Genomic DNA, 288,358 nt, shown 5'->3' with positions numbered 1-288,358 from the left:
TAATAAATCACAGCTTGATGTTATTAGTTCAGTTTCACAAAGATCTTCAGTCACTTAATGCGGTATCGATCTGAGATATGTGCGTTCAACCGCAAAACGTCATTTACTTCTGCACATGGAAGTGAAAAACATGCAGGTACAAATGGTTTGTCAGTACAGTGTTATCAGGGGTGATAATCCGATACAACATTACACACAACGGGACGCTTTTAACAAATAGTCTGTAAAAACAGCTTTGTTTAAAGTCTCATGTTTGACGTCATCAACTAGTCGAGTTGTCCAAACTGTTGGTTAACAGGCCATGAATTTCAAAATATGACTTTAATATTTAAAAACTGTATAAACTATTATAAAATAATGCAATAGATGAGCGATGTAAAATTAACATTAAATACATTTACGATATTATATGATACTTACTCAACTTGCTCAGGCGTGCTAAAATAAAATGTACTTTTCAGATTTGATTTGACATGTGACCAACATATCATATGATCACACGTGTTTATGAGACTGATGAGGAGTATTTCTGTCTTTTCAAACTTTGAAGCACTAATTGATAGATCAGGGGGCGGGAACCTTTTTTCACCAAGAAGATGCATTTTTTCGAAAGAGCCACAAACGAATAATTTACTATTTTCAATAAAATAAAATGTATATATTGCCCCATAGACTACTCAAAAACAAACAAATATGCAAGAATATTTTTGCTTTATTGATTTTGATTATTTTATTGTCACACGACAAACTTAAACAAAAGACATTTCTAAATTCAAATCGTACTTTATACGAAACGAAAAACCAACACAAATAAATAAAAATACTTTATATAACCAACACCCCAAATCCAAACATTTCCCGTCTCCATCGGCTCCATTCGCCATCACGCATCAACAGCTGAAAATGACAAGCACACACTTAAGAACTAAAGACAATTAATTAGAATAATCATCATAATAAATAAGCCTAAAAAAATTATTGTGACCCCCAAAAAATGTTTCTATTCCGTTTTCGTCATTATTATGGCAGATTTTTGTTCTTGAAGGACAGTTACTTTACTATGATATTCCTATGAAGATACATATTCAAATAAATAAAAACATGGTACTCACGGTCAATTCTCATAAGGGTGATCTTACATTAGCTGCACACTTATGAGATGATACTCACCTGAGAGGACCCACACTGTTCCTCTACTCGTTTGGGCACCTACACAGTGAACAATGACTTCATGAAACACAGGTGAGGACACAATCATGACAGCTGGCAGTGATGAGGGCAGGGAATTATGGGAAGTGTAGTCCGGGAACAGATGAGCTGTATCCTTTCCTTATTTGATGACTCAGGAAATGTTTTGATTTATGAGCAATTTATGACTTTCCATAATTTCCCAGTTTCTCCAAAAGAGTTTAGTGCAGCGGTTAAATCAATCTCAGCTGGGTTCATTTACTTTATTAAAGTCACTCCATATATAATCCAAGGAGTACAGTTACAATACCATTTACTCTTGGAGGAACTGATCTATTAAATAAGAAATGTACGCCAGATTATTCCATTTAAAAGAACATTTGAGCAAGAGGAACGTTCTGTTGGAGGTTCTTGGTAGAAGATATCGATTGGAAAACGGTCCGGCTTTTACCTAAGATTGTATTTCCAATAAGACAAACACATTTCAGAATTGTACATCAAATACACCCCGTCAATTCTATCATTTGTGTATATTTGGACATTGACAGCTCATGTTCTAGAGACATCTGGAGTGGTGGTGGTGTAGTGGACTAAAGCACATAACTGGTAATCAGAAGGTCGCTGGTTCGATCCCCACAGGATGAAAGCATAAATGTAAATTTGCACATTGGTTTTTTGGTCGCCCCATTTCCAAATAATTTTGGTCTGACCCAGATTCTCACATATTTGATTCTGGCGATGTTACACAGTCTTTCAGTTTAAAAGACATTATTGTTTATTATAATGACCATCAAAATAGACCCAAAGATTCCTGAAATATTATGAAGAAATATTGAAATCCATGAATTTAGCAGCTTTAGTGTATTAATGTCTGTATGTTATTGTATTAATAATCTGTCTGTGTCCTTCTCATGTCAATTATCAACTTGTGTTTCCCTTCTAATTTCTATATAACTTTAAATATTTTGTATTTTTTAATTAAATTGTAACTTTTCTCAATTTGTTGTAAGATGTGCGTGTGTCAATAATGTAGAAATGATTGTTTTATTTTGTGTTTGTGTGTTTGTATGTTATTGTTGTTCAAGCATTAATAAATAAAACATGAGCTGCACAAACGAGCTCTTCTGATTGGCCAGAATTCACTGATCTCTGAACAGTGTCTATAAATATATAATTATACTTATATAAAACTCCAGTGGTTTAATCCATGTCTTCTGAAGTGATATGATAGGTGTGGGTGAGAAACAGATGAACATGTAAATCCTTATTATATATATTTATTATTATAGATTAATGTATAAAAGTTCTGGTCATCCTTCACTTGTATTGTATCAGAGCTGAAATATTCTTCTATAAATCTTCATTTGTGTTCAGCAGAAGAAAGAAAGTCAAACACATCTGGGATGACATGAGGATGAGTAAATGATGAGATATGAAGGTGAATTATTCCTTTAATAGATTATAATAGAACAAAACACTGATTGTGACTTAGAAAGTTTTGATGCATGTAAATCTGTAATTGACACTTTTCACAATTAGTGAATCCATAATTATAACATTGATTATTGTTCTGATTAATTGTGCAGTCCTAATTAGAGGTCGAATCGATATATCGGTTTTGCTGATTAATCAACACCGTTAATCGATTTCTGGAACTTTCGGTTATTGGCAAAAATCCACACCGATAATTTCCCGTTGTGTCCGTTGTGTCCGGTGCTGGAGCAGCTGGGAAGGGTGCGCAGTCGTTATACAGTATGGGAGCGCCCTCTAGAGGTGAAATAAAAACTATCACTGATGCCTCGTGGTGGTTGTTTTGACACGTGAGACTGCACGGAGCTGAACACTGCAGATTTAAAACACCAACAACTCAAATGTATGTATACAGTACATGTTGTCATATCATTATAAAGTAATTAATGTCTTGAATAGATGCTGCATTAATAGAGAACAGCAGTATGTTTACAGACCAGACTGAGAGGACGCTAACATTAACGCTAACCTCAAGCGGTTACAACAATGTGACACAAATTAAACACTGGTTTCTTTTCTACTGAAGACTTGAAGACTGGAATTACTGTTAATGTTGCTGCTACATTATCCAGTAAACTAGTTAATAATAAAGTGTTTCTTAATAATCGATGCATTTATATTGAAATAATGTGTCGTTAGAAGTTTGTGTTTCTTTACATATTAAAGAGATCTCCCAATTATTCCACACAATAATGTAAAGCTATTCTAAACTGATTATGCAAATATGAACACTGTTATCGGATCGGACGATACTGAGATTTCCGGCATCAGAATCGGAAGAGAAAAAGTGGTATCGGTGCATCTCTACTTTAAATGTTGTTTTTTTTTCATTCAGTATCAATTTTAAAAACTATCGGCCGATTAATCGGTTATCGGCTTGTCGTCCCAACAGTTATCGGCAAAATCCTATATCGGTCGACCTCAAGTCCTAATGGTGAATGAGAAGAACATCTCCTTTTGTTTCATGAAAGTTACACAGGTTTGACAGAATTTTCTTGTTTGGTCAACTTTTATGACAGACAGGATGAATGAGAGAGTGGACACGACCAAAGATTTGCTGTAGAGTCTAAAAACTGTTGAAAACTTGATCTCTGTCATTTCATCATTCTTACTGTAAATAACCATAAGTATATTTTGCTACAGAAAAGGTGATTGTCTTTTATTTTGAAATTTTTGTATTGAAATGGTTGACTTCCGGTCTTAAGCTGCGCGCTTTTGTTTTCTTTTGGAAGCGCGCGCGCCCTGGATAGCGCAGTTTTATAGCATATAGCTTGTTATCCCAAATACGGCAATAACTTTGACACGGAGCCGTGGTTAAACGTCAAATTCATACTTGCAGCCCCTCTGAAGAGGCAAAAGGTTTGTTAAATCAGTTGAGATATGAGCATTTTGTCTGTTAATGTTAGTTTTGCACAAATGTAAATGTGAACAATGTTAGCTGATCAGTTACATGTTTTGTATACATTTCAGCTCTTACGTTGTTAATATGGTGAACGGATTAAGGTTCATAAAGTATTAAACATCATAAAACCATCAGTAAAAGTCTCATCCTTGTTCGGGGGGCATGCTACACTTACTCCTCTGGAGTTAGAGGGGAGAGTTTGGAGGATGTCTGGAGGATGTTTGGAGGATGTCTGGAGGATGTTTGGAGGATGTCTGGAGGATGTTTGGAGGATGTCTGGAGGATGTTTGGAGGATGTCTAGAGGATGTTACAGATGTCTGGAGGATGTCTGGAGGATGTTTGGGGGATGTCTGGAGGATGTTTGGAGGATGTTTGGAGGATGTCTGGAGGATGTTTGGAGGATGTCTAGAGGATGTTACAGATGTCTGGAGGATGTTTGGAGGATGTTTGGGGGATGTCTGGAGGATGTTTGGAGGATGTTTGGAGGATGTTTGGAGGATGTTTGGGGGATGTTTGGGGGATGTCTAGAGGATGTTTGGAGGATGTCTAGAGGATGTTACAGATGTCTGGAGGATGTTTGGAGGATGTTTGGGGGATGTCTGGAGGATGTTTGGAGGATGTCTGGAGGATGTTTGGAGGATGTCTAGAGGATGTTACAGATGTCTGGAGGATGTTTGGAGGATGTCTGGAGGATGTTTGGAGGATGTCTAGAGGATGTTACAGATGTCTGGAGGATGTTTGGAGGATGTTTGGGGGATGTCTGGAGGATGTTTGGAGGATGTTTGGAGGATGTCTGGAGGATGTCTGGAGGATGTCTGGAGGATGTCTGGAGGATGTTTGGAGGATGTCTAGAGGATGTCTGGAGGATGTTTGGAGGATGTCTGGAGGATGTCTGGAGGATGTTTGGAGGATGTCTGGAGGATGTCTGGAGGATGTCTGGAGACTGTCTGGAGGATGTCTGGAGACTGTCTGGAGGGTGTCTGGAGACTGTCTGGAGGATGTTTTGAGTATGTTTGGTGGATGTTTGGAGAATGTTTGGTGGATATTTGGAAGGTGTCTGGAGAGTGTCTGGAGAGTGTCTGGAGGATGTTTGGAGGGGGAAGAGGAAATTGCTGACATGCTCTGAATGGATCCAGATGTTAAAGAATGTCTCCCTCTAGCGTCCTGATGATTGAATATCTTATTCATCAGTTATTTACTCGAGTGTTGATGTCTGCTCTCTCGTCTTCTGTCCAACACTTTTAGATCTGACCTCATAAACCAGCACAGCAACAGCAGCCACGCCCACCAGACCAGAGACGACCAATCGGATCACAGCTTCAGTGAAACCACAGCCACAGGCGAAGCCTACTGAGAAAATAAATTAGCCATGAAAAGTCTTTTCAGAAGACTCTGTTAGTTGCTCACGAACATGTTTTACAAACTATCAGCTTAGAGAAAAATTATTATTATGTGTCACTGCGGTTTGACCTACAGCACGGGCAAAAGATTGGAATAATGAACAGATTTTGTTGTTTCGATGGAAATTGGTACTTTAATTCACTAAAGTGGCATTCAACTGATCACTAAGTATAGTCAGAACATTACTGATGTAAAAACAGATTATATACTAAATATTAAATATAGATAATATATTTTCATATTACGTATATTATTATTATAATTGTATATAATTATGTAATTATTGTTTTGTATTAATGCTGCTTGATTAATCATATCGCAATCGCAGATGTGCATGTGTGGACGTGACGGCCCATTCTCTCTGAGAGCTGTTTGCCCATTTTCTACCCCGCTAATAAAAACATGAGCAGTCAGTCTCAGTTTAGGGAGTGGCACGTGTGGTCATGTGAGTTTGTGGTGTGCAGCGTGGAAATCAGGTGAAGATGGACCTGAGCAGACATAACAGAGAAAATATCACAGAAACACAGATCACAGCTTGGCGATATATCTTTATTTCATCAATAATTAAAGTTAATATAATACGGAGCGTGACGTGTAAATAAACACAAACTCCAAAACTGTCATTCTCAGTGCTGTCAGAGCTTCAACCAGTCGCGGAAGAGACCCAATCTGAGCGGAGTCGAGACCGGACAGATTTAAAGTTCTGCCGGCTGATGCTCTCTAACACGGAGATGCTCGTCTCACCCCCGCTGTCTCACCCCCGCTGTCTGCAGCTCACAAAGTGTTGCATCATTGATGAGATCATCATGATAAGATCAATCTTATGTGAAAAATAACTCTAAAATGACAACAATAAATGTGTGTATGTACATACTGTATACACAACAATAACAACAGTTTTAGTGGTTTGAGTGAAACACACTTTTATATCCAGTTTCCTTTTCAAAAGAGTTTATAGAAAGTTCATGTTACATCCTGATTAAATGTCCGCTTGTTTGGACAATCTTATTTTCATGAAAGTTTGTTCTTATTTATTGTTCTATTTTATTTAGGAGTAATATTGAGAAAATAACAAGTCTGCAGTAATGCAAAGATATTATTTAATTTAGTAAAATATTATTTTAATTTGAAAACACTGGATTTATAATTGTTGTTGTTGATGCTAGTTTGTATGTTTCAGTTTCAGCATTTTCAGTTCTCTATTTGTGCATTTTACTTCATAACAAGCAAGTTGAATTATTGTTTATTATATTGCAATATTAACCTCAATAATCACAATATTAACCTCAATAATCCCAATAAAAACCTCAATAATCACAATATTAACCTCAATAATCACAATATTAACCTCAATAATCACAATAAAAACCTCAATAATCAAAATATTAACCCCAATAATCGCAATATTAACCCCAATAATCGCAATATTAACCTCAATAATCCCAATAAAAACCCCAATAATCGCAATATTAACCCCAATAATCGCAATACCAACCTCAATAACTGCAATAAAAACCCCAATAATCCCAATAAAAACCCCAATAATCCCAATAAAAACCTCAATAATCGCAATACCAACCTCAATAATCGCAATACCAACCTCAATAATCGCAATACGAACCCCAATAATCGCATTATCAACCCCAATAATCACAATATTAACCTCAGTAATCGCAATAGGACATTCCCCCAAATCGTGCAGCTCTATTTTGTATATTATTATTATTATTTTAAATTGTCTGATTCAGATGGCAGAGAAAATCCCTGTATATGTCAGATCTAGAGAGATGTAACAGGTGTAACTGCAGATGAGTAGTTCTGTTATATTTACAATTATTGTCAAAGCTGATGTAAAATAAGGAAGAGGAACGATTTGAAAGGCGTCAGAAGACCGACAGTGTTAGAGACGCAAAATAACGCCATTTGCATTTTGGATTAACGGGTTTCTGAAGGTTTATACACGTGTAACATCGTAAATTCAGTATAAATTATCTTCCCTGCGTGTGCTCACACTAAACTGAGAGAGAGAGAGAGAGAGAGACAGAGAGAGAGAGAGAGACAGAGATGATTTTTATGCTGTTTTAAGCGTCTCTATTCACACCAAATGTGAAATGAGTGATCGACATGATGATGAATGAATCTACAGTAACAAAACATTAATATCACCACTGATGTACCTGAACACGGCTGACAGACTTCAGTAATGTTGAGATGTTTAGTCTGGTTTCTGATGGGATTGTTGATCACACAGCTGTAGATGTTGTTCTCCTGATATTCCACCTCCAGAGAGAGACTTCTGTTGAGATCAGACACACTGATGGAGGACAATAAACTGTTTCCTTTGTACCAGGAGACAGTCACCTGTGTCACATTCACCACTGAACACACCAACACACATTTAGAGCTTGAAGAACATTGAGAAGAGTCTCTGATGATCACAGGAACCGGCAGATGAGCTGGAAAACAAGAGAGGATAAAGAGAAATATAAATAGATGAACAGTAAGTGCGCGGCCTCATTTTCAGGGTGTTGCAGGTGGTTTAATAATTAATTTATGAATAATTGCTGCATTGAAGAACTGCATGTTTGCAGACAAGATGGAGGAGACGCTAACGGGTCATTCTCAAATAAAAGTTATTATTATTCTTACAATCTGTGACATTAAAGTCCCCAGCACGTGTGTGTGTGTGTGTGTGTGTGTGTGTGTGTGTGTGTGTGTGTGTGTGTGTGTGTGTGTATGTATGTGTGTGTATGTGTGTGTGTGTGCGTGTTTGTGTGTGTGTGTGCGTGTGTGTGTGTGTATGTATGTGTGTGTATGTGTGTGTGTGCGTGTGTGTGTGTGTGTGTGTGTGTGTGTGTGTGTGTGTGTGTGTGTGTGTGTGTGTGTGTGTGTGTGTGTGTGTGTGTGTATTGCTCAATTTAAACGGATGAACATCTGAAATCTTCAAGACATTTACTGAAGCTTGACCGGTTTGATTTATAAAGTCTTTGTTTCATAATTAAAGAGAAATGTTAAAGACACTTTTAAATGTTTAATTTTTCAAAAGTTTAAAGGACAGAATTGAAAGAAAGACACAAATATTAGCGGTTCGAATGGTTAGAACAATAATTTTGTTGCACATTAAACTGCACCTATGATTTTATTAATTTTAGACTCGTTCCATGTCTGTGCCAATCACAGTGAGGAAAGATGTTTTTAACATTATATATATATAAAAAAAACATTTTAACAAATCAATTTTAAAATCTTACAGCTGATTAATTGGTTATTTGTATCTGTAATATCCACTATTGATCATCCTCTAATCAAAAATCTGTCAGATTATTAATGAGTAAAATAATTTACAGACAATATGAGGGTTGTTTTATATGTCAGTTCATTCATATTTAAAATTAATTCAAATGTTGAGAAACAAACGTCATTAATTACATTTATTACAGATCACAAAGTTAAAATCACACCAATATTCTCAATAATTATGATTAATGTGTGAAAAGATGAACAACAGGACAAGTTTTCTCTACTCACCATAGACAGTAAGAGTGAATATTTTCAGTCGGGTCTCTTTGCTTTCGGTTTTTAATTTATATTGTCCAGAGTCTGTAGATCTGGTGTTTGTGATGATGAGAGATCCAGTCTGATCCAGCTGAATTCTGCCTCTGAATCTCCCATCAGAAACATTCTCAAATAACTTGATCTTACTGTCATCTCTGTTGATTTCAGCAATGAGGATTTCTCCAAACGTCCACATGATCAGATCATCTCTCAGTATTTGAGTATCATCATTCTTTAGAGTGACAGAATCTCCCTCCATCACTGAAACATCTGTCTCAACACCAAACACACCTGCAGAACAAACAGAGACAGTTACTAAGAGAGACACTGGAAATCATTTCATATCATTGAACAATTCATCCATGCAACACAACTCTTTCATTTGAATGTATAATGAGACATTTTCACACAATGAGTTTGATGAAGGTATTTGCTGTTCTGTCTGTGTCATTCATGATTTCAGTAAATGCACTATATGATCAAAAGTATGTGAACACCCTCTTGTAATTTACAGCTTTATCTATTCCAGTAATTCCAGTAAAAACAAATCTTAATGCAACAGCACAAAGTCCAGACCTGAACCTCACTGAACACTTGAAATCAACTGAAACTGTCTCAAATCATAGACAGTAGTATTGATTGATTGATCATGTTAAAGACAAGTAAATGCTGTCATTAGTTGGAGTTAATCACATAAAAACAGATTTATAACTTACCAAACAGACTCCAAAAGCACAAACAGAAAGTCACGTCCAACATTTTCTTCACAGTTTCAGATAAACAGCTCATAAAACATCACAATTGTACAATGACTACAACTGAAACACACACGACAGAAACGGGAACTTGTGCTCTTAAACACGGATGTCAAACGACTCGTCTTAAAGTAAATGAGTCACAAGAGTAAGAGACTGATGATGATGATGATGATGATGATGATGATGATGATGAAGTCATGAGAGTAAGAGACTGATGATGATGATGATGATGATGATGATGATGATGAAGTGTTGCTCCTGATTGAATCTGTGTTTTGAATCAATAATCGATCTCGTTCACTTTCACACACGGACTCATTTAAGTCTCTCTTTCTAAAGCAATGACCTCTAGTTTGTAAAGTCGTGTGGAAGTACTTGTAATGATCAACCGAACAATACAACCCTTGACTAGTGATTCATCCTATTGACTCGACTCTTTTGAATCAGTTCGTTTGAACACATTGCTGCATCCCAGTTCACCTGCTTATACTAAACCCTGAAAGTGTCTTTATGTGCTGGAGAAGTGTGTACTGTTAAGTGTGCATCCTGTGATACACAGACCTGTTCATCATCCTGTTATACCCTGATATCACACATACATCACACAGACGTCTATTTGATGTGTTTACTCACCCTCAAGTTGTTCCAAACCTGAACACATTTCTTTGTTCTGCTCAACACAAAGGAAGATATTTTGAAGAATGTGTGTAACCAAACAGTTGGGGGGCACCATTGACTTCCATAGTATTGTTTTATTTATTCATACTATGTTAGTCAATGGTGCTTTCTCTGCTCATCTGGTGTCATCTCTGCTTTGCTCCGACTAAATAGTTTCAGTATTTATATAGCACAAAAATGAGATTCATTCCAACATGGCTGTCATGTTTAACCACTAAAATATTTGAGTTATAAACTTTAGACAAGGATATCTATATTTGTAACACTCTGAAGCTGTCACTATGTTTTAGTAGATGTGATGTTATACACAAAACAGACACTAGAGGGCGACATACAAGTTTAGAGTAGTAGAAGCATATAGAAATAAAGAGGTGTAGAAGAAGAGAGAGGTGAGGAAACAAAGGTAATCCATGTTCTCCTGAAATCATATGTTGAAGAATATAAATTCTCATGGTCAAACTTAAGTTGGGATTTATTTATGTATTTAGTATCTTGAGGAATAGTGTTATACTGTATATGGACATTACATGGGACTATATCTGAGGATGTGCTGCGTCTGCCCCTACTTATATTGTTTAAGATGTCAGCCACCTCCATGTGATTGTGAATAATCATATTCTTCCCATACAAGACTCCTGAAAAACACTGACTGTATCATCTGAAAACACTCATATTGGACATTGAACAAGATGTGAATACTTGCCATGTTCTATATTTTGTGTTTGAAATCCTGTATCATGTAGTAACAAAATAAACATGTATACAAACTGAATGAGTTTATTCAGTGATTTTACTGTATGGTAAATAATGACATGTCCCCTTTATTTCTGAAAAGTATATGAACGTAAGAATATATATGAACGATATTTATATATACACTGGCGGCCAAAAGTTTGGAATATGTACTGATTTTGCTACTTTTATTCACCAAAGTGGCATTCAACTGATCACAATGTATAATCAGGACATTCAATTTAAATGGACGCATGTATTTTTGCTGAAATATTACATAAAATGTCTTGGAAACTTTTGACTTGAAAAGAGTGGGAACCCTGATCACCCATCCCACAACACCCCTCATATCTGCATTTTAATGTCCGGTGAGGTAGCTGAGGAAACACTAATATCAAGGCTCAGTTTTCAGTGTGGTACAATGTTAGATGACAATTTACCAGATGATTATCCACAAAATACAAGAGATCTCCTTTGGCCTTTCAATAACAAAAAATGTACTTTGCGACTTGGATCAAATGAATGCAGGAGTGGATAACACCACCGACAACAAGCAAATATCCATCCATCCATCCATCTTCAACCGCTTATCTGAAGTCGGGTCAGCGAGGGCAGCTGCTCCAGCAGAGGGCCCCAAACTTCCCTATCCTGAGCCACATTAACCAGCTCTGACTGGGGGACCCCTGAGGCGTTCCCAGGCCAGTGTGGAGATGTAATCTCTCCACCTAATCCTGCGTCTTCCCCGAGGCCTCCTCCCAGCTGGACGTGCCTGAAACACCTCCCTAGGGAGGCGGCCAGGGGCATCCTTACCAGATGCCCAAACCACCTCAACTGACTCCTTTCGACGCAAAGGAGCAGCTGCTCTACTCCGAGCTCCTCACGGATGACTGAGCTCCTCACCCTATCTCTAAGGGAGAAGCCCGCCACCCTTCTGAGGAAGCCCATTTCGGCCGCTTGTACTGCGTGACCTAGTTCTTTCGGTCATGACCCAGCCTTCATGACCATAGGTGAGGGTAGGAACAAAAATTGACCGGTAGATCGAGAGCTTTGCCTTTCGGCTCAGCTCTCTTTTCGTGACAACGGTGCGATAGAGCTGAGTGCAATACCGCCCCGCTGCCCCGATTCTCCGGCCAACCTCCCGCTCCATTGTCCCTCACTCGTGAACAAGACCCCGAGGTACTTGAACTCCTTCACTTGGGGCAATACCTCCTTCCCTACCTGGAGTACGCACTCCATCAGTTTCCTGCTGAAACAAGCAAATATAAACATGTATTATTATTATTAAGAGTAAATTTAATTTACATATAAACATTAAACTGTCTTTTAAAAGTTGAAGCCCAGTGGGATGGAAAATAACACGTTGAGAATAAAAAGAGAGGTCAGAGAAACTGTAAAGATAAAGTGACAACAGAAATATATGTGTGAACTTTAGACACGTCAGTTCTTCATTTTACTCCACATCCAGATCTACGTTTGATCTTTATCTCTCTCATAAACTACTGCAGCTCATTTTTTCTATTTAAGTCCAGGAGTTTCCTGACAGGTGGATCTGACAGACATTCTCATGTTTGGCCTTTTATCAGATTTCTAATCTTCATCCTACAGCGGTCAAAACTAGATTCAGAACCGTGTCTTTAGTTCACAGCAGTTCATGGCTCTTTGGTTCCTACAAAGCACAATCAAACATGCCAGTTTAACCACAGCTGCTTTCAGTCAACTGACTCAACACATGAGAAGATCCATCAAGACAACCACTGATGAGTTCAACACAACCATCTTAATGGTTCACATGCATAAAACTGTTTTAAATGCACAAATGTATCAAGTAATCTATTGTTTTAACACTGTTTAAACTGTAGAATATCAAATCTTGACCAGTCTTGGGTGGGGACGTGTTAAGAACAGGAACGATCATGAGGCCCCTGGACACACGTCTTTTAAGGCTCCCCACCATTGACCCTTGTTGCAGACCCCTCTTGCTATAGTTATACAAGCATGATTTCCTTAAACATACTAATGAGCCCAACTGCACCCATCCACAATCCAGATCTGGTGAAGAATCATTTGAGTGTGCTGCAGTCATGGAAGCCACCAAATAAACTGGATCAGAGATAACGGATTCAACCCAACCTAAAAATCCTCGCCATCCATCTAAAAACAACCTCATGGCATAGTAAAACAAGGATAAATACTGGAGATGCTTTTGGAAGATGGAGACAGCTGAAAGCCCAGAAATCCTTTAAAATGGAGGCTGAGTTGGCTAATTTGCATGTCAACATTCTGGCAACCCGCATGAGCTTCGAGTCTGTGACAGAAAACTCTCCAATATTTTGATGACAACACTTGTTCTTAGTCTTACATATAGCACCTTTAAAATCTCACACCCAAAGTGAGGAAAATGCTGCAGATTTTAAAATGAAATTTTTTTTTGAAATTTCTTGGGATAAAATGGGTCATTTAAAATATACATTTAGTCATAATTCAAGTCATTATTATTTTTTAATTTTTACATTTGTGAGCCTAAACAGAGAATTATTAGTCTTCTGTTTTGTTTCCGACAGGAAGGAAGCGTATTGACAGCTTCACGATCACTAAACAGACTTCTCAGATACAGAAGTGGCTTTTGAGCTTCATGCAACTCTCACTGGCATTCTCTGTGGCCTTTTCAAGCCCATCTCTGTCATCACTGTAGCTAGAAACATGTGTTACACATCATTAATCACCAGGTGATGGCCCTTAACGCTTTCTCTCTCCCCAGTGACAGACACACAACCACGTCCCACTCCACATACCCCCACTGCCCGACTCAGGCCCGGGCAACGTCCGGCCTGCCAACTCTCCCCCATTCCTGGAGAGGAAATCAGCCACAACCATCTGTGGCCATGGCCTGTGGACCACCTTAAATTTGAAGGGCTGAAGTGCCAAGTACCAACGAGTGATCCGTGCATTGGTATCCTTCATGCGGTGGAGCCACTGAAGCAGGGTGTGATCCGAGTGGAGGATGAAGGCCCACCCCAACAGGTAGTAGCGGAGGGTTAGGACTGCCTACTTGATGGTAAGGCACTCCTTCCGATGGTGCTGCACTTAGTCTCACTCAAAGAGAGCTTACGACTAATTACAGCACGGGCGCTCCACACCCTCCACCTCCTGCAAGAGCATGGCCCACAACTCATCCCTCTGATGCATCCATCTGTAAAATAAAGGGGAGAGAGAAGTTAGGAGCATGTAAAAGCAGCCTGCCACAGAGTGCAGATTTCACTCTCATGAAAGCCTGTTGGCACACCTCCATCCACTGGACTGGATCTGGTACCCCCTTTTTAGTGAGATCAGTCAAGGGTCTGGTGACATCAGAAAAATTAGAAACAAACCTTCTGTAATAGCCAGCCAGCCCCATGAACTGTCTCGCCTTCTTTTTGAACACGGGACTTGGGCAGGTCATTATTGCTGTGGTTTTATCAATTTGGGGACGTACCTGCTCATGACCCAAGTGGAAGCCCAGATACCGTAATTCCACCCGCCCAATTGCACACTTTTTTGGGATTGCCGTGAGCCCTGCCCGTCTCAGCGACCTTAGGATGGCTCTCAGATGCTGCATATGCCTCTGCCAATCATTACTGTATATAATATTATCATCCAAGTAGGCAGCGGCATACGCAGCATGGGGCCAGAGGATCTTATCCATGAGGCTTCGAACATGTCCCCGAACAAACCGAACGGAAGAGTGACAAATTGGAGTAATCCGAACGGTGAGAAAGGGCAGTTTTTTCTCTGGATAATGGAGTTTAGAGGATCTGCCAATATCCCTTAGTTAAATCCAGTGTCGAATAAAATTGAGCCGCACCCAACTGATTGAACATCAATTCAATTTAGACACCATGTTGACTTTCCAGTAATCAACACAGAACCAGATTAACCCGTCACTCTTGGGTACAAGAACAACCGGGCTCGCCCAATCGCTATGCGATTCTTCTATTACCCCCATCTCGAGCATTGCCACTTAATTCGTCCCGAATCACCTTTTTCTTGTGTTCAGGTACATGGTATGGCCAACTACACACTACCACTCCCGGTGGGGTCTCAATATAGTGTTGTATGAGGTTAGTCCAGACAGTGAAGAGGAGAGAACACATCCGCAAAATCGTTTTGCAACCTGGCCACCGCCGTTAACCTCTTCAAATACTACTACGCCACAGCTTCTGGGGTAAATTCACAGTATGCCCACCTCTTCAGACACTACTATGCCACAGCTTCTGGAGTAAATTCAGAGTATGCCAAACTCTTCAAACACTACTACACCACAGCTTCTGGGGTAAATTCACAGTATGCCCACCTCTTCAGACAATACTACACCACAGTTTCTGGGGTAAATTCACAGTATGCCCACCTCTTCAGACACTACTATGCCACAGCTTCTGGAGTAAATTCAGAGTATGCCAAACTCTTCAAACACTACTACACCACAGCTTCTGGGGTAAATTCACAGTATGCCCACCTCTTCAGACAATACTACACCACAGTTTCTGGGGTAAATTCACAGTATGCCCACCTCTTCAGACACTACTATGCCACAGCTTCTGGAGTAAATTCAGAGTATGCCAAACTCTTCAAACACTACTACACCACAGCTTCTGGGGTAAATTCACAGTATGCCCACCTCTTCAGACACTACTACACCACAGCTTCTTCTACTGTGAATTTTACTCCAGAAGGCATGGTGTAGTTATTACATCTACCAGCAGGGGTTGGCACATCCTGGCCAGCCAAAGCTTGTTCCTTCGGTAGAGACCAGCTGGTGGGCCAGTTTTATTTTCATCACATTTATAAACTTATGACCCATGACCCTTACCTTGCAACACTCAAACATCATATTACTCTGTTCTGAATGGTGCTTTCAATGCATGCAAGATTATTGATATTTCTTGGTCTGAAAAGAAAAACTTTAAGTTATCTGCATAAGTATATTTGCTAAAAGTTTATTTTGTAGCATATAAATAGCCTTAAAGCTACTGTAATAGCCATAAATGAAATATACAAAGTCTTTTATTGTTATTTCTTAAAATAATAATATATAGAAAACAGTTTGGTTTTAAAATATGAATGTTAATGCATTAGATAGTATTGTTATCTGTCTAAAAGTAAGTGTAGTGTAACACACAGAAAGACAGTTTGTTGTTATGTGACAAGAAAACCATAAAGCAGGAAATGAAGTCACAGAGAGGACCACTCTAGACCCTCATGGCTGTGCATCAAGGTCAAGTCTTTAAAAAAAATAATCAGACCTTTTTATGACATGCAAGAGTAGTTTTGATTGTCAAATGGTATGACCAAGAAATTATTGTTCAAAAATTATGTATGATATTTGTAAAACAAATACTTTGATCTTATACGGATACGACTGATCCCAATGATTAAGAGGTCTACACGTGCATGCCTTTAAGGAACTAGTTTCACAATTTTTTTGTCATTAAATCTAAAGTAGTACAGTTGATACTGGAATAAAGCATTTTAAATATATATATATGAAATTGACATGAATGCAATGATTACTAAGAGCTCTACTTTTTGCTTTGTAAATGGAAGTCTGTGAGGTTCACGTTAGCAGGACAGGAAGAAGCCCTTCACCCACTAGCTACACGCCACATATTGAGCAAGATGTCCATCAGAGCAAAACCACATTTCTTTCCAGATCTGAAGAAATCGGGCCACGACAGGTTTCAGTTTGACTCAAACTAAACTGAGCTTATAAATGTCAACGTGAATTCAGTGGAATCACATTCATTCTGATCACTTACCAAGAGAAATACTATTTACACCAGGAACTTTATAATTACACATTAAACTTACGACCGAAAAGCAGTTGAAAAGCAGTGGGATTTCACCTTTACCGCTCAATTACTCAGATCCCGAAAGCAATATAGGAATCTATTTTTAATGAGAAAATAACAAATAAAAACTACAAATAAAATCTGCTGTTTAACTCCAATTTCTCGCAAGACAGCAAACCTTGCACCCAAGATATCAATCTGTGACGAAGTCGCATTTCACCAATCTTAAACTTTATGTTTGATGCCGCTTTAATTTGCAACGTTGGTTTATAATAGTTATAGATGGTTAATAATTAAAATAATGCCTTTATTTTTATGGAACGCCGTGTTTAATTACCATCATTACAGACATTTTAATCCAATTAATGTTGGTTTGAAACTAAACTGGCTTGTAATATTGAGCTTGTGTTTTGGTCAACTGTGGAAGGTTTTTTGCAGCATGTAACTGATAACGCTGATCTGGAAGAAACACGCTGTTTTGTTAAGTAGCAAATACAGGAAATGATCTCTTCTATTGTGCCAGTTGTGTTTGTCACACATGCAAGAGCACAGACACATGTTTTCAGTGTAGGAGTTATTGTTCTTCTGCAGGCCAATGTTACATTTCAAATGTGTTAACCACAATGCGTTTCCACGAATTTTAAATCGCAGATCTCCAACGTCATCTTTCCAACCACAAGGCAGTCAAAAGGTGATAGAAAGTGACTCTTAAAATAAGCTTAAAGAGATCAAATATCTGGTTTTGTAAATGAGGCAAACTAAAGTTTGATATTAGCAATCGTTCCCTGAGAGCAGACGTATTTTTTAGGTTCATCTGCAATACGTCTATAAGACGCTTCCTCTTGGATGTCAATGAGACCTTCAGCAGATGTGTTTGAGATGTTTATTGTATAGACAGTTTATAAATCTGATCGTTTTAAGATGTTTAGCAGATGATAATTAGATTGTGATCTCAGAGAGTCTGCTATCTGAGTTATAATATCTTAAATATTACAGTTCAAACGTAACACATAAATATAGATATGAACACTGGTGCAGTTCTGTAAAACACAACACTGCTCTTAAAAATATATTTTACAGTTTATTTGTAATATTTACACATTTCAGTTAAACATTTAGGACAAATTTCCATCTGAATTAATAATAATCTTTGAAAAGATGACTGTATATTTAATGAATTAAGCATCATGTCCAACATAAATACTCATAAACATCTCAACTCAACATAAATTGATGCTTCATTTTTAATAATTAAATTTTTTAAAGATTACTCAATTCAGTTTAAAACACAAACCATAAAAATGGCTGTTTTATGCATTTATATTTATGCATATACGTGTGTGTGTGCTATTGTGTGTGAGTGTGTGTGTGTGTTATTGTGTGTGTTTGTGAGTGTGTGTTATTGTGAGTGTGTATTTATCACTTTGTGGGGACCAAATGTCCCCATAAGGATAGTAAAACCCTTGTGGGGACATTTTGTCGGTCCCCATGAGGAAAACAGCTTATAAATCATACTAAATTATGTTTTTGAAAATGTAAAAATGCAGAAAGTTTTCTGTGAGGGTTAGGTTTAGGGGTAGGGTTAGGTTTAGGGGATAGAATATAAAGTTTGTACAGTATAAAACCATTATGTCTATGGAAAGTCCCCATAAAACATGGAAACACTACTGTGTGTGTGTGTGTGTGTGAGAGTGTGTGTGTGTGTGTGTGTGTGTGTGTGTGTGTGTGTGTGTGTGTGTGTGAGTGAGTGAGAGAGAAGGGGTTGTGTTGGGTTTAGGGGATGTGTTGGGTTTAGGGGATGCGTTGGGTTTAGGGGATGCGTTGGGTTTAGGGGTTGTGTTGGGTTTAGGGGATGTGTTGGGTTTAGGGGATGTGTTGGGTTTAGGGGATGTGTTGGGTTTAGGGGATGCGTTGGGTTTAGGGGATGTGTTGGGTTTAGGGGTTGTGTTGGGTTTAGGGGATGCGTTGGGTTTAGGAGATGCATTGGGTTTAGGGGTTGTGTTGGGTATAGGGGATGTGTTGGGTTTAGGGGTTGTGTTGGGTTTAGGAGATGCATTGGGTTTAGGGGTTGTGTTGGGTATAGGGGTTGTGTTGGGTTTAGGGGTTGTGTTGGGTTTAGGAGATGTGTTGGGTTTAGGGGTTGTGTTGGGTTTAGGAGATGCGTTGGGTTTAGGGGTTGTGTTGGGTTTAGGGATTGTGTTGGGTTTAGGGGTTGTGTTGGGTTTAGGGGATGTTTTGGGTTTAGGGGTTGTGTTGGGTTTAGGGGTTGTGTTGGGTTTAGGGGATGTGTTGGGTTTAGGGGTTGTGTTGGGTTTAGGGGATGTTTTGGGTTTAGGGGATGTGTTGGGTTTAGGGGTTGTGTTGGGTTTAGGGGTTGTGTTGGGTTTAGGGGATGTGTTGGGTTTAGGGGTTGTGTTGGGTTTAGGGGATGTTTTGGGTTTAGGGGATGTGTTGGGTTTAGGGGTTGTGTTGGTTTAGGAGATGTGTTGGGTTTAGGAGACGAGTTGGGTTTAGGGGTTGTGTTGGGTTTAGGGGATGTGTTGAGTTTAGGGGTTGTGTTGGGTTTAGGGGATGTGTTGGGTTTAGGGGATGTGTTGGGTTTAGGGGATGCATTGGGTTTAGGGGATGTGTTGGGTTTAGGGGTTGTGTTGGGTTTAGGGGTTGTGTTGGGTTTAGGGGATGTGTTGGGTTTAGGGGTTGTGTTGGGTTTAGGGGTTGTGTTGGGTTTAGGGGATGCATTGGGTTTAGGGGATGTGTTGGGTTTAGGGGTTGTGTTGGGTTTAGGGATTGTGTTGGGTTTAGGGGATGTGTTGGGTTTAGGGGATGTGTTGGGTTTAGGGGGTGTGTTGGGTTTAGGGGATGTGTTGGGTTTAGGGGTTGTGTTGGGTTTAGGGGATGCATTGGGTTTAGGGGTTGTGTTGGGTTTAGGAGATGTGTTGGGTTTAGGGGTTGTGTTGGGTTCAGGGGTTGCGTTAGGCGATAGAATATATAGTTTGTACAGTATAAAACCATTATGTCTATGGAGAGTCCTCATAAAAGATGAAAACGTGTGTGTGTGTGTGTGTGTGTGTGTGTGTGTGTGTGTGTGTGTGTGTGTGTGTGTGTGTGTGTGATAAAAGCACTAGTTTATAGAAGATAACCCACAAGCAGAACTGGACAAGGACACAAATAAAGTTGTATTAATGCTCTCTATCTCATTGGCAATTACAGCATGACACATAACATACAGTATTTAAGCACGACCTCCAGAGATCACATTTACTACATCACTTCACTGCAGACCACCAACCCCCAGTTACCTGCAGATACTCTATATGAGACAGGATGGATAAGATCATTTATTAAAACCACGAATCGCCTCAGACACGTCAGCACAGGGTTTAGAAATCTTGTCACAAGAATAATGCCTTATTTACTATCTCACTCAACAAGTCTGGTCAGTTCTGTCATAGTAAATAATGCCTTATTTACTATGACAGAACTGACCAGACTTGTTGAGTGAGATTACTTTTGAAGAAAATGTATGGCACTGTTTTGTTTTATGTGTACTTTATACACTTTATAGGTAAGTTACTCGTCTATTTTATGTGGTCAGTTCTGTATTTTAGATAACTATAAGATATTGTTAAAATCAGTCAGGATATTCATGTATTAGATTATTAAAACATACTATATTTTTTAATTTAGTTCTAAAAGATCTAATTTCAAAGGTATTCAATATTAAAATAAGTAAACATCGGTGGGTGTCTTTAGAAAGATTTAGTTTTAAAAAGCTTTACAACTACAAATCTAAAGTTACTTCAGGGCTTTAAATATTAAGTACATATTCCTGTGTTTTCCAGGTGTATTCAGTGGTGAGACTGGCGAAATATTAGTGACTGAGGGAGATTCGGTCACTCTGCACACTGATGTTACTGAAATAAAGGGGATGATGATCTAAATTGGATGTTTGGACCTCAAGAAGCTCTCATTGCTTTAGTGAACCTAGCGAAGCCAAAGTTTGATACATATGATGGTGATGATGGGAAATTTAGAGACAGGCTAATGTTGGACTACAAGACTGGATCTCTCACCATCAAAAACATCCAAACCCGCCACTCTGGACTTTATAAACTACAAATCATCAGTAATAAGGTCTCAACCAAGACTTTCAGAGTTACTGTGTTTGGTGAGTAGAGAAATACACTTGTGGGCTGATATATTAAATGGGTGTCATAATTATGCATATGCCTATGAATAATAGGATAATTGCCATAAAACATTTTAAATGTATTTAATTATTTTTTAAATATTTTATTATCACAATAAACGCTCTCTCAACTAGAGGTAGACCGATATATTGGTTTTACCGATTAATCGGTGCTGATATTGGTTATCAGTATTTTTCCACTACCTTAGTTATCTGTATCGGCAAAATCCACTATCGGTTCGACCTCTAATCTCAACACATTTATCACTGACAAATAAAGCAGCTTTCTTGTTAACGGTTCATTTAATTTATTCTTCCAGCTGATCTGCCCATTCCTGCCATTACAAGTTACTGTCCAGACAGTCCTTCATCATCTGAAAGTTCATCTAAATGTGTGTTGGTGTGTTCAGTGGTGAATGTGACACAGGTGACTCTCTCCTGGTACAAAGGAAACCGTTTACTGAACAACATCAATGCCTCTGATATCACCACCGATCTCTCTCTACCTCTGGAGGTGGATTATAAGGAGAACAACATCTACAGCTGTGTGATCAACAATCCCATCAGACACCAGACTAAACATCTCAACATTACCGATCTTTGTCGGCCATGTTCAGGTAGGCCTACTATAGGTCAACAGTGATATTGGTGTTTCTTTTGTACGCAGTGAGACTTCTAGTGAAATACACTGTACTGAGCTACAGAGTGGTCTGCTTGATTCATAAACACTGGACTAAGATCAAATATGGTACTGACAGTGTCAGCCAATGCTAGTTTCACGATTCAAATTCACCAAACGAATCGTTCAGACCAACAAAGGCTGTTTCCGAAAAGCATTGCAAGCTTAAGTTGATCATAGAGATCAGTGCCAGTGAAGTAAATGAAACTTAAGGGTTTGGGTCGTTATTGACATGCTTATTAATTGTATCCCCTAACCCAAACCCCTTATCTAAAGCTACGTCTACATTAATCCGGATACATTTGAAAATGGCGTTTTCATTTCAAAACACTCTCCATCCACACTAGTGTTTTCCAAAAGTTCCTCATCCACACTGAAACCCATGAAAACGCTTAAATGGAAATGGTAAATGGTCTGCACTTATATAGCGCCTTTTTAACCTTAGCGGTATTCAAAGCGCTTTACACTGCGTCTCATTCACCCATTCACACACAAATTCACACACCAATGACAGCAGAGCTACCATGCAAGGTGCTAGCCTGCCATTGGGAGTAACTTGGGGTTCAGTGTCTTGCCCAATCGACACTTCGGCATGTGGAGTCATGTGGGCGCCAACCCTTCGATTAGTGGCTGACCCACTCTACCACCTGAGCCACAGCCGCCCCGTAAATCATGTTACTGCGCATGTGGAAAATCCCCGCTGCCTTTACGATATATGCGATTGTCCTCGTTTTCCATCGCCAGACACCAATTCCGAGTGGACTTCCCTTCACCTTTGAAGAACGCAATTGGATGGTTGTACAAACTAACATTTATTTTTTAACAACGCAATCAAAGTGAGTATCAGGCACAACAGAGCCGCTATAACACGGGCCGCCATCTTGATTGTTTTGATTTGATAGATCACATGACTAAAAATGCGTCATCATTTTCCAAAGCGTCTGTTTTCACAGTCCACACTACAACGCGAAAACAGCATTTTCAAATGTGTCCACTTTGGAGTGCGTTTTCAAAAAGCTAAATTTTCGTGGACAAAAACGCTGTCCCAAAACGGAGAGAAAAAGATACGTTTTCAAACGATTAGTGTGGACTAGGCCTAAATCTTACCATAAAGTACACCCCCTTACTGTGATTTGAAGCGTAAAGATCATTTACTGTATCGTGGAAGAGGGTATTATGACGTTTTCACGATTAAGCCAACACGGACGAATTCTTACGACTTCTCCATGAGACTCAATTCGATTCAGAAGAATCGATTAATTCGCGAATCTGACATCGCTATCACCGAGCCGCTTTTTACATTTGCAGCCATGTTTTTTTTTTCCGCTGTGTGCGGTCGCAAACGTAACGAAACGATAAACATAAATGTTTCTGAGAAAAACTATACATTTCCTCTTTAAAGAGAAATGTTCAAAGTACCGACTAAACACACATCTCTGTTATTCTCTATTTTTCCAGCTCGTCTGCCGGTTCCTGTGATCATCAGAGACTCTTCACTATATTCTTCAAGCTCTAAATGTGTGTTGGTGTGTTCAGTGGTGAATGTGACACAGGCGACTCTCTCCTGGTACAAAGGAAACAGTTTATTGTCTTCCATCAGTGTGTCTGGTCTCAACAGAAGTCTCTCTCTGGAAGTGGAATATCAGGACAACAGTATCTACAGCTGTGTGATCAACAATCCCATCAGAAATCAGACTAAACATCTCGACATCACTGAAGTCTGTCAGCCGTGTTCAGGTACAGCAGCGGTGATATTAGTGTTTATTATTTACTGATCTGTGTAGTATAATTTTTCAACTCCGACTATCAGCTCTGACATGTTTTAGAGCATTCAGTCTTTGTTATTTATGCAGTAAGTTTGTGAAACAGTGCTTGGCTTAATTTCCAGATTACTTGCACGCCTCATTTTCATCATTTTCTTTTTTCTTCAGACCGCATCCACTGTTGTGGTTACACTGAAGCTGTGATCCGATTGGTCATCTCTGCTCTGGTGGGCGTGGCTGCTGTTGCTGTACTCGTTTATGACGTTAAATCAAAAAAGGTTTATCAGGAGAGGAGAGCACAGAAATCATCGTCAAACATCAACCATGAAACCGCTGCATCTGTCGTCATTCTAACATCAGGACACTAGGGGACCAGATTATTAAGATGTCCTTTAGGTCTCTCAGGGTTAAAGGTGTATAAAAGGATACGTAGACTACATCTCATTCTGCCATTTATATTGGCCAGGAATTGTAAGAGTAGTATGGTAGGGTGCCATACCGACTATGGATTGGCCAATTTCTGTGGCATGCTGTCGACTGTACAAATAATATCAAAGTCCAACTTGATCCTGGCTGTGAACCAGACACACACACTCTCTGTTTAAATGTCGACTGAAGACCCAACTGGTTATTTCAGGCATACTCTTAACTTCTAATAGTGCAGCTCTCGCTTAAGGACACCCATTTTGTAAAATGTCCTATTAGATCATATTGACATCTGGTGGTCTTTTTAAGTAGCCTACATGCCATTTTAATTTAACCCTTGTGCATCAATGTTTTTTTTTAAAGACACTGAGAGGTCCTTAGAGGACAAAAGTGCCATAGAAATATGATATTAATATTATTTTCCACTTTCACTTTTAACCAACATCAGTCCTGATCATAACTACCAAATATTCATTAATTTTAACCCTTTAAATGCCGGTTTTACAACACATTTCTCAAGACACACATACAAACACACACACAATTTTAGCTGCATCATTTATTCAACTGTCCTGCAGTGCTTTATAATACAGAGAATAGGGGAAAAGCTTGTATTTGCTCCATAGGCTAAACATGAGAAACATGGCGCCATCTGGTGGCGAATATTAAAAAGGAAATGATGTAGCAAGGGCTCCAGAATGAAAGCAGAATATCATGTAATTAGTGATTTTATGCTTTAATGTCACTGGGATCAAATATTGCAGTTTTAATGTGTTCAATGGGGACATTTTTGTCCTTAAGTTCCTGAGTTTTGTGTGTACACAGTGTTTTATAGATGTAGGCCTACATCTACATTGGAACTGAGGTTGAAATAACAAAATTCCCCAAAAATACACACCTTGTGTATTTTTGTAAAAACAAAAACGAAAAACACAAAAATGTCCCGAAGGTCGCACAAGGTTTAAGTAAACCAGCTTAATGAAATGTATGAAGCTCCAAACATTGTTTACATACATTTGAAATGTGTTTTGTTTATTAGTGCATAGGGTATGAAAAGTGTTGTTGCACCAATTTCTTGTTACATGCATGGAAATGTCAGTGCTGCATAATGAAGTGTATTTTTTTTTCTGGTCCATTTTAAGTCTTATAAATAAACAAAAGTAACTTCCGGTAATTTCATACAAACAGAAGATTTATTGGATATCTATACGATTAAAGTATCTGTCATCTCGTCTTGCTCTGTTATGCTGTTATTAGCGTGTTAGCAATTGTTTTCATGATTTGTTTTTCTTTATTAGATATTCTAACATTGCAAATACTGTACCTTCTCTACTCGAACCTTGGACATCCATCCTGAGGATCACTCCGGCCCAATGGCGTTCCATGAGGGACTGTTCATGCCAGACATGGCTTGATGCATCAAACCGATTAAAGATTGCAATCATTTTAGCATTTTCTGATAATCATGCTCCTGTACACAGATCTATCCCTGATATCTTAAAACAGTCTTGATCATTAATGATGTGCATTATAATCTTTCCTATCACAAATCTAACATCTGTCAGTAGGCCTATAACGAGTCAATCCATTTTTATTTCCTCTTTACAATACAAATCGTTTCAAAGCAGCTTTACAGAAAATCATATCATCAGCTAAATAAAAGAAAGGGGAAAAACTGCCACGCAGACTATCATGACCAAAAACAAACATTTAAATTGAATGGAGGGACCTTTATATTATTTACTCACCAATACTGTGAACAGAGAATGTTTAGCAGAGACGGGCCACTTCTAGTAAAATTAATGGGAGAATTTTGAACGCTCAAACGTTGAGCTCTGAGCGCCCAACGGTCAACGGATGTAGAAAGTTATTCCCGCCTTACAGTTAAAAGAGCCAATCACCTTTTAGATAAAGACATCACCTGTCAATCAACTCTAGAACGTGCGTGCGCATTAGCTATAAAAGTAGAGAAAAGTGCGTTTTTTAGCTTAATATGAGGTACAGAATCACAAAATATGACACCAGTATCGTCAGATTTTATGCTGATTTGAAATATGTTCTTTGATCATAATCTTGAGCATCCGTTTTTGAGATTTTGGTCTTTCTCCATTCATGAAGATATTAGCTGCACTGTCGTGACTGGAAATAACATCCCGAGAGCGTCCCAAAGATGGCCGACAGTGGACTGACTCACTAGAGACACTTTGCTGTTGTTCACTCGTTCACTCGATCTTTCAATATGGATTAAATCGATATTTTAACTAATTTTAAGTCTTCGCCTGTTGTTAATCGCAAACAAGCTTGATGACACACTAATATGATACTGAAAGCTCATTGGTTTGTAAAATAAGATTGGTTAACTGCGGAAGGACTCATGGGAACCGGATAACTGTTCAACCGATTCAGTCAGACGACTCTTATGAACCAGTTCTTTTTGATGGATGAAAAACCAAAAAGAACCGGTTCATAAGAGTCGTTTAATGTAGATTGAGATTGAGATTAATGTAGTCTGATTCACAAGCAAATGATTCTTTTGAGCTGGTTATTTTCTAGTTAATCAGCAGTTTTATTAAATTCTGAATACAACAACTGAATTAAATCAGAGTTAAACTAGACTGGCTGATCATATGACAATATAAAGACAATTTGATCAGTAATATTTAAAAAAAAATTAAAGTACATGACTGAATGTACAGAATATTACCACACTTGTGTATGTGTGTGTGTATTATATATATATAGGAGATATATGTGGTCAGCTATGGTCATTTGTGAAGCAGCTTGAAATGAACAAATATTAATTCAAAATGTAAAAATCTAAATTTTGGCAAATTTTGGCTGTTTTCCCAATTTGTTCAATTAAACTACTTTAAAAAAACACATATATTTTTAATGTTTTTTATTTTTTTTTATTTTATGGTTTCATTTTTTCTTTTAGTACTTTAAAGAAATACATATTTGGAAAAACAATAAAACTGTATTTACTGCCCTTTTTTGAGAGATATACATTTAATCCAATAATTGGTCCTCATATGTATTGAAAAAAAAATTATAATATATATTATAAATTATATATATATATTATTTTTTTTGCTTTTTCCCCAACTTGAACTTGACTACTCTGGAAATGTGGTATTAAATCATATAATAATTATATTTTAATCATGTAATGTTTTAAAATGAACAGATAGAAGCAAACACTATAATCTATACAAAATATAAAGTTAATATAGATTAAAATGACTTGAAACCTGTCTAAATTTAAGGTATTATTAATCTAAATAATACGATTTAAATAACAAATGATCTAAAGAGAGTTATAAGGTGACAAACCAGAGGAGAAACAATCACTTTTAAACCTTTATTTTAATTAAAGGAGTAATTACAGGTCAGATTAATAAAGCATCACTGATCAACACAACTCAAAAGAACGCACACATTTAAAACCGTGAAATTAGAGGTCATAAAAGTCCAAAAATAATCCATACATGAACACACACACAAACGTGTAAATATGTGTGAAGCCGGTTCTTCAGTGTTCAACTGAACCCTTGCCTTTCCTCATGTGGGGATCTTCATTAGTAAACATATAAACAGTTCATGGTGTAAACCGAAGCGTTCATAGATGTTTCTCTATTCCAGAGCTGATGTCTGCTGATATCTGCTGCTGCTGGAACAGTTCTGATGTTCTGGATCTGCAACAACAACAACAGAAAAACAGGTCATGAGTTTAAATATTCCCTAAAAAGCGAATGCATTTGTAGACATATCAAACCTGTTTAATGGCAGATTATGGGTGGGTTCTGATGGGTTTGCTACATTAAACGATGGACATGTCTTTTGCATGTGGACGGACTCCATGTGACTGATTATTACATCACAGAGACCTTCACTTTCATTGCAGCTTTTTCTCCATGCAATGAAAGTGGATTATAATAAAGGCTTTATATCTCCTTTATTGTGACGTCTCTCGTTTTGTTTCACTGCATGTTTGCAGACATGTCCTCCTGGACGACCACCTACTTTATCATCTGAACGCAAATCAAACACCGAGCTGCTGTTCTGCCCAGCGAGAAACACCCTGATCAAGACACTCCTTTGATTGACTGCCTTTACTCGCCGGGATCAAGTTCAGTTTCCTTGTCCTGGCACACAAGACAATTAACTGACAAGCTTCCCCTTTGACAGCACTAAGATATGTTCAACGCAGACAATCGCAATTTGTTTCTAGGACTGACACGCCACACTGTTATTTGCACACTCTGTTTGGATTTGATTTATTTGTTCATTTTTGGCCATATCTACTTTTGTTGCTATGGTTTGAAATGTGATTATAATTTGATTTTTAGAGGTCTGTTGCAGTCTGAAGAAGAGTGATGAATGAGGTTATGTGCACTCAGTGGCAGGTTCACAGATTTGGCCATACAATGGATGGATTTGAGATACAAGGTCTCCTCAATCACTTTTGTTGTTTGTTGTGCATCTCATGAGTTCAGCACCAGTCAAACACCATGTTTATGGATCAATGATTTGACGCTCATTTTTCTGGAGACAGTAAACGTAAAATAATAAATAACTAAATGTCTCATTACAAGCTGAAATTCCTGAAAAAATGTATGTTGGCAAAACTAGTTGGGAATAATCTTTTATTGTTTCGTTAAAAAAGCAGTGAAACGATTTTTCTCACAAATCTGGAACGTCCAAATTCACTCTAAGTCCTCATGGTGGTTTAGTGACTCGCCTCAATCCGGGTGGTGGAGGACGAATCTCAGTTGCCTCCGCGTCTGAGACCGTCAATCCGCGCATCTTATCACGTGACTTGTTGAGCACGTTACCATGGAGACGTAGCGCGAGTGGAGGATTCACACTACTCTCCACGATCCACACACAACTCACCACACGCCCCACCAAGAGCGAGAACCACATTATAGCGACCACGAGGAGGTTACCCCATGTGACTCTACCCTCCCTAGCAACCGGGCCAATTTGGTTGCTAAGGAGACCTAACTGGAGTCACTTCGGAACACCCTGGATTCAAACTCGTGACTCCAGGTGTGATACTCAGCGTCAATACTCGCTGAGATACACAGACCCCCCCACCCCAAATTAGTCAGGTGGATTAACCAACATGCAGTCATAGCCATTCTCTTGTCATGTGAGGAATAAAACATAAAACAATGATGCCTTATAACTCAAACCTCATGGCTGTATGTGAAGGTATTTTTAGATATTTTGACATTTTTAGGTCAAACGGATTAACTCTTATGTGATATACATGGCTCAAATAATCATGATATTGACTTTTTCAACTTTTAGTTTTTAATGAATGAATATGTGTGTACACTTGTGTATTCAAGGTGTTCAAAACGTGTTTTTTAAGCCTTTAATGTATTTAATGCAATCCACCAGCTTAGAAACTGTAAATGTGCATCTGGTCTGAAGAAAACGTAAAGCTTTGTGTCTTCTGCGTGAAGCCAAGTGGAGAGATTCATGTAATTTAAACGGATAGTTCAGCCAAAAAAATGTCTCATTATTTACTCATCCTTTCTGTCTTCACCAGATCACATTTGAAGTGTAAATATTACTGGGTAAGTCCACACAGGATGCTTATAAATTGCATTAAATGTGTTCAAAAGAGCCGTATGTTAAAATGTGTTTGTTATGGATCATTGTTGACGGATGCATATGCATTACATGTATGGAGTTTGACCACGTTGTGTGCACACATGTGAGGACTAGATATGTCAATTTAGTATTAATCATGTCTCCCTTTAATCTCACTTTAATCATTAATAGCCCAGAGTGTCTTCCAGTTTAGTGAATAAGTGTTATATGTGTTATATGTGATAATGATATTCTTTTAAACGGTTATACGTGTCCTTAAAGTCAGGTTAAAAATGCATAATATGTTTTAAATGATTTAAGCAAGTTCTTAAATGTATAAAATGCTGTGAATGATATAAACTTATATTAAATATGTGTTGAAGAATATGGGTAGGCTATGCCCTGTTTGTTTAATTTTAGTATTTCATTGTACAGCATTTCATTTTGTTGTATTTTCTTTATTCTTATATATATATATATATACAATACGACCGCTGTTTTTTTAATTATTCTTTTTTTATATTACTTTTTTTACAGCCATCTGAATAAAACCCCAAAAGATATTTTTGTGTCCATGTTGATTATTTTCAACATACCAGCCTCATGCATAATAGTCAAAGCTTATGTTTACTGCTAATATCACCCACAGGGAGTATGTAAGGAAAATAACAAAGGACCTAACACTGAGTCTTGTGGCACACCATACATTTCCTGTATTATGTCGGACAGCTGTTCATTTACACAGAGTGATAGATCTCAATAGGTGGTCTCTTGTGCAAGCTAGCACCTGTCCACAAATATCAGCCTGATTTTCAAGTTCGCCCAAAAGAATGACATAGGGTTAAAAGGCTTATGTTTATAAATAGATACAGTCCCAGTCTGGGGCTAAAAATAAGTCGCTTGTTGCTCTGACAAGTCCCGCTTCAAAAATACGCTGGAGCATAAAACCTGATTGAAATTCTTCGTGAGCAATTTCAATGCAAGAAAGAGCGTCGCTAGGTGGACACTGCTTTTTCTAATATATTGACACAAACTGAAGATTCGAAATAGACTGTTATATAGTTATTCATTTAATTTGTAAGACTTATATATATTAGCCGTTTTACACATTTCAGTTCGAAAATGGATGGATCCTCTAAACTTAGGGAGGAATATATCTTTCAGTAAGGGTTCAGAAATCACAGGACACCCCTCTTTTAATAGTTACAGTATATAATGTGTTAAAATGAGTTAATTCTACCCATCTCGTAGGTTGATTCGACCAATTAGCTAAAGAAATGTGTGCGGTTTATATTTGGAGGCTGTAACGGGATATCAGGTTCCATTAAAGTTTGGTGTTTTCTTACTGTTCTGGCAATTTGCAAAAGATTACGATAATTAGATGTCTTCGGTAATATCGCACAACCTTTAGCCGGCTTCCCCACATACAGGCCTAGATCCCAGAGGTGTGCTAGTTTCTAAAATATTCAAGAGACTCATTTTAAAATACTTTACCATTCTAATGAGTTTTTATGATTGTAATAATCGGTTTACTCATGGTCCATTTGTCTTAGTGGCCCAGGCTGCCTACAGGTCTGGTTCAAATGTCACAGGTGCAAGTGATGGGGGGTTTGGGGGGGGTGTTGGATGTGCATCCATGGCTTTTACACTGTAGGTGGCGTTATGAGTCTATTACATCTCGTGTCACGTTACCTGGTAGACGCAAGATTCAGCCATTTCGACCAAGTGGTCTGCGGCTCTTCAGTCTCAAGAAACAATTTGCAGCGCGGACGTCTTTGGAAGCAAATCTTCGGCAAATCTCAGTCGGCATAAAGCCTCTATATCAATCTTTTAAAAAATTATATTCATAATAATTGACGCTATTTGTCGGTTTGGGTGCGGTCCAGAACCGACAACACAACGGATATTTATTGCTAAAATTTTCATCTTTATTAAAGTCGGATTTTACCCAACTCTACAATCAATACGAAGAACATGTATCTGAACCTACTTTTCCTAATATTCGTGAACGGTAAGTGGTGAATTATTATTTATAACTATAACACTTTCGATTTTATTTACCAGAACCGGAAATGGACCATGCTTATTGGCTTTATACGCATATTTTGCCATTCTGTGATTTTCCGAACATACTCATATTGATTGTTTTTATTTTTATTTTGGGCAGAGAGTGGAAAACAGTATTTTGGTCTTTATTTTAGGCTGTACAGCTTCATGGTTAAGCCTCGCACAACATCGTTTGCCAAGTTCAGGCCTTGCGATAATTATTATCAGATCGATGAATTCGTGTCGCACAATTATGTTACATCGGAATGCTCTTTTTGGAGGATTTTACTATTCAAAAATATGGAAATGTGTTTATTCGATATTTCATTGTTGCATTTTTGCGAGTTTTTAATCGTCGACCCTCCAGACATAGGCCTTGTAATTTGTGTTTTGCTGATGCGTTTATATTTGCGTGCATATTTTATATATTGACAATTTTGTATTGGATGTGTTTTGGATGTCTTGATATTGGATGCCAGTTTCTTGAAGAAAGGTTGTCACGACTGTCCTTGAAAAGGACGTTCCCATCGTTCTCATTGTTTTATGTCATATTGTATTTTCTGATGTTTCTGATATTTTTGTTCTGATTGTTTCAATTGTCCAGTTTAATAACTGTACCCCATTTTTTGTCTTATATATCTTGGTTGATTAAAATCAATTGACAGCTCATAAATCTAATACATGTCCATGCATGGTATCGTGAGTCATTGGATTGTATGTATCAGTGGATGATGCAGCGTTGTTAAATATTCATTTTTTAAATACGGCTTATTATTTTAAAGGATATTTTGGGTTATATACAGCGTAAGCGACAGATAGTATAGTGTACCACCGAAAAATCAATTTAGAATAACAATAAATGCTTTAGCAGGATTTGTACAAATCCATAAAGACTGATGTAATACCAACATTGTCCATGCAAAGCTATATCTAATCTCAGAAATGCAGTTAACATGTAGAAGCCTGGGCACTTTTGCCTGGTAACTGGGCAAAGACACTTGGAAGGTTTGTGAGGCATAGGCTTTATTTATGGTAGGGACATTTTGGATATATCCCCACTCATTTTTGTCACGATTTTGTCCCCAGCATGTAAAGCCGTTCTTCTGTTGAAAAGGGGAACAAAGATTTATACAATGCAGCAACATTTCAATTCTGTTAATTTCCTGTTATGAGTAGCAATGGCACTGAAATGTGAAGTTTGTCACGTTTAACGTTGTTTGTCATTAGTTGAGTATTCTTGCATATAGAGCATCAATGATTTACTTACACAGATCTCAGAGTGCACTGCAGTTGTCTAGTGCATACCTGTGGCCTACTATCTGTACCAGGAAATAACAAAATAAAATGCCACCAAATGTGCCCCCACTTCCAATATACATAACAGTTATTCTCATTCATTTACATAACCCATATTGTTTGCGGTTGACCATTTTAAACTACCATGTTATGTGCCAATCAAACTGTCAATATCAAAGAGAAATGATCAGTGACCTTGTTAAAAACAAATATTAGCCGTTAGTTTCTAACAATGGGATTCTTGAGAAGAATACGCAGAGTTGCAGATGCTACACACAGAGAGGAACAGCACAATGTTTGACAGGTGTAACCACATTTTTTCTAGAGCCGGTTGCACCACCTATGCATAACTTACTATTTTGATTAGTTTTACTGTAAATATGCACTAAGATACCAGTTCCACACTACTGAATATATGAGCATTGCAACATTTGATTTAGGTGAAATGTAACCCTATATGTAACTAAATATTCACAGAAGCCATACAGATGCATGGCTTCCCAACACTTTTGTTTATAAATTTAAAGGCTTGACCAATCAATGCAAACGGAGATATCTGCCTGACTATAAAATGGTTTTGGGAAGCACACAACATACTAGCTAAAATTATCTCATTATACAATTACCTTGATGTCATTCTATATGTGTATGATTTTCTTTCTAAGGCAGAACACAAATAAAGATATTTAGAAGATGATGGAGCTCTGTCAGGTCCTTATAATGCAAGTAAACGGGTGCCTGACAGTCCAAAAGTCACATTTAGGCAGCATAAAAGTAATCCACAAACAACGATTTAAAGTTAAACACGTTTTAATTGGGGGGCCTGGGAAGCTCAGTGAGTATTGATGCTGACTATCACCCCTGGAGTCGTGAGTTTGAATCCAGGGCGTGCCGAGTGACTCCAGCCAGGTCTCCTTAGCAACCAAATTGGCCCGGTTGCTAGGGAGGGTAGAGTCACATGGGCTAACCTCCTCGTGGTCACTATAATGCGGTTCTCGCTCTCGGAAATATGACGTTTGGACCGTCACGCACCCATTTACTTGCATTATAAGGACCTGACAGAGCTCTGTATTCTTCAAAAATCATTTTAAGAACTGGTGGTGCAACTAAATTAAGTGCTGACTAACTAGTTACAAACTAACTAGTACTGTAGTTACTAAGCCCTTTGAACTTTATGCCAGAACTGAAGTGTTAAACGTTTCCTCATAAATTCAACGTGACTAGACGGGACATGTTTCAGAATGCAGAATAGGTGTTGTTGATATGTAAATGTGCACAGGCATGTGTCAATGATTTTGGGTTCTCACTTGCAGTGCAATATGGACTAATTTAGCGATTTTTATTTATTTTTATTGATATTGCGATTTTATTTGTGATTATGGCAAAATATATATATAGTTTTTATTTCATGTAAAAAAAATATATATATATATATATATATATGTGTTCAAAATGTCTTTGTGTTAGTCATATATGATATCATCATTTATTTAACTTTTAGTTTTTCCTTATTTACCTTCCCGATTTCTGTTTGGTTCTCTCACTGGTACCATTTTTAAGCACTGCATTCTGATTAGTGAGATCTTGTCAGTGCGTGCAAGATGTGCAGAAATCAGAATGGCACATTAAACATCACAGAATTCTGAGTAAATAAATGAATTGCACCTTGCAGAGGTTTTTTAAATTGCACATGCTCTTATCACGATTGTATTGCGATTTGCAATTAATTGCGCAGCTCTACACCTAACCCCACCCTTAAGACTAAACCTAACCTATTTTCAACAATGCATATGTTTTGCACATTAGCTCATCTATTCTTCTCATCTAAACATTTATTTTTGTCCATATTACAGAGCTCTATTTAGTTGCTATATAATATCTATATAATAGTGTATTGCAACTAAAATGATTGTTAATACAAATGTATCTGCCTGTTAGAACTCCAATCTCCAGATATATACATCACATGGGTTATTTTTGGAGTGGTATGTCGGCAAGGCTATAGTGTGCTGAGGCGTACCAGCTTACATGCCATAAATAGCTTACATGTTGGAACAGTACAGGAATTTTACTCAGCAACATTGGCAGAACTTTGTTATTCTTGGTCAAAGCCCTTGTCATGTTGTGACATCACAGCCAGCCAGTTGGAGCTTGTCCTGTCCCCACATGTTATATAGACCGCTTTACCGATCAAATAACACATCACTGAGCTCACAGGCATACTGTAATGCAAGGGTGCTCATTACATCGATCACAAGACAACCACTGGTCGATCTCTTTAACAGGTCAAATGGTAAAGGGAGTAGAGGGAGAATCTGCTCAAATAACTAAATTCTTAAAAATGTTTTTTTATGGGGGTCTGGGTTGCTCAGCAAGTATTGACACTGACTATCACCCCTGGAGTCGCGAGTTTTAGTGACTCCAGACAGATCTCCTAAGTAACCAAATTGTCCCAGTTGCTAGGGAGGATCGAGTCACATGGGGTAACCTCCTCATGGTGGTGATTAGTGGTTCTCGCTCTCAATGGGGCGTGTGGTGAGTTGTGTGTGGATCGTGGAGAGTAGCATGAGCCTCCAAATGCTGTGAGTCTCCACGGTGTCATGCACAACGAGTCACGTGATAAGATACGCGGATTGACGGTCTCAGAAGCGGAGGCAACTGAGACTTGTCCTCCGCCACCCGGATTGAGGAGAGTAACCGCACCACCACGAGGACCTACCAAGTAGTGGGAATTGTGCATTATAAACTGAAAGAAAAGGGGATAAAAACAAATGATAAAAACGCAGATTTCCAAAACATAGGATGGCAGGAGAAGACTCATTCATATTTATGAGGAAAGCTCTACCTGATTGGTTACAGTTATGATTAGGGGTAGGGCTATATTTTCTCAGAACAATCAGGTAGCACTTTCCTGATAAATAATACTGACTTGTCCAATCAGGTATCGCTTTCCTCGTGAATGTAAATGACTCTTCCCCTGCCATACTACATTTCAAATACTCTCACTATCTGACAGATGGCTTCTTTGTGTATGTGTGTGTGGGCATGTGTGAGTGAAAGTGTGTGTGGGCATGTGTGAGTGAGAGTGTGTGTGGGCATGTGTGAGTGAGAGTGTGTGTGGGCATGTGTGAGTGAGAGCGTGCATGTGTGGTGCGAGGACACACATAATGCGGATATGGGGCTGTGTGATAGTCAGTTTAAATACATTTCAAAATGCCAGTTATGTTACTGTTATAGCATTATGAAAAAGTAGATCTCATGCCGTGAAAGTGTGAGCACCTCTGCTGCAATATATATAAAAACTTAAATGGATTCCAGTCTAAAAGATGATTGTTGTCGTAGAAAAAGTAGCAATATAGAAACAACCCAGATCTGAAGTGTGAGTGCATTACATTTGCACAACAGGAACCCTATTGCTTTTGTTTTAGCTCACATCCTGTTAGTTTTTCCTTCCTTTAAAGTTCATGGGTTGGTCCCAATTCATACCCAATACTCAAATAAGTGTAGAGATGTCTGCCTGGCACTAGGTGGATCAATAGAAGGTGATCTTACACTTTATACTCTGTATGGGCTAGAATCAAAATTCTATTTTACTGGATCCTTTCAGTCATTTCAGTAATTTTTATTTAGGAAAAAACGATTTACCGTAGCTTGTCATCTGTTGGATTCACAAAGAACTTGGTGTAACCTATATTGTGATGATGCTCACGACAAATTGACCTATAAGGGATGCACCGATAGCACTTTTTCTCTTCCGATATCTAATATCTCAGTATCGGCCAATACCGATCCGATACCAGTGTTTTTGTTTTTTCATAATCAGTTTAGAATATCTATACCTCACTGAGTGATGCTAATTATATGTGAAGAAACACAAACCTCTATTTACACATTATTTCAAGTAAGATATTTCAATTGTAAGATATCAGTTCACTTTTCATTCAGTTATTTTTTGGAACTCATTAAACTTAAATATTGTTATCATTTGTAAACAAATAATAATAATAATACAAATTTATTATTGACTTATTATTGACTTTAAAACCCTTGCGCTTTTATTTTGACATTCTGAATTCTCCAGGACGTCCTGTATGTGTCTGTTTGTAGTTTAATTCGCTTCTTATTCAAATTCTGGTAAAATGCTCCTCCATAGCCGTTCTAAATACATGTTATAAGTGAACTATTGAGCATCTACATCTGAGATGTTGTTCGCGAGTAGCGCTCAAATATTGCGCACCGCTGTGAAGGCTAAAAATAGCCGCGAGTGTGTGTGAACAGAGTAGCACCATTCAATAACGCTCTGGCGCTGCACATTTATATTATATATTTACTTATTAAACATAACCTGTTGTGATTCACAGAGCTAACGCTTGAAAAAAATGCACGAGTCATATGAACTAATTCAGTGGTGTCGGACCGATACCCGATCCATCTAAAAATGTCAGTATCGGCGCTGATACCGATCCAGGTATCGGATCGGTGCATCCCTAGTTCCTATATGCATTTGTTATAATGAGGTTTAAACAATTTTGAAACATGCCAAATTTAATGTACACTTTTGGAATATTTTTGCACGAATTATTGATGGAACGATAAAAAAATTTCTCTTCTGATCCGATTCGATACCTGAACTCTCAGTATCGGCCGATCCGGTATTCTCAATCCCTGATATAAGAAAAATAAGAAAACGCAAAACTTTATTGTTAACTAGTCTGCAGGAAACATAACAGTAATTCCAGTGAAAGTCTTCAGTAGAAAAGAAGCCAGTTCACTTTACACATTTTAACTTGTAAATGTTTCAGATCTCTCTCTGTTATTTATTTACTTCATTTTTGTTTTATTATTACATCAATCCACTTTTCAGTTACACAGTAATTTTTGGAACCCAATTTGTTTTTATTGTAATTTCTTCTTATAATAATAATAATTTTATTATACATTTGTAATAGGCTTTTATTTTGAAAGTCCGGCACTGAGCGCTCCATGAAGTCTGTGTTTGAGCGTTTGATTGTAGGCTAATTCACGGTAGTGTAATACGTTTCTCATTCAATATCTGGTAAAATGCTTGTCCGGTGCCGTTCTCAGTGCATATTATAGGCGGACCGAACTATTGATCATCTACATCTGAGATGGAGTTTGTGTTAAGCGACCACATATTGCACTGAGCAGCGCATCACGAGCCTTTGCGCATGTTCATGTGTGCGTGTCGGCAGAGCGGCACTCGTTCAGTAAAGCGTGCTGCCAGAGACGTCTTCGCTGCAGTGGCTTAACCACGGGTGGGCTAGACTGGGACCACCCAAATCAGACCCAGGCCCACCCAGAATATTAGAGATTATTACTTTATGACTTTAAATATATATTTATAAAATAGTTTTAACAAAATCATAAATTCTGATTTCTGAAAGTGTGAAAGAACTGTTTGAATGCGCCGCTTCTCTGTTGTTAAGGAACATTTGGTAAAAATACATTTGGGCAAAAAAACTTGGCCCATGCATTTATTGAGGCCCACCCAAAAGTAATTTCCTGGCTACACCCAAGCTGTGCATGCTGACTGTATATTTATTATTAAATATGGCTGAAACGATTATTCGACGTTATCAACAATTGTCGACAAATTTCCGTTGTCAAATAGTTGTTTGATCTAATTTAACGTAACATTAAACTCTGCAATTCCTGACCGAGGAGAGGAAGAATTACACAGATCACAGTCCAGATGCACTCTAAACTTTCCAAAGAGCTTCAGATGATGTACACATAAGTAAATACAGAAGCACTCTCGTTATGGAATTAGCGGAGCCGGAGCTCTTTAAAGGAAACACCCCGGTGTTACATCATCAATGCAGTTATATTTAATGCGTTCTAGCTTTATTAAAGTTTAAATAATACGGAAGAGGATCATGTAAATAACTACAAACTCTGAAACTGGCATTTCTCTGTGCGGTCAGCACCTCTTCTATGAGTTGCTCGAAGTGTCCCGATCTAAGAGGAAGAGATTGAAACTGCATTCGGCTGATGCACACTCTGTCACGGGACGCTCATCTCTCGAGCGCACACGCTTAATGCAGCCAGACTATAACATGATGACTCTCGACTTATTGTAATATATGTGTCACGGTGTGTTTCTTATCATGACGTAAATTGTCAATACGCAGCTTTACTAATAAGAGTGAGTTTGTTTTTTTGCAACAAAATACGTTTTTGATTTGTTGTAGCTTGTTTTCCAATATAAAACTCATTTAAAACAATGTACATTTACTTTAGCAGCTGTACTACAGAAGAAAATATTGTTATCTGAGAATATTGAATGTAACATTAAAAATACAAATATTTAAAAATATCTAAAAATCCTTTAAAAAAGATGCATTGACCTGAGAAGCAGCATATCAGATATTTACACTTGCTTTTAGAGAATAGATCTTGAATATAAGAATATTTTGTCTTTACTGCACTTGCTGAAGTATAAGTGAAAAAATACACTTATATACAAAATACACTTATATTTAAGATACATTCTCTTAAAGCAAGTCTAAATATCTTATATGCTGCTTCAAGTAAATGTTTCTTATTTTAAGGATTTTTAGACAATTTTAAATGGAAAACAAGACAAAAATACTTGATAAGGATTTTTTTGCAGTGAATTTCTTTACTGAATTAAACTTCATAAAAATATTTTTCCCTTTAATTCAGTGAATGTCATTTAGATTATTTTTAAAAGATGATTTTGTCCTCTTTATTGTTAGTAAGCACATTTAATCCAACCTTTTAACTCGGGAACCTGCTGAATAATCTGATAAGAGCTAATGATTAATTGTTGAACTGATCAGCGAATAGCAATGATTGCCGAATAGGGTGAATAATTGTTAGTTGCAGCCCTATTATTAAACGCAGCCTTTTACAATTCACAAAGCTTTTGTATGACTGTAAGAGCCTGAATAAAATGCATGATATGGACTTCTTTAGTGGTGATTTCAAGGTTATTATTCTTTGAGCTTGACCGTAACGTCCATGACCAACATGCCTTATTAGATTTGGACGGGCTCCTCAGACCAATACCCGATCCGGGTAAAAACATCAGTATCGGACAGCATACCGATCCAGGTATCATATCGGTGCATCCCTGGCACAAATACCATAAAATTACATCTTTACAATTTTATGATATCACACAAATGTGTTACAAAATTAGACATCTCAAACTAAAAAAAATACATAATCCCACAGAAGTCTTGTAGGAGTTTGTGATAAAGGCTGCAAAAGCTCTTAGACTCTCTAACAAGGCATGAATGTACTTGCCTAAGACCTTTGGCTTTGCTGACATCCAACCCGACATAGACACTGGTGCCTTTAAACAATGACTGCTTTGTAGACCTCACTTAAATCACACCAATAAATCTTTCTTTAGATTAGCAACTGCAGATTAGAAATCCAACGTGCTCCAAGGGCAAAGTCCTTTGAAGGATCACCATTTTTTTGTTGGTCAGTTCAACAAAACTTAAACTTGAGATTGTAGTACTTTATTTACATTGCTTTGAAGTAATCAACATTTACTATTTGAAAAAAAATTCAAATAAATCATAACAAAGGTTCAACATTGTCTTTTATCATGTGGCTACTGTAAATTAGGATTATGTCAATCAGTGTATGAACTCTTCTCTAAAACTGTGGGTGAATTCCAATGGAAAGTGGTCATCCCTATGCCCTACTCGCTACAAAGGACAAAGCTCTTAATGTGGGCTCTCTAAAGAGAGCATGGCATTCCAGTTTGAACGTACCCTTCATTAAAGTCTTGTAAAATGGTACTTTGTGAAAAACAAGTATGCTTTCTTTTGTTTGGTACAACACTTCCCGACGTGCCTTTCAAGGGTGCAAAACTGCCGTTTGGAAACGCCCAATCATATGAATGCGTAGACGTCAGTGTCACGTGCAATCTGTTACTTTTGTCAGCGCTGGGAGCATGAACCAATCACAGTTTTCTAAGATCATTAGACAGGTTAAGCGAGTTAAAGGAGTCTTCTTTTTGAGCCGTTTGGCGCCACCATGTGGTGTACCCCGTTATTTAAGCGAATCAATACTTGCCGCCCAAAAGGGCGTCTGTCTACTCTGAAAGAAAGAAAATATAAACGTAAGGAGACAATAAACTTCCCTGTCTGTCCAAATGAAAGACATATCAGTGTGAATTACTGATCCATGTCAAATTAAAAGGATTAAACTGTAGCTCAATGATTGGCCTCAACTTCCTCAGTGAATTCAAATCATCCACCGTTTATATCCGATGACATTTTCTCTGACGTGGTTGACAATTCAAAACAGAAAGATATTTTTCTTACCCGTATTTTCAGGACTATCCGTCGCACCTGTAGCTCCAATACAATGAAAGATCCTTCAGTTTCAATTCTTAATAGTTTCTAAACATGTTCATGTCTTTATCTATATTTTATTTACCAAATATAAACCCATTACACCAATGTTTAACGCTCTGTATGGCGTTAAATCGAATCTTCAAACGTTATATGTAAGTCCCGTATCCTTTGGTTTATCGCGGGAAAATATCTTAATATATTTTGTAGCGCCTGTATGTTACACCCATGATCCAGTTTCTTGTTTCATTTTAATATCGTTGCTGCACAATCGCATAAGAGTTTCCGCATTCTGCCCGTCTTACTCGCCTCAGTCTCGCGATATTTCATTTAAAACTCTAATATGAAGCTCTACTTGTTGCATTTGTTTATGTGCGCCGTCATGACGTTATATATTGTGTCTCTTCCACTGTAATGTTATGACATCTATGAAGATCTACTGAAATGTGTCATTATTTTTGCCCATACAGACTGGCAATGCATGCCATTTATAGGCTGCATAATATTGTTTTCATATTAACTGATTTCATATTTCATACTAATAGTATAAAATATAGCAACATAGGCTATATTTAAAATGGCAAAGTGGTAGCTGTTTATTTTAATTGCGTGTATATTAAATTCTGTGTTATGCATACATACAGATATTTACACTGTATGTTCTTACTGACACTTGTACCCTAATGGAAAATCCAGCATAAGCTGGTAGCTGTGTTTTGGAATATGGTAGCTGGTTTCTAGTTGGTCATGAGCTGGTCCTAGCTAGGAGACAAGCTTAGAGAATCTACCAGTTTGTCATACCAACTCAAGTTGATTAAGCTGGTTTTTGGAATATGGTTGCTGTTTGCCAGCTTGAACCAGCTAAGGGCCATTTTAGGACCGGCTGAGGACCAGCTAAGGACCAGATGAGGACCATCTCAGGGCCATCTAAGACCAGCAAAGGACCAGCTTGACCAGTTTAGGACCACCTAAGGACCAGCTTGGACCATCTTAGGACCATCTCAGTACCAGATGAGGGCCATCTAAGTCCAGCTTGAACCAGCTAAGGACCAGCTTGACCAGTTTAGGACCATTTAGGACCACCTGAGGACTGGATTGGACCAGCTGAAGGACCATTTTAGGACTAGCTTGGACCAGCTAAGGACTAGCTCGAACCAGCATAGGGCCAACTAAGGACCAGCTTGGACAAACTTGGACCAGCTTAGACCAGCTACCATGTTCCAAAACACAGCTACCAGCTTAAGCTGAATTTTCCAGCAGGAAAATAAATCTTATCTTGATTTATGTTTGTTCTCTAGGTGTATTCGGTGTTGAGACGGTTGACATGAAGACACTGGAAGTAATGGAGGGAGATCCTGTCATGCTAGAAACTTGTCTCACCAATATACAGAAAGACGATGAGATAGAGTGGAAGTTTGGACCTAATGGTCCTGTCATAGCTAAGATCAAGGCCAACAATGCCTTATTATATGACACTGATGATATGATGTTTAAGGACCGACTCAATCTAGATGCTCAAACTGGAGATCTGACCATCAGGAACACCAGAATCAAACACTCTGGGATTTATGAACTAAAGATCTTCAATGGCACACACAACGTACAGAAGACATTCAGAGTCATCGTCATTGGTGAGTTCATTATTATTATTTTGTTTAAAAAGGACCCTAATGTGTTTAACACAAATTTGCACTTGTTTTAAAAATGTAAAATCAAAATGTCATTAATTTCAGTGTTGTGTTCTGTGTTTACATCACCATACATGGTGCGGGTCACCCCCTTCAACGTGTTTCACCATGACCTGCTGTGTTTCACTAAACGTTGAAGAAGAGTATCCTCCCGCTCATTGGCTGCCGCCTATGTAGATATGCACGTCTATGCTTAGTTAGTGTTGTTTGGTGATGCGAAGAGCAAAAAGAACACAAAGGAACTTCTTTATAATCGTGCTTTAGCAGCAGAAACGAAAGAGGTCCGAAGCAAGAAGACTTGCAAAAAATTAGAGTAAACATCGGTACGGAAAACACAAGGTGGAAAGATCTGATGACGATGAAAAACACGAGTAGCGATGCCGATACACAGTATTCATGGACATGCTAAATTTGATCATCAAAATCAATTTTAAACTTTCCTTTACCATGACATTCTGTATCACCAGATAATTGAGGTCTATTTCACACTTAGTTCTCTAATAAAGGTAATAAGGTGAAATGTAGACAGTCTCCAAAGATTATTGAAGTCTGTTTGCATGAATTCTGATGTTTGGTTTTTAGGCAAAGCAATTATATAATTTCGGACATTACCTCAAACGCGGACATTTTCCAGATGCAAATGATATTCCAGAGCTGACGGGGAGAGCAGAGATGATCATGCCGATCCACATCGATAGATGGGCTGCACAGCGTCTAACACCACTGTCGTTTCGATACTTAGTAGTGATGGGAATATCGGATAATTGAATCTTTGAGTCTCATTTAGCAAAATGAACGAATCTTTATTCAAGTCATTTCGTTCATTTGAGCAGAATTAAATTAAAAGGTTACATTTTCAATAGCCAACCCCCACCCCCCAACACGTCTACTTAGGCAAACTTTGATCATAGTCCCAATAAGGAAAAACTGATAATACAGAAAGATTAGTTCACCTCTGGAATCGTCTTGTCCAAGTCGTTCATTCTTTTTGTCACTGCATAGCGTATATGGCTGTCACGTGACAAAAGAACAAACGACTCGGACCAGAAGACTCGAGAGGTGAATTGATCATTTCTGTTTCCTACACAGCGCCTATGCGCATTTCATGTAACAAACAAACAGAGATTGCGCAATGCACATGCGCGGCCAACACAAAATTAACAAATCACTATCTGAGACTATCTTAAATCTTGACTAGTTCTTCTGAGTCACATAAAAGATTCATTCAAAATGAATGAATCGTTCATGAACGACCCATACACGAAGAAGAGCAATGCTAACACTAGCCAAAAAAACTACTGAATGCCCCTTTTAATATAAGTGCAAACTAGAATTGTAAAGAATATAATTTTATTGTATCTTTTTATCTGCATGCTTTTTCTATTTGCATTTCAGATGCGATTCCTAAGAAAGTGTCAGTAACAGAGGGCGATTCCGTCCCTCTCGTGCATGATATTACTGATATAGAGAAATATGATGTGATCGAGTGGATGTTTGGAGCTGAAGGCCCTGTCATCGCTGAAATTAATAAACAGAAAAGTAAGATCCCATCATATGATGGTGCTGATGGGACGTTTAGTGGCAGACTGCTACTGGACGTCCAGTCAGGATCTCTCACCATAACAGAAATCACATCCACTGACGCTGGACTTTATAAACTAAAGGTGTACGGCACAAACAGAGATGCCAAAGAAAGGAAATTCAGAGTTACTGTCAGTGGTGAGTAGATGTTATTACTGGCGACTAGGTGAATTGAACTGTGTCATTGACTTGAGATTCTTGAATAACAGTCTCTCTATATTCATTACAGCAGCGGGCCTGTCCACGGGTGTCATAGTGGTGATATCTGTTCTTGTAATTGGGCTTGTGTGTGTGGCTGCTGTTATTGTCTATCGCTGCAACACTTCAAACAGACACAACGGTAATTATTAACCACAAGTGATGTGACAAGGTAAATAATAGCTTCATGGTGCAGAGGTGGATTTGTAATATGTAAATGTTTATCATGGTATTTAGCATCTATATTGTTTACTTATTTTATCAGGGACAATACACAGTAATTAACATCATGTCCATGTAAATGTGACAAGTTTAGCCCAGATGGCTAATTTTACATATGCGTCCCAAATTTACCAGTTTGATTATGGAATGTGTGCTATATTCCAAATAGCAAACCATCATCATATTACTCTGCATTATTTCTGTATGCTGTGTGTAGTATTTTTAATTTGCGTGCACAGAATACCCGAATGCTGTTTATAAATAGTAAATAAATATAAACTTTCTGTAATTTTCAGCATGCTGTATATAATGTGTGTATGTGTATATATGCACAAACCTACACTGGCAGCCAACAGTTTGGAATAATGTACAGATTTGGCTTTTATGGAAAGAAATTGGTACTTTTATTCAGCAAAGTGGCATTCTTCAACTGATCACAATGTACTGTCAAGATATTAATAACATGAAAATTACTATTACAATTTAAAGAAAACTTAAACTACTTCAAAGAGTTCTCATCAAAAAATCCTCCATGTGCAGCAATGACAGCTTTATAGATCCTTGTTATTTCACCCCGCACTTCCTGTAGCACTTGACCTTTCACACCACACTTCCTGTAGCACTTGACCTTTCACACCACACTTCCTGTAGCACTTGACCTTTCACCCCGCACTTCCTGTAGCACTTGACCTTTCACACCACACTTCCTGTAGCACTTGACCTTTCACCCCACACTTCCTGTAGCACTTGACCTTTCACACCACACTTCCTGTAGCACTTGACCTTTCACCCCACACTTCCTGTAGCACTTGCCATAGATGTGACTGTCTTGTCGGGCACTTCTCACGTACCTTACAGTCTAGCTGATCCCACAAAAGCTCAATGGGGTGAAGATCCATAACACTCTTTTCCAATTATCTGTTGTCCAATGTCTGTTTCTTTGCCCACTCAAACCTTTTCTTTTTGTTTTTCTGTTTCAAAAGTGGCTTTTTCTTTGCAATTCATCCCATAAGAATCTTCTCTTTACTGTTGTACATGAAACTGGTGTTTGGTGGGTAGAATTCAATGAAGCTGTCAGCTGAGGACATGTGAGGTGTCTATTTCTCAAACTAGAGACTCTGATGTACTTATCCTCTTGTTTAGTTGCACATCTTCCACATCTGTTTCTGTCCTTGTTAGAGACAGTTGTGCTTTGTGTTTGAAGACTGTAGTTACACCTTTGTATGAAATCTAGCCTTCATTCCTCAAAACAATGATTGACTGATGAGTTTCTAGTGAAAGTTGTTTCTTTTTTGCCATTTTTGACCTAATATTGACCTTAAGACATGCCAGTCTATTGCAACTGTGCAACTCAAAAACAAACACAAAGACAATGTTCAGCCTCATTTAATGGGCCAAATATCTTTCAGCTGTGTTTGATATAATAGCAAGTGATTTTCTAGTATCAAATGATCAATTTAGCATGATTACTCAAGGATAAGGTGTTGGAGTGATGCTGCTGTCTAGATTTGATCAAAAATGACTTTTTTCAAATATGTTTTGACTATACATTGTGATCAGATGAATGCCACTTTTGTGAATTAAAGTACCAATTTCCTTCAGAAACAGCTAAATCTGTTCATTATTCCAAACTGTTTGCCGCCAGTATATATATACACACACACACACACATTGACAATAGAGCACAAAAACACAAAAATATTTGACTCTTTTCAACTTCTAATTATTTCTTTGTTTTCTTACAGATACCAGTGATGAGAAAGGGAAGGAGCTAAAGGAAAAGTTGAATGGAGGTTCAGATTAACAGTAGCACATGATTACTGTAGCACTATAAACATGACCAGTATAAAATCGGCTGCTGTATACTGTTATGAAATGGTACTTAACAAGGGTGAATTGCTTCTCTGGTATGATTGGGGAAACTGCTACACTATATGCTTTCATATAAGTAATGGAACAGATTTAAGTTTACATGCACTAGTTTATTTTAAACGTCTGTTTTTATTAATGTTACATACCGATTACTTGATCTGGCTCTTTGACTCTCAGCTTTCATATTATGGGACTATTGCAGGCTTTTAAGTTTTTATAAAATATGTAATTTGAAGGTTCATCTTAACAGATAAAGGATCTGTTTCTCATGTCTGTATTTCTCTGTGGATGTTCTCTACTGTAACTGAGACCAACAGCTGGAAAGGGTCGATGTTAAAGTCACTTCACAGTATGTTTCTGTGTCTCTAAAGAGAGCGCATGTATCAGATGCTTTAACAGACATTTATAGAGCATATAGAAATGCATGGTACTCCGTTCAAAAGCTTTTACTGAATGTTATAGGCTAGTTAGTGCCTAGATTTTGTGTTCAATCAAAGAATGACACTAAAACATGTTTAAAATCTGCCATCAGCTATGAATGTAATGTGAGATTTGAAATGTGAGCTCACTGAGTGACTGTTGCTCATCTGTTGTGATGTACTGCTGTTCTGCCCTCTAGTGGATAAAACATGATTAACCTTTTTTTTTTTTTCATGAATAGGCTAATATGATTGAGCTTATTTTTTAAGCCTTGAAATTAAATGCTTTTCGGCTGATTTTATTGGCTTTTTCTTTATCTTGTTATACAAGTCTCTGCTTGGGTATAATTGAAAAGCCTATGTCTTATTGTCTTGATGCCTTTGTTGTATATTTGGGAAATTTTAAAAATAAAAGATGGGAAAATGTATTAGCATATCAATCTTATTGTGTATATATGAGACATGCCATTTTGTTGCTGTTCAATTTCACCTCACCTGTACATACACATGTATGGGCCTATATGTGTTATCCCGACTGCACACAATGTTTGTGAAACGATAACTTCACTCGCGTGGTGTAGTGTCTACGTGACTCAAATATTTCCTTGAACATGCTGCAAATTCTTTTATTATCTTTTGCTTCCGTGTTCACATTTTTGTGCTTTCTGGGTCAAAGTGTCCTCTTAAATCTTGAAAAACATTTTTAAACATTCCCAGTATGTGAATTAGAAGAAACTGTAACGTTAAGCAATTTAATATTGTAATAAAAGTCCTATTTAATTTATAACGAATCAACATATACTGTAATATGGTTGCGTTAGGCGGCGCCATTGAGATCTGATTTCTTCACATGCAGATGTTCTGCCCTTCCTTGCTCTTCCTTCAAAACACATTTATTGATTTATTTTTCGGCAGCTAAGATATCTTTATTTCAAATCACTATTAATATAATTCGGTTTAAAGCTGCTGTATCGGTCTTTGATTTGTTTTGTCAGTAATCTGTCTGTCGTTGATGTTCTGGGTGCCGTTCAGAAACGATTTACACACCTGAGGTTAATTTTTAATCTGTAAATAAGATATTTTCTTGGACTCCGATTTTACTGAAATCTACACCAACATGATGAACATATTTCTCCTAATTTTTCCCTCAATGTTCGTGAATGGTAAGTGCTTAAATTATTTATTTATTCAATACTTTCGGTTTTAGAGTCACGTTACACTTCATTGGAAGCGTTAACGGTTATATGACTCATGCGGTTTTAAATGCACGGTTAATCCTTGAATCATGTGTAAAAAAACTGTCAATGTGTTTATTTGTGTAATCCGCACACACACCTTTGCAGTAAAAAGCCTGTTCAGTGTACGCAGGCATGGCGTCAAATCCGGTTTGTTTAGGGTTAGATTTGCATAATACGGGTTTTAAAGGTGCACTCTGTATTTTCTCCTCTTAAAAAAAAGTTTTGTAACTTTGAAACATTTATAAAATCATGAGCACTCATATTAAAATAAAGACTCCAGTCATATCAGTAACTTTAGAAAAGCTGTTTTATTCTACATGGAGAGGGTCCCCATATGGGGGCTGCCATGGTTGAATCACATGATCAGCCGAATGCCACTCACTTAATCTCAGTAACCATCCTGTTATTGGATACTTCAACTCGTGTATTAATTTAACCATGGCTGACTGTGAATGGCGAATTACTACAACGTCATCTGTAACTGAAAATTATACAAATATTTATGATGATGCATCCACGCCACTAGGTGTCACTATAAATTCAAGATAACAAACAAGACAAGTACTGAGTGCACCTATAAAAATAAACAATTTTAATAGTTAGCAGTCATGATTTTTGTAAACATTTTAATTTGGGCTGTCAATCGATTACAATTTTTAATTAAGTTAATTACATGGTGTCCTGATTAATTAATCGCGATTAATCGCATATAAAAATATTTGCTGAGAAAGCCCCTCATATAACAATAGTAGTAGTAGTCCTTTATTGTCACATAGTGATAATAATTCAATATATAATGATTATACATATTTATATCAATATATAATTATACATAGTTATATTTAAATATTTAAAAATTATGTATATATAAAAAATATTAAGATAATTAAAATGCGTTACAGTCTTGTGCAGAAGAGTTAATCATTAATAAGACAAAAAGTGGCTTTAGATACAATGTATTGTTTATTACCATATTATTGATCATAAGTCCATCATTGACACACAGTTCACAGCAATCCATTACACAAGTGACTTTATCAATCAGAGATTTATTATGAGGTCTTGTTTAAGGACCGTCAATTAAATTTGTTTTATTATTAATCCTTACAAAACTTTTACATCAGAGCCAAGAGGTATATTAAAACAAAAACAGCAAAAGGAAAATAAATAAACTGTTTAAATAAAAATAGCAAATTGTTTACATATTTCAATACACTTTACAGATTTCTTGTTACTCAAATTGGAAATTGTTCTTCAGTGTTGCTGAACCTCTGAATTAAAAATTAAAGCTAATGGTTTATAACCACCATTATTCATTTATGAATACTAAACTTTGCCAACAAAAGCAGAACATTAATCAAATAATATTCCTTATGTAGAGACATGTCATAACTAAACAAAACAAATAAAACATTTTCAGAACAAAGTTGAAAGCTGGGAATAATTTGATCTCTAACAATCTTGCAGAAATCAGAGCAAAGAAAAGTCAAGTCGGGACAACTCCAAAATAAATGAAAAATTGTTTCCGCCTGCAGACCACAAAAAAAATCACAATTAAATCTCTCTACAAGAAAATAATTAGTGTGGTAGTACTTATAAATAAGTTTGAAGGAAATTCCTTTGAATTTATTCGTGATTAAATATTTATGGGTAACTTCCAAATTTTGCACCATCTCAATCCAGCCACAGCCTGCGTCAGACATGCTTGTGTCACGTCTCGGGTGTGTTGCATCATACACATAAAATGTTTAGTTCTCTGTTTCAAGTTAAATATAGTTTAATACTCAATCTTTAAACACATCTTGAGATCACTTAGATCACATTTGTGCTCCTTCAAGTGTTTTGAATGGAAGAATGTAACACATGTTTGTGTTCTGCTGAAGTGTTTGTTCACTGTATAAACTGTGTGTTGCTCATACAGCTGAAGTTTCACTTACTGCCCTCTGGAGTAAACAGGTGGTACTACAAGCATTTCTCAGGAATCTTCCTTATTATGGTCCGGGGGGCATTGCGATTAAATGCATAAATTTTTTTTAACGCATTGTTTTTAATAAAATGAATCGCACTGAATTAACACGTTAAATCGACAGCCCTAATTTTAATCAATACATACTTTTCAGTGAGTTTGTTAACCAACTCTGCAGGCAGAGGCATTAAGTACGGGGGGATGGAGGGAGGTAACCCCCAATAATCAAAACAAGCAAGTACAACCATGATCAATGGAAACATGGGTAAATGCTTCACGCTGCAACCCCACCAAATCTACGCCCTTGTCTGTAGACTATTCATCTGTTTATAAAGTATGTTCATAAGTCAGTTTTCCACATTTCATAGTCACATTTAGTTAATGAATGAATTAAACTTAGGGATGGGCATTTTGGCCATTTTGTCCACTCGAGTACTCATCGACGACATAACGGTATATATAATAACAGGTCTGACAAACGTCTTTGTCTGCTGCATTGCGTCTTGTTCCAGTGCATCATCTATTCAGTATTAGAGGCTGTTATTAAATAATACGTTATAAAAGGTGGTATAATCAAAATATAATGCATCATACTTTGTCATTATGTGAAGATTCGCTGCCCGACTCATTGTAAGAATGTGCACAATGCGCGTCTTTCTGTTCTTCCCTCGGGTTACTGTAGTAATCTTAGTAAGCGCACACCAGTTTTTTAGTGACTGTCTGAAGAGTCTATTTTCAAATCGCAGTTGGCTTAAGAGGAGACGCCATAACCATCGTGTTTTTAATATGCGTTTCAAGCTGAAGTTCAGTTTTCTGCATTCTGCTCCATTTAGCTGCTGTTTGAAACCCTCGCTGCACGTTGAGTCCACTGCCACACGTGCCTGGTGTATGTGTCCCCAAGTGTTAGCTTCTGTGGGAAAGCCACGATGCTCCATATTGTTGTTGCTGTGATGATTCATGAAGCGTTCCATTCAACCCGTAGAGTCTGAATTTCCACCTTTCAACTGGGGAAAGTGCAACGGAATGACACTTAATGTCGGACTTCCAACTTGGAAACTCGTTTGTAAATCTTCAACTCCCATTTCAGCCAAGATGCGGGGGGGTGTGCAGTGGCGGACTGGCCATCGGAAGCACCTGGCCGTGAAATGGCCCGGTCACGAAACGGGATAAGCTGAAATGGGCCACCGTGTAATGCAGAATGGGCCACAAAAAGGTGCCTAAATATGCTTTTTGGCCAGATTCCACACCATAAAATAATGATTTAATTTGAATAAATAATATCCATTAACGAGTCAAACTTCTTACATTATAAGATAATTAAGCGTGTTTAGCGAACAGGTGCAGAGACGGTTGTTCAAAACTCGGCTAATTACGCTCTCTTTGTTTTGATTATTGTAACGATAGCATTGCAGCATCGTATATCAGTTTGGTTGCTATGAGACGTCTCTGATAATCAATGTACCCTTCAAAACCATAAGGTAATCAATCTCAAAATTAAAAATAAGATCTCTCTTTTACTCGTTTGCATTATGTTGTCAGGTTATTGTCACTGGATTTCGAATGAAGTGAAAAGTCACATCATGCATGATCAACATCGATCATCGTTTTCTTGATTGGTCATTGCTGCCACGCCGAGTATCTGAGTACTCGAGAGCTTGTGCCCATCCCTAGCCAAAAGGATATCGGTTGAATCTAGAGTATGCGTTCTGCTTTGTGAGTGTGATGCCAGATAACTATCTGATAGATTAACTGTCCCTCAATGTTTTTCAGGTGTGTTTGGTATCGAGACAGGTAAAATGAAAACATTGACAGTGATGGAGGGAGATCCTGTCACTCTAAACATTTGTACTGATACACTACCGAAAGATGGTAAGATTGTGTGGATGCTTGGAGAAAACATTATAGCAAAAATGAATAAGGAAACCAATGAAAAAAATCTATATGATGGTGATGATGGGATATTCAGAAACAGACTGATGCTGAACTATGACACGGGATCTCTCATCATCCGGAATATCAGAATCAACCACTCTGGAATCTATAAAGCGATGATCAGAAGCGAAAGTGGAACCTCATACAATAATTTCAATGTGTCTGTAATTGGTGAGTTGCTCAAGTCTTTGGATGAAGTAATGATCATATTCAAATCAGCAATCTGAGCTATTTCAAAGCTATAGTCTAAATAATATTGGGTAGTTTATCTGGGTTAATTATACCCAGATAGCACACGTACATCTCTGAGATGTCTGTTTTAGATCTTGTCATCTGGAAAGCATCAGCTTAACATCTTATAAAGATCAGATTTACAAACAGTCTAAATAATAAACATCTGCTGAATGTCTTATTGACATACGTCTTACATATGTATCGCAAGTCCAATGGACGTCTGAGTGATGAGCATGTGCAATCGGGGATAGTATATCAAGAATTTCTTTTGAAGGGTTCAAATGCATTCAAGGGCCATTAAAGGAAATATTATCTGACGAAACTGTCTTTTCAAATAATTATAAAATGACTTGGTTCTTAAATCCTTTGGGCTTATTTGACAGAGTAAGAAATGAGCCTCTTTTTCTGTGTGTGTGTGTGTGTGTGAGTGCGCAATAGTCCAAAGGAAAAATCAGCGTGTTACCGCGGAGATGTAGCACGTGTGGAGGCTTCACGCTATTCTCTGCAGCATCCACGCACAACTCACCACATGCTCCAGTGAGAGCGAGAACCACATTATAGCAACCACTAGGAGGTTACCCCATGTGACTCTACCCTCCTTAGCAACTGGGACAATTTGGTTGCTTAGTAGACCTGGCTGGAGTCACTCACCAGGCGCACCACCGAGAGCGAGAACCACATTATAGCGACCACTAGGAGGTTACCCCATGTGACTCTACCCTCCTTAGCAACTGGGACAATTTGGTTGCTTAGTAGACCTGGCTGGAGTCACTCACCAGGCGCACCACCGAGAGCGAGAACCACATTATAGCGACCACTAGGAGGTTACCCCATGTGACTCTACCCTCCTTAGTAACCGGGAGAATTTGGTTGCTAAGGAGACCTGGCTGGAGTCACTCAGCAGGCTGTGGATTCGAACTTGCGACTCCAGGGGTGGTAGTCGTAGTGGGCTAAAAGTGGTGGTGGCGTAGTGGGCTAAAGCACATAACTGGTAATCAGAAGGTTGCTGGTTTGATCCCCACAGCCACCACCATTGTGTCCTTGAGTAAGGCACTTAACTCCAGGTTGCTCCGGGGGGATTGTCCCTGTAATAAGGGCTCTGTAAGTCGCTTTGGATAAAAGCCTCTGCCAAATGCATGAATGTAAATGTAGTCAGCGTCAATACTCGCTGAGCTACCCAGGCCCCCCTACATAATTAAATATTAAACTTTGTCCGCACAACTCTATTAGGCTAAATGGAACAACATTTATGGGAATATTGTTGGTCTAATTTGTTTTATGTTGATGAACATAATTCACATTTCCATGTTCTGTAACTCAAAAAGCCCTCTATAAAATGGATAATGTAAAAAAAAAAAATTCTCAATGCAGCTCATTAATATTATATGGATTAGCTGTCACCCACATGGCTGGTCCATGGTAACTTTATCATCACAGGGAAGATATAATAGTTTAAATCCAATAAAATGGGATCTCAAATTAAATTCCTTCCAGTTTATTTCCAATGCCCTTCAGAGAAATCCCTCTCCAAGTTTAATGTGATTGTGCTGTTGATCATGTGACCTCCCTTTAGCATTTCGGTGTTCAGATTGGTTTGTAATCATTATGCAAATGTACCATCTACATGCAAAAATAAGAAAGATGTCTAGATGTTACATGACGCAGTTGTCACAAGGGCTGTATCTCAGTAACTACAATGTTTCAAGTCAAAAGTACAATTATGCAATTGTTTGGTTTCTCTAGCAATGCTTTTAGAAACGTTGGCTTCATCTTCATTAGCATAATTACTGTGAATTCTGTCCTCCTAAAATTATAATGTTGTAATTGTGTATTTTCAGCTCTTACTGGGCAAACAACGAAACATAATAAAACAACTCTTGCATACATTCAGGCTGGGTCAATTGTGTAATAAAGGTCGATTTTAACCCAAAGAGTTTCTCAGCTTTATATGCTGTTATTTTTATTTAATTCGGCAAGTCAAATTATTTAAGGCCAAAACATGTTTTTTACTGAAGCCAAAAGCCTTTTATAGACTCATTCCTTATTTAACTTTCTAATGTAACCTTTCTAAAGAGTAAAAAGTGTTACAAAACATCACCCAGTCTCTTCAACACTATATACTGTACATGAATATTATGTAGCAGTGGTAAACATATTCATTGTGAAACTGTATCTGTTTGTTTTCCAGCGGTGTTTGATGCAGAAAGTGATAAACTGAAGCCAGTGTCAGTGATGGAGGGACAACCTGTCACGTTAACCACTGATGTAACAATTAAGAAAGATGATTTGATACTGTGGAGTTTTGGACGAGCCACAAACAAATGTGTCTATAATGCCATTCATCATATCCCATGTAATATTGATGCTGCTGCCATAGCTAAAATGGATGGGGAAACCAAAGATATCACTTTAGATGATGGTGCTGGTGAGATATTCACAAACCACTTGCAGCTGAACCAAGAAACTGGAGATCTCACCATCACAAAGACCACAACTGGACACTCTGGAGTTTATATACTACAGATCACTAATAATAGAGCAACCAAATACAAAAGATTCAATGTTACTGTCAGTGGTGAGTATATCAAGTCTTTTAATTCAAACTTTTTCACAAAAGAGTCAAAAATAGTGCTAGAATTCTCCCAGATTGTGTGAATTTGCCCGTTTTCCATTTATAGTTTACCCAGTCATCTAATTGCCCAACAATCAGTTTGAGTCCTAAAGATCTAAAGGATGTAATCACAAAATCGGTCCTCTAAAGACCAGAATGAGTCACCAAGACAAGGAAGAGTGCAAAATGTTTTTAGTTAAACCTAGTAAAGGTCTCGAACAAGGTCCTCAAGCGTACATAGAGTTACCCCTGGAGGTACTTTGTGACTCTGTAAATTTACTTAAATTAAAATATTTAAAATATAAATCGTCTTTCAAATATTATTTCAACTGCAAATTTGATTTAAAAATGGGAAATTATGGATCGGGTAAAACACCCACCTCTGTTGGTGAGATGGTGAGATTATAGGTGCCCATTTCAACATGTCAAACTGCCCCGTTACACGACAACCATTAAAAAAACAACAAATAAAATAACACCATTTCTGATGTTTCCCATGAATTAATATTCATTAAAGTTGGAATTGAAGCTACACTTATTCAACATTTGGTAGCATCCAAAATTCCATTCATTTGAATAAAATTATCTATAACAAAATTACATAAAAAAGAAACTAATATTTTATGTGTGATTAGTTTAGTTTCGTTACAAAATTACAATTAAATGAAAATGAGTAAATGTATAAACAAATATATATATATATATATATGATCGCATCGTTCTACGTTTTAGTGCACTCAAGTGAATAGAGGCGTAACTAAACATACTCTCCCAAGACATTTCTCTATTTCAGCGAATCGGATCGTTCGGATTGTTTGTTTTGGCTAGGGTTGCCTTGCCAACCGACTCATATTTTGCCAAAATTGATACGTCCCATATTTATGGCCGCAGTGCTCAAAGAACTCCTCCCTCCCGCCTTGTAATGAAGTGCTCAAATGTGAAGTTGCTATCGTTGTAGTTCCTTCAGACTGTTCATTTCAGTTAAGTCGTTTAGAAAAATGGTTTGGACTTCATCAGTAGTAGTTTAACTACGTAAAATTGTGAGTATAGCCAAATCGTTTCTAGCAAGTCAATCCACTGTAGGTCATCTTTGGAGCCCTCTTGTTTAGTTCCAGTCATGACAGTGCAGCTCCAATCTGCTTGAATGGAGAAATACCAAAATCTCCAAAACGGTTGGACAAGATTATAATCAAATAACATATTTCAAATCAGCAGTAAAATCTGACAACACTGGTATCAGTAAACTGTGATTCTTGACCTCCTATTACGCTAAAAAACAAAATGTTCTCGGCTTGTGTAGCTGATGGACGTTGATGAGTTGCTTGACAGGCAATGTCTGTATCTAAAAGGTGATTGGCTCTTTTACCAGTAAGGCAGGACTTCCTTTCTACATCTGTTGGCCATTGACTACCGTTGGATGCTCCAATCTCTCCCATTTATTTGAATAGAAGTGGCCCGTCTCTACTATAAATAATCTTTGGTGTAGCTTGTATCTTGGAAAGATACTGAGTAAAACTAGCTTCTGTAACACTGAACTAATTACAGATCTTTCTTTACAACTCGCAGTTTGAGGTCTTCCAACGTTGAATTTCTTACATACCATAATGTAAATCTTAAGAGATCCGGTGAAGCTGCTTTTGAATCCGAATACTTGACCAATTGATTTTAGACAAGCACCAAGCTTTTACATTTTTAAAAAGCATTTGAAGACGTAACTAGGTTTTGATTTTGATCTATTATAGTTTTTTTGTTATTGATTATCATTTTATTAATTATTTTTTATCTCTGTACTTTCAATTGTATTGCAATGATTTGTTTGACTTTCTTTGACCTGTTGAAATCTAAGTTTTTACACTTGCAACTGTGAAGCACATTGAGCTGCATTTTATGTATGAAAGGTGCTATGCAAATAAATTCTAATATTATTATTATTATTATTATTTAGCCATGACAGAGTCCGACCATATACATCCACACTGGAAAACATCTACTATAGTGCTTGCAGTACTGGTGACCATCATGATTATTGTGGCTGGGGTCATTATATACAAGAAATGTAAGTACCAAAGTGTTGAAAAGAAGTCAGATATCAACGTTTCTTTATAACCACACCTTCTTATTGCATTTACATTTACATTTATGCATTTGGCAGATGCTTTTATCCAAAGCTTATTACAGGGACAATCCCCCCTGAGCAAACTGTAGTTAAGTGCCTTACTCAAGGACACAATGGTGGTGACTGTGGGTATCAACCAGCAACCTTCTGATTACCAGTTATGTGCTTTAGCCCACTACACCACCATCACTCCGTTATTGACAGAATGTTTTGAGATTAACTGTGATGTAATAATGCATTTTCAAAGATTAGAAAAGAATATTGCAAAATGGCTCAATACAGAATTGTCATTGTGAATAGTCTGTAATACACTATAATGGGATCAAATACAAAGTAATAAAACATTTAAAGTATTCGGGGAAAGGAAAATCCTGTGATAAGCATTTGATATCACTGTGTAATTTATTGCAATTATGGTGTAATATTGCATCCAACTGTAAAGTTGATGTCTGATGTTATTGTTAAATCTGCGTTTAACTTGTATTAACTGCTCAAACAGATTTACAGTGCAAACAATTGAGATATTCTAAACTATAAACTCATTGTAAAGGTACAAACAGAAATGTATTTTATTTTTTTTATTAACAAGGAATAATATTATTCAGCTACCTAATGTATAAACAGCCTCAGGAAGACAATCAATGTTTAGTTTGTGACGATTTAACGGGACCCCTTTAAATAATGGGGTGCGTTCCATACAAAAGTGTTGCAGTAATCGCTTCGAAGACTTTACAATCTACTGTAAAAGCTTAAGAGCAATGAAAGGTGCGGCTCAAAAAGGTTCATTCTTAAATTAATTCTTTCAGTATGGCTATCGTGATTGTTCTCCCTTCAAAGTGCCCTTCAGAGGGTCCCTTTGTCTGGCACGTCACTTCCATAGCGGAAGAAAATATGCCCGTCCTCTTCTTGCTCTAAGCTGAGCGTCTTTAACGAAGCAGAATGAGAGAATATCGTTTCTTTGGATGTATTTCCCCGCTGATGGCGTGCTTTCCCGAATATAGTTAATTCTGTCGTGCACTTGACGTCTCTGTGTAATGGGATAAATGGTTGCGAAGCAGATACGGGAAAGAGTAAGTGCGACCTTTGTGTTTCTTTGGGTGCATTGTGAAGTATTGTGTGCTATTGTCGGATAGTATGTTCATTTGTTCTGCATGAGGTTTGAAAGGTGATGCCCACTGTGTTTGAGTCATGGGCCGATCATTTAATGAACATAATAAATAATGACGCAAAGCTCGCGCTAGAACGAATAAATAACGCATACATGAAACATATGATAAAATAAATGCATTTGATTCATTGGTTAATTTATTTCGATTTTGTGATTTTCATAATTAATGATTTAATTGTGAGTGATTCACAATGTATTGGATGATTTGTGTGCTTTGAGGGGTTGTGATAGGCCATTTGAAAAAGTAAAACCAAACAACAGTAGCTATTGACTGGCATATTGTTTGCAGAAAGATTCTGTATATGTGTGTGGTGCCATATTGGAAGTATTCCTCTGTAATAATGATTCTGGGTTTTCCTACAGTGTTGAACAGAAGGAGTCCTTTATGAATGAAGGTACATCCAACAGCTAAAGTAAGGAGTAAGTGTGACTATCAACATTTGAGACCAATGAAATAAGATGTGTGCCTATAAAAATGGCAGTTTTCATTTATTATGAGGTTGCAGTTCACACTGATGATCTTGCCTTGACTTCATGAGGAAGAACATGTATAATGTCAATTATTGTAGATTTATGTGCATGTGATATGTGGATATACTCTACATAACGTCATATAAAAGCTGATAAATGTGAATGTTTGGCCGTGCTGTCAGAACTCATGCATTTCCGAGACGACAGTGAACGCTTTAACACTACTTACCTGTAAGATTGTACAAATAAGAATACATTGTATGTTAAAACCAGTGTCATGCAGTGCTTTGGTTTTTGTGAGCCTTTCTTGGGAACGAGCTTCTAACCTGCTGCTACGCCAACATTTTCAAAAGAGACACTTCTTTTAGCATGCATGAACATATCTATATCTTTATCTCTATATATATACAGACACTGTCATGTATCCTTTACTGTTCTGGACATGTTGCATCATTTGTCATATTCCGGTACACTTGATGTCTGGTTGCGCTTGACTCCTTTATGATAAATTGCTGGTGTTTTTCCTCATTTGTAAGTCACATGTCAGCTGCTAAATGAAGCAGATTTTTTACATTTATTTGACCTTTTCTTGTTCATTTTGTGCTTTTGATTTATTGTGTACATTTATACAATCATGCATCTTATTTTTATACTTGAATTTTTGGTGGGGGGTTTGTAAACGCCACAATCTGACTTGAGTTAAATCTGTCTGTCTCTGTGTCTTATGATCTGAATGTGAAGCCTTAAATATAATCTGAAGTCAGCGGGACTGTATTGTAGCCCTCAGTTTTACTATGTTCAATGTAATGGCATAAGATTAAGTAAAATCGAATTTCAGTTAATACAGTAACTTTGACTTTAAATCTGATTTAATTGGTGCTTTAATAAATTTGGTCAAGTTTAAGTATTCTTAGCACATCGTACATTTTAAAAACATGTATAATCACTTCATGTCATATGGGAAGCCGTCCACAGGGAAGTTTACATGACTGCTGATAGACACGCGGTGCATTAAACACGACGGCGGGAACATTTAAATTCTTTTGATCGTTAATAAATGAACTTGAAACCATGTAAGTGCATTAATCATTCAAGCCCAGTGTATGCTGGAAACAACGCTTTGAAAAGTTAAGTAAAGTGTACTTATTTTATTTACCAGTCAAACATACTCAATGCAGTGAATGAAAAGGACTCCTTTATGATGATGATGATGATGCATTGTGAAGATATCAAACTATCATTAATAATATGTGTTTATGAGCCAGAGCATTCATTTGTTCTGGTTTGCATTGAGGACTGATGTACATTTGACCAAATATTTTCAAGTTCTGAATCTTTGCAGCTATATTTACCTCCTCACAACACATCATTTATTTCAGTTTCCATGAGAGGTCAGTACATGTTGACCTCTGTTGTATATGATCTTACTGCCCTTAAGAGGGCAAGCTGTGTTATTCATTCTTCACTGCTGTGTAAACGTGCAAGGCATGCTAGCTTTGTTTCAAAAACACATCATATGTGTATGAGTATCATGACTATAAATATGAATAAAAGTGTGTGTGGAATTAGTTTTGCATCTGTGTTGGTTCATATGTGTTCATTGATTTCAATCTTTAGAGCTGATTTTTATTAGAACAGAAAAGGAGCGAAGGAGACGTGTTTTCAATCAGGCACTTTACAGATCAGTCCAATTTGACGATTAAAGAGTCAAAGACTTTGGCTGGGGAGTGTTTATATTTGCTATATATTGTCAATGAATCACTGGATTCTCTTACAAATGTGTGCAATTATTATCTGTACAAATGACGATGTTTTAGCAGGATCATCATCATAAAACACATCATCGTGACTCTTTAAGTCTTCTATGGTGGTAATACTCCCCACATGTTTAGTAACTGCAGTAAATCCTCTTAATATTATATGATCAACTCTTGTGATTGGCCTTTTGACCTTACGTTTAAATGAATCACACATTGACATAAATTGAGCACAAATATAAAGCAACATTGAATCATATTTGAATCGTTACACTGAAACCTGTAAGTCTCTGAAAGAAAACAACCAAGAAATGTCTCAAGACAGCTCTGACTGTGAGGTTAATAAGATTCATTGTGAGATATTTAGTTTTCAAGAACAGGGTCTGATGTTATTAGACTATTCTAACACAGGAATGGGATGATGAGAACCCAAATTAATGACTAAGATGGAAAAACTGTAAAAATGGAAAACTTCCCATCGTACAGTTCAGGACATTCAGGACATTGGAGTTTGCTTCCTCACCCTGAGCAGCTTCTACTACTGTATATGTTAAATTAGGACCTAGGATTAATAGTGCGCTTCTTTTGTGACCGCCAGATAACCTGGTAGACAAGTACTCCAGAAATCTTCATTTTGACCAATATTATTATGTAACTACACTCAAATTAAGTCTATTCTTCGAAGCTTGACACGCTTCACATTGAAGCTTGTGTTGAGTCCTATAGCTAAAAAACATGTGATTTTGACAGATAACATGCAAGTTTACTTTCCAATTTGTTTAGCAATTATTAGATAATTATTGGATTGCGTTTATGCATTTAAAATGTATTCTAAAGACTTTTAAAGAAGCGTCTTTTAAAAATATATATATATATATATTTCAAGAATGGTATATGTCTTATTAAATATGCTCTGATGAAATCTGAAATGATCGCATCATTTGGAAAGTGAATGCTGAGGTCAGTAAATAAAAATAAAAAAGCTTTATTTAATATAATGCAAATAATTCTTCCTCTTGATTCGTCAATGGGAACGTTAAAGGAATATTCCGGGTTTAGTACAAGTTCAACTCAATCGACAGCATCAGTGGCATAATGTTGATTATCACAAAAACGTATTTCAACTCATCCCTCCTTTTCTTAAAAAAAAAATAAATAAATAAAAAATTAAGGTTACAGTGAGACACTTACAATAGAAGTCAATGGGGCCAATTTTTGGAGAGTTTAAAGACAGAAATGAGAAGTGTATAATTGTATAAAAGCACTTGCATAAATTCTTCTTTTAAAGCTTGTGTATTATTGGAGCTGTAAACTTGTTTAAATTGTAATTTTGACAGTAATTTTAGGGTTTTCGGGTTTGTTGACGTTACATCGTCATGGCAACGAAATTGTAAAATTGTCTATATCTTCATACAGATGCGGTTAATAAGTGATTTAATGACAGTAAAATCATGTTAACACACATATTGTTTATGTCTTGTGTCTATACTTGTGAAACAGTATTTTAATGCTTACTGATTAAACCCCATTGACTTGCATTGGAAGTGTCTCACTGGAACACACATTTGTGCTTTTATTAAAGTAAAGGAGGGACGAGTCAATGTATTTTTGTGATAATCAATATTATATATATATATATAAAATGGGTGTATTTCTGTCTTTAAGGGTGAACACAGGTAATCTGGGACAATTGTAAAATCTTTTTTCCTTTGTATAGTTGTGGCAGGGATGTTTAGCCGTTTAAAACAGTAATGTGTGAGCGTAGTTATTGTTGTAATCATACTTTAATACAAGTGTCCCGTTTCATTCTATTCTTTATTATTCTGACCATTATTTGTTAATATAGTTCTTTTATAGAGTCTGTTACAGAGAAGATGAGTGATCCTGAACCTCAGCGAGTGAAGCATGAAGATACTGAGGAACAAAGAGGTTTGTGAACAATCTTGATTCTTCATAATTGATGCAGAGGAATATTAGAACAATAGTTAGTACTGAACTACACGATATGCCTGTATTTGTTTTCAATTCCTTTCTCTTCACATTTCATGATAAAAATAAATAAATTTGAGGCCAGTGAAATTTAACTTGGGGGTCCCCTGATATTTAATCAAAGCTAGAACACTAAAACATAAAACTAGTAAGTTACAGGGGGTCTGGGTATCTCAGCGAGTATTGACGCTGACTAGCACACATGGAGTCGTGAGTTTGAATCCAGGGCGTGCTGAGTGACTCCAGTCAGGTCTCCTAAGCAACCAAATTGGCCCGGTTGCTAGGGAGGGTAGAGTCACATGGGGTAACCTCCTCGTGGTGGTGATTAGTGGTTCTCTCAATGGGGCGTGTGGTGAGTTGTGTGTGGATCGTGGAGAGTAGCATGAGTCTCCACATGCTGTGAGTCTCCGCGGTGTCATGCACAACGAGTCACGTGATAAGATGAAGCGGAGGCAACTGAGACTTACTCTCCACCACCCGGATTGAGGCGAGTAACCGTGCCACCACGAGGACCTACTGAGTAGTGGGAATTGGGCATACCAAATTGAGAGAAAAGGGGAAAAAATAAATAGCATGTTACTTTAAATTATTGTACTGACACAACCAGACATTGTCCATTTATCTGTCCCAGTTTCAATAAGCACTCTCATCTTACATCGTATTCTCATCTTAAAGACTATTTTGATATTAAAATATCTACATTACCATTTGCTGGTTTCAATTCAGTTTCAGTTGCAATCCATGACTCGCTTTAAAGCAAGATCTAGAAGCGGTTGAAGGAACGGAACCGAAAACGAACCAAATTTTTTGGAACAACCCTCTTAAAACTGGTACAAAGTGATTTACAATTGTTCTGGAGTGAAAACTTTATTTTTAAATGCTAGTAACTGATTATAACCGGTTAATTTTGCTCAGATCATTTTTTTCATGAAACTAAAGACAAGTATTGATGCTGACTATCACACCTGGAGTCGTAAGTTTGAATCCAGGGCGTGCTGAGCCAGCTAGGTCTCCTAAGCAACCAAATTGGCCCGGTTGCTAGGGAGGGTAGAGTCACATGGGGTAACCTCCTCGTGGTCGCTATAATGTGGTTCTCGCTCTCGGTGGGGCGTGTGGTGAGTTGTGTGTGGATGCTGCGGAGAATAGCGTGAAGTCTCCACATGCGCAACGTCTCCATGGTAACGCGCCCAACAAGCCACATGATAAAATGCGCAGATTGACGGCCTCAGGCGCGAGGCAACTGAGATTCGTCCTCTGTCACTTGGATTGAGGCGAGTCACAGCGCCACCACGAGGACCTAGAGCATATTGGGAATTGGGCGTTCCACATTGGGGAGAAAAGGCAAGAAATACCCCCCACAAAAACAAAGAAACGAGGCTGTGAAACTTCTGAACCAAAACAGTTTTTGCTCTGAGCAGAACCGAAATGAAAAACTTGACTTGCTCTTCTTTCTTCTCTCATACATGAATGTGCAAAGGAGAGCATATGGCTGAAGCCAAGATTTCAACAGTGAAATAACGTTTAATGAGAAATACTGCTCTTGTTTATTAAACTGCACTTCATTATGTTCATTTTAGACCTCATGGAAGTGACAGAAGAAAGTGAAGAACCCAGTGGAGTGAAGAAGACCAAGGCCAAAAAATCATTTACCTGCCATCTATGTGGAAAGAGTTCAGGGCGTAAAAACTTTCATAGGCACATGAGAATCCACGCTGGAGAGAGGCTGCACACATGCTATGAGTGTGGAAAGAGTTTCAAACGAAAAGAACACCTTATGAAGCACATTCAGCTTCACACTGGAGAGAAACCACACTCGTGCCATCAGTGCGGAAAGAGTTACATACGAAAAGAAGAGCTGACGAAGCACATAAGAATCCACACTGGAGAGAAGCCCTTCACTTGCCATCAGTGCGGAAAGAGTTTCACAGAAAATAGAGGCCTTACAGATCACATAAAAAACCACACCGGAGAGAAGCCTTACACATGTAATCAGTGTGGAAATGGTTATGTTAGTAAAGGATGCCTTAAGGATCACATGAAAACCCACTCTGGAGAGAAGCCTTTTACATGTGATCAGTGTGGAAAGAGTTTTTTACGGCTGAAGGGGTTGAAACAACACCAGAAAATACACACCGCTGTGAAAAATTATGTGTGTTTTGAGTGTGCAAAGTCTTTTACTGCCGCCGGCGATTTGGAAAAAGCACGAGAGAATTCACACCGCGTAAAACCTTACCAGTGTTCGCACTGTGACAAGAGATTCACTCAGTCAGGACAGCTGAAAAAACATGAGACAACCCACACTAGAGACAAGTTCATGTGGGAGATGTTCCATCAAACCATGTCATCTAACGATTCATATGAGAAAGAAATCTGTAAATAATACGAGATTCAGATGAACTCATGAACAGATGGTGTGTTACTCCAACGTGTTTATGTAATTGCAACTCATTTGTTGTTAATCGTTGTACAGGAAATGAAATTAAGCAAAGAAGGGAAATGGATAAAAGTCTCAAAAGGTAGCTCAACAGGTCAGTGTGAATCAGCCAAACCTTGACTCTTCGGGTTCGGCCCATTGGAGAGTTTTTCCAGGAGCATTTTGTTAAACATGGCTATTAATCTTATTATACAAAATATTTATTGTATTGTGATTCAGTTATATAAATAAGCATGTTTCTTGTTTTATTAGTTCTATTTAATATATATTTGCACGTTTTGTATCTATCTATCTATCCTCCCCTAGTGTTAGTTTTGATTGACCGCACATATGTGACTCAAGTTGGGCATAAGGAGCTAAATTTGCCATATTGGTCCACAGGTCAAGTTCATGGGTTCATAAAAAATGAATGGCTCCAGCAACTTAAATAAAACGTTGTATTGTGACCGGCTACTGCACTATCTATCCCTTCCTAGTGCTAGTTTTGATTCACCCTTGTGATTGGTCGCACAGATTTGACTCAAATTGGGCATAAGGAGCAAAAGCTCATTTGCCCTATTGGTCGTCAGGTCACGTTCATGGGTTCATAAAAAATGAATGGCTCCAGCAACTTTCATGAAACCTTGCATTGTGACTGGCTACTGCACTATCTATCCCTCCCTAGTGCTAGTTTTGATTCACCCTTGTGATTGGCCGCACATATGTGACTCAAATTGGGCATAAGGAGCAAAAGCTCATTTGTCCCGTTGGTCATGGGTTCATAAAAATGTAATGGTTTGAGCAACTTTCTGTAAACTTTGCATATGGATAGTCCACTTGACTGTTTCTCATTCTTCATTGTCAATTTTAAATCACCCATGAAATTAGAAGCACCACAGTGACTCAAATCTGGCCCTGTGAAGTTTAATGGTGTACAAACACGGCGGAGATTTGAACATTAAGCAGTTGAAGTGTGTGTGTGGGGGTGCACATAATAGCTGTTGAAATTGGATGAATAGAAATTCATGTTCATAGCAAATTCTTAAATATTTGTATATTGTGTTTCATATCAAACAGTCACAAAATCACAAAATTAAAATTCCTACCTACTCATCTGACAATGCCTGCCTGGCCACTGTCCTCAGCTTGTCCCTCGCCGGAAAAACAACTTATCATTTAAACAAACACTTTTAACATCTGTCTTCAACACATGACTTGTATCACACATACTATAGCTAAATTATATTGGCATATGGGGGCTTTAAGACATTTTGAGACATTAAGGCATGACTTTCAGTAAAGCTGCTTTTAAAATATGTATTTTGAAAGGCACTACAAATAAAAATGACTTGATCGCTGTTGTTTGTTCAGTAAGGTTTGTGTTTGTCTCAGTGTTTTATTAATTGATTGCCATTTTACCAGATCAACTGTTCCTTCTCTTCAACTTCTGACCAGTCTACCCTGCGGTCTACCTCCTGTCGACTTACGGATGCTCACATTAAAAAAGGATAGATGGAGCAAAATGCCATTCTGTTGGCTCAGATCTAAAGTTGAAGGGTTTATAAAAATGAATTGGTTCCAGCAACTGTGCTTAAACTTTGCATATGGATCATGTAATTGACTGGGTATCAGTCTACAGTGTCAATTTAATCTCAGCCATGAAATCAGTTGCACCACAGCAACTCCAAATGGGCAGACAGAGCAAAATGTCATCAATTGGCCCAGATGTGAAGTTTAAGGGTTTATAAAAATGAAATGGTTCCAATAAATGTCCTTAAAATGTGCATATAGATAGTCCAATTGACTTTGTATCAGTCCACAGTGTTATTTTGATCTAACCAGTCAAATTAATTGCACTACAGTTACTTGAAATTGGCAGATAAACCAAAAAGTAACTATATTAAAAGTAACATAATAGCATGTATTGAATATATGTAAATAAAGATAAGATGCAGACGTAGTATCATGATTTCTGAACATGTGCTGTTTACATGTGAGCTATGTACAAATGTTAGAGGGAGACTGTAATGTGCAGAGTTAAGATAAGAGAATTTCCTTGAAACATGATTTTATTACATTGCAGAGTTTAAATATTGCACCACTTATGAAGGTTGTTCAATAGACCAATCCTTTGGCCTACATCACACATTCACATACGGAAGTAGTTGCAAAAATGCTGGTGCCAAACATGGAGTTAGCTGAACCAACAGTCCTTAAATAGTTAGCTATTAACTTTAAATCATCTGGGGAAGAGGCGTGCTGCACTGCTGGCTGTTAAAATCTCAATGGCCATTACTAAATTACTATATGTTACTATGTTCTGTGAACTGATGAGTCAAATGGAGGAGAATTTATGGTAAAAACAGACTTATATATTGATCTGTTTCTCACCCACACCTATCATATCTCTTCAGAAGACATGGATTAAACCACGGGAGTCTGATGGATTACTTTTAGGCTGTGTTTATGTGCATTTTGGAGCTTCAAAATGTTGGCAAACATTCACTTATTGGACATTGTATGGACCTACAGAGCTGAAATATTCTTCTAAAAATATTCATTTGTGTTCTGCTGAAGAAAGAAAGTCGCACACATCTGGGATGCATGAGAGTGAGTAAATGATGAGATAATTTTCATTTTGCGTGGACTATCCCTTTAAGAGAAATCTGAACGTTAAATTGTTGCTGTTATTGAAAAACTTGAAGCACTATTTCCTTTATTGGTATCTATTTATCTTAAATAATTGGCCTACTTTAAACTTGATGCAATTTTACTAAATTAAGAAAAATGATTAGAAGGCTACATGCTATTTTTTTTATTAACTTAATGAATATTTAACTTTCAAAATAAAGGTGTTTGTCAGATGTTTTTTTTGTCTTTGTTATAGTGTCGTGGAGATCTTTAGCTATTTAAAATGGGACTGTGTGAGGGGCTAGAAGTGTCCCATTTTACCCGGGGGTTTTTTCTATTCATTCTTTCATTATTTTACCATTATTGTTTAATATTTGATTCTTACCGAGTCTCTTTCAGAGAAGATATGTGGTCCAGAACCTCACAGAATAAAGAGTGTTGGTGTCTTCTTCATTAATGATGCTGAAGAACATTAGAGCAATAGTTAGAAACTCAGAAGAGGTGTGAAAAGAGAGTTTGGTATAAACTTGGTTCTTCAATATCAACAGATCAAAGTCTTTGAAGTCCATCCCAAAGTGTCACAAATGTAGTTTATTCATAGTACAACAATGGAAGTCACAAGTTCAGCATTGAGCCAAAATAACTTGCCTTTTAGTGAAAAAACACCCAAACTGTCTCATAAGCCTTTAGAAAACGGTTCAGGCGTGAGTCTAATGGACTGCTTTTATGAGACTTTTGGGTACTTTTATAAACTTTTATAAACTTTAAAGTGAAAAAGTCAGTTTCCATTGAATTGAAACCAGCAAAAGGGACGTCCTATAAAATTCCTCCTTTGGAAGAAAGTAATTCATCGGGGTTCAGGATGACTTTAGAGTGTGTACGTGAGAGTTTAATCTGTGTTGAAAGCTACTTTTGAAACTATCAGTTATCAGCAGAAATGAATATTTTCCCCAATTTCCTCTCATCAACAAGATGTTTCTGTCCACAGAACCGCCGCTCACTGGATGTGTTTTGTGTTTTTGGCAGCATTCAGAGTAAATTCTAGAGACTGTTGTGTGTGAAAATCCCAGAAATACTCAAACAGCCCGTCTGGCAAAGAAAGATTCAGAACGACATCATGTGTTTAATTGCCATTATGTTGTTGTTTATAGTTGTACAGTAAATAAAAAAGTATCAAACATAATTTGAGGTTCAAAAGGTGATTAAGTTTTTCCACATTGACACAAAGAATGTGTAGACATGATGTCTGACATGTTCAGATCAATCTCAGTATGTCATACTTTATATCAAACACCTTCAGTTGCAGAATAATCGTGGCTGGAAAATAGTCTTGCTATAATTTTGTGTTCCACAAAAGAAATAAATCGAAATTTCTTACCCGGGTGAAGTTGTTCATACACTCACTTTATTGGTGAAAAGTAAAATAAAGAAGAAGTTTACTTTAAAAATACAAACGTAATGCTTTCAGAGCAACTTCAGTATAAAATAACACTTCAATGAGAAAGATATTTAATATTTTGGTCTCATATGATGATCCAATATAAACCAGCAGGGGCTTGTGGACCAGCTCTTTGGGTTCGGCCAATTGGAGAGTGTTTCAGGGTCACTTTAAGACATTAACATTTACTTGACCCTTGTGTGACCTTCGGGACATTTTAATGTTAATGCCAACGGTATACATTTTGCCAAAGGTGTGTATTTTGGGGAGTTTTGATATTTCAACCTTAGTTCCAATAATACATCTATAACACACTGTGTACACACTATTTGTCCCCATTGAAACCCATTAAAACTGTAATATTGGATCCCAGTGCCATTAAAGCATAAACTCATGAATTATATGATATTATATCAAAATGTACATTTTTCCACCAGATGGCGCCATTTTTCTTATGTTTATACTATGGAGCAAATACAAGCTTTTCCCCTATTTGCTGTATTGTAGAGCACTGCAGGACAACTGAATACATGATGCAGATAAAAGTGTGTGTGTGTGTGTGTGTGTGTGTGTGTGTGTGTGTGTGTGTGTGCGTAAAAACAACAGTGGCATTACATAAACAAACTGGCATTTAAAGGGTTAAAATCCTGAAAATTAACAAATATTTGGTAGTTATGATCAGGACTGATGTTGGTTAAAACAATTATCTAATTGAAAGTGGGAAATAATATTAATATATAATATTATGATGGCATTATGTATATTAAGTTTTTTTTGACACCGACAGTTTTGTCCTCTAAGATTAACTTTTTTAAATTTGACACACAAGGATTAAACACTGCTCTTAATCATATTATACTAAATATGTATTAAATTGTGATTCAGTTTTATAATTTAGCACATTTTTAGTTTTATTAGTTGTTTTTTATGTAAATTTGAGTGAGATCCTCATTCTTTTTTTGTCAGAAAATACATTTTCTTGTAGTGTAGTGTATAAATATATTTATCAAAAGAGTTGCTTGACTGTAGTTAAAGTCCTTCTAGCGAGTCAGTCCACTGTTGGCTATATTTGGGACGCTCTCGGGAGGCTTTTTCCAGTCATTCCAGTGCAGCTACTATCTACTTGAATGGGAAAAGATCGGATTCTCCTAAACGGTCGGTCATTATAATCAAAGAACATATTTCAAATTAGCGGTAAAAAATACTTTACCTCATATTATGCTAAAAAAAAACAAAAAAAACAACGCAATTTTCCCAGCTTGTATATGTAATGCGCATGCGCGATCTACAGTTGATTGACAGGGGATGTCTGTATCTAAAAATGTATTGGCTCTTCTAACTGTAAGGCGGGACTTCCTTTCTACGTCCGTTGACCGTTGAGAGCTCCTTGTTTGAGCGTTCCAATTACTCCCATTATTTTTAATAAAAGTGGCCCGTCTCTGCTAAACACTCTCTGGTTCAGTGTACAAATGCCGCGGTGCTCGAGATATTCCTCATTCATTTTCTCCATTGTAATTTCGACGATTACATCAAAGAAGACACCTTTCAGTGAGTTGTACCGTTTCTTTGAACATACGCTCAGAGGTCCATCTATAAGTTGGAGAGAGAGAGAGTTGTTCCCCGCTCTGTTTGAATGGCCAGCTACCGCAATCTGTCACGCGGACCATTAAATAGTATAAATACAACATTTATTGTTTGAATTTCGAGATAATAGTGACATAATTTAAAAGCTTAAACTAAAATCGTGTTTCTCCAAAAAATGATTGGAGATGGAGCATGACACAGTTTGTGCATTATTAGCTGTAACTCGAGCTGTCCTGTGCTTTCACTGCATTTGTGTGTGCGTAGATAATGAGACAGGATGCCGGTGACGTCATTTTTCAAAATAAAGTCCCACATTGAAATAACAAATTTTGAAATTAATAGGAACATGAATTAATGGAAAAGGTTAGTAAAAACTAACCTTTTTATATAAAAAAATATTACATAATTGAATATGAGTATTAATATCTGATAACCAGATTTAAAATGAGGAACAACCGTTAAATAAACACGGCCCTTTCCCGCCAAAATAAAAGCTCTAAGTGAAGATGAAGTAAATACTACAGAGATATATTACTATTATATAAAACAAATCTAATCCTCACAATTATTCTCTTTTATATTATAATGAAACATCTGAAACAACCAACAATGATTATTAATAATATAAAATTATATTCAAATGGGTTCTAAAATTGTACTGTAATTTTTGCACACACTGTTAATTCACAAAAATGTTTTAGTAAATATATATGTTGGTAAATACTATTTTATTTATTTTTTTCTGGCCAACCGAATTGCTGTATTGGTGCAAATAAATAAACAGCAACTGATTAATTTCAGGCTGAAGTTATGTGGTGGCTCAAAGCAACACTCATTCAGGTTGAACAAAGACATTTGCAGCTTTTTCAAACAATGTTCCCTGATATAGCAAACATATATATAATTTGATTGGGTCTAGTTCATAAAGGATCTTGTTGGTAGTGTCAATAATGCAGGGCCATTTGTGCTCATGTTTTACGAGAGCCTCAATGAGTGCACTGAACAACACAAACAAATGTATGTTTATGTATGTCGAGGTAGCTTGTGTATAGTAATGAACATAAGCATAAGTAATTAACTTTAATAACTACTGTAGATGTCTTAATAAAAATACTCGCAGTAGACATACAGTATCAAAACAGCCCTTTACTCTCGCATTAGCAACGTTTCATTTTAATATGTGACTTCATGTTGCATCTAGTGGTGGTAAATATATGCATTATCCCTTGCGCATCCATTTAAAAAAGTTACTCAGAGGTCCTTAGAGGACAAAAATATCTGTGCAAAAACTGCCATAATATTAAATATAGTTATTTTTTAACCAACATCTGTCCTGATCATAACTACCAAATATTCATTCATTTCAGGATTTTAACCCTTTAAATGTCAGTTTGTTTATATGATGTTGATATTTTTATGGGAAAAAAAAACTACAAAATGTATTTTCCAAGGGAATGTTTTTATTTTTTTGATTATCACAGTCTGGGATATGTCAATGATTAGCAACAACATTGATTTTGATGCATTATTATTGTTTGTGCAGTGTCAGATTAAAAAAACACACTCACGCTCACGACCTTAGAGGACAAAAATGTATTGTATTGTTTCACTGATATTTTAACCAGCATCAGTCCTGATCACAACTACCAAATATTAATTCATTTTCATGATTTACACAATGCCACTGTTGTTTTACACACACACACACACACACACACACACACACACACACACACACACACACACACACACACACACACACACACACATTTCTCAATACACACATACAAAACACACTCTGACATCCATACCAACACACCCACAGAATTTTATCTGCATCATTTATTCAGTTGTCCTGCAGGTCTATAATACAGTAAACAGAGAATAGGGGAAAAGCTTGTATTTGCTCCATTGGCTAAACATGAGAAAAATGGCGCCATCTGTGGAAAATAATATATATATATTATTTTATTTATTTATTTTTTTGAAGCCAGGGCTCCACAATGAAAAAATAATATCATGCTTTAATGGCAATGGGATCAAATATTGCAGTTTTAATGGGTTTCAATGGGGACATTTTTGTCCTGAAGGTCCTGAGTGTGACTATTTCCTGTACACAGTGTGTTATAGATGTAATATCAAAATCCCCCCCAAAATACACACCTTTGGCAAAATGTATGCCATTGGCATTAACACAGCCAAAAATGAAAATAAATAAATAAAATAATAAAATGAAAATTAAAAAGACAAAAATGTCCCGGAGTCACACAAGGGTTAACCGCGATAGAGATTTAAGAAACGAGTCTTAAATATATTTGAAAAGGTCTTGAAAATGTATTTGTATATCTCCTCACACATTTAATTATTTATATATTTATTTATGCATGAATATGCAGATTTATTGATTCATTTATTTGTATATCTCCTCACACATTTAATTATTTATATATTTATTTATGCATGAATATGCAGATTTATTGATTCATTTATTTGTATATCTCCTCACACATTTAATTATTTATATATTTATTTATGCATGAATATGCAGATTTATTGATTCATTTATTTGTATATCTCCTCACACATTTAATTATTTATATATTTATTTATGCATGAATATGCAGATTTATTGATTGATTTATTTGTGTGTTTTATTGTTTTTTTTGCAGGTTTCCTCCATCCTGGTCCAGTAGTTATAAACGGAATCCACATGTGATCCAGTCCAGATCTGAATCGTGATTAGCGAGTAGCCGGTACATTTTTTGTCATATTTCCCGCCTTCAGAAGACGCGGAGTTCAATCAGCGAATATAAAAGGTAAAAAATTGCTAATTTGATTTCTAGAAATGAATACATCTTTAAAAAAAGCTTGTAAACACGTAATCATCTAATTTTGCACTATATATAATAAACGCCTTGGCAGTCCCGGTTGTGTTTGTCGAGTAGCACAGCACTATTGTCGATCTTTTCTGCCTTTAACTGATGTTTTAACATCTCTCTGCTGCAAACAACGCGAGACAAAGTTTCACTTTAATGCAAAAACACAAAAATAAAGGCTTATTAAATTGTCTGTAAATAAATAATCTGGTGGAAACGATTTCCGTTTAATAACGTTTCAGACTTTTTCCGAAACGCTGATTTACAGTAAACACACTCAAATTATGGATGGATCGATAGCGGTTGTGTCTGGGACAATCAATGCCGCATATCTCGTATTAACTCACGTTAATAAATGCGTTTAAACATTTAAAAGATGTTGCTTTTGATTGACAGCCTGTCCTGTCCCACTGTCAGAGGGACACTGACACACTGAGGCGCTAGTCGCTTATCAAGGGGTAAAGGCCACGCCTTCTCATGAATAATATCGAGAACACCTGTGACGTAGGGGCGTTGAAGCTAAACCCTCAATGTCACGACGTGTGACGTCGACTTAATTTTCATTTCAAACCCGGAAGAAGAAAGTAGCATAAAAAGTCCCTCAAGTAACCCTTTTCCTCGTGAAATTAAAAATAACAAATGATTACATTCTCTTCACTTGTGTGCAAGACCGGTTAACATCTCAAAAAATGTGTTGTAGTGTTTCATGACTCTTAAAAGGTTAAACGTGACAATGTAGAACGAAAAACTGAATAATTTAATAAAATATGAATGAATGAATGAAAACGTTTATTGAACAACAACAACAATCAACACGAAGTGTTCAAAAGGATAAAAACACAAAAAAGCCCAAAGGCTTGTTTCCATTGTGGTCCTTAAAATAAATAAATGAGCATATTTTCGTTTTTGGATTTTTTATTTTATTATATTGGCTAGTTCAAGTTGGACCCATTATTGGATTGCATTTATACCTTTAATATGTGATCTAGATTGTTAAAGCTGCATGTCTAATAGTGTATAAGTTAAAATATATTAATATTTAACTTTCTAAACAGTAGAGTGTGTTCAATAGCATACTTATTATTTTTTTTGGCATACCGTGAAAAAAACATAAATGGATGTATAGTTTTAAAATGGTTTGGGGATATTATTATTAACATAGCAGCATTTTTTGATTGGTCAATAATAAACCGTGTTTCATGTAAAACACAACAAAACATCGAGTAATGAAGATAGAATATAAAACTCAATTTGAAAGTCAGTTTGTTGGTCAGAAATCTGTACATTTATTCCTGATATATGGTGAAAACAGGTAAAGTGGGACAACTGGTAAATTGGGACACTTAAAATGTAGTTGTTAAATTAGTTTTTCCTTTGTATAGTTTAGCAGAGATCTTTAGTCTTTAAAACGCTATTGTGTAAGGGGTAGGGTTGGCACCCGTCCCGTAAATTATGGTATCATCCCATATTGAAAGATAAAACGAGTAAGGTAAGTGTAAGTGTGTAAGGGACTATCTGAAAAGTCCACACTTTGTGCTAAAACGTGGTAATACTGTGGAGGGTTTGGTAAGGGACCATCTGAAATGTCCACAAATGGTGGTAAAACTGGAGTTTTTATCTATATAAATGTTCATTACTAGTGGCTACCCTAGTAAGGGGCTAAAATATTTGTAAACATTATTTACAAGTGTCCCTTTTATACATGTATTCATGCATTTATTCATTCATTTATCAAATTCATTCTCACCACAGAGTCTGTTACATAGAAGATGAGTGATCCAGAACCCCGCAGAAGGAGATGTAAAGATACTGAGGAACAAAGAGGTTGGTGTCCATTCTTGATTCTTCTTAAATGATGCCGAGGAACATTAGAACAACAGTCAGAATCTCATGAGGCGTGAAAAGAGTTTGGTTTAAATTGGGCACTTCCTAGCTTTAGCATATCGCACAGTATTAGACAAAGCTGTCCTTTATCCAGTCTTCAAATTGAGGGGGGCAGGAGACCCCTCCATCAGAGTTAACGGACTGTCCCACATAAAGCATACAAACCCCTAACCCCTTGTGTTTTATCTAATCTAGAATACTTGAAACAGAAAACTAGAATTATTTTCATAGTATTGCATTGACACAACACAACATTGTTCATGATCTGTCCCAGCTTTCATAAATTATCCAAATGGGATTTTTTTCAGTCTGAAAAAATTACCCCCCCTTTCACCCAATTGGTAACGCCCAATGCGCTTTTAAGTCCTCATGGTGGCGTAGTGACTCGCTTGTTGAGCGCGTTGCCACGGAGATGTAACGTGTGTGGAGGCTTCACTCCATCCACCACGGTATCCACGCACAATTCACGACGTGCCCCAACGAGAACGAACCACATTATAGCGACCACGAGGTGGTTACCCCATGTGACTCTACCCTCCCTAGCAACTGGGCCAATTTGGTTGCTTAGGAGACCTGGCTGGAGTCACACAGCATGCCCTGGGATTCGAACTAGCAAACTCCAGGGGTGGTAGCCAGCGTCTTTACTCACTGAGCGACCCAGACCCCTACAGTGAAACTCTTTACTTCCACCATGACGCTTATTTCTTCTCTCATGCACTCATGATATCCTTAGCAGAGGTCAAGATTTCAACTGTAAAGTAACTCGTGTTTTAGTAAGAAATAATGCAAAATTTATCATAAGCCTTCAGAAAACTATGAATATGAGATATTATTCGCATACACTATTTTTATAAGCTTGAAAGTAAATCGCTATCGCTATCTTCCTTTTGTGTTCCACAAAAAAAGTGGTTTGGAATGACATCAGGGTGATTAAATGATGAGAGAACTGTCAAGTAGTCAAGTCTAAGTCTAGTCAAGTGTTTTTGTATTTTAAGTTTCTGCAATCTGGTTGATGAAATGCTTTTGTTTTGCTATTTTTGTCTCGTTAATTAAATTGCACTTTATTATGTTTATTTTAGACCTGATGGCAAAAGAAAGTGAAGAAACGAGTCTTGTGAAGACACTAAAGAGAACTGGAGCCAAAAAATCTTTTCCCTGTCCTCAGTGTGGAAAGAGATCAACATGTAAAGGAAACTTTAATAGGCACATGAGAACCCACACTGGAGAGAAACCACACACGTGTGATCAGTGTGGAAAGAGTTTCACACGAAGAGAAAGCTTTCAGAGTCACATCAGCGTTCACACCGGAGAGAAGCTGCACTCTTGCCGTCAGTGCGGAAAGAGTTTCGCACATAAATATAACCTTAAGAGACACATGCGAATCCACACTGGAGACAAACCGCACACATGTGATCAGTGCGGAAAGAGTTTCTTACAAAAAGCAACCCTTAAGGCACACATGCAAATCCACACTGGAGAGAAACCACACACATGTGATCAATGTGGAAAGAGTTTCACACGAAGAGAAACCTTTCGGAGTCACATCAGAATTCACACCGGAGAGAAACCACACACTTGCCTTCAGTGTGGAAAGAGTTTCACACATAAAGAAAACCTTAAGGCACACATGCAAATTCACTCCAGAGAGAAACCCTTCACGTGCCATCAGTGCGGAGAGGGTTTCACTGAAAAAAGAGTCCTTATGAATCATATCGAAAATCACACTGGAGAGAAACCGCACACATGTGATCAGTGTGGAAAGAGTTTTTCACTGCTAGTTCGCATGAAACAACACCAGAAAATACACACCGGTGTGAAGAATTATATGTGCTTTGAGTGTGAGAAGACGTTTTCTAGAGGCGGCGATTTGAAAAAGCACCAGAGAATTCACAGTGGAGAAAAACCTTACATGTGTTCACACTGTCACAAGAGATTCACTCAGTCGGTTAATCTGAAAATACACGAGATGATCCACACTGGAGAGAAACCGTACCACTGCCATCCATGTGGGAGGAGTTTCCTCCGAGCAAGTTATCTAATGGATCACATGACAAAGAATCATCCAAAGTAAATAATATGAGATTCAGATGAACTCATGAACAGATCGGGTGGTTACTAACAAGTGTGTTACTGAAGGGCACTCAAAATAAAAAAGTTTTTAATTTACTTTATTAAAATGAACTAAAGTAACTAAAGTTTTTATTGCGTTCCATCCATTTCAGTTTGTAAAATGGAAGTTTATTAATCTATTAGAGTTGAGTATACATGGATTTGTTTTGTGGTGTAAATGTAGCATTGATGAAACCGGGCAGGTTTTAGTTCCTAGCGTGTTTTACACGGGACTTGATGGGGAGAGTAAATGTTCAAATGAAGGGTTACTTTGTGTTTATGTGCGAGATGATTATAAATGGGTTACTTGTTAGTTATTAATGTTTCGTTATGTTCAGATTTAGATGAGTTTCTGTTATGTTAGAGTTGTGCCGCTTGAGTTTAAGATGAGGACAGTGAGACGTTTCACATACTTTCATTTTTGAGCAATTGCTGCTAACCAGAACATAGTTACAAGCTGCACTTTGTAGTGTTTCCCACCAAGATGTATTTAGCATGAGAATATGCATCATAACTGGCCAGTATATAAAGAAATGAAAATAATTATTATAATAATTTGAGTTTGTTTAACATGTTTAATTTTGTTGTGTTTACACAATTAAATTAGGTTCCCACTACAGGATATATTTGAGTTGAGATTACATAGTAATTTAAGTTAAGAAAACTCATTTCAAACATGTGCAACCACAGTTAAGTCAAGTTAAGACAAACAGATGTTTTTTTGAGTGCACAAAACCTGTCTTATGTTTTTTATTTAATTGCCACTATTGTGTTGTTTATAGTTGTACAGTGTTTTAAATTAAACACAAAATAGGATCAAAAGAGTTCAAATGTTTTTTCCACATCACATGAAGAAATTGTACAAATGAAATGATGTACACTCATGAGATGAAGACTGCAGACATCAAATATAATAAACTTTGTTTTATTCTACATGAGACGCGTCTCTGACATGAGTGCAATACTTCTCAATCTTTGTTATCGAACACTTTGAGCTGCAGAATAATTATGACTATATTAATATTTTTGCTATTCCTATTGAGTTCCACAAGAAAACTAAAACTTTAATTTCTGACCCGGGTGAAGATGTTGATACACTATATGTCTTTATGATGCTGTACTAAATATTGAATAAATTGTGATTCAGTTTATTAGCAGGTTTTTAGTTTTATTAGTTGTATTTAGTATGAATTTGAATGAGATCCTCATTGTTTTGTAACAGAAAAATACTTTCCACTGGTCATTTATTGTAGTGTAGGGGTTGCTTGACTGTAGTTTAACTGGGTTTTCAGATTATGTGTTTTTAACATGTGTATTTTTAGTTTTTATAATCAAAACAAGTGAAAAAAATAAATCTACCAGTGCTGAAGTAATCCAAAGTATTTAGATTACATTACTGACCTTGAGTAATCTAATGGAATACATTACAAATTACATTTTATAGCATGTAATCTGTAGTGGACTACATTTGAAAAGTAACCCTGCAACTCAATTACTGAGTCACCCGAGAAAGTAAAATCCAACATCTTAAAGTCCAGCGGATTAAATAATATGAATTTCAGATGAAATTCTCACTGTAGAAGTTTTAAACAAGTGTGTTACTATGAAATTCAACACAATGTGTCTGTGTTTGTGTAGAGTTGCTGAAGAAATGACAAAAAGATACAAATTAATCAGATCAATAAAATAATAAGTAATGAATTATTAAAAGTACTAAATCTTGTATTGAGTGACTTATTGAATGAGCACTAGTGATGTTCTTGTAAACGAATTAAGTCTTTTTGAATAAATCTTATAAGTGAACGAATCGTTCCCGTTCACCTCCATACAAGGATATTTTTCGGTCACTGATGTCTCTCCCTTCCGGAGCCGATGAGACCTGCTGCTGTTCATGTCTGTAAAGACTGACAATAGAGTCAAAAGCATTCAACAGACAATATGCTTGTATTCTCATTATTGAGACCTTTCTGATCTGTCTGATGTTTTGACAATATGGTGTACAGTAAATAATCATATTTGATAAGTTATGAAAATAAAGCACTTCTAATAAGTCAGCAAATGAAAAATAACTTGTTAAGAGTTGATCATATTGTCTTGAGCATTTAAATCACTCTCAGTGGAGAGAATAAGGCATAGTGATGATGTCCCACCCAAACTTCAACACACCAAAGGAAACTTCATCAAGGCAGTTCACAAGGACTTTATTCATATTAACAAATGTCAACATATCATTGCACCACAGACACGATATTTACAGTTTTATAGGACATTTAAAATTAATCTAGAATGGCTCACTAATATTTAAGAAATCATATTCAGCTGGGATACGAGTAAGTTACACACTTCAGCTTTAAAGGGACTTTGCTATAGCTATAATATGATATGTTTTGTAATACAATAGGGCTTTTCCTAATGTAATGATCTAATTTAATTTCTAAAGCATTAATAAAGATGTCTGCTACATGTCTTAGAAATAAATACAATGTCTTGTATAACAATATACAATTCAAATATATACAATAAAAGTACAATTGGACTACTAATTAGAAAAAAATTAATTGCTTCATATCTGGATTGGTTTAATCCAAACAACATTATATGATTGTAGGATTCATACGTCAGATTGATTGGACACATCTGTGCTCTGACCAGGGTCATCTTCAGAGTCCTCTTTAACATCTGCGCTCTGTTCAGGGTCTTTTTCAGAGTCCTCTTTAACATCTGTAATTGCAAAGGAGAAACTAAATGATAATTTGTATGAATACATAACAACATTATTGACAGCTCAACATCAGTCATTTGTACTTGTACTATAAACTGAAGGACAGAGCCCCTTCCACCTGTGTGCATTACCAGTGTGTATGAACTGTAACAAGTACAATAATTCATATAAATGCATACAGTAAAACAAAAGTTGTGTAATCTGAGAATCAATGTTTTTAAAAATGTTATTTGAAGCTATTTATATTTGTCATAAACTATAAACACAAGTTGCTGTTCACAGAGCTTTAAAGGATGACGATTTGCACTTTTAACTCTGACATTTAAGAATTGAGTTCATGTTTAAATACTAAATTTATACTTTAGTGTGCAGGTCACATATTAACAGGATAATGAATCCTTATAGATACAGTACAGTTAGAAGGCAGTGTGTCTTCATCTGTGTTGTCGTCCTCATCTTCCTCTTCTGAGGCCTCCTCATCTGATGGTGGCTGGTCACCCTCCTCCAGTGTTCTCGATTCCACAGGTTTATTTTTTATTTTATTCTCTAGCAACTAATCTATACACTTTCATTTTCATGGGAGTTGTACATTAAACAACAGTACTAATTCACTTAAAACTTCTAGTTTTCTAGTACTTTAGATATGTGTTGCTTTTCCAAATGTTATTAGGATTTTATCTGTTGTTACTCATAACAAATTGCATCATTATTTAACTGAATTATACGGGGCTGTTTGACACCTACTGTTCCAATTCTTACTAATAGGTCCATTTCCATAAACTTTCATAATCAATTTGTCATTAAAAGTAACAATCAATGAATCAATTGCTAACATTAATACCTCAAAATGTGCGGCAGACACCAAATATTCTGTGCAAGTAGCCTGAATTTTTTAATATAAATGTCAATTCATTTACTAAAGACATGCCAGTATTGGTGTTTCCCTCTTAATACATTTTCAATTTTGGTGATTTTGGTGATATTCACATCACTGAAAATCTGTCCATCCATTTTTATTGAGGCACACCCAAAAGTAATTTACTGGCTATGCCAAAAATAACACAAGTATTATTTCAGATTTTTGATTTATTATTTATGAGGTTAAAATGTTATAAGCCCTTTTATTTTTATTATATCAAGTTGCATTTGGTTAAAATTACGGCTTCTGCGATGATTCACCACTGACAAGTGCAGGACTGAGAGACATGTTACTGAAAATATGCACAGATTAAAAGACATTCTTGTGATTTTAAAAATTGACATTTGATCAAATTAAAATCATGACTATTTAGAGGTAAAGAAATATATATTTTAACTAGTACTTTTGGAAATGCTCATAATTATTTGGGGGTTATCATTAATTATAATCAATAATAATAATAATCAATAATGAACATATGTTTTAAGTGTTACCCATATTTTAAGCCAAGATATTTTTTAACTTAAAGTCTGATGTACAGAACTAGCATAAATCCTCATGAAAATGGACACCTCACAATTCATACAGATTTGATCGGCTGCTGATAAATATATTTCTGATGATGACATCATAACGCTGCAAAAGATCGCTCGAGCGTCACATGCGGCCCGTGTGTTGAGTAGCGCTGACTAACAGGAATATTCAATACAAGTTCATCTCAAAGCATTTGTAACACAATATTAATTACCACAAAATAAATTTTACTCGTCCTTACTTTCCTTTAATAAAAGCACAAATGTGTGTTCCAGTGAGACACTTACAATGCAAGTCAATGGGGTTTAATCTGTAAACATTAAAATACTGTTTCACAAGTATAGACACAAGACATAAACAATATGTGTGTTAACATGATTTTACAGTCATTAAATCACTTAATAACCACATCTGTGTATAATAGCTCATTTTAATTCTTCATTGCCATGACAATGCAATGTCAACAAACCCTAAAACCTAAAATTTAAACAACTTTACAGCTCAAATAATACAAGAGTTTTAACAGAAGAATTAATTTAAGTGCTTTTATAAAATCATGAGCTTCATATTTCTGCCTTTAAACCTCCAAAAATGGGCCCCATTTACTTTTTTTATTAAAGGATTTAAATCATTTTATTGTGGTAATCAACACTATGCCACAAATGCTTTAACTTGTACTGAACCCGGAATATTCCTTTAAGGGCCGTTTAGACTGATCATATTCATGGGCCCAAACAGACACAGGGTGTTTTAAGACTCGTTTTAAAGGGTACATTTCCTTTTTTAATAGACAGTTTAAAAAGAAAAGAAGCGCTCCTGCACAAGACACTGACGCAGCACAAAAGTCGTAAGATGTCCGTCTAGTACATGTTTATGTTCCGAACACACATTCATTCAAGTGACAGTGACCTGTCACATGTGGAAGTGGCGAATGACACAAAGTGGCGAATGAAAATGAGGATTGACTTTCGTGAGTAACAACCGAGAGGAGTGAGTCTGTGTCAGTGGAGCTCACGTCACCCGTCTCTTTTGAGATAATGGAGTCGAGTGTGGACTAGACGGAGCAGCGTTGTGATGTTTCTGTGATTTCATTGTTCTGTACGATTCATTTTCAAACACATGCATGATATAATAAAAATGATGCATGGAAAAGAAACTGTCGGCAGTCTGAGTGAGTTGGATTCATTCATTAATAGATCGTTCATCTTATTAATGATATGATATTGAGCATAAAACACTCTCTCTTTTGAATCCATGTCAAATTAGAGTGATATTCTAGTTTTACCTCATCTGTGATCTGGTTTTTAAAAGACATGGTCAGACGTGCATTCCACCAATAACGTTACAGTGACATCAGTAAGAACGCCTTCTTCACACAGAGTCCTCATAAACATGAATATTACATTATTATAATAAAGCAGAGTGTCTTCCTCACCTCCTTTTGAGGTTCCCTCATGTGTTGGTGACTTGTTGTTCTCTTCCTGACTTGTTGATTCCACACGATCCTGAGTTTTACTCCCGGATAATAATTTTATACCAGACGCAAAAACACTTCCAACAGCTCCAACAGCACTTCCAGCAGCACTTCCAACAGCTCCAACAGCACTTCCAGCAGCACTTCCAACAGCACTTCCAGCAGCACTTCCAACAGCACTTGCAGTTTGAATCCAACCTTGGCTGTCTAGTCTGTGAGGAGGAATCAAGAGATAATAATATTAATGTTAAACAGAATCATTTATTTAATGTTAAATATGAATTTAAGGTAAACTTTAATTATTAATCATGTAGTTCTTGATGTATCCCTTCTGTGTTCATTCATCAGAATATTTGACCACCCCTCCATACTTTTAATTTAACTTCTGTTTGGACATTAGACCTCCAAACGCAGAATGCAGTAACTTTGACAACACTGAAATGGGAAAAGACTTTTTGAATTGTTCAGGCAAATGTGTATTTTATCTGAATATAGTTGAGTCAAACCCATCTGTCACAGGACTGATCAGTCTGAGAGTCTGATTTTGGTCATAATATTTTCAGTAAATGTGCAGTAATTAATGATCATTTCTGTAAACAAATATAAGAGACTTTCAATATGCAACGATGCTCTATTTAATACAATGAAGAGAAATGTTTACTCACTCCAGTTCACAGCCTGAGTTTTTCAGCACTTCACGGAGCTTCTTCCCTGATGATTGTGTAATTCTGTTTTTTCTCAGATCAAGTTTCTTTAAAGACCGCACTGTTTTCACCTCAGTCAAAGAAGCAACATCTGTGATTCCACATTTATATAGACTAGAAAGAGACAAACACATAAATAGAGAAGAGATTATCTTTAATCAATCAATCACAAAACATGCAATAACTTTAAAACATTTCACAAAATATGTGAACTCAAGCACTTAATGATCATGTGTCTTGGATTCGACTATTTCTGAGTGATTTTAGGCACCGAAATACCAAATCAAATTCTTAATTTCTTTCCTTCTCATAGATAGAGATGCATGATATTTCAGCACTAAATCAGTTATTGGTTTATGTTGACTGTTTTTATTTATTTATCTGTATTAGTTATTGGATATTTATCGATGGATCTTATGTTTTATTATAGAGTCATTTTTCTACCTAATTTTAGATTACAGTATGATTTAGATGACATTTGCCATTCATCTGACATTTAAAGAGAGCGGATGAATAAAAATGCTATCATGAATAAATCAAATATAATTTAATTTCAAAGCTTACAACAGAGTTAACTTGGAAATGTGTAGAAATGTGTTTTATCCATTTATACATGTACCATTTCACTAATAGGGGGTAGAAAAAAGATATGGGGTCGACTACATATAAAGTAATTGTATTCCAGATCATATTTTAATAATTTATTTTGGCTTTAGTACAGTGAGAATATAAATCAAAATATACAATTTAGCAAAGAGCATATCATTTATATATCACATTTACTCTTATTCTGCACAGTATGAAGGGTATATTATACATGAAAATAGATCACAAGGGGATCATCATATTTATGGGTCCTTGGCATTAAAATGTTTGAAAGCCCCTGCTCTAATCAACTTATTCAACTAATAATCATCAATGTATCAGTTATTGGCCATTACATGACAATAATTATTGACTTCTCTGTATCAGACAGAATTTAATGTTGGTTCATCCCTTCTTGTAATTGAACATTACTCACATCAGTTTCTCCAGTTTACTGTTTGAATCGTTCAGTAGATGACATATGTGATTCAATCCTGTGTTCTCTAGTTTATTTCCACTGAGGTTGAGTTCTCTCAGGTGTGATGGATTTGAACACAGAGCTGAAGTCAGGATGTCACACTGTTTCTCTGTAATACTGCATTCACACAACCTGTTGTGAAACAGAGAAGGTAAAATGTCTCATATCTATGATAACCCTGGAAAATCACTGTAACCATGGAAACAATAGGCATAACTACTTTGTCATTCTGTAAATGTGTACTACAGGTGAACTCATGAACAGTTCAATACAAACAGTTACTAACTCTAGATTTTCCAGCTGGAATTGAGAATTTCTTAGTAGATCACACAGGTGTCCAATTCCTGAGTCTCCTAGTTTATTCCCACTCAGGTTCAGATGTCTCAGGTGTGATGGATTTGAACACAGAGCTGAAGTCAAAGAAGAACAACCTTCATCTGTAATATCACACTTTCTTAACCTACATTGAGAGAAAGAGAGAGAAAGAAAAATAATGAGGGAGAGAAGAAACAAACTCTTTACTCTGTAAGGTTACATGCTAAAGTTAAAATACTTAAGTTATGGAGTACTGAAGACTGAAAAATTTTCACAATATTCACAATAACTGCAAAAATATGGGATCAGAAAAAAATCCAGTAATAGAAAGTAAGGTGAAGTTCTCTCATTTTAATTATAATCTGATCATAAACTGTCAAAACATTACACATTTTAATGTTCTCTATGTGTACCATAAATACATAATTCATCTAAGCAGCTATTCAACCTTTCAGTTAGTTTTGTGAGTTTATTTCACATTATATACAACAGCAAATGTTCCCACTACACATTCATATCGGTAATGAACTGTAAGTTGAATACAAATTATAAAACCATTTAAAATACTCACAGAAGTTTGTTGAGTTTACAGTGTTTATCCCCCAGTAGAGCAGCGATCTGCTTCACTCTTGAGTCTTCTAGTTTATGTTTACTCAGATTCCACCCTCTCAGGAGTAAAGGATTTTTACCAAACTCTTTAGTCAAATACTGATGGGCTTCTTCTGCAGGACTTTTTAACAACCTGTAGAGAAGGAAAGTTACAGCAGTATTCAATTTAAATCTTAACTACAGTTTGTGTAATGAAACATATATTGAAAATATTGCTCAATTAAACCCCAGTGACTTGTGCTGATTAAAGCAGTTTTGCACTTTTTTAATGTTGAAAAGATTTTTCAACTTTGAACAACAGATTGTGTAACTTACTGTATTACTGACATACTACATCTATAAATAATTAGACTGTATCTAATTTATTTTCCACAAGTTTAGCTCACCTTAGAGTATTTAATTGACATTGTTTATCCTGTAGTAAATCATAGAGCAGTTCCACTCCTGATTCTCCAGGGTCATTTCCACTGAGATCCAGCTCAATAAGGTATGAAGGATTTGAGTTCAGAGCTGAAGACAGAGCTTTATATCCTTCTTCAGTAATACTGCAGTCTGACAATCTAGAGGGATAAAAGATTTATTTGTCCCTTGGAAACTGATCATGATACTAATGCTTTATAAATATCTTAAGACAAACTATTGTGTCTTTAAGCTATGAAAAGACACATACAAAATGAATTTATAGCAATATTAAAAGTATAAATAAGATCATGTAGTACAAACATGAAAACAAGAAAAATGGAAAATAATTATTGCCATAGAGTGTGTAAAATATGTGTTATTATGTGTTTTATTCTTAATATTGGCAGGAATCTCACCCCAGAGATGTATGCATTAACAAATGCTTTAACAATACTTCTGATTAACTTGACTTTCTCTTTTATAAATTAATTCACATTCAGAACATGTAGAAATGTACACAAATTAAAATACATACTCCAGTTTCTCCAGTCTGACTTGTGTATTTTTCAATAGAGTAGAAATCTTTATCACTCCTGAGTTTCCTAGTTTATTTCCACTCATATTTAGCTCTTTCAGGTTTGAAGGATTTGAAATTAAAGCTGAAAGGACTGTATTACAACCATCTACTGAAATGCAGTTATTATTCAGCCTGCAGCGAAAAACAAACAAACATGGGAAATGTTTTCAGTTTACTTCAAAGAACTCTATGATAGTATTAATACTAACCAGTTATTGAAACTGTAATATTAATGTTATTTTTAAAGATACTTTATATACAAAGAAAACAATTTATTATACTTACTGAAGTTTGTTGAGTTTACAGTGATTATCTTCTAGTAGAGCAGCGATCTGCTTCACTTTTGAGTCTTCTAGTTTATGTTCACTCAGATTCAGTTCTCTCAGCAGTAAAGGATTTACACCATGTAGAACTGAAGTCAGATACTTATTGGCCTCTTCTGCAGAGGAACTTTGTAACAACCTGGAGAGAGAGGTACACACTGACATAACCTTACATTATGTATTATGTATAATCACAACCTTACATAACAGAGCTGTGATTCTACAATAATGAAGATGATCTTAAAATGTTACACCACACTTAAGTCATCTTGAAGTTTTGTACAATTAATTATAATTTTCAAGGACAAATAGACTAAGTACGTACCTCAGTCTCAGATTACAGTGTGGTTTCTCAATTAAATCATAGAGCAGTTCCACTCCTGATTGTCCAGGGTCATTTCCTCTGAGATCCAGCTCAATAAGGTGTGAAGGATTTAATCTCAGAGCTGAAGACAGAGCTTTATATCCTTCTTCAGTAATACTGCAGTTTGAAAGGCTAGAAGAAGTCCAAACAGTTTTGTTATTTTAAAATATCATTGCTGTTTAAAATAGTTAGTTACAGCACAAAGTGTCTGAATATTTCTTTCCACATTTTTTTTAAAAGTTTAGGTTAAATTGGTATTTTGGAGTTGAGGGAATCCTAACATGATCCCCCTCAACACTACCCCGGCTGCTTATTTGCTTAGTACCCTTCAGCAGAAATAGTGTATTTTGAACTGTGATTTTTAAAAATGCATTTGAAATGAAGAAGAATGTCATATTCTGCATTTCATGGTAAATAATCAAATAAGTACATTAGTTAACGATGACATTTTTTAATTATTTAAACAAAAGCTCATTTTTTTCTTTCATTGAAGCATAAATTAGACCTGGAAGATTCTCAAATCATGATTATATGATAACTGTTATATTGTTATGCTGATTATATAATTTGTGATACATATTTCTTTGCATTAAATTATAATTATACAAGTTATAAAAGAGAGAAGGAGTGTTTGTAAAGAAGTGTCTTCATTGGTGGACTCTGACTTTCCAACACATGTACATGTGTATTTGCTAGAGAGAAAAAAAATCTGTAAATGATCAACCAAAAATACACTCTATGGATAATTAGGCTATAATCTACAAAAAGTACACAAATTTGCCTCTATTGGAAGAATTACTGCCGTGATTTAATTTTCACTTTTGATATGAACAATCCAGTTTAAATCCAACTTTCATGTACAGCTTTAATGAAACAAGCAAAACTTCTTCATTTCAGTGGATACCAAAATGGATGCCCATTTGGTTTCATACAGTGCTCGCGATAAAAATGACAGTGCCGCTCTATGCGTACACAGACTAGATGGAAACATAATGTTTATGTTATGCACTTCAAAAAAACTTTAAATTAATTTTCCTGCAGGAAACAGAATAATGTGGAAAACAGACAAAATTAACCCAAATTTAACACCTGGTTATACGGATATGTAGGTAAACTACTTTTAGTCTGTGATTTATGTGAGATGTAATTAATTAAATATTCTCTCATGAATAATGAAAATGTCTTAAAATGACTCAAAATTATTTAGAAAGCTTCATGAATCTACATGTCAATTATCAGTGTGCATCAGCTAAAAACATGTCTGAAAACTAGCACACTCTCAAATTGCATTGCAAATAAGGCAGATATAATGTTTCACCTACTGGTTTATGATTTACCATTTCAATACATTGTGTACTACATCTATACCATATTATATTCCTATATTTACCAATTTCTCAAAACACATAGTCTCCAAATAATGTGTTAAATATTCTACACATATTTTAATTAATAACTAAAATTTATATTGCAAATATGTTTTTAAATCACATTAATATAATATATAACTAGTAAATATGATTGCATGCTATACAAGGTTTAAAATGTAAAAGTAACAATATAAATTGCATATTGTTTCACACACAAACACAAGCACACACACACACACACACACACACACACACACGTTGTGTTTCCATGTTTTATGGGGACTTTCCATAGACATAATGGTTTTTATACTGTACAAACTTTATATTCTATCCCCTAAACCTAACCCTACCCCTAAACCTAACCCTCACAGAAAACATTCTGCATTTTTACATTTTCAAAAAACATCATTTAGTGTGATTTATAAGCTGTTTTCCTCATGGGGACCGACAAAATGTCCCCACAAGGTCAAAAATTTCGGGTTTTACTATCCTTATGGGGACATTTGGTCCCCACAAAGTGATAAATACATGCTCACGCACACACTTACATACTCACTCACTCACACACTCACACTCACACACACACACACACACACACACACACACACACACACACACACACACACACGTTGGTCTACCTATAATTATGAAGACTTTCCACAGACATAAGGATTTTTATACTGTACAAACTATAGATTCTATACCCTATAACTAAAACAACCCCTAAACCTAACCCTCACAGAAAACTTTCTGCCTTTTTACATTTTCAATAAAACATTGTTTAATATGTTTAAGCAATTTAAATTATGGGGACACTAGACATGTCAACATAAACCACATTTATAGCATAATACCCTTGTAATTACCAGTTTGTTACCTAAATAATTGTCCTCGTAAACCACACACACACACACACACACACACACACACACACACACACACACACACACACACACACACACACACACACACACACACACACACACACACACACACACACACACACACACACACACAGACCTGTTTATCAAAAGTTTTGAAGCACCAGGATAATTTAAACTCAATTATAAATGTTAGGAATACAAAACCACAATCTAAGTGTTAACTGTTAAGAGATTCAATGTTCTGCACATGAACACATGCCGTTTATGAACACAGTAGCATGTACCTGTCATATCTTTTATTTTTTTAATATAAGGGACTGTGTATTACATTTACTTAATTAAAATTACATTACATTACTAAAATGTTTGCAAACAGGTTTTATGAACAAATAGATGTCTACATGCAGTTAGTGAATGAGACCTATTGTCTGTAGGACAAAAATATACTCACTTGAGTCTGTTCAGTTTACACTGAGACTTCTTCAGTCCCTCACAGAGACGTTTCACTCCTGAGTCCTTCAGAGGACTGTTGTTCAGATCAATCTCTTTCAGAATGGTATCAGAGGAGAGAACACTAGCTAGAGCTGAACAACTTTTCTCTGTCAGATCACAATAACTCAACCTAAACACAAAACAGCATTGTTATCTTGTTGCAGATCAGAACAACAAGCCTTTATACAGTATGTGTCTGGGAGTCTTTTATATGTACTTAATGTAATAAGTTATAATGTATAAAATAAGAAGAGTGTACTCACATAATTTTCTCCAGTTTGCTATGAGAGTCCTTCAGCAGATCAAATAACTTCAACTCATCAAAGCCTTTTATTTTATTATGACTCAGATTCAGTTCTTTCAGCAGTAAAGGATTTCTATCAAGAACTTTCTTGAGATGCTCACATGCTTCCTCTGCAGCAGAACTCTTCAAAAATCTACAGAAAGTAGAATATCATTTAAGATTAGATAGTCTTGCTACAATTTTATGCCTTTTTCAGCTTCCATCATTCTTATTGGTCTTGTGTAGTTTTGGGTTAAAAATGTGGCTCCTATTTTACTTGAGTAACATGTCTTACATACTTAAGGATAATTTTAGTTACACAAAGAGTTTTATTTGTTCTTTGGCTAATAGGCAAAGAGCTCTGCACATTCTCTTAAATACTAGAAATAAAATGATACCAGCAATTTTTTCTCTCTCGTTTGAATCATATATGAATGATGATCATGTTATATCATACAACATAAGGGCTATTAACAAGAGCAGCAAATAGACAATGTTTGAAATGCTACCCATAGAAGTTTAATTGGTGTATATTTAATAATATTTAATGTGTAAATATTTTGTGGACCATTGTGAAAAATTGCTTTATTTTCCAAAATGCTCTAATTTACTTCACATTTTAACGTCAGTATTTATGTTTATTTTATTTTATATTATGTGACTATAGATGTAGTGTGATTTACTGTGGTGCTGTATGGACAGATTAAACTCTTTTTGGTGTTTTTGTTTTACAGTATAGAACTTAGTTTAAAGAAATTCTTCAAATTGGTTGATAAAAATGTATTCCACATACTTTATCAGGAGAAAATAGACATTCAAAATTAATGATGTAATTAGTTATGCTTTGCTACAAAACTTGTGTTGGACTAATTAAATTCATCTGATGTGTGACTGTTTAATTATTTTAATTGAACTGTAAACAAAGCCTTGTCTGAAAGTTTAAACAAGTTCTAAAGCAGAAGTTTGATGGATAAACAGACATTATAGTAAGACAAATCTCCAGCTAGCAAGTTAATTAGAGAGAAAGACATAGATCAGTGATATATGATATAAAGACAGAGCAATTTAAAGAATACAGTATTAGAGGCTTTTTGTGGGTTTGTTTACATTAGAAATGTAATTGACAGCTGGAATATGAATTCCTTTGGCCCATTTGAAAATTCTGTCAATACAAGTCTATGGAATTTTTCCAATTTGCTATTGTCAGATGTGAACAAATAAAATATGTCCAATCAGTTAGGAGACATAGCATACTATTCCAGAACAGTCTGAAGGTTTGTGCTGAGTTTGGATGTAGCTTCAAAGCTCTAGGAGGATATAGAAACTTTGTTCTTGGTTTAAGAATTTTGAAACAAACCCCAAACAAAGTTTACAGAATAACAGCTTATGTTTTTTCATTTTACTAGTTTCAATTAAATTACTGTTATCCTGTAAAATGTAAAGCTGTCATTAAGAAAAACAATAAAGTTGTTCTAAATTAAACATTACTTGAAATGTCACATTTAAAATTAGAACTTGAATATAAAACTTAAAATGATTAAGTACATAATTGTGGTTGTACAGAATACCTTTTAGCCCTTGCATTTGAATAAATTATGTATGTTTGTTCAAGACAAGGTAATTTACAGGGAAATGTAATAGTAAATATTAAGATTTAATACAGTTTTAGCTCTTTTGACTATTGTTGTTTTGTTGTAGCTGGTTGGAAGACAAGATATGTGTAAAATCACCATTAGCATATGTAGTGTTACTTTTGGTGAACTTGAAGCCTTTTATATTTAAACCATTTCTCTTCACTCAAATGCTGGTACTCAACAAATGTTGAGATTAATGTGCACTAAAAGTACTAAGGAGAATCTAATGTGCCGTATGACTGATCAGTTTTCTAGGAATAATTGTATTTACACTGCATAACGTCTAGGTTACGGATGTAACCTCCGTTCCCTGATGGAGGGAACGAGACGTTGTGTCGGAGAAGCGACACTAGGGGTCTCTCTTGAGCACCGAATATACCTCTGATCCATTGAAAAAAGGCCAATGAGAAGTTGGCAGACAGTATTTGCATACCCCGCCCCCGGACATACGGGTATAAAGGCGAGGCAAATACTAGAGTTCATTCAGTATTTTTCTGATGAGCCGGAAATGGTTCTGGCCACTACAGCGGTTCGGCTCAGCGATGTGGCCGGGAAGACACAACGTCTCGTTCCCTCCATCAGGGAACGGAGGTTACATCCGTAACCTAGACGTTCCCCTTCTGTCGCTCTCTCCACGTTGTGTCGGAGAAGCGACACTAGGGGTCCAATTTAAATCCGCCATGCGCTGAGCCATGTACGTGTTCTGCTGACACAGGAGCGGGCAGGTATTTGTTACGTGCCAAACGACCGGCTGTGTTAGACTGCACGTACCCTGCACGTACCCTTCCCCAATGCCCCCAAAAAGTTGTCGGAATCCTTCTGGTTACCCTAGGCAGGGGAACAAGGCGATGCTTGCCAACCTGGGAACGGGCCAAGCCTGGCTGGGCCTCTTTTCTCTCTATGTTTCTCGCATAGAGCAATAGACAGCAGGGGCCCTTACACGCACTGAGGGAAGGGGGTCTTACCCAATTTCCCATTCTTTCAGGGGGAAAAGACCCTGCGGAGACCACCCCTGCCTAGCTGGGGAGGTACGGAGGTGAATACATCACATGTGTTTTTAGGCGACATGTGGAAGTGGCGCGGTGGTAGATCCAGAGGGTGGAATTGCTACACACGGCGACCAGGGGGCAGCCGAAACTTACCCAAGGAAAATGCGGGTCTGCTCGTAAGGGGACCGTATCGCGGAAAATACACACAGGGGGAGTCCGCATAGGAGTCCCTACTCTGTGGAGCACATATTCCAGTACAGGGTAGATCTGAGTACCCGCAGTGGATTGGGTCGGCAAGTTCCTCCGCCGAACTGCGGACCCATGATGGCTAGGGAGGAATCGACCAGGGATTCGAGTTGAGTGAAATCTCCTGGGAAAAAAAGACGCAGTTTTACCTCAAGCGAGGGAAAGGGCGTATATGCAAGCGATTCACCCGGCCAGCCCATCAGCGTGTTACCGAGTTCTACTGGCACGGACCTGAGAAAACACAGGATGAAACTGACACAACCCTGAGATTGTAGTATCTCGTAAAGGTGTTGGGTGTCGCCCAACCCGCTGCTCTACAAATGTCTGCCAGGGAGGTACCCTTGGCCAGTGCCCATGAGGACGCAACACTCCTTATCAAGTGAGCTCGGACCCGCAGGGGGGGGGGGCACGGTCTGAGTGTGATAAGCCAATGAAATGGCATCTACTACCCAGTGGGAAAGCCTCTGTTTGGAGACAGCGTTTCCTTTCCGCTGTCCCCCAAAGCATACAAAGAGCTGCTCAGAGCGTCTAAAGCTCTGCGTGCAGTCCAGGTAGGTACGCAGAAACGCATGCGGACACAGCAACGAAGGGGCTGGGTCTGCCTCCTCCCGGGGCAGCACTTGCAGGTTCACTACCTGGTCTCTGAAGGGCGTGGTAGGAACCTTGAGCACATAGCCAGGTCGCAGTCTTAGGATCACACGAGTGTCTGCCGGACCGAACTCCAGGCAAGTGTCGCTAACAGAGAACGCTTGCAGGTCCCCGACCCTCTTGATGGAAGCGAGCGCGATCAGCAGGGCAGTCTTGAGAGAGGGCCCTGAGTCCAACTGATTCTAGTGGCTTGAAGGGAGGTCTCTCGAGGCCCGCGAGGACTACCGAGAGGTCCCAGGAGGGGAACAGGCTTGGCCGGGAGGGATTTAACTTCCGGGTGCCTCTTAGGAACCTGATGATTAAGTCGTGCTTACCAAGGGACTTGCCGTCTACTGCGTTGTGGTGAGCCGCGGTAGCAGTGACATACACCTTTAGGGTGGAAGGGGACAGCCTCCCCTCCAGCCTCTCTTGCAGGAATAAGAGCACTGACCTAACTGCGCACCTCTGAGTGTCTTCATTCCTGGAAGAACACCAATCTGCAAACAAGCGCCACTTCTGGGCATAGCTGCCTGGTAGAAGGCGCTCTGGCTTGGTTGATCGTGTCTACGACGGTAGGTGGTAGGCCAGCTAGATCTCAGCATGCCGGCACTGTTGAGGCCTGGCAGCAGAGTGCCGTGAGAACGGCATTTTGCGGGCCAGGTGACCCAGAGACAAAAAGGAAATAGCTCTATTATTGAGAATGTGAGTACCGCAGCCCCCATTAGGGGATGTGGCAAATTAAATTAATTCAACAAAAGATTCTCCTCCCGGCCCCCCACCGGGGAACGGAGTGGTCTTACCAGCTCCAGAGCTAATGTCTCGGTCTCTGGGTCGGTCATCTCAGGAGCGCCTGGGAGCCTTCCGGGTCCTCGAGGGGTTCCGTGAGATGAGGGGGCGTCCATCTTCTGTGGGGAGCCCGACGCTGGGGCTGAGAGCTGGGCCCATGTTTGTTGATGCGGGCAGGATGTGTGAAATAGCCTCCATCTGTTTCTTCACCACTGAGGGCTGCTGGGTAGAGTCGTCAGGTGGTGTCGCCGAATGGACGGAGCTGGGAGACGGGAGCGTTTTAGAAAGCGTGCTTTGTCTACCTCCTCTACTGCGACCAGGTCCAGTCCATGCATTGTGTTTCCGGACCACGAGGGTGGCCATCACCTGTTCGAGTGCAGTTCCTGCAGCACGTCAAGAACAGGACTACTCAAGTGCAAATTTTGGAGCCTTGGCCCGGTGGACTGCAGGAGGGAGCCATGGCGTGCAGGGGGGGAGTGGTCTGGGACTGCTCTACCGCCGAGGGTAGTGAGAGCGGAGGAGCGAGGAAGCTTGGCTTGCTCAGCTCGTCATGCACATCCGGGAAGAAAGGAACCGGGGGTGGGGCGCGGCTGTGAGCGGCGCACATGCCCGTGGAACCAATCAAGTAGCCATGAGGGGGAGGGGGACGGGATTTTCCGGTCCAACCTCGCGCTCGCAGTACCCGGGGAAGCATATCGGCCCTCTGTTCATCAGGCTCAGACTGGGCGCACAACCCGAAGGTGGCGGCGCAGACGAGTCATCAACATCAGACGCCGCTGTAACGCTCTCCGATGCAGCGGTGTTTATCATCATCCAATCCCGGGAGCTCAAGGGGCCGGCAGGCCGGTCGTGAAGCGGGCCGCACTCATCCCAAGCAGATGGGAGCAAGCAAGCGTGCTGGGGAGGCGGGTGGTTCGCGAGGATTTACCCGGCGAACAGGCCCGTTATTGTCCCCAAATCGTCTTCATAACCTGCAGCGCCTGCCTCAATCCCGTGGGAAAGAGGCGAGGCGCGGGGGGCGGCTGAAGTGGCTTTCTCTCATAACAAAAGAAAGCCCCAACCGCAATTCTGCCACAGCTATGTTCTCGCACTGAGAACATAACCTTATTGGAGAAAAAACGCTCATCCCGAGCTCGGACGGAAGCCAGCAAGCATACCGGGGAGGCGGGAGGTTTGCTGGGATTTACCCGGCGAACACAGCCCGTCTTTGTCCCCAAATCGCCTTCATCACCTGCGCCGCCTGCCCCAATCCTGTGGGAAAGAGGCGAGGCGCGGGGGGCGGCTGAAGTGGCTATCATGACAAAAGAAAGCCTACGACCGCAATGCTGTCATGGCTATGTTCTCGCCCTGAAAACATAGACCATTCATAAAAACGCTGCCTGCGTGTAATCACAACCCAGGTATGCCAGGCAGCTTTTATGACCGTAGGAGGTGGGGAGAAATCAACCGCATCCAGAAACTACACAGAGGCGGAAACACGTCTTTAAAAAGACGCGTCCTGAAAAGGACGTTCAACGCCGCTGTGGATTGCTCTTTTAGAGAAAATCACTCTTAAACAACTCTCTTAGAGTTTGGGTTTCTGCACTCTCGAAGCGCCCAGGGGCAATTGCACTGCCGTGCAAGAAGGAGAAAATCACCGCTGTAATGCGCCCTCAATCCAACAGCATGCAGAGCGTCAGAGGAATACTGGAACTGGTGTGATCTCACGTGAACAGCATGCACAACCATCGGCTCCAAAGAAAATTTCTGAATGAACTCTTGTATTTGCCTCGCCTTTATACCCGTATGTCCGGGGGCGGGGTATGCAAATACTGACTGCCAACATCTCATTGGCCTTTTTTCAATGGATCAGAGGTATATTCGGCGCTCAAGAGAGACCCCTAGTGTCGCTTCTCCGACACAACATGGAGAGAGCGACAGACGGGGAACACCTTCTATGACACAATTTAAATAATTACATAAAAGCAATTATATTTTAATTAAAGATATGAGCTATGTCTAAATGTATCTAGTTAACTGTACTAACTGTAAATAGTTAAGTTACCTTTACTTGAGCCAAATCAGTGTGGTTACTTATAGAAAGCATGAAAACTATTTTCTTTTCTAAGACATTAAAGCTTTGTTACAGCTTAATTTTCAGTAAAGCTACTTTGAAATGATGAGTGTTGAGAAAGGTGCTAAACAATTAAAAATAATTTGACTTTAAAAAGAGTAAAGTGAGGTCAACTAATTGGATTTTACAACGTGTCAATTCTGCACTGGCTCAATCGCCCCTTCCAACCTAATTTATTACAACTGTCTGCACATCTGTGCATGTTACTAAAATATTTGAAGGCTTTTATCACCTGATAAACTTCAATTTACAGTATTCATCCTGTAATAAATCATAGAGCAGTTTCACTCCTGATTCTCCAGGGTCATTTCCTCTGAGCTCCAGCTCAATCAGGTGTGTAGGGTTTGATCTCAGAGCTGAAGCCAGAGCTTTATATCCTTCTTCAGTAATACTGCAGTCTGACAATCTAGAGAAATAAATATCTTAATTTATTCTGATCTGAAGTATTACAAGTATAAATATTAACAGAATGCAAACACTAATTGGAAAGATTGTTATTGCCAGACTATATGTGCAAAGTGTGTCGATATGGATAAAGCATCTGCTAAATGACTAAATTAAAATATGCCATAAATTTGTATTTATCATATTGGCAAAAATCTCACCTGAAATATACAGTAAGATTTTAGAAAAGATTTAAATATAACATTAATTTGAATTTCTCTTTTACAATTAATTTACATTTAGAAAATGCAGAAAAATACATAAATAAAAATATGTACTTTAGTTTCTCCAGTATAAATTGTGGATTTCTCAACAGACTGCAGATCTTCTCCATTCCTGAGTTTCTTATTATATTCCCACTGAGATCCAGCTCTTTCAGGTTTGAAGGATTTGAATTAAAAGCAGAAACTAGAGCACCACAACTTTCTTCTGTAATACAGTTATTATTCAGTCTGCACAGAAAGATGGGAAATGTTCTTTAGTTTATATCAAAACATTATTCAAACAGTAGTGATGGTACTATTAAAGGTGCACTCAGTAATTTATTTCCTCATTTGACAAGTTTTACTTCTAAAGCTTTAGAACCTATTTATAAAATCATGTTAACTCACACGAGATGAAGACTCCAATCATATCAATAACCTTATAAAAGCTTGTTTATTCTTCATGGAGCAGGAGCGCCTATTGGGGCCGTTATGTTAGAATCACATGTCCAGCTAAATACTACTCACTTAATCTTAGTTACTGCTTTGTTATTGGGCATTGTCACTCATGGACTAAATTAATCCTGATTTACTGTGGATAGTGAATTTGTACAATGCCACTGGTAACTAAAAACTAATGCATTTGAATGATGCAGCATCCAGGCCAGGCAATGTAAGTCACTTCGACACACTTCCAAAAATTACTAAGTGCACCACTAATACTAACCAATTTTTAAAAACGTTATATCAGTTATATTTTAAAGAGACTTTAAATACAAAGTACAGAAATTAAAACCATTTGAAAGAAAATACTCACTGAAGTATGTTGAGTTTACAGTGTTTATCTTCCAGTAGAGCAGCCAGATGTTTCACTTTTGAATCTCCTAGTTTATATCCGTTCAGATTCCACTCTCTCAGGATTAAAGGATTTTTACCAAACGTTTTAGTCAAATACTGATGGGCTTCTTCTGCAGAAGGACTTTTTAACAACCTATAGAGAAGGAAAGTTACAGCAGTATTCATTCAAAATTTAAACTAAACTTTGTGTAACGAATAAAATATAGAAAATATTGATCAATTAAAACCCCAGTGGCTTGTGCTGATGAAAACAGTTTTGCACTTTTTTAATGTTGAAAAGAGTTTTCAACTTTGATTGAACAACAGATTGTGTAACTTACTATATTACTGAAATACTACATCTATAAATAATTAGACTGTATTTATTGAATAAGTTTAGCTTACCTTAGAGTATTTAATTGACATTGTTTATCCTGTAGTAAATCATAGAGCAGTTCCACTCCTGATTCTCCAGGGTCATTTCCACTGAGATCCAGCTCTTTTAGGTATGAAGGATTTGATCTCAGTGCTGAAGAAAGAGCTTTATATCCTCCTTCAGTAATACTGCAGTCTGACAATCTAGAGGGGAAAATATTTTATTATTTCCTTAGAAACAGATCATGATACAAATGCTTTATAAATATCTTAAGACAAACTATTGCATGTTTTAAGAATTAAAAACATATTAAAAGACACATACAAAATGAATTTATAGCAATATTAAAAGTATAAATAAGATCATGTAGTACAAAAATTAAAACAAGAAAAATGGAAAAATAATTATTGCATAGAGTGTGTAAAATATGTGCTCATATGACTTTATTGGCAATAATCTCACCCCAGAGATGTATGCATTAACAAATGCTTTAACAATAACATCTGATTAACTTTTATAAATAAATTCACATTTAGAACATGTACAAATGTACACAAATTAAATCACATACTCCAGTTTCTCCAGTCTGACTTGTGTATTTTTCAATAGAGTAGAAATCTTCATCACTCCTGAGTTTCCTAGTTTATTTCCACTCATATTTAGCTCTTTCAGGTTTGAAGGATTTGAATTTAAAGCTGAAACGACTGTATTACAACCATCTACTGAAATGCAGTTATTATTCAGCCTGCAGTGAAAAACAAACAAACATGGGAAATCTTTTCACTTTACTTCAAATAACTCTATGATAGTATTATTACTAACCAGTTATTGAAACTTTAATATTAATTTTAAAGATACTTTATATACAGTACAAAGAAAACAATGTATTATACTCACAGAAGTTTGTTGAGTTTACAGTGATTATCTTCTAGTAGAGCAGCGATCTGCTTCACTCTTGAGTCTTCTAGTTTATGTCCACACAGATTCAGTTCTCTCAGCAGTAAAGGATTTACACCATGTAGAACTGAAGTCAGATACTCACAGGCCTCTTCTGCAGAGGAACTTTGTAACAACCTGGAGAGAGAAGTACACACGGACATAACCTTACATTATGCATTATGTATAATCACAACCTTACATAACAGAGCTGTGATTCTACAATAATGAAGATAACCTTAAAATGGTACACCACACTTAAGTCTTCTTGAAGTTTTGTATAATTAATTATAATTTTCAAGGACAACTGGACTAAGTACATACCTCAGTCTCAGATTACAGTTTTGTTTCGTACTTAAATCATAGAGCAGTTTCACTCCTGATTGTCCAGGGTCATTTCCTCTGAGATCCAGCTCTATCAGGTGTGAAGGATTTGATTTCAGAGCTGAAGACAGAGCTTTATATCCTTCTTCAGTAATACTGCAGTTTGAAAGGCTAGAAGAAGTCCAAACGGTTTTGTTAACAACATTGCTGTTAAAAATATTTAGTTACAGCACAAAGTGTCTGAATATTTTTTTCCACATTATTTTTTAGTTTAGGTTAAATTGGTATTTTGGAGTTGAGGGAATCTTAACATGATCCCCCCTCAACACTACCCCGGCTGCTTTTTTGCTTAGGACTCTTCAGCAGAAATAGTGTATTTTGAACAGTGATTTTGAAAAGATTATTTAAAATGAAGAAGAATGTCATATTCTGCACTATTTCATGGTAAATAATTACATTAGTTAATATTGACATTTTTTAATTATTTGAACAAAAGCTAGTTTTTTTCTTTCATTGAAGCATAATTTATACCTGAAAGATTCTCAAATCATGATTATATGATAACTGTTATATTGTTATGCTTATTATGTAATTTGTGATACATTTTTCTTTGCATTAAATTATAATTATACAAGTTATAAAAGAGAGAAGGAGTGTTTGTAAAGAAGTGTCTTCATTGGTGGACTCTGACTTTCCAACACATGTACGTGTGTATTTGCTAGAGAGAAAAAAATCTGTAAATGATCATCCAAAAATACACAGCTCTATGGAAAAATAGGCTATAACCTACAAAGAGCACACAAATTTGCCTCTATTGGAAGAATTACTGCCGTGATTTAATTTTCACTTTTGACGCGAACAATCTGGTTCAAATCCCACTTCCATATATAGCTTTAATGAAACAAGCAAAACTCGAGGCAAAAATTACAGTAACACTCTTCGCGTACAGAACAGGTTCGAAAACACAGACTAGATGGAAACATAATGTTTATGTAATGCACTTCAAAAAAACTTTAAATGAATTTGCCTGCAGGAAACAGAATAATGTGGAAAACAGACAAAATGTACCCAAATTTAACACCTGGTTATACGGATATGTAGGTAAACTACTTTTAGTCTGTGATTTATGTGAGATTCAATTAATTAAATATTCTCTCATGAATAATGAAAATGACTCAAATTATTGCTAAGGCTTCATGAAACTACATGTCAATTATCAGTGTGAATCAGCTTAAAACATGTCTGAAAACTAGCATACTCTCAAATTGCATTGCAAATAATGCAGATATAATGTTTCACCCACTGGTTTATGATTTACCATTTCAATACATTGTGTACTACATCAATACAATATTATATTCCTATATTTACCAATTTGTCAGTTTTGTGGTCAAAACACATAGTCTCCAAATAATGTGCCAAATATCCTACACATATTTTAATTAATAACTAAATTATTATTAATTTACATTTTAAATATGTTTTTAAATCACAATTATGTAATATATAACTAGTAATTATGATTGCATGCTATACAAGGTTTAAAATGTAAAAGTAACAATATAAATCGCATATAGTTTTTTCACAAACACACACACACACACACACACACACATACACACACACACACACACACACACACACACACACCTCCACACACATTTATCAAATGTTTGGAAGCACCAGGATAATTTAAACTCAATTCTAAATGTTATGAAAACAAAACCACAATCTATGTGTTAACTGGTAAGAGATACAATGTTCTGCACATTATCAGATGCCGCTTATAAACACAGTAACATGTTACTGTCATATATTTTATTCTTTAAATATAAGGGACTGTGTATTATCCCATTACATTACTAAAATGTTTGCAAACAGGTTTTATGAACAAATAGATGTCTACATGCAGTTAGTGAATGAGACCTATTGTCTGTTGGACAAAAATATACTCACTTGAGTCTGTTCAGTTTACACTGAGACTTCATCAGTCCCTCACAGAGACGTTTCACTCCTGAGTCCTTCAGAGGACTGTTGTTCAGATCAATCCCTTTCAGAGTGGTATCAGAGGAGAGAACACTAGCTAGAGCTGAACAACTTTTCTCTGTTAAGTCACAATAACTCAACCTAAACACAAAACAGCATTGTTTTCTTGTTGCAGATCAGAACAAGCCTTTATACAGTATGTGGATGGGAGTCTTTTAAATGTACTAAATGTAATAAGTTACAATTAATAAAATAAGAAGAGTGTACTCACATAATTTTCTCCAGTTTGCTATGAGAGTCCTTCAGCAGATCAGATAACTTCAGCTCATCAAAGCCTTTTATTTTATTATGACTCAGATTCAGTTCTTTCAGCAGTAAAGGATTTTTATTAAGAACTTTCTTGAGATGCTCACATGCTTCCTCTGCAGCAGAACTCTTCAAAAAACTACAGAAAGTAGAATATCATTTAAGATTAGATAGTCTTGCTACAATTTTATGCCTTTTCCAGCTTCCATTCTTATTGGTCTTGTGTAGTTTTGGGTTAAAAATGTGGCTCCTAATATGTCTTACATACTTAAGGATAACTTTAGTTACACAAAGAGTTTTATTTGTTCTTTGGCTAATAGGCAAAGAGATGTGCGCCATTCTCTTAAATACTAGTAATAAAATAAAAAAATTTCTCTCTCGTTTGAATCATATATGAATGATGATCATGTTATATCATACAACATAAGGGCTATTAACAAAAGCAGCAAATAGACAATGTTTGAAATGCTACCCATAGAAATTTAATTGATCTATATTTAATAATATTTAATGTGTAAATATTGTGTGGACCATTGTGGAAAAATTCTTTATTTCCCAAAATGCTCTAATGTACTTCACATTTTAACGTCAGTATTTATGTTTATTTTATTTTATATTATCTGACTATAGATGTAGTGTGATTTACTGTGGTGCTGTATGGACAGATTAAGGTCTTCTTGTTGTTTTTGTTTTACAGTATAGAAATTAGTTTAAAGAAATTCTTCAAATTGGTTGATAAAAATGTATTCCACATACTTTATCAGGAGAAAATAGACATTCAAAATTAATGATGTAATTATTTATGCTTTGCTACAAAACTTGTGTTGGACTTATTAAATTCATCTGATGTGTGACTGTTTAATGCTGAACTGTAGAATTGAACTGTAAACAAATTCTTGTCTGAACATTTAAACTAGTTCTAAAGCAGAAGTTTGATGGATAAACAGACAGTTAAAGTAAGACAAATCTCCAGCTAGCAAGTTAAATAGACAGACAGACAGTCACATAGATCAGTGATATAGGAGAGAAAGACAGAGCAAATGAAAGAATACAGTATTAGAGGCTTTTTGTGTGTTGTTTACATGTCACACTACCATGTACACAAGTGCAACAGTAGGTGAAAGTCTTGTGTGCAGTTCCGAGCAAAATAGCAGTCATGGCAGTGACGAAACATATACCAATTACAATAAACAACATCTTTACACAACACAATTTAACACATTTGAACATTCTGTCAATATAAGTCTATGGAATTTTTCCAATTTGCTATTGTCCGGTGTGCAATAAACACATGTCCAATCAGTTAGAAAAGACATAGCATACTATTACAGAACAGTCTGAAGGTTTGTGCTGAGTTTGGATGTAGCTTCAAAGTTCTAGGAGGATATATACATTTTATTCTTGGTTTAAGGATTTTTTAAAAAAGTTAAACAAAGTTTTCAGCATAACAGCTTATTTTTATACATTTTACTAGTTTCAATTTAATTACTGTTACCCTGTAAAATGTAAAGTTGTCATTTAGAGAAACAATAAAGTTGTTCTAAATTAAACATTACTGGAAATGTCACATTTGAAAATTATAACTTGAATATATACGTTCCTTAAACTTAAAATGATTAAGTACATAATTGTGTCTGTACAGAATACCCTTAAGCCCTTGCATTTGAATAAATTATGTTTGTTCAAGACCAGGCAATTTATAGGGAAATATAACAGTAGATATTAAGAATTAATATCGTTTAACCTCTTTTGAATATTGTTGTTTTGTTGTAGCTGGTTGGAAGACATGATATGTGTAAAGTCACCATTAGGGTATTTAGTGATACGTTTGGTGAAATTGGAGCCTGTTATATTTAAACCATTTCTCTTCACTCAAATGCAGGTACTCAACAAATGTTGAGATTAATGTGCACTAAAAGTACTGAGGAGAATCTAATGTGCCCTATGACGGATCATGTTTCTAGGAATAATTTTATTTACACTGCATAACACAACTGCTATGACAATTTAAATAATTACATAAAAGCAATAATACTTTAATCAAAGATATGAATTAAGTCTAGTTGTATCTAGTTAACTGTATTAACTGTAAATAGTTAAGTTATCTTTACTTGAGCCAAATCAGTGTGGTTACTTATAAAAAGCATGAAAAACTATTTTCTTTCCTAAGACATTAAAGCTTTGTTACAGCATAATTTTCCATAAAGCTGCTTTGAAATGATGTGTTGTGAAATGTGCTAAACAATTAAAAATAATTTGACATTTAAAAAAGTCAAGTGAGGACAACTAATTGGATTTTACAACATGTCAATTCTGCACTGGCTCAATTGCCCCCTCCAACATAATTTATTACTGTCTTCTTGTCTACTCCTGACTTTTTAATATTTGAAGGCTTTTATTACCTGATGGACCTCAATTTACAGCATTTATCCTGTAGTAACTCATAGAGTAGTTTCACTCCTGATCCTCCAGGGTCATTTCCTCTGAGATCCAGCTCAATCAGGTGTGTAGGGTTTGATTTCAGAGCTGAAGCCAGAGATTTATATCCTTCTTCAGTAATACTGCACTCTGACATTCTAGAGAAATAAATATCTTAATTTATTCTGATCTGAAAGTATTAAAAGTGTAAATAATAACAGAACTCAAACACTAAATATAATTATTATTGCCAGACTGTATGTGCAAAGTGTATCAATATGGATAAAGTGACTGCTAAATGACTAAATGAAAATATGCCTTAACTTTGTATTTTTAATATTGGCAAAAATCTCACCTGAAATATACAGTAAGATTTTAGATTTTTTTTTTAATATAACATTAATTTGAATGTCTCTTTTACAATTAATTTACATTTAGAACATGCAGAAAAATACATAAATAAAAATACATACTTCAGTTTCTCCAGTCTAAATCGTGGATTTCCCAACAGATCGCAGATCAAGTTCATTCCTGAGTTTCTTATTATATTCCCACTCAGATCCAGCTCTTTCAGGTTTGAAGGATTTGAATTAAAAGCAGAAACTAGAGCACCACAACATTCTTCTGTAATACAGTTATTATTCAGTCTGCACAGAAAGGTGGGAAATGTTGTTAAGTTTATATCAAAACATTTTTAAAACAGTAGTGATGGTACTATTAAAGGTACACTTAGTAATTTATTTCCTCATAGGACAAGTTTTACTTCTAAATAAATTAATAGTAATTTTAAAACATATGTATAAAATCATGACAACTCATACGAGATGAAGCTTGTTTAATTTTCATGGAGCAGGAGCGCCTGTTGGGGGCTACTATGTTAGAATCACATGACCAGCTAAATACTACTGACTTAATCTTAGTTACTGCCTTGTTATTTTACACTTTTACTCAAATTAATCCTGGTTTACTGTTCATATTGAATTTGTACAAAGGCCTTGGTAACTAAAAACTACTGTGTTTTAAAGATGCAACATCCAGGCCTCTATGTGTCAGTGTAAGCCAAAGTCAAATATTACTAAATACACCTTTAATCTGAACCAGTTTTTGAAAATGTTATATAAATATTATATTTTAAATAGACCTTAAATACCAAGTATAGAATTTAAAGCCCTTTGAAATAAAATACTCACAGAAGTTTGTTGAGTTTACAGTGTTTATCTTCCAGTAGAGCAGCGAGCTGTTTCACTCTTGAGTCTCCTAGTTTATGTCCACTCAGATTCAGCTCTTTCAGGAGTAAAGGATTTTTACCAATATCTTTAGTAAAATACCTATAGGCCTCTTCTGCAGTTGTACTTTTTAAAAACCTGCAGAGAATGGGAGATTCACCAATGTAGAATTCATCTCTTAACTAAACTTGTGGTACTGATAAAAAATAAGTTAAATGGTTTATTTTGAATCTACTCTCAACTTTAATACAACAACACAAGGCTAACCTCAATGTTTCCAGTTTACGGTATCGATCCTCTTGTATATTACAGAGTAGCTCCACTCCTGATTGTCCAGGGTCATTTCCACTGACATCCAGCTCTTTCAGGTGTGAAAGGTTTGATTTCAGAGCTGAAGTCAAAGTTTTATAACCTTCTTCAGTAATACTGCAGTTTGAAAATCTATAACAGAAACAAAGTTTATGTTTAAATTATTTTGCCATGATCACCGCAGATTAATTTGTTTTTCTTTTACTTGAGCAATATTAATACCTAACATTAAACAGTTTGTGAACAAATTAAGACAAACAACATTTAACATGTAACTCACCTGAGTGTCTCCAGTTTACAGTTACATTTCAGTCCATCTGAGAACAGCTTCACTCCTGAATCCTGCAGATTATTATTGCTCAGTTCAAGCTCTCTGAGACTGCTGGAGTCTGAACAGAGAACTGCAGCTAGAGCTGAACAACTTTCCTCTGTTAGCTCACACTTACTAAGTCTAAAATAGAATACAATCCAACAATAAGACACAGAACTGTACAATGAATTATGCTAAAAACAGTTAATTTTGACAATAAAAAAATATTTTTGCAATTAACAAACGTTTTATTAGAAAAGTTTAACTGGAAAATGTACTTCTTACTTGAATAATTTCCTATTTTCATTAATTTCATGTTTCTTTAGTTATAATTTTCCATTTAAACATACATTTTAGTGCATTATGCAATTGTATTTGCTATGTAAATTGATTTATGCCACCTCTGAGCAGCATTAAACAGGCTGTGCTGTGTAAATACATCTGAATGACAATTCAGAACAGCTTCTGTGCCACCTTTGCAGTGTAAAGATTATAGGCCAACTGATAGTGGATGTTGACGATACGATAACAAAGATGGTGGAAAATGCAGATAACAGATTTATTGGACAAGAATTTTCATAATAGATTTATAGAATGTTAAGAAATTCTCAAAGTATTTTCTTACTATGATGGACACAGACATAGAGGCTACAAGAGTCCAAAATAAATTGTTTATTGTGCAACCCAAATTCCAATGATAAAGAGATAAAAGATTTGGTGGATTATGCAGAAATTTTAACTATAAACAAGCCCAACATTCACCAGGGACTCTAGATTTTATAGCCTACATTTTCACCAGATTATTTTTTTTCAATTATAATTAACAAGATAATTTAGAACACTTGAATCTAATAAAATAAATGTATTTAAGTGTGGATAAAACTATGGATGGAAATTATGAATGATGACACATTTAGATACAGCACATCCCCACAAGGTGTCTGTGAATGTTAAACTACAAAACCATGTAGAATCCTCCAGCACCAGGCCATAGAAGAACATGGAGAAATAAAAAAAAACTATTGTAACTATCGGTACAGATTAGCAAAGATTAATCTGTAAAACCAGTATATTGGTTTACCTCTAGTAAAGATGGATTCGTCTAGACTATTTGCTTTTAGATAGTTATTGTCTACAGCAAAAATCATTGTAATTCTTTAATTCTTTCCAATTCTAAAGGTGAACAGTTGCAAAAATATTCAATTATCCTATCATTACTGTGGTGGAGTGTAGATGATGGAAAAAGTTTACTGACTTGAGAATGTTCAGTTTACACAGAGGATTCTTCAGTCCCTCACTGATCTGTTTCACTCCTGCGTCCATCAGAGAGCTGTTGTTCAGATCAATCTCTTTCAGAGTGGTATCAGAGGAGAGAATAGTAACTAGAGTTGAACAGCTTTTCTCTGTCAGGTCACAATTATTCAACCTAAACAGAAAAACAGCATTATTATTTTCTTGTACTTCAACACACATTGGCACAACAGGCCTTTATATCTTCTAATACATGTGGCTGACATTTCTTATATGGACAAGTTATAATGTATAAGATCAGAAGAGTGTACTCACTTCACTTTTTCTAGTTTACTATGAGAGTCCATCAATAGAGCTGAGAACTTCTCTTCATCCAGATCTCCTAATTTATTATGGCTCAGATCCAGTTCTTTCAGCAGTAATGGATTTACACCTACAACTTTTGAGAGATACTTGCACGCTTCTTCTGAAGCAGAACTCTTCAAAAACCTACAGAGTAGAAGACCATTTTACCAAGACCAAGGTTTTGAATTGTTGGGTGAGAAAAATTGAGGTTCCACAATATCTTGTCCATGAAACCAACATCTTGCTGAAAATATTTCTGCTGCAAGTATTTGTTAAAGCAGTCATGTGACTGTAGTGCTCTGACACCAAGGAGGGAGAATCACACAAGAATAAGCATAAAATACTCTTTTAATCTCTCCACAACATCTCACAAATAAACCTGTTGATTATTTATAATAATAGGAACATTGCTTACAGAAGGCAATTTGAAGTCTGATTGTTATACTTTGGAATTTATTGTTGAATACAGTAAATCTATACAAAAGCTGAACTGCAATAGAATAACAGCACACTGATAATAACAGCATGCAAAATGCTTTGAATTGAACCAAAATGTTGCATCACATTCTTTTCTTTCAAAACCACAACTATAAAATATTACATTTACAAGTTTACCTCACTGGATGCAGGATGACCAATTGAATATACTCCCTTCTAAATATTTAAATATTGAAAATATAATAATTCTTAAATATTTAAAGGCTTTTGAATCAGCTGACAGTATTTAATTTACAGATTGTATTTTAATGACTGCATTAAAAAATCCTTTTATTTACTCACCTCAGTTTCAGTTTACAGTTTGGATTCTTTTGTAAATCATAGAACAGTTTCACTCCTGATTTTCCAGGATCATTTCCTCTGAGATCCAGCTCTATCAGGTGTAAAGGGTTTGATTTCAGAGCTGAAGACAGAGCTTTATATCCTTCTTCAGAGATGCTGCAGTTTGAAAGTCTAAAAAGTACACACTTAATTTAAGTTAAAATTTAAAATTAACATGGAGGTAAAGAATAATCACTGCACAAGTAACTAGTATCACAAATTTTTATTTAAAAAATATGCTCATGAATATATATTATCTCAAGCTAACATTACTAGTTAATGTTCCTAGACCAGGGGCACTCAACTTTAGAAACATTTCAGGCCAGAAAGCAGCATTCCTTTTAGCCTCAAAGGCAGAACTCTTTAAAAAAATATTTATGCACTTAGAAATAATTTTCATTACTTTTGTATTTATTAAGTAAATAGATAATGCTAAATATGTTATATATTTTACAATCCACACATGTAATTAACAAGAATAAAATAAAACATTATGCATGCTATACATGTATAGCGTAATTCTTTTAAAAGTGTGATTCTTTTAAAATTAAAAATGAGATTTATATGATTAGAATGATCATTTTTAAGATCGTATAGCCAATATTATGTTTTTCGCATGTATATTTGTTTTTAAAAGATTCACACTTTTAAAAGTAGTCCATATACTGTAGCAGAACTGAACACTCTAAAAAAAGTAGTTTGTGAAGTATCAACATTTATTGCTATATAAAGAAAGATATGATTCAGCCGTATCTTTCTTTCTGTTCAGCCGTATATGTTAAAGACTGTCATGACATAGTTGCTACATAGTGAAGACACACACCAATCCCTTCAAAACAAGAAAGAAATATCCAATACTAGCTCCAAACATGCATCTATTAGAAAACATTCCCATCTATGATTACCCTGTTCCGTTTTGTTTTCTTTGTTACCATATCTAGACACACCACCACATACATACACTAGCATATAGCTGTAACCAGATTGCTGTTGGATTTGGATGGCAATAATTTACTGGTTCCTCCCCTTCTTGATTAGTTTGATTAATAATCAAAATACTCAAACTTCAGGGTAGATTTTTATGAGACACGATCAGTAACTTACTATAATTTTTCTCTTGTCATAGAGTGGTGCCCCGAGTATAGAATTTAGTGAGTTAAATTCTATTATTTAATTTAATTATTAATTAATAAATAATAAATATTTATTATTAGTTATCTCTGATAGTAAAACTGATCTAAACAACCAGTAGCAACCTACACAAGCATATATCTTCATTGAGCTCTTCAAATGGGTTTGTCACCGACACACCGACTCTGATTGATACAGCACTCATGTTATATAAAGTATCTTAAAATCAGATTTATATCTGTCTTTGTTGTTTAAATAAATGCATTGTTTTATTCTGTTTTGCATTTTTTCCCTCTGTAACAATCCAGCAATTTATCAATACTGAAAAGTACCATAAATTCTCTAGAAAACTGGCACGTCAAAATCCTTGGATACTATATTAGTATTCTTACATTATTATACATTCTGGAGGTGAAAATATGCAAAAATATGTAAGAGTATAGTAGTGGCAGACAGTGTAGATGATAGATACATTGATCAGCCACAACATAAAAACCACCTGCCTAATGTTGTGTAGGTCCCCCTTGTGCCACCAAAATAGCGCCAACTCGCATCTCAGAACAGCATTCTGATATAATATTCTTCTAACCACAATTTTACAGAGTGGTTGCCTGAGTTAACATAGACTTTGTCAGTTCGAAACTGTCTGCCATTTCTGTTGACATCTCTCATTAACAAGGCATTTATGTCCACAGAACTGCAGCTCTCTGAATGTTTTTGTTTTTGGCACCATTCTGGAGACTGTTGTGCGTGAAAATCCCAGGAGATCAGCAGTTACAGAAATACTCAAACCCGCCCATCTGGCACCAACAATCATGCCACGGTCCAATTCACTGAGATCATCTTTTTCCCTTTATGATGGTTGATGTGAACATAAACTGAAGCTCCTGACCCATATCTGCATGATTTTATGCATTGCACTGCTGCCACATGATTGGCTGATTAGATAATTGGATGGCTGTTTTCTGTATTTCTGTAACTGTTGATCTCCTTGATCTTTCCACACACAACATTCTCTAGAATTCACTCCAAATGGTGCCAAAAACAAAAAACATCTAGTGAGCGGCAGTTCTGTGGATGGAAATGCCTTGTTGATGAGAGAGATCAACAGAGAATGGCAGACTGTTTTGAACTGACAAAGTCTACGGTAACTCAGGCAAATGCTCTGTACAATTGTGGTGAGAAGAGTAGAAAATAGAATACTAATCTGAGATGTGGGTTGGCACTGTTTTAGCAGCATGAGGGGGATTTACACAATATTAGGCAGGTGGTTTTAATGCTGTGGCTGATCGGTATATATGTACTTACTTCAGTCTGTTCAGTTTACATTGAGGATTCTTCAGTCCCTCACAGATCTGTTTCACTCCTGAGTCCATCAGAGAGCTGTTGTTCAGATCAATTTCTTTCAGAACGGTATCAGAAGAGAGAACAGTAGCTAGAGCTGAACAACTTTTCTCTGTCAGATTACAATTATTCAACCTAAAAAGAAAAACAGCATAATTTTCTTCATGTACTTCAACACAAATCTGCACAACAGGCCTTTATATATGCTAATGCATATGGTTGACATTTCTTATACAGTATGTAATAGTTATCATGTATAAAATTAGAAGAGTGTACTCACTTAATTTTCACCAGTTTGCTATGAGAGTCAATCAATAGAGCTGAGAGCTTCTCTCCATCCAGATCTCCTAATTTATTATTGCTCAGATCCAGTTCTTTCAGCAATAATGGATTTTCACCTACAACTTCTGAAAGATACTTGCACGCTTCTTCTGCAGCAGAACTTTTCAAAAATCTACAAAAAGTTGCAGATAATTGCATTTAAATTGATTCAATTGGCAGACGCTTTTATTCAAAGTGACTTAAAAAGAAGATTACAACATAAGTGATTCAGCTTCAAGAGACAATAGCACAAAAAGTGCTGCATCATAAAGTTTCAATTGCATCAGAAAAATACTATCCAAGACAGAGATTAAAGCAACAAGAATAATATATATATTTTTTATATTATTCTTAGAAAAGACATGTCTTTAGCCATTTTTTTATTTTTATAATTATTAGATTGGATAATCTTCTTACAGTTTTATGCCTTCTGAAGCTTACAATTTATATTGGGCCGGTGAGTTAATTAGTTATATTTATACTTACATAAATGATAAAAAATTAAATTATGATAACTGACTCCAAATTTACAGTAGAAATGTGGCACACAGAGTCAAATATCATAAATACTATTGTTCTGGAGCTAATAGTCTAAACTAGAGTGTGATAACAGCATGGCCTGTTGGTGTTTAATCAAATAATAAATTTGGCCATGTGTGTTATAAAACAGTTCACTTGTCCTTCATCATACGGATTCTACACTAAGTCAAAAAGGTAGTAAGGGTGATATCTGCTGTTACTTCATTAAATGAGCATTATAGTGCCAGAGCTGTAGCCTTTTGGGCAATGCTCCAACATATGATGCAGAAGCAACACAAGTGTAAGAGTTCAAAATCTTTCTTGAGGTCCTTTCCTGAACCCATTTCCCCTCTTCTCACTTTTTTAACTTTTTTTTTAAGTGCCTTCACTCCACCCAACTTTTCTTAACTCACATTCTGATGTGCTGCAATTTGAAGCACCACATAACACTGACTGTTTTTGAAAACTGTTTTTTTCAGGGATGGGAATTTAACTATTTTGGTTCATTAATAGTTCAATTGACAACTATGTTAGTACTTTTGTATATATTACAATATTACAATTCTTATTGCATCTACTGCCCTCAGCCAGCCTTCAAATGATGAAATCATTTCATATTTCTACAGAGCAGATATAACAAATAAGAAATAAATTTAAAACAATTCTTGTAAAAGGTGTTTTCAGACTTTAAGAGCCATAAATGCAATCCACTTGTTGATCCAAACTATATATTTAAAGTGCACTTATTATGGTTTTGAAATAGTACCTAATTTTGCCTCATACAATAGATTTACATGCATACAAGGTCAAAAAACACTTTAATTTGCTCATTATTTACATTGCAGCATTACCTTTTTTCCCAGTGTCGTTCAATGATCGAAGACTCGTTCAATGATCCGTTCTAAAAGATTAATTCTAAACTCCTCCTTTCAGAGAGCCTACTCTACTCTGATATGTCAGATGTCCCAGTCTGTTGTGATTGGTCTGCTGCTTAGTGTAGTGTTTGAGGGTGGGTCAAAGCGGTTTGTGAGCAGCCAATGAAGACCAGAGGTGGGTTTTTTTTTGTTACCAAATCACGTAGGTTAGCACAGGAAGTAAGTCTGGATTGACTAATGTCTCGTTTCAGGTGTTCAGAATCGGTTCTTCCCCTTCTGTCGCTCTCTCCACGTTGTGTCGGAGAAGCGACACTAGGGGTCTCTCTTGAGCGCCGATATCCACCTCTGATCAATGAAAAAAGGCCAATGAGAGTTGGCAGCCAGTATTTGCATGTCCCGCCCCCAGACATACGGGTATTTAAGCGGCGCAAATACGGGAGTTCATTCAGAAAATTTATTCGGAGCCGATGGTCTGTCTGCAGTTTGCTGCGAGTTTACACACAACTACGTTCCTGTTTCCTCTGATGATCTGCATGCTGTTGGATTTGACGGCGCACAACAGCGGCTTTCTCCTACTTTGCACGGCGTGCATTGTTGCCCCTGAGCGCTTCGACAGCGCAGACACACACACACATACTGTGTATTAAAAGAGTTATTTCCCTTAAAAGAGTGAATTTTTTACACAGCGGCGTTGAACGTCCTTTTCAGGACGCATCTTTTTCAAGATGCCCTTCCGCCCCGGTGTTGTTCCTGGATGCGGTAGAAGCCTCTCTGCTTCAGACGGCCACAGGCGCTGTCTCGTGTGTTTGGGCCGCGATCACACCGAGGCAGCGTTTGTGGATGGTTCATGTTCTCACTGCGAGAACATGACCATGACCACGTTGCGGTCGCGGCTTGCTTTCAACAGAAAAGCAAGCCACCCCAGCTGCACCCCAAATTGTTCCTTCTTCCCACGGGATTGAGGACGATGCGGTTGGCGCTGGGGGCGATTTGGGGGTGGCAGCGGGTGCAGTTTCGCCGGGTAGACCCCGTGAACCTCCCGTTCCCCGACACGCCGCTGGTCCCCGCCCACGCCAGGGCGATAGCGGCTCGCCTCACGGCCTGGCTGTCTATCCTCCCGAGCCCGAAGCAGATGAGCTCGCCGCCGCATCGGAGAGTGTGATGTCTGATGCCGAGGACTCCCTGGACTGCCGCTTCGGGCCAGCAGGCCCAGGCTGAGGCCGACGCCAGATGTCTGACATGCTTTCCGGCCGCCGTGAGCGTGGGGTTGGATTGGAACCTCCATCCTCCCCACAGCCTTCACGGTTGGATGACTGGTTCCTGGGGGCAGCGCCGCTTCAGCGCCACGCATCCCCCGGCCCTGTTTTTCCCGGAGGTGCATGACGAGCTGACGCTCTACGTGGAGAGCCCCGCCTCCGCTCGCCTAGGTGCCACCCGCCCACTCTCACCACCCTCGACGGCGGAGAGCGCCACGGATACGGGCGTATTCCCCAGGTCGATAGGGCAGTTGCGTACCATCTATGCCCCGGTAGCCCTACCTCCTGGCGTGGCCGCCCCGTACTCCCATCCAAGCCCTGTAGGACAACATCCTCACTCAACGTGAAGGCCTACAGTGCGGGTGGACGCGCTGCCTCCGCCCTGCACGCGATGGCCCTCCTGCAAGTCCACCAGGCCAGAGCACTCAGAAACATGCACGGGGGTGGACCTGTTCCTGATGTGCTGCAGGAACTGCGCTCAGCGACCGACCTCGCCCTGAGAGCGACGAAGGCGACAGCGCAGGCACTCGGACAGGCGATGGCCACCCTAGTGGTCCAGGAACGCCATCTCTGGCTCAACCTGGTCGAGATGCGTGAGGCCGACAAGAACCGCTTCCTAGACGCACCTGTCTCCCAGATTGGCCTTTTCGGCGACACTGTCGAGGACTTCGCCCAACAGTTCTCCGCGGTGAAGAAGCAGACGGAGGCCATATCTCACATCATGCCCCGCCAAGACACCTGCCGCCACGGGCCCTGCCTCGCCTGCTCGCCGAGGGCGCCCCCTGCGGCGAGGAAACCAGCTCCTGCTCCGCCTCAACCCGGGCCCAGCTCTCAGCCCCAGCGTCGAAGCACCCCGCAGGCGGCAGACGCCCCTGTCTCACGAACCCCCTCTAGGACCCGGAAGGCTCCCAAGTGTTCCTGAGACAGTCGACCCAGAGCCGAAGACGTTAGCTCCGGAGGTGGTAAGACCGCTCCGTCCCCCGGTGGAGGGCCAGTTGGAGAATCCTTTGTTTTTTCAGAGTTTGCCACACCCCCTGACGGGGGCTGTGGTACCCACATTCTCAATAAAAGAGCTATTTCCTTTGCCTCTGGGTCACCTGGCCCGCAAATGCCGTTCTCACGGCAATGTGCTTTCAGATTACGACAGTCCCGATACACCGGACGCGGCGATCCCGCCTTCCGCCTGCCCACGACTGTCCCCCGCGCGGAGCAAGGTAAGTGCTTTGAGTCTATTCTCAGCACCTCAGCCTCAGGCCGCAACGAAGCCGCCCGACGCTGCATTACCTGTTCCGCCCCGCTGCGAGGCCCTGCCGGGTACGTCCAAAATACTTGTCCCTTTGGTGCCCCTAGCGCAGAGCTGGGAAGCGTGGCTTTCGCTTCCCAACGCGTCACGCTGGCTGCACCGGACCATTCGACTCAGTTACGCAATTCAGTTTGCCCGGCTCCCGCCCCCCTTCAGGTGCGTCCGCTTTCCACAGTACACGGCGAGCATGCCAGTTCCCTGCACGACGAAATCGCGACCCTCTTAGCCAAGGGCTGGTAGAGCCCGCCGCTCCAACCGAAATGAGGAAGGGTTTCTACAGCCCTTACTTCATTGTACCCAAGAAAGGCGGCGGCTTACGACCAATCCTGGACCTGCGAAGTTTTCAATCGGGCCTTGTTAAAACTCCCGCTCAAAATGCTCACGCAGAGAAATATTCTGGCTGGCGTTCAGCATCTAGATTGGTTCGCAGCGGTAGACCTGAAGGACGCTGTACTTCCACGCCTCAATTCTGCCACGACACCGACCCTTCTTATGGTTCGCGTTCGACGGCCAGGCGCTTCAGTACAAAGTCCTCCCCTTCGGCCTGTCTCTGTCCCGCTACGCCTTCATGAAGGTCGCAGAGGCGGCCCTTGCCCCGCTACGAGTAGCCGGCATCCGCGATTCTCAACTACCTCGACGACTGGCTCATCCTATCACACTCTCGAGAGTTACTATGCACACACAGAGACCAGGTGCTCCGCACCTCAGCCGCTTGGGGATTCAGGTCAACTGGGAAAAGAGCAAGCTCACTCCGGTTCAGAGCATCTCTTTTCTCGGGTTGGAGTTAGACTCAGTCTCAATGACAGCACATCTCACGAGCGAGCGTGCTCAGTCGGTGCTGGACTGCCTCGCTTCCTTCAAGCCAGGCACAGTGGTCCCTCTAAAACTTTTCCAGAGGCTCCTGGGGCATATGGCATCCTCCGCGGCGGTCGTGCCGCTGGGGTTGATGCATATGAGACCACTCCAGCACTGGCTCCAGACTCGAGTCCCGAGACAAGCATGGCACCACGGCACGCATCGGGTAAGGATCACCCCCGCCTGCCTAAAAACACTCCGACCCTGGACAGACCTCTGCTTTTTACGGGCAGGAGTGCCCCTGCAGCAGGTGTCCCGACGCGTTCTGGTCACAACCGACGCCTCCCGGTCCGGGTGGGGTTCCGTGTGCAGCGGGCACGCAGCAGCGGGCCGTTGGAAAGGGGCCCCGCTGCGTTGGCACATAAACTGCCTGGAGTTGCTGACCGTCCTTCTTGCCCTCAGGAAGTTCCTCCCGTTAGTTCGGGACAAACACGTCCTCGTGAGATCGGACAGCACCACGGTGGTGGCGTACATAAATCGCCAATGCGGTGTACGCTCCCGCCACATTTCACAACTCGCCCGCCGTCTCCTCTTATGGAGCCAGCAGCGACTCAAGTCGCTGCGTGCCACTCACATCCCCGGCAAGCTCAACGTCGTAGCGGATGCGCTATCACGACAACGCCTGCCCGGCGGGGAGTGGAGGCTTCACCCCCAGTCGGTCCAGCTGATTTGGGAACGGTTTGGCAAGGCCCAGGTAGACCTGTTCGCCTCCCAGGAAACCTCCCACTGCCCGCTCTGGTACGCCTCTAACAGAGGCTCCCCTCGGGACAGACGCGCTGGCACACAGCTGGCCCTCGGGGCTGCGCAAGTACGCATTTCCCCAGTGAGCCTTCTTGCACCGGTGCTGTGCAAGGTCAGGAGGACGAGGAGCAAGTCACGCTAGTGGCCCCCTATTGGCCCACTCGGACTTGGTTCTCGGAACTCAGGCTTCTCAGCGACAGCTCCTCCCTGGCGAATTCCCTGAGAAAGGACCTCCTCTCTCAGGGACGGGGCAGGCTCTGGCACCCGCGCCCAGACCTCTGGAACCTCCACGCCTGGTCCCTGGGCGGGATGCGGAAGAGCTAGCCGGCTTACCGGCGACTGTTGTGAATACAATCAACCAAGCCAGAGCCCCTCTACCAGGCACCTTTACGCCCTAAAGTGGCGCTTGTTCGCAGATTGGTGTTCTTCCCGAACTGAAGACCCGCAGAGATGCGCGATCAAGTCAGTGCTCCTGTTCCTACAGGAGAGGCTGGACAGGAGGCTGTCCCCGTCCACCCTCAAGGTGTATGTCACCGCCATTGCCGCCCACCACGATCCTGTAGACGGCAAGTCTTTGGGTAAGCACCGACCTGATCCTCAGGTTCCTGAGAGGCTCGGAGGCTGAATCCCTCCCGGCCAGGCCTAGTTCCCTCCTGGGATCTCTCGGTAGTCTTGGCAGGACTCCAGAGACCTCCCTTCGAGCTGCTTGAATCAATTGGACTCAGGGCCCTCTCTCTTAAGACGGCCCTGCTGATCGCGCTCACCTCTATCAAGAGGGTCGGGGACCTGCAAGCGTTCTCTGTCAACGACACTTGCCTGGAGTTCGGTCCGGCGGATACGTCTGTGATCCTAAGACCATGACCGGGCTATGTGCCCAAGGTTCCTACCACACCATTCCGAGATCAGGTAGTGAACCTGCAAGCGCTGCCCCGGGAGGAGGCAGACCCAGCCCTTTCATTGCTGTGTCCAGTGCATGCCCTGCGCATTTACCTGGACCGCACACAGAGCACCAGACGCTCTGAGCAGCTCTTTGTCTGCTTTGGGGGACGGCAGAAAGGGAATGCCATCTCCAAACAGAGGCTCGCCCACTGGGTTGTCGATGCCATCACACTGGCTTATCACACCCAGGTCGTGCCCCTACCCTTGCGGTCCGAGCTCACTCAACAAGGGGTGTTAGCGCCCTCGTGGGCACTGGCCAAGGGCACCTCCCTAGCAGACATCTGTAGAGCCGCGGGTTGGGCAACACCCAACACCTTCGCGAGGTTTTACAACCTCCGCTGAGTCGGTTACGCCTCGTGTTTTCTCAGGCTGAGCCCGTGAGAACTCGGTAACACATAGACCGACCGGCCGGGTGGATCGCTTGCGCCAAGCGCCCTTTTCCTTACGTCAAGGTAAAGTAATGCGCCCTCTTCCCAGGGCGTCCCACTCCGAGTCGGGACCCTGGTCGATTCCTCCCCAGCCCTCCGGGTCCGTGGTTCAGCGGAGGAACTCACCGACCCAAGCCACTGCGGGTACCCTGATGGCCACCCCGTACTGGTATTGGGGCTCCACAGGTAAAATAAGAAGGCCTCCTGTTCGGACTCCCCCTGTGTGTAATTCCACGGTTCTGTCCCCTTACGAGCGGACCCCCGTGTCTCCCTTAGGCAGTTACAGCTGCCCCGGTCGCCGTGCTGTAGCAACTCCCCCCTTTCGAGGCTGGATCTATCACTGCACCATACTTTCCACACGAGCCCTAAGACGGCCGTGTGACGTGTCTACCACTTTTCCTCCCCACGTGTGGTCTCCGCAGGGTCTGGGTAAGACCCCCTTCCCTATATGCGTGTAAGGGCCCCGGCCGTGATTGCTCTATGCGAGAAACATAGAGAGAAAAGAGGCCCAGCCAGGCTGGCCCGTTCCCATGTTGGCAAACATCGCCTTGTTCCCCTCCCAGGGTAACTAGAAGGATCCCGATGTTCTTATGGGGCATTGGGGAAGGGTACGTGCAGCCAGGTACAGACGATGCGCGGCACTGGATGAAATCCCTGCCCGCCTCTGTATCGGCGGTTCACGCATACACGGTTCAGCGCATGGCAAGATTGGAATGGGTCCCCTAGTGTCGCTTCTCTGACACAACGTGGAGAGAGCGACAGAAGGGGAACGTTTGTCTTTCCTCCGTCATGTCGCTGGACCATTTCCGGCTCCTCAGAAAAATCCTGAATGAACTCCCGTATTTGCGCCGCTTAAATACCCGTATGTCCGGGGCCGGGACATGCAAATACTGGCTGCCAACTCTCATTGGCCTTTTTTCATAGATCAGAGGTGGATATCGGCGCTCAAGAGAGACCCCTAGTGTCGCTTCTCCGACACAACGTGTCGTTCCCTCCCTCGGGGAACGGAGGTTACATACGTAACCAAACGTTTCTTTTGGAAGTCAATAACTCCATTTGTCGTGCACTTTGAGTTTTGAAGCTTTGCAGACTTTTTACATTCACAAAAAGCTATATAACACACTACATGAAAGGTAATATTTGAAAACCCTAATAGGTGCACTTTTAAATTTAAACAATCAAGAAATTTAAAAATATTTAATAATTTTTTTATCCATCCATCCATCCATCTTCAACCGCTTATCCGAGTCGGGTCGTGGGGCAGCTGCTCCAGCAGGGGCCCCAAACTTCCCTATCCCGAGCCACATTAACCAGCTCTGACTGGGCGACCCGAGGCGTTCCCAGGCCAGTGTGGAGATGTAATCTCTCCACCTAGTCCTGGGTCTTCCCGAGGCCTCCTCCCAGCTGGGCGTGCCTGAAACACCTCCCTAGGGAGGCGGCCAGGGGCATCCTTACCAGATGCCCAAACCACCTCAACTGACTCCTTTCAACGCAAAGGAGCAGCGGCTCTTCTCCGAGCTCCTCACGGATGACTGAGCTCCTCACCCTATCTCTAAGGGAGAAGCCCGCCACCCTTCTGAGGAAGCCCATTTCGGCCGCTTGTACTCGCTGACCTAGTTCTTTCGGTCATGACCCAACCTTCATGACCATAGGTGAGGGTAGGAACGAAAATTGACCGGTAGATCGAGAGCTTTGCCTTTCGGCTCAGCTCTCTTTTCGTGACAACGATACGATAGAGCGAGTGCAATACCGCCCCTGCTGCCCCGATTCTCCGCCAACCTCCCGCTCCATTGTCCCTCACTCGTGAACAAGACCCCGAGGTACTTGAACTCCTTCACTTGGGGCAAAACCTCATTCCCTACCTGAGTACGCACTCCATCGGTTTCCTGCTGAGAACCATGGCCTCAGATTTAGAGGTGCTAATCCTCATCCCAGCTGCTTCACACTCGACTGCCAAGCTGATCCAGTGAGAGCTGAAGGTCACGGACCGATGATGACATGAAGACAACATCATCTGCAAAAAGCAGCGATGAGATCCCCAGCCCACCGAACCGCACACCTTCCCCACCCGACTACGCCTCGATATCCTGTCCATGAATATCACAAACAGGATTGGTGACAAAGCGCAGCCTTGGCGGAGACCAACCCCACATGGAATGAACTTCGACTTTGTGCCGAGGACCCGGACACAGCCCTCGCTTTGGACGTACAGGGATTGGATCAGCCCTAAGAAGGGACCCCCCACCCCGTACTCCAGCAGCACCTCCCACAGTCTCTCCCGGGGACCCGGTCATACGCCTTCTCCAGATCCACAAAACACATGTAGACCGGATGGGCATACTCCCAGGCCCCCTCCAGGATCCTTGCGAGTAAAGATCTGGTCCGTCGTTCCACCGACCAGGACCGAAAACCGCATTGTTCCTCTTCAATCTGAGGTTCGACAATCGGCCGAACCCTCCTCTCCAGCACCTTGGAGTAAACTTTACCAGGGAGGCTGAGAAGTGTGATACCCCTGTAGTTGGCACACACTCTCTGATCCCCCTTTTGAAGAGGGGAACCACCACCCGTTCTGCCACTCCTTAGGTACTGTCCCAGATTTCCACGCCAATGTTGAAGAGGCGTGTCATCCATGACACCCCTCCACATCCAGAGCTTTCAGCATTTCTGGTCGGATCTCATCAATTCCGGGGCTTTGCCACTGCGGAGTTGTTTGACTACCTCAGTGACCTCCCCAGGGAAATAGAATCTGATCCCCCATCATCCTCCGGCTCTGCCTCTACCATAGAGGGCGTGTTGGGATTTAGGAGTTCTTCAAAGTGTTCCTTCCACGCCCAATAACCTCCTCAGTTGAGGTCAACAGCGTCCCATCTTTGCTGTATACAGCTTGAATGGTTCCCTGTTTCCCCTCCTAAGGTGGCGGATCGGTTTCCAGAAGCACTTTGGTGCGGACCGAAAGTCCTTCTCCATGGCTTCTCCGAACTTTTCCCACACCCACTGCTTTGCCTCCCTCACGGCCGAGGCCGCAGCCCTTCGGGCCCTTCGGTACCTTGCAACTGCCTCCGGAGACCTCCGGGACAACAAATCCCGGAAGGCCTCTTTCTTCAGTCGGACGGCTTCCCTGACCACCAGTGTCCACCACGGTGTTCGAGGGTTACCACCCCTTGCGGCACCTAAAACCTTGAGGCCGCAGCTCTCCACCGCGGCTCGGCAATGGAAGCTTTGAACATTGCCCACTCCGGTTCAATGTCCCCAACCTCCGCAGGGATGCCTGAAAAGCTCCGCCCGGAGGTGTGAGTTGAAGATCTCACGGACAGGGACCTCCTCCAAACGTTCCCAGTTCACCCGCACTACTCGCTTGGGCTTCCCAGGTCTGTCCAGAGTCTTTCCCCACCCCTGACCCAACTCACCACCAGATGGTGATCGGTTGACAGCTCTGCCCCTCTCTTTACCCGAGTGTCCAAAACATATGGCCTCAGATCCGACGACACGATTACAAAATCGATCATCGACCTTCGGCCTAGGGTGCTCTGGTACCACGCTACACTTATGAGCATCCTTATGTTCGAACATGGTGTTTGTTATAGATAATCCATGACTAGCACAGAAATCTAATAACAAACATCCACTTGAGTTCAGATCAGGGAGGCCGTTCCTCCCAATCACGCCTTTCCAGGTGTCCCTGTCATTTCCCACGTGTGCGTTGAAGTCACCCAGCATCACTATGGAGTCCCCTACTGGGGCCCTATTCAGGACTCCATTCAGGGTCTCCAAGAAGGCTGAATACTCTGAACTGCTGTTCGGTGCATATGCACAGACAACAGTCAGAGTTTTCCCCACAACCCGTAGAGGCGTAGGGAGGCTGACCCTCTCATCCACCGGGTAAACTCCAACGTAGTGGCTCAGCCGGGGACTCGTGAGTATCCCCACACCAGCCCGTCGCCTCACACCCTGGGAAACTCCAGAGAAGAATAGAGTCCATCCCCTATCCAGGAGTATGGATCCAGAGCCAAAACTGTCAGGCCGATGTAAGCCCCACCAGATCCAACTGGTAACGCTCCACCTTAATTTTTTTTTTTTTTTTTAATTTTTTATATTTCTTTCAAATAAAATTCTAATGATTCCAACAAAACTAATGTGTATCTTTAACATGTGAACAACCATGGAACCACATGAATTCACATGGTTCGTCATTTAAAAAAAATTTAATCTGTTCTGAATAATAATAGGTTGTAAGTTCCGAACCAGTGCTAAAATATAGTTATTTCACTTATCAGCTGATGGTTTGCAATTCATACATATGTAGAGCATAACATATATTTTGTATTATATCATGGCTCACTTCAATGTGTTCAGTTTGTAGTTTTTATCCTGCAGTAAATCCCAGAGCAGTTTCACTCCTGATTCTCCAGGGTAATTTCCTCTGAGATCTAGCTCTAGCAAGTGTGAAGGATTTGATCTCAGAGCTAAAGACAGAGCTTTATATCCTCCTTCAGTAATGCCACAGTATGAAACCCTACAGAAAGCAGTGTGAAATAATTACATATCAAATAAATTATTTACTTGAACAAACATAAAGTGAAAAATAAAGTGTATTTTATTAATTTAATGGTTGGTGAAAAACACAATTCATCAATAATGCTGGAATAGGAAAAATCTCCCCCCTTTCTTTAGTTTACTACAGTAATATACCTTAAGATGAGAGACAATCATTCACTAAATCCAGTTACCTTAGTTTCTCCAGTTTGCAGCTTGTATTTTCTAATCCCTTCTGGAGCTTCTTCACTCCTGAATCCAGCAGATTATTGTTGCTTATGTCGAGCTCTTTCAGACTGGAATTTGAAGTAATAACTGTAGCTAGAGATGAACAGCTTTTCTCTGATAGACCACAATCACTCAGCCTGAAATGATTCACAGGAGAGAAATAATTTGTTAAGACATAGAACTTTGTCAATATTGTTATTAATTGGATACCGACAATTATGTTGTTTTTAGGGCTGCAACTAACGATTATTTTGATAATGAATTAGTCTTAGATTAATCTGATAAAAACAAATGTTATTTCCTGTATTTAATCAAAATATGTTTTTTATATAAAGGGCGTCCGGATCTACAGTACTGAATTCATGATTCTATACTCTCACAAATCTTTGAATAAAGCCTGAAATGTGAAAAGTTTGAGTTTATTATTATTATTATTAATATTATTATTGCTTTCAGGACATATGCAAAACATTTCCTTTCATTTACTTTGAAAAATGGACAAAAAGTACTATTTATTGTATGATGATCCATCACGGATGGAGTGTGACAGAAAATCAACCCAGCAGAGGGCAATGGTGACACCAGAATAGAAATATGAATAATTCTGCCCAGCTAAAAAATACATAATTAAGTTAGATACATATGCTTGAACACAGTCACTGATTACATACATTTGATCTATTTTAAATTAATATTGTAGGTTTTAAAATAGCATTGTCACTGATAAATGTATTACATACATTTGATATATTTTAAATTAATATTGTAGGTTTTAAAATAGCATTGTCACTGATTACATGTAGCTAAACTATTCTTTTAAAAATATGTGTGTGTTTATCCAGTAAAATAATGTTTGCCATGGTATAAATTTACTGGTGATATCAGACATCACATTTGGCATTATCAGGAGGACTATCAAATATCAGGACCCCTAGCATTATTATTATGCATTATATTCAGCATTATATACACAGTTAAATATAGTACAATCATCTGTTAATTCTGTGCAGATCCACTATCACGCTGAAAATAGCATTGTTGCTCATTGTATTACATGTGCTCTTTTGAGGAGGAGAAATAACCTAAAACAATTTAAAAACCGGCACACTTTGACTTCCGAGACATTATATCCATGAAAGCTAAATAACTCAATACATTGAAACCAAAATTGATTTATGATGTTGCACAAGTTTAATCAAAATGATGGCTTTTCCTTTCTCCATTGTGATCAGTTTGACATGGATGTGAGCGCTCATTTGCTCGGTGAAGTTTAACGGAGACTCACATGTGATAAAAACAAACAGTTTTGTGAAATACATGGAAATACAGTACACACCTGATTTTTAATTCATAACTTATAAATTATAATACATAGAAAATAGAGGTAAAACATAAGTTATGCTTTGGATAGAAACAACTCTTGAGCACATCAAACAGCACATGCCCTCTTTCAACACAACTGAAACAGCAAACCGCTCCACATGAACCTGTTTGTTTGATCTTCTTTGAAGTGTTTATAAAATGCTTTCGCATGCTGGACAACTTGGATTGTGTTTTTCCCCCCACTTCAACTGGTCTCTGTTGTTTTTCAATCAAGTTTCATCATGCAACACATTTTCACTGGGCTGTAAAGTGACGTCACTGATGGAGCTCCTCCATTCTTGCCGCATATATCCAACAAATTGATATTTAAATTTGTTGTAGATGATTTCCATTATCAATAATTAACAATTTTATTGATTCGTTTTTGCAGCCCTAATTGTTTTAATCATTGTATGATTTAAATTATTTCAAAAACGTGTTTATGACATTCCAAATAATACGATCAGCAAGAATTACTATAACTAAAAATAAAACAACAATATAACTGTTCACAACCCACACTACATTCTCACATTCGCATTTTCAGTCAATTTCCAAATGTTTTACAGATAACAGATGTCTTTATCTGGTAGAAGCAATACTCACAGAAGTTTGTTGAGTTTACAGTGTTTATCTTCCAGTAGAGCAGTGAGTTGATTCACTCTTGAGTCTTCTAGTTTATGTCCACTAAGTTTAAGTTCTCTCAGGAGTAGAGGATTTTTAACTTTTAAAACTTTAGTTAGATACTGACAGGCCTCTTCTGCAGAAGAACTTTGTAATAATCTAGAGAGAGAGAGGAAGTACACATTGACATTACATGCCCAATAATTATTTATTACATAAGTAGATCTAGTGCAACTTTACCCACTCACAAGATGCATAGATTAAACCAACAGAAGATGTTAAAAACTTTTTTTGAATTTTTTTTTTACTGTTCAAATTCAAATTAAGTTTTTAACATACATTTCGCTGAATACATCTACAATAATTATTTACTGTAACAAAACCTGTCTTTCTACAATAATAAACACCATCATTCAACCCCATTTCTGAAAATGCTTATAAAACCAACAAGGTTTTTGCTCCATTGAAAGCACTACAACTACACTTTATATGATGTTTTATCTTATGAATTGAATTGTTTTTTTGAAGATGTTCAGTAATTTCAAATCAAATGATTGCAACATGCTCCAAAAAAGTTGAGACAGGGGCAATTTAAGACTAATAACAATTTGATGAGTTGAATTAAAAACAAGGTGATGTGAAACTGGAGATGTTAAACAAGTGAAGTAATCATGTCATAGTATATAGGGAGCCTCCAAAAACAGCCTAGTCCCTCAAGAGCAAGAATCATTCAAGATTTCATTCAAGACAACATTGAGAACAATGTTCCCAAAAGTCAGATTGGAAGGATTTTGGGCATTTCACCCTCTACAGTGCACAATATAGTTAAAAGATTCAAGGAATCTGGTCAAATATCTGTATGTAAAGCGCAAGCCGAAAACCACTTCTGAATGCATGTGATCTCTGATCCCTCAGATGTCACTGTCTTAAAAACTGCATTAATCTATAATGGATATCATGAACATGGGCTTGGGATTAATTCAGTAACCTTTGTTAGAAAACAACATTCACCGCTGCATCCACAGATGCATGTTAAGACATTACTATGTAAAGGAGAAGTAATACATCAACACTGTTCAGAAACACTGCTTACTTCTCTGGGCTCAGTCTCATCTTACATGGAAAGCTTAGTCACTGTGTTCACTGGGCCAAAGAGTAAAAGGAACATCCAAGCTGTTATCAGCTTCAGGTCCAAAAGCCAGTGTCTGTATGGGCCAGGGGTGTGTCAGTACCTTGCACATATTTGAGGGCACCATTAATGCAGACAGATATGTACAAATTTTGGAGCAACATATACTCCCATCTAGCACTGTATTTTCCAGGAACGTTCCTGCATTTTCCAGCAGGACAACTTGAAACCACATACTGGCCAGATTTCAAGTGCATGGCTGTGTAATCAGAGAGTGTGGATACTAGATTGGCCTACCTGCATTCCTAACTTGTCTCCAACTGAGAATGTGTGGTGCATTATGAAGCACATTAGATGGCAATGAAGACCCCATACAATTGTGCAGCTGAAGATTTGCAAAATGGATGAATGGTGGCAAAATCAATTTTCTAAACTTAAACTTGTGTCCTCTGTGCCCAAATGTTTAAGTGCTATTAGAAGAAATTGTGATATTTCACAGCGCTAAACACACGACTGTCCTAAAATTTTTGGAGTGTGTTGCAATCATCTGATTTGAAAATACTGTACATTTAAAAAAATTAAATTACATTCACAAGGTAAAACATCATATAATGTGAAGATGTAGTGCTATAAATATAGCAACGGGTAAATATAATTTACAAATCACTCCATTATGTTTTTATTAGCATTTTTCAAACTGTCCCAACTTTTTCAGAATTGAGGTTGTGGAACAGGACATGACATACAATACTCACTTTAGTGTGTTCAGTTTAAAGTTTGTATCCTGTAATAAATCATAGAGCAGTTTCACTCCTGATTCTCCAGGGTCGTTTCCTCTGAGATCCAGCTCTATTAGGTGTGAAGGGTTTGATATCAGAGCTGAAGCCAGAGCACTGTATCCTTCCCCTGTAATACTGCAGTCTGAAAGTCTACAAAAATAAAACAATCACTTTGTTATTTTAAAAATTAACATTGAGATACAAAACAATCAATGCACAAGCAATTTGAATCATAATTAGCTCAAACTGATATTATCTAGATAATCTTCCTAGACCAGGGGTACTCAACTTTATAAAGCTGGGTGGGTTGGAAAGCAGGACCCCTTTAGCCTTGAGGGCTGCACTCTCTTTCATTTTTTACTTTGCTTAAAACTGATTTTATAATGATTTTTATAATGATATTATGATGATCATATATAAGCCAATATGATGTTTTTGTATCTTTCATTTTAAAAGGTCCATACATTTTCAGGTAGGTTATATACAGTGGGTATCCAACCAGACTGACCACTACTAACATGGGGATTAATGCACTGTAAAACATTAAATTCTCACACACGAGACACATTTGCAAAATCACCACCAGGAGGCGCAAAGGGACACTTTTGGAACCATTGTTTAGAGAGAAGAATGTTATCATAATAAACATTGCTAATTTCATTATTTGTATTGTATTTCTACATATGGATGTGTAGAAGGCAACCATAAAGTTAAATTATAGGTGGTGCAGTTGCATAGGGTTCAATCTAGCTGTTCAATTGAAAAACGTTTTAACAAATTAAACAACATTTATTGATTACAAAAAGCCTACCGAAGCTTTTGTTTTTAGTGTTTTGAAGATCTTGAGTGAAAAACGTACCACAGTGGGGCCTATTACCTTAGGACGGTAAGTAATTTATATTGCTCTTTGCTTAATGTTATTTCACTCTCCAATCCTCCCTGAGATAAATAAATAATAGGGTTAAGTGGTGTTAGGATATTCAGTAGATTATTTTGATGTCAAATAACATGTCGCCCAATGTAGGGTGTATCTTAATACCTTTTACCTTATTTTTATTAATCTCAAGTTAAGTAAAGTAAATCGAATCTGGCCTAAATTATAAGCATTTTTTTAATTATACTTACAATCTGGACAGAGGACTCCTTTGTGGTATGCTCTTGCTCACAATGATAAAACAGCAAAAAACAAAGCCTCGATAGGCAAATTTCTTGTTATCAATAAAATTAAATTTATTGGTTACAATTTTGTTTCTAGCAGTCAAGTCAAAGTGGTTTTTATTGTCGTTCAACCATATACAGTTAGTACAGTACACAGTGAAACGAGACATTCCTCCAGGACCATGGTGCTACATAAAACAACATAGAACAAACACAGAACCACATGAGACTACACAGACTAAATAACATACCTATATAAAGTGCATGTGCAAACGTGTGCAAAAGGTATGGGACAGTACAATAAATTACTAAAAATTAACAGGACAATAGGCACAGTGAGAGACAGTGCAGTGCCGATCAGTACACAGTAGTGCAAAAAGATGACAGTTTCTAAAAATGCCAAATGTAAACATAACATACTATGAGATAGTGTTCTATGCACATAGCAGTTATTGAGGTAGCAGCCAGGTATAAAGTGACAATAATTAAAGTGCAACTCAGGACACGTGTGTGTGTGTGTGTGTGTGTGTGTCAAACCAGTCTCTGAGTATTGAGGAGTCTGGTGGCTTGGGGGAAGAAGCTGTTACACAGTCTGGCCATGAGGGCCCGAATGCTTCGGTACCTTTTGCCAGACGGCAGGAGGATGAAGAGTTTGTGTGAGGGGTGTGTGGGGTCGTCCACAATGCTGGTTACTTTGCAGATGCAGTGTTTCTTGTAAATGTCTTTGATGGAGGGAAGACAGTCCCCGATGATCTTCTCAGCTGTCCTCATTATCCTCTGCAGGGCTTTGTGGTCCGAAATGGTGCAAGTCCCAAACCAGGCAGTGATGCAGCTGCTCAGGATGCTCTCAATAGTCCCTCTATAGAATGTAGTGAGGATGGGGGGGTGGGAGATGTGCTTTCCTCAGCCTTCGAAGAAAGTAGAGACACTGCAGTGCTTTCTTGGTAATAGAGCTGTGTTGAGGGACCAGGTTAGGTTCTCCACCAGGTGAACACCAAGGAATTTGGTGCTCTTGATGATCTCCACAGAGGAGCCATCGATGTTCAGTGGAGAGCGGTCGCTCTGTGCTCTCCTAAAGTCAACAACCATCTCTTTTGTTTTGTCCACATTCAGGGACAGGTTGTTGGCTCTACACCAGTCCGTTAGCTGCTGCACCTCCTCTCTGTATGCTGACTCATCATTCTTGCTGATGAGACCCACCACGGTCGTGTCATCGGCAAACTTAATGATGTGGTTCAAGCTGTGTATTGCTGCACAGTTGTGAGTCAGCAGAGTGAACAGCAGTGGACTGAGCACACAGCCCTGGGTGGCCCCAGTGCTCAATGTGGTGGTGGTGGAGATGCTGTTCCCGATCCGGACTGACTGAGGTCTCCCTGGAAGTCCAGGATCCAGTTGCAGAGGGAGGTGTCCAGGCCCAGCAGGTTAAACTTTCCAATCAGGTGCTGAGGAATGATTGTGTTGAATGCTGAGCTGAAGTCTATAAACAGCATTCGAACATATGAGTCCTTTTTATCTAGGTGGGTGAGGTCCAGATGGAGGGTGGTAGTGATGGCATCGTCTGTTGAACAGTTTGGACGATTCGCAAACTTCAGCGGGTCTAGTGAGGGGGGCAGCTGGGTCTTAATGTGCCTCATGACGAGCCTCTCGAAGCACGTCATGATGATGGGTGTGAGTGTGACGGGACAGTAGTCGTTGAGGTAGGACACTGAAGAATTCTTTGGCATGGGGACGATGGTGGTGGCCTTGAAGCACGTTGGAACGACGGCGCTGCTCAGAGAGATGTTGAAGATGTCAGTAAGAACATCTGCCAGCTGGTCTGCACATCCTCTGAGCACTCTGCCAGGAATATTGACTGGTCCAGCAGCCTTCCGTTGGTTGACTCTATGTAGAGTTTTCCTCACATCAGCTGTGGTAAGACAGAGCACCTGGTTGTTGGGAGGAGGGGTGGTCTTCCTTGCCACCACTTCATTCTGTCTTTCAAACCTAGCGTAGAAGTCATTCAGCGCATCTGGAAGGGAGGCATCTTTGTCACAGGTAACTAATGTTATCCTGTAGTTGGTGATGGCCTGGATGCCCTGCCACATGCACCGCATGTCGCTGCTGTCCTGGAAGTGACTGTGGATTCTCTGGGCATGTGCGCGCTTTACCTCTCTGATGGCCCGGGACAGTTTGGCCCTAGCTGTTCTTAGGGCAGTCTTGTCGCCTGCTCTGAAGGCGGAGTCTCGGGTCCTCAGCAGCGCACGCACCTCCGCAGTCATCCACGGCTTCTGGTTGGAGCGTGTGGTTATGGTCTTGGAGAAGGTGACATCATCAATGCACGTGCTGATGCAGCTGGTAACTGATGCTGTCTATTCCTCCAAGTTGGTAGAGTCGCCATATGTTGCAGCATCCCTGAAAATGTGCCAGTCAGTACACTCAAAACAGTACTGAAGAGCAGAGATGGCTCCTGCTGGCCAGGTTTTCACCTGCTTCTGGAGCAGTTTTGTGCGTCTGATGAGCGGTCTGTATGCTGGAATTAGCATAACAGAGATGTGGTCTGAGCAGCCTAAGTGGGGGTGGGGCTCCGCCCGGTACGCGCCTGGGATGTTTGTGTAAAAAAGATCAAGCGTGTTCGCTCCTCTCGTTGCAAAGTCCACATACTGATGGAATTTAGGGAGCACTGTCTATAGATTTGCATGGTTGAAATCTCCGGCGACAATAAACAGTCCGTCAGGGTGAGCGTTCTGCAGTTCACTCATAGCCCCATACAGTTCACAGAGCGTTTCCTTAGCGTTAGCACTGGGGGGAATGTAAACTCTGGTTATAATAACAGTGGTGAATTCCCATGGTAAATAAAAAGGTCTGCATCTAACAGTCACAAGCTCCACCAGCGATGAGCAGTAACTAGAGACTAGCATAGAGTTATTGCACCATTCCGTGTTGATGTAAACACACAAGCCACCACCGTGAGTCTTACCGAACAAAGCTGCATTTCTGTCGGCACGAAACGAGGCAAGCCCGTCTAGCTGAATGGCGGCGTCCGGAACTCTGTTACTGAGCCATGTCTCCATGAAAACAAAGACGCAGCAGTCTCTAAGCTCACGCTGCATAGTCTGCTGGAGTCAGATGTAGTCCAGTTTATTGTCCAGGGAGCTAACATTTGAGAGCAGGATAGATGGGAAAGCCAGCCCGCTATGGTTTGTTTTTAGCCTAGCATAGACCCCCGCCCTCTTGCCGTGCTTTTACTTCCTCGCACACCGCTTATGACGTCCCCTCCCCCAGGCGCCGGCATCAGACGACACCAAGGACTGGAGGCCTGGTCTCCACAGAAAGCAGAGTTCGCGTAGCAACTCCTGCAGATCATCATGCAGCTTGGTTGTTCCATGAATCTTATATTTTATGGTAGACACGAACACTGATTGCTCCGATGTCCATGTGCCGTAAAAGTCAGGCTAAGTGACAACCGTGCCGCTATATTGGATCAACAGTCCAAGTCAAAACAGTCAAAACATTCTAGGCAAATACAAAGTAAAAATAAAGTACAAAAGTCAAAAACATTTTTCAATCAAAGGCAACATCCGCAAGGCTTCTAGCGACAGAGATACTGACCAAACAAAGCAGCATCTGATGTAATCATCATTTTTTCAGTCTTTTAAAGATGACCTGTCTATTGGTAACTGCCAAGTTGGTGACATCAGTTGTAACTTCTAGTCTGCCTCCAAAAATCTATTTAAATAGTCTTTGCTTTGCGTCCTATGTAAGCAAAACTTTAAGCTCTGTCTATGGTAATATATCTTTCTTTAACATCAACATATAATTTATAATATTACATATAAAGTTTGTCTAACTTTATACATGTTTTTTTCTCTATTCCAAGTCATATAAAATACTTGTACAATAAAGCAGTCTCGTCTTTTTCTTCTTGACCTCAAATTCATCTCTGTGCAGTGAGCTCTGCATCTGGCTTGCATACCCATAAATCTAACTCAGGTTGTGGCGGAGCTGTGGCTCAGGTGTTAGAGCTGGTTGGCCACTAAATCACAGGGTTGGCAGTTAGATTCCTTGCCCACATGACTCTAAATGCCAAAGTGTCCTTGGGCAAGACACTGAAACTCAAGTTGCTCCCAATGGCATGGCCAAATTGCATGGCAGCTCTGCTGTCATTGGTGTGTAAATGTGTGTATACATGGGTGAATGAGACCGCTAAGGTTAAAAAGGCACTATATAATTGCAGGCCATTTACCATTTAAAAACTTTGAGTAGAAACCTACATGTAGTACCTACATTTGTGTCAAGCGTACTCAAAACTTTCATGTTACTCTGCTGGACTAAACTAAAAGATTTATGTGCAAGCCGTTTCCACAAAAAGTAGAGTGAGCGAGTTGGGATTTACAGTGTAGCTAAGGCAAACATCTGCCAAATGCATTAATGTAATATAAAGTGGGTCCGATCATTTTAAGTGATGACATCATGTGGGCCACAAAACGTTTTTTTGCAGAATGAATGCTAGGACACTATATTAGTATGCCTACATTATTATAACTTCTGGAGGTGAAAAGATGTGAAAATATGTACAAGTATAATAGTAGCAGACAGTGTAGATGATGGATAAATGTACTCACTTCAGTCTGTTTAGTTTACAATGAGGATTCTTCAGTCCTTCACAGACCTGTTTTACTCCCGAGTCCATCAAAGTACTGTTGTTCAGATCAATCTCTTTCAGAACAGTATCAGAGGAGAGAACACTAGCTAGAGCTGAACAACTTTTCTCTGTCAGGTCACAATTGTTCAACCTAAACAGAAAAACAGCATTCATTTGGCCTTGTTCTTCAACATACATCAGTACAACAGGCCTTTACATATGCTAATACATATGGCTGACATTTCTTTTATGTAATAGTTATAATGTATAAAATCAAAAGCGTGTACTCACTTAATTTTCACCAGTTTGCTATGAGAGTCAATCAATAGAGCTGAGAGCTTCTCTCCATCCAGATCACCTAATTTATTATTGCTCAGATCCAGTTCTTTTAGCAGTAATGGATTTTCACCTAAAACGTCAGAGAGATACTTGCACGCTTCTTCTGCAGCAGAACTTTTCAAAAACCTACAGAAAGTTGAAAATAATTCTATTTACATTTATTCAATTGGCAGACACATTTATTCAAAGTGATTTTAAAAGAGGAAGAACACAAAAGTGATTCAGCTTCAAGAGACAATACTACAAAACTTTCTGCATTACAAAGTTTTAGTTGCACCGGTAAAACACTATCCAAGACAGAGATTAGTGCAACAAGAATAGTATCTAATTTTTTTCTGAGAGTGGCCAAGTGCTCATGGAAAAGACATGTCTTTAATCATTTTGTTTATTCTAATAATCTTCTTACATTTTTATTCCTTTCTGAAGCTGCCAAGTTTTATTTGTCCATTATGTTAATTAGTTAAATTTATACTAATGATAACTGACTCCAGATTCACAGTAGAAATGTGGCACATAATAGTCTAAACTAGAGTGAGACACATATCTACCAAGCAGATAATATCAGAAATAAATTTAAACAAATCTTGTAAAAGGTGTGTTTGCAGACGTTTAGAGGCATAAATGGAATTCACTTGTTGATCCAAACTATATATTTAAAATTTAAGCAAATAAGAAACATTACATTCATTCATATATTTTTAAATACAATTCTTCTGATTACAGCAAAACTCATGTGTATTTTTAACTACACATTGTCATGTGAACAACTAGTCAGTAACTGCACTGCTTGTTTATGTATCACAGGTCTAAAGCACACTATTACTGAACAGTAATATTTAGACTGTTATGTAGTCTAATGATCTGCTTCAGGCTAGTGAGACTTCAACAGTTTTTATTTTATTTTGTTCATGTGAATTCATGTGGTTCCAGTCATTTTTAAAAACTAGAATCTGTTTTAAAAAATAACTGGTTTTCAGTTCCGAACCAGTGGCTAAAATATAATTATTTCACTTATAAGATGATGGTTTGCAATTCATAGATAAGTAGAGCATAACATTTATTATGTATTATTTCAGGGCTCACTTCAGTGTGTTCAGTTTACAGTTTTTATCCTGTAGTAAATCATAGAGCAGTTTCACTCCTGATTCTCCAGGGTCATTTCCTCTGAGATCTAGCTCTATCAAGTGTGAAGGATTTGATCTCAGAGCTGAAGACAAAGCTTTATATCCTTGTTCAGTAATGCCACAGTCTGGAACCCTACAGAAATCAGTGCAAAATAATAATTACATTTATCAAATAAATTATTTACTGAAACAAACAGTATTATAATGTAAAAAGTTAAAGTGCATTTATTAATTTCATAGTTGGTGGAAAAACACAATTCATCATTACTGCTGGAATAGGAAAAATCTTCCCCCTTTCTTAAGTTTCTTAACCTTAAGATGAAAGAAAATCATTCATTAAATCCAGTTACCGGAGTTTCTCCAGTTTGCAGTTTGTATTTTCTAATCCCTTCTGCAGTTTCTTCACTCCTGAATCCAGCAGATTATTGTTGCTTATGTCGAGCTCTTTCAGACTGGAATTTGAAGTAATAACTGTAGCAAGAGATGAACAGATTTTCTCTGATAGGCCACAACCACTCAGCCTAAATGATTCACAGGAGAGAAATCATTTGTCACACATAATTCTTTGTCAACATTGTTATTAAATTTACACTGACAATTATGTTGTTTTGACCACTATATGGTTTACCTTCCACAATTATTATTTGTTTTGTGCTTAAACATATTAAGAACAGCAACAACTACAATTAATGTAAAAACTTTCTGTAGAAAATGTGAGTGGTGCTTGCTGTGGCAAATTCATAACCACAATGTCCAACCATGGGCACATTTACACTGCCCCAATGAGCCCACCCCATTTTTCTACAATGTTCTGGTGCCAAGATATGTCTTGGGCCCTAAACCTCTTGAGCTTCTGGCGGCCAGGAGTGTGTAATAAATTTACATTTAAAATAAAAAAGCTCCTGGATACATAAATAGCAACATGTGGTACTATTTGAAAGCTTGGAATCTGAATTGTTTTACTGAAATAGAGTCATATACCAAATATAAACTGTATTTTTTGTTGTTGTTGTGATTACACCACAACCGCTATAGAGGTAATGTCTTTTTCCTAGAACTTGCTGCCATCAAGTGGAATTAACTAACTCTTTTTGCCGCTACATAGACCAGACAGAGCCCAAATCACAGGATTTTAAAGAGAGGATAAAACATTTAAAAGAGTATGTTCATCACAAGATTGAACATTTTATTTTTGTGGGGTTTCCTGTAATATGAGACCAATTTTTAGCAAAGATGAGCTATCAAATGTTGATGTGAAATAAATGGAGGTGGCAGTCAAAATGTGCAGCTGAGCTCAAGAGGTTTAGGGCCTCAGTACACTGCCTCAAGTCCAAAGCCAACCCCCATGTCTCCAAAATGTTCTGCTGCTAAGATATCACTTGGTCATGTTTCAATATGGTTGCAAGGGTGCTCTTGATGGTTGCTAAGGCATAGCTAGGAAGAGTCAAAAGAGCCCACCCCCATGTCACTATGATGTTCTGGTGCTGAGATATAATCCAACTGATTCATTTTCAGTTTAAATCTAAGGATATTTTGCACAATATTTGGATCTTTTATAAAAATCATAGCACACCTCTTCATAGAGGCAGTTGATTTGACACCTTGTTTATTTGATTTTGGACATACGAAAAATGGTGTTGGAGTTACACACCAAAGTTATGGTGGAACAAGAAGAATTGGGTAAGGAAATATTGGAAAATTCCCAAACGAAGGTCAAAGCAAAAGTAGGTGGTGCCTTGCTAAAGCAAGAATCACTAATAAATTCACAACACTACTGTACTTTTACAAATGTTATTTCAGAACATCTCATTCCAGTTCTAAATCTATTTCCAAGCATTACCAGATTACCAGAATATCAGATATAATCAATACTCACAGAAGTTTGTTGAGTTTACAGTGTTTATCTTCCAGTAGAGCAGCGAGTTGATTCACTCTTGAGTCTTCTAGTTTATGTCCACTAAGATTAAGTTCTCTCAGGAGTAAAGGATTTTTATATTTTAAAACTTTAGTCAGATACTGACAGGCTTCTTCTGCAGAAGGGCTTTTCAACAACCTGGAGAGAGAGGAAGTTGCAGCTGTATTAAAATTAATTTAATAAAAAATCTTGACTTTATCAAGTTTGATGTGTAAATATTCCTGAAGCAATATTTATAGTAATAATTAGCCTGCACATAATTTTAGTATTATTTCATGGCTCACTTCAGTGTGTTCAGTTTACAGTTTGTCTCCTGTAGTAAATCATAGAGCAGTTTCACTCCTGATTCTCCAGGGTCATTTCCTCTGAGATCCAGCTCTATCAAGTGTGAAGGATTTAATCTCAGAGCTGAAGACAGATAACTATAACCCTCTTCTGTAATGCCACAGTCTGAAATTCTTTAGAAAAGAAGTGTGAAATAATAACATTTATCATAAATATACATACTATATATATATATAGGTTTTATATCATTAAAAAATGTAAAGTGAATTTTATTAATTTAATGATTAGTGGAAAAAACTTATATATAACCAAAATTCTTCATTAATGCTGGAAGAGGAAAATTCTTCCACATTTCTAGTTTACCACAGAAATTTACCTTAAGATGAGAGACAATCATTCACTAAATCAAGTTACCTGAGTTTCTCCAGTTTGCAGTTTGCATTTTCTAATCCCTTCTGTAGCTTCTTCACTCCTGAATCCAGCAGATTATTGTTGCTTATGTCGAGCTCTTTCAGACTGGAATTTGAAGTAATAACTGTAGCTAGAGATGAACAGCTTTTCTCTGATAGACCACAATCACTCAGCCTGAAATGATTCACAGAAGAGAAATAATTTGTTAAGACATAGAACTTTGTCAATATTGTTATTAATTGTATACCGACAATTATGTTGTTTTTAGGGCTGCAACTAACGATTAATTTGATAATTGATTAATATTAGATTAATCTGATAAAAACAAATGTTATTTCCTGTATTTTATTTAAAAAAAAATGTAAATATTTTTTTTCACAAATTCCATTTACTTTGAAGCATTCTTTTTTCTCTTGGTTATTTATAGAGAGGGAGTTCGGGAAGTGATTTGTGTTTTCTTTTCTTTTCCTTTTTGACAGGTAAGTCACCTTTTAAACCCCTTTAGGAAGAATGTCTTTTGTTCCCCATCTGTCGCTCACTTTGACGTTGTGTCAAAGAAGCGACACTAGGGGTCTCCCTTGAGTGCTGAATATGCCTCTGAACTATGAAAAAAGGCCAATGAGAAGTTGGCAGACAGTATTTACATACCCCGCCCCCAGATATACGGGTATTTAAGCAGGCAAATACGATGAGTTCATTCACCCCATGCAGTCAGCTGCGAGTTACACACCAGTTCCTGCTTTTTTCCTCTGACGCTCTGCATGCTGTTGGATTGACGGCGCAAAACAGCAGCTTTCTCCTTGTTGCACGGCTGAGCATTCTGCCCCTGGGTGCTTCGACAGCGCAGAGAAAAACTCGAAAGAGTTATTAAAAGAGTGATTTTCTTTATAAAAGAGTATTTTCCTCTAAAAGAGCAAAACACAGCGGCGTTGAACGTCCTTTTCAGGATGCGTATTTTTAAAGATGCCTTTCCACCCCTGTGTTGTTCCTGGATGCGGTAGAGTGCTCTCCGCTTCAGACGGCCACAGGCGTTGTTTTGTGTGTCTGGGCAGCGATCACACTGAGGCTGCGTTTGTGGATGGTTCATGCTCTCACTGCGAGCCATGAAGAGCCTGCCGCAATGGGCAATGCCCCGTCTGCTCGCCGAGGGCATCCCCCTGTGGCTAAGAAACACCCTGCTCTGCCTCAACCCTGGCCCAGCTCTCTGCCCCAGCATCGAGCACCCTGCAGGAGGCGCACGCCCCCTGTCTCACGGACCACCTCGAGGACCCGAAAGGCAGTCTGAGACGTTAGCTCCAGAGGTGGTAAGACCACTCCGTCCCCCGGTGGAGGGCCGGGAGGAGAATCTTGTGTTGAAGTTATTTCATTTGCCCCCTAGCCGGGGCTGCGGTACCCACATTCTCAATAACAGAGCTATTTCTTTTGTCTCTGGGTCACCCAGCCCACAAATGCCGTTCTCACGGCACTTTGCTTCCAGATATCAACAGTCCCGGTTCCCTGAACACAGTACCTCCGCCCTCAGCCCCACGACTGTTCCCCGGCCAGTCGGTTCAGATGAGTCCAGAGGACGCCGACATCGGACCTCCACCTCAGTCACGAACCCGCCCCCTGCCGGGTGTGTGGAGCAAGGTAAGTGCTTTGAGTTTTTTCTCAGCACCAAAGCCTCGGGACGCACCCTTGCCTCCAGACGCTGCATTACCTGCTCCGCCCCATTGCGAAGCCTCGCCAAGTAAGTCAAAAATACTCGTCCCCTTGGTGCCCCTAGCATGGAGTTTGGAGAACATGCCAATTCCCTGCGCGCGGAAATCGCTACTCTTTTACTCAAAGACATGATAGAGCCTGTCCCTCCAACCGAAATGAAGAAGGGTTTCTACAGCCCTTACTTCATTGTACCCAAGAAAGGCGGCGGCTTACAACCAATCTTGGACTTGCGAGTTTTCAAACGGGCTCTGCTCAAACTCCCGTTCAAAATGCTCACTCAAAAACACATCCTGACTTTTGTCCGGCATCTAGATTGGTACACAGCGGTAGACCTGAAGGACGCGTACTTCCACGTCTCGATTCTGCCTCGACACCGACCATTTCTACGGTTCGCGTTCGATGGCCAGGCATATCAATACAAAGTCCTCCCCTTTGGCCTGTCTCTGTCCCCTCGTGTCTTCACGAAAGTCGCAGAGGCAGCTCTTGCCCCGCTCCAAGAAGCCAGCATTCGCATACTCAACTACCTTGACGACTGGCTCATCCTGGCCCATTCGCGAGAGTTACTATGCGCGCACAGATACCAGGTGCTCAGGCACCTCAGCCGTTTGGGGCTTCATTGTCAACTCGTAAAAGAGCAAGCTCGCCCAGGTTCAGAGAATCTCTTTTCTCCGCATGGAGTTAGACTCAGTCTCAATGAAAGCACGTCTCACCAACGAGAGCGCGCAATAGGTGCGGAAATTTCTCGCCTCCTTCAAGCCAGACACAATGGTCCCCTTGAAACTTTTCCAAAGGCTCCTGGGGCATATGGCATCATCCGCGACGGTAGCGCCGCTGGGGTTGATGCATATGAGACCACTTCAGCACTGGCTTCAGACTCGAGTCCCGAGATGAGCATGGCGCCACGGCATGCACCGTGTGATGATCACCCCCCGCCTGTCGCCAGACATTCAAACCCTGGACAGACCTCGGCTTTTTACGGGCAGGAGTAACCTTGCAGCAGGTGTCCCGACGCGTCCTGGTCACCACTGACGCCTCCAGATCAGGTTGGGGCACCATGTGCAACGGGCACGCAGCTGCGGGCCATTGGAAAGGGGCCCCGCTGCGCTGGCACATCAACCACCTAGAGTTGTTGACTGTTTTCCTTGCCCTGAGGAAGTTTCTCCCATTAGTTTTGGACAAACATGTCCTAGTCACGTCAGGCAGCACCGCTGTGATAGCGTACATAAATTGCCAAGGCGGAATACGCTCCCACCGTCATCTCCTCCTTTGGAGCCAGCAGCGACTCAGGTCACTGCGTGCCACACACATCCCCGGCAACCTCAATGTGATAGCGGACGTGCTGTCACGGCAACCCTTGCCCACTGGAGAGTGGAGTTTTCACCCCCAGTCGGTCAAGCTGATTTGGGAACTGAGGGGACCTTTGGAACCTCCACGTCTGGCCCCTGGACGGGACGTGGAAGATCTAGCCGGTCTACCACCTGCTGTCGTAGACACGTCAACCAAGCCAGAGCCCCTTCCACCAGGCACCTTTACGCTCTAAAGTGGCGCGCGAATTGGTGTTCTTCCCGGGCAGAAGACCCACAGAGGTGCGCAGTTAGGTCAGTGCTTTTATTTCTGCAGGAGAGGTTAGAGGGGATGCTGTCCCCTTCCACCCTAAAGGTGTATGTCGCCGCCATCGCGGCCCACCACGATGCAGTAGACGGCAAGTCTCTGGGTAAGCACAACTTAATTATCAGGTTAAGAGGCGCCCAGAGGTTAAATGCCTCCCAGCTAAGCCTGTTCCCCTCCTGGGATCTCTCAGTGGTCCTCGCGGGCCTCCAGAGACCTCCGTCGTTGATGCCATTTCATTGGCTTATCACGACCAGGCCGTGCCCCCCCCCCTGCGGGTCTGAGCGTACTCAACCAGAAGCATTGCGTCCTCATGGGCACTGGCCAGGGGCACCTCCCTGGCAGACATTTGTAGATCAGCGGGTTGGGCAACACCTAATACCTTCGCAAGATTTTACAATCTCCGGGTTGAGTCAGTATCGTCCCGTGTTTTCTCAGGTCCGAGCCCGTAGAACTCGGTAACAAGCTGACGAACTGGCCGGGTGAATCCCTTGTGCCTAGAGCCCTTTCCCTCAGCTGAGGTAAAACCATGCGCCTTTTTCTCCCAGGAGATCCCATCTCTCGGATCCCTGGATGATTCCTCCCTAGCACTTGTGGGTCCGCAGTTCAGTGGAGGAACTGGCCGACCCTTTCCACTGCGGGTACTTAATTTACCCTGTAATGGAAGAGGTGCTCCACAGGTCAGGCCTCCAGCGTGGACTCCCCCTGTGTGTATTATCCACGGTACGGTCCCCTTACGAGTGGACCTGCGTCTCCCTTAGGCAGTTCCAAGCTGCCCTCCGGTCGCTGTAGTGTAGCAACCCCCTCTGACGAGGTTGGGTCTACCTCTGCGCCATTTCCACATGTCGCCTAAAAACCCATGTGATGTATTCACCACCTTTACCTCCCCTTCAGGGTAGGTGTGGTCTCCGCAGGGTCCTCCTCTATAAGGGTAACCAGAAGGATTCCAATGACTTTATGGGGCATTGGGGAAGGGTAAGTGCAGCCTGATACAGCTGGTCGCATTTGCACGTGAAAATACCTGCCCACTTCTGTATCAGCAGTTCACGTACACATCTCAGCGAATGGCCCGATTTAAATTGGACCCCTAGTGTCGCTTCTTCGACACAACGTCGAAGTGAGCGACAGACAGGGAACGTCTAGGTTACGTATGTAACCCCCGTTCCCCAATTGAGGGAACGAGACGTTGTGTCCTCCCTGCCACGTCGCTGAGCCGAGCCACTGTTGTGGCCGGACCATTTCCGGCTCCTCAGAAAAACTGAATGAATTCATCGTATTTGCCCGCTTAAATACCCGTATGTCCGGGGGCGGGGTATGCAAACACTGTCTGCCAACTTCTCATTGGCCTTTTTTCATAGTTCAGAGGCATATTCGGCGCTCAAGAGAGACCCCAAGTGTCACTTCTTCGACACAACGTCTCGTTCCTTCCATTGGGGAACGGGGGTTACATACGTAACCTAGACGTTTGTTATTTTGGCCGGTTCCACTCCTGAAGTTTTCCATTTATCCCACTGAATTCTTTAATAAATTTGTTCTATTATACTATATCACACGTTGTTGTGATTTTGTGGTTATTCTGGGACCTGGAGACAGGATCACTTTTGCATTCTCTCCAAAACATTTGTTACCCACCTTCCCATACCCCTAGACCAAGGAAGGTGTGCCTTAACATTATTATTAATTTCAGGACACATGTAAAAAAGTTCCTTTCCTTTACTTTGAAAGATTTACAAAAAGTACTATTTATTGTATGATGATCCATCAGGGATGGAGTGTGACATAAAATCAACCCAGCAGATGGCAATGGTGACACCAGAATAGAAATATGAAAAATTTTGCACAGCTGAAAAATACATAATTATGTTAGATACATATGCTTGTACACAGTCACTGATTACATACATTTTAAGTATTTAAAATTAATATTGTATGTTTTAAAATAGCATTGTCACTGATTACATGTATCTAAACTATTCCTTTAAATAATAGTTGTATGTTTATCCAGTAAAATAATGTTTGCCATGGTATAAATTTACTGGTGATATCAGACATCACATTTGGCATTATCAGGAGGACTATCAAATATCAGGACCCCTAGCATTATTATTATGCATTATATTCAGCATTATATACACAGTTAAATATAGTACAATCATCTGTTAATTCTGTGTAGATCCACTATCAAGCTGAAAATAGCATTGTTGCTCATTGTATTACATGTGCTCTTTTGAAGAGGAGAAATAATCTAAAACAATTTAAAAACCGGCACACTTTGACTTCCGAGACATTATATCCATGAAAGCTACATAACTGAATACATTGAAACTGAAATTGAGTTATGATGTTGCACAAGTTTAATCAAAACTATGGCGCTTCCTTTCTCCATTGTGATCGGTTTGACATGGATGCGAGCGCTCATTTGCTCTGTGAAGTTTAACAGAGGCTTGCATGTGATAAAAACAATTTTGCGAAATACGTGGAAATACAGTACACACCTGATTTTTTATTAATAACGTATAAATTATAATACATGGAAAATAGAGGTAAAATGTAAGCTATGCTTCGGAGAGAAACAAAGAAACAACTCTTGAGCGCATCAAACAGCACAAGCCCTCTTTCAATGCACCTGAAACAGCAAACCGCTCCACATGAACCTGTTTATTTTGATCTTTTTTTAAGTGTTTGTAAAATGCTTTCGCATGCCGGACATCTTGGATTGTGTTTTTTCCCCCACTTCAACTGGTCTCGGTTGTTTTTCAATCAAGTTTCATCATGCAACACATTTTCACTGGGCTGTAAAGTGACGTCATGATGGAGCTCCATTGATTGGAGCAATTTCCAAATGTTTTACAGATAACTGATGTCTTTATCTGGTAGAAGCAATACTCACAGAAGTTTGTTGAGTTTACAGTGTTTATCTTCCAGTAGAGCAGCGAGTTGATTCACTCTTGAGTCTTCTAGTTTATGTCCACTAAGTTTAAGTTCTCTCAGGAGTAGAGGATTTTTAACTTTTAAAACTTCAGTAAGATACTGACAGGCTTGTTCTGCAGAAGAACTTTGTAATAATCTAGAGAGAGAGAGGAATTACACATTGACATTACATGCCCAATAATTATTTATTACATAAGTAGATCTAGTGCAACTTTACCCACTCACAAGATGCATAGATTAAACCAACAGAAGATGTTAAAAACTTTTTTGAATTTGTTTTTTTTACTGTTCAAATTCAAATTAAGTTTTTAACATACATTTCGCTGAATACATCTACAATAACTATTTACTGTAACAAAACCTGTCTTTCTACAATAATAAACACCATCATTCAACCCCATTTCTGAAAATGCTTATAAAACCAACAAGGTTTTTGCTCCATTGAAAGCAATAGAACTACACTTTATATGATGTTTTATCTTGTTTTTAATTGTTGTTTTTTAAGATGTTCAGTAATTTCAAATCAGATGATTGCAACAGGCTCCAAAAAAGTTGAGACAGGGGCAATTTAAGACTAATAACAATTTGACGAGTTGAAATAACAAGGCGATGTGAAACTGGAGATGTTAAACAAGTGAGGTAATCGAGTCATAGTATATAGGGAGCCTCCAAAACAGCCTAGTCCCTCAAGAGCAAGAATCATTCAAGACTTGTCGATTTGCCAACAAATGCTTCAGCAAATAATCCAGCACTTTGAGAACAATGTTCCCAAAAGACAAATTGGAAAGATTTTGGGCTTTTCACCCTCTACAGTGCACAATATAGTTAAAAGATTCAAAAGATCAAGGAATCTGGTCAAATCTCTGTGCGTAAAGGGTAAGACCAAAACCACTTCTGAATGCACGTGATCTCTGATCCCTCAGACGTCACTGTCTTAAAAAATTGCATTCATCTCTAATGGATATCATGAACATGGGCTTGGTTTTAATTCAGTAACCTTTGTTAGTCAACACCTTTTGCCACTGCATCCACAGATGCATGTTAAGACTTTCCTATGTAAAGGAGAAGCCATACATCAACTATGTTCAGAAATGGTGCCGACTTCTCTGGGCTCGGTCTCATCTTAGATGGAAAGCAGTGGAACTGTTTTTTGGACTGATGAGTCCACATTTCAAATAGTTTTTGAAAAACACAGCCATTGTGTTCTCTGGGCCAAAGAGGAAAAGGAACATCCAAGATGTTCTCAGCTTCAGGTCCAAAAGCCAGTGTCTGTATGGGCCAGGGGTGTGTCAGTGCCCATGACATGTGTAACTCACACATATTTGAGGACACCATTAATGCAGACAGATATGTACAAATTTTGGAGCAACATATACTCCCATCCAGCACCGTCTTTTCCAGGGACGTTCCTGCAAACCACTGACAACTTTTTGACAACTTCAAACCACATACTGGACAGATTTCAAGTGCATGGCTGTGTAATCAGAGAGTGTGGATGCTAAATTGGCCTGCCTGCAGTCCTAACCTGTCTCCAATTGAGAATGTGTGGTGCATTATGAAGCACATTAGATGGCAATGAAGACCCCATAAAATTGTGCAGCTGAAGATTTGCATAATAGATGAATGGTGGCAAATTAAATTTTCTAAACTTAAACTTGTGTCCTCGGTGCCAAATCCTTAAGTGCTATTAGAAGAAATGGTGATATTTCACAGTGGTAAACACACGACTGTCCCAAATTTTCTGGAATGTGTTGCAATCATCTGATTTGAAATTACTGTACATAAAAAAACAATGAAAATCACAAGGTCAAAACATCATATAATGTGTAGTTCTAGTGCTTTCAATATAGCAACGGGTAAATATAATTTACAAATCACTCCTTTCTGTTTTTACTAGCATTTTTCAAACCGTCCCAACTTTTTCAGAATTGGGGTTGTAGAACATGACATGACACACACAATACTCACTTTAGTGTGTTCAGTTTATAGTTTGTATCCTGTAATAAATCATAGAGCAGTTTCACTCCTGATTCTCCAGGGTCGTTTCCTCTGAGATCCAGCTCTATCAGGTGTGAAGGGTTTGATATCAGAGCTGAAGCCAGAGCACTGTATCCTTCCCCTGTAATACTGCAGTCTGAAAGTCTACAAAAATAAAACAATCATTTTGTTATTTTACAAATTAACATTGAGATACAAAACAATCAATGCACAACTAAATTGCTCATGAATATTTATTAGCTCAATCTGACATTATCTAGATAATCTTCCTAGACCAGGGGTACTTAACTTTAGAAATCTGGGTGGGTTGGAAAGCAGGATCCCTTTAGCCTTGAGGGCTGCACTCTCTTTCATTTTTTTATTTACTTAAAACTGATTTTATAATGATTTTTATTATGATATTATGATGATCATATATAAGCCAATATTATGTTTTTGTATCTTTCTTTTTAAAAGGTCCATACATTTTCAGGTAGGTTATATACAGTGGGTATCCAACCAGACTCACCCTTACTAACATGGGGAATAATGCACTGTAAAACATTAAATTCTCACACATGAGACACATTTGCAAAATCCCCAACAGGTGGCAAAAAGGGACACTTTTGGAACCATTGTTTAGAGAGAAGAATGTTATCATAATAAACATTGCTAATTTCATTATTTGTATTGTATTTTTACATACTGATGTGTAGAAGGCAACCATAAAGGTAAATTATAGGCAGTGCAGTTGCATAGGGTTCAATCTAGCTGTTCAATTGAAAAAAGTTTTAACAAATTAAACAACATTTATTGATTACAAAAAGCCTACCGAAGCTTTTGTTTTTAGTGTTTTGAAGATCTTGAGTGAAAAACGTACCACAGTGGGGTCTATTACCTTAGGATGGTAAGTAATTTATATTGCTCATTGCTTAATGTTATTTCAAGCTCTCCAATCCTCCCTGAGATAAATAAATAATAGGGTTAAAGTGGTGTTAGGATATTCAGTAAATTATTTTGATGTCAAATAACATGGCGCCCAATTTAGGTTGCCATGTTTTGCAGTGTGTATCTTAACACATTTTACCTTATTTTTATTACTCACAGGTTAGGTAAAGTAAGTAGAATCTGGCCTAAATTATAAGCATTTTTTTAATTATACTTACAATCTGGACAGAGGACTCCTTTGTGGTATGTTCTTGCTCACAATCATAGAACAGCAAAAATCAAAGCCTCGGTATGCAAATTTCATGTTATCAATAAAATGTAATTTCTTGGTTACAATTTCCTTTCTAGCAGTCAAAACATTCTAGGCAAATACAAGTAAAAATAAAGTACAAAAGTCAAAAACTTTTTTCAATCAAAGGCAACATCCGCAAGGCTTCTAGCGTCAGAGATACTGATCAAACAAAGCAGCATCTGATGTAATTATCATTGCATCAGTCTTTTAAAGACAACCTGTCTATTGTTAACTGCCCAGTTTGTGACATCAGATGTAACTTCTAGTTTATATCTCTTTAAATAGTCTTTGTCTAAGTTTTTCTCTGCTGCTGTCCATGATGCCTCGCCTGCAGAACTTTATGCTCTGTCTATGGTAATATATCTTTCTTTAACATCAACATATAATTTATAATATTACATATAAAGTATATAAAGTTTGTCTAACTTTATATATGTTTTTCTCTCTATTCCAAGTCAGATAAAATACTTGTACAATAAAGCAGTCTCGTCTTTTTCTTCTTGACCTCAAATTCATCTCTGTGCAGTCAGCTCTGCATCTGGCTTGCACACCCATAAATCTGACTCAGGTTGTGGGGCAGCTGTGGCTCAGGTGGTAGATCGGGTTGGCGGTTCGATTACCGGCCCACATGACTCCACATGCCAATGTGTCCTTGGGCAAGACACTGAACCCCAATTTGCTCCCAATGGCAGGCTAGCACCTTGCATGCAGCTCTGCTGTTATTGGTGTGTGAATGTGTGTGAGAATGAGACGCAGTGTAATGCGCTTTGAATACCGCTAAGGTTAAAAAGGCACTATATAAGTGCAGACCATTAACCATTTAAAAACTTTGAGTAGAAACAACACCTACATTTGTGTCAAGTGTACTCAAAACTTTCTTGTTACTGTGCTGGATTAAACTAAATGTTTTATCATGTGGGCCACAAAAAGATTGTTTGCAGAATGAATGCTAGGACACTATATTAGTATGCCTACATTATTATAACTTCTGGAGGTGAAAAGATGTGAAAATATGTACTCACTTCAGTCTGTTCAGTTTACAATGAGGATTCTTCAGTCCCTCACAAATCTGTTTCACACCTGAGTCCATCAGAGGACTGTTGTTCAGATCAATTTCTCTCAGAACGGTATCAGAAGAGAGAACAGTAGATAGAGCTGAACAACTTTTCTCAGTCAGGTCACAATTATTCAACCTAAAAAGAAAAACAGCATCATTTTCTTCATGTACTTCAACACACATCTGCACAACAGGCCTTTATATATGGTAATACATGTGGCTGACATTTCTTATATGGACAAGTTATAATTTATAAAATCAGAAGAGTGTACTCACTTAATTTTCTCCAGTTTGCTATGAGAGTCCATCAATAGTGCTGAGAGCTTCTCTCCATCCAGATCTCCTAATTTATTATTGCTCAGATTCAGTTCTTTCAGCAATAATGGATTTTCACCTACAACGTCAGAGAGATACTTGCACGCTTCTTCTGCAGCAGAACTTTTCAAAAATCTACAGAAAGTTGAAAATAATTACATTTATTCAATTGGCAGACACATTTATTCAAAGTGATTTTAAAAGAGGAAGAACACAAAAGGGATTCAGCTTCAAGAGACAATACTACAAAATGTTCTGCATTACAAAGTAATGCAATTTAGTTGAATCAGTAAAATACTATCCAAGACAGAGATTATTGCAACATAAAATAATATAAAAAAAATTCTGAGAGTGGCCAAGTGCTCATGGAAAAGACATGTCTTTAACCATTTTTTTATTTGAATAATTATTAAATTTGATAATCTTCTTACATTTTTATTCCTTTCTGAAGCTGCCAAGTTTTATTTGTCCAATATTTTAATTAGTTAAATTTATACTAATGATAACTGACTCCAGATTCACAGTAGAAATGTGGCACATAATAGTCTAAACTAGTGTGAGATACATATCTACAAAGCAGATAGTATCAGAAATACATTTAAACAATTCTTGTAAAAGGCGTTTGCAAGACATTTATAGGCATAAATGCAATTCACTTGTTGATCCAAACTATATATAAAAAATGTAAACAAACAAGAAACATTTCATTCATTCATATATTTTTAAATTAAATTCTTCTGATTACAGCAAAACTCATGTGTATCTTTAACTACACATTGTCATGTGAACAACCAGTCAGTAACTGCACTGCTTGATTAATCTCACGTGTCTACAGGGTTTTTGTAGATTTTATAAAGCCAAATGTAAGACTTTAAGAACTTTTTAAGACCAACTAAAGACAATTTTAAGGAATCAATTTAAGGGAACACAAAACGTCAATATGCTCTCTAAATGCAACTATCTAGGGAGCACATGAAGAGTGATATTTATAGCAACACTTCAAAGTTTAAAAATGCAACTTTCAATAGATCTTCATTACTTTTTAACCAATTAAAAAAAAAAGTATATTAAGGCATGAAAAACTCTGCTCCCAACCACCAGAATGTGGAAATAACTTTTTTTAAATGAGAGATCATAAAAATGGCATTTTATTTAGTACTGCCCTGAAGAAGCTATTTGATATAACAGATCCTCATATACTATATATTCCACAAGACAAAATAGTAACTGAATTTACACACATGATCCTTTTCAGAATTTTACATTCCTTGGTTTGGTGTGTTTCTTTCTCGATGATCAAAGACTGTTTGTGTAATAATTGTTTATAATTCCATGCTTTGTCATGAGCAGTGAAAATCCCCCCCCCCCCATTTCTACTTGCGCTGAATGACAAGATGACAGAGCACGCGCCAATGCATGACGTAATTTCCATGGTAACCAGGTACATTTCAGCGGATTTGCTGAAAGACTATAATTAAATTATCATCAAATCAACATGCTACGCATCGAAATTGCTTCCCTTCTCTGAAAATAATACCAAAGACAACAGCAAAAAGGAAAATTAGTATATTAAATGTAATTAGAACAAAATCAGCGAGACAACCAGCTGAAACCAGGACATAATTACACTGTTTAGAGAATTGTCGGGACACTGGGACACACCTCTTAAAATGAGACATCTGGTCAACTTACATAAATGCAATGAGAAAACAATCCCTCGTAACATTTAATGCCATGACCTTATGAATTTAAGACTTGTTGCTCCAATGTAAGACCTTTTTAAGGCCTTAATTTGCGGAAGGGAGAATTAAGAATTTTTAAGACCTTTTAGTAACAGTAACACTTCCAGAGACAGTTTAGACTGTTATGTAGTATCTAATGTTATATGTATCTAATGTTGCACTTAAGGCTAGTGAGACTTTAAGAGTTTTTATTTTATTTCATGTTGGACATTCATAACTTGCTCATCACTATAGGCTTAATTCAGTAACCAATCCAACTGAAAGTGTTTTTGATTCACTAAAATATAAAGAAGAAATTTAAGCAATTTGTTGGGGAACTACACAAGTAACACTTAATGCTTTGAGTCATTAAAACAACTGGTTAATAAGAGGAATCAGACTACACTGGGTGTATTGTGAGTTTCTTGGTGTAGATTCAGTAAGAGGTCAACACTGTCGCTGAATTGTTCTGCCAGAAACACTGTCAAAAGCATTTTAGTACTGTGTTCCATCCACTGTGGCAGACACGAAAGTCATGAAAATCATGTGGTTCCAGTCATTCTTAAAAACTGGAATCTGTTCTGAAAAATAACCGGTTTTCAGTTCCGAACCAGTGGTAAAATATAATTATTTCCCTTATTAGCTGATGGTTTGCAATTCATAGATATGTAGAGCATAACATTTATTTTCATTTATTTTGTATAATTTCAGTGCTCACTTCAGTGTGTTCAGTTTGTAGTTTTTATCCTGTAGTAAATCCCAGAGTAATTTCACTCCTGATTCTCCAGGGTAATTTCCTCTGAGATCTAGCTCTAGCAAGTGTGAAGGATTTGATCTCAGAGCTAAAGACAGAGCTTTATATCCTTCTTCAGTAATGCCACAGTCTGGAACCCTACAGAAATCAGTGCAAAATAATTACATTTAATAAAATAAATTATTTACTTGAACAAACAGTTTTATAATGTATAAAATTAAAGTGTATTTGATTAATTTCATGGTTAGTGAGAAAACACAATTCTTCATTAATACTGGAAAAGGAAAAATCTTCCCCCTTTCTTTAGTTTACTACAGTAATATACCTTAAGATGAGAGACAATCATTCACTAAATCCAGTTACCTGAGTTTCTCCAGTTTGCAGTTTGTATTTTCTAATCCCTTCTGGAGTTTCTTCACTCCTGAATCCAGCAGATTATTGTTGCTTATGTCGAGCTCTTTCAGACTGGAATTCAAACTAATAACTGTAGCTAGAGATGAACAGATTTTCTCTGATAGGCCACAATCACTCAGCCTATATGATTCACAGGAGAGAAATAATTGTTCAATACGTAACTTTGTCAACATTGTTATTAAATGTACACTGACAATTATGTTGTTTTGGCCACTATATGGTTTACCTTCCACAACCATCATTTGTCTTGTCCTTAAACATATTAAAAGCAGCAACAACTATAAAAAATGTTCTGTAGAAAATTTGAGTGGTGCTTGCTGTGTCAAATTCATCACCTAGACAGTCATATGCCAAATATAAGTTGTGGTTTATTTTGTTGTCATTACACCACAGATCAAATTATTATCAAAAGAATCACAACTGAAAGTAAACTATGATCTCCCTACAACAATACAGACATATTATGTCTGCTCTGATATTTGCTTCTGTAAGCTCCAAGAAGACTTTATATGCTTGGGCAAATAATCCATCAGGCTCCGCTCTTTCAATGATTGCAGAGAGCAGTGGCTGAGACATTTTAAAAAAAGCAGTGGAGAAGGTGCATACTATAAAAAATAGACTGAATATCTATGGACGAGCACATAGTGAGTGCTCAGCTGTGCTTAGAGCACAAATATTATTTCATATATATATATCTGTAATGGAAGGTTTTAGAGAAATGTATTTTACCTAGTACTTGCTGCTATCTAGTGGAATAAACTAACGCTTTGTGCAAGGACATATACCAGACAGAGCCCAAATCACAGGCTTTTAAATACATAATAAAAATACATGTAAAAAATATGTTCATTATAAGATTGTAATTTTTTGTGGGGTTTCCTATATGAGAACAATTTTTGCAATTACCCACTGTATGTGTGTAAGATGAGCTTTCAAATGTTGGTGTGAAATAAATGGAGGTGGCAGTCAAAATTTGTAGCAGAGCTCAAGAGTTTTAGGGTCTCAGTACACTGCCTCAAGTCCAAAGCCAACCCCCATGTCTCCACAGTGTTCTGCTGTGGAGATATTGCTTAGTCATGTTTCAATATGGTTACAAGGGTGCAAGGCAGATTCAAAAGAGCCCACCCCCATGTCACTATGATGTTCTGGTGCTGAGATATAATCCAACTGATTCCTTTTCAGTTTTATGTCTAAGGATTATTTTTTAATCTTTTATAAAATCATAGATCACCTCTTCTCATTGAGGCAGCTGATTTGACAGCTCAATTATTTTATTTTGGATGTACAACAAATGGTGTGGGAGTTATGTGCAAAAGTTATGGTGGAACAAGAAGAACTAGGTGAGGGAATATTGGAAAATCCCTGAACGAAGGGCAAAGTGATAGTGAGTCCTTACTAAAGAAAGAATCTCTAATAAAAGCACCAATCCAATTTAATAATTATGTACCATTCTTGTCCTTAGTCTATTTCCAAGCGTTACACAGATTTTATCATTATAACCTATTCTGACCCATATCAATTAATGTCTTATTTTATCAGACAGAAGCAATACTCACAGAAGTTTGTTGATTTTACAGTGTTTATCTTCTAGTAGAGCAGCGAGCTGATTCACTTTTGAGTCTTCTAGTTTTTGTCCATTCAGATTCAGTTCCCTCAGGAGTAAAGGATATTTTACTTGTAGAACTGAAGAGAGATACTGACAGGCTTCTTCTGCAGAAGGACTTAACAACCTGGAAAGAGTACACATTGAAAATTACCTGCCTAACAATAATTTTCAAAACCTTAAACTGCAGAGCTGACTTTCTATAGTAATGAATATCATCTTAAAATGGTACATGACACACAATACTCACTTTAGTGTATTCAGTTTACAGTTTGTATCCTGTAATAAATCATAGAGCAGTTCCACTCCTGATTCTCCAGGGTCATTTCTACATAGATCCAGCTCTATCAGGTGTAAAAGGTTTGATCTCAGAGCTGAAGACAGAGCTTTATATCCTTCCTCCATTATGCTACAGTCTGAAAGCCTGGAAAACACAATGTGTATTTTTATATAAAAGTTATACATTACTAAATCAACAAATAGCCATTATATTAATTTATTCAATACATAGGCATGGGCAAGGAAATTCCCGTGTGTTATGAGATACGGATACATGCCTGTGTAATTGTCAAATAAGTTTAATAATGTTTCATATGTCTTAGCAAGGTATTGAAAGAAACACAAGTTGTGTCTCGTTTCGAAGGCTGCGTCCTCCAGAGGTCACAATTGTTGGCTGCATATGTCATCGAGGCTGTCTCGTTTCAGAAAAGTGAGTAGGACACTCCGAATGCAGCCTTAGAATGCAACCTTCTTTTACGGGAATTCGGAGGATGTATCCTTCATGGGCACTCACAAATCATAATTCTTAGCTTCAATGGAAATTAACATCATTGGTCTGAAAAAATGATGCCAATTTGCCCAAAAAATTATGTTCAAACGCAATTAATATTAATTCCCAAGTTGAAGTACCTCAGTAGATGGGTGCAGAATATATAATATGTGTAATTATAGTAATATATAATTAAAATAAAGTATTGCAGAATCTATTTTCTTTTCTCTCTATATCATAATAACTCTCCTATAATTTACCTTATTTCCTTTCAAAAGGACTTTGCTCCCTTCTCACTCAAAGTGCTTACACTTGTTAAAGAGCTTGTTTAAACAAGGCTTGTTTAAAGGAGGATGCTCGGTATACTGCTGCCTTCAAAGGACATGTCCTAGCTAGCACGCAGCAATCGAAACAAGACACAGTTAGCATCAGTTATTTCTGAAGTAAGCGTAAACACCAAGACAATAAAAGCAGATTTATATTAAAATATTGCATCTGTGCATTAGGACTTGCAGTGTATATGCAGCATGACAGACCTGTCACTGTATATGTCATTAATATTTACAACATCAAGAAAACAAGAAATCCTTTTATTTCACTTGGCTGGATAACTTTAGTAGCTTTAAAATTAAATATTAATTCATCATAACCATACAGTGAAGATGTGTAATCCACAAGAATGCAGCAATGTTTACTTGAATATTGATAGGCTACTGCTGTTAGAAATTTGAGGCTGTTTTCTTAATTTGTTTCTTTGTTATTATTTTATTAATGTTTTCTTGTCTTGAATAATTACTTGAGAAGTTGAAATAATGATTATCCAATTAATTAGTTAGTATTAGATTTTGCATTAAGAATAATCTAATTTCATGGTAGATCTTACTGTAAGAGCATTATGAAAAAGTACATCTCATGCAATAAAAGTATAAGCACCCCAGACATATAACTTTGTCAATATTTAATAAAGTGTTATGATTGAAAAGGTGGACATGTCATCATCTATCTCCAAAATGGATATATCCCTTTTGGAGCTTAAAAGAGAGAATTCACATACATATAATTTTTTTTGTAAACACTCTGTGGGGTTTAAAAGACATTTTGAGGCAGCAGAAATAGCTAACCTTGTGTAAATTGCCATGTGGACATTTAACTTTATGGTAAGTTAAAATGCACGTTGTTGATCTTTTACATGCACCTGTTACAATGCAAAACTATATTTCTTAAATCAAGAAAATCCACATTAGATAACTTTTTTCTCTCTAGTAAGACATTTGATATTAGTACAAAGATGTACTGCAAAAATCTTATTCTTATTCTTTTTTGTTGATCTACTGTTAAAATATCTCAAATCCTTAAAACAAGATACATTTATTACATTTTGTTCTAGAAGCAACACTGCATAAGATATGCTGGGATAAATGTAAATGTTGGGAACAATAGAAAAACACAAAATAATAAATTATATAACTTCTTAAACATTTGTTTAATTATTATAAAAAGTAATTTACTGTAAACTGTATTTTGTTGAGATACATTACATTTATGCATTCGGCAGACGCTTTTATCCAAAGTGACTTACAGAGCCCTTATTACAGGGACAATCCCCCTGGAGCAACCTGGAGTTAAGTGTCTTACTCAAGGACACAATGGTGGTAACTGTGGGGATCGAACCAACAACCTCCTGCTTAACAGTATAGTGCTTTAGCCCACTATGCCACCACCACTCCACATTACAGTAAGTTTAAAAATGTGTTGTGGGTTTATGGGGGACCTGGATGAGTGTGCAGCTGTCCAGACTGTCCAGCTCTGGTCATCACAGAATTAATTTATGATTAAAGAAATTCTGTGTTACAACTGCTTCATTACAATTGCCCCTGGTCTCCCCTACTTTGCTGGTGATACAGTCAGTGATTTAGTTAAAAATGTAAAGCACACTTAACCAGCATTGTACCAATAACATTTTTAGGGTCCCACCATTCCATTTGGTTTGGGCTATCATTTGGTTTTCAACAGAAAAATGACCCAAAACATACCTCCAGGCTGTTTAAGAGCTATCTGACAAAGAAGTAGAATGACAGTGTGGGCTCCACAATCAACTGCATAAACCCAGTTTAAAATATTATGCAACTTAAGAGGCTGTCCCCTGGTCCTAGCTTTGCTTTGTTTGTCACCCATAGAATTATTATTTTTTTATTTATTTAGTAGGTACAATTATCTTGTTGGAATATGTGTTTAATTTTTTTTTAATAATAGGAATTCTAAATGACCACCACTATTTTTGGTGTTGCATTTTTTTCTTACCTCAGTATCTCCAGTTTACTTTGTGAATTCTCCAGTCCAGTACAGAGCTGTTTCATCCCAGAATCTTTAAGATCATTTTTGCTCATGTCCAACTCTATCAAACTGCTGGAGGCTGAAATAAGGACTGTGGCAAGAGCTGAACAGCTTTCCTCTGTTAGCTTACACATACTGAGCCTAAATGTGATAAATATAAATGTGATAGTCATTATTTTCAGATTCCAGACAAAAAGACTAAAACATCTCAAGAGTAGACAAGAAGACTAATAAATAAACTAAAAGAGTCCCAAAACTTGCCACATTAACCATTTTATTTTTCCACTCATTTGGAAAAATAAAGTCAAGTCATTTTTTAAGTAGACAGATTTATTAAGTAGATACTATGGAATGCGTTTTTTGCCACAGTTCATTAAAAATCTGATTCTGTTATTCAGATTCACAGGTAGATGTCTAAACCTGCTGGGCATTACTGCCTGCCGCACCTCCACAGATGCTTTCAGTTGTCCAACTACGGGGTCATCAGCCGGGAGCCACCTATCATGGACGTTTTGCCCCATTAATCCCGGAACATCTTGAACGTGAGCAACGTGAAAGGTGAGCTGAGAGACTTCATCAGCCGCTCCTCCAATGCCTAGTTTGGCCTGGTTTCAGTACCCCACTCAATCCCTCTCCAGAAACCTCCTGATAAGGGCTGAGTGGGTCATCAGAATAAATTCTCCCCCACCCCTTTCCTTTTCTAAATGCTACCACACTACATATTGCAATTGTTCCTTATTCCTACTTTCTCAGTTCTTCACACTCCACTTTTCATCCTTCCTTCTTAACCATAGCCAGAAGCTCCCTTTTTCTTCTGCCATTCCCTTCAGAAACTTCTTCAACGATGATCCAAAGATACCAATGTTTTTCAACAGGTGCTGCATTGATGTTCCATTAATTAAGTTCAATCATTATGACTTTCCTAGCTGAAGCCAAACATAATATTATGTCCGGCCTCAAGGAGGTAATGGTGATCTCAGAAGGACAATTTAGCTGCTGGCCAAGGTCTACCACCATTGACCAATCACTTCCATGTGCCAGGATTGACCTTTCCTCCATCTGTGCTATGCCTTGTGCGGCACTTCCCTTTTTAACAAACTCAATGTACTTTCTATGAGGAGAATTATGGCCTTTATTCTACACACCTCAAGGATCTCTGTCAGATTTTGCAGAACCTGATCATGCCACAACCTGTACCCTCCTTGTGCAAAGGCAGTCTTGCACCCAGCCAACATGTGCTGCAGATTTGCTCTTGGATTTGCAAAGAGGGGACAACAGATTTGCAAAGAGGGGACAACTCTCCTCTTTACCATACCACAGAGAAAAATTTCCAGGGCTTGGAAGAGTGTCATATATGGATCTTACTAGAAAACTTAGCCTGGCCTGGGGTATCTTCCCAAACTGGCCAGCACCCTTGCTGCTGCTGGCTGACTGCTCGAATCATATACCCTTCCTCTTCCATCTTCATTCACTCTGTCACTACCATCACTTTCTTCTGTTTTTAGAGGCTTCTGACAACAGTTTGGGAGCCATCCCTCATCCAAGGCTTTAGGTTCTTCCAACAATCTGTTACTTAAATCTTGAAACCACCCTGTTTACAACTTCCTCTGCATTCCAGGCATGACCCATTTGGACCTGAGCTTAAGATGTCCTCACTGACTTGTCTGTTGATTCCCTTAATTCTAAGAACATCCTGGCCTTCTCCTGCTTGTAACCCAGGGTGATGGACTTTAACGGCAGTTGTAAGGCATTTCTTACAAACAAGGCTATGTCTGAAAGACAATCCTCCATCCTCACCACTGAAGTGATCTAACACATATTTAGTTGTCACATCAGGCGATGATGCAATGTAAATTGATAACACCAGACCTTGTATTTGCCTGGGAGATGACAATTGTCTATATTATCCAAGCCTCTTACAGCTGCCTCAGAACCAACCCTCCCATTTGTTTATCTAATAGATCTGCTGTGTATTCTCTCCCTAAACTTTAAATGGGCTGCTCTACCATCACTGGGATTCTTTCACCAGCCACCTCAAACAATATTTGGTCGCTTCTAATTCCCTTACGACTAGAAAGGCTACATGACTTTGCTGGCTTGATCTTCATCCTGGCCCATGCCAAAAGCTCTTCCAGCCTTTTTAATAGTCTATTTTTACATGCAGCTGTCTGGAGGATACTTATGACATCATCCATATAGCTGTGCAGTGCTGGCAATCTCGCCCAAGATTGTGCACAGATTTTCAGGTCCCCATACTAATTATTTAACAAGCTCTTAACACACTCTGGTGCATGGAAAAACTCCAGTGAATAGCTGACAAGCTAATGTGAAACTGATCCATGGGCATGGATTAATATTTATAGATATTAAGTGATTATTATGAGTTAGTATCTAAAAATAATTTGAAAATTTCTCATAGTAATGACTTGATATCAAACAATAATTACTTAATATATTATGAATTAGAGAATCATGTTTTATTTGGAAACTTGCTTCCATTAGATACTATACGTATATACACACTGCATGTTCTTAATTAGTTTCTTTCTTGACTTTTATTCCAGCAAAAAGATCTAAAAATACTTAAAACAAGATGAATGTACTCAAAAAGAAACACTACTTTAGATACTTTGATTTGTTTTCATTGAGAACTGAACTGTCTTTAACCCAAGTGTGCGCCAGCAAAAAAGAAAGTGAAAACATCTGCCAGAGCAGTTTTATAGTTAAAATATAAAATATAGTTATACTCAAGATACATTCTCAAGATACAAGTCTTATATCTAAGACTATTAACCAGCTTCTCAGGTAAATGCATCTTGTTTTAAGGATAGTTAGACATTATTACTGGAAGAAAAGACAAAATAATATATAACAATATGATTTTTTATATTTAAAAAAATTATTTGGACACTGAAGTCAAACTTATAGAAGTATTACTGTTATTGATTTGGAAAACAATATAAATTATATTAATAAAATATATTAAATTATAATAATATATTTTCTAAGAACATATCACATAGCACAATTTTCAATCCAATCTTTCCAAAACTTTCTAAAGTTAATCCGTTTGTTTTAAATGTCACACCACAAGAAGGGCTGATACCTGTGGTGTAATTTCATCAATAGGGTTTAGGTCAGGACTCTGGGAGGGCCATTCTAAAACAGTGGCTGTACTCAGAATCACATGCTACCATACTACTATTACTATTTATGACATAACTATATAATGCAGAAACTTCTCAGTTCCCTTAGTGTAGTCTGGAACAAAGTTGTATTGGTAATTCGTGTTGATGTCTAAAGCAATCTGTGGCAGGGTGGAGGGCGGGGCCGGGTCGTGATCCTACACACCTATTAGGTTAACGATCTCTCTCTCTCGCACGGCCCTCTGCAGTCAGCCTTTAAACCTCACGGAGGCATAATTAGCCTAATACGGGGCCGGGTGTGTAGGATCACGACCCGGCCCCGCCCTCCACCCTGCCACACAATCATTGCCATAGTTTCTCTGTTTCTCTTAATTTAATCCACAACCATCCTATCCAGTTTGCTGGTGGTCTTTTTGTCTTTAAACCTTTTTATAATATACCAAATAATGATGGATAGAAGATTGAGGTTTTTGCATTTTCAACACAATTCAACAAACTACAAACTTTGGCAGGGAGAATTTGGATCCATTTTTGTATGTCATAAACTTGGTATGAAAAATTAGGGGAAAATAATTATTCTTATTAGCCCATATGGTTCAAAAGTTACAGTACAAGAAAAAAAGTTAATAAAATATTTACTACAGTACTCACTTCAGTTTCTCCAGTGTGCAATGGGAATTCTTTAACAGAGCACACAGATGATTGACTCCTGAGTCTCCTAATTTATTTTCACATAGATCCAGCTTTTTTAGGTGTGAAGGATTTGAATTTAGGGCTGAAGTCAAAGCTACAAAATCATTCTCTGTTAAACTGCAATTGCACAGCCTGTACAGAGAGAAAGGGACAGAGAAGTGGATATGGAAACATATATTTAGAGGACATTTGTAGATGATTATTAAAAATTGAAATTTCTGTGGTAGTTATTGCAATTCTAGGGATCTTTAGCATATGGCCAAAAAGATATTGAAAGTATAAGGAATCTTAATGAGACAGTTCACCCAAAAATGAAAATCCTGTTATCATTTACTCATACTCGTGAATTTTTTGTTTTTGTGGATCTTTTATTGTGAACCTAATTTTTAGTCTTTTTGGCACACATGTCACTGTGAAAGAGCTTTTCTCAAAGCACCCATGATGCACAATATACAAGATTTTCACTGAAACATTACTTCACCTCTGAGTTGTTTCTCACCCAAACCTATTATACACCATCAGAAGATTTGGAATATGACGCAAAAGTTGCATGACCTAATTTCATGACAGTTTTGGGTCACAGTCATTGTATTAAACAGATGGGCAGTGACATTTATTAAAACATCTCATTGTGTGTTCCACAGAAGAAATCATATGGGTTTGGAATGAGATGGGGGTGAGTCAATAATTATTGAAGTAGAATTTTTGGGTGAAATATTTCTTTCAGATGATATGGATTCTAGCTCTTTACTGGTTGTCAAACATTTAGTTCATTTTTTCTGTGGAGGATTGTAGATCAGTGTTCATTCTTTTACCACCAATGATAAGATCATTTTAAGTGTTTTTTTTAGTAAAATGTTTTGCATTTATTAACCAATTTACTGACATTAGATTTTCCAGTCTGCAGTCACAGTTTTCCAATAAAGTGCAGATCTTCTTCACTGCTGAGACTCCTAGTTTATTCCCACCCAGATCCAGCTCTCTAATGTTTGAAGGGTTTGAATTAAAAGCTGAAGCCAGTGCAGCATAACCTTTTTCTGTGATATAGCTGTTTCTCAGCCTGTGGAAAAACACAAAGCTTCAGTTGCATTCACAAATATTAAATTATTAAAGATAAAATAAAGTTAATGGCAAAAGTCTGAAAATAACAATAGAGTAGCAACATTCATTTTAAGGAAAAACATTTTAAATCTAAAGTTTTACATCTTAAGACTTGATCTTAAGAACAGTTACCGGTTTTCCAATCACAAAACACAAAACACTTGACCACTTGTGATTGGATCACTCGAAGCAAAAATTAATAGCAGGTGTAAACAAGGTCACTATCAAGTTCAAGTATTTAATAAGTGCAAAATCAAAAAAGTTCAAAAACTTACTTAAATATCTGAAGTTTGCAGTGTGAATCTTCAAGTAGATCACAGAGACTCTTTATGTTGGGGTCCCCTCCTATATTCTTACTCAGATCCAGTTCTCTCAGGAGTAAGGGGTTTTGCCCATGATTGGTGGTTAGGGAAGTACAGAATCTTTGTGCTGCACTGCTTCTTAACAACCTAAAAAAAATTATAAATCACCTTAATGGGCATTTTCCCTTAATGCTTTCTTATAAAGCTAGAATACATATTAAATAATATGTAAACAAGTTGACAAAAAAAGTGAAATCTACAGAACGAATTATGCCAGGACACTTGCATGAAGATTTTGTTCCTCTAGTTTTTAGTAAATAATTTATTGTAGAAATTAGCAACAAAATAAGAACTTCTACTACTTGGCTTAGTATTTGTGAGATCCCAAAATGCATTGTTGTTATTTGTAAGATCAGAAAATTTCTACCAAATAGAAGATAAAAAACAACTTTGACTGAGATACTATGATCAAACATTATAATCTGGCAGCAACAAATTGTTAAAACTCATTGGTTCCAGATGTGTTGATTTTAGTATTTCTGAAACTGTTGATCTCCTGGGATTTTCATGCACAGTCTCTAGAATTTACTCAGAATGGTGGCAAAAACTAAAAAACATCCAGTGAGCGGCCGTTCTGCAGATGAAAATGCCTTGTTGAAAAGAGAGATCAACAGAGAATGGCTAGATTGGCACGAGGGGGACCTACACAATATTAGGAAGGTGGTTTTAATGTTGTGGCTGATTGGTGTATAGTAATTGGGAAAATGAATATACCTTAAAATGTATTTGTAAACGTTTTATGTGATAATGATGGATAGCTTACATTGAATACATTGATTTCTTGACGTCATCTTGGCAAAAATACAGCAATCAATCTGAAAGGCGGTGTGTGGGCTCTTGAACATGATGAACTCTGGGATAAACTTATCCTGAAAGACCACTCATGAAAATCTGTTTAATGTCAGGGTATAGTAATCTAAAGCATCTATTAGCTCTGATTTCCAACATCACTTAATTTCTCTTATGTGTAATGTGCTGATTGGGAAAATTAAAAACTGTGAGCTTATTTCTATGATCGTATCTCAAATAAATGGATAGATGATTTGAATGGTTAGATTTTTATCTAGCAACATGGACTTTATTTTTCTCCAATTGAGAACTTCAGCAATTCATCAGCACCTTATCTGAGAGAAATTAAGTGGTGTTGGAAATCAGAGCTAATAGATGTTTTAGATTACTATACCCTGACTTTATAAAGATCTTCATGAGTGGTCTTTCAGGATAAGTATATCCCAGTATATCCCAGAATTCATCATGTTCAAGAGCCCACACCCCACCTTTCTGCGTGATTGCCGTATTTTTGCCAAGATGACGTCAAGAAATCAGAAGGGGAACAATAATAAATATAGCTGCAAGCAGCGATGGCGGGCCCAAGCCGGTGGCACCGCCACCCCCGTGTCTTTAGGGTTGCTGTGCACGATGGGCAATAACGTAACCTCGCTTTGACTGTCGAGAAGATGTGTGCTGTAGAGCTTGCACTGCAAAAGTGCACATTGAGGGCACATATCGACCACAAAGTATGCGTGAGCACCCTTCCGATACCTAAAATGAAAAATGAAACACCCTACGGTCTCATGGAGTTAATGGACACATGAAATAAGTACACAAGACTGAAAATTCATATGAAGTGTGCCATTTGGGACAGGGCCTATGACCGTGAACCACAATAGTCACATCTATGAGATAGTTCAAATGAAGAATAATTTTTGATGTCATAGGTCAATATCTTTTGCAGCACTTAAATGTGTTAATCCAGAAGGCCAATATTTATCTGGAGGTCTTTGTACAGGTTTATCAATGTAATTATAATTTACGCTTATGTGTTCCTATGATATGCAATGGAAGTACATTTTTATGTTTAACATGGGTGTATTCACAATACATAGCATACTGATATAATATCTTAAGATTATTTATCATTATGTTAAGTACATCACACAAATTTGACTGTATTCACCTGTAATGTCTCCAATAAGTACAGTATATATTGGCCTGTATGGCCATGATATATTGCCTTAGCTAGACTTTAGCTAACCTATTACATTAGCTAGTAGCTCATGAGTCATGAATGTTAGCAAGACACAAGTTAACTATATTTGCTTTTGGCTAATTAGCTGTATAGTCGAGGCACTGTACACGCACGCGGAGGGAGGGAGGGAGGGCGGCATCGACAAAATCTCATCTACCGACCTGATGTTTTGATTTTTTATTTAATAAATATATTTGTTTGACAGGGAAGCTGTGCGTAAACAGGAATATATATATATATTAATTTATTTATAAAAATAAATAAAAAACACATCCCAGAAAAAAGGGCACTTTCTCTCGAGGAAGAAAAAGGGCAGGTGCTCAAGCCCCCTTTGATGTCTATGTGTGCACGTGCCTGAGGGTGAGTAAATGATGAGAGAAATATCTTTTTGGGGTAAACTCATTTTATTTGAAAGACTATCTAGGCACATAATAACACTGCATTGCTGTGACTGTTTATAACAATTTCAAAATGTACAAGCTCACACTTTAAATGGTCAGTGCTTTGATTTTTAAATCATTAAAATAGCAACAGATCAGAGAAAAAATGGAGATTGAGTGATTATTTTTACATTTTACATGCCATTCAAAAACGTGGCATTTTACAACGTAAGAGAGAAATAAAAAAAACTTAAAATAATACCATTTGTACTTTTCAATGACTTGGGATGTCTATGTTCAGGGCGATTTGGAGCTTCAAAGTTCCAACAGAGAAATTCCCTCCCCCTCCCCTCCCCACACACACACACACACACAGACAGAATGGCATGGCCACTATGTCTGTCAGAGAGAGACAGAGAGAGAGAAAAACACAGAATGGGAGGGGTCACTCTGTCAGAGAGAGAAAAATTCCAAGAAATCCACATTCAAACCACAATATCTGACTTTCTGTTGGTCGGAGCTAATGACTGTATATTAGAAAGTTGTTCGGCTCGACGAGAACAATATACACGCCGAGTTTTGTAACTGTAGATAGAACTAACTAAGTTATAACACACTTTATGTGTCCTTTTTTAGTCCTAAATCAATTTCCTCGCCACGGCCAAACCGTTCGAGATATCAAAAATCCGTCTGGAATGTAGCATCCTCAATGTCTTGACTTCATGCCGACCGAGTTTGGTGGCGATTGGATTCATTCTCTAGGAGGAATATATATAATTCCAGAGCATGTGTTTCCAAACAACCCATAATAGCCGACTTCCTGTTGGGCTGGCGTAAAACTTAGAGCACGAAAGTTGTTCGGCCCGATGAGATCTATAAGTGTACCGAGTTTCATATTATTACATGCAAGCATGTTTGATATACGGACAAGTGTTCGAATCCCATTCCAGGGGGCGCTGTCGAGCCCCCCTGCCACGCCCGGGTACCAGCTTCGGCCCGGCCCTGATGGCCGCGGGTTCCGACCCGTGTGCAAAGTTTCAAGAGTTTTCGAGCACGTTAAGGGCCCCAAAACCTTGAAAAACAAAAATAAAAGCATTCTCACTCAACAGCCAAATCACCCCCTCCCCACAGACACAGAGAGACGTAGGGTCAGTGAGAGAGGGAGAGAAAATTCTCCAAAACATCCACATTCAAACCAAAATATCTGACTTTCTATTGGTCTGAGCTAAAGACTGTAAATTAGAAAGTTGTCCGGCTCGATGAGAACAATATAATTACTGAGTTTTGTGACTGTGGGTCAAAGTATAAACCAACCCCCTCACTTTTGTCAAAAGGTGGCGCTACTGAGCCCCTGCACCACGCCCGTTTCTGAAACTTTGCACATGTCTACTGGCTAATAAATGTGATGTGTCTATCGAGTTTCATGCAATTTGAAGTATGCTAAGAGTCTCAAAAGCATCAAAAAAGAATATTCGAGTTTGAAGCGTTGCCGCGGCGACAGTATCGAAGATATCAATAATCCTTTCACATGTCTACATCTGCCCTGTGTTTACATTATACACCTAAAGTTTTAAGTAAATCGGGTAAAAATAAGAGGGTGATTTCAAAGCATTTTGAAAGTGACACACTTCCTTCTGCAAGTTGGTGGCGCTATAACTTTGACTCACAATAGTCACATCCATGCGATCGGCCTCTTACAGCGAACACACTGCTGAAGTTTCATCGAGAGCAATTAATGTATGCAGAAGTTATAACACACTTCCTGTTTCTCTTTTCGCGCCATCATTTCGTTTCCTCGCCACGGCCAAACCGTTCGACATATCAAAAATCCGCCGGCAATTTTTCATCCTCAATGTCTTGACTTCATGCTGACCGAAGTTTCGTGGTGATTGGTGGAATTCTCTAGGAGGAGTATTTCAAATTCCATTGCATCGCTTTCCAAAAACCCTAAATAGACGATTTCCTGTTGGCCTGAGGTAAAAAGTAAAAGTATGAAGGATATATGAAACGATGAGATCTATATGTGTACCGAAGTTTCATATTATTACATGCAAGCGTGTTTGATTTATGGACCAAGTTTTGGACCTCGTTCCAGGGGCGCCGCCGAGCCCCCTGCCACGCCCCGGTACCAGCTTCAGCCCGGCCCTAATGGCCGCGGGTTCTGACCCATGTGCAAAGTTTCAAGAGTTTTCGAGCACGTTAAGAGCCCCAAAAGTGCCCCAATAGTCGTAAAAAAAATAATAATAATAGTAATCCTAACGAAAACAATAGGGCCTTGCCTTTTCAAGGCTTGGGCCCTAATAAAACTGTCTTGTTCCTCCAAAATTCTCAGCGGTGAGACATTTGATGAAATCTGATTCAAATTGATAATTTTTTAAAATATTTTTAAAGCTTTTATTTTTTCTTGATCAAATACTCACTTCAGTGTGTTCAGTTTACATTTTGGATCCTGTAGTAAATCATAGAGAAGTTTCACTCCTGATTCTCCAGGGTCATTTCCTATGAGATTCAGCTCTATCAGGTGAGAAGGGTTTGAATTCAGAGCTGAAGAAAGAGCTATATATCCTTCTTCAGTAATATTGCAGTCTGAAAGTCTAGGGAGACAAAATACTGAATTAAATGAATAATAACTTCTACGAAAGGTTCAGACTGTTTAATTAAACAGAATGTCAAAAGAACACTAGTTGCTGACATGACTAAAGTGCAGCCCAAAGGATCAGAACAAAGAACAGACAAACTAAGTGATCGCTTCTACAGTTCAATGATTTTTAAACAGAAAAGTAAGAATCTATATTCTCAGAACTACTGCATATTACAGTAAATGCTATAATTAGTTTGAGATTTTAACTGCATAACATAATTCAGTCATCTTAAATATAATATTACTATATTGTAACTGTATTACTCTGTATTGTTCAAAATCTAAATGACCAGATACTGTAGTACTCTTGTGACAGTCTTTGGGAGTAAATGCTTATTAAAACGCTGTTAAGCCAATAGTCATTCACTTTTCTTATGAGAAGGGAAAGGGAATATTGGATTATATAGCAGATAGCTCCTCACCTCAGTATCTCCAGTTTGCATGCATGTTTCCCCAGTCCATCAGAAAGTAGCTTAATTCCTGAATCCTGCAGATTATTATTGCTCAGGTCAAGCTCTCTGAGACTGATGGAGTCTGAACTGAGAACTGTAGCTAGAGCTGAACAGCTTTTTTCTGACAGGTCACAGCCTTTGAACCTTAAAGTTACATATACAACAATTAATCTTTAAATTACCAAACAACATTAACTGTGTTCTGCACATAATACTCCTAAAAGGTAAGTAAAAGACTTAAAGATGTGTTCAAGTTTGTCAATTCTGCAATAATTTTACCATAGAACATTTTTACGACTCATCCCTTGTTTATATAAAAAAGCAAAGTTGCGGTTACAGTAACTAATTTACAATTGACCTGAATGCTGTCATTCCATAATCCTTTAAAAACAGTTTCAAAAGTATAGCCATGTAACGTAAACATTTAAAAAAAAATGTAGTTTCATAAAATTCTTTATATATACAGGGATTACAGGGTTTACCAGTGCAATGTATGTCAAGACGACAAAGTTGTAATACTGGATATAACTTTACAGAGAAATCTTAGTAAGCAATTTTATCACACTAAAATCATGTTCACATGTATATCGATTATGTCTTGAAGCTATACTTTTGAAACTGTGTGTATTTTAATGTTTATGGACTGGCCCCTTTTCACTTCCATTGCAAGAGCCTAACTCTAACTGTGATTTTTGCTTTTTTAAATAAACAAGGGACAAGTAAATTCATTTTTGTGGTAATCATTATTATGCCACAAATGATGTTGATTAAATTTAACTTGCATTGAACACAGAATATTTCTTTATGTCAGAACAAAAATTAAATACTGACCCAAGTTTCTTTAGTTTACAGTGTGAGTCCTGCAGAAGAGAACAGATCAACTCCACTTCTGAATCTCCTGGTTTACTCTTACTCAGATCTAAGTCTCTCAGGAGTAAAGGCTGGAACTGAGAGGTATAGCCTAAACTTGAGGTCAAATATTCACATCCTTTCTGTGCATCAGCACCATTTATCAACCTGCAGAGGAAATTAACTGATACATTAATGCTATAATGACACTGGAGAGAAGTTAACAACCAAGTGTAGGTATAGTAGCCAAGCACTGTTCTCAGGAAAACATATGACCAAATGAAAAGAGGCATGCTCTTTTGATCAAAACAAAATCACAAGTAATGAGAGAACAGTAACTGTAAAACTGAAAAATAAGAAGAGTAGTTCCTACATGACTTCACTTCAGGAAAAAGTCTTAGATTACTGCTGCCTTGCTGCCTTGGTGATCAGCTGTAATAGCACATTACCCAGATGTCTATTTGATATGTTTTCATCTGGAAGATGTATTTTTTAGGTTGTTTGCACATCTGCAATTACCTCCTGGGTGTCAATAAGACATTCAGCAGATGTCTTTGACACATTTATGATTTAGAATGAATGTAAATCTGCTCTATCAAAACCTTTATCAGATGTTAATTAGAATGCAGTGCTTTACAGATGAAACAATCATAAACAAACATCCCAAAGATGTGCGTGTGCTATCTGGGTAGTGCCCTACAGATTTATGTTACTTATGGAGTTACACTTTTTGTACTTGGTCTCTTAAAATGAGCCCCAGGGGAGGCGCAGCACAGGGGGAAGAAAAAAATAAAGGTTCACGTTTGTACACATCTGTACTGCAAGCTTGCGTGTCACAGTGCGTGTTATGCATATGCATGTTGCAAAATGGACACTTTGTAGTGTCTACAATACAAAAGTCAACAGGAGAGGAGGCAGATTCTGGGCCAAGCAAAAAAAATGATCGAAGTATGATCACGAATATTTAAATTTGGGATTTTCGTGGACCGGTCCTGATGATGCGCCGCTGCCACAGTGTATTATTTGCAAAGAGGTGATAGCAAATGATAGTATGAGACCCTGTAAGCTCTGGTATCACTTTGAGGCCAAGCTCTAGTTTGGTGGCCAAGCCACTGGAATTTTTTGACAGAAAGCTGAAAGAATCGCAAACACAAAAGAGAGAAATCCAGACCTTTAGCTCTGTTAATTCTAAGGCGACTGCAGCATCATATAGCCTTGCTTTTTGTATAGGAGTGAGTTTCCCCACCGCTCTCAAAAGGCTATGAAAGTCCTCATCCCCTTCACCTCCAATTACTTATATGAGTGTGGGTTTTTCCGCTTTGACCCTGCTTAAAAGCAAATACCGATCAAGGCTGCTGGTGGAGGAGGATTTACATTTATTCCTTTCCACCACGTAGCCCTGCATCAATCATCTGTGCACATCAAAAAGTGGAAGTTATTTTTATGCATTTGATACTGTGACAAAACAGTGCTGTTCATCTAGCTGATGTTGTTTGATGTCTTATGTTTTCAAAGTTGAAATGTCTTAAGTAGCCTAAAATAGCCCGTGGCTGTTAATGAACATGTTTCCAGTTTAGTTATTTGACCGTCAGGGGGCACGGCTGTCTTCAAGTTCTCTAGGGGGAGGCTCACTTTCACCCAATTTGAAAACCCCTGTTTTTGATAGTCTTTTACTGGTAACATTTGTTAATCTCACATTCCGCACAGAGACACACATACTGTAGTACATATAACTGAAAATAAATTAAATTCATCCAACTAGCAGCTAGCAAGATTTGAGTGCCAAAACTTTATTGGTGAAATGTTAATCCTAATCTTAAAACTAATTCAATATAATTTAGTTTTTGTTTGTTACTCACCTCAGTGTTTTCAGTTTACAGTTTGTCTCCTGTAGTAAATCATCGAGCAGTTTCACTCCTGATTCTCCAGGGTCATTTACTCTGAGATCCAGCTCAATTAGGTGTGAAGGGTTGAATCTCAGAACTGAAGACAGAGCTTTATATCCTTCTTGAGTAATACTGCATTCTGAAATGCTAGAGTAGAAAAAATAAACATGTGTGTCTTATTAACTGAGCAATTATTTACAGTTATAAGGATTTCAAAGGAAAGTTCTCAAAGATTTTAAGAATTTATTAACATAATTATGATATTTATCTTTTTATTAGTCACAATTAATTGTGGTAGATGGTCCATTTACTTTACTATAACCAAAATATATTCACTTTACACTTTAGTCTTAAAACTTGAAAGACACTTGTTAGTCATCATTTAATTTAATTATTTTAATTTGGTAAAATGTTCTGTTTTTGAAGATAGAGTTAATTACAAATTTTTACAGGCATTAGTCTTTGATTAAAGTTAATGTACGCATGCCAAAAAATTAGTTAACATACTGTAATTTAAATGTATGCAAAATCTCCTGCCGTTTTTCAGTGGACCTTTTTCAATAATATAATCAAATGGGCTGATTCAGTTCATATCACATTTTATTGGCAAGAATAAGAAACTATACATACAGATATCAAACCAATTGAAGACTGAAGTTGAATTTTGTCAAACTTTAAAATCTCAAAACTATTATTTTCTCTTGGTACCATTCAGTCTCTGTCACGCCCATGCTGGGTCTCTCGTGCAATTTCATTTTTGACACTTAGGGTCAACTCTTAATCATGCAAATTAACACATCAAATTTCCCAGCTTGAAATTTGGAGTTCAAGTGTATGTCCCATGTCCATGTTGAGCCTAACTGCACAGTTTATTAATCAAAACTTCAAACTACAAAAAGTTGTTCTTCATTCTCAAGAGTTTTCAGGGTCACACACCGTGGAGGCTCTTGCTGCTGCATTCAGCAACATGTTTCGAGCATGGGGAATCCCGAAAGAAAAAGTGCAGGTTATTCTAAGGGATAATGCCAAGAACATGGTAAAGGCCATGAGGGATGCGGACCTACCCAGCCTGCCATGCATCGCTCATACACTCCAGCTCGCCGTGGCTGAGGGAGTTTTGTCACAACGCAGCATCGCTCATATACTAGCCTCTGGAAGACGCATCGTCTGTCATTTCAAACACTCCAAGCTGGCTTACTCCCGACTTCAAAGTATTCAGAAACAACTTGGCCAGCCTATCAAGAGGCTACAGCAAGATGTACCTACCAGGTGGAACAGTACTGTATATATACTACAAAGTCTGTTGGAACAGAAACGTGCCCTGTGTGCTTATGGAGCTGACTATAACTTGCCTTCCATGATCACAGGCTGCCAGTGGAAATTGGTGGAAAATATGATTTCTCTACTCGCCCCATTTGAAGAGCTCACACTACAGATCAGCTCATCAACCACATCGGCTGCAGATGTTATACCATCCATCAGAGCTTTAACTCGTCTTCTTGAGAAAACAGCAGAGACTAACCATGGTGTAAAAACTTCGAAAGCCACGTTGATGGAAGCAGTCCAGAACAGATTCACTGACATTTAATCTAAGCACCTGTATACCATACAGTGCTCTATCTGAGGTGAGAAAACTTTATTCACACATTCTTCACATTTCTGTGTGTGTGTGTGTGTCCATCCAGCTGTGTTGCTGTCAGAGCAAATTAAAGAGCAGGTGAGAAAGAAGGTAAATGAGTATTTTTAAAACATTTCAATTCAGAATCTATATAAATTTAAAAATCTATAAGTTTGATAACACTGGTATGGCTCCCCAATTCATATTGCAAGAATATCTAGCTTGGCCTAAATGATTGATAAAAGGAGCTATTGCTGAAATGAATTCAGTGTTGTTGTGCTATTCTTTTGTAGGCAGTAGGCTGCTGGCATTTCCTTCAAATTCGTTAATAATAAGACTTACAGAATAAAAACGCAAATTTGGAGTAGGCTATGAGGCCAAGACTATGACTAATCAAAACAAGAGCCAAGCATAACCTATGAAATGCTGAATAAGTAATAGAAAATGTCTTATTCTCTATTTTCTTTTTTCTTATGCTGTTACATATTTATTTTCTAGAATGGAGCAACTGTACCTTAACACATTTTCCCCTCGGGGATCAATAAATTATTTCTGATTCAGATTTGTTTTTAAATAAATTAACTGTTATGTTTTTCTGTCTTTATACCTAATTAAAAGGTATAAAGACAGATATTTCCCAGATGCACTCAAGCCCCAGATATGTGGGCTGCTTTCTGATGTCGTGGACACTGGACTGGAGCAGCAGAATGGTTAGGTGTGTTTGGCAGTGAGCGGCTCCGAGCCCCCAGAGAAAGTCCCATGAGCTGGCTCCTTGCATGCCATGTATGCTGAGTTGTTGAATGAAGATGGGGAACATGGTGGCGGTGACATCAGCAGCTCAACAACATCACAGATGAACCTCTACCTATCGGAGCCAGTTATCCCACAGAGCGGACAGCCGCTTGTTTTTTGGCAGGACAATAAAATATGTTTTCCCGCTCTCACACAAGCAGCACAAACCTACCTCTGTGCCCCGTGTACAACTGTACACGCACATTTTTAGCACAGCAGGGAATATTGTAGATGAGAAGAAGAACAAGCTGTCTGGGAAAAATGCGGAGATGCTTATATTTATAAAGAAAAACATGCCATTGATGCTTAAGATGTAATCCTTGGTAGATATGTATCTACTAATCTATATCCCCCCTCTCTCTTTCTGTACTCTGCTCTCCCTCTCTCTACTCCTCTCTAAAAGCCCACAAAACCTGACTGAGCTTTCCAGAACAAAAAGTGGCTACTCCAGAGTTTATCATTGACTCATGATGCAAAACCGTAATGACAGTGCAGCTGTGGTTCTGTTAGTGTCAGCTGTGTTTCTTGACATGCCAAGAGATGTGAACTTACAATGGGCCTGGCTTGTTAGGCCTGCCCTGAGATGTGAGATAAAGTGACATATAGATAAATACAGATAGGGAGGTACAGGTTTTTTTTTTTCTTTATTGCCCGTGGTCCTTTATCTCCTAAATGCAGAGAGAAATTGATGGCTGACTGACTCAAAACAATATTTTGTCTATAGCCTTTATTGAAGTAAATTTATAAAGATTCTGTTCTTGTAATTTATTCCACAGGAAAGCTATATTTGTTAAGCTGTTCTCAATAACCAAATTGTGTCTCTAAGTGAGGGAGTGGAATATGTTGCACATGTTTCCTACCAAGAAATATACAGTTGTCAGTTCATGATACTTTATTATCTCTTTATTTTAATACTTAATATACATTGTTGTTAAGAATAGTTAAATAAATAAATAATGCTACATAAATAGAAGGCTTCAAATAGACCCTGTGATCGGTGATCGGCCCCAAAAATACTGAACGGAGCACCCTTAGACCTGAACATTAAAATTAGTTAATTTAAATTAATATAAATTACTTTGCTAAGACTGAATATTGATTCTAAAAATAATCCATCAATAAAGTAGACTACAGTACACAACAGTAGAAATAGGCTTTATTTTCCTTTGAACCGTTGCTGTAAGCTGTATCTTATTTTCACAAGAGCTGAAGGAAAAGAAAACGTCAACTTGTAAGCCCAATGAGGTCAAACTTTTTCCACAACAAAGCATTCCCCGCACAGCTTGTATTGTGTCAGAGCTCTTGGGAGGGAAGCTCCTCCTCACTTTTTGAAAAGGTGACCAGGGTTGATAAACACACAATCAAATAAATTAATTTTGCTTCATACACCAAAGCCATTAGCATCATACCTGTGCTGCCTACCATTTAGTAGGTCTGTTAGCCTACAGATATGCACATTTCCTGCTTTAAAGCCCTGCATATCATGATATATTGTAAAATAACCCTTAAGCATTAGATATTGTGGTAGTCAACTGCTCAGCATTTACTGTAACTGAGCAAAGCATTATAAAACAATGACTGTGAGAATCTATGCATCTGGGTCTAATCAGAGAGGATATAAAGATAAAGAGCAATTTAAAGACAGTTCTGGGCTTCAACTTTATACCCATGTAAACCTCTAGTACTCATCTCAATTCATGTTTAGATAAACCAAATTCAAACCTCAGTTTCTCCAGTTGGCATTGTGAATTTTCCAGTAGAGAGCAGATCTTTTCTACCCCCGAGTCTCCTAGTTTATTTCCACTCAGTTCCAGCTCTCTGATGTATGAAGGGTTTAAATTTAAAGATGAAGTCAGAGCAGCACATCCTTCTTCTGTCATAGAGATATAATTAAACCTAAAGGAAATACAACAAAGAAAAAATGCATACAATTATTGTGAGAAACTTGCAAATATGCCTGGAATATGAGCTTGTTTTATCATTTGAACTTAGAGGAATATGTTGGATAGAGGTATGATAACTATAGTGACTTTTTTTAGCTATTGATATAATAGGTAATTATATTTTATCCACCAATATGATATTTATGTGTTAATTTTGATTTATAAATATACTCACTTCAGCTTCATTAGTCTACACTCTTTATTCTCAAACAGAGTGCAGATCTTCTTTATTCCTGAGTCTCCAAGTTTACTTAGACTCAGATCGAGTTCTTTCAGGTTTGAAGGGTTTAAAATCAAAGCTTTCGCAAGAGCAGCACAACCTTCTTCTGTAATACAGCTGTTATTGAGGCTGTATAAACATAAAACATCAGTTTCATAAAAACATTTATCATGATGCTGTAAATAAGACAACTATTATTATATTACAAATAGATCCCTATAATATGGTAGATCAGTCAGCAAAATGTTTTAAAAGATCCACAAAAATTCCCAGCAGCAAGTTCACAGATATTAATTAAACATACATCAGTTTGTTGAGTTTACAGTGTTTATCTTCCAGTAGAGCAGTGAGCTGATTCACTTTTGAGTCTTCTAGTTTATATTCACTCAGATTCAGTTCTCTCCGGAGTAAAGGATTTTCACCAAGAACTGTAGACCAATACTCAAGGGTTTTCTCAGCAGCCTCATTTTTCAAAAACCTAAAAAATATATATAATAAAAACAGATGAATATATACAAATAGTTGGAAATACATATTCAGCACTGATAGATGGCATGTACCCATGGCTTTCTAAATCATTTGTACACCTAACAATGACTGGAATCATAAATATTATTTGTCATCCAATTTATCAAATTAACTAAACAGTCAATAAAGTGTGAATACACTGTAAAACTTTTCTGCAATTTTAACAGAAAAAAAAACTTAAAAATACAACAGCAAAAAAACAATATTGGTGAACAGGTAACTTTAAGGTATAGTTCACCCTAAAATGCAAGGTCAATGCAAGTGAATAGGGGCTAAAATTTTTAAACTCTAAAAAGCAAATATAGCCATAATAAAACTAAAGTAATATATACGACTCCAGTGGATTAATTAATGTCTTCTGAAGCGAAACGCTAGGTGTAAGAAACAGATATTTAAAACTTTTTTTTACTAAATTCACGAGGGTCAAGGTGACGCAGCCTCTCAATTGACACAAGCACGTTGGAAGTTCATGTGAGAACTGACACATGAAATACGCTTATGTCAAACGAGAGGCAGTTTGAACTCTCGTGAATGTGATTTAAAACAGCTGACTGGAAGCGAACATTTTTAGTAAAATAAAGAGTTTTAAATATTGATCTACTTCTTAAATACACCTAGGGTTTCACTTCAGAAGACATCAATTAAACCTCTTGAGTCATATGGAATCTTTTTATGATGGTTATATGTACTTTTTGGAGCTCAAACATTTTGCAACCATTCACTTGCATTGTTTGGACTCACAGAGCTGAAATATTCTTCAAAAACAAATTTGTATTCTGCTGGAGACAGAAAGTCAGGATGACATGTGGGTGAGTAAACGATGAGATATTTTTTTGGGTGAACTAATTCTTTAACATATACAGTAAAAAAAATTATGTCATTTTACATTAAAATATTGTGACAATTTAGTTTTTTATATGACTAAGGTATGTCTTTTTGGTCATTCCCAGAAGTCCCTTTGTGACCCACACATTTCATTATATTTTTATATTTCTTCTTATTTTTTAGAAACAATTACAGAATGTTTCTTCTTTTTATGTAAGTTATTTTAATTTGGGTGACCTCTGTTAAATTTTATGGAGTTATTGCTTATTGCATTATTTTAGTGTCACCCTGATGGTATTTTGTGTTTGTATGAGCTAAACTTGTATGGTCACCATTTGTTTTAAAGTACATTTCTGGCAACCACAGCTGCCAGTATTGTACCATAAATGTTACATTTATTTTTACTTATCTTACCTCAGTCTCAGTTTATAATTTGTATCCAGTAGTAAATCAGTGAGTAGTTTCACTCCTGATTCTCCAGGATCATTTCCTCTGAGATTCAGTTCTAACAGGTGTGTAGGGTTTGATTTTAGAGCTGAAGACAGAGATTTATATCCTTCTTCAGTAATACTGCATTCTGACAATCTAGAACAGGAAAGAGCAGAGCTGAATAATCAGTACAGAACATAATAAATCACAACAATTCTTCTCAAATAAATCACTACAATTCTTCTCAAAGGAAACAATGTGTGAATCATATTTTGTTCCTTGTATAAAAATAAAAAGCTGGCTGTAAAACAAAAATGAAGGACAAGAGACCTTTAAAATGTTAGCGATCTACTCACATGAGTGTCTCCAGCTTAGAGTTACTTTGCAGTCCATCAGAGAGCAGCTTCACTCCTGAATCCTGCAGTTTATTATTGCTCAGGTCAAGCTCTCTGAGACTGCTGGAGTCTGAACTGAGAACTGTAGCTAGAGCTGAACAGCTTTCCTTTGTTAGATCACACTTTTCCAGCCTAAAACAACAAAACAATTGTCAATATGAATACACATAACTGAACAGTTTATTGTGCTTACTACAACTGCAACAAGTAGCTGTGCTAAGAGAGCGAAAGCACCCCCCAAATATCAACAGATTGCCTTGACTTTGATAATTTTATTTTAACACTGCACTTTGGAACTTTGTGCTCTCTAGTGACACTGGTGGTTATACCCTAAAATTGCAGGCAACTTGCTGAGGAACATTTTATGTCAGTTGTTTTGGCACTGCCCTGCACAGATTAATCTTATGGTTTGAGGACTCTGAAAAATTTACTTGCACAGGATTCATGACATGCTATTTTCATGTTGATATTAAGTTATTCCTTTAAACATTTATAACCACTATATTACTTTGAAGAAGATGAACAACACTCTTAATTACATATTATTTTATCCAATACACATTAATGTTATTATTGTTCTACGCTAAACATGAGTAATGTTGCATGACAACCAATGTAAGCTTCAATAACCCTACCAGAAAACATATCCAAGCAATATAGCAGGTAAACAACTTCATGAAAAGGTCAAAAATGAATTAGGAGAGTGATTTTAATGCCACTGTTTAAAAGGGATAATTCACCCAAAAATGAAAATTCTCTCATGAATTACGAACCCTCATGTCAACCCAGATGTTTATTACTTTGTATCTTCAGCAGAACAAAATTAAGATTTTTAGAAGAATATTTCAGCACTGTAGATCCTCACAATGCAAGTGAATGTGTGCCAAAACTTTAAGCTCCAAAATACACAAAAGGAGCATAAAAGTAATCTATATGACTCTAGTGGTTAAATCCATGTATTCAGCCACTATATGATAGGTGTGGGTGAAAAACAGATACATTTTTAAGACATTTTGTTTATCAAATTCTTCTCCCTGTCCAGTAGGGGGCAATATGCACAAAGAATGTGAATCACCAAAAACAGAAGGAGAAAGTGAAAGTGAAGGAAAAAGGGCTTAAATATTGATACATTTTTCACCACCAGCCATCTTGAGTACTTTTATGTTGCTCTTACTTTATGTGGATTTTGGAGCTTAATTTTGGCACCCATACACTTGCATTGTTTGGACCAACATAGCTGAAATATTCTTCTAAAAATCTTTGTTTGTATTCGTCAAACAAAAAAGAAAGTCATACACATCTAGGATGGAAAAAGTGTGAGTAAATGAGAGAATTTTCATTTTTGAGCGAAGTAACCCTTAAACAGCCATTGCACTGCTTCCTGCTTCCCTGAGACCCACGCAAGTTGCACCACAGCCAGAATGTCTTTCTGAGCTTACAGACATGATGTAAACATTCAAGGACAAATGATGTAAGCCTGCGATTTCGTGCCAAATCTGACTGACAGCTCTAAATAAAAAGCATTATTGTAGGCTTACCGTAGTAAATCGAGTAAAACAAGGACAGGGTTTTGAACATTTTTATGTACAATTATTAACTTTTGTTAATTGAAACCAAAGAAATCTTACATAGTGCAGGTTTCAGAACCACTTTGTCATTTAAGATATTGCATTAAATATTTTGTACCATTGTTTATGTTACAAATTACAATTTGCATGATAATTTGTAAAATAATAAATATAAAAATTCACATTGTATCACTACCTAGCAACCTTAAATATTTCCTTAGTAAACTATTTGTACCCAGGCATCACTACTGGTAGATCACATTTTTAGTTGAGCTGATCTCTTAGTATTTTTAGAGTGTTGGTTTAATCTACAGTATTATCTTTCCATTTCCTTTGGGAAATTATATAAATAGGTTACAACTGGAAGTTTTTCCAAGTGCATAGACAAAACTGACATCAAATTTGACCAACATAATATATTTGTGTGATTATAGTAAACTCCTGTGATAAATGTAGGTTTAATATGTAGGGTATTCTCTGACAGACTTCTTTTAACAAATGAAAATATTAACCTGAGTTTCTTCAGTTTGCTATGAGAATCATCCATTACAAGTGAGAGCTGCTTCACTTCTGAATCTCCAACTTCAATTTGGCTTTGGTACTGCTTTTCCTCAGGGAAGAAGTCTGTGCTGTGAGTTACAGATGTAAAGTTTCTTGTCCTTCACAAGGAAAAAATGTGACATGGTAATTTTAAAGGAAGACTGTTAAAAAAAAGCATAACAAAAATAAATATTCCATGCAAAATCTGCAAGGTGTTTATAATTGATTTCTTTATTATTTCTGCAGTGTCAGGGTAAGAAAGTTTCCAGCTGGCATGGTGTACTGAATACTAAAAACTTTCCTTATTTGTAGTGGTCGACCGATATATCGCCGAGGCCGATATATCGGCTGATATTGGGAATTTTTTAGATATCGGCATCGGCCGATAAATATTTCCGTTTGGCCGATATATTTCAAAACAGTCTGACAGTGCATTAGCGCTTTTTTCCACTGGCGCGAGCAGAGCGAGCATGAATGAACTGAATATGCTCGCTCTGCTCCGCCCAGCACCGTAAGACAAGCCACTCAGAAGTGAAGCAGACATCTGACAGACACAGTAAATGACCAATCAGCATTCAGCTTTCTAACTTGACGCTACATTGTGTTACACACAAAAACACTCCGATGTGCAGCGAAGTCTATTCAAACTGTACTGTGATATGTCAGATCCACTAGCCCAGCGGTAGCTCCAGTGGGGGTCACAGATGTGACAAATAAATTTAAACAAAACAGAAAACATTTAACCTCACAAACAGTCAAAAATCCGTGACTGGCTGTTCCTCAGATCTTGTAGCGCTGTTCTCGATACGTTTAAACTAGGCGCTGTTTTCCCACGGATCAGGGATCGGCGTGAGGTGGATGAGAAGAGAACACTGTCTGGTAAGTAATAATACGTTTGAGAAAAAGATATTCCTTAATCTGAATTAAGTTATTCACTATCTCTGTCTGCTGTATTTAATTATCCATGATTGGCGTAATATTGTGTGTAGTATACCTTTTCATATGTTCGGTCGGATTTGATGCTAATCGAGCATGCAAATACATGTGACTGACTTACAAAGTTTCAAAGAAACAAACAAGCAAAACTAAACAGACATAAATCATTATTATTTAAAGGGTTAGTTCGGTATTTTACACTTAAAGCCCTGTTTTAAGATCGTTTCTGATGAAATAGAACGGTTAAGATTGAAATTTGGACAAATGCTGCTGTTCGAGAATTTTTGGTTTCTGTGTTAGTACGTTAGTTTACAAAGGCGTGGAAACTCACCGAGTGGTCTGGGGTGTTCACTGATATGCTCACAAAAAAAATGGCTGCAAAAGATGCTTTCCAACAGGTTTTATCGTAGTTTTTGTCCGACTCCATTGACTTGACTTGGTACAAAAACTACGTTAAAACCTGTTGGAAAGCATCTTTGCAGCGATTTTTGTGTGAGCATATCAGTGAACACCCCAGACCACTCGTGAGTTTCACGTCTTTGTAAACTAAAGTTTAATGCGTTTATGAATGATTGTTCCAGTGCACATAGACAACCATTGTGTAGGTGGGGGGTGCTAACACAGAAACTGAAACTAAAGATTCTCGGAACAGCAGCATTTAAATATACTTAAAGTAAACAACCTGTTTAAACTTAATAGTGTAAATAAATGTATATTTATGAGATGGAATTGCACATACTATTTTGTCATTAATTTATGAATATTGTTTAGATTGGTATTCTTTGTCTCTCATTTACTGTATTCACATGTATTGTATCGGCCTCATATCGGCCAATCGGCCAGATTGATTTCTCAATATCGGCATCGGCCATTAAAAATCCCATATCGGTCGACCACTACTTATTTGCATATTTGGAATGCTAAACCTCCCAGACTACATTTCAACAAATTACATAGGCCGATTTCCAAACTTGGGCTGGGCCTACCCAAGATTGGTTTTATTATTATGCATCGGTCTCAGGCATCTGGCTCATTGGTTGCTTCCACCTGAAAGAGCACCTCCCTGGTTTTCTATTGAACAGAAAATCTTTGCCCCTATTTAGCCATTGCAAAGCATTTCTATCAAACAAACCGGAGAAGTTAAGTCACACACCATTATCTCACATTTGCACAAGATTTGGACAAGAGTGTTTAGAGTATTTAATTCGGACATTTATTTAAATGTTGCCTTGAGCATATGGCTCAACCCAAAGTTATGTATCAACAAGTCCCCTTTCTGTCAGAGTGGATTGTGAGGGGGTTGCTACACTCAGTAAACTGTATGGGAGTGGAGTGTTGAGATCTTTTGAGAATTTGGGTCATCATTTTGGGATTCCCAGATCTCAGTTTTATAGGCAGTTACAGCTGTGCCACATGCTCTGTACTGTTTTTGGCAGATACTTTGGGAGAGGTGATTCCTGCTTTTGGGAAAGGTCATTGGGCATCAGTGTATTATAGGCTTGGTCTTAAAGACACCTGCTAGTGATACCAATCCATGTTTTTTGGGGATGTGTTAAGATCCAAGATTTTTGGTTAAAGGTTCAGAATTATTTGTGTGACATTCTGGGCACTCAAATGTTACTTTTCCCCAGACTTTGTATTTTGGGCGATGGGGAAGTTATTAATTCAGGGGAACAAATACATAAAAAATACATAGGTCCATGGGTTCTGACTGGCGTAATGATTGGCAGACAAATTATTTGAAGGGGTTGGAAGTAAGACAGAGCGCCACCATTTCCGGAGTGGTGTGCGGAGATGGGGCTGGATGACTAGTTTATCAGGAAGTGGGGTAGGTATTTGGCAGTTTGTGGGGCACTCTAGGGGAAGGGATGAGGATAGAGATGTTTAGTTTAATTATGCATGTTTATTATATATTTTATTTTGTATTTATTTATTTATTTTATTTTATTGATTAGTGTGTTTGTGTATTATTTTATGTGACCACAGGGGTGTTCTTTGGGGTAGTGTGGGGTTGGTGATTGGGGAGGGATTTTAATAAGGGTAAAAAGTTAAATGTTGATTTGGTGTGTATATGTTGTGTTTTTCTCTGTTGTGTTATTTTCTATGAATCAATAAAAAATGATAATTAAAAAATGATAGTCTGTTAGCATTATATCATATAATAATGTGTATAATATAGCAAACTAATAAAATAATCAAAATCCCAAGATTTTATTTGTAGTTCAAAGTTATCTTTACTTTTTGTTTGTGTTGATTATTATATCTGTTAAATAAGTAGCAATTGAACTGCATAGCTTAGTCCCTGTTGTTAATTTTCAGATTAAAAATGTTCGTCATGTGTCAAATTGTAAGCAAAATGGACACTATAACTGAAATTTAGCCAAATAAATAATCTAATCAAATCATAAAAAAAATGAGAAAGTAGAATGAAATTAAGATCTTGTGAGTGAGAATAGAATAAAATTAGGAAATCTGTATCGATACCCAGTCCTACAAGGTGATCCTTTATAAACATAAAAAAAAATATATATATATATTTTTTTTTTTTTTTTTTTAAATGCTAAACATCCTACAGATTCTGACAGGCATTTAGTTTATAATAAAATAGCAGTATGTGAACCTATATGTATACATAATTTCAAAAGCAGAAAGTGTGAATAACTTGGCTGTGCACATTATTGATGGACAATATTTCTCACCTGAGGTTACACATGGGATTCTCCATTATACCAGGGAGAAGCTTTACTTCAAGATCTTTTCCGTTGACATTTAGCTCTGACAGGAACAAGGGGTTAATACCCAGAACTGAAGTCAGTGACTCACATTCTCTTTCTGCATTTTCATTTTTCAGCAGCCTACATGAAAAAAAAAGAGCACATTTATGTTAATAATAAAATAAAAAATACATATGTAAAATGTGGAGGCACAAAAATGCCACTATAGTGAATTCCTGTTTTAATCTGCTTTTTATCTCATTTTATACTCTTCTAGTCCTATAAAGTAATGGATGTAGCCACTGTATTGATTCAATAGAAGTATTTGACATAAATGGACAACAAATTGCTTTTTATGTAGAAAAGCCTCCTGAAATTAAATTCCAGGATCCAAATATTGCTTTTTAATAAAAACAAAGTTAATTTCTGACATAGCGTCTTAACAAATTTTACACAATAACAATTAATTCATTATAAACAGATGTGTGGCATCTGCATCTGGCATTTATGTATTTCTGGACTTCTGACTACTGCCTGGTTTTTAACTATCCTTGGATTACCTATTTGGTCTTGTTCGCCATTTTAAATAAATATAAGCATATGGATTCTCAGCCTCCAAGTCATTCTGGTACCTTTGTTAATTTAGAAAATATTGTGTGCAATGTATTAACTGTTTTAATTACTCACTTCAATTTACAGTTTGTATCCTTTAGTAAATCAGTGAGCAGTTTCACTCCTGATTCTCCAGGGTCATTTCCTCTGAGATCCAGCTCTATCAGGTGTTTATAAAGGTTTGATAGCACAGCTGAAGACAGAGCTTTATATCCTTCTTCAGTAATACTGCAGTTCGAAATTCTGCAAAAAGAAAACTGTCAATATCTGTACATAAAATAAAAATCAATGTGTGGCTTTAACCCTATAACACTTTAACACATAGTTTATGTTTCACGCTCTGTTCAAACTGATGAGCCAAGCGACCTATGGTATGCAAGTTTCACAAGTTTATGGCACAATCTGGTGGTTATTTACATTTACATTTATGCATTTGGCAGACGCTTTTATCCAAAGCGACTTACAGTGCACTTATTACAGGGACAATCCCCCCGGAGCAACCTGGAGTTAAGTGTCTTGCTCAAGGACACAATGGTGGTGGCCGTGGGGTTAGAACCTGTAACCTTCTGATTAACAGCCCTGTGCTTTAGCCACTACGCCACCACCACTCCGTGGAAAAAAATGTGGTTTCAATTTTTAGATCAATCTAAGATATACTTAATACTCAATTAAGATATACTTAAAGTGTGAACTAATATTTATGTGTATTCATATATGCAGCCTGCTCTGTCATTATAAAGATCTCATAATTTTACATTACAAGCTATTATGATGTCATCTTACCATAAGTTCCTTAGACCCAGAGAAAAAAGTTTTACAATTTCCATTTTTTAAATGTCAGTATAGTGTTTGGTGAATACAATTCATATGATAGAAATTGTTTATTGAAGAAATTATATTTTATTCATATTGTATTTGATTTGCTGAGTTCAACTGTACATTTCAATTCATATTTATAGACGTAGGAGAGTAGAATGTCATGGCCAAACTCTCAAAATTTGGTCTTTCTGAAAAGCCCAGTAAGTCCTCTAATAATACCCCAAGTTCCCCTTCTGTCACTCACTTCGACGGTTGACACCAAAGGCGATTTGGGGGCTTCAGTGAGTACGGTTCCACCGGGTAAATCCCCATGAACCACCCACTCCCTGATATTCTCATTTGCTTCCGTCCAGCACTGGGAAGACGCAGGCTTGCCTCACTACCAGCCTTGATCTTCCAGCACTCGCTGCATCGCAGGGCACCTTGGTGATGTCAGAAGCCGATTACTCATCAGGGCTTCCACCTTCGGGTGTGGCAGCCCACTCTGAGGCCAACACGGAGCTGACCACCATGCTTTCCCGGGCTGCTGCGAGTGTTGGGCTGGATTGGAATATTCCACCAGGTCCATCAGGCCAAGGCTCTGAAAGAGCTACACGAGGGTAGTTCTGATCCCGGTGTGCTACAAGAACTGCGATCCAGCACATCTTGCCATGCTCTCGCTGCACTCTTGAGCTACATTAAACAAATTAAAATTAAACAAGCGGCCCCGGCCCGAGCCCAGCTCTTGGCCACGTCGTAGAGCCCCCCACAGGAAAGGGATGCCCCCCGCTTCTAGGTCAGCCACGAAGACCCCCAAGAGGGCTCCTAAGCGCCCCCCGAGATGGGCGACCTGAGGATAGAGAACTCTGCGGAAACGCCGGAGTTGGTAAACAGACCACTCCTTCCCCCAGTGAAGGTGCCGGGAGGTAAATCTTTTTTTTTCCTTCCGTTTTGTTCGGGAAAAAAAAAAATATATATATTTTTTTCTGGCAGCCTTTTCTCATCTCGATCTAGTAGTCCAAAGTAATGCCTTCCGGTTCCATTTAAGATTCTTGAACATTCATTTTAATGTGGACAGAACAACATAATGATATACAGTACACTGACAGTATTTCTTGCAGCACTATTTAGTGGCAGCACTGCCCTGATACTGAACCTACAGCAAGTAAAACGTGATAAACATAGTCCAATTTCTAAATAATTAAGCCGGTTCTTCTACAACATAAAACACACAACGCTACTGACTCCTCAATGATATGTGTAAGATTATCTATGAGGGACAGCTCTTACACCAATTTTAGCAACTAATTGCATTCCTACATATTCTAATTTAGCAGAATTCCTGGTCTTGGTGAGTATTATAGGTGTAGCAAGCCACTAGCTGTTCTGGAATTTCTAGCAGGCTTAATCACATAATTAGATATGCCCCTTCTATCCAAAATTCCCTATAAAAGAGCGCCATGTCAGTGTTATCCAAAGAAACAGTTTTCGGAGTTTTTACGTTCAAAGTTTTTATTTTTTTATTTTGAAGAGGTGAAAAGAGTTTTAATGTTAATTCCAAAATCTCTCCAAAAACAAACGTCAGCAGATTACACTGGCTGTTATGTATGGAATAATGCAGTGTTTTTCAAGCAACTTATGCTATAGAGTGTTTAATTACATATGTAAAAGAAAAAAGCACTTTTTTGGGGGATAGAAAAATACAAAAGAACACAAGTGATTTTTGATTTGGGCAAAGTGTACAGGAGTGTTCATTTTTACGTGTTGTTCAGACACCGCAGCCCTGTGTTTTACAACATATTTTCTGCAGGGACAAGTAAAATGACATAATGTGATATATATAGTTGTGTCACGAACCCCGCTCCTCTGCTTCTCCCCGCATCGTCTAGCACACACACGCGCACTCCCTCGACCTCACTCCCTCGCTCCGCCCCCTCAAGCTTTTCATGCTCTTTTTGCTCGCTCGAGCCCTCACGCCCACTTTGCTCCTACTCGCTCACATGCTCGTAGGCAATCTCCCTTCCTCGAGTTTCTCACGCGTTTCCAATCCCCCAGAACATTATGACCACCTGCACTCGCGTCATCTGCACTCCTGCACATTAGTTTCACCTGCACTCGTCTCATCACCTTTCATTGTTTACACCTGCACCTTCCCCTATATATATCACTACCCTTTCGTCTCACGGGTGTTGGTTATTGTATTTAGATTCCCGTGTCTTGACCCCCGCTAGTCTCATGTAGTTTTGCCCCCCCCGCTAGTCTCGTCTAGTTTTGACCTCCCTACTGATTCGTTACCTCTTAGCTTGCCAGCTCCCTAGTTGTTAACTGTTTTCCCGTCTTCGACCCTCTTGTTATTCTTATTCTGATTACCCCGGCTTTGACCCCCTTGCTTTCCGTGACCACTCTATTTGTAGATTTGCCCTTTTGTTATCCTGATTCCCGGCTCTCGACTCTACGCTTTCCTCGACCATTCACCCTCTGGATTTTCCCTACTGTACCTTCGCCTGCTCTTTATTTAATAAAAGCAGTTTTGACTTACATTGTGACTGTCTCATCTTGTGTGTGTGTGTACGGGTTACAAGTTGTCCATATTTTAATTCAGGACTGTAATATAAGATTACAGGCACTCTAATGCCACCAGTTGTTGTATGTTGCCAGGTATTTCAATAAATTTCTTCTTATAATCCCAGATGCTACTTCTTCAATTCTACATTAAGTCGCCATTTTTATTTGCATAGTGTTTTTCACAACACCATCAGTGAACATCGTTTCCAAGCAGCTTTACAGAAAATTGTGCATGAACAGAAAATTTAACTGTAAAATCAATAAAATCTTAGTGATCATTGTTTAGTTTGATTAAATATGATTGTCAATTGTGTATAAAATTAAATATTAATGAATAATTGTATTTATAACCCCAGTGAGCAGCTGAAGGCAACTGTGGCAAGGAACACTAAACTTTATAAGATGTTGGTTAATGGAGAAAAATAACCTTGGGAGAAACCAGACTCACTGTGGGGACCAGTTCCCCTCTGACAAACATCATGAATATAATGCCACGTTGTCTTCTGATATTTTTACTATTGCAATTATGTGAAATTAAACAGTTAGCCGGTCAATTTCAATAAATTGTCTCAATAGTCTCTACATTTTACACAAATGTGGGGACATTTGGTACTCAAAAGGCTGGCTACAATTTGCTATATAAGTACACAAAATTTGGTATGGAAACGGCTCAGGGCAAATGTATTTTGTTCTAAATCAAAACTCATGCGACAAAGTGTTTTTTTTTTTAAGAATGATGTCATGACACACCATTTTATTGGTAAAAGTCCATTTGAATGGAAGCAAGCAGAAGGTAGCAATTTACGCTAACTTAATTTTATGCATTTTCACAAAAAAAAGTGAATGGAAACTTAGCTAAATTTGCCTTTGGCTTGCTCACTGGGGGTCTAAATAAAATATTAATTAAGGCACAATCATCAATCATATTTTTATTAAATAGCATAATAATGACTAAGACATTATTTTCTGTTATAGCATTTATTTTCTGTTATAGCATAATTTCCTATACAGCGGCTTTGAAACTATGTTGTGAAAAGTGCTATACAAATAAATGGTCAATGACTTGAATGTGACAACCCAATATATAAAATACAAACAAGCATATATCTACAAATGTCTCCTACATGCACCATGACGACCAGAGAACTGTAATAGAAAATAACTGGTAGACTGACCAAACATTTTCAAATAAATAGATACAACACAAGTAAGCCAAAGACAAACTATGGGTTGTAATGTAGGACAGTTAAATTGATGAATTACTGCATTTAATGCAATTAGGGCTCTGCAAGCAAATAATGGCTTCAGATACATTACACATCATTTATTAAATTAATTATGCACAGCTAAATACAGGGAACTTTGTATTTATAATTTCGACTGAATGAATCGGCATTGCTGAAAAATGCAATATGTCCTGTCAAATGGCACTCACCTGAGTATCTCCAGTGTACAGTTATTTTGTAGTCCATCAGAAAGCAGCTTCACTCCTGAATCCTGCAGATTATTATTGCTCAGGTCAAGCTCTCTGAGATTGCTGGAGTCTGAACTGAGAACTGTAGCTAGAGCTGAACAGCTTTCCTCTGTTATCTCACACTTACTGAGGCTGAAAATAAAATGAGATGTTAGAAAATCTTCTCAGTGTTTTCATGTGATTCTAAACTACTAGACTGAATTATTGGACTGAGATTTGCAAATGTACAATAAACTCTCCTAATGTGAAAAAGAATGGTCTTGATTAGACAAGTCTTGATGGTGGTTCAAAAAACTGTTCAGTGTTCACTGATAATTCCATTTATACAAGGCAGACATTTCAAAGTCATTTTCTACAGCTGGATCCCATATTGGATCTTGTTTATCTAATTAACTTAATTTATGGGATTCAATACTGAGCTGTGCTGAGACAACATACTGCTCTGGTGTTGATAAAGGCAAGTTATATTGCTGCCATTCTGCAACTTCTATTTGTCTATCATAGTGGCTTGGCACTTATGGCTTGTTTTTCTATTAAAAAAAAACCAACATAAATGTTTATTGGTAACACATAACTAGCTGGGGGATAGCCTTCTCTGATTCTCTTTCATTATCTTCTGAGTCTTTTTTTTAACAAAAAAGTAAAATATAAATTAATCACGTATAGCCATTTTATTCTACAATTGTTTCTGATGGTCAAGCATGTATTTTACTGTGTGTGTGTGTTTGTGTGTGTGTGTGTGTGTGTTTAGAGGCCTGTGGGAGAGAGTCCCCTCAAAATGAAATGTTGAGTCTCAAGTTTTGACACTAGAGAAAATATAGGATAAGCCCCTTAAAGAGGTTCCAGATGTTCCCTTCTTAAAAATAGCAGACTGAAGACACAGAACAAAACGTATGGAAGGCTTTAGCCACACCTTGTTAGAGCTATGTAAGCGAGTACAAACTCAAGACACATCAGTTGTTTCTGCAGGCAACTTGGCTTTATTGTCCAATAATAAAGTCTAACTTCTGGCTTTAAAAACTACAAGTATTTCACAGTGATTTTTCAATAAGAGGGGGCAAAAACCACAACATTAGCAGCCCGGAACAATGGACAAAGCAGCAAGCTCTCAACCTCACATCTCACATTAGAGTGCTGCGAGGGCCATTGAGAAGCATGGCGCAAGTCATGGAAACATTTTAAAAATAAAATAAATAACACTTGTCTTGGACTTGTGACCAAAGACTTAAAGGGGACCTATTATGCAAAATGCACTTTTACAAGATGTTTGATCATAAATGTGTGTTGGCAGTGTGTGTACACAACCACCCTATAATGATAAAAAAAAACACCCAGTCCTCATTTCAGTTTCAGAAAATTCTGTTTGTAGATTCTGTACAATGTGTCTCCAATCTACCTAAATGCATTATTTACGCGAATAATTTTACACCAGACTGCGCTGTAACAGTATTTGTGTGTGTGTTGCTCATCCATCATTGCAAAACTGCTGAAAAAAACTCAACAACAAATAAATAAATGTATCAAATAACCATTCGGAAACATACTGGTTCATTCTCAAAGTTGATACTTCTGACAAAGTCTCTCCATCATCAGTTTCTGACTCTGGTTCAAACATATAGGGCTGAACATCACTATTTTTCTGAATTCCACTATGTTTGCAATATTTTGCTTATATCTACTGTAGTTATCTGAAGCAGAGATGTCAAAACTCTGTCCCATTCTGGAGACAGTGCGGAGAACACCAGCTCATTTGCATTTAAAGACACACACACAAATTTAATTTTATTCCCACCCAAAAATTGGCATTTTCAAAATGGTATAATAAATGTTCTGTAGGGTATTTAGCTGAAACTTCACAGACACATTCTGGGGACATCAAAGATTTATTTATTTTTTATAATCCCTATAAGATCTGGCTACATCACTCTGTGTCTTCTTCACTGAGAGTGGTGTGTGCACTATGGCTGCCATCACATCATCCAAGTGGATGCTGGACACTGGTGGTATTGAGGGGAGTCCTCCCAGAGTGTTCCCAGCCCCCTCTAACCAATGTCAAGGAGTCTCAAAGATTTGTGACCTGCAAATTTCTACAGATCCAGAGTTTTTGCTCCAATGCAGCACTGCTGAAAGGTGAGCCTAAAGCAAAGGGAAAATTGCACATTCCCAAATACAGCTGAGATCGAATGATCCATTGGGTAGACTCCTTTTCAAGTACTGGATAAAGTTGCATTAATAAATTACATAAATATGTTCCATTTATACTGTGGAAAATGTCAGGCACCAGAGTTTTCTACCCATACCGCTGCTACCTTGGTGTCATTTGTCTATCAACTTTATCACAACTTGCTATAAAAAAATTACCCATGTCCAACAACTTCCTAGTAGTAACTGATTGATTCTCAAATGCTTGCAGGTTAGTCCCCATAAAAGGCTTTGTTGTTGATGTTTATAGTTTACTTGAGAATTGTATTTCTCCAACGAGGTTACATCAGTCACTCACTTGACATTGTGTTGAATTAGTTGACACTAGGGGTCCCTATGGAAAATGGCACAAAAACTGTACAGAGTTACGCGGACTGGCAGAGCGAGATGGGCAAAGCTCCATATGCATGGTATCCAGCGCACCAAGCCATCACGATCCTACCCCCAACAAACTCATCAAGCAGTCAACTGCACCTTGGGGGACAGCTGACTGCTCAGAAATTTAAGGACTGGCTGACCCAGCCACGGCCTTCTCTCTATTGTTCTCCACAAAAAGAAACAAAATCGTTCAGCTGTGGGCCATATAAGGTAGACCCCGAAGGACCACAGAGAGATCCCACAAGGGAACAAGGCACGACATGGGGGGTTAATCTCCTCATGCCTCTCAGGAAACTGAGGATCAATTTGTGCTTCCCCAAATACTTCCCATCCACTGCGTCATGATGTGCCGATATATTGACCACAAACACCTTCAAGGTGGGGGGGAACAGCCACCCCTCCAACCTCTCCTGCAGGAAGGAAAGCACAACTCCTACTGCGCATCTCTGGGGGTCTTTGCTGTGGAAATAACACCAATTAGCGAACAGACGCCACTTCAGGTCTTACAGGCGCCTCGTCGAGGGAGCCCTGGCCTGAGTGATCATGGCCACTTAAGTCTTCCACATCCCATCCAAGGGCCAGTTGTTGAGATTCCAGAGGTCTGGTCGTGGGTGCCAGATGGTGCCCCTTCCCTGAGAAAGAAGGTCCTTCCTCAGAGGAAATCGCCAGGAGGGAGCTGTCGTGAGGAGAATGAGATCCGAGAACCAAGTACGGGTGGGCCATCAACTCTAGATCAGCTGGACCACCTTAGGATGGAGTCTACACTCTCCCCTGAGCGTGACCAGCCACAACAGCGCATCCGCCATGCTGTTGAGGTGGCCCGGGATATGAGTGGCTCGCAACGACTTGAGCAGCTGCTGACTCCAGAGGAGCAGGCGAGTTGGAGAACTGGCCTAGGGGAACTCCTGCCCATAGGTAAGCTAGTTCGGACCAAGGGCTGAATATGAGAGATGTGTGTGCTGTGCGGTGTGTGCTGTGGCACCTCGTCTCTCAACTCGGGTCCGAAGCCAGTGCTGAAGCGGTCTCATATGCATTAACCCAAGCGGCGTGACAGTCGCTGAAGATGCCATAAACCCCAGGAGCTTCTGAAAGGACTACAGTGGGACTGTTGTGTTCTGTCTGAACGTATGCAGAAAGTTCAGCACTGACTGGGCGTGCTCGTTGGTGAGGCGAGCCATCATTGGCTCATTGGATGCTCTGAACCGGGGAGAGTTTGCTCTTTTCCCATTTGACCCGAAGCCCCAATCTGCTCTGAACCGGGGAGAGTTTGCTCTTTTCCCATTTGACCCGAAGCCCCAATCTGCTTGAGCACCAGGTCCCTGTGTGAACACAACATGTCCCGTGACTGAGCTACAATTAGCCAGTTGTCGAGATAGTTGAGGATGCAAATGCCCACTTCTCTTAATGGGGCAAGGGCTGCCTCCGCATCCTTCGTGAAGAGACAGGGACAGACTGAGTGGGAGGGGGAGGACTTTGTACTGGTATGCCCGGCCCTCGAAGGCACTCGAGGAATGGTCTGTGTCGAGGAAGCATCGAGACATGGAAATATGTCCTTCAGGTCTACCGCCGCGAACAATCTGATGCTGAATGCTCCCTAAAATGCCTTTTTTTGTCAGCAGCTTGAACAGGAGTCTGTGCAAAGCCCTGTTCAGAACTCGCAGGTCCAAGATTGGACACAATCCGCCACAATTTTTGGGTACAATGAATTAGGGGCTGTAAAACCCCTTCTTCATCTCGGCTGGAGGTACAGGCTCTATCTTATCCTTCCGTATGATGGAGGCGTTCTCGGCATTCACCGCGGTGAAGCGGACGCTGTTGAACCTGGGCGGTCACCTGGCAAACATAATCGCATAGCCGAGTCGGACAGTTCTGATCAGCCATGCGATAGTTTGGGGAGCACGAGACACGCCCCACCCTCCGTGTGAGGGGGACCAACCCTCGTCCAGCTACCTGAGTGTCAGGACTACCCTCGTCCAGCTCTCTGAGTGCCTTGGCTTGGTGCACCTGCAGGAGTGATATCTTGAAAAAGATGCTTTCATTTGTGGCACTCTTTTAGAGGAAAATATACTCTTTTGGAAAAAGTGCTCTTTTTTGCTGCTGAAGTGCCCAGGGGTGTTTCTCAACACAACACCAGTGTGACAGGAGGAGAACCACTGCAATGCGCCATAGAAGCCAACAGCTCACAGAGCAAGAGATTAATGGACCGGCAGAGGAATTCAGCTCAGTAAATACAACCGCTCATCTCCGAAGAATAATTCTGAATGAGTGTATTGCATTTCCCTCCTTTTATACACATATGTCCAGGGAAGTGGCATGCAAATTCCACTCGCCAATTGTCATTGGCCTTTTCTCAATGATCAGAGATGTCTGGGGCTCCCAGGAGCAACCCCTTGTGTCAACATATTCAACACAATGATGAGGGAGTGACAGAAGGGGAACTCATGTACTGTATATCTTCAGCATACTGTCATGAGTCCGCACATTTAAGTACACTTTTCTACCAGCCTGGAGACATGCTCTGGATTTCTACTAAGGACCCTGTTACAACGTTCACAAAGTCAAAAGTTATGCAAGTAATATAGGTCCATTCTACAAGAGATGAATCCTGTCACACATAATTTTGAACTTATCAGATCTCTCTCTCTTTTCATGAATCCCTCCCAAAACCAGCATCACCATGTTGCTGAAGGTAAATGCAGTATCACAAACATCCCAGCTGGAGATTCAACTGGGTTTCCTGCTGATTCAGTCCAGGAACAGAATCCTCAATGGCAGATCTGATGTACTTGGTGCCCAAGGAAGGTTACATTCAAGAGGAAAGATCCTAGATTTCGACAGATTATATTTTACATGTCACTCATCTGGGACTTTCATTTAGCACATCTAAATCTTCATGTCCCTCAAACACAGGGAGTCACGTAAAAGAGTCATGCCAAGAGGAACATATAGAGGGGAGGTTATTTGGCAGATTTAGATCTCCAAGTTAAAAGAGGGTTATGAATTCTGACTCCACAGGCTAATCAATTGGCAGTGAAAGATTTCCTGTTTCCCATTTTCCACTCATCTGTAAACACCTCTATAATCAGTCTTAATATAGGTTCCATGCAATCCCATGCTGTTTTGCTCCAAAATATTTTTATGGCACATATGCCAAATATGTGTATGCAACCATTTGTGTCATTGTGTGTACAAACCAAATGCTTGAATATATTAGTTTTGTCACGGATACATATACCGTTGCAGTGCTAATTTACACAAATTTTGTAAACAATTTCACAAATACACCATAAGTTTAGGTTGACATTTTTAGCTGTTTACATTTACATTTTGCCTTTTGTTACACAACCTACCTCAGTTTCTCCAATTTACATTTTTTACTCTCCAGTCCAGTACAAAGCTGCTTCACTCCTGAATCCTGCAGATTATTATTGTGCATGTTCAGCTCTTTCAGATTGGTATCTGATCCGAGAACTGTAGACAGTGCTGAACAACTTTTGTCTGTTAGGTCACAATCATTTAGCCTACAAGGGAAAGTCAAAAGACTTTATTACATTGAATATATACAATATTTTGCTAAATAGAAGTAGAAAATATAAAATATATTTTAAATATATTATTTTTTACACAAACAGTACGTAAACTTTGAGGAAAGTGGGATAAACTGACATTGCAACAGCTCTTAAAGACCCATACATCAGTATTTACTGATTCATTAACATGTTTAACACTAGAAGCGCCGAGCCACTGTAAGCTACCAATAGTGCGATTTAAGAGGTCAGATGACCGCCTAGTCTTCATACTGGGACACTGCTACTGACACATAATGATCCCTAGACGAGCCTCTTGCACATAGCCAATGGATTAGTCTTAAAATTGGTATGACACTGCAAGTTTTTTCTTGAGCACTGAGAAATCTTTCACAATGTCTTATCATTTATTTGTGTTAACTTAGATCTGTTTTATACAATATCATTTTATCTGTTATCTGTTTGAATTATTAATGAATTATCATCTATATTGGTTTTTAGCAAAGGCGTGCTTTGTCTTGCAATTTTTCTTTACACATACATGTGCGTGTAATCTGACATTACATTGACTGTAATCAATTAATAATAAAATACCATTCATGTATTTTCAGTCTTTAAAAAAATATTGTCATTGAATAAATGTAATTCTTTACATCCAGATTTATTTTAGGATATGCTAGTATATTTTGTATCATTTCGTTCTCGTTTGGCATAAATTACGTTGTGAAAGAGTTTCTGTTTTGCAAACAGGTCTAAATATCGACGAGCGGATGGGAGACATTTTTGTGCAGTGTGATCCAACCTACCATGATACAAACACATTTGTGATATGCTCTCAACATACTCCTTTGACAGCGCATGGACGCACGTACCCACATTCTTTTTATTGGATACATTTGTGATTTTTAACATTTAAAATGTGTACGCATAATTATCAGCTTAGTATTTGCAAAATGACCTCATATTTCGATTTGTGGTTTATTAGTTTGAATATGGTGAGGGTGTGAAAGAAGCTATAGGAGAATGTTTTAATGTTTGACTGCTTACTGCCAACTAAGCTATTGAATCAGTAATTTGAACTGTGAATGTTGAGAAGTTTGTAACTTCACCATATTCATTCCCAACACCCCAACCCCCTCTCCGACACACACATAATGGAATGCTAATGCAGGAACAAGTCGCTTACATGTCTGGCAGATTACAAAAGTTGAGTCTGTGAACGTGTGGGCATCTCTTGTCTGATTTTATTCATCGTGCCAACAATGGTGGTTTTGTTCGCCAAAAGATTGTTTGCCAGTTGAAAGGCTCGACCAGATGCATGACAACATTGTCAGATAACCGCTGGTGGCTAAATGTCATCTTTCCCTAGATAGGGATGTGTGTTCAGTATGTATTTTGTTTCAACAACAGCAAAATGTGTGTGTGTGTGTGTGTGTGTGAGTGTGTGTTTTGGGGATCTTTGTCTTTGTCTTTGTGTGTGTCTGTATGTATTTATAGGTATATACATATATATGTTTTGGATAGACTACTGTAGATTGACAAATGCTTATCAATAACATTCTTATGGCTAAAAATAAAAAAAAATGTCAATATGACTAAATGTTATAAAATAAATGAAGACTAAAATGTCAACTGTTTTCATTCACTGAAATGCCCAGATTTGTCAACTAAAACTTGAATAAAAAAAAAAAATAGGATAAGGTTGACTAAATACAAACTGTATTTTAATTATGGAAAATTACTGTATTTTTACGAGTTAGTTATTTTCCGTTATTTCACAGAATATTTTTGGCGCCCCAAAAATATATATATTTTTTTTACAGTGTGGACACAACAAAGTCTCTCTGAGTTAATTTGACCCAAGGAACTGAGCTGATTCCAACAAATGCTTTTAGTTTGTCATCTGTCATTTTGAACTTCTCAGCATTATTTGTGGCCAGCTTCCGCATCAGTGTACTTTCATATGTTTTGCCACACTGTGTTGCTGCCCCAATTACACAGTGAGCTCCAGGTAATCTGTGGCTACTTTATAGCTCTCGATACAGAGATCATAATAGTGCCACAGATGCACGTCTGATTTGATGTGTGCAGTGAGCTCTGAGTGCAATAAAAATGCTTCTCCAAGACATGCACATAGAGTTCTGTGCCTCATTTCCCAATAACTATTGATCTTAACTGTTAAAAGAGCATTTTCTACGAGCGTTCCTTATTGAAAAAAGGTTCCTGACCCCTGCTACAGATAAAAAATGTTTTCTTATAGCTAAATACAATATCAATTAAAAATATAGACAGTAGACCTATAGTAGCCTATATGTGTTTCATACATATCCAAGGTTTTTACCATGCACTGAAATACATTTATTTTATCTTAAGATTTGTTTTTATTTTAATATATAGACTATAGGCCTAGTCTCTATATTTTCAATGTATATATATTGTATTTAGTTATAAAATGATACACTTTACAGGAATATATATATATATATATATATATATATATATATATATATATATATATATATATATATATATATATATATATATGCTACACACATACCGTCTTGGTTACTATTGTAACCTCCATTCCCTGAGGGAGGGAACGAGACGTTGTGTCGAAGGAAGTGACACAAGGGGTCTTCTCGGATGCCAAATTGTCCTCTGGACCCGAGAAAAGGCCAATGTCAAGTTTGCAGACAGAATTTGCATGCCTGCCCCGGACATACGGGTACAAAGGGAAGCGGGGCAGCGAATGCCAGTCAGGATTTTGCACTGAGGAGCCAAAAGGATGAAGCACGGCCATGGCCATTTACAGTGCTAGGTCTAGTGGCGTGGCAGGAGGGACACAACGTCTTGTTCCCTCCCTCGGGGAATGGAGGTTACAATAGTAACCAAGACGTTCCCCTTCTGTCACTATCTCGACGTTGTGTCGAAGGAAGTGACACAGCAGCGGGGCTGCCTGAGGGAAACGCAGGTCCACCGACAGGGGGACCGTACTGTGGAAAATACATCACGGGGAGTTAGCCTGAAGAGGGAACTATGCCTGTGGAGCCTGACCCCAGTACAGAGCCCTGAGACTCGTACTGGGTCTAGCCGCGAGTTGTTCTTCTGAATTCTCAGGCCAGAAGGCTAGAGAGGAAAAACATCCAGGCAGCGATGCTCAGTGGCTGACCTGGGACAGAAGGCGCACTGGATCACTTTGGTGAAGGGCGCAAGATGCAAGCGGAACCCCCGGTCGGTTGTGCCACGTTACCGAGTTCTACCGACTCGGACCTGACAAAACAGGGGACGAGACAGACTCAACCCTTAGATTGTAAAATCTGGCAAAGGTATTGGGTGTTGCCCAGCCCGCTGCTCTGCAGATGTCTGCTAGGGAGGTGCCGTGGCTCAGTGCCCATGAGGACGCCACACGTCTAGTAGAGTGTGCTTGGACCTGCAGGGGGCGGGCACGCCCTGGGCGTGATAGGCTAAGGCAATAGCATCAACGACCCAGTGGGCAAGCCTCTGTTTGGAGACGCCGTTCCTTTTGCGCCATCCGCCAAAGCAGACAAAGAGCTGCTCAGAACATCTAAAGCTCAGCATGCAGTCCACATAGGTACGCAAAGCACGCTCCAGACACAGCAACGAAAGGGCTGGGTCTGCCTCCTCCCGAGGCAGCGCTTGCTGGTTCACGACCTGGTCCACGACCTGGTCCCTGAAAGGGGTCGTAGGAACCTTGGGCACGTAGCACGTAGCCTGGCTGTTGCGAGGAGCGTGAGGGTGTGGGTGGGCCAGTAGGGGGCCACCAAGATGACCTGTTCCTCGTCCTCACTGATCTTGCACAGCACCGATGCAAGAAGGCTCACTGGGGGTAAATGCGTACTTGCGCAGCCCCCAGGGCCAGCTGTGTGCCAGCTCGTCTGTCCCGAGGGGAGCATCTGTCGGGGTATACCAGAGCTGGCAATGAGAGCTGTCCTGGGAGGCAAAGAGGTCTACATGTGCCTTGCCAAAATGGTCCCAAATGAGCTGGAGCACCTGGGGGTGGAGCCTCCACTCTCCGCTGGGCAAAACCTTTCGAGACAGCGTGTCCGCCGTCGTGTTGCGGTTGCCAGGGATGTGACTTCAAAGGAGGAGATGGCGAGAGAGTTGTCATATGACGAGAGCGCATGCCGCCTTGGCGATTTATGTACGTGACCGCGGCTGAGGATGCCATATGCCCCAGGAGCCTCTGGAATTTTTTTCAGAGGAACCGCTGTGCCGGGCTTGAAGTGAGCGAGGCACCTGAGCACTGACTGGGCGCGCTTGTTGGTGAATCGCGCTGATATTGAAACTGAGTCTAACTCTTTTCCCAGTTGACCTGAAGCCCTAAACGGCTGAGGTGCCTAGGCACCTGGTCCCTATGAGTGCATAGTAATTCTCGAGAGTGAGCCAGGATGAGCCATTCGTCAAGGTAATTGAGTATGCGGATGCCCACTTCCCTTAGGAGGGGCAAGAGCGGCCTCTGCGACCTTCGTGAATATGCGAGGGGACAGGGACGGGCTGAAGGGGAGGATCTTGTACTGATACTCCTGGCCGTCGAACGCAAACTGTACGAAGGGTCGGTGTCGCAGCAAAATGGTGACATGGAAGTATGCGCCCTTCAGGTCTACCGCCGCAAACCAATCAAGCTGTCGAACACAGGTGAGAATCTGTTTCTGCGTGAGCATTTTGAAAGGGAGTTTGTGCAAAGCCCGGTTGAGAACTCGCGAGTCCAAGATTGGTCGCAACCCGCCACTTATCTTGGGTACGATGAAGTAAGGGCTGTAGAAACCCTTTTTCATCTCGGCTGGAGGGACGGGCTCTATCGTGTCCTTGAGGAGCAGGGTGGAAATCTCTGCTCATAAGGCACTGGCTTGTTGGCCGCGCACTAGAGTGGAGCAAATACCACTGAAACGAGGCGGGAGCCGGGCGAACTGAATCGCTGAGAAATAGACTCAAAGCAGTTGCAGGGCCGGAGGCGAGAGAGCTGCGTCCGGGCAACCGGAACTGGAGAGTTGTAGGGCCGGGGTGCTGGGAGAACGGCTCGCACCGGCTGGATGACCTAGGGAGTGAGGGAATCACTCTGTGGGTACAGCAGCCCGAAGGCGGTGCGGCAGGTGAAAAACACGAAAAAGGATTCTCTTCCCGGCCCTCCACGGGGGGACGTTGCGGTCTCCATCTCACGAGCGCTTTGGAGCTTTTCTTGTCCGCAAAGGTGTCCTGGAGACAGGGGGAGTACACCGCCTGAAAGGTGCTCGACGTTGGGGCTGAGAGCTGGGCCCAGGTTGTGGAGCTGCCTGTTGTTGTTTGGTCGCAGGGGGACACCCTCGGTGAGCAGTGAGGGCGTGGGGCACGCTGACTGGGTGGCGTCACACATGATGTGAGAAATTTCCACGCCTGCTTCCTCACCACCGAGAACTGCTGGGTGAAGTCGCCAACGGTGTGGCCGAAGAGGCCAAGCTGGGAGGCGGGGGCGTTGAGAAATCGTGACTTGTCAACGCCGCACATCTCGACCGTGTTCAGCCAGAGGTGGTGCTCCTGGAACACGAGGGAGGCCATCGCCCGCCAGACTGGGCGAGCAGACCCGAAGGTGGCAGCCCAGGCGGGTCATCAGCATCAGACCCCGCTGTGACGCTCTCCGATGCAGCGCCGATCTTGTCAACCAATTTCGGGAGCTATAGGGAGAATGCCGGCTGGCCTCGGTGTGAGCCGCACTCATCCCGAGCTTGGACAGAAGCAAGCAATTGTCACGGGTGGTTCGTGGGGATTTACCAGGCGAAACCGAGCCCGTCGTCATCCCCAGATGGCCTTCATTGCCAGCTGGGTCGACCTCAAACCCGTGGGAAGATGGAATGACACAGGGGGGCGGCTGAAGTGGCTTTCTCTCATGACAAAAGAAAGCCGCGACCGCAATGCTGTCATGGTTATCTTCTCGCACTGAGAACATGAACCATTCATAAAACGCTGCATGCGTGTGATCGCAGCCCAGGCACGTGAGGCAGTTTTTATGACCGTCAGAAGTGGAGAGAAAACAACCGCATCCAGGAACTACACAGAGGCGGAAAGACATCTTTAAAAAGACGCGTCCTGAAAAGGAAGTTCAACGCCTGCTGTGTATTGCTCTTTTATGAGTGGGAACTCAAACTCTTTTAGAGAAAATAGACTCATTTAGGAGGAGAACACTCTTTTAACAGGAAGAAAGCGATGTCGAAGCGCCCAGGGGCGTGAACTGCACAGCGTTCAGAGAGAGCTGCTGGAAATGCGCCGTGTGGATCCAACAGCAATGCTTCTCGCTGATAGAGGTGAGTGGAACAGGAGTGAAGCTCAGCTGCTTGTTGCACAACCATTCGGCTCCGAAGAAAAATTCTGACTGGCATTCGCTGCCCCACTTCCCTTTATATGTATATTCCCCTATTGTATGTCCGCGGCGGGGTATGCAAATTCTGTCTGCCAACTTGACATTGGCCTTTTCTCAGGTTCAGAAGTACGATTCGGCATCCGAGAAGACCCCTTGTGTCACTTCCTTCGACACAACATCAAGAGAGTGACAGAAGGGGAAATAAATATTTATTGTAGGACTACTGTGTGCCCCTGCGCCATTTGCTGGGAGAAAAGAGAACTGCAGCCTTGAACGGCACAAATAAACATGGCGTGGCCGTCAATTCACAGAATTAGAAGCAAAATACCTTTAAACTAGCTTTTTGGGAGATAAAACACAAATATCTAAAAGTAGGGCCCTGGAAATCGAGTGCAAAGATTTTTTTTTTCTTAAAGCACAACGGTCAGATGACCGCATGCTCAGCTCTTCTAGTTTAATAGATTAAAAAATAAGGTTGACAACAAGTTAGATATCAGAAAAAGAGTTGTTTATAGTCTCTCTGATTAAAGGAGGATTTTAGCTAGACTTGACTGTAGTTTGCAAAAGTATCTTGAGGTAAAGAGCCTGAGGGATAATGATTCAAGCATTTAAGTTGGGTTAAAACAGTATGTGTCATTTTTTTTTAGCACATTTGAAAGAAAACCGCATACTAGAGAGTCACTAACTTTTGGCCACTGTCCTTTATAATTTGCAGAATATGATCTAAATGTGATGCTGTACATATTTTCTCTTTCTCTTCTTTGCTTTAGGACATAATTTTTATACACAATACATATAAATCTAAATGTAAGCGATTTGTAGTATTATATCTAAATTGCACTAGATTGTGTCCTTTAAATACAAAGATATTGTATTTACAAAAGTTAATAACTCGTCACATGAAAGACACTAATTTGGTAAATTATAAGAAACAATTAACCATAGAGGACTATCTATCTATCTATCTATCTATCTATCTATCTATCTATCTATCTATCTATCTATCTATCTATATATATATATATTATTATTATTAAAAAAAAATTCAGTTGATTGTAAAAATGTGACTTCAATATTAAATTACTTACAAAGCTCTTTTGGCAGTTTTGACAACTTGCACTAATCTACAGAGACACTCGTCCGATTTCTTGAATTTCTGAAGATCAAACTCCTCCAGCTCCTCCTCTGATGTCAGAAGCACAAAGGCCAGAGCTGACCACTGAGCAGGTGAAATGTGAGCAGATGAGAGACTTCCTTCTCTGAGGTGATTTTGAATCTCCTTCACCAGAGTTTGGTCATTCAGTTCATTCAGACAGTAGAACAGATTGATGGATCTCTCTGGAGATGCATTATCTTCAAATTTCTGCTTGATGTACTCAACTATTTCCTTTTTGCTCTGCTCATTGCTGTCTTGTTGTGTCAACAGACCTCGTAAGAGAGACCGATTGGACTCCAGAGACAGACCGAGAAGGAAGCGAAGGAAAAGGTCCAGGTGACCATTGTCACTCGCGAGTGCCTTGTCCACTGCAGTCTTGAGCAAATCAATCATTGTTTCATTTTTGTGTTCTTGTTCTGTACCGTCTTGGGAAAATGCATTTTTCTTGTCGGTGTCTAGAAACAGATGAGCATAAAGAGATGCAATAAACTCTTGAATGCTCATGTGAACAAAGCAGTACATGGTACCAAGAACAATCCCTGTTTCCTCCTTAAAGATCTGAGTACACATCCCAGAGTACACTGATGCCTTGGAGAGGTCAATACCACAGGCCTCCAGGTCTGAACCATAGAAAATCAGGTTGTTTCTTTCAAGCTGCTGAAATGCCAGTTTTCCCAGAGAAAGGATCGCCTCTTTATTCCAGGAAATATCTGGGGAGTATTTTCCGTCATATTTTCGACTACTCTGCTGGATCTGAAACCGGAAAAAGTGTGTGTACATTTGTGTCAGAGTCTTAGGAGTTCCATCATCAGCACCAGATTCCTGCAGTGTTTTGGGGGTGTCATCAGTCTGATTGCTCTTATTATTTATTTTCTTCTCTAAAATATTCTGGAGCACAGTGGCTGAAATCCAGCAGAAGACTGGGATGTGGCACATGATAAACAGGCTCTTTGATGTTTTAATGTGATCAATGATTGTGTTGCCCAGATTCTCATCCGTGAATCTTTTCTTGAAGTACTCCTCCTTTTGTTCATCACTGAACCCTCGTACCTCTGCCACCAGGTTAGTAAACTCAGGAGGAATCTTACTGGCTGCTGCTGGTCTGGTGGTTATCCAGATGTGAGCAGAAGGAAGCAGATTTCCCTTGATGAGATTGGTTAGAAGAACATCCAGAGGGGCCGGAGATGTGACATCACGCCATGTCTCATTACCCTCAAACTTCAGAGGAAGTCGACATTCATCCAATCCGTCAAGGACGAAAAGGACTTTGAATTTATCATTTCTTGCGAGGTTCAGACCTTTTGTCTCTGGGAAAAACTGACTGATAAGGTCCATCAAACTTTGTCTATCATTCTCCTTCAAGTTCATCTCTCGGAAAGGAAGAGGAAATATGAAGCTGATATCCTGATTTTCTTTACCTTCGGCCCAGTCCAGAACAAACTTTTGCACAGAGACGGATTTTCCGATACCAGCAACTCCTTTTGTTAGTACAGTTCTTATTTCCTTGTCTTGTCCAGGATGTTTAAACAGATTTGTGCACTTAATCTGTATCTCTGGTGATTCAGTTTGCCTGGATGCTTTCTCCATCTGTCTTACCTCATGTTCAGTATTGACCTGTTCACTACTACCCTGAGTGATATAGAGATCTGTGTAGATCTTGTTTAGAAGTGTGGAGTCACCATGCTTTGCAATTCCTTCAAGCACACATTGATACTTTTTTATCAGGTTTGATTTTAGTTGTCGTTGATGAATGAAGACCAGCTCATCTAAACACACAAACACAAGATCAACAACACAGTGTAAACAGAGATATTGATACTACTTTTATCTCCAACATTTTATAAGTAATGATATGACAGATAGTAATGTCATGAGCTACATACCTTCTAGAGTATCAGCAAGTTCATTTTCTTTCATACTTCTCAGGAAGTAGAGTGTGATATCAAGAGCCGCTTCTTTGATATTGTATCGGTCCTCCTTAAAATCTGTCACAAAGTATTGGGTGTTTTCCTTTTTCATTATTTTCTTAAACCTTTCCAGCTCATTCTTCAGAAATGTGATTATTTTGTTCTCGAGATCCTAAAAACAAAGCAAGGGGAAAGGGTAGAACAACAAACCTATAAATCTTACATACACATAAGAAACAGATGGTTTTAATTTAAAGCTAAAGTGGATAATTTCTGTGCTACTAATGCTACCAAATGGAACTGCTAAAATAAACATTGTTTTCAAGATACTCCTGTCTTGTATTGATCAAATAAACATTGATCTGCCCGAAACTCACTGAATCAATGAGTGTGTTTATAAGCACATTTCTACACCGATTATGCTAACAAGTTGTTGACGTTAACAACGTCGACAATAAAAAAAATTGTAGACAAAATTTTTTGTTGTCGAATAGAGGTTTGATCTCATTTATCGTAACACTGCAGTTCATGCCTGACTGAGGAGAGGAAGAATTACCCAGATCACAGTCCAGATGAACTCTAAACTTTCCAAACAGCTTCAGGTGATGTAGGTCACAAAGTATTGAGGAATTATACAAAAATATCCAATAAGTAAATACAGAAGCACTCTCGTTGTGGAATAAGCGGAGCCGGAGGTCTTTAAAGGAAACACCCCGGCGGTACATCTTAAATATGCTTATATTTAATGCGTTATAGCTTTATTAAAAGGTAAAAAAATACAGAAGCAGATCATGTAAATACAAACTCTAACTATACAAACTACAAACTCAGAAACTGGCATTTCTCTGTGCGGTCAGCACCTCTTCTATGAGTCTCATGAAGTGTCCCGATGAAAGGGGGAGAGAGACTGAGACTGTTCCTGGCTTAGGTGCGTTCTGTCACTGGGACACTCATTCCTCAAGCGTGCAAGGTTAATGCAGCTAGATTATAAAGTGATTGCTCATGAGTTATTGAATCATAATATATGTCTCTGTGCATTTCTTATCATGAAGAAAAAGAGAGTCTTCGCCCAATTATACACGGCAACAAAATAAGTGTTTGTTTTGTTTTTGTTTTGCCTTTTTTCCCAATATAAATATCTAAAGCTAATTTAAAACAATGTAATTTACTTAAGCAGCCATACTGTAGAGCAAAAAAATTAATTCTGAGAATGTTGAATATAATATTAAAAATACAAATATTTTAAAATATCTAAAAATCCTTTAAAAAAAGATGCATTCACCGAGACTTACTTTTAGAGAATAGATCTTGAATATAAGAATATTTTGTCTTTACTGCACTCGCAGAAGTATAACCAAGAGAAAAAATACACTTATATATAAAATACACTTACAGTATATTTAAGATACATTCTCTTAAAACAAATCTTAATATCTTATATGTTGCTTCTCAAGTAAATGATTCTTGTTTTAAGGATTTTTAGACAATTTTAAATGATAAACAAGACAAAAACACTTGATAACAATATGATTTTTTGCAGTGAATTTTCTTTTTTTTTACAGAATTAAACTTTAATTCAGTGAATGTCATTTAGAGGTATTTTTAAAAGATGATTTTGTCCTCTTTATTGTTAGTAAGCACGTTTAATACAACCTTTTAACTCGGGGCACAAGCTGAATAATCGGTTAAGAGCTAATGATTAATTGGCGCAATAAATCGCTGATTAGTCGATTAATCATTCTAATAATTGTTAGATTAATCGATTATCAAAATCAGTCAACTTCAGTGCCCAAATCGAAAAGTGCTGGTGATTGGCTGCGTTTAGGCATCAAGGAAAAACACTAGTTTACGCCGGTTAAGCCCAGAGACTCACACGCGAGGCTGTAGTGTGTATGCGTCCCAACCACCCATAGATGTAAAAGATGTGGAAATGCCAAATTTACACACCGAACTCCAACAAATATTACAAACACAGGATGACTGTCATTCTCACACATGCATATCCCTAATGATGTTTAGTCATTATGCCATTTATTTTTAGTTTGACTGTCAGAATCATTTTAAACTGAACATTTCACGTGTTCTTGTCATAAATCTTCAAAGCTGCAAAATAAGTTTAAACAAGCAGCATAAAAAGGTTCAATTTTAGGTAATGTTGATTATTGTTAATAATAACAATGTAAAAATGTATAAGCCTTTTTACTTTTTCATAAGGTTATTCATCGTTATGGTCATCATTATAAAGGCATTTCAACGCCATTAATCCACGCGCATTATTGATCATGATGTTGATCATTGATTCTCATGTGCTGAGAATGTGCTGATGTGCTAACCATAAAAATATAAATCATAAAAGTTTAAGAACCCCTTCATGGTCAGTATGGTGACTTTTTGAATCACGCTCGTGCCAGATAATTATTGCACCTCGACCTGTAATTGGCCAAAATGCTCCGTTCGACTTTTCCGAGACCCTCTTCCCTGTGGAACAAACTTGACCTCTGACCCACTTTCTGTAGATCTGAATTTCTGCGGTTTGAATTTTACAAAAATTGGTTAAATATGAAATGTCAAGGATTGGAGTTTAAAAAATTCAAATTCAAACCTATTTAAAATACAACTTAATATTAAATTTGGCTCCATACCAGAGTACCAAATAAAATATGACAAAAAATTTGGTAATAGAAAACTTTCATACTTGACAGGTAACAATGCAGGAATTAATGCAGGAAAAATTTGTAGTATTACATTAACACTTCCGTCACTACTGTTGATTAATTTAGAAACACTTAACTAATCAGTAAATAATAGCAATCTGTTGACTGTGGTAGTTCACTGTTAGCTAATCAATATTTACTGAATTTTATTTGCCTCAATGGCATTTAAATGCAATCAAATAATCAGTTTATAATCTGACTGATAGTTCAATTAGATTGAAAAGACTTCATGTAAACACAAACATGATCAGATTTAGCTGGAACTGAATGAAATATCAATCTGATGGAAGGAGGTGTGTACACCTAAAATAATCTGATTAAAAGAAAAATATTAGCCATGTAAACATTTGAATAAGACTACTTTCTCAATCGTATTCTAAAATACCTTGTGCTCGTGCGCAGAGATGTAATGCGTATGCAGACTGGTGCCTAAATAGTTAAATAAAGCTTTTTTGTTTATTCTTCCTGGTCTGCTTGTAAATCAACGTCAATGTAATGATTCGATCACAGCTACATGCTAACAAAGAGTTATTTTTGTTTGGCCATGAGAAATATCCTTTCTGAGCATTGATAGACAATCAATACTGAGTGTTTGCTGGACGAACAGATTAATTGTTCCCCTTCTGTCGCTCACTCAATTTTGTGTCGATTGAAGCGACACTAGGGGTCTTTCTTGAAGGCCTCTGCGGCAGGGTGGAGGGCGGGGCCGGGTCGTGATCCTACACACCCGATCCCGTATTAGGCCAATCAAGCCTCCGAGAGGGATAAAGGTCGACTGCAGAGGATCGTGCGGGAGAGAGAGATCGTTTACGGACATGTCCGACATGTGTGTGTTTGTCTTTTAAGTGTTTGCCTCCTCCTTTCCATTGATCCCTTTACACTGGTGCCGAAATCCGGGAAGGAGGAGGGATACGCCGTAGTAGAGTTCTCGCCACTACCGTCCACCCCAACGGAGCAGCCACGGCCATCTGCCGGGGGACGAGGAGCCCAGCTGCCTGGAAGAGGACGACGGCCGCCGACCGCAAGGGGAGAATGGGCTCCTAACCGACCGTCTGGAGCGGGAGAACCGCTGCCAGGGGCGGGGGAGACCCCTTCTGTTCCCCGAGAATGCGGCGGAGCGTTCCGTCCGCCAGGGGCTGGAGGTCTGCCTCTGATCTGCCCAGAGAGGCGCGGCTGTCGTCCGATAGAGGGTGGAGGAGTGGCCGAGCAACAAGCTGCGGCATATCGGAGAACTGGCGAGTAAGAGGTTTTTTTTTTCATCTCTCTCTCCTCTCTCTCTCTCACTGTCGCTCTGCGTTGGCCTTTTCCCTCTCTTTTAAATTTTACAGTGTTTTTTGGGGGGGTACTACACTGTTACAGGAAGTAACCCCCCAGTTTAATTATTTCTGTTTCCCTCCCCTTGTCCAGTCCCTCGTCCAGGTAGACGGGGACGACCTGCCGGCAGATGGGGCTTAGGGCACGCCCTCCCCCAGGGAAAGGGGGTGGGGGTGTACGTCATGCTGGGGGCTCCCCAGCCTGAGAGAACGAGGGAAGAATGTGGCAGGGCGGAGGGTGTGGCCGGGTCGTGATCCTACACACCCGGTCCCGTATTAGGCTAATCAAGCCTCCGAGATGGATAAAGGTCGACTGCAGAGGATCGTGCGGGAGAGAGAGATCATTTACGGACATGTCCGTCGTGTGTTTTTGTCTTTTAAGTTTGTCATTAAAACTATTATTTATATTGTCAAGCCGGTTCTCGCCTCCTCCTTTCCATTGATCCCTTTACAGCCTCGTTTAAATCTGAACTTGAGAAAAATCCAATGAGAAATTGGCAGACAGAATTTGCATGCCCCTACCCCGGACATACGGGTATAAAAGGAGGAGGGCATGTGTCTGTTCATTCAGATTTCTTTTTCCAGAGCCGAGCGGTTGTGCAATCAGCAAGCTGACAAACACTACAGATCCATTCACCTCTGCAGAGTGTGTTTGCTGTTGGATATACAGTGCATATCAGCAGCTTTCTGAACACTAGTGCAGCCTTTGACACTGGGCGCTTCAACAGCACTCTTTAAAGAGTATATGTCTGGGCCGTGATCACACTGAGGCGGCGTTTGTGGATGGTTCGTGGATGGTCACGGCTTTCCTTCCTCAAAAGAAACTCCACTCCAGCCGCCCCCCACGTCGCTCCTTCCCACGGGATTGAGGACGACCCGGCTGGCGATGGAGGCAATGTGGGGATGGTTTCACTTGGTAGATTCCCCTGAGGAAGGACCTTTTTTCTCTGGGAGGGGGCACCCTCTGGCATCCGTGCCCAGACCTCTGGATCCTCCATGTCTGGCCCTGGACGGGATGCGGAAGATCTAAGTGGCCTACCACCTGCTGTCATAGACACGATCAACAAAGCCAGAGCCAGAATTTTCCACACTTTCTTTTTAATCTTGTACATTTTGTGCACTTTATTATCATCATGCAGTAACTGGCAGAAGCAACATACTGACGTTAAGATTGATGTATGCAGTCATGAAATCACACAGCCAACCTTCGAAATCATAATCTGTCAAATGTCGGAGAGCATTTGTAATAATGATCCATACTTTTTTCATTTTTTAAATCGGCAGATGAGTTTTCAGCTCCTGGCAGCCCCTGGCCCTGCCAGTACTTTTTTTTATTTCTAAATCGCAAGTTACAAGAAATTAAAGCAGGCTTTATGTATTATTATTATAAAAAGCACAAAAATTAATGTGATTACTTAAGAATTCACCAGGTCGTAAAGTTGAGTCGTGTACCACTGCATCTGTAAGATTATCAGATAAACTGAATTGTAACTTGTGCTGTGGCTCACAAACTCCTGAGTGATGTGTACACAAATACATCAACTTAGGAAATACCTTGTGAAAACCTCATATACATTATTGAAATAACGGCACTTAATGAGTATAGTGAAGTATTAGCCACTTAATATCTGTGCTCTGGATTCTGTATACTTTTAGAGACTGTTTTCTAGAGACATTATGATATGTCATCTCTTCTCAACCATATCAAACAGCAGCCCTTTCTATATTCAGACAGAAGTGGGCAGGAGAGAGGAGGTGCAAGTAAACAATCCTTGTTTGGCAGAATGTGATGAGGTGCACCTGAAGTCAATATAGCCTTTTCAGTGATGCCTTTAAATGCAGAGCACGCTTCTATTCAGGAGATAGATTATTCCCCATGTATGCACATTGGTGTCCTCACAGGTCCAGAAATAAAGCAGGAAGGGGATTCTGGTGGTGAAACATATGTACAGCCCGTACCCTTTTTCTTGAACCCCGCCTCAAATTAAGATTGGACAATGCATACATGCTGACCCTCAGTCGCAACAGCCTAGGGAAGCCAAGCTTCTCCAGTGAAGGTGCCACCCGTTGAGCCCCAGACCTTGAGGGGAGCGTGTGGCTGCTGGACCATGACCCTTTTACCTGGACCAAACCGCCTCTTCACTCCCTGCCCTTAACAGAGGACCAACAATCCGCAAGGACTCCAGAGACCCCATTTCAAAAACACTTCCCTTATAAACACTTTATTGACTCATTTTCAATACTATGTGATATTTTTTTTCCCATGAACCGAATTATTTAAGTCTATTTAAAAAAAAAAAATCATATTTTCCTACCTGGAAGATCCAAAGGATATTTTCTTTGAAATCCTTGCGCCGTCTGTGAATCTTTAAATATGAGTCTTGCGTATCATGTTGAACCCTGTTAACAAAATATATTTGACCAATGTTATGAATAAATGAACAATACATTTCAATACATCATTTTTGGCTTTTCACAAAAGCATAAAATCTGCCGTTTAGCAAAGATTGATCATGTTTACATGCACAGACTTGAAGCAATTATGTCAGACATATAGTCAGACAGACAGAAGAACAGACAGATCCTGTCCATGCAGAATAAAACAACTTTTATAAAGTTACTAAAATGGAGTCTTCATCTCATTTGAGTGGTTGATTTTATATATACATTTCAAAATTACTGTTCATTTCATTGAGTAAAAAAATGTATTGAGGAAAACAATAACTGAGTGCACCTTTAATGATGTTTATTTGGGAGTCGCCGATTTGTGTGTGTGAAACGTTAAAGTAATGTATTGTTCTGAAAACAAAAAGTAAATAATAATAAAATAAACACAAGCAGACGTGTTTACTCACGCCAGCCTCCACTGCAGGGCCACTGAACCTGATGTGCATAATGCTTTGAACGGCTTGTGATGAGCAGTGGTCGCATGTATGGTTTGTCAGCACTGCGTATTTCTGCTGACTAGCGCAGTTTAGTCACACTTTAAAATTTGGCATACAGGTGCAAGGGACATGCCAATAACATGTGGATGGATTAAAATACATAATCTACAAATAAAAACCTCTCTCAAACTATTGCTCGCGTGTGAGTGAGACTTCTGAATATATCCAAACATAGATAAATAAACAGAGACAGTGATTTGTATGATAGCCTAATATTAAATTAATAGCTAAAAACCTAAAAACATAACATCTAAGTTACTATTGTAACCCCCATTCCCCGATGGAGGGAACAAGACATTGTGTCGGTTGAAGAGACACTAGGGGTCTTTCTTGAAGGCCTCGGTTACCTCTGAACTTGAGAAAAGGCCAATGAGAAATTGGCAGACAGAATTTGCATGTCCCTCCCCCGAACATACAGGTATAAATGGAGGATAAGGAGAATAAGGTTCGACCGTTACAGTGGCTTGGTACAGCGTCGTGGTAAGAGGGACACAATGTCTCGTTCCCTCCATCGGGGAACGGGGGTTACAATAGTAACCTAACCTTCTGTCACTCACTCGACATTGTGTCGATTGAAGTGACACTAGGGTTCCCTATCCAATAACACCATGACGCTGAACCATGTTACGTGGACTGCTGATGCAGGTGCGAGCAGGCAGTTGCGTGCTAAAGTAGCAGGCTGCATCAGACTCCTTCCCCAATGCCCCATAAAAACGTCATTAACTTTTAGGTTCCCAGCATCCCTGAAGGGGAACAAGCGACATGTCAAGCATGGGAGCAGGCCGCGCCAGCCACGGCCTTTTCTCTCACTATGTCTCTCGCATAGAGTGTTAAAATGGCTGGGGCCATCTAACGCTATAATACGCATCGGGGAAGGCGTTCTTTTCCAGCTCCTATTCTTTCAGGGTGACAGCGCGTCTGCTGCCAGAAATAAATAATTTATTATAAACTAGCGGCCCAGTAGTGGACCACTGTGGGAAAAGTGGCAACTGTCGCTGGTGGTCAACTGGAAAAACAAAGAGCAAAACGTTGGCGAACCAAAGGCGGTCTCCGCCGGTGGGCCGACAACTGTGCTACCAGTGGTTGAGTCCTTCTGAAGCTTGAAGAGGTGGTCACCATAAACTGCCACTGTATGACATCACTGAGCACAACATTTATTCACAATTTCTCCCTTTGTGTTAAGAAAAAGAAATATAAATGGGGTTGTTACAACACAGGGGTGAGTAAACAATTAATGCATTTTCATTTTTGGGTAATCTAATCCTTGAAGCCCAAAGTATACTTCAGTTTTGACTCAAGTGCATGCGTACAGTCCAGTGCTCAGACTTTTTTAAAGTACTGTATACTCCATTTGACTGTGCACACATACACAGACAGTTGATGGACACGTGCTAAGACTGCTATGAGATACTAGACTATTTTTCTTCAGGAGTTCAGACGCATAAAGATGTCTCTATATTCCTTCAGACTCATGTTATACAAATTAAGGGACCTCCTGACTTCCTCACACATGCGCTCTTGGTGTGTACAACTACTGTTGTTTTTCCACCTTCTTGTACTGTTGTTTACACTAATAAACACTAAATAATTTGATCCATTGTCAACATTTCTAAAGTTGATTGAAAGTCGTTACCTATGGAGTCAAACGGTAACCAAACAAGATCTTGGAGAATCAAGAATCAATTCATTCCTTAAGAAGTAGAATGTGATTCTGTAAACACACTATTTAGCAACAGCTGCATTTCTTTTTTTGCTGATGTGGGTCTCAAAAGTTTTAACTAATATCTATGTTCTTATGGTATTGAATTCTCTCAACAAACCTTAAATTAAATAAAAAATATTTTCATTATTATATGAGTCACTGCATGCAGGGAAATTTGCTTCAAAAGGCACAATGTGGTCAGGTAACATGTTATGACTTAATCAATCTCTGGCAAAAATAAACACAACATAATACACATTTGGGATGGTAGATGTGATCATTTACATTGTAAATGTAACTGTTCAGTGTAAACTCTGATATCTCTCAGTTTGTGTCCTCACCTGTTCAGAAGATAAGATGCCACTTCTGCATCACTCTTTAGTCCCTTCTGTGCTTTTAGAGTTTTCCACCGTTTAAATTCTGAACCGATATGTACGGTCTCTTTCTGACATTGATTACTAAAAAAATACATAGAACAAAAGTACATAAAGTTTAGAGCTGACTTTAGCGATTTGACCGAGTTAGTAAGTTAGTAAAGTTTTATGATACTCATTCAAATACTTTCTAACGCAGTCTACACATGACCAACAATAAGAAACACATGAAATACCTTTTGGTAGCTGATGGTGTTTCCTCACTGAAGTTCGGTACTTCACCTTTCGAACGATCACTCTTCACAGACACATAGCTGGATACATGTGAACCTGCTCTTTCCCTAGTGAAAGGAATCAACTCATCTCTTGCATACAAGTCTGGGCAATTATTCACAAAGATTTTTTATCTTACACTAAAGAGTTCTCCAAAGAGTTCCTGATTAAGAGTTTTTGCATAAAACCTATTCACAAAATTGGTTTTACAGAGGAAATCTGAATGTTAGAGTAGGCGGAGTTGACCTATGGATGACAACCAGATTTGTGCCAAACCTTAAATAAACGTTTAACAAACAGACACAATTCACTTCATAAAAAACTAGACTCTCAAACAAACAGAAAGTGATTTGCAAATACAAAGTGGAATTTAAGAGAAAATTAATGGTAGTTGTCGTGTACCACAAACAAATGGACTGGATTTTACAAATATATAAAATGTTTTTCATATTAACTTATATCATATTTCACAAATCTAGAGGATCATTAAACAAACACAAAATCAAATGTGAAAAAATCCATAAAACTTGTGAGTCACGTGACGTTTGGCACAATTTTCTCAACCAAATTCTTGTTGTTCTCACAAATGCCTCAACGCAGATTTTCTCACAGATAAGTCGTGCAACATCCTCTTTCAAAACAGTAGATGGTGCAGTGCTGCCAAATAGGCTACCTAACATTTATTCTCTCAGTTATGTCATTATTATTGCAATGTTTTGTGTTAATAAATGCTTAATAACTTAAATTAGATGACGTGCAATTTCCATGTATATCAGTATTTTCAGATTATTTTTGACTTGATCAGATAAAATCCTGGATATATTGCCGAAAGTTTTGGCTGTATGCAGTTAAACACCTTTGTTCAAAACTACATATTTAATTAGTAATAATGATTTACATGCTGGCATTGCTCCATTGTTCCATGATATACACGATTAGTTAAAATGATCTTAAAAACATAAGTTGCTTTTTACATTTTTAAACAACTAGTCAGTTTGTTATTGTCATTAATAACCCTTTTTATATGTGTCCAACAGTCATGTATCCGGTTTGATAGCCAAAATATAGTGTGGGCCTGGGACCACTAGAGGCAGGGGAACACTGGGGGTGGTAAGGGCTTTACTGTTTTCTTTGTTGACTTTTTATATTTAAAACATTTATACAAAAATCGCTTAATGGTTTATGTTCACTATGCCATAATGACTACAAACGCTGTTCCTGTTTGTTGATTTTATTTGCAGTTAATGCACACTGAGCAGAAAGTGTACTATGGATAAAAGTGAATGAAGCATATTAAATAAATGCAAATTAATTGTCATATCAAATACTAATCTAGTTAAAATGACAAATAATGTAATTTTTACAATTTACCATTATCTTGTTATCATTATCACATTATCACAAGAACATTTCTTGTTTTATTAAGATCAGTTTATAATACAAACTGATTTTTACTAGAAATTGTTATTTACGCTATAATATGTAGTAATAACAGCATAACTAAGTGAAGACAATATTAGGCATGTGGCAGCAATGCGCCATCTACAGTTTTGAAAGAGGATGTTGCACAAACTATCTGTGAGAAAATCGGCATTGATGCATTTGTGAGAAAATTGTGCCAAAAGTCACGTGACTCAAAAGTACCATGTACTTGTTAACACTGGATTTTGTATTTGTTCAATACTCCTGTAGAATTTGTAGTAAAGTTTGCATTTGTTTCTGAAATATGATGTAGGTTCATATGAACATTTTTTAATATTTGTAAAACACAACACATTTGTTTAATTTTCTCTCTAATGGCCCTTTGTATTTTCAAATCGCTTCGTTTGTTTGAGAGACGAGTTTTCTTTCTTAAGTGGATTGTGTTTGTTTGCAAAACATTCTATTTGTTTAAGTTTGAGCATAAATCTGCTCCATAGTTACTATTTTAAGATAATGAATGACACCTTTCCTCTGCAGCGAGCGCACATCCACAGGAAAATACATGCTATGAACTATCAGATGATGTGAGGTCAGGAGAGGTCATATACAGTATAGTTTGATAGATGATTCTGCTGACAGATGACCAACATTTCCAACTTCTCTGTGCTACAGTTTCATTTTTCCTGTGGCTAGAGAGTGCAGAGTTGTCAAAAAATGTAATCTCTGGTGTAATCGGGTTGTTCTGGTTCATGGGAGAATTAAATGCATCTCTAACTAACTTTGCAATAATAAAAACACCCTCATGATCCAGACAATAACTTCTTAAAAGGTCAATGATAATATATAATCTAAAACATTGTTTTAAATATGGATTGATGAAATTGGAAATACTTCAGGTCATTTGTGATTCTGGAAGACTTTTAAGCTGTTGTGGGATTAGGAGCTACTTTAAGTGTTAAACTCCTTCATGAATTACTCTTAGATAAAAATAATGAAACGACACGGCACTCATTTTTAAGACTTGCTCCTAAATTTCTATGTTAGGAGCTATGTAAAAAAGGCCACCCTTCAGAAATGGACTCTTCCAAACTCCCCCGCCTCTGTTCGTGATTTGGACTGTTCCAAAACTTTCTGAGGAGTTGGAAACAAGATATTATGGAGAAAGGATGTGTAAATGTGTTTGTTAATAGTTAATAATAGCTAAATTAGTCAGAAGTGTTGCCAGCTAAGGAATTATATGTGTGCGTGCAACTAATTAATCACACACAATAAATAATTTACAAGTACACCCTGGTGTGAGACTTAATGTTCTAACTGGACATCCTGTAACCGTTCAATTACTTCGAACCAGAGTTAGAATTAAAAGTGAACAGCAGTTTTTACAAGCTACTTTAAGCCTGAAGATGTTTTGTGAATATGGGCCCTGTTCTCAAGTGACAAACAAAGTCAATCTTTATTCTGAATTCTAATACTTGTAACTCCAGCATTAAGCAGGTAATTTACAAACACTGCAATGGGGATGTCAGGAACAAAACTTTTGAAATGAAAGCCATTTAATATTTTTATACTCTCTGGAAATGTTCTCTTGGTGATAAATCAAAAGCTAAATATATTTATACTGTCATGAATATTCTAAAAATATTTGTCAAACCCCTTGTGACTTAATGTTGTCTTCAAGTCTGAGAAATTAAATGCTCAATTTCATTGATAAATATTTATTCAAATACTTTCTAATATAGTGTACACATGACCAACAATAAGAAACATGTGAAATACCTTTTTGATGGTGTTTCCTCACTGAAGTTCGGTACTTCACCTTTTGACTGATCACTCTTCAGAGACACAGAACTGGATACAGGTGAATCTGGTCTTCCACTAGTGACATAAAGAATAGTGCTATGTGAGATCAGATTTAATGATTCTTTTTACTTTTTGATTAACAAATTACTGCAAAGAACAGAAAGGATATTAAAAAGAGACCATGACTCCAGATTGCATGGATCTCATCTTTGAACACTACTTAAACACACAAACCAAAGTTTTACTCTCATAACGTGTATTATAATCCAACAGACACAATAAACTGGTCTGCAGAGCCATTCAGTATCTGATTGAACAGAGAATATTGAGTTGACCTCTTCACATTCAATGTAAATCATGAAACCGATGGTGACATCTGTGACAACTCCAGATCCACTGCAGACAATAAGATACATTTCCATTAGAGAGTGAAATGGTCTCGTGCTGAAGATCTTTACCACTTCACAACTCAATCACTGGAGAGTGCAGTCTATTCATATAGTGATGGCAGAGGAGACTTAGCAGTGGCACTTTCATAAATCATGTCCTCCATCAGTTTCTTTTATTTGATCAATATAAACTGTCCTTTCTCATCTGTGCAAGTTAAACAAACTATTTCCTGGATCTCTATTGAACTTTGGATCCTAGAAAACTGATTATGTACATGAACTTTATTTAGAATTTATGATTTCAGTAAATTCTCTTCATGATAATTCAAAAGCAAAATAAATGGTAATGAATAGATTCATTTTGGATTAATCTGTTAAACACTTTAAGAGATATTCACATATATCAGAGTGAAATCCCCATGTTCCTCACAAAATGGGTATTTCCCCTCACATGTCAGTCTTTTTGGACCAACTCCATCAGTTACACAAATAGTGTACCAAATATTCTGCATATACTGACAACTTCTGCATTTCCTTTCATTATTGAATACAAGGAAAGCAAAAGCTGGTAAATAATGTCCATAGTAACAATCTTTAAAATTTTATCACGAGTTTGCAAAAAGTGCCAAAGTGCACAAAACAAAATGTTTTTGATTTACACCATCATCAGCGTCTGAAGCAGCACAGATATATCTGTTTATCAGAGTTTCAGACTGTTTTTAATGAATGAATGTAATTAAACTGCAGGATGGTTTCAACATGATTTTCAGATTTTTCCACTGAATTCTCAACACAGAGAGAAAATCTTAGTGTTGAAAAATCATATTTTTCATAAAAAAATGTATAAAGTTGTGTCTGGGGTTGCTATTGCCCAAAAGAGCTTATCAAAATAGGGTAAAATATCTCAAAATCCCAAACAATTTCTACTTAAATGTTAAATAATGTATTTCATGATCAGAGTTTCCACTCTTTTCAAGGCAAAACATTTCAAAAATATGCAGCCACCGACAGTGACAAAATTTTTATTTGACTCTTATTCTCAATCTCGATCTTTACCATGTATTTGTACATGTAGCAAAAACCTTGTTAGTAACACGGTCAAACTCTTCTATTATATTAAAATATTTCCAGAACTATTTTCTACTTTTTTGACTAGAAAACTGTATTCCAAATTCAGGTTTTTTAGGACGCGTGACAATTGGAACCTTAAATAGTTCATCCAAAACAGACAATTCTGACATCATTTACTCACACTCGTGCCATCCCAGATGTGTTTGACTTTCTTTCTTTAGCAGAACACAAATGAAGATTTTTAGAAGAATGTTTCATTTGGTCCATTGAATGCAAGTGAATGGGTACCAAAATGTTTAAGCTCCAAAAATCACATAAAGGCAGAATAAAAGTAATCCATAAATCTCTGTTGGTTACATATATATCTTCTGAAGCAATATAATAGATGTGGGTAAAAAACAGATCAATATTTAAGTCATTTTCTCAATTAAGTCAATAAATTCTCCTCCCTGCCCACTAGGTGGCGAAATGCATGAAGAATGTGAATTGTCAAAAGTAAAAGAAGAAGAATGCTAAAGTGTAGATTTATTGTAAAAAAGTACTTAAATATGGATCTGTTTCTCACCCTCACCAATCATATCACTTCTGAAGACATGGATTAAACCACTGGAGTCTTATGGATTACTTTTATGCTGACTTTATGTGCTTTTTGGAGATTCAAATGTGGTACTCATTCACTTGCATTGAATGGACCATGGGAGCTGAAATATTCTTTTAAACATCTTAATTTGTGTTCTGAAGAAAGAAAGTCACACACATCTGGGATGGCATGAGAGTGAGTAAATGATGAGAGAATTAGTATTTTTGCATGAACTGTCCCTTTAAGGTTTGTACACACCTGCAGTTGCAATGCAGTGAAGTTTATGTATCAGGTTTGATGCCAGAAACATTAACGCACTTCATTACACATTTTGCGACGCCAGTACGTTCACCACACACCAGCTATTGGTGGAGAGGTGAGAGTAGACCTATAGAGCCAATTAATGATGGGGATTATTAGGTCATGATTGATAAGAGCCAATGCAAGAAATGCTCCTGGGATTTTTATTGACCACAGAGAGTCAGGAACTCAGTTGAACATCTAATCTGATGGACGGGGCCTTTTTACAGAATAGTGTCCCCGTCACTATACTAGGGCATTGGGACCCACACAGACCGCAAGGTGAGCACCCCCTGCTGGCCTCATCAAATGTCATTTTCATTCATACTAGTAATAACATTAGAAATGTAATGCCAATATTCATAACATCTTGTGCTCAGAGTAACAGATGCACTCTGACTTGCTTACGTGCATTAAAGCACACCAGATTCACATTAATTGCAATTTTGTGTAATTACATAAAGTAATTTCACAAGTTAATATACAAATAATACAGAGCATGAGATGTTAAAATGAGGAGTTATACAGATGTTGGGAATTTAGCTGCGCTCAGAAAACCTTCATCAGTTTTCTGACAACTTTGACGGTTTAGAACAGTTTTAATTGGATCACATTGCAGTGCCCTGTGCAAGTCAAGATTTTCTTACAGAAATATATTACTCCAACTAATAATTATAATAAATATCATCATCATTATCAATATAATATTCTAATATTACAATCATTTAATATTCTCAAATATTCAGTTGAATGGGTTCTAGAAAATTATTATCATGAAATGTGGGCTGAGACAGTATAAAAATTTACATACTTTTTATATTTATTATATATTATTTATTGTACATGTCTGCCATGAATGAATGAAATACTTTAACACAGTCTGCATATGACCAACAATAAAACACATGAAATACCTTTTTGATGGTGTTTCCTCACTGAAGTTCGGTACTTCACCTTTTGACTGATCACTCTTCACAGACACAGAACTGAATACAGGTGAATCTGGTCTTCCACTAGTGACATAAAGAATAGTGCTATGTGAGATTAGACTTAATGCTACTTTTTACTTTTTGATTAACAAATTACTGCAAAGAACAGAAAGGATATTAAAAAGAGACCATGACTCCAGATTGCATGGATCTCATCTTTGAACACTACTTAAACACACAAACCAAAGTTTTACTCTCATAACGTGTATTATAATCCAACAGACACAATAAACTGGTCTGCAGAGCCATTCAGTATCTGATTGAACAGAGAATATTGAGTTGACCTCTTCACATTCAATGTAAATCATGAAACCGATGGTGACATCTGTGACAACTCCAGATCCACTGCAGACAATAAGATACATTTCCATTAGAGAGTGAAATGGTCTCGTGCTGAAGATCTTTGCCACTTCACAACTCAATCACTGGAGAGTTCATTCTGAACATTTACTAGATAATAACAGACATTTTTAGTGACATAGCATGAAATTGTCACATATGCATATGATTCACTCACATTGTAGTGTGTTGTTTAACATATTTCATGTTCCACACAAGAAATTCATAAAGGTTTGAAACACTTGAAGGTGATCTATTCCTTTAATATCGGAGTGCCCCGTTACAATGAATGACTAAAATACTAAGTGGAGTGCTAGTTCCTCGCCCTTCAAGATCTCCACTTAACCATAAGACACCCCTCCATCACTCTCCAAAACAAATGACTTCTCCCAGTGGGACGCCCTCTGATCAGTTCTGCTTTTTACCTTTGTAAATAAACAAATATAGTGTCCCCGTCACTATACTAGGGCATTAGGACCCACACAGACCGCAAGGTGTGCACCCCCTGCTGGCCTCATCAAATGTAATTTTCATTCATACTAGTAATAACATTAGTTCCCCTTCTGTCGCTCTCTCCACGTTGTGTCGGAGAAGCGACACTAGGGGTCTCGCTTGAGTGCCGAAATATGCCTCTGACTTATGAAAAAAGGCCAATGAGAAGTTGGCAGAGAGTATTTGCATACCCCGCCCCTGGACATACGGGTATTTAGGCGGGGCGAATACGGGAGTTCATTCAGAAAATTTCTTCGGAGCCGACGGTCGTGTATGCAGTCTGCTGCGAGTTACACACACACCAAGTTTCCGTGTATACCTCTGACGATCTGCATGCTGTTGGATCTGACGGCGCATATGAGCGGCTTCCTCCTTCTCTGTGCACGGCTGTGCATTGTTGCCCTGGGCGCTTCAACAGCACAGACAAAACTCGAAAGAGTTCCTATAAAAGAGTGATTTTATTTAAAAGAGAAATTTCCTCTAAAAGAGCAAAAACACAGCGGCGTTGAACGTCCTTTTCAGGACACATCTTTTTCAAGATGCCTTTCCGCCCCTGTGTTGTTCCTGGATGCGGTAGAGTGCTCTCCGCTTCAGACGGCTACAGGCGTTGTCTCGTGTGTTTTGGCAGCGATCACACCGAGGCTGCGTTTGTGGATGGTTCATGTTCTCCTCAGTCACGAACCCGCCCCCTGCCGGGCGCACAGAGCAAGGTAAGTGCTTTGAGTTTGTTCTCAGCACCTCAGCCTCGGGCCGCACCTATGCCTCCCGACGCCACATTACCTGTTCCGCCCCGCTGCGAGGCCCCGCCGGGTATGTCCAAAATACTAAGCGTCCCTTTGATGCCCCTAGCACAGAGTTTAGAAGCATGGCTTTCACTGCCCAACCCGTCTCGCTGGCTGCACCGGACCATTCAACTCAGTTTGCCATGCCTCTGCCCCCCTTTGTGGGCGTCCGCTTTTCCGCAGTACACGGCAAGCATGCCATTTCCCTGCGCACGGAAATCGCCACTCTTTTACTCAAAGACGCGATAGAGCCTGTCCCTCCAACCGAAATGAAGAAGGGTTTCTACAGTCCTTACTTCATTGTACCCAAGAAAGGCGGCGGCTTATGACCGTTCTTGGACCTGCGAGTTTTCAACCGGGCTCTTCTGAAACTCCCGTTCAAAATGCTCACGCAAAAACAGATTCTGACTGGCGTCCGGCATCTAGATTGGTTCGCAGCGGTAGACCTGAGGGACGCGTACTTTCACGTCTCAATTTTGCCGCAACACCGACCCTTCCTGCGGTTCGCGTTCGATGGCCAGGCGTATCAGTACAAAGTCCTCCCCTTCGGCCTGTCTCTGTCCCCTCGCTTCCTTCAAGCCAGGCACAATGGTCCCTTTAAAACTTTTCCAAAGGCTCCTGGGGTATATGGCGTCCTCCGCGGCGGTCGCGCCACTGGGGTTGATGCATATGAGACCACTTCAGCACTGGCTCCAGACTCGAGTCCCAAGACGAGCATGGCGCCGTGGCACGCACCAGGTAATGATCACCACCGCCTGCCGCCAAACACTCAAACCCTGGACAGACCTCTGCTTTCTACGGGCAGTACGAGAGTACCCTTGCAGCAGGTGTCCCGACGCGTCCTGGTCATGACCGACGCCTCCAGATCAGGTTGGGGCGCCGTGTGCAACGGGCACGCAGCCGCGGGCCATTGGAAAGGGGCCCCGCTGCGCTGGTACATCAAGAGGCGCCCTGAGGTTAAATCCCTCCCGGCCAGGCCTAGTTCCCTCCTGGGATCTCTCAGTGGTCCTCACGGGTCTCCAGAGACCCCCCTTCGAGCCGCTAAACTCAGCTGGACTTAGGGCCCTCTCTCTCAAGACTGCCCTGCTGATCACGCTCGCCTCCATCAAGAGGGTTGGGGACCTGCAAGTGTTATCTGTCAGCGACACTTGCCTGGAGTTCGGTCCGGCAGACACGTACGTGATCCTAAGACCACGACCGGGCTACGTGCCCAAGGTTCCTACCACACCCTTCAGAGAACAGGTAGTGAACCTGCAAGCGCTGCCCCGGGAGGAGCCCTTTCGTTGCGGTGTCCAGTACGTGCTTTGCGTACCTATTTGGACCGCACGCAGAGCTCTAGATGTTCTGAGCAGCTCTTTGTCTGCTTTGGGGGACAGCAGAAAGGGAATGCTGTCTCCAAACAGAGGCTCGCCCACTGGGTTGTCAACGCCATTACTTTGGCTTATCACACCCAGGTCATGCCCCTCCCCTTGCTGGTCCGAGCACACACAACTAGAAGTGTCGAGTCCTCGTGGGCACTGGCCAAGGATACCTCCCTAACAGACATCTGTAGAGCAGCAGGGTGGGCAACACCCAATACCTTTGCTAGATTTTACAATCTCCGGGTTGAGTCAATATCGTCTCGTGTTTTCTCAGGTCCGAGAACTCGGTAACACGCTGACGGACTGGCCGGGTGAATCACTTGCGCCTAGCGCCCTTTCCCTCAGCCGAGGTAAAATAGTGCGCCTTGTTTCCCAGGGCATCCCACTTCTCGGATCCCTGGTTGATTCCTCCCCAGCCCTCTGGGTCCGCAGTTAAGCAGTTCAGCAGTTCAGCAGTTCAACTTGCCGACCCAGTCCACTACGGGTACTTAATCTACCCTGTTCTGGAATAGGTGCTCCACAGGTGTTAGGCCTCCTACGTGGACTCCCCCTGTGTGTATTTCCGCGGTACTGTCCCCTCACGAGCAGACTCCCGTGTCTCCCTTAGGCAGTCACAGCTGCCTCGGTCGCCATGCTGTAGCAACTCCCCCCTCTCCGAGGCTGGATCTACCACCGTGCCAAACTTCCCACATAGGCCCTAAGACGGCCATGTGATGTGTTCACCACCTTTACCTCCCCTGCAGGATAGGTGTGGTCTCCGCAGGGTCTTCTCCCCCTGAAAGTATAGGAAACTGGGTAAGACCCCCTTCCCTTAATGCATGTAAGGGCCCTGGCCGTGATTGCTCTATGCGAGAAACATAGAGAGAAAAGAGGCCCAGCCAAGCTTGGCCCGTTCCCAGGTTGGCAAGCATCACCTTGTTCCCCTCTCTAGGGTAACCAGAAGGATCCTGATGTCTTAATGGGGCATTGGGGAAGGGTACATGCAGTCGGATACAGTTGGTCGCGTTTGCACAGAAGAACACCTGCCCGCTTCTGTATCAGCAGTTCACGTACACGGCTCAGCGCATGGCATGATTAAAGTGGGACCACTAGTGTCGCTTCTCTGACACAACGTGGAGAGAGCAACAGAAGGGGAATGTCTAGGTTACGTATGTAACCTCCGTTCCCAGATGGAGGGAACGAGACGTTGTGTCCTCCCCGCCATGACGCTGAACCGAGCCACTGTTGTGGCCGGACCATTTCCGGCTCCTCAGAAAAATCCTGAATGAACTCCCGTATTCGCCCCGACTAAATACCCGTATGTCCGGGGGCGGGGTATGCAAATACTGTCTGCCAACTTCTCATTGGCCTTTTTTCATAAGTCAGAGGCATATTTTGGCGCTCAAGAAAGACCCCTAGTGTCGCTTCTCCGACACAACGTGGAGAGAGCGACCGCAGGGGAACGGAGGTTACATACGTAACCTAGACGAAATGTAATGCTAACACATTTGTTCTCTTTCTGCTAGGGCTGCAAAATTCTTGCGCCACTCCTGTTCAACCTCTATATGCTCCCAATGAGCCAAATAATGAGAAAGAACCAAATTGCTTACCACAGCTATGCAGACGACACACAGATCTACATTGCCCTATCACCTAACGATTACAGCCCCATTGACTCCCTGTGCCAATGCATTGATGAAGTAAACAGTTGGATGTGCCAAAACTTTCTTCAGTTAAACAAAGACAAAACTGAAGTCATTGCGTTTGGAAACAAAGATGAAGTTCTCAAGGTGAATGCATATCTAATGCTAGGGGTCAAACAACTAAAAATCAAGTCAGGAATCTTGGTGTGTCTCTAGAGTCAGACCTTAGTTTCAGTAGTCATGTCAAAGCAATAATTAAATCAGCATACTATCATCTGAAAAATATTGCAAGAATTAGATGCTTTGTTTCCAGTCAAGACCTAGAGAAACTTGTGCATGCTTTCATCACCAGCAGGGTGGATTATTGTAATGGACTCCTCACTGGCCTTCCCGAAAAGACCATAAGACAGTTGCAGCTCATACAGAACGCTGCTGCCAGGATTCTGAGCAGAACCAGAAAATATGAACATATCACCCCAGTCCTCAGGTCTTTACACTGGCTCCCAGTTACATTTAGGATTGATTTTAAAGTATTATTTCTGGTATATAAATCACTCAATGGGCTAGGACCTCAATATATTGCAGATATGCTCACTGAATATAAACCCAACAGATCACTCAGATCATTAGGATCACATCAGCTAGAAATACCAAGGGTTCACTCTAAGCAAGGAGAGTCTGCTTTTAGCTATTATGCCATCCTCAGCTGGAACCAGCTTCCAGAACAGATCAGATGTGATCCTACAGTAGTCACATTCAAATCCAGACTCAAAACACATCTGTTTAGCTGTGCATTTACTGAATGAGCACTGTGCCACTGTGTGTCCGACTGTTTGTACTGTATTTTAATTAATTTAATATTCTAAACTGTTTCAATTATTCTTATTTTTTTGTTTTATTCTTATTTTAATCTCTTCTATGTAAAGCACTTTTAATTACCATTGTGTATGAAATGTGCTATATAAATAAACTTGCCTTGCCTTGCCTAATAAAAATAAAATCAACATAATGATTTGACCTTGTGTGATTATTAAACTGCAAAGGGTTGCATTTTAATCAAATAAATTAATTGTCTGCTTGCTTCAAAGTTCAAAGTTTGGGCTGTTCTCTGTCCTGCCTGTATTGTGTTAGTACATTATTACAGTGTTTTCAGTGTTCCCTTTACAAAAAGCTTCACTATGATGCTGTGCTGCTAAGCGCTATGGGGCACAATCTTAGTTGTGACCGAGCTGTGAATAATGTGTGTAACACGTCAATGAACATTGTTCAGCGTCATGGCGGGGAGGACACAATTCCGGTGAATTTATAGCCTTGGCTGATAAATTAGATGCACCTGAGGCCAGGCTATAAATGGATGTGTCACCAGGTGTCGTCAGACACTCTTTTTTCAGAGCGATTCTGTGGCTGTGTGTTTCACAAACCCTGTCAAAACTTTCTTTCCTCTGTTAGGATTTAGAATTTGTTAGGCAGTGTGCATTATTTATTTTTAAAAATAAATAAAAAATAAGAGATTGTTCATGGGGCTCTTGCATGGATTTGGCTTAGGAGCAAGAGACGGGTTTATCCCTTTCTCTCGCTCTCTCCTCAAACCCAGCTGGTCCTTCACATGATCTCGAAGCGCGTTCCGACGCTTCTTCGGATCATGAGGAGGATCGCGATTCTCTTCCCGCCTCCGAGCTTTCCGTCTGCGATAAAAAATCTACGGAGGAGTTGCTCGATGTTGTTACTCGTGCGGTTGCCAGATTGGACTGGCCACGTGAAAAAGAGACCCCCAAACCCTCCAAATTAGGGGATAGATTTTATCTTCCAGTCTAAGAAAGGGAACGCCTCATGAGTCCCTTCCCTTCTTTGATAACCTCCATTAAGAGCTTTCTCGCTCATGGAGGAACCCCTAAAAAAAAAAAAAACATTTCTTCCCGTGTTCACATACCCTCGACGTCATTATATTCGACTATCATGGGTGCTGAGGCACGGGGGTATTCAGTGATGCCGCCGGTCGGAGAGACGCTTGCTGGCCATCTCTCGCCGGGCTCGGCATCGTCACTTAAGAAGCCCTCTCTCCCCTCAAAGCCTTGTAGGACAACCTCCACTTTATTGGGAAGGGCTTATCAAGCAGCAGGTCAGGCTGGTGATGCTCTGCACACTATGCTGTTTTACAGGCGTACCAGTCTGACCTCCTGGACGACCTGAGTGTGGGTTCTGCGCTTGACAAGCAAGCCTCAGACCCGCCTCGGTCCTGTCTGAAGGGAGTCAAAGTCAAAGTCAAAGTTTATTTATAAAGCACTTTTAAAAACAGCAAGTGTTTGACAAAGTGCTGTACACTTAAAATCTATATTACTGCTACAAACGATCAATGACACAAAAAATAAAAAACAATTAAACAAAAGCAATAAAACAACTCTCACATAGCGTCAAATGCCAAACTATAATAATAGGTTTTAAGACTAGATTTAAAAGCAGCAAGTGTCTGAGCCTGTCTGATGTACAAGGGCAAATTTTTCCAAAGCTTTGGTCCAGCTACTGCAAATGCTCTTTCGCCCCTGCTCTTCAGCTTAACCCGAGGGACAACTAAAAGCAAATGGTCAGCAGACCTAAGCGCTCTTGGCGGCGCATACTGCTTGATCAGTTCAGACAGATACTTTGGTGCAAGACCATTAAGAGATTTGAAAACAAACATCAAAATCTTAAAATTAATCCTAAAATGGACAGGCAACCAGTGAAGAGAGGAGAGAATAGGGGTAATGTGTTCCTGCTTTCGTGTACCCGTCAACAGGCGAGCTGCTGCATTCTGGACCCTCTGCAGTCTGGAGAGAGAGGCCTGACTAATGCCTACATAGAGGCCATTACAATAGTCTAGACGCGATGAGATAAAAATATGAAGCAGTCTTTGAAAGTCTATAAAAGACAGGAAAGATTTAACCTTGGTGAGTTGTCTCAATTGGAAAAAACTAGACTTAACTACTAAGTTAATCTGTTTATCCAATTTAAAATCACAGTCCATAATCACACCCAAATTCTTAACATATGGTTACACTAGTGGATTCAATTCCCCAAGATCCACCTGTAAGGATTCATAAGTGCCACCCGGCGTGAACAGCATGACTTCTGTTTTTCTTTCATTAAAACTTAGGAAATTCAGTGCCATCCAGGCCTTAATTTCCTCAAGACACTGTAATAGAGGCGCTAACGTATGAGTGTCTCTCCTTTTCAAAGGCAGATAAATCTGCGTGTCATCTGCATAACAATGAAAAGAGATGCCAAACTTCCTGAAAATGTGTCCCAGGGGGAGCAAATACAAGGCAAACAAAATAGGCCCCAAAATGGAGCCCTGGGGGACCCCACACGTAAAAGAAGCCGTTGAGGAGGCAAATTCTCCAAGGCGAACTGAGATAGTTCTTTCAGACAAATATGATTTAAACCATGCCAACGCAATACCCTCAATACCAGCACATTTTTCTAAGCGTGTAACCAAGATCTTATGGTCTATGGTATCAAATGCAGCGGACAGATCCAGTAAAATTAGAACCGCACAGTTCCCCGAGTCAGTAGTAAGTGACAAATCGTTAGAAACCTTCAACAGTGCAGTTTCCGTACTATGCTGGGACTTAAAACCAGACTGAAACACTTCATGGATACCATGTAGATCTAGGAATGCATTCAATTGTCCAAATACAACCTTCTCCAGTAATTTAGACAGAAACGAAAGTTTCGAGATAGGTCTAAAATTAGCAAAGACTGTGGGATCCAGGTTAGATTTCTTGATTACTGGTTCCACTGATGCATGTTTAAAAGACTTAGGTACGACTCCCGAAGCCAGGCTGCTATTAATAATCGCAAGTACAGTAGGACCAATAGCATCAAGTGAGTCTTTTAGAAGACGTGGAGGAACAATATCCATGCAACATGAGGATAATTTCATTTCAACAAAAAACTCCCTCAGAGAGACAAGAGACACCGGCACAAACTGATCAAAAACAGCAGTGCACTCAGAGGAAACGGATAAAAAAGTCAAAGGGGGGGATATATTAGATCTAATAGCCTCAATCTTATCAATAAAAAAGTGTAAAAAATTTTCACACAACTCGGCAGAAGGCTCTAAACAAGTAGCTTGGGGAGTGTTCAGAATAGCATTAATAGTACTGAACAGCACAGCTGGCTTATGGGAATTGTTACAGATAACATTAGAGAGATACTTTGATTTCTCTAATCTAACAGTTTTTTGATATTTAGACAAATTGTACTGTAAAATATCAAATGAGATCTGTAATTTATCCTTCTTCCAGCGGCGTTCCGCCCTTCTGCATTCCAGCCTTATGGCTCGAGTAGTAGCATTCAGCCACGGTTGAACTCTAATTTTTCCACGAATCGTCCTGAAAGGGGCAACTGTATCCAAAATATTTTGACAAGTTAAAAAGAACGATGTAGTTAGTTCTTCGGTATTAAGCCCACATGCGGGCATTGAATAATCAACTTCATTTGCATTAAAAGCTTCAGAAAATAATTGAGCAGTTGAAGGGTTAATCGCCCGACAGCGACGTTGTGGAACAATCACTTTGGAATCACGAGAAATACATATTTCAAATAAAACAGGCAAAAGATCAGAAAAAGTGGCATCACAGACTTCGATGTTACTAATAGGCAAGCCATATGTCAAAACCAAATCTAGTGTGTGACCACATGTATGTGTGGGACTAACGACAAACTGGGTTAAGTTAAAGGACTCCACAAGATTAAAAAAAGCTGTGGCCAAAGGCCTAGCGGGACAGCACACATGGATATTAAAGTCCCCCACAGTGGCTAAAGCACAGGGCTGTTAATCAGAAGGTCCTTGGTTCGAACCCCACGGCCACCACCATTGTGCCCTTGAGCAAGGCACTTAACTCCAAGTTGTTCCAGGGGGATTTTACCTGTAATAATTGCACTGTAAGTTGCTTTGGATAAAAGCATCTGCCAAATGCATAAATGTTAAAACCCGGTCATATTTGGTCATGATTCCGGCTAAAAAATCCGTTATATTTGGGTGGACGATAAACAACAGTGCATAACACAGGATAACTCAGACTTAATTCAAAAACACTCAGTTCAAAACTGGAGTAGGAGGAAGATGGCGGACGCCTACAATTTAAATGTTCTTTAAAAATAGTTGCTACTCTGCCTCCTCGTCCCGTGAGCCGTGGAGAGTTAAAATAGGTACAGTTCAGAGGTAAAACTTCAGAAAAAACACTTGACTCACCAACACCGATCCAGGTCTCAGTCACACACAACATGTCCAAGTCCTTGGATGTAAAAAAGTTATTCAAAATGAAGGATTTGTTAGCTAGTGATCTAGCATTCACCAAGGCTAACCTCACTGGAGTTGAGTCTTTCAATAACTGCGATTCACGGGCCAAAGACCGATGGAGAGTTGCGTCCACACCTCTTTTAGAGCAGGATGCCCGATAAATTCTGACCGGAGGCTCTTTATCCACATCAACATCAGTCGCAGGTACCAACCACCTATACGCGGGATCCCCAAACCGTCTAAGCGCGTACCGACGGCAATCCACGCCAAGATCTCCAAAAATCCAGCGAGGATCGGCATTCGGGAACAGGGTCATCAAAGTTTTTATTTTTACTAACAGACCACCTCGTTTGCCACGGCGTCTGAACCGCTTTTTCCTCGAGACAGCATGGGGTTCAGCAGAAATAGGCAGGTAATCCACAGAGAAACGGTGGGGGGTGAATTGTTTGTTCCACCCCCGTTCACAATATAGATCGGCGTATTATCCAAAGCCAATCTGATACTAAAAAGTGTTTGCCGATCGTACACTAATAGAGAGTTTGTAATTTCAAAAAAAGTCACTAAAAACAAGACAAACATCCATACAACCGTGAGCAGCAGACGGCTAGCCACACACACTGGCGCCATCTTGCTCTACTGCCTGCAGTACAGTGAAATTCCACAAGATGGCAGATTGGACTGGCCATGCGAAAAAGAGACCCCCAAACCCTCCAAATTAGGGGATAGATTTTATCTTCCAGTCTAAGAAAGGGAACGCCTCATGAGTCCCTTCCCTTCTTTGATAACCTCCATTAAGAGCTTTCTCGCTCATGGAGGAACCCCTAAAAAAAAAAAAACATTTCTTCCCATGTTCACATACGTTCATATCCTCGACGTCATTATATTCGACTATCATGGGTGCTCAGGCACGGGGGTATTCAGTGATGCCGCCGGTCGGAGAGACGCTTGCTGGCCATCTCTCGCCGGGCTCGGCATCGTCACTTAATAAGCCCTCTTTCCCCTCAAAGCCTTATAGGACAACCTCCACTTTAGTGGGAAGGGCTTATCAAGCAGCAGGTCTTGATTAGGGGGTAGCTCCCCTCGGGACGGGGCACGTGCTTCACTTCACCCCTCCCGGTACCCCCTCGAAGCCCCTCCATTCCCGCCACCTCTTGGTGTTTCGGGTTGCAGAGGCTTCTGTCAAAATTGGGTGTTTTTGCTGTTCCTGCATTTTATTCAGGACGCGAAACACTCCACAACCAATCAACAGGAAGTGTTAAAATCTAATACCCATCTCAGAGATCCTGGCAGCATGGAATCTTCTGCCAGATATATTATTTTCTGTGGGTCTTATAAGGGCGTCAGGATTTAATTCACTCGCCGCTTTTCCGTGTTTCAACGGCGTGTTCTCACTACCGTTAACCGGATTTCTTTTTTATGTAAAAAAAACCCCTTAAATCTCCTGGTTAAAGGGGCCATGGTACTGTATGTGTTCCCCTTCCAGAGAGAGAGAGTTAGGTTATTACACTAAATACTTCCCATTTCCCATGGAGGGTGAGGGGTGGCGTCTGGCTTAGATCTTAAAGCTTGAACTGCCCATGGGTGTTCAAGTCCTAGATGATGCCTATCAAGACGGTCATGTCTCAAGCCCTACAACTCGTTTGTCTGGTCACCATCGATCTTATGACGCACTTCTATACTTCATTTAGAAGTTCTGCCACAACATGGAAAGTTCCTGAGGTTCACTTCCGGGGGCAAAGTCTTCCAGTGTCAGGTTCTTTCACTCGGCCTAGCCCTTTTTACCCGCACATTCACAATGCATGATGTAGCGCTTGCTCCTTGCGACTCCAGGGCATCTGCATTCTGAATTATGTAGACGACTGGCTGATCCTAACTGGCAGTTCAGCACAAGGACGTCTTAGCTCATCTGTTTCTCTGGGGTTGAGGCTCAACGCCAAGAAAAGCATCCTCTCTCCCACTCAGAACACTGTCTATCGGGGCATCGTATGGAGTTCAATCACAATGCGGGCACAACTGTCTCCCGCTAGGATTGAGTCCATTCAGATCACCCTGAGCAAAGTCAGGCTAGGTCAAGGTTGCACTGTTATCAGTATCAACGATTTCCAGGTCTCAGCGCGACCGCATCCTCTGTGATCCCTCAGAACCTTCTGCTCATGAGACCGTTTTTGTTGTGGCCCAAAGCCAGGGGATTTCTTCCAAGGGCCAATACAACGGTAGCCTCTTACATAAATCATTAAGGAGACCCATGTTCTTGTCAGCTGTATTTCTGACACATCGGATTCTCCTTAGGGCCCAGGGCATGCTCCTGTAACTCAGGTCAGTTATATCCCTGGATGCCCATATGTGGGAGCAGATTTACTGTCCAGACAGAAAATACCATTGGGGGAGTTAAGAACTCCACCCTAAGGTAGTAGTTGCCCAGAGTTCGCCAGCAAGGGTTTTTGCCTCTTACTGATAGCACCGCGCTGGCCGAACAGGATATGCTTCTCGGAGTTAATACCTCGACGGCTCGCCTTGGGCGATTCCGAACAGGGAGGACCTTCTCATCCTTGGCCCGAATTGTGAAACCTTTCATGTCTGGCCCCTAAGGGTACCAAATGAGGTTCACAGTGTTTTATCTTGAGGTTATCGAGACCATTTCAAGTGCTAGGGCTCCCTCCACTTGGAACTGATCTGGGTAGATTTTTCAGGGCAGAAGACAACCTCTTCGCCTCTGTTGATAGTGCAATGTCTCCTCTACTCCTCGGGGGGCTGATCGTGGGGATGCATACATAGCACAAATTCGCCTGCATGCGATTCCTTCTACTAAAGTTCATATTACAGAACCACCTAACTGCCAGTTTACTTCAGTTCTGGATTTTCTGTAGAAAGAACTGTTGGCGGGCACTTGCCTCGCCACTGCCAGGTTCTATATGGCCACTGCGGTTTGCCACGGTTTGGTGGGAGGGGTGCCCTCTAAGAGGCATCCTCATTATTGCCCGGGCCTACGAGGTGTGATCAAGCTTCGCCAGTAGGTTTTAGGGCGCACTCTACCAGAGGGTTCTCCACCTCTAAAACCTTGGCTAGAGGTCTCCCTCTGCAGCAAGTCTGTGATGCGGCAGGTTGTCCTCTCCGCACACATTCATTGGATTTTTATAATTTGGATGTTCTGCCACTCTTATGCCCTTGAGTCGACATCTTAAGCTCATGTTTAGGCAAGTTTGTGATGCGGCAGGCTGGTCCTCTCCGCTCACATTCATCAGTTTTTATGACAAGTTTGTGTTGCGATAGGGTTCTCTTCGCACACATTCATCGAACTTTATGGGTTAGATGCTTTGCTACTCCGGGCTCTTATGCCCTTGAGTCGACATCTCCGCTCATGCCTGAACAAGTTTGTGATGCGGCAGGCTGGTCCTCTCCGCACACATTCATCCAAATTTAATGGTTTAGATGTTTATGCTACTCCGGGCTCTTATGCCCTTGAGTCGACATCTCAAGCTCATGTCTGAGACCTCTCGCGTATTTGTGAGTACACTGCACAACCGTAGGGTTCCGGACAGCCCCCAGTGTGGTGGCATGGGTATTGCGTTCCCCATAGCGCTTAGCAGCGCAACATCATAGTGAAGCATTTTGTAAAGGGAACGTATCGGGTTACATGTGTAACCCTTGTTCCCTGAAAAAAGCGGAACGAGATGCTGCGCTTCTATGCCACACTGGGACGTCCCAGGACTGCTCTTCAAAAAGAAGTATCTGACGACACCTGGTGACGCATCCATTTATAGCCTGGCCACAGGTGCATCTAATGATTACATCAGCCAAGGCTATAAATTCCGGTCAATGTTCATTGACGTGTTACACACATTATTCACAGCTCGGTCACAACTAGGATTGTTCCCCATAGCGCTTAGCAGCGCAGCATCTCGTTCTGCTTTTTTCAGGGAACAAGGGTTCTATGTGCCACAGAACATCTCTGACTTGCTTACGTGCATTAAAGCACACCAGATTCACATTAATTGCAATTTTGTGTAATTCCATAAAGTAATTTCACAAGTTAATATACAAATAATACACTCCATGGCACAGGGTATTTTTATACAGAGGATGAGATGTTAAAATGAGGAGTTATACAGATGTTGGGAATTTAGCTGCGCTCAGAAAACCTTCATCAGTTTTCTGACAACTTTGACGGTTTAGAACAGTTTTAATTGGATCACATTGCAGTGCCCTGTGCAAGTTAAGATTTTTTTACAGAAATATATTACTACAACTACTAATTATAATAAATATCATCATCATTATCAATATAATATTCTAATATTACAATAATTTAATATTCTCAAATATTCAGTTGAATGGGTTCTAAAAAATTATTATCATGAAATGTGGGCTGAGACAGTATAAAAATTGACATGTTTTTTATATTTATTATATATTATTTATTGTACATGTCTGCCATGAATGAATGAAATACTTTAACACAGTCTGCACATGACCAACAATAAGAAAAACATGAAATACCTTTTTGATGGTGTTTCCTCACTGAAGTTCGGTACTTCACCTTTTGACTGATCACTCTTCACAGACACAGAACTGAATACAGGTGAATCTGGTCTTTCCCTAGTGACATAAAGAATAGTGCTATGTGAGATCAGATTTAATGATTCTTTTTACTTTTTGATTAACAAATTACTGCAAAGAACAGAAAGGATATTAAAAAGAGACCATGACTCTAGATTGCATGGATCTCATCTTTGAACACTACTTAAACACACAAACCAAAGTTTTACTCTCATAATGTGTATTATAATCCAACAGACACAATAAACTGGTCTGCAGAGACATTCAGTATCTGATTGAACAGAGAATATTGAGTTGACCTCTTCACATTCAATGTAAATCATGAAACCGATGGTGACATCTGTGACAACTCCAGATCCACTGCAGACAATAAGATACATTTCCATTAGAGAGTGAAATGGTCTCGTGCTGAAGATCTTTGCCACTTCACAACTCAATCACTGGAGAGTTCATTCTGAACATTTACTAGCTAATAACAGACATTTTTAGTGACATAGCATCAAATTGTCACATATGCATATGATTCACTCACATTGTAGCGTGTTGTTTAACATACACTCACCTAAAGGATTATTAGGAACACCATACTAATACTGTGTTTGACCCCCTTTCGCCTTCAGAACTGCCTTAATTCTACGTGGCATTGATTCAACAAGGTGCTGAAAGCATTCTTTAGAAATGTTGGCCCATATTGATAGGATAGCATCTTGCAGTTGATGGAGATTTGTGGGATGCACATCCAGGGCACGAAGCTCCCGTTCCACCACATCCCAAAGATGCTCTATTGGGTTGAGATCTGGTGACTGTGGGGGCCATTTTAGTACAGTGAACTCATTGTCATGTTCAAGAAACCAATTTGAAATGATTCAAGCTTTTATCCTGCTGGAAGTAGCCATCAGAGGATGGGTACATGGTGGCCATAAAGGGATGGACATGGTCAGAAACAATGCTCAGGTAGGCCGTGGCATTTAAACGATGCCCAATTGGCACTAAGGGGCCTAAAGTGTGCCAAGAAAACATCCCCCACACCATTACACCACCACCACCAGCCTGCACAGTGGTAACAAGGCATGATGGATCCATGTTCTCATTCTGTTTACGCCAAATTCTGACTCTACCATCTGAATGTCTCAACAGAAATCGAGACTCATCAGACCAGGCAACATTTTTCCAGTCTTCAACTGTCCAATTTTGGTGAGCTCTTGCAAATTGTAGCCTCTTTTTCCTATTTGTAGTGGAGATGAGTGGTACCCGGTGGGGTCTTCTGCTGTTGTAGCCCATCCGCCTCAAGGTTGTGCGTGTTGTGGCTTCACAAATGCTTTGCTGCATACCTTGGTTGTAATGAGTGGTTATTTCAGGCAAAGTTGCTCTTCTATCAGCTTGAATCAGTCGGCCTATTCTCCTCTGACCTCTAGCATCAACAAGGCATTTTCGCCCACAGGACTGCCGCATACTGAATGTTTTTCCCTTTTCACACCATTCTTTGTAAACCCTAGAAATGATTGTGTGTGAAAATCCCAGTAACTGAGCAGATTGTGAAATACTCAGACCGGCCCGTCTGGCACCAACAACCATGCCACGCTCAAAATTGCTTAAATCACCTTTCTTTCCCATTCTGACATTCAGTTTGGAGTTCAGGAGATTGTCTTGACCAGGACCACACCCCTAAATGCATTGAAGCAACTGCCATGTGATTGGTTGATTAGATAATTGCATTAATGAGAAATTGAACAGGTGTTCCTAATAATCCTTTAGGTGAGTGTATTTCATGTTCCACACAAGAAATTCATAAAGGTTTGAAACACGTGAATGTGGGTGAATGATTACTGAATTAAACATTTTGGGTGATCTATTCCTTTAATATCTGAGTGCCCCTTTACAATAAATGACCAAAAATACTAAGTGGAGTGCTAGTTCCTCGCCCTTCAAGATCTCCACTTAACCATAAGACACCCCTCCATCACTCTCCAAAACAAATGACTTCTCCCGGTGGGACGCCCTCTGATCAGTTCTGCTTTTTACCTTTGTAAATAAACACCACCAGCAGTGGCACTTGCATAAATCATGTCCCCAATCACAGTTTCTTCTGCATCAATATAAACTGTCTTTTATCATCTGTGTAAGTTAAACAGTGACAAGTTAAACAAACTATTTCCTGCATCTCTCGATTGAACTTTGGAGCCTAGAAAACTGATTATGTACATGAACTTTATTCCTGTGTGTTTATCTCTGCTGATCTACTGAAACTGTTACAAGGTGTTTCTGTCCTTCTCACCAACATCACATGATTGAGTTACTCTTTCTTTCTTTCTTACTCTAGGTTTTTTTATTTGAAATGATTTCAGTAAATTCTCTTCATGATAATTCAAAAGCAAAATAAATGGTAATGAATAGATTCATTTTGGATTAATCTGTTAAACACTTTCAGAGATATTCACATATATCAGAGTGAAATCCCCATGTTCCTCACAAAATGGGTATTTCCCCTCACATGTCAGTCTTTTTGGACCAACTCCATCAGTTACACAAATAGTGTCCCAAATATTCTGCATATACTGACAACTTCTGCATTTCCTTTCATTATTGAATACAAGGAAAGCAAAAGCTGGTAAATAATGTCCATAGTAACAATCTTTCACAAATTTTGTTTGCAAAAAGTGCCAAAGTGCATGAAACAAAATGTTTTTGATTTACACCATCATCAGCGTCTGAAGCAGCACAGATATATCTGTTTATCAGAGTTTCAGACTGTTTTTAATGAATTAATGAAATTAAACTGCAGGATGGTTTCAACATGATTTTCAGATCTTCCACTGAATTCTCAACACAGAGAGAAAATCTTAGTGTTGAAAAATCATATTTGGCATATAAAAATTTTATAAAGTTGTTAAAATAAATTATTAAGTTGTGTCTGGGGTTGCTAGGGTCCAAAAGATCTAATCAAAATAGGGCAAATTATCTCAAAATCTCAAACAATTTCTACTTAAATGTTAAATAATGTATTTCATGATCAGAGTTTCCACTCTTTTCAAGGCAAAACATTTCACAAAATATGCAGCCACCGACAGTGACAAAATGTGTATTTGACTCTTATTCCCAATCTCGATCTTTACCATGTATTTGTACATGTAGCAAAAACCTTGTTAGTAACAGTCAAACTCTTCTATTATATTAAAATATTTCCAGAACTATTTTTTCTACTTTTTTGTCTGGAAAACTGTATTCCAAATTCAGGTTTTTTAGGATGCGTGGGAACACTGATGATGTTAACAATTGGAAACTTAAAAGAATAGATCACCCAAAACAGAAAATTCTGACATCATTTACTCACACTCATGCCATCCCAGATGTGTTTCATTTTCTTTCTTCAGAACATAAATTAAGATTTTTAGAAGAATGTTTCATTTGGTCCACTGAATGCAAGTGAATGAGTACCAAAATGTTTAAGCTCCAAAAATCACATAAAGGCAGAATAAAAGTCATCCATAAATCTCTGTTGGTTACATTTATATCTTCTGAAGCAATATAATATGTGTGGGTAAAAAAACAGATCAATATATAAGTCATTTTCTCCAATAAATTCTCCTCCTTGCCCACTAGGTGGCGAAACGCATGAAGAATGTGAATTGCCAAAAGCAAAAGAAGAAGAATGCTAAAGTGTAGATTTATTGTAAAAAAGTACTTAAATATTGATCTGTTTCTCACCCTCACCTATCATATCACTTCTGAAGACATGGATTAAACCACTGGAGTCTTATGGATTACTTTTATGCTGCCTTTATGTGCTTTTTGTAGCTTCAAAAAAGTGGTACTCATTCACTTGCATTGAATGGACCATGGGAGCTGAAATATTCTTTTAAAAATCTTCATTTGTGTTCTGAAGAAAGAAAGTCACACATCTGGGATGGCATGAGAGTGAGTAAATGATGAGAGAATTAGTATTTTTGCATGAACTGTCCCTTTAAGGTTTGTACACACCTGCAGTTGCAATGCAGTGAAGTTTATGTATCAGGTTTGATGCCAGAAACATTAACGCACTTCATTACACATTTTGCGACGCCAGTACGTTCACCACACACCAGCTATTGGTGGAGAGGTGAGAGTAGAGCTATAGAGCCAATTAATGATGGGGATTATTAGGTCATAATTAATAAGAGCCAATGCAAGAAATGCTCCTGGGATTTTTATTGACCACAGAGAGTCAGGAACTCAGTTGAACATCTAATCTGATGGACGGGGCCTTTTTACAGAATAGTGTCCCCGTCACTATACTAGGGCATTGGGACCCACACAGACCGCAAGGTGAGCACCCCCTGCTGGCCTCATCAAATGTCATTTTCATTCATACTAGTAATAACATTAGAAATGTAATGCCAATATTCATAACATCTTGTGCTCAGAGTAACAGATGCACTCTGACTTGCTTACGTGCATTAAAGCACACCAGATTCACATTAATTGCAATTTTGTGTAATTACATAAAGTAATTTCACAAGTTAATATACAAATAATACAGAGCATGAGATGTTAAAATGAGGAGTTATACAGATGTTGGGAATTTAGCTGCGCTCAGAAAACCTTCATCAGTTTTCTGACAACTTTGACGGTTTAGAACAGTTTTAATTGGATCACATTGCAGTGCCCTGTGCAAGTCAAGATTTTCTTACAGAAATATATTACTCCAACTAATAATTATAATAAATATCATCATCATTATCAATATAATATTCTAATATTACAATAATTTAATATTCTCAAATATTCAGTTGAATGGGTTCTAGAAAATTATTATCATGAAATGTGGGCTGAGACAGTATAAAAATTTACATACTTTTTATATTTATTATATATTATTTATTGTACATGTCTGCCATGAATGAATGAAATACTTTCTAATATAGTGTACACATGACCAACAATAAGAAACACATGAAATACCTTTTTGATGGTGTTTCCTCACTGAAGTTCGGTACTTCACCTTTTGACCGATCACTCTTCACAGACACAGAACTGAATACAGGTGAATCTGGTCTTTCCCTAGTGACATAAAGAATAGTGCTATGTGAGATCAGATTTAATGATTCTTTTTACTTTTTGATTAACAAATTACTGCAAAGAACAGAAAGGACATTAAAAAGAGACCATGACTCCAGATTGCATTAATCTCTACTTATACCCACAAACCAAAGTTTTACTCTCATAATGTGTATTATAATCCAACAGACACAATAAACTGGTCTGCAGAGACATTCAGTATCTGATTGAACAGAGAATATTGAGTTGACCTCTTCACATTCAATGTAAATCATGAAACCGATGGTGACATCTGTGACAACTCCAGATCCACTGCAGACAATAAGATACATTTCCATTAGAGAGTGAAATGGTCTCGTGCTGAAGATCTTTACCACTTCACAACTCAATCACTGGAGAGTTCATTCTGAACATTTACTAGATAATAACAGACATTTTTAGTGACATAGCATGAAATTGTCACATATGCATATGATTCACTCACATTGTAGAGTGTTGTTTAACATCTTTAAATGTTAAAGGTTTGAAACATGTGAATGTGGGTGAATTATTACTGAATTACATTTTTGGGTGATCCAGTCCTTTAATATCTGAGTGCCCCTTTACAATAAATGACCAAAAATACTAAGTGGAGTGCTAGTTCCTTGCCCTTCAAGATCTCCACTTAACCATAAGACACCCCTCCATCACTCTCCAAAACAAATGACTTCTCCCGGTGGGACGCCCTCTGATCAGTTCTGCTTTTTACCTTTGTAAATAAACACCACCAGCAGTGGCACTTGCATAAATCATGTCCACAATCACAGTTTCTTCTGCATCAATATAAACTGTCTTTTATCATCTGTGCAAGTTAAACAGTGACAAGTTAAACAAACTATTTCCTGCATCTCTCTATTGAACTTTGGATCCTAGAAAACTGATTATATACATGAACTTTATTCCTGTGTGTTTATCTCTGCTGATCTACTGAAACTGTGTTTCAAAGTGTTTCTCTCCTTCACACCAACATCATCTGATTGAATTTCTTCTTTCTTTCTCTATAAGCTTTTTACAATTTTAAATGATCTCAGTAAATTCTGTTCATGATAAATCAAAAGCAAAATAAATGTTAATGAATAGATTCATTTTGGATTAATCTGTTGAACATTTTCAGAGATATTCACATATATCAGAGTGAAATCCCCATGTTCCTCACAAAATGGGTATTTACTCTCGCATGTCAGTCTTTTTGGTTGATGTTAACAATTGGAACCTTAAAGGGATAGTTCACCCAAAAATGTAAATTCTCTCATCATTTACTCACTCTCATGCCATCCCAGATGTGTGTGACTTTCTTTCTGTAGAACACAAATTAAGATTTTCAAAATAATTGGAGATTCAAAAACGTGGTACTCATTCAATTGCATTGATTGGACCATGGAAGCTGAAATATTCTTCTAAAAATCTTCATTTGTGTTCTGCAGAAGAAAGTCACACATCTGGGATGGCATGAGAGTGAGTGAATGATGAGAGAATTTTCATTTTTGTGTGAACTGTCCCTTTAAGGTTTGTACACAGTTGCAATGCAGTGAAGTTTATGTATCAGGTTTGATGTCTGAAATATTAACGCACTTCAATTACACATTTTGATCTCATACAAGTTGTCTTCATACACTTTGGTATCATGACATCATTGTACCCTAAAAAACAATCATGGTCTCACCTCTGTTCCTCTGGGAGACTCATCTTGCTTTCTTCACTCCTCTAACATTACTTCAGCAATGTGCATCACTTTCTCTTTAGGTTTGACCTGGAGAAGACAATATGTTGCATAGTTAATAAACTGAGTATTGATCATTACAGTAGGTCAATTCTTCTCCCTTCACAAATCTTTGCGCAGATGATATTTTGCTTGGTTTGCTGTCGGGCCACTGGGGTGTGTGTCCGTGTGGGGGGAAGGGTTTAGGTTAATGTAGTTTGATTCCGTGTTTCCTGTTATGTTTGTTTATTCTGTCATTGGAATGAAAAAAATCTTTAAAAAAAAAGATCTAAAAACATTTATACATTAAACAATTATAATGTTGCTAATAATCACTTTTTGTTTTATTTTGTGATTTAATCACAGATATATGCTGCAGAGTTGCGTTCACTATAAACTGTTCTGTGGAAATAAAGCAAACTGAATTCAAAACGCCTCCTGAACCGAGATGTCGGTGGTCATTGGCAGCAGTCTCATAGATGATACTATTCTTGCAAAACAATTTCAGAAGACTGAAACAAAGAAAGAGTGAGAACCCTTTACATACGTGTGTTTCACGAGACTGCATGTCTCAAAACAAACAGCTCATCAGACATGCACAAAGACTAACTTTCTGTCATCTGTTCTTAAAAATATTATAGTGTTTCTTCTAGGGTTGGGCGATGTCCCCTAAATTGGCAGTTGACGATGTTGACAGTAAAACATCGCGATGGACGATGATATCGTCGGTGGGGTGGTAATTTTCAAAAATTATATGAAAAATTATAATTTCGTTATTTTACTAACCCAACTAATGACTCGTCGGCGCTTTATCAGTAGGTTGCACGACACGTGAAGCATTTTTTTTTTAGCTTTCACTTAAGAGTTGGCACTTTTTATTTTAATATATCTCTTTACATAAATACTATTTTCCACTTAAAAACTATAATTTCAGTTATTTTACTCACTGATGAGCAAAAGGTCGAGGCAGAAATGACCATGTACCTGCAGGAAATGGCCATTGATGGGGAAGAGGACCCGCTGACTTGGTGGAAAAGCGAGCGACAAAAGGTTTCCGTTCATGGCAAGATTAGCACGGAAATATCTGTGCATATGTTCTACCAGTACTCCATCAGAGCGGGTCTTCAGCACAGCGGGTAGTGTAGTTACTCCAATCCGCAGCTTATTAAAACCAGATAAAGTGAATATGTTGGTATTTCTGGCCAGAAACATCGAAATTTAAACTTGGTCTATGGTGAAAGATATTAGACTTCTTTACGCATTTTTCACCATCTGTTGCGGAGCTATTCGATTTTGCATATTATTTTTTAAACGTTCATTTGTGTAGTTCATATGACCACTTTACAATATTTCAATAACATAATTTATTTTGTAGCCTGTGCTGAAGTTAATTGTGCTGCTAATTATAAGTGAAATGTTAATGCCGAGTTTCGGTCTGAGTGTTGTTCCCGTTTTCTTGTTCTTTATTTGTTGTTCTTCTATGTTTTAATAAATGTGTGTTATTCATATTCACCTTGTTTCTTTCATTTGATTTGACATTATGGATTTATGGCCAAGGAAATTTTTCTTTAAAAGTATTAACCAGACAAAAGTTATTTGACATTCAGCTGGTCTGGGTTTATCTTAAACTGCCGCTTCAGTGTATACAAGAGCTATGTGACAATGAGCAAGATTTTCTGAGACACTACAACTACTAATAATTAATTAATAAAGGCTATTTTCTTGTAGCCTACAACATAAAATATTTTAATCTAAATGTACAGTGTAAGACATGTAAAAAAAAGACAAGAAGCTAACAATGTCAAGATCAATATTTGTGTAGCCTGCCTGACACGGTATTTTCACAGACTAACACGTCACGTCTCTGGCATATACTACAGTATTTAAAATAGCATATACTGTATGCATTAGTTATATTCTCAGTTTAATTTACAGAGCAATCCCTGCAAAGTTTTTAGGTTAACTATAGAAGAGACTAGGATTAGTGAGTCACACTAGCAAGACTCGCAAAATATCGATGATATCGTCCATCGGCACAACCCTAAAGCACGTGTCTGTGTGTCTAACAGCATATCTTGTGTCATTCTGATTCTGAGACGTCTTACAGTCACCCATCATGCACATTATATTCACTACCTGCAATTAAACGTCTTCTCTCAGTGTGAGTACTTTGCTGCAAAATGTTTTTGAATTTTTAATATATACTGACCTCAAAAGTTAAACAAATACTCTTTAAAAGTCTTTAAACTATTACTGTTTTTCAAGTAAAATAACCAAAATAAGCACAATGTATAGTTATTATTAACACATCCCTTCTTGCAGGCACTTTTCCCACTACATTTAAGCAGGCTCGAGTAACCCCACTGCTGAAAAAACCTGCACTTAACCCCACACAGATAGAACACTACAGACCAGTCTCTCTCATCCCATTCATGGCAAAAACACTTGAAAGGGCAATTTTCGATCAGATCTCTGCCTATCTCTCACAGAACAAGCTGCTGGATGACAATCAGTCGGGCTTCAAAAGTGGACACTCCACTGAGACTGCCCTGCTGTCTGTCATCGAGTCGCTGAGACAGGCGAAAGCTGAATCGAGATCATCCGTTCTGATTTTGCTGGACCTTTCTGCTGCCTTTGACACAGTCAACCATCAGATCCTTCTCTCCAACCTCTCTAAACTGGGTATCACTGGAACTGTGCTTGACTGGTTCAACTCTTATCTCTCAGAAAGGTCCTTTGAGGTAGCATGGAGAGGGGAAGTATCCAAGCCACACCAGTTACTTACTGGGGTACCTCAGGGATAAGTGCTTGGGCCACTTCTCTTCTCCATGTACACAACATCACTGGGACCCATCATCCAGTCACATGGTTTCTCTTACCACTGCTACGCTGATGACACGCAACTCTACTTGTCTTTCCAGCCCAACGACACCACAGTGACCGCTCGAATCGCTGACTGTCTGGCAGACATCTCGGCCTGGATGAAGGAACACCACCTTCAACTCAACCCAGCCAAGACCGAACTCCTTGTCTTTCCAGCCAACCCTGCTGTTAAACACAACATCACCGTACAGCTGGGTCCAACTACAGTTTCGCCTTCCAAAACGGTAAGAAATCTAGGGGTAACCATTGATGATGCGCTAAATTTCACCGACCACATTTCAAAAACTGCAAGATCTTGTAGATTTACACTCTACAATATCAGGAAGATAAGACCCTTCCTCTCTGTACATGCCAAACATCTGCTCGTTCAGTCCCTTGTCATAACTAGACTGGACTACTGTAACGCTCTCATTGCAGGCCTTCCTGCATGTGCTATTAGACCTCTCCAAATGATCCAGAATGCAGCAGCAAGTCTGGTCTTTAATGAACCTAAGAGAGCACATGTTACACCACTCTTTGTCTCTCTCCACTGGCTGCCGGTTCATGCACGTATTCAATTCAAGGCCCTGATGCTGGCATATAAAACAGTCACTGGGTCAGCTCCAGCATACCTAAAAACATTTATGCAGAGCTACGTTCCCACCAGAAGTCTGCGGTCGGCTAAGGAACGTCGCCTTGTCGTACCAAAACAAAGAGGCACCAAAACACTCTCCCGGACTTTCAGTTTCATCATACCACGGTGGTGGAATGACCTTCCCAACTCAATCCGGGAAGCTAACTCTATCTTCAAAAAACGGCTAAAAACACATCTTTTCCAAAAGCACTTAACTGGTCACTAAAAAAATAAAAAAATAAAAATAAATAAAAATTACATTTCTTGTTGCACTTAAATCTGTTTGTATACTATTATGATGATAGTGAAACTTTGTAATATTGCACTTTTTGTACCACTGTCTCCCAAAGATGATTCGCTGATGTTCTTCCTCTTTTGTAAGTCGCTTTGGATAAAAGCGTCTGCCAAATGAATAAATGTAAATGTAAATGTTATTAATATTTGGTAATGATTGAGCCAGTTAATTTTAGGTATACATGCCAGACATCTTTGTAAAATCTAACATGTATAAGGGAAAAATAATTCCACTCTTCCATGAACACTCTTCCATGAACACTTCACCCTGGAATATTCACATCATTTTCGTTTGAGTAATTTAGCAGAAACATTTATCCAAAAGGACATCAAGTATATTTGTTAGACATCACCTGAATGAGTTTGGTGAACAGTAGACACATTTAGTAGAAATTAAAGAGGGGTAACAGATTTCAGTAATCTCTAATGTACTGTCAGATCTGGTGACCCTGCTGTTTCCCCCTCAATGCGTCACGTGGTGATGCTCACACGACAACTTACTGAACAGCGCCCTCTAGACGCACATTCAGATAGGACACCGACTTCAGCACAACACCGGAAATATATTTTACTTTCGATTTCGCATGATCAAAAAACAACCACCAAAAATTAACGACATTAAGGAAAATAAATACATAAATAATAATAAAAAACTAAGTAAAAAATAAATAAATAGATTGATGTAATCCATAAAGAACAGAAAGTGTTGGCGGTGGTTTATGAGCAATGAAGTGATTTCTAAAATACTTTCGATTTCGCGTTTTTCAGAAAACAGACTCGAAATAAGGGGAAAAAATCTTTCAAAAGCACTTAATTTTCAACAACAACAATTTTTCCCTTCAAATGGTTTGCTCAAGTAACTTTTTTAAATGTAAATTTTTTTTAAAGTACATTTTTATTGCGCATTTAGGCAAATAACTGTCTCGTTGCGACTTTAAAATCACACTCATGTAAGAATATATGAGCAGCTTGTCTTTATTCCTCACCCGTCAAATAACTGTAATATTGAAGCATTAAATCTTACTTTTTGATTTATGCATGAATCCAGAAGTCTAGTGTCGCCATCGGAAATGGCTCCTCATATTCTCTCTCCTCGTCTCGTGTGCGCGCAGTGAGTGTACACGTCAGAGAGATACGCGATCTGATTGGCTCTCTGGGAGCATGTACAGTTATTCGTAGAGCCAATCAGAGTGCTTGAATAGATGTGAGCAATTTCTGATGAAAATGTATAGAAACGGAGTCGAGTAAATAGAGTAATCAGTGAAATAAGCAATATTTGGAAGAAAATCATCAAATGTGTTAAAAAGTAGCAATAATACAAAATAAATACATTTCTGAGGTAGCCTATTTTAAAGGGGCATTCACTCACAAGCGTGTAATGAAATAAGTACACGTTAAACAGTCAATAAAGAGCCCTACAATGCTCCACACACTGATTAGTGCTGGGACAGAAATGTGTACTCTCTGAACTGTTATAGAGAGAGAGTTTTTGTCTTTCATCCTGAATATAAGGATTTAAGTTCATTTGAAGTCCTTTTTTACTATAATTTCTATTCCCTAACCAGTAGTAATGTGAATAACCAAAAACAATAGAAGAATGGAAAGTGAAAGTGAAGATTTATAGTTTAAAAAAATACTTAAATATTGATGTGTTTCTCACCCACACCTGTCATATCACTTCTGAAGACATGGATTAAACCACTGGATTCTAATGGATTACTTTTATTCTACCTTTATGTGCTTTTTGAAGCTTCAAAGTTCATGTCACCATTCACTTGCATTGTATGGACCTACAGAGCTGAAATATTCTTCCAAAAACCTTAATTTGTGTTCTTCAGAATAATGAAAGTCACACACATCTGGGATGGCATGAGGGTGAATAAATGATGAGATAATTTTCCCATTTGGTTGAACTGTCCCTTTAATTATCACTGTGATATTAACATGGGGTTTTTAAAACTCAGTAGCTTCAAAATTAAATTTTGAGGTCTGACTGTGTGTAATTTATGTTCTATAACAAAACGTGAACATTTCTTTAAATGATTTTAACCACAGGCCTTATTCTACTTATCTGAAACTTCCACTATAAAAATCTTATTTCAGGACTAGATTATTACATCACCCTGACGTCCTTTTGAAGCGTAAACATTTTAGTCTCTGGAAGACATGAATGTCAGACATATATCATTATATGATTTAGAATCTGTCTGCCTCTCTGTCTAATTGTCTGTGTATCTGTCTGTCTATCTCTCTGTCTGTTTGTCTGACTGTGTGTCTGTCTGTCTATATATATATATATATCTGTCTGTCTGTCTGTCTGCCTGTCTATATACCTGTCTGCCTCTCTGTCTATCTATCTATATATATATGTCTGTCTCTCTATCTATCTGTCTGTTTATCTATGTGTGTATCTGTCTATATGTGTGTCTGTCTGCCTCTCTGTCTGTGTGTCTGTCTGTGTATCTGTCTGTCTGTCTATCTCTCTGTCTGTGTGTCTGTCTGTGTATCTGTCTGTCTGTCTATCTCTCTGTCTGTGTGTCTGTCTGTCTATATATATATGTCTGTCTGCCTATCTATATATCTGTCTGCCTGTCTATCTGTCTGTGTGTCTATCTCTCTGTCTATATATATATATATATATATATATATATATATGTCTGTCTGCCTCTCTGTCTGTCTATCTCTATATATATATATATATATCTGTCTGTCTATCTATCTATATACCTGTCTGTTTATCTGTCTGTGTATCTGTCTAACTCTCTGTCTATCTATCTAATATATATATATTTATATCTGTCTGTCTGTCAGATGTACGTAAGAGGAGTCACGTGAGAAGGGGGACCGGATGAAAAGCATGTCAGTTCAGTAACCACACGTGTGTCGTCTGACTTATTATTAATAAAATAAAACACAATAATACAGGTTGTGCTCTTCAGATCATCTAATGTGATTCATGTTTTATAAAGACACTATCTACACTACTGATCTTTTGTAGTGTCTAGTAGTGTGTGTGTTTGGATCTGCATGTAACATTAAGAGTAAAGGTTTTGACAACACATACAAACATTTTCCATTATGTATCTTGGATCTTCAGTCAAGATGGTTAGAATTAAAATAGCAGACTCAGGTTAGATATAAAGATGATCAAGACTACAAATGGGCAACTTTCAGCTGTCAACATTTAACAAGACACAACAGATGTTTGTAACTCTAACTGAGAGAAAATGATACAAACCTAAAGTCACAGTATTCCTCTGATGATGTCTTTAAATATGAAACGGTGTAAATCACGAGAGAGCAACAGCAGAACTGAGTTGAGCCAGGTATATGATCTGTGAGCGTGTGCTGAGTGGATTTCTTCTGCACACTAATGCTTACTGTAGTCATTTCTCCCTTTATGACAAACTGAAGAATTATTCTTAAGAGGAAAATGTTTCCAAACTTATTTTTTCCCCATTGTACTTTGACAACATGTTATTTAACACGAATCACTCAAAATCTGAATCTAAATTAAATACACAAAAGTTCTTCGACAAAAAAAAGGGGGTGTATGTGGGAAAAACACAAAGAAACTAGCAGAAAAAAATATTTTGACATTTTGTGTTACAAACAGCAGACAACAATAATACTGAAAACAGCCGAGATGATTTCATGAATATTTATTGAACTTTGTGCTCTCAGTTTCATCTGAAGACTGCAAAGAGATTTAAAGTCTAGATTAAAAGTACATGTCAGTCAAACAAGTTATTAAACTGAATCCTGATGATTAAAACATAAATAAATACTGTTAGGCTAATATAGATTTTCACATACAATCAGAGCAGTTTAATCTCAACATCAGAATATGATTTATACTGTAGTCCCCTTCTGATCGGACACATCTGTGCTCTGATGAGAGCGTTCTTCCTCTGTAACATCTGTAAATGCAAAAGAGAAACAATATGATCAATGTATGAAAGACGAGCTTCTTCCAGTCTGTGTGCATTACCTGTATGCCGGGAGAATAATAGCAATAATTATTAAATAATAATAAATAATACAGTCACATAAAAGCTGGTATAATCTGATGAATTAAGTGTTTTCATTTCATATTGAGAACTATTTTAAATGCAAAGTTATTTGAAGCCATTTAAGTTTGCTATAAAAAGTACATTATGTAAATAGTGGCATACAAATGAATGCCAAAATATTAAATGTCAAATAAAAATGTGAAATTAGTTGAATTAAAGATAAAAATGAACATTCAAAAGTCAAAATGTCATCTATGATGATTTAAAGCAGGACTACTCAACTTCAGAAAGGTCAGGAGGTGCAACGCTGGATCCATGTACCCTCGAGGGCCACACTCTTAATTTTTATGACATATTTTATATATATATTTTGTATATATATATGATGCTGCGATACCGCCTGCCTGATGGAAGCAGTGAGAACAGACTATGACTCGGGTGGCTGGAGTCTCTGATGATCCTCCGAGCTTTTTTCACACACCACCTGGTATAGATGTCCTGGAGGGAGGGAAGCTCACCTCTGATGATGTTTCTTGCAGTTCACACCACCCTTTGCAGGGCTTTGTGGTTGTGGGCGGTGCTATTGCCATACCAGCCAGTCAGGATGCTCTCTACAGTGCTGGTGTAGAACCGTGTGAGGATGTGTTGGTTCATTCCAAACTTCCTCAGCCGTCTCAGGAAGAAGAGGCACTGGTGAGCCTTCTTCACAACGGCCTCAGTGTGGACGGACCATGTGAGTTCCTCAGTAATGTGGACACGAGGAACTTGAAACTGCTGACTCTCTCTACCGGTGCTCCATTGATGGTGATGGGGCTGTGTTCTCTGTCTTTCTTCCTGAAGTCCACTACAAGCTCCTTGGTTTTTTCTGGATTTTTCCTTGGATTTTCTGATATAGATCAGTTCTGTTGTCACTGTGATTGTCAGCTAACAAACAGATGAGTGTTCAACATTCACCAGAGATGTGTTCAAAAACCATATATCCAAAACCAGACATAAAGATTTGTTCCCCCCTTAGCGTTTAGCGCCAAAGTAGATCACTAAAAATAATGTGCGTGAAGGTGTCTCAACGCCGTTACTGCAGAAAAAACTGTTTTGTTTTCCTACAAATAATGTTGTCAAGACGAGCACATATATCTGATGAGATATTCAAGAGATTGGACAGATTCACGCCGTGTTGAAGTGAGATTGCGAGCGTGCATGTTTGATTGACAGACCGCGCGTGAGCGGGTGTCCTGTGTATAAACGCATGCGCAGACCGACCGTCGCTCTCATAACATCAGCCATGCTCCGATATTATTTGTGTTTTATTAGTAACATCCTCTTGCAGTTGAATTCCCTCTCTAATGTGATGTACAGAACTAGCATAAATCCTCATGAAAATGGACACCTCACAATTCATACAGATTTGATCGGCTGCTGATAAATATATTTCTGATGATGACATCATAACGCTGCAAAAGATCGCTCGAGGGTCACATGCGGCCAGCGTGTTGAGTAGCGCTGACTAACAGGAATATTCCGGGTTCAATACAAGTTCATCTCAATCGACAGCATTTGTAACATAATATTGATTACCACAAAATGTATTTTGACTCATCCCTCCTTTAATAAAAGCACAAATGTGTGTTCCAGTGAGACACCTACAATGGAAGTCAATGGGGTTTAATCTGTAAACATAAAAATACTGTTTCAAAAGTATAGACACAAGACGTAAACAATATGTGTGTTAACATGATTTTATTGTCATAAAATCACTTACTAACCGCATCTGTGCAAAGATATAAACAATTTTACAACTTCATTGCCATGACAATGCAATGTCATCAAACCCTAAAACCTCAAATGTAAACAACTTTACAGCTTTACAGACCTGTGTCTTCGTGCCCTTGATGTCGATATATTCAACTATAGTGGGTGCTGAGACACGGGGGTATTCAGTGATGCCGCCGGTAGAAGAGACACTTGCGGGCTATCTCTCGCCGGGTTCGGCATCGTCATTTAAAAAGCCCTCTCTCCCCACAAAGCCTTGCAGGATGACCTCCACTTTAGTGGGGAAGGCTTATCAAGAAGCAGGTCAGGCTGGTGCTGCTCTGCACACAATAGATGTATTACAGGCTTACCAAGCTCACCTGCTGGACGACCTGTGTGTTGGTGATGCGCTCGATGATGCGCCACAGATCTTTCTCTCCGCTTCTGACTCTCAAGATGGTTTTTCTTATGGCGATTACATCTCTAAAGAGAATTGGGGACCTACAGGCTCTGTCTCTTTTGCCAGCCTGTTTAGAGCTTGCCCAAGGAATGACCAAAGCAATTTTGCACCCTCATCCTGACTACCTGCCTAAGGTGCCTTTCGCGACCCTACATCCGGTCACTCTCTAAGCCTTCTGCTCCCCACCGTTTGCAACGCCGGAGCAGCAAAGACTTCAGAGACCGTTTCCAGTCTGTGCCCTTTAGACTTATGTCCACCGCACTAGCCAGTGGTGTAAGTCAGGGCAACTATTCGTTTGCCATGGGAGCCGCAACTGGGGGGCGGCCACCTCCAAGTAGACTATGTCGCATTGGGTGAGGGACCCTACTGCCCTGGCCTATGAGGCATGCAGTCAAGCTTCGCCAGTAAGTATCAGGGCTCACTCTTCCAGAGGGCTTGTCTCCTCTAAAGCCTTGGCTAGAGGTCTCCCTCTGCTGCAAATTTGTGATGCGGCAGGTTGGTCCTCTCTGCACACATTCATCAGATTTTATAGTTTGGATGTTCATGCTACTCCGGGCTCTTATTTCCTTGAGTCGACATCTCAAGCTCATGTCTGAGACCTCTCGCGTTCTTGTGAGCATTCTACACAATCGTAGGGGGTCCGGACAGCCACAGTGCGGTGGCGTGGGTATTCTCGTTCCCAAAGCGCTTTTCTCAGTGCAGCATCATAGTGAAGCTTTTTGTAAAGGGAATGTCTCGGGTTACGTAGTGTAACCCTTGTTCCATGAAAAAAGCAGAACAAGATGCTGTGCTTCTTTGCCGCACTGGGATGCCCCAGGACTGCTCTCCAGAAAAATTATCTGACGACACGCTGGTGACACATCTATTTATAGCCCGGCCACAGGTATATCTAATGATTTCACCAACTGAGGCTATAAATTCCGGTCAATGTTCATTGACGTGTTACACACATATTCACAGCTGGTCATACATGTAGGATGTTCCCAAAGCGCTTTTCTCAACGCAGCATCTCGTTCCGCTTTTTTCAGGGAACAAGGGTTACACTACGTAACCTTAGACGATTTCATTGTTCTATACGATTCATTTTTAACAACATGCATGATATAATAAAAATTATGCATGGAAAAGGAACTGTCGGCAGTCTGAGTGAGTTTGATTCATTCATTAATAGATCGTTCATCTTATTAATGATATGATACTGAGCATAAAACAGTCTCCCTTTTGAATCCATGTCAAATTAGAGTGATATTCTAGTTTTACCTCATCTTTGATCAGGTTTTTAAAAGACATGGCCAGACGTGTATTCCACCAATAACGTTATAGCGACAGCAGTAGGAACGCACACTAGTGACCTGACAGGACAAAGAATAGAGATAAAGTCGCTGCATGTGTTTACGGGGCTTTAGGCCTTCATATAAGAAGATGGACACAAAAAACTGTTTTGAGTAAATGGTCATTGTGTCTTGCTGTAAAAGCATTAGGTACAGTACACACAGTTGTTTTAAATGAAAAACACTGGTACTGCTGGTATTATACAGCTGGAGTCTGTGGTAGTTTAACATGACACCAGTACAGACTTCTGTGAAACAATCGTTTCTTTTCTCATTTGACTTTTTATTTAAGATTTGAGAATATGAACTGGCTAAATCTTTTGACATTTTACACGCTTTTGTTAACAGCCAGATATGTTCTTTGCAATAAACAATAACAATTATATATAAAACAATATATACTATAAATGTTAGATTTTGATATACAGATAGCATATCTTTACACAGAGTCCTCATAAACACATTCTAAAGTAGAGTGTCTTCCTCAACTCCTTTTGAGGCTCCCTCATGTGTTGGTCACTTGTCGTTCTCTTCCTTTGTTGATTCCACAGGATCCTTAGTTTTAATCCCGGTTATGAATTTTAGATCAGACCAAAGAGTTTGAAACCAACCTTCGCTGTCTAGTCTGTGAGGAGGAAACAAGAGATAATAATATTAATATTAAACAGAACCATTTATTTAATGTTAAATATGAATTTAAGGTCAACTTTAATTATTAATCATGTAGTTCTTGATGTATCCCTTCTGTGTTCATTCATCAGAATATTTGACCACCCCTCCATACTTTTAATTTAACTTCTGTTTGGACATTAGACCTCCAAACGCAGAATGCAGTAACTTTGACAACACTGAAATGGGAAAAGACTTTTTGAATTGTTCAGGCAAATGTGTATTTTATCTGAATATAGTTGAGTCAAACCCATCTGTCACAGGACTGATCAGTCAGAGAGTCTGATTTTGGTCAGAACATTTTCAGTAAATGTGCAATAATTAATGATCATTTCTGTAAACAAATATAAGAGACTTTCAATATGCAATGATGCTCTATTTAATACAATGAAGAGAAATGTTTACTCACTCCAGTTCACAGTCTGAGTTTTTCAGCACTTCACAGAGCTGCTTCCCTGATGATGCATTAATTTTGTTTTTTCTCAGATCAAGTTTCTTTAAAGACCGCACTGTTTTCACCTCAGCCAAAGAAGCAACATCTGTGATTCCACAATTATATAGACTAGAAAGAGACAAACACATAAATAGAGAAGAGATTATCTTTAATCAATCAATCACAAAACATGCAATAACTTTAAAACATTTCCCAAAATATGTGAACTCAAGCACTTAATGATAATGTGTCTTGGTTTCGACTATTTCTGAGTGATTTTAGGCACCGAAATACCAAAACAAATTCTTATTTTCTTTCCTTCTCATAGATAGAGATGCATGATATTTCAGCACTATATCAGTTATTGGTTTATGTTGACTGTTTTTATTTATTTATCTGTATTAGTTATTGGATATTTATCGATGGATCTTATGTTTTATTATAGAGTCATTTTTCTACCTAATTTTTGATTACAGTAAGATTTAGATGACATTTGCCATTCATCTGACATGTAAAGAGATAGGATGAATAAAAATGCTATCATGAATAACTCTGTTTATGAATCAAATCAAATTTAATTTCAACGCTTACAACAATGTTTACTTGGAAATGTGTAAAAATGTTGTTTTTTTCCACTGTGAGTTATGCTTGTTAATTTATCTATTTATACATGTACCATTTCTCTAATAGGGGTAGAAAAAAGATATGGGGTCGACTACATATAAAGTAATTGTATTCCAGATCATATTTTAATAATTTATTTTGGCTTTAGTACAGTGACAATATAAAATCACACATAAGGGGCAGTGGTGGCTCAGCGGTTAAGGCTCTGGGTTACTGATCAGATGGTCAGGGATTCAAGCCCCAACACCACCAAGACACCACTGTTGGGCCCTTGAGCAAGGCCCTTGAACCTATCTGCTCCAGGGGTGCCGTATCATGGCTGACCCTGCACTCTGACCCCAGCTTAGCTGGGATATGTGAAAAATAAATAATTTCACCATGTATATGCAGAAATGTATGTATAATGTGTGACAATTGATAATTTTTTTATTTATTTTTTATTTACTTACTCTTTTTCTTGCACAGTATGAAGGGTATATTATACATGAAAATAGATTACAAGGGCATCATCATATTTGTGTGTTCTTGGCATCAAATGTTTGAAAGCCCCTGCTCTAATCAACATATTCAACTAATTATCATCAATGTATCAGTTATTGGCCATTACATGACAATTATTATTGACTTCTCTGTATCAGACAGATTTTAATGTTGGTTCATCCCTTCTTGTAATTGAACATTACTCGCCTCAGTTTCTCCAGTTTGCTGTTTGAATCATTCAGTAGATGACATATGTGATTCAATCCTGTGTTCTTTAGTTTATTTCCACTGAGGTCGAGTTCTCTCAGGTGTGATGGATTTGAACACAGAGCTGAAGTCAGGATGTCACACTGTTTCTCTGTAATATTGCATTCACACAACCTGTTGTGAAACAGAGAAGGTAAAAATAATGAGGGAGAGAAGAAACAAACGCTGTATGTTACTCTGTAAGGTTATATGCTAAAGTTAAAATACTTAAGTTATGGAGTACTGAAGTCTGAAAATGCTTACAATAACTGCAAAAATCTTTTTCACATGGGATCAGCAAAAGTCCAGTAACAGAAAGTAAGGTGAAGTTCTCTCATTTTAATTGCAATCTGATCATAAACTGCCAAAAAACTACAACTTTAAATGTTCTCTATTTTTACCATAAATACATCATTCATCTCAGCAGCTAATCAGCCTTTCAGTTAGTTTGCTGTTACTACAGCTGGCATAACACATTACAGTTTCATATGAACACTAATGAACCACACAAAATCCAAATCTCTGAGGTGTAAAACATTTGAACACAGAGCTGAAGCCAGATCATGACTGCATGTCTCTGTTATTTTGCATTCAGATAACCTGTAGACAGTGAAGAAAACAGTGAAGAGAGTTGAGAAATTGCTTTGTCTCGCTCACTAATATATATAAAAAAGGAATCACGACACCTGACCATTGAATTATTGAAAGTCAGTGAAGCGCCATGGCCGCATTACTAAGTAGAATGGTGAGAATGGTTGTGGCGTAGTGGCTAAAGCACAGGGCTGTTAATCAGAAGGTCGTTGGTTTGAACCCCATGGCCACCACCATTGTGTCCTTGAGCAAGGCACTTAACTCCAGGTTGCTCTGGGGGGATTGTCCCTGTAATAATTGCACTGTAAGTTGCTTTGGATAAAAGTGTCTGCCAAATGCATAAATGTAAATGTATATTAAGTAGAGTCTACTTTAGAGTTTATTTCACATTATAGACAATAGCAAATGTACCCACTATACATTCATATATGTAATGAACTGCAAGTTGTGTTGAATACAAAGTATAAAACCATTTAAAATACTCACAGAAGTTTGTTGAGTTTACAGTGTTTATCTCCAAGTAGAACAGCGATCTGCTTCACTCTTGAGTCTCCTAGTTTATATCTGTTCAGATTCCACTCTCTCAGGAGTAAAGGATTTTTACCAAGATTTATATTCAAATACTGATGGGCTTCTTCTGCAGAAGGACTTTTTAACAACCTGTAGAGAAGGGAAGTTACAGCAGTATTCAATTAAATTCTTAACTAAACTTTGTGTAATGAAAAATATATAGAAAATAATGCTCAATTAAAACCCCTGTGGCTTGTGCCGATTAAGGCAGTTTTGCACTTTTTTAATGTTCAATAGATTTTCAACTTTGAACAACAGATTGTGTAACTTACTGTATTACTGAAATACTACATCTATATATAATTAGACTGCATCTCATTTATTTTCCATAAGTTTAGCTCACCTTAAAGTATTTAATTTACAGTTTGTATCCTGTAGTAAATCACAGAGCAGTTTCACTCCTGATTCTCCAGGGTCATTTCCACTGAGATCCAGCTCAATAAGGTGTGAAGGGTTTGATTTCAGAGCTGAAGACAGAGATTTATATCCTTCTTCAGTAATACTGCAGTCTGACAATCTAGAACAGGAAAGAGTAGAGCTGAATAATCAGTACAGAACAAAATAAATCACAAAACTTTTTCTCAAAAAAAACAATATGTGAATTATATTTTATTCCTTGTTCAAAGTAAATGAAAAGGTGTTTGCAAGACAAAAACCTAAATACTGAAAACAATAAAAGGCCAAGAGTCCTTTAATATGCAAGACATCAACTTTTCTGAGTCTCTCTAGTTTAAAGTTGTTTTTCAGTCTGTCAGAGAGCAGCTTCACTCCTGAATCCTGCAGATTATTTTTGCTCAGGTCAAGCTCTCTGAGACTGCTGGAGTCTGAACTGAGACCTGTAGCTAGAGCTGAACAGCTTTCCTCTGTTAGATCACATTTATTCATCCTAATACAACAAAATAATTGTCAGTATGAATACACATAACTGAACAGTTTATTGTGCTTACTACAACTGCAATAAGTAGCAGTGTAAGCAAGAGAATGCACCCCATTTATTTTGGCTTTAGTACAGTGACAATATAAAATCAAACTATACAATTTAGCAAAGAACATATTGTTTATATATGACAATTACTCTTATTCTTGCACAGTATGAAGGGTATATTATACATGAAAATAGATCACAAGGGGATCATCATATTTGTAGGTCCTTGGCATCAAAATGTTTGAAAGCCCCTGCTCTAATCAACTTATTCAACTAATTATCATCAATGTATCAGTTATTGGCCATTACATGACAATTATTATTGGCTTCTCTGTATCAGACAGATTTTAATGTTGGTTAATCCCTTCTTGTAATTGAACATTACTCGCCTCAGTTTCTCCAGTTTGCTGTTTGAATCATTCAGTACATCACATACATGCTTCACACCAGTGTTTTTTTAGTTTATTTCCACTGAGGTCAAGTACATGACAATAATTATTGATAATTATTGGCTTCTCTGTATCAGACTGAATTTAAATGTTGGTTCATCCCTTCTTGTAATTTAACATTACTCACCTCAATTTATGCAGTTTGCTGTTTGAATCATTCAGTATATCACATATGTGATTCACTCCTGTGTTCTTTAGTGTGTTTCCACTGAGGTCAAGTTCTCTCAGGTTTGAAAGATTTGAACACAGAGCTGAAGTCAGGATGCCACACTGTTTCTCTGTCATTCTGCATTCACACAACCTGTTGTGAAACAGAGAAGGTAATATGCATAATATCTATGATAACCCTGGAAAATCACTGAAACCATGGAAACAATAGGCATAACTACTTTGTCATTTTGTAAATGTGTACTACAGGTGAACCCATAAACAGTTCAATACAAACAGTTACTAACTCTAGATTTTCCAGCTGGAATTGAGAATTTCTCAGTAGATCACACAGGTGTCCAACTCCTGAGTCTCCTAGTTTATTTCCATTCAGGTTCAGATGTCTCAGGTGTGATGGATTTGAATTCAGAGCTGAAGTCAGGATGCCACACTGATTCTCTGTAATACTGCATTCACACAACCTGATGTGAAACAGAGAAGGTAAAATTTATAATATCTGTGATAACCCTGGAAAATCATTGTAACCATGGAAACAATAGGCATAACTACTTTGTCATTTTGTAAATGTGTACTACAGGTGAACCCATAAACAGTTCAATACAAACAGTTACTAACTCTAGATTGTCTAGCTGGAATTGAGAATTTCTCAGTAAATCACACAGGTGTCCAATTCCTGACTCTCCCAGTTTATTCCCACTCAGGTTCAGATGTCTCAGGTGTGATGGATTTGAATTCAGAGCTGAAGTCAAAGCAGAACAACCTTCATCTGTAATATCACACTCTCTTAACCTACATTGAGAGAAAGAGAGAAAGAAAAATAATGAGGGAGAGAAGAAATAATCACTTTACTCTGTAAGGTTATATGCTAAAGTTAAAATACTTAAGTTACAGAGTACTGAATCTGAAAAATTTTCACAATATTCACAATAACTTCTTCGAAAATATGGGATCAGAAAAAATCCAGTAACAAAAAGTAAGGTGAAGTTCTCTCATTTGAATTGTAAGCTGACCATAAACTGTCAAATTACTACAAATTCTAATGTTCTCTATGTGTACCATAAATACATAATTCATCTAAGCAGCTAATCAACCTTTCAGTTAGTTTGCTGTTACTACAGCTGGCTTAACACATTACAGTTTCATATGAACACTAATGAACCACACAAAATAAAAATGTATATTTAGGCATTGACAGGAAAGTAATACTAACCATAGTTTCTCCAGTTTGCAGTCTGAATTCTGCAGTACATCCCCAAAGTGCTTCACACCTGTGTTGCCCAGTTTATTTTTACTCAGATCCAACTCTCTCAGGTGTAAAACATTTGAACACAGAGCTAAAGCCAGATCACGACTGCATTTCTCTGTTATTTTGCATTCAGGCAACCTGTAGACAGTGAAGAAAACAGTGAAGAGAGTTGAGAAATTGCTTTGTCTCTCTCGATAATATACTGTATATAAAAGGAATCACTGACATGTACATAGCCAATGTTCCCACTATACATTCATATAGGTAATGAACTGTAAGTTGTGTTGAATACAAAGTATAAAACCATTTAAAATACTCACATAAGTTTGTTGAGTTTACAGTGTTTATCCCCCAGTAGAGCAGCGATCTGCTTCACTCTTGAGTCTTCTAGTTTATATCCGTTCAGATTCCACTCTCTCAGGAGTAAAGGATTTTTACCAAGATTTATATTCAAATACTGATGGGCTTCTTCTGCAGAAGGACTTTTTAACAACCTGTAGAGAAGGGGAGTTACAGCAGAATTCAATTTAATTCTCAACTAAACTTGGGGTAATGGAAAATCTTAGGGCTTCCCCCGACCAAACATTTTCCAAGTCGACTAGTAGTCGTTAGTTTAAGCCATTAGTCGACTAGTCACACGTTTTTGATATTAATTTAATTAGTTATAGAAATATATATATATTGGGGGTATCAGGGAAAATCAGGGGCTGAGAAAGAATGTTATAAGTAACATTTCTAACACTGTTCTACATTACAGAGAAATACTAAACCATAATAATGAGCCTTTAAAATATAAATTTTATAAGCGCACACACAAAGCAAGCCAGCAGCAACACCTTCAAAAGCAGGAGTGATTCTGAATGTGTCGGAAAAACCAGCAAGAGACTGTCTGAACATTTTGCTAATTTATAGAGAGAAATGCTCATTAGGGTTGTGCTGACAAACAATAATCTCGGGGATTGACGATGGTCAAAGTGATTATTTTCCCATTAATGTATTAAATTAATTATTATAATAAGGCTATTATTATTATCAAATTAATATTACAAATAATTTACCCGTAGACACACAGACATGCGCTTGAAGAAACACACTTTATTATATTTTCAAGGACAGATGACAGAAAAGTCGTCTATGTGCATGTATGTGTTATGATGTGCAGGAAGGCAGACGAGGGGCGAGGATCTAAATGCAGGGTAGCTTTATTGGACAACTAAAATAGACAAAACCAAAACAAAAGAAATACCCTCAATGGGGAAACACAACAAAAACACGGACAACATACAAAGGTAAACTGGCAGGGTAAACATCAACGAACACGGGAACAAGCATCCAAATACATTGACGATCGACAAGGGAATGGAGAACAAACAGGGTTTATATACACTGGGAGACATAATGATGACAAACTACGATCAGGTGAGCACAATGACACAGGGCTGGCAGTGATGAGGGCCGGGGATCATGGGAAGTGTAGTTTTTTTAACAAAGACAAGTGAGACCCAGGGCAGACAACAAGGGAATCGTGACAGTATGACACGCTGTTTGTATGGAGGCATGCAGTCTTGTGGAACACACGCATGTAAAGGGTTCTCACTCTTTCTTTGTTTCTGTCTTCTGAATTGTTTTTTTTTTTTAAAGAATTGTATAATTTAGGTGCTTTGGTGCTTTGAGGTGCTTTGATTTCAGTTCACTTTATTTCCACAGAACAGTTTATTGTGAATGCAATTCTGCAGCCTATACATCTGTGATTAAATAATAAAATAATACAAACACGTTCACCTCGAACCATGATTTATTTTTCAGTGATTTATTATCATCAATATAATTATTATGTTTACATTTATAATTGTTTTTATGTATTAATTTGTTTAAGTAATTTTCCACCTGCACGTTTAGACGGATACTTGCCTGACGGTAAATGGAAAGGTGGTTACTTGTATATAAATATTATTTTTGTATATATATATAATTTCTTGGTCACTTAATTATTTTAATTGCTTGTTCATTTTGTTTGGAGTGCAATTTGATTTAAGAAATGTATTTGATTTAAGTTTCTCATTTTTTTATTTTGTTTAATTTCATTTTTAATGCAAAATCACTAAAGCAATAATATTCACTAATCCCTCATTACACCGATTTAATTGAATATTGTGATATATATATATATATATATATATATATGTCGTGAAGGAGGGAACAAAACAAATTTATTCACAAACATGATAACCAGATATCAAAATACCCTGGACTGATTATTTCTGTAACTGCTGATCTCCTGGTATTTTTACTCACAACAGCCTCTAGAGTATATAGAGAATAGTGAGAAAAACAAAAAACATCCAGTGAGCGGCAGTTCTGAAGACGGAAATGCCTTGTTGATGAAAGAGGACAATGGAGAATGGCCAGACTGGTTCGAGCAAACAGAAAATCTATGTAACTCATATAACTACTCAGTACAATTATAGTGAGCAGAATAGTACCTCAGAATAAACATCATGTCAAACCTTGAGACGGATGGGGTACAACAGTAGAAGACCACGTCGGGTTCCACTTCTGTCAGCCAAGAAAAAAAGCTGAAGCTGACTGACTCAACAAAACTGGACCATTATAGACTAGAAAAACATAGCCTGGTCTGATGAATCTCGGGGTCACTGCAGCCTCAGCTCCTTATTATCTACGATAGACAAACACGTTTGGACATTGATTCTGCAATAGCACACCAAAAACCAGTCTTTAAATACCTCAATGCTGACCCACTATTTTCAAAACACGACAGCAGAGCCCTTTGTCTGAGCCAACATTCTTGTCAGACTTAGATGTTGTGCAAATCGTCCCCCGCTACCCAGCATTCTACTGGCAAATTTGCAGTCTATAGAAAACAAGCTTTGCGAGCAGAGAGCACTGATCTCTTTCCAACGAGAGGCGAGGGACTGCTGCATTATCTGCCTTACAGAAACTTGGATGTCTGCAGAGATTCCAGACTCAGCCATTCAGTCATCTCCCAAATCAGTTTAATACTTTTTATGCTTGTTTATCGAGGGAAATAACACCGCCCTCGCAGAGAGAGCTATCATGGCCGAAGTTTCAGAGGTTAGTTCACTCTCTGTCTCTGTAGCGTATGTAACCTGATCCTTCTGACAGGTTAATATCAGTAAATTTGTGGGTCCAGATGGCATTCTGGGCAGCATCATCAGAGCATGTGTGAACCAACTGGCATGCTTTAAAATGTCCACCATTGTGCCTGTACCCAAGCAATCCAAAATCACTTGCTTAAATGACTGGTGTCCTGTTGCTCTGATTCCCATCATTAGCAAATGCTGATAGAGACTAATCAGAGATTACATCTGCTCTGTTCTGCCTGCCTCATTGGACTCTGTGCATTTTTCCTTACTGCAACAACCGCTCCAATGATCATGCCATTGCAACTACACTACTAACTGCTTTTTACCACCTGGAAAAGAGGAACAGATATGTGAGAATGCTGTTTGTAGACTACAGCTCAGCATTCAACACCATAGTGCCCTCCATGCTTGATGAGAAACTCTGGGCTTTGGGCTTAAACATCTCGCTGTGCAGCTGGATCCTGGACTTCCTGTCAAGCAGATGCCAGGTGGTTAGAATGGGCAGCAACATCTCATCACTGACCCTCAACACTGGAGCCCCAAAGGGCTGTGTTCTCAGCCCACTCCTGTATTCCTTGTACACACGTGACTGTGTGGCAACACATAGCTCCAATGCCATCATTAAGTTTGCTGATGATATGACGGTGGTAAGCCTGATCACTGACAATGATGAAACAGCCTACAGAGAGGAGGTGCACATTCTGACACTCTGGTTTCAGGAGCACAACCTCGGTGTCAGTAAGACCAAGGAGCTTGTGGAGGACTTCAGGGAAAAAAAACAGAGAACACAGCCCCATCACCATTAATGGAGCACCGGTGGAGAGAGTCAGCAGCATCAAGTTCCTTGGTGTCAACATTACTGAAGAACTCACATGGTCTGTCCACACTAAGGCCATTGTGAAGAAGGCTCATCAGCGGCTCTTCTTCCTGAGATGGCTGAGGAAGTTTGGAATGAACCACCACATCCTCACACAGTTCTACACCAGCACTGACTGGCTGCATCACCGCCTGGTACAGCAACAGCACTGCTCTCAATCTCAAAGCCCTGCAAAGGGTGGTGCAAACTGCCAGACACATCATCAGAGGTGAGCTTCCTACCATTCAGGACATCTATACCAGGTGGTGTGTGAAAAAAGCTTGAAAGATCATCAGAGACTCCAGCCACCCAAGCCATGAGCTGCTCTCACTGCTACCATCAGTCATGTAGAATCACAGAATCAGGACCCGCACCAGCCAACTTCAATACAGCTTTTTCCCGCAAGCAATCAGACTTTTGAACTCTTGATTGCTCATGGTCCGTATATCAGCACTGCACTTTATTAGCCTCAGACTGGACCCACATTTTATACTTCACTTATTAACACACTGACAACTGACTATTAACCAACAGCTGAATGTCAACATAACATTTAATTTTAATTTCCACTGATTACATGGAATTGTTTTTGTATACAGTCCTCTTATTTTGTGTATACTGTATATTGTATATATTTAGGAGTACATTGTATATTGTGTTGTGTAACAAGATGTGTAAATTGCATTATGTGTAAATCAGATGACTATTGTAATTGTCATACTGCTATTTTGCTTGGAACCGCACGCACAGTGTAGAGACTTTTTTTTTACTTATCTCACCTCAGTCTCAGTTTACAGTTCGTATCTTGTAGTAAATCAGTGAGTAGTTTCACTCCTGATTCTCCAGGATCATTTCCTCTGAGATCCAGCTCAATCAGGTTTGAAAGGTTTGATTTTAGAGCTAAAGCCAGAGATTTATATCCTTCGTCAGTTATACTGCATTCTGACAATCTAGAACAGGAAATAGTAGAGCTGAATAATCAGTACAGAACTAAATAAATCACTACAATTCTTCTCAAAGGAAACAATGTTTGAATTATATTTTGTTCCTTATATTAAAATAAAAAGCTGGCTGCAAAACAAAAACCTACATATTGAAGCCAACACAAGGCCAAGAGACCTTTAAAATGTTAACTCAACTCACATGAGTATCTCCAGTTTAGAGTTACTTTGCAGTCCATCAGAGAGCAGCTTCACTCCTGAATCCTGCAGATTATTATTGCTCAGGTCAAGCTCTCTGAGACTGCTGGAGTCTGAACTGAGAACTGTAGCTAGAGCTGAACAGCTTTCCTCTGTTAGATCACATTTATTCAGCCTAAAACAACAAAATAATTGTCAATATGAATACACATACAGTAACTGAACAGTTTATTTTGCTTACTACAACTGCTACAAGTAGCTGTGCTAAGAGAATGACTGCACCCACAAAAATCAGCAGTGTTTTGACTTTGAACAATTTATTTTACCACTGCACTACAGCACTTTGTGCTCTCTAGTGATATTGGTGGTTAAAACCTAAAACTGCAGGCAACTTTCAGAGGAACATTTTATGTCAGTTGCGCATCGGCACTGCCCTGTGCGGATGAATCATATTGTTTGAGAACTCTGAGATATTTATCTACACAGCACGAGTCATGACATGCTATTGTCAAGTTATTCCTTTAAACATTTATAACTGCTATATTACTTTGAAGAAAATGAACAACACTCTTAATTACATATTTTAATATGACTATTGAATCAACGTTATGAACGTTACACTTATATAGCAATTTATTTGCTTAATAAAAGCTTTATTTGATCCAATACACATTAATGTTATTAATGTACAACACTAAACATGAGTAATGTTGGATTCATTAAAGCATGAAAACCAATGTAAGCTTCAATAACCATACTTGAAAGAAATATCCAAGCAATATAGCAGGTAAACAACTTCATGAAACAATAAAATCAGTTAAAAATCCATTAGGAGAGTGAGGTTTAGCACCGCTAAAGGGAAAATTCACCCAAAAATGTAAATTCTCTCATGATGTACTCATCCACATGTCAACCCAGATGTGTATGACTTTCTTCATCAGAACAAAATTAAGATTTTAAGAAGAATATTTTAGCTCTGTAGGTCCTCACAATGCAAGGTTCCAAAACACATAAAGGGAGCATCAATTTAATCCATATGACTCTAGTGGTTAAATCCACATGTTCAGACACTATATTATAGGTGTGGGTGATAAACAGACACATTTGCAAGTCATTTGTTTTGTCATAAATTCTTCTCCCTGAATAATTGAATGTGATCTGAGATGTCTGAATGTGACTCACCAAAAATAGAAGGAGAAAGTGAAGGAAAAATGACTTAAATCTTGATCTATTTCTCACCCAAACCTATCATATCGCTTTAGAAGATATGGATTACTCCACCACAGTAGTCTGTAATACTTTTATGTTGTTCTTATGTGGATTTTGGCGCTTCAAAATTTTGGCACCCATTCACTTGCATTGTGTGGACCTATAGGGCTGAAATATTGTTCTAAAAATCTTTGTTTGTGTACAGCAGATGAAACAAAGTCACACACATCTAGGATGGCATAATTGTGAGTAAATGATGAGAGGATAAATCATTTTGGGTAAACTAACCCTTTAACAGCTGTTGCAACTAGTAGCATTAAATATTTCCTCAGTAATATATTTGTACTCTGGCATGACTACCACTAGATCACATATTTCAGCTGATCTCTTAGTATTTTTAGAGAGTGTTAGTTTAATCTACAGGATTATCTTTCCATTTTCTATGGGAAATTATATAAATAGGTTACAACTGGAAGTTTGTCCAAGTGCATACACAAAACTGACATCAAATTTGACCACCAGACCTCTCTCTTAATTACATAACATGATGATTGTAGTAAAGTCTTATGTTAAATGTAGGTTTAATATGCAAGGTATTTTCTGGCTGTTTTCTTTTAACAAATGAATATATTAACCTGAGTTTCTTCAGTTTGCTATGTGAATCATCCAGTACAAGTGAGAGCTGCTTCACTTCTGAATCTCCAATTTCAATTTGGCTTTGGTACTGCTTGTCCTCAGGGAAGGGGTCTGTGCTATGAGTTACAGATATAACGTTTCTTGTGCTTCACAAGAAAAAAAGTTACATGGTTATTAAAAAGGAATTCTCTTAAAAACAGCATATAAAAAATAAATATTCCATGCAAAAAGGTGTTTATAATTTATTTATTATGTCTGCAGTGTCAGGGTAAGAATGTTTCTAGCTGGCATGGTTTACAATACTAAAAACTTTACTTATTTGCTTATTTGTTCTTTTTAATACTAGTGATATGGGTAACACTTTATAATAAGTATAAAACATACATTAACTAATACATAATTAAGCATTAAATCATATAATAATGTGTATAATATAACAAATGTAATAATATAATAATCAAAAGCAATCTTTTATTTTTAGTTCAAAGTTTACTTTAGTTTTGTTTGTGTTGATAATAATATCTGTTAAATAAGTAGCAATTGAACTGTATAGTTTATGCCCTGTTGTTAACTTTCAGATTAAAAATGTTTGTCATGTGTCATGTTGTAAGCACAATGGACACTATAATTATATATACCCAAATTATTCATAATCTAATCAAATCAGATTGAAATTGGAATGGAATCAAAACTTGTGAGTGAGAATAGACTACAATTGGGAAATCTGTATTTGTACCCAGTCCTAATTGTTGTTCTTTATAAAAAGAAATCTCAAAGTTGTCACTTTTATTTAAAAAAATGATAAATATCCAATAGATTCTGACAGGGGTTTAGTTTATAATAAAATAACAGTATGTAAACTGTATGCATACACAATTTCAAAATCAGAAATTGTGTACTAACTTGGCTGTGCACATTATTGATGGACAATATTTCTCACCTGAGGCTCTTTAGGTTGCACATGGGATTCTCCATTATACCAGGGAGAAGCTTTACTACTGATTCTTCAAGATCTTTTCCTTTGACATTTAGTTCTGATAGAAACAAGGGGTTAATACCCCAAACTGAAGTCAGTGACTTACATACTCTTTCTGCATTTTCATTTTTCAATAGCCTACATGAAAAAACACATCTATGTTAATAATCATATAAAATATGTATGAAAAATGTGGAGGCACAAAAATGCCCCTGTGGTGAATTCCTGAATTTTTTTATCAGCTTTTTGTCTCATATACTATTCTAATTCTATCTAGTAATGGATTTATTCATTGTAGTGACTGATTCAATAGATGTATTTGACATAAGTAGACAACACATTGCTTTATATGTTTTAAAATATTCCTTCATTGATGTTAAAAAAGGCCCCAGAAAATAAATTTCAGGGTCCAAATATTGCTTCTTAATGATAATAATAATAAAAAAGTAAATTTCTGACAGAATCTTACCAAATTTTACAAAATTACTATACATTGATTATAAATAAATGTGTGGCATCTGCATCTGACATTTTTGTATTTCTGGACATATGGCTACTGCCTGGTTTTTAAACATCATTGAATTACCCATTTGGTCTTGTTTGCCATTTTTTTAAATAAATCTAAGCATATGGATTAACAGCCTCCATGTCATTCTGGTACCTTCATGTTGCTTTAGAAAATATTGTGTGAAATGTATTAATTGTTTTAATTACTCACTTCAGTTTACAGTTTGAATCCTGTAATACATCATAGAGCAGTTTCACTCCTGATTCTCCAGGGTCATTTCCTCTGAGATCCAGCTCTATCAGGTGTGAATGGTTTGATCTAAGAGCTGAAGACAGAGCTTTATATCCTTCTTCAGTAATACTGCAGTTCGAAAGCCTGCAAAAAAGAAAAGTCTTTTGATCTCTATACATAAATAAAAATAAATGTGGGACATTAAATATGCCTGTTACATATGTGTGAAGGTGTTGCAAGCTGTTAGCTGTTCTGGAACTTCTACCAGACTTAATCCCATAATTAGACACACCTCTTCTTTCCAAAATGCCTCTCTACAGAAATTCTCTTGAGACCATAGTAATCAGAAATACTGCAGAACAGCAGGTTCATGTTCTCAGTGTGAGAACATAGCCATGGCAACATTGAGGTTGCGGCTTTCTTTTCTCACGAGAGAAAGCCACTTCAGCCACCCCCCACATCATTCCTTCTTCCTATGGGATTGAAGACGACCCTGCTGGCGTTGAAGGCAATTCGGGGATAACGATGGGCTCGGTTTCGGCGGGTAAAACTCCACAAACCACCTGCACACTTGCTTGCTTCCGTCCGATCTCCTTCGAGCCCCGGAATTAGATGGCGATTTTGCCCCTGCATTGGAGAGCGTAACAGCGCCGTATGATGCTGATGACTCATCTGGGCTGCCACCTTCGGGTCTGCTTGGCCAGTCTGAGCCTGACGCACGGATGTCCGCTTTGTTGTTCCTCGGGCCAGGGCGCCAATCATAGCCACGCTATAGCCGAGAACACCATCAAGGCTTGTAGGACAATGTTGTCACTGACTGTGAAAGCCAAAAGCGCCACTGGACAGGCCGCCTCTGCCCTGCATGCCATGGCTCTCCTGCAAGTTCACCAAACCACATGGAGTGGTGGTGGCATAGTGGACTAAAGCACATAACTGGTAATCAGAAGGTCGCTGGTTCGATCCCCACAGCCCCCACCATTGTGTCCTTGAACAAGACACTTAATCCAGGTTGCTCTGGGGGGATTGTCCCTGTAATAAGTGCACTGTAAGTCACTTTGGATAAAAGCGTCTGCCAAATGCATAAATGTAAAATGTAAATGTAAGCCAAGGCACTTAAAGATCTGCACCTGGGTAGTCCCGATCCCGATGTGCTGCAGGAACTGCGCCCTGCCACCAACCTCACACTCAGAGCTACAAGGGTCACAGTGCAAGCACTCAGGCGGGCGATGGCCACCCAGGAATGCCATTTGTGGCTGAATTGGTCGAGATGTGCAACATTGACAAGGTACGATTTCTAAATGCCCCTGTCTCCCAGTTCGGCTTTTTCGGTGACACCGTCGACGACTTCGCCCAGCAGTTTTCGGCGGTGAAGAGGCAGATGGAAGCTATATCTCACATTATGTAGCGCTGTAGCGACAGGTCTCGCTCAGCAGAGTGGAGGCTCCACCCCCAGGTGGTCCTGTTGATTTGGGGCCGCTTCGGCAGGGCACAGATAGATCTCTTTGCCTCCCAATACAACTCCCACTGCCTACTCTGGTACTCCCTAATGGAGGCCCCTCTCGGTACAGACACGCCGGCACACAGCTGGCCCCGGGGGCTGCGCAAGTACGCATTCCCCCAGTGAGCCTTCTAGCACTGGTGCTGTGCATGGTCACGGAGGACGAGGAACAGATCACCTTAGTGGATCCTTACTGGCCCACTCAGACCTGGTTCTCGGATCTCACACTCCTCCCTGGCAAATTCCCCTGAGGAAGTACCTCCTTTCTCAGAGATGGGGCACCCTCTGGCACCGCGCCCAGACCTCTGGAACCTCCATGTCTTGCCCCTGGATGGGACGTGGAAGACTTAAGCGGTTTACCACCTACAGTCGTAGACAAGATCAACCGAGCCAGAGATCCCCAGGCAGCTCAAGTGGCATCTGTTCGGCAGTTCTGAACACAGCCACATCCCCAGTTATAAGAGGGTCAGTTCAGTCAGTGCTTTAATTCCTGCATGAGAGGTTGTAGGGGAGGCTGTCCCCTCCACCTTGAAGGTGTATGTTGCTGCTATCGCAGCCCACCACGATGCATTGGATGGCAAGTCCCTTGGTAAGCACGACTTGATTATCAGGGTCCTTAAGAGGCGCCTGGAGGTTGAACCCTTCCCGGCCAAGCTTGTTCCCCTCCAGGGATCTCTCAGTGGTCCTCTCAGGCCTTCAGAGACCCCCCTTCGAGCCGCTTGATTCAGTCGAGCTCAAAGCCCTCTCCTTGAAGATGGCCCTCCTGATCACGCTCGCTTCCATCAAGAGGGATTGGGACCTGCAAGTGTTCTCTGTCAGCGACACTTGCCTGGAGTTCGGTCTGGCAGATGCTCACCTCATCCTAAGACCGTGACAGGGCTACGTGCCCTAGGTTCCTACGACCCCCTTCAGGGTTTAGGTCATGAACCTGCAAGCGAAGCTGCCCTGGGAGGAGGCAGACCCAGCCTCTTCGTTGCTGTGTCCGGAATATGCTTTGCGAATCCATGTGGACCGCAAGCTGGCCTCTAGATGTTCTGAGCAGCTCTGTAGTAGCAATAATTCTTCGTTACTGTCTCGATTTCTCTCTCGGGCAAAGAATTGACTAGGGTCTTCATTCAAGTTTCTGAAAATTCTTGCACAATTAACAGAAACAAAAATAAACTCTGGTCAAAAACTGTGTTGCTCCATCTTACGTTCTAAAGGAAACGTGCCAATCATCAAGGAAATGCCAATCTTAAAGGCGTTAAGACAGTCCAATACAAAAACGGAGAAAACATTATACAATAAACAATGGGGGTGCTTTGCAAATGTACATAGATAACATAAACCTAAACTAATTTAAATATCTACTCAAATGTTTATACCTTTAGTGTTAAATTTTAATTATTCAAATTATGGCTCTTACAAGCTCTTTGTCTGCTTTGGCGGACAGCACAAAGGGAACGCCGTCTCCAAACAGAGGTTAGCTCATTGGGTTGTTGATGCTATCCCCTAGCCTATCACACCCAGTTCGTGCCCCCCCCCTTGCGGGTTCGAGCACGCTCTATGAAAAGTGTGGCATCCTCGTGGGCACTGGCCCATGGCATTCCCTAGCAGACATCTGCAGAGCAGCGTGCTGGGCAACACCCAACACTTTTGCTAAATTCTACAACCTCAGGGTTGAGTCGGTCTCGTCCCGTGTTTTGTCAGGCCCAAGCCGGTAGAACTCGGTAATACGGAACAGTCGACCGGGTGTTCCGCTTGCACCTTGCGCCCTTCACCAAGTTGATTCAGTGCGCCTTCTTTCCCAGGTTAGCCACTAAGCTCTCGCTTCCTGGATGCTCTTCCTCCCTAGCCCTCTGGCCGGCGAATTCAGTGGAGGAATTTGCCGCCAGACCCACCACGAGTCGAGTGCTCCGTGTTGGGCTTGGGCTCCACAGACATAGTTCCCGCTTCAGGCAACTCCCTGTGATGTATTTTTCGAAAAGAGAAAAGGTGCGGCTGGCCGGCTGGCTCCCATACAAGTCATGTCGCCTGTTCCCGTACGGGTGCTGGGAAACTAGCGTTATATGACACCTTTCATTGGGGGCATTGGGGAGGGTTACATGCAATTGACCCAGCTGCTTCTAGCACGCAGCAGCCTGCTTGCACCTGGCTCGGCAATCATGTAACATGGGTAGTGCTTGGCGTTTTGAAGTGGTACCCCTCGTGTCACTACAATCGACACAACGTCGAGTGAGTGACAGAAGGGGAACGTCGTGGTTACTGTTGTAACCTCCATTCCCCAATGGAAGGAACGAGATGTTGTGTTCCCCTTGCCACGTCACTATCCCTACCACTGTAATGCGCCGTAACCTTATTCTCGGCTCCTCAGTGAAAACCTGTCTGACATTCGTTCGCCCGCTCCCCTTTATACCCGTATATCCAGGGGCGGTGCATGCAAATTCTGTCTGCCAACTTGACATTGGCCTTTTCTCAAATTCTGAGGTACGCGAGGCTCTCAGAAGAGACCTGTTGTGTCAATACAATCGACACAACGTCTCGTTCCTTCCACCGGAGAACGGAGGTTACAACAGTTTGAACACCTCTGTAATGAGTCTTAATTTGAATTTCTATTCAGTCCTGCGCAGTGTTGCTCTGAAATGTTTTATGGCACATATGCCAAATATGTGTATGCAACCATTTATGTCATTGTATGTACCAAACCAAAAGCCTGTATATGTTAGTTTAGGCATGGATACATACACCGTTGCAGCCCTAATTTACAAAAATGTTGTAAATACTCTCACATTTGCAGTGTTGTTTTGTCTTTTGTTACACAACCTACCTCAGTTTCTCCAATTTACATTTTTTACTCTCCAGTCCAGCACAAAGCAGCTTCACTCCTGAATCCTGCAGATTATTATTGTTCATGTTCAGCTCTTTCAGATTGGTATCTGATCCGAGAACTGTAGACAGTGCTGAACAGCTTTTGTCTGTTAGGTCACAATCATTTAGCCTACAAGGGAAAGTCAAAAGACTTTATTACATTGAATATATACAATATTTTGCTAAATAGAAGTAGAAAATATATTTTCAAACTATTATTTTTACACAAACAGTAAGAATACTTTAAGGAAAGTGGGATATACTGACATTGCAACAGTTCTTATAGATCAGTATATACTGATTCAGTAACAAATTTACTAGATAAAAACAAATAGCTTTAAGGTTGACAATTAGTTAAATATCTGAAAAATAGTTTTATGTCTCTGATTAAAGGTGGATTTTAGCTAGATGACTGTAGTTTGTAAAAGTATCTTGAGGTAAAGCAGTGGTTCTCAAAGTGTGTGGCGCGCCCCATGGGGGGGCTGTAGAGGTTTTGTAAGGGGCACTGAAAACTGACCCGTCCTCCAATCTCATTCACATTCACCAAAAAATAGTGACAATACACAAAAGAAACAATGTGCACAATTGCTTTTCCTCTGGCTTTTCTCCTGCATTATTTAAACTTTTGCCTGCCACCACAGCACGTCCTGCACACGCAGCTCTCGACAGCCCAAAGTATTCATAATATCAGGTGTGCAAACAGCACATATGCAAACAAGCCGATCTCACGTGCGCACCAGTTTTAAATGGTTGAAGATGTGAATTAATACTTAAATTTCATTGTGTTTCAAGGATGAAAAAATGCAAAATCCTTTTGAACGACGAGGTGAGTATATGATGCCAGAATGGTCAGTTTTTATTTCATTGGTTATTTAAGTTTGTCAGTATCATTAATCAAGTGTAAATTATTGTCCAGAGGTCCTGGCAGTGTGTAGACATCGCTGTCTTGTGATACTTGTAACTTTTTTCAACGCTGGCGAGGACAGATCAATCACAGTTGTTTAATATTACTGGATGATGATTTTAAAAATAATTTTATAGAGTCTGATGAGGCTTATTTCCATTGACAGGTTTGAATCCTTGAAATGATCAGTTTTTTATAAAAATAACTACCTAGTGTAAAACTGTCTCCAATTAGATAATACATGTTCTGATATTTAAATGCAGATGAAAGGAGGATTCGTTTTTCTGAGTGGCCAAGGGCCCCCGGTCTCATGCAATACAGTGTCACAGTGTGGCCCGACTGTGCCTCTCCTGACTATCTGTCTCTTCTGAGTGTCTTGCAGGTACCACGTGGAGAACGCCAGCTCCGTTACCCAGACAACAGCTTGTTCTCCAATTAATCCATCAGTGGCAGCACCTGCTCCCAAACAACCCTTTCCTACTTAAGCTCCCCTCATGTTCAGTCCAGTGTTCAATCGTTTGTTATTGGGCTTTGTCATGTGTATCTCCAGTCGGTCAGTTCCTGTACCAGTTATTTACTTCAATCGTATTCTGAATATTTGTTTTCCAGTTTTAGTTCTGTTGTTTTTCTCCATTGAGATTTTTTTTGTTTGCTTGTTCTTTGTATGATTTATGTATTAAAGCCCATTTCATTGCCTCCCAGCATTTGGGTCCTGCCTGGCTCTCTCCAGTCATGACATACAATAATTTGTTAACAACATTTGCAGTTTGCAATGTGTTTATGCTCAGGTGTTGCTCCTGCTCCAGTCTCACTTTATTTATTTATTTAATTTTATTGATGTTTTTGAACATATATAGGCATCATAATTATTCACAAATTAACAAAACAACCTAGTGACAAAAGTTAATTGATTTAGATCCTTTTTTTGTGAACACTGTAACTGATTGTTCAGTTTTAATTGTATTTTTAAATAAAATTTTGTCGCAACATAAAGATGAAAGAAAATGTAATTACATTTTTAAAAGCATTTTCTTTCTTCAGTAAAAACGTGAAACATGTATTTATTTGTTTTTAATCATTTTCTAATCGATTATTGGATGCGAGGGGGACATGATCCGACAAAAATTGAGAATCATTGAGGTAAAGAATTTGGGGGTTAATGATTCGAGCATTGAAGTTGGATTATAACAGTTTGTCATTTTTAGCACATCTTAAAGAGAACAGCATACTGGAGAGTCACTAAATATGGGCCTATGTCCTGCATAATCTGCTGAATATGATCTAAAACATGATGCTGTACATCTTTTCTCTGCTTTCTCTTTCTTTGCTTCAGAATATAATTTGTATACACAATACATAACTATAAAGCCAAGTGTAAGATATGTGTAGCATTACAATTGAATTGCACTAGATTGTGTCCTTTAAATACAAAGATATTTTTACAATTCCACCATACAAAAGTTGTAATAACTCATCACATGAAGGACAATAATTTTGACATGTGTTTATCAAAGTATTCAATTTGGTATATTATGAAAAATTTACTATAGATTTAATATATAAATGTTTTTTTGTTGTTGTTGTTGTTTCAGATGATTGTAAAAATGTGACTTCACTAAATTACTTACAAAGCTCTTTTGGAGGTTTTGACAACTTGCACTAATCTACAGAGACACTCGTCCGATTTCTTGAATTTCTGAAGATCAAACTCCTCCGGCTCCTCCTCTGATGTCAGAAGCACAAAGGCCAGAGCTGACCACTGAGCAGGTAAGAGGTCAGTAGATGAGAGACTTCCTTCTCTCAGGTGATTTTGAATCTCCTTCACCAGAGTTTGGTCATTCAGTTCATTCAGACAGTAGAACAGATTGATGGATCTTTCTGGAGATGCATTATATTCAAATTTCTGCTTGATGTACTCAACTATTTCAGTTTTGCTCTGCTCATTGCTGTCTTGTTGTGTCAACAGACCTCGTAAGAGTGGCTGATTGGACTCTAGTGAAAGACCAAGAAGGAAGCGAAGGAAAAGGTCCAGGTGTCCATTGTCACTCATGAGTGCCTTGTCCACTGCAGTCTTGAGCAAATCAATCATTGTTTGACATTTGTTTTCTTGTTCTGTGCCATCTTGGAAAAACACACTTTTCTTGTTTGTGTCCAGAATCAGATGAGCATAAAGAGCCGCCATAAACTCTTGAATGCTCAAATGAACAAAGCAGTACATGGTGCCAAGAACAATCCCTGTTTCCTCCTTAAAGATCTGAGTGCACATCCCAGAGTACATGGATGCCTTGGAGGGGTCAATACCACAGTTTTCCAGGTCTGCACTGTAGAAGATCAAGTTGTTTCTTTCCAGCTGATGAAATGCCAGTTTTCCCAGAGAACGGATCGCCTCTTTATCCCAGGAAACATCTGGGGAATATTTTCCATTGTATTTTCGGCTGCTCTGCTGGATCTGAAAGCGAAAAAAGTGTGTGTACATTTGTGTCAGAGTCTTAGGAGTTTCATCATCAGCACCAGATTCCTGCAGTGTTTTGGAGACGTCATCAGTCTGATTGTTCTTGTTATTTCTTTTTTTCTCCAAAATGTTCTGGAGAACTGTGGATGAAATCCAGCAGAAGACTGGGATGTGGCACATGATAAAGAGGCTCTTTGATTTTTTAATGTGATCAATGATTGTGTTGGACAGATTCACATCCGTGAATCTTTTCTTGAAGTACTCCTCCTTTTGTTCATCACTGAACCCTCGCACCTCTGTCACCCGGTCAATATACTCAGGAGGAATCTTACTGGCTGCTGCTGGTCTGGTGGTTATCCAGATGTGAGCAGAAGGAAGAAGATTTCCCTTGATGAGATTGGTTAGAAGAACATCCAGAGAGGCTGGAGATGTGACATCACGACAAGTCTCATTACCGTCAAACTTCAGAGGAAGTCGACATTCATCCAATCCGTCAAAGATGAAGAGGACGTTGAATTTATAATTTCTTGCGAGGTTCACACCTTTTGTCTCTGGGAAAAACTGACTGATAAGGTCCATCAAACTTTGTCTATCTTTCTCCTTCAAGTTCATCTCTCGGAGAGGAAGAGGAAATATTAAGCTGATTTCCTGATTTTCATTTCCTTCGGCCCAGTCCAGAACAAACTTTTGCACAGAGACGGATTTTCCGATACCAGCAACTCCTTTTGTTAATACAGTTCTTATTTCCTTGTTTTGTTCAGGATGTTTAAACAGATTTTTGCACTTAATCTGTATCTCTGGTGATTCAGTTTGCCTGGAAGCTTTCTCCATCTGTCTTACCTCATGTTCAGTGTTAACGTGTTCATTACTACCCTGAGTGATATAGAGATCTGTGTAGATCTTGTTTAAAAGTGTGGAGTCACCATGCTTTGCAATTCCTTCAAGCACACATTGATACTTCTTCTTCAGGTTTGATTTTAGTTTTTGTTGATAAATGAAGACCAGCTCGTCTAAACACATACAGAAGTTCAACAACACAATGTAAACAGATATATTGATAGTACTTTAATCTCCTACATTTCACAAGCAACAATATGGCATTGTGGAGCGGAGGGGGGCGGGGCCGGTCGGAATATCACGCGCCCGGTCCCCAATCAGCCTGATGAGGCGCGCGAGGGATAAAGGCGGCCGGTGACGATTGTTCGAGAGAGAGAGAATTACGGACATGTCCATCATGTGTGTTTGTTTATGTGTTTTTGAGTTTCTCATTAAAATATAATTTATGTTGACAAGTCGGTTCTCGCCTCCTCCTTGCCCATCCTTCAACAGTGTTACATTGGTGCTGAAACCCGGGAGGAGGAGGGATGCCCGTCGCAGAGTCCTCGACACTGCCGCCCACCCAGGGAGCCGCTGCCATCTGCCGGGGACGGAGTAGCCCGACCGCCCGGATGCGGGTACGGCCGTCGTCCCGGGGCAAGTGGGGACTGGATACCCCGACCGCCTGGAGCGAGGAGCCGCTGCCGGGGCGGAGGAGTGCCCTGCCGTCCCCAGAGACGCTGGAGGGGTCGAGGGAAGACCGCCGTCGCGAGGGAGGAGGGAAGAAACTCTCCGACCGCCGGAGCTGTAGAGCCGCTGCCAGGGGCGGAGGAGTGTCCCCATTTGCCGCCAGAAAAGCGGAGGCGCGTTCTACCCGCTGGGGGTCGGCGGTTTCACTCGGTTCGCCCGGTGTTGGAGCGGCTGTCGTCCGCCTGAGTGTGGAGGAGTGTTCGAGGACCACGCGACGGTACATCAGAGAACCGGTGAGTGAGCTTTTTCTCTCTCTCTCTCTCTCTCCCTGTCGCACCGTGTTGGCCTTTTCCTCGCCTATTTTTATTTTTTTTTTGTTGTTGTTGTTGTTGTTGTTGTCTTCCCTCCTGTCTCCTCCCAGGGCGAGGAAGGCGGGATGACCACGCGGACGCCAGATACACCCCGCCCCAGGGATAGGGGGTGTACGTCATGCCGGTGGCACCCGGCCTGAGATAACGCCGGGAGGAGTGTGGAGCGGAGGGGCGGGCCGGTCAGAATACCACGCGCCCGGTCCCCAATCAGCCTGATGAGGCGCTGAGGATAAAGGCGGCCGGTGACGATTGTTCGAGAGAGAGAATTACGGACATGTCCGTCATGTGTGTTTGTTTATGTGTTTTTGAGTTTCTCATTAAAATATAATTTATGTTGACAAGCCGGTTCTCGCCTCCTCCTTGCCCATCCTTCAACTGTGTTACAGGCATATTGTAATGTCATGAGCTACTTACCTTCTAGAATATCAGCAAATTCATCTTGTTTCATACTTCTCAGGAAGTAAAGTGTGATATCAAGAGCCGCTTCTCTGATATTGTACATGGCCTCTTTAAGATCCTTCACAAAGAATTGTGTGTTTTCCTTTTTTATTATTTTCTTACACTTTTCCAGCTCATTCTTCAGAAATGTGATTATTTTGTTCTCAAGTTCCTAAAAACAAAGCAAGGGGAAAGGGTAGAACAACAACATTATAAATCTTGCATAAGAAACAGCTGGTTTTAATTGGTAAAGGTAACGTGGGTAATTTCTGTGCTACTAATGCTACCAAAAGGAATTGGTAAAATAAACATTGTTTTAACATTTGTTTTTCAAATATTCCTGTCTATGAGTTAATGAGCATGTTTACATGCATGTTGCTACACAGATTATGATTATGCCAGCAACATATTGTATGTGGTCATGTACACACAATAAAAGGCATAAGAATAAACCGATCGACATGGGTAGACTTTTGCCCATTATGAAAATTTAGCGTTACATGTAAACACCCTAAACGCCATTCTTAACCGCATATCCAAATGTGCGGACATGATGAGTGTATGCCTCTTCATGATTTGATTTACGATTTCAAAAGCTGAAAATAGCTTGATTATTTCACGGCATGTAAACATGTTCTTGCTTAGTCAGGTTTTTTAAATAAGATGATTTTTGTGTAATCAGCATATCTGTGTTCATGTAAACATGCTCACTGATGTTGTGTTGGGCTCAAACAAACAGATCAATAATTTTATAGCACCACAGATACACAGGGTTTACAGATCTTGGAGAAATCAACCTGAACAAGTTACATACTTCAACTTTGAGCATTTAATGTCTAGAAAAAATACACAGATAGGCAGCAGTGAAATTCACAACGAAGCTATGATAATGGGAGACAGAGTACCAAATAAAATACTATAAAAAACGAATTAACACTTTAGAATACTTTTTCATACTTAACAGGTAACAATGCAGGAATGAATGCAAAAATGTTTAGTATTACTTGAACACTTCAATCACAACTGTTAACTAATATAGAAACACTAATAACTATTCATTGTTGTAATCATATTGACTGTGGTAGTTCACTGTTAGCTAATCGATATTTAATGAATTTGAAGACAAGCTGAATGCAAATGGGAAAAGCACAAATTTTAGGTGAATTATGAAACTATAAGCGACCCTGTCAAAATTTCTGTAAACAATCTGTAAACATTTTCTTATGATTTTCTGTTGATAAGATCGTTGTTCAGAGATCACAGATACTGCCTATGATTTGTCTGAACCTCCGATTTCAATATATCTTTTCTCTCATTTTTACAGATATTATTGGTCAACTTAAGCCTGCCACTTGTTTTCAAGATACAGTCAGGTCCATAAATATTGGGACATCGACACAATTCTAATCTTTTTGGCTCTATACACCACCAAAATGGATTTGAAATGAAACGAACAAGATGTGCTTTAACTGCAGACTTTCACCTTTAGTTTGAGGGTATTTACATCCAAATCAGGTGAACGGTGTAGGAATTACAACAGTTTGTATATGTGCCTCCCACTTTTTAAGGGACCAAAAGTAATGTGATAATTGGCTGTTCAGCTGTTCCATGGCCAGGTGTGTGTTATTCCCTCATTATCCCGTTTACAAGGAGCATATAAAAGGTCCAGAGTTCATTTCAATTGTGCTATTTGCATCTGGAATCTGTTGCTGTCAACTCTCAATATGAGATCCAAAGAGCTGTCACTATCAGTGAAGCAAGCCATCATTAGGCTGAAAAATCAAAACAAACCCCTCAGAGAGATAGCAAAAACATTAGGTGTGGCCAAATCAACTGTTTGGAACATTCTTAAAAAGAAAGAATGCACCGGTGAGCTCAGCAACACCAAAAGACTCGGAAGACCACGGAAAACAACTGTGGTGGATGACCGAAGAATTCTTTCCCTGGTGAAGAAAACACCCTTCACAAAAGTTGGCCAGATCAAGAACACTCTCCAGGAGGTAGGTGTATGTGTGTCAAAGACAACAATCAAGAGAAGACTTCACCAGAGTGAATACAGAGGGTTCACCACAAGATGTAAACCTCAAAGCCTCAAAAACTGGAAGGCCAGATTAGAGTTTGCCAAACAACATCTAAAAAAGCCTTCACAGTTCTGTAACAACATCCTATGGACAGATGAGACAAAGATCAACTTGTACCAGAGTAATGGGAAGAGAAGAGTATGGAGAAGGAAAGGAACTGCTCATGATCCAAAGCATACCACCTCATCAGTGAAGCATGGTGGTGGTAGTGTCATGGCGTGGGCATGTATGGCTGGCAATGGAACTGGTTCTCTTGTATTTATTGATGATGTGACTGCTGACAAAAGCAGCAGGATGAATTCTGAAGTGTTTCGGGCAATATTATCTGCTCATATTCAGCCTGTTCTTCAGAACTCATTGGACGGCGCCAGAGGCGTTTCCAGCATTGAAGGACATCCGGGGCTTAGCCCAGACCATTTTATTTTCACACTAGCAACCACTTCTCTGTAGTCCAAAGCTGGTGAGAGGGTTGCTCTGGCTGGGCCTGTTTCTACAGTTCCTAAATCTTCCACTCTAGTTATATTCTCGACTAACTCATCCTCTCTCCTCCCTGAATCATCTGTGATGCAAAAGAACAGATATATTACATCCCCTATATTATAGTGAGTAAAGTGAAGTAAAAAATTTTTTTAAATATAAATAATTTATATTTTTTGACATAAATAGTCAAAATGATGTATAAGATCCTAAGTTAAAGCAATACATGAATAACTTTAGTCTAAGTTCATTGACACACCATGGCATCGAACTATATATAATTCTCCATGTTCATCTGTCAAAATCCTTTCATTAGGATCATTGGGATAAACAATGTTTCACTTTTAACTTTCTCTAAAGTAAATTGACTGATTAATTGTTACCAGTTTCCATGCCTGATTCTGGCACATCTTTGCTACCCTCAAAGTGTATATTTACTACAAACTAATATCACAAAACAAGTCACACATACATTTTATGCTAATGCTTATTGGTTATCCTTAGAGAAAACAACACCTGATAAACAAGAAAATTATGCTCCGAACAGGACTCGAACCACGGTCTCCAGCGTGATAGGCGGATGTGTTAACCACGAGGCTGAATTCTTACCCACTAACTTCTTTTGGAAATTTTAGAAGCCTCATTTGCTTCATTTTTGCTTTCTTTCCTGCTAACTGCTGTTAACTCGCCACTAAGTAACATTAGTTGATGTCAGCTCTTCCCCTACCTGCTGCATATTCAACAGAGAGGAAGAAACGGAGTCGCCCATAGGCTACCGACAGCAAAGAAACTTATTCTATAGGCTGGATTATGCCTATGTCTATTTTTACAGGCTGTATGCAGTATGTGCAAAGCCAAAGCACAATGAAATAAGGCAACTTATGATTTCGGGTGTTTACATAGGCTATTGTCCGGTTTCATATTTGTCAGTCAACTTTTCGAAATTCATTCGGGGCTTCACTCAATACATTTGGGGCTGAAGCCCCGGCAAAATAGGCTGCCGCTGCCTCTGGACGTTGCTTCACTTTACAGATGGACAATGACCCGAAGCATACTGCGAAAGCAACCAAAGAGTTTTTTAAGGGAAAGAAGTGGAATGTTATGCAATGGCCAAGTCAATCACCTGACCTGAATCCGATTGAGCATGCATTTCACATGCTGAAGACAAAACTGAAGGGAAAATGCCCCAAGAACAAGCAGGAACTGAAGACAGTTGCAGTAGAGGCCTGGCAGAGCATCACCAGGGATGAAACCCAGCGTCTGATGATGTCTATGCGTTCCAGACTTCAGGCTGTAATTGACTGCAAAGGATTTGCAACCAAGTATTAAAAAGTGAAAGTTTGATTTATGATTGTTAATCTGTCCCATTACTTTTGATCCCTTAAAAAAAACAACAAACTGTTGTAATTCCTAGACCGTTCACCTGATTTGGATGTAAATACCCTCAAATTAAAGCTGAAAGTCTGCAGTTAAAGCACATCTTGTTCGTTTCATTTCAAATCCTTGTGGTGGTGTATAGAGCCAAAAAGATTAGAATTGTGTCGATGTCCCAATATTTATGGACCTGACTGTATATATATATAAATGATTATTTTATATATATATAACATTTTTAAATGAAAATAATATTTTCCTACCTGGAAGATCAAAAGGAGATTTTGTTTGAAGTCCTTGCTCGTTTTGTGAATCTTTGAGTCTGATGTATCATGTTGAACCCTGTTAACAAATTTTTTTTTAATAAATTAACAATACAACATTTCAATACATAATTTTTGGCTTTTCACAAAAGGATAAAAATGGCAGATAAGTAAAGATTGATTATGTTTTCATGCATAGCTCACAATCTAAATAGCTTTAATGGTATTCCTTTATCAGGGTAAAGCCAAAAACGATCAACACACCTTGAGGTTTGGTGAGAAACAACCCAAAATCTAAGCGTAACATTCTCTGCCAAAATTAAGTACTTTTAACTGGCAACTGAGGCGATGGCTTCAATATACTGCTATGAGAAAGATTTTGGCATTAATAGCGGATGGGGAAAATGCTGAAAATACAAAATAATGGAACGATATTTGGAACGATGTATTCGTTTTGAATTTTTTTTGTATATTTATTTTATTATTATATTGTACTGGGTAAATATTTATATATTTAAATATTTTTTTGTATCAAAAACAATTTTTATTGTTACCAACACTGTATATAAATGTTTAACATTATTTGGGTTATTTGTGTAATCGGTTCAATAATAAACACATTTGCAGTCTTTATTGAGAGTGGTGTACATTGTTTTTGATTCATTAATGGAAGGACATTTCATATAGTGTGAGGAATTATATTAATTATATTTGCCAGTGGCGTACTGACAGTAGACCCGCCATGGCAAGCTGCTGGTGGCGTGTCACCTAAAAAACGCTGGCGAACCAACCCGTGGTCTGACCATGGACCGCCAGAAAGAATTTATTATTAACTATCAGCCTAGTAGTGGACCACTGTCGGAAAAGTGCCGGCTGTCGCTGGTGGTCCACTGGAAAAATTATGAGCAAACTGATATAACTGTTCAGTGTAAACTCTGATATCTCTCAGTTTGTGTCCTCACCTGTTCAGAAGATAAGATGCCACTTCTGCATCACTCTTCAGTCCCTTCTGTGCTTTTAGAGTTTTCCACCGTTTAAATTCTGAACCGATATGTACGGTCTCTCTCTGACATTGATTACTAAAAAAATACATAGAAAAAAGTACATGAAGTTTAGAGCTGACTTTAGCGATTTGACCAAGCCATCATCAAACCAACTGGTTAAGTTAGTAAAGTTTTACGATACTCATTCAATTACTTTCTAACGCAGTCTACACATGACCAACAATAAGAAACACATGAAATACCTTTTGGTAGCTGATGGTGTTTCCTCACTGAAGATTGATCCATCATCTTTTGACTGATCACTCTTCATAGACAAAACATTGGATACTGGTGATTCTGCTCTTTCACTAGTGACACAAAGGAACAAAATCATCTCTTGCATACAAGTCTGGGCCCTTATTCACAAAGATTTTTATCTTACCACTAAGAGTTCTCCAAAGAGTTCCTGATTAAGAGTTTTTGCATAAAACCTATTCACAAAATTGGTTTTACAGAGGAAATCTGAATGATAGAGTTGACCTCGTTGCTATGGATGATTAAACTATGGGGTCAGATTTGTGCCAAAACTTAAAGAAATAAAACCTTTTGCAAACAGACACAATTCACTTCATAAAAAACTAGACTCTCAAACAAACAGAAAGTGATTTACAAACACAAAGTGGAATTTAAGAGAAAATTAATGGTAGTTGTCGTGTACCACTGGCTTAAACAAATGGACTGGATTTTACAAATATATAAAATGTGTTTCATATTTACCTATGATGTTTTGTGAATATGGGCCCTGTTCTCAAGCGAAACCAATCTTTATTCTGAATTCTAATACTTGTAACTCCAGCATTTACAAACACTTCAATGGGGATGTCAGGAACAAAACTTTTGAAATGAAAGCCATTTAATATTTTTATGCTCTCTGGAAATGTTCTCTTGGTGATAAATCAAAAGCTAAATATATTTATACTGTCTTATTTATTCTAATATAGTATACATATGACCAACAATATGAAACATGTGAAATACCTTTTGGTAGCTGATGGTGTTTCCTCACTGAAGACTGGTCCATCATCTTTTGACTGATCACTCTTCACAGACACACAGCTGGATAGAGGTGAATCTGGTCTTTCACTAGTGACACAAAGAATAGTGCTATGTGAGATTAGATTTAATGCTACTTTTTACTTTTTGATTAACAAATTACTGCAAAGAACAGAAAGGATATTAAAAAAAGCGAAAATAGGGGTCTCACTTGAAAGCCTTTTACATCTCTGATCTATGAGAAAAGGCCCATGAGAAATTGGCAGACAGAATTTGCATGTCCCGTCCCCCGGACATACAGGTATAAAGAGAGGGAAATGCGTCGGTTTCATTCAGAAATTTTCTTCAGAGCCGACCGGTTGTGTGAGCAGCGAGCTGCGATTCACAAAAACTGTTCCTCTCATCTCTCAGAGCGTATGCTGTTGGATCTATGGCGCATATCAGCGGCTTTCTCCTTCTCTGCACAGCAGTGCAGCTTTGCCCCTGGGAACTTCAACAGCACTTTTAAAAGAGAATATTTTCCTAAAAGAGTTTATTTCTCTATAAGAGCAATACACAGCTGGCGTTGAATGTCCTTTTCAGGACGCGTCTTTTTAAAGGCGTCTTTCCGCCTCTGTGTAGTTTCTGGATGCAGTTGATTTCTCTCCACTTCTGATGGTCATAAAGCTGCCTCGCGTGCCTGGGCTGTGATCACGCGCAGGCAGCGTTTTATGAATGGTTCATGTTCATGTTATGAATGGGCCACGAAGGTCCCAGCACCGGCACTCGGATGGGCTTCTCGGACTGGCTTCCACACCCTTCCAGGAACGTCATCTATGGCTGGACCTGGTCAAGATACGGGAGGTAGACAAAGCACGCTTTCTCAAACGCCCCCATCTCTCAGCTCAGTCTATTCGGTGGGACCGTTGACGACTCCGCCCAGCAGTCCTCAGCGGTGAAGAAGCAGACGGAGGCCATCTCTTACATCATGTCCCGCCACAAAGCTGCCAGCATGGGCCACGACCTGTCTGCTCGCCGAGGGCATCCTCCTGCGGCTATCAAAAAACGCACAGCTCCGCCTCAACCCGGGCCCAGCTCTCAGCCCCTGCGTCGAGCGCCCCACAGGAAGTGCACGCCCCCCGCCTCAAGAACCCCTTCGAGGACCCGGAAGGCTCCCAAGCGGTCCTGAGACAGACGACCCAGAGGGCCGGGAAGAGAACCTTCAGTTAAAGGTACTTTCTGCACATTTTCAATAATAGAGCAATTTCCTCTTTCTTTGGGTCACCTGGCCCGCAAATGCCATTCTCACAAAACTCTGCCGCCACACCTCAACAGTCCCGGCACATTGGACGCAGAACTCTCGCCACCAGCCCTACGACTGTTGTCCCCCTGACGTGTCTAGAGGATGCCTCCACGGGACCTCCTCCTCAGTCACTAACCAGCCCCCTGTCGGGTGTGCGGAGGGAGGTAAGTGCTTCGAGACTTCTCTCAGCACCAGAGCCTTGGGACGCGCTTTTGCCTCCAGACGCCACATTACCTGCTCTGCCCCACTGCGAAGCCCAGCCGGGTACATCAAAAGTAATCATCCCCTTAGTGCCCCTAGCACGGAGCTTGGATGCGTGGCTTTCACTTCCCAATCCATCACGCTGGCTGGCCAGGACCATTTGACTCAGTTACGCAATTCAGTTTGCCAGGCCTCCGCTTCCCCTTCCCAAAGGGGCGTCCCCCTTACCGCAGTACACGGCGAACATGACAAATCACTGCGTGCGGAAATCGCAACTCTCTTACTCAAAGACGCGATAGAGCCTGTCCCTCCAACCGAGATGAACAAGGGTTAATACAGCCCTTAATTCATCGTACCCAAGAAAGGCGGCGGCTTACGACCAATCTTGGACTTGCAAGTTTTCAACCGGGCCTTGCACAAACACAAACTCTCAAAATGCTCACGCAAAAACACATTTTAACTTGCGTCCGGCATCTAGATTGGTTTGCAGCGGTAGACCTGAAGGACGCGTACTTCCACATCTCAATATTGCCTCGACATCGACCCTTCCTACGGTTCGTGTTCGACGGCCGGGCGTATCAGTACAAGGTCCTCCCCTTCGGCATGTCCCTGTCCCCTCGTGTCTTTAAGAAGGTCGCAGAGGCAGCCCTTGCCCCGCTTCGGGAAGCAGGCATCTGTACACTCAACTTTCCCTCCAACCGGGATGAAGAAGAGTTTCTACAGCCCTTACTTCATCGTACCAAGAAAGGTGGCGGCTTATGACCAATCTTGGACTTGCGAGTTTTCAACCGGACCTTGCACAGACTCCTGTTCAAAATGCTCATGCAAAAACACATTTTAACTTGTGTCCGGCATCTAGATTGGTTTGCAGCAGTAGACCTGAAGGACGCGTACTTCCACGTCTCAATATTGCCTCGACATCGACCCTTCCTATGGTTCGCGTTCGACGGCCAGGCGTATCAGTACAAGATCCTCCCCTTCGACATGTCCCTGTCCCCTCGCGTCTTTACGAAGGTCGCAGAGGCACCCCTTGGCCCGCTTCGGAAAGCAGGCATCCGCAAACTCAACTACCTTAATGACTGGCTCATCCTGGCCCACTCCCGAGTGTTACTATGCGCCCACAAGGACCAGGTGCTCAGGCACCTCAGCCGTTTAAGGCTTCAGATCAACTGGCAAAAGAGCAAGCTCTCTTTTCTCGGCATGGAGTTAGACTCAGTCTCAATGTCAGCGCGCCTCACCAAGGAGCACGCGCAGTCAGTACTGAAATGCCTCACAGCCTTCAGGCCGGGCACAGCGGTCCCTTTAAAAAAATGTCAGAAGCTCCCGGGGCATATGGCATCCTCTGCGGCAGTTGCACCACTGGGGTTGATGCATATGAGGCCACTTCAGCACTGGCTCCAGACTCGAGTCCCAAGAGGAGCATGGCGCCGTGGCACGCACCGTGATCATCACTCCCACCTGCCACTAAATGTTCAAACCCTGGACAGACCTCTGCTTTCTGCGGACAGGAGTCCCCTTGCAGCAGGTGTCCCGACGCGTCCTGGTCACTACCGACGCCTCAAAAATTGGGTTGGGGCACCATGTGCAACGGGCACTCAGCTGAGGGCCATTGGAAAGGGGCCCCGCTGTGCTGGCACATCAACTGTTGGCTGTACTTTTTGCCCTGCGGAGGTTTCTCCCGCTAATTCAGGGCAAACACGTCTTGATCCGATCAGACAGCACAACCACGGTAGGGTATATAAATCGCCAAGGTGGTGCACGCTCCCTGCCACATGTCACAACTTGCCGTTGTCTCCTCCTTTGGAGCCAGCAGAGACTCAAGTCGCTATCACGCCAACGCTGAGAGTGGAGGCTTCACCCCCAGTCAGTCCAGATGATTTTGGAACGGATCGGCAAGGCTCAGGTAGACCTGTTCGCCTCCCGAGAGACCTCCCACTGCCAAACGGATACTCCCTTCGGGGCAGACGCGCTGGCACACTGCTGGCCCACAGGGCTGCACAAGTACGCATTTCCCCCAGTGAGCCGTCTTGCACAGGTGCTGTGCAAGGTCAGGGAGGACGAGGAACAAGTCACTCTAGTGGGCCCCTATTGGCCCTCTCAGACTTGGTTCTCGGATCTCTTGATCCTCGTGACAGCCCCTCCCTGGCGAATTCCCCTGAGGAAGGACCTTCCTTCTCAGGGACGGGGCACCCTCTGGCATCCGCACCCAGACCTCTGGAACCTTCATATCTGGCCCCTAGACGGGATGTGGAAGATCTAGTTGGCCTACCACCTGCTGTTGTAGACATGATCAACCAAGCCAGAACTCCCTCTACCAGGCAACTTTACGCCCTGAAGTGGCGCTTGTTCGCAAATTGGTGTTCTTCCCGGGCTGCTGGGTCAGTGCTCTCTTCCCTGCTGGAGAGGTAGGAGGGGAGGCTGCCCCCCTCCTCCTTGAAGGTGTATGTAGCTGCTATCGCGGCCCACCACGACGCAGTAGACGGAAAGTCTTTGGGTAAGCACGACTTAATTACCAGGTTCCTAAAGAGGTGCCCGGAGGTTGAATCCCTCCCGGCCAAGCTTGTTCCACTCCTGGGATCTCTCAGTGGTCCTCTCGGGCCTTCAGAGACATGTGATCTAAAAGCCCATGTGATGTATTTCACCACTCTTTACCTCCCCCAGTCTGGGCAGGTGTGGTCTCCGCAGGGTCTTTCCCCCCGAAAGAATAGGAAAACTGGGAAAGTTCGCCTTCCCCGATGCATATGATAGCGTTAAGATGGCCCCAGCCGCTTTATCTATATGCGAGAAACATAGAGAGAGAAAAGGCCCGGCCTGCTCCCATGCTTGGCATGTCGCCTTGTTCCCCCCTTTCTGGGGTAAAGAACCAGAAGGCTTTGACGATTTTATGGGGCGATGTGGAAGGGTACGTGCAGTCTGACACAGCCGCTTGTTTTGGCACGTAAAATACCTGCCTTCTCCTGTGTCAGCAGTACACGTACATGGCTCAGCGCATGGCGTGATTTAAATTGGACCCCTAGTGTTGCTTCTTCGACACATTGTCGAAGTGAACGACAGACGGGGAACGTCTAGGTGATGGATGTAACCTCCGTTTCATGATGGAGGGAACGAGACGTTGTGTCCTCCCGGCCACGTCGCTGAACCGAGCCACTGTTGCGGCCGAACCTCATTGTCGGCTCCTCAGAAAAATCCTAAATGAAACTGACGCATTTTCCTCCCTTTATACCCGTACGTCCGGGAGAGGGACATGCAAATTCTGTCTGCCAATTTCTCATTGGCCTTTTCTCATAGATCAGAGATGCAAAAGGCTCTCAAGAGAGACCCATAGTGTCGCTTCTTTGACACGTCTCGTTCCCTCCATCAGGGAACGGAGGTTACATCCATAACCTAGGCATTATCTACTGAAACTGTGTTTCAAGGTGTTTCTCTCCTTCTCACCAACATCTTCTGATTGAATTTCTTCTTTCTTTCTCTCTAAGCTTTTTACAATGTTAAATGATCTCAGTAAATTCTCTTGGTGATAAATCAAAAGCAAAATACATTGTAATGAATAGATTCATTTTGGATTAATCTGTTAAACATTTTCAGAGATATTCACTTCTGTTTGAGTGCATGTTCCTCACAAAATGGGTATTTACCCTGGCATGTCACTCATTTTGAGTGATGTTAACAATTGGAACCTTAAAGGGACAGTTCACCCAAAAATGAAAATTCTCTCATTATTTACTCACCCTCATGCCATCCCAGATGTGTTTGACTTTCTTTATATGGAACACAAATTACGTTTTTTAAAGGAATATTTAATCTCTCTTGGTCCATTGAATGCAAGTGAATGGGTACCAAAATGTTTAAACTCCAAAAAGCACATAATGGCAGAATAAAGTAATCCATAAATCTCTGTTGGTTAAATGTATATCTTCTGAAGCAATATAATAGGTGTGGGTAAAAAAAGATCAATATTTAATTCATTTTCTCCAATAAATTCTCCTCCCTGCCCACTAGGTGGCGAAACGCACGAAGAATGTGAATTGCCAAAAGTAAAAGAAGAAGAATGTTTAAGAGTAGATTTATTGTAAAAGAAAAAATGTACTTAAATATTGATCCGTTTCTCACTCACACC

At 39.1% G+C, this 288,358-nt stretch overlaps 4 protein-coding genes and 1 pseudogene across 4 annotated transcripts in view; 2 read left to right on the top strand and 3 right to left on the bottom strand.

Annotated features, from left to right (window-relative positions):
• LOC127639460 (SLAM family member 5-like) overlaps window positions 1-9,490 on the bottom strand; it is a 76,154-nt gene extending 66,664 nt beyond the window's left edge. The window contains exon 1 of the mRNA XM_052121512.1: window positions 9,051-9,490. Within this exon, the coding sequence (XP_051977472.1) occupies window positions 9,051-9,336 (286 nt within the window). The 5' untranslated portion in view covers window positions 9,337-9,490. The remainder of the gene's footprint in view (window positions 1-9,050) is intronic.
• Window positions 9,491-20,580: 11,090 nt separating this feature from the next.
• Window positions 20,581-47,838, top strand: LOC127639458 (uncharacterized; annotated as a pseudogene).
• Window positions 47,839-58,407: 10,569 nt separating this feature from the next.
• LOC127639457 (gastrula zinc finger protein XlCGF57.1-like) lies at window positions 58,408-78,665 on the top strand. The gene is made up of 5 exons (XM_052121511.1): window positions 58,408-58,577; window positions 59,039-59,095; window positions 62,750-62,832; window positions 64,470-65,264; window positions 76,798-78,665. The coding sequence occupies exons 3-5, from the start codon at window positions 62,778-62,780 to the stop codon at window positions 77,787-77,789; spliced, it is 1,842 nt and encodes a 613-aa protein (XP_051977471.1). The 5' UTR covers window positions 58,408-58,577; window positions 59,039-59,095; window positions 62,750-62,777; the 3' UTR covers window positions 77,790-78,665.
• A 1,352-nt stretch (window positions 78,666-80,017) lies between these two features.
• LOC127639456 (uncharacterized) lies at window positions 80,018-240,074 on the bottom strand. Its single transcript, XM_052121510.1, has 66 exons — window positions 240,052-240,074; window positions 238,254-238,352; window positions 233,256-233,354; window positions 218,807-218,905; window positions 215,529-215,627; window positions 212,294-212,398; window positions 209,352-209,436; window positions 202,986-203,181; window positions 201,035-202,868; window positions 193,418-193,588; window positions 187,449-187,619; window positions 182,726-182,893; window positions 182,024-182,179; window positions 178,361-178,507; window positions 176,242-176,412; window positions 175,871-176,041; window positions 174,408-174,581; window positions 174,059-174,232; window positions 173,663-173,836; window positions 166,123-166,296; window positions 159,789-159,962; window positions 155,959-156,132; window positions 153,139-153,312; window positions 152,842-153,015; window positions 151,235-151,405; window positions 150,836-151,009; window positions 148,358-148,531; window positions 148,047-148,217; window positions 145,776-145,949; window positions 143,767-143,943; window positions 137,571-137,741; window positions 127,691-127,864; window positions 125,789-125,965; window positions 123,787-123,957; window positions 123,399-123,572; window positions 112,103-112,276; window positions 111,787-111,957; window positions 109,309-109,479; window positions 108,499-108,672; window positions 108,188-108,358; window positions 106,903-107,073; window positions 106,581-106,754; window positions 106,278-106,451; window positions 105,561-105,734; window positions 105,072-105,245; window positions 102,635-102,808; window positions 102,334-102,504; window positions 100,378-100,548; window positions 100,015-100,191; window positions 99,689-99,862; window positions 99,147-99,320; window positions 98,722-98,895; window positions 97,980-98,153; window positions 97,490-97,663; window positions 90,843-91,016; window positions 90,539-90,709; window positions 87,795-87,965; window positions 87,432-87,608; window positions 87,105-87,278; window positions 86,554-86,727; window positions 86,130-86,300; window positions 85,530-85,703; window positions 85,202-85,375; window positions 84,142-84,294; window positions 83,438-83,688; window positions 80,018-80,548 (listed from the first exon to the last, which is right to left on the bottom strand). The coding sequence occupies exons 1-66, from the start codon at window positions 240,072-240,074 to the stop codon at window positions 80,439-80,441; spliced, it is 12,459 nt and encodes a 4,152-aa protein (XP_051977470.1). The 3' UTR covers window positions 80,018-80,438.
• Window positions 240,075-240,084: 10 nt separating this feature from the next.
• On the bottom strand, window positions 240,085-282,832 carry LOC127639455 (NACHT, LRR and PYD domains-containing protein 3-like). The gene is made up of 17 exons (XM_052121509.1): window positions 282,744-282,832; window positions 281,969-282,073; window positions 280,723-280,801; window positions 276,504-276,699; window positions 273,389-275,222; window positions 270,816-270,986; window positions 266,491-266,655; window positions 258,152-258,325; window positions 257,201-257,374; window positions 256,873-257,046; window positions 256,545-256,718; window positions 255,387-255,560; window positions 253,844-254,017; window positions 252,509-252,661; window positions 252,042-252,055; window positions 247,736-247,797; window positions 240,085-240,138 (listed from the first exon to the last, which is right to left on the bottom strand). The coding sequence occupies exons 2-17, from the start codon at window positions 282,034-282,036 to the stop codon at window positions 240,085-240,087; spliced, it is 3,840 nt and encodes a 1,279-aa protein (XP_051977469.1). The 5' UTR covers window positions 282,037-282,073; window positions 282,744-282,832.
• Window positions 282,833-288,358: the final 5,526 nt, after the last annotated feature.

This window comes from Xyrauchen texanus, chromosome 48 (genome assembly GCF_025860055.1).
Source record: "Xyrauchen texanus isolate HMW12.3.18 chromosome 48, RBS_HiC_50CHRs, whole genome shotgun sequence".
In the NCBI taxonomy this organism is placed as follows: Eukaryota; Metazoa; Chordata; class Actinopteri; order Cypriniformes; family Catostomidae; genus Xyrauchen; species Xyrauchen texanus.
This window is presented reverse-complemented; position numbering and strand designations above follow the sequence as displayed.

Coding starts and splice junctions, on each gene's coding strand:
- LOC127639457 (XM_052121511.1), top strand. CDS start 62,778: ATGAGTGATCCTGAACCTCAGCGAGTGAAGCATGAAGATACTGAGGAA. Junction 62,833..64,469: donor AGATACTGAGGAACAAAGAG/GTTTGTGAACAA, acceptor TGTTCATTTTAG/ACCTCATGGAAGTGACAGAA. Junction 65,265..76,797: donor TTCATATGAGAAAGAAATCT/GTAAATAATACG, acceptor TGTTTATTTTAG/ACCTGATGGCAAAAGAAAGT.
- LOC127639456 (XM_052121510.1), bottom strand. CDS start 240,074: ATGAGTCTCCCAGAGGAACAGAG. Junction 218,906..233,255: donor GAGGAAACACCATCAAAAAG/GTATTTCATGTT, acceptor TTATGTCACTAG/TGGAAGACCAGATTCACCTG. Junction 83,689..84,141: donor AACTCAGGCTGTGAACTGGA/GTGAGTAAACAT, acceptor TCCTCCTCACAG/ACTAGACAGCCAAGGTTGGA.
- LOC127639455 (XM_052121509.1), bottom strand. CDS start 282,036: ATGAAGAGTGATCAGTCAAAAGATGATGGATCAATCTTCAGTGAGGAA. Junction 266,656..270,815: donor TGTAAATTGGAGAAACTGAG/GTAGGTTGTGTA, acceptor TCTTTTTTGCAG/GCTTTCGAACTGCAGTATTA. Junction 254,018..255,386: donor TGTAAATTAAATACTTTAAG/GTGAGCTAAACT, acceptor GTTTCACAACAG/GTTGTGTGAATGCAATATTA.